Source organism: Podarcis gaigeae (genome assembly GCF_964106915.1).
Source record: "Podarcis gaigeae genome assembly, chromosome: 13".
Classification (NCBI taxonomy): Eukaryota; Metazoa; Chordata; class Lepidosauria; order Squamata; family Lacertidae; genus Podarcis; species Podarcis gaigeae.
Genome location: NC_139689.1, coordinates 38,873,401 through 39,119,863, shown reverse-complemented (window position 1 = coordinate 39,119,863; position 246,463 = coordinate 38,873,401). Strand labels below are relative to the sequence as shown.

At 47.1% G+C, this 246,463-nt stretch overlaps 4 protein-coding genes and 1 long non-coding RNA gene across 16 annotated transcripts; 2 read left to right on the top strand and 3 right to left on the bottom strand.

Annotated features, from left to right (window-relative positions):
• Nucleotides 1-10,610: 10,610 nt before the first annotated feature.
• Nucleotides 10,611-99,822, bottom strand: CLEC11A (C-type lectin domain containing 11A). Of its 2 annotated transcripts, XM_083709832.1 has the most exons (6): nt 99,461-99,728; nt 93,412-93,628; nt 82,802-82,993; nt 79,744-81,814; nt 79,223-79,497; nt 10,611-11,392 (listed from the first exon to the last, which is right to left on the bottom strand). In XM_083709832.1, the coding sequence occupies exons 1-4, from the start codon at nt 99,572-99,574 to the stop codon at nt 81,414-81,416; spliced, it is 924 nt and encodes a 307-aa protein (XP_083565958.1). In that variant the 5' UTR covers nt 99,575-99,728; the 3' UTR covers nt 10,611-11,392; nt 79,223-79,497; nt 79,744-81,413. The 2 variants fall into 2 exon arrangements, with proteins under 2 accessions (XP_083565958.1, XP_083565957.1); XM_083709831.1 differs by lacking the exon at nt 79,223-79,497 and having other exon boundaries at nt 79,997-81,814; nt 99,461-99,822.
• Nucleotides 59,331-77,475, top strand: LOC310829957 (E3 SUMO-protein ligase ZBED1-like; the record flags this gene model as incomplete). Of its 3 annotated transcripts, none has more annotated exons than XM_083709178.1 (6): nt 59,331-59,579; nt 60,555-60,624; nt 62,529-62,791; nt 72,208-72,272; nt 72,621-72,778; nt 74,848-77,475. In XM_083709178.1, the coding sequence occupies 6 exons, from the start codon at nt 59,331-59,333 to the stop codon at nt 76,872-76,874; spliced, it is 2,832 nt and encodes a 943-aa protein (XP_083565304.1). In that variant the 3' UTR covers nt 76,875-77,475. The 3 variants fall into 3 exon arrangements, with proteins under 3 accessions (XP_083565304.1, XP_083565306.1, XP_083565305.1); XM_083709180.1 differs by having other exon boundaries at nt 59,349-59,366; XM_083709179.1 differs by having other exon boundaries at nt 59,418-59,528.
• Nucleotides 99,823-106,436: 6,614 nt separating the features above from the next.
• On the top strand, nt 106,437-210,662 carry SHANK1 (SH3 and multiple ankyrin repeat domains 1). Of its 8 annotated transcripts, none has more exons than XR_014557424.1 (24): nt 106,437-106,989; nt 137,187-137,429; nt 143,815-144,018; nt 148,330-148,401; nt 149,193-149,301; nt 149,408-149,559; nt 152,618-152,785; nt 153,021-153,137; nt 155,829-155,906; nt 157,919-157,985; nt 160,027-160,312; nt 162,709-162,875; nt 166,532-166,645; nt 171,615-171,690; nt 190,127-190,209; nt 191,542-191,666; nt 193,225-193,360; nt 194,426-194,509; nt 197,271-197,294; nt 197,531-197,587; nt 199,540-199,664; nt 200,364-200,466; nt 201,343-203,871; nt 209,433-210,662. XR_014557424.1 is itself a non-coding variant. In XM_083708941.1 (24 exons), the coding sequence occupies exons 2-24, from the start codon at nt 137,220-137,222 to the stop codon at nt 209,998-210,000; spliced, it is 5,565 nt and encodes a 1,854-aa protein (XP_083565067.1). In that variant the 5' UTR covers nt 106,438-106,989; nt 137,187-137,219; the 3' UTR covers nt 210,001-210,662. The 8 variants fall into 8 exon arrangements, 6 of the variants coding, with proteins under 6 accessions (XP_083565069.1, XP_083565067.1, XP_083565066.1 ...); XR_014557425.1 differs by having other exon boundaries at nt 201,343-203,866; nt 209,433-209,571; XM_083708941.1 differs by having other exon boundaries at nt 106,438-106,989; nt 162,715-162,875; nt 201,343-203,788.
• A 1,538-nt stretch (nt 210,663-212,200) lies between these two features.
• On the bottom strand, nt 212,201-221,882 carry LOC310830274. 2 transcript variants are annotated; one of them, XR_014557520.1, is made up of 2 exons: nt 221,714-221,882; nt 212,201-217,655 (listed from the first exon to the last, which is right to left on the bottom strand). It is a non-coding gene; the product is annotated as an uncharacterized lncRNA (long non-coding RNA). The 2 variants fall into 2 exon arrangements; XR_014557521.1 differs by lacking the exon at nt 221,714-221,882 and adding an exon at nt 221,453-221,612.
• A 3,282-nt stretch (nt 221,883-225,164) lies between these two features.
• LOC310830192 (uncharacterized protein C19orf81 homolog) lies at nt 225,165-245,658 on the bottom strand. The gene is made up of 6 exons (XM_083709906.1): nt 245,535-245,658; nt 244,004-244,068; nt 241,902-241,992; nt 241,368-241,488; nt 239,820-239,959; nt 225,165-225,408 (listed from the first exon to the last, which is right to left on the bottom strand). The coding sequence occupies exons 1-6, from the start codon at nt 245,639-245,641 to the stop codon at nt 225,201-225,203; spliced, it is 732 nt and encodes a 243-aa protein (XP_083566032.1). The 5' UTR covers nt 245,642-245,658; the 3' UTR covers nt 225,165-225,200.
• Nucleotides 245,659-246,463: the final 805 nt, after the last annotated feature.

Here is a 246,463-nt window from a genome sequence, read left to right as displayed (position 1 = left end):
TTCCAGAAAGACGGTTTTAACAAGGAGTCCGTAAATGACTGTGAAGACCAATTCGGGATCCACAGTGGGGACATTGGTTTCCTGGCGGGAGTTGATCATGGTGTGGATTTGCCAAGCATGCGTTCCTCTTAGCACGTTTCTCCCTTGCGTCCTGAGTTCGAGTGTCTTCAAAGCCCACAAAACCTTTGGTAAAGGCTGTTCTCCAATTTGGTTATGGGGTGCAGCACCCAGCTTCGTTTTCAGGCCGAGGGTGTTTCCAGGTCATGTAGCCAACATGACTAAACGCCTTCTGGTGCAACAGGACACCATGACGGAAGCCAGAGCACACAGAAACACCGTCTACCTTCCCACCACAGCAGTACCTATTTATCTACTTGCACTGGCTTGCTTTCAAACTGCTAGGTTGGCAGGAGCTGGGACAGAGCAACAGGAGCTCACTTTGTCACGGGGATTTGAACCACCGACCTTCTGATCGGCAAGCCCAAGAGGCTCGGTGGTTTAGCCCACAGCGCCACCAGCGTCCTTCCAAATGCTGAAATGTACTATTCTACATCAGCTATAAAAGGTGCAGGAGACCTCTTGCACCTCTCACAAGGAGACTCGGAAGTGTTTAACTTTGGCTGCGTCTATGCCCTTGGATAGAATCAAGTGGGAAATGCTAATGTATGTTTGGTCAGCCGTGTAGGTCTGAATGTATTTACTGCTTTGAGATTTGCATGTTATTCATTTTGGATGAATGCGACAGTGGCTAGGAATCGCAAGCGGGGAATGTATTGCGGTGCTCAGGTCCTTCTTCTTCCAGGGCTATCTGTGAGAACAGGATGCTAGACAAGATGGATCGGCGGGGTTCTTTTTAGGTTTTCAGGTTCCTAAAAGGGCTGCGGAAGGATAGCAGAAATCTGGCAAGTTGCATGAACGAAGACATACCCTGCTCACAAAGGGTGCAGTTTAAACATCAAACGTAGACCTGAATGTAGAATATAGACATTCTCTTTATCTATCTATCTATGAATGAATGAATAAAACTAGATCCATGGCTTTCTCTTTAAAAAAAAATAATTGTACTTTTCAGATATATACATTTCACTGATTTTATAATCATTTATTTTTGACATTTTAAAACTTGACCTCCTTCCCCCTCTTTCTGTGGTTCCTTAAATTTATTTTTAATATCTTCTGCATATCCAAATTCACTTACCGTAACTTGCTCATTTATTTATCTTCTTTAAAGATATACTCTTATGTAACTGCAGGTTATTGCAATAATCCTGCCAGTGGTTTTTATCTGTTTACAATTTTTCTGTAAATATTCAATAAACCATTTCCACTCTTTTATAAAAAGTTTGTTATCTTGATTTCTTATTCTCCCGGTAAGTTTCGCCATTTCTGCGTATTCCATAACTTTTTGTATCCATTCTTTCTTTGCTGGGACTACTACTTCTTTCAATTTTGGGGCAAGTAACATTCTTGCCACTGTAGTCGCCTACATGAATATGTTGCTATACAATTTAGGTACTTCTGTCCCTATAATTCCCAAGAGAAAGGCTTCTGGGTTTTTTTACAAACGTTATTTTGAACATCTTTTTCATTTCATTGTATATCATTTCCCACTAAGCCTTAACCTTACTGCAAGACCACCACATATGATAAAAGGAACCTTCTTTCTCCTTACATTTCCAACACTTATTTGATTTAGTTTTATACATTTTTGCCAGTTTACTCAGTGTTAGATATCATCGATACATCATTTTCAAATAATTTTCTCTTAAACCACAGCATTTTGTAAATTTTATATCCATATTCTGGATCAATGGCTCTTCAAGATTTCAGACAGGGTTCTCTGCCACCCCAATCTGGAGATGCCAGGGCCTGAACATGGAACCTTCTTAGACAAAAGAAAATACTTCTTCACTCAGGCCATAACAGTTAAAGTATGGAAGGAGGATAACACTATCTGTGGCTGCTGACCACAATGGCTGTGCTTTTTTTCCACTGTCAATGGCAGTACACCAGTGCCAGATTTAGGTTTAATGAGGCCCTAAGCTACTGAAGGTAATGGGGCCCTTTAATGTCCAGCTGTCCTTTGTCAACCACTTTTTTTGTGTTGAATATATGCTATATGGTAATTTACGGACCTAATAGGTATCTAAAGCCATTTGCACATGTTGCCATGCAACCAGTCCATGGGAACCATTCATACTATATTTGCAGAAACAAAGAAAGGCAATAGACTTGATGGCAGAATATAGGCAGCCTATATATAGAAAAACCTAGACAGCATCTTAAAAAGCAGAGACATCACCTTGCCGACAAAGGTCCGTGTAGTTAAAGCTATGGTTTTCCCAGTAGTGATGTATGGAAGTGAGAGCTGGACCATAAAGAAGGCTGATCTCCGAAGAATTGATGCTTTTGAATTATGGTGCTGGAGGAGACTCTTGAGAGTCCCATGGACTGCAAGAAGATCAAACCTCTCCATTCTGAAGGAAATCAGCCCTGAGTGCTCACTAGAAGGACAGATCCTGAAGCTGAGGCTCCAATACTTTGGCCACCTCATGAGAAGACCGTGATGTTGGGAAAGATGGAGGGCACAATGAGAAGGGGACGACAGAGGACGAGATGGTTGTATAGTGTTCTTGAAGCTACCAACATGAGTTTGACCAAGCTGCAGGACGCAGTGGAAGACAGGAGTGCCTTCCGTGCTCTGGTCCATGGGGTCACAAAGAGTCAGACACGACTAAACAACAACATATATAGAAAGGAGCAAACCAGTGATATTTTAGGGAGCAGGCTAGCGGGCGGGGCCCATTACTTACATCGTAGGAGCCTACACAACACAAAACACTGTTGCTGTAAGTAGGCTTTAATTTATTTGTTTTTTATCTTATATTTTGGAAATGTACATCCAGTTTTCTCCCCTTTAATTTTTTGTTGGGGCCCCCAAGAGAGTGGGACCCTAGGCTGTAGCTTGTTTAGCTTATACATAAATCTGGCACTGCACCACACCTCTGAATGCAGGTTCCTGGGAATCACACGTGGGAAGAGTGCTGCTGTGTTTGTCTCCTTATTCCAGTCTTCCCATGGGCATCTGCTTGGCCGGTGTGCGAACAGGATGCTGGGCTGGATAAGAGCTTTCACCTGATCCAACAGAGTTATTCTCACGTTCTTATGATGAGGCAATGAAAAATTCCTCTTTAGTAAGGTAAAAAAAAAAGCAAAGCAGTGGAGTCCAAGACAGAGAGGGATTTGTTTGAGGGCAGTCATGACATAGCATGAGCTAGGATCTGAATTCTGGTCTTGGCTAAAACTGCCACTCTACAGCTCAGTTCTCCTCTCCAATACATATCCTCCAGTTTCCCTAAAGGTAAAGGTAAAGGGACCCCTGACCATTAGGTCCAGTCATGGCCAACTCTGGGGTTGCGGCGCTCATCTCGCTTTATTGGCCGAAGGAGCCGGCGTACAGCTTCCGTTTCACGTGGCCAGCATGACTAAGCCGCTTCTGGCGAACCAGAGCAGCACACGGAAACGCCGTTTACCTTCCTGCTGGAGTGGTACCTATTTATCTACTTGCACTTGACGTGCTTTCGAACTGCTAGGTTGGCAGGAGCAGGGACCGAGCAACGGGAGCTCATCCCGTCGCGGGGATTCGAACCGCCGGCCTTCTCATCGGCAAGCCCTAGGCTCTGTGGTTTAACCCACAGCGCCACCTGCGTCCCCTTCTTTAGTAACAAAAAAAAACAAAACAAAAAAACCCACCCTTTTCAATCTCTGCTTTTCACTTTACAACACACAAATGAAGAAAATGTTCAGGCTATTTTCTTTGTTCTCTGATGTGTAACAAGGCAACAAATTGACCCAGGAGGTTCGAGGAGGGTGGAGGGAGGATCACAATTTGTTTCTTCTGCCTTGGTTTCTCCAGCTTCTCTTCTCGCTTCACACACGCAAAAAGCCTGCCTTCTCATTCCTCCAGCTTCTGCACAAGCTAAGATTGGCAGCTGCCACTCAGGAGAGGCAAATGCATCATGCCTGACTAGGCGTCTGTGAAAGAACGGAGAAAGGGCCAGAGCTCATTGGCAGAGCATAACACAGGGTCCCCGGACGTTTCACCGTCTATTCATCCCTGTGCCACTACTTTATTTCTCGCTGCCGCCACCCAGGCCCTACCTGGTACAATACTGAGTCCAGTCAGGGTTAAATTGGAACATAAACTTCTGTTTATTTATTGCAGTTTAACAAGCGTGTGGTTTCATAAACGGTATCGGACAATTACAATCATGGAGTGCCTATCCAGACCTATAACTTCCGCTACCTGCTCTCACTCACTACACCACCTCTTAGATATTTACTTGTCTTCCTAGCTCCTAACTGTTCCTGGCTCAGCTTATTTCGCTACACTAACTCAACCTACCCACAGACTCTATCCCAATTCACTCCCACTCCAACCAACCACCCAACTTCCAACAAACTTTTTATAGTCCCTCAGGTTCCACCCCCTGGGTTCTGATTGGGTAACCTGTTTAACTATTTCACCTCCAGCACTCTCATATGTTAACGTCACAGGCATCTCTAGGTAGGGGCGGGACTATCCCCTGCATAAAAACCTTAGAGAGCTGCTGCCAGACAGTGTCAGTACTACTAGGGGAACCATTGCTCTGACTCAGTGTGAGGCAGCTCCCTGCACTGCTATGCTCATAACTTAAAAAGCAATGATTGGCCTCCGTGCTGTGTTTTGGTACAATGGAATAACTGCGCTAATAATAATACTAATAAATAATAATAAGAAGAAGAAATTTATTATTTATACTCCACCCATCTGGCTGAGTATTCCCAGCCACTCTGGGCAGCTCCCAACAGAATATTAAAAACATTACAGCATTAAATATTAAAAACTTCCCTAAACAGGGCTGCCTTCAGATGTCTTTTAAAAATAGGATAGGTGCTTATTTCCTTGACATCTGATGGGAGGGTGTTCCACAGGGCGGGCGCCACTACCAAGAAGGCCCTCTGTCTGGTTCCCTGTAACCTCACTTCTCACAATGAGGGAACCGCCAGAAGGACCTCGGAGCTGGATCTCGGTGTCCGGGCTGAACGATGGGGGTGGAGACGCTCCTTCAGGTATACAGGGCCAAGGCCGTTTAGGGCTTTAAAGGTCAGCACCCAATACTTTGAATTGTGCTTGGAAATGTGTTGGGAGCCAATGTAGGTCTTTCAGGACCGGTGTTATATGGTCCCAGCGGCCACTCCCAGTCACCAGTCTAGCTGTCGCATTCTGGATTAGTTGTAGTTTCCGGGTCACCTTCAAAGGTAGCCCCACGTACAGTGCATTGCAGTAGTCCAAGCAGGAGATCACTAGAGCATGCACCACTCCAGCAAAACAGTCACACACAGCCTCCAGAATCGCACTCCCTCTGGCTTAGGGCAAGAATGGGGAACTTCACAGCCCAATTAATTGAATTGATTTGTATCCCAAGAGCTCAAGGTGGTATACATAGTTTCCCCCTCCCCATCTTACCCTCAAACAACCCTGCGAGGTAGTCTAAGAGACAGTGGCAGGCCCAAGGTCACCCAGCGAGAATAATGGCTTGAGTGGGGATTTGAACCCTGGTCTCCCAGGTCCTAGTCCAACACCTTAACCACACTCCACCACAGTGACCTGCCAGACCTCCCTTACTTGGCTTGTGAGACCATTTAGGCCAAACCAGACACCCCTGTCCTATACCTCTGATGTTGTATATGTCACCCAGTGTGTGGCAGATAAAGACACTTTCAGATGAAAAGGGATCAGTTGATCATCAGGACTTACAAGTGCCTTTTCCTGTGAGGTTTGATTTCAGACCATGTCAGTGGGAAAGGGCTGCCTGATGTTACTGCGATGGCAGGTGGAACCGCTCTGGCCTGCAACAAACCTTGCTGCAGGCCTGTGTTAAGAGCCCTGCAAGGGAGATGTATACAACCCTGTTTGATAAACCCATTATACAGACATTGCTATCACCTGCCTGGAAGCTCAATGAGTAATCACGATTCAACACAGACGTAAGCTGCCCTGGACTTGGGACCAGTGCTGGATTTACGTATAAGCTAATAGCTTAGGGCCCCACTCTCTTGGGAGGCCCCCAAAAAATTAAAGGGGAGAAAACTGGATATACATTTCCAAAATATAAGATAAAAAACAACTTCTTCATAATTGTATTTGTTCAACAATGACTTTGATAAAATACATCTTTTGTTATGTGCAAATGGCTTTAGATACCTATTAGGTCCATAAATTACCATATAGCATATATTCAACACAAAAAAGCAGCGACAATTTGTTGTTGACAAAGGACAGCAGGACATATAAAGGGCCCCATTACCTTCAGTAGCTTAGGACCTCATCAAACCTAAATCCGGCCCTCCTTGGGACCCAGCAACCAAATATGGATCACTGGTGAGAAACAGCAGTCACTCAGGGCTTTGAGAAACCTCCCTCTGGGCTGCGTTTTTCTCTGATAATTTGATTTGGGAATCTCAGGATGGAGGAAGCCGTGTGGCTGTCCAAATATTCCCACTTCAGATCGTTGCGGAAGAGATTATCCGCTGTTCCTGTGTTCTTGGGTACCACTTGGATTGTTTCGCCATAGCAGGGGAGAACGTATCTTCTCAAATGGGGAGCCTGAAATGGAAACGGATCTTCCACTCAGGCCATGGAAAATGCGCAGGAAGTTCTTCTGCAGTGAATAGCTGATTTCTACAGGTACTTGCAGATTCGTCAGTGCTGCAGCCGGGATCCCGTGAGGGCTGGGCAAACTGGGACCCAGGTGTGGCATTTTGGAACTTGCCCCTTTCCCTGATCTGGGGCTGGGAAATCCATCTGCCAAGGGTTCCAGGCAGTGCCACAAAGGACCCCTGCAGGGTTTAGCGCACCTGCTCCTCGGCTTTCCTGTTGCTCAGTTGGGGAGCAGCACCACCTTCCGGATGATTTGTTCCCTGCAGGGGAGATAACAGGACATTTTAAGTACATCAAAGTTCTGCTAGACACCTCTCGCTGCTGCTGCAAGTATGAAATCTATGATGTCAGATGAATTTCTTTTAGAGCGCAGGTCAGGAAACATGAGCAGGCAAACGGTTAATGTTAACAGCTTCTCTGTTTATTATATAGGATGTAGGTATTGATGCAAAAGGGACGCGGGTAGCGCTGTGGGTTAAACCACAGAGCCTAGGACTTGCTGATCAGAAGGTTGGCGGTTCAAATCCCCGCGATGGGGTGAGCTCCCGTTGCTCGGTCCCTGCTCCTGCCAACCTAGCAGTTCGAAAGCACGTCAAAGTGCAAGTAGATAAATAGGTACCGCTCCAGCAGGAAGGTCAACAGCGTTTCCGTGCGCTGCTCTGGTTTGCTGCAACCCCAGAGTCTGCCACAACTGGACCTAATAGTAAGGGATCCATTTACCTTTACCCATTGAAGCAAAATAAATGGGAAAGTTGATACAAAATTATTGTTGTTGTTATTGTTATTATTATATTATTAGCTTCGGTGGCTCTTGTCTGGTTCTTCCAAGGACTTAGGAGATTATTGGGTTGTTCTTGTTTTTATTATGCATTTCATTATGTATTTTATGCTTTTATATTAAGATTTTATCTTGCGAACCGCCCTATATAGGGTGGTATACAAATAATAATAATAATAATAATAATAAAATAATAATAATAATATAGATTTGAGAAAGAGATAGCACCACCTATTCTAGAAGAGCAAGGGAAAATCAAGGAAGAATGAGCAGAATAAATTGACACACCCAGAATATTTAAACCATTTCCCCAAAAGCATAACCCTCTTAGTCTGTTGCAGCAGAAACAAATATTCTTATGGCACCTTAAAGACTAACAAATTATGGAATAAGTTTGCCTGGACCTGAGTTCAGTTCACCGGATGCATGGAGTGTTATGCTAAATCGGCTAGTTTCTTTTCTACTGGTTTTTCCTCCATTGGTGTATGGGGGGGGGGGGAATACTAGCAGTGAGCTCAGATGGAAAGGAGATACACAAAATACAGACTGTCATGACTGCATTAATACTTTAGGCTTCTATCCAGTGCTAGTCACAGAGCAGACCTGTTGAAGTTAATGTGGTTGTTGTTTAGTCGTGTCCAACTCTTCGTGACCCCATGGACCAAAGCACACCAGGCACTCCTGTCTTCCACTGCCTCCCGCAGTTTGGTCAAACTCATGCTGGTAGCTTCAAGAACACTGTCCAAACATCTCGTCCTCTATTGTCCCCTTCTCCTTGTGCCCTCCATCTTTCCCAACATCAGGGTCTTTTCCAGGGAGTTTTCTCTTAGATCTTGCTTCTCCACTAGGTTTCAAGAGAAGACCCAAAGTCCAGCTTTGGTTCAACAAAGGGCAAGACATGTCTCTGGTTCTGCTGATTCCAGCATCTGCCTCCTGCAGCAACTCTGCAACTCCATCCGCTATTCATATTGCACACTAGAAGTCAGAGCCCAAATCTCATTTAAGCATCAGCTAGGTGCTCAGTTACACACAGTGACACTCCACTGAACTTGCAGCATTAATAATAATAATAATAATAATAATAATAATAATAAGTCGCTTTATCTTGCCCAAGGCAACCCAAAGCAACTTTCAACCAAACAACCACTTCCATGAAGCACCCTTACATTCTTATCCAGTACTGTCCTTACCATATCTACTCGGAAGTAAGCCTAATTGAATTCACTGAGGCTTATGGGAGAAATACAGCCTTTACACGCCCTTTAAAAAAAGAAAAAGATTTTGCATGTGATAGGACCATGGGCGTAGCCAAGGGGGGCAGCTGCCGTCCACTAGATCAAGTAAAACAATAGAAATACTTAATTAACTGACCAATCACGTCGGTTCTGCCCCACCCCCAACAAAAATCCTGGCTACGCCCATGCTCCTGCCCCACTGACAACTCTGGCTACTTTTCTTCTGATTTGCATACATTAGTAACTTGGTATTAATTTAACATTTTGAGATGTGTATTTTTGTAGCATTTTGTTTAAGCTGTCTATGGTTGCTTCCGGTTTTTTATACACCTTTTTAATAATATTAAGCGGTAAAGAAATTAAATAACCAAATCAAAACCATTCCCCTCTATTGGCGAACTGCATTCTGGTCAGCGTGCGAAATAAATTGATTCATTCATTCAATTGCAGGACTGAGAGGTGTTCGCCATGTGGGCTGCCTGCAACCCCCTAAGTCCACCTGCTGCCCTCAGGTGTGTTGGGGGACATACTCTGTTGGCAGTCTTGAAGTAAGATTTGTCGCTGCCAGTCCCCAGTCGGTTTCTGCGCTGAAAATGGTGGAAGGGCACCATCTTTGTCTCAGGCGGCAAAATGTCTTTGGCCGGCCCTGTCACTGAGAAAGGGAAAATGTATCTTTGAGCTATAATCAGTCCTCTGTTTCCTCAGTTCCTTTATTATTGTTATTAAAAAAATAAATAAATGATACAATACAGTCACAGCAAAGAAAAGAACATGGCATTAGGTTTATGGCGCCATTTTACATGGGCTTATAACATTGGAAGCCCAGATAGGTTCTCCACAGACAGGTTTGTGAGGCGGGTAGAGGAGCTTTGACTTTCGTTTCTCCTTGCGTATGAAAAAAAGAGAGACCAGGTTATAAAGGAAAATATCTTTAAGGGGCCCTGGTCTCCCTGATTCCTCTTTTCCTCACTCCTCCTCCTCTTTAGTACAGGCATAGGCAAACTTGGCCCTCCAGATGTTTTGGGACTACAACTCCCATCATCCCAGCTAACAGGAGGCAGTGGTCAGGGATGATGGGAAATGTAGTCTCCAAACATCTGGTGGGCCAAGTTTGCCTATGCCTGACTTAGTACCTCTTAGTATCTCAGTGTGTAAGGTTTAAGCACAGAGAGAATATGTTAAGAGGAGTTAGAGTTAGAGTGGTTGAGAAGACAGTCTGGAGTTAGACGAGAGAGGGAAGATAAGTCTGTGGGTTGGGCTAGTCTGGTGTGAGAGAGGGAGAGAATTTGTTAAGAGGAGTCAGTCAAACAGTTGAGATAATCAGTCAGAAGGTATTAGGAAGGTAAAGGCCGGTAAAGAAACTAAAGTTAAGATACTGACAGGAATATTATCTGAGAAACCATAAACTTGTTAATGTTTGTAAAATAAACTTTTTTTTTTGTTCACTTTTAACAACTGTGTTTTACCAGAGAGTAACTGGTTGGTGGCAGCGGGGAAGCGAGCACAGTGGTGGCACAGGGATCAATAGACCGTTAAACATCCAGGGACCCTTTGTGATCGCCACACCCAGGCTGTGTCCAAATATGGCCCCTCTATCTGGCCTGTGAGACTCTTCTCAGGCCACATCCTTCTCCTCTGGCCACGTCTTGAGGCATCTGATCAAGGCCTGTATTTTAAAATGAGCTTAAAGATTTGCAAATGTTTCATGCCAGGCAGAAAACCAGCTGGCTAAGGACTTTGGCAGATGTTTATCTTCCTGAACAGGGCCCCCCTGATTTATAGCAGGAGACAAAATTCTCAAAGTTGTAAAAGGGAATTACAGGCTGGGAGCAAAGGTTATACTGACCCTACATATTACAGAATACAATCAAGCTGCAAAAACACTAATTAAGAGTTGGTAAATAGTAAGATTTATTGTTTAACAGAAAATAATACTATGTGCCTCCCATCAGACTCTAACCACATTTTCCTAAGGTTAAAGGGCAAGAGCTAATGGGAAAAGCAGCTGGCTGGGAAAGGGGGGTGTAAACTGAAGAGGTTTTACTTTGAAAAGGCCTTTTCTTCTAAAAAGCTATCTATGTTAATGTATGAGATTTGTTGGCTTAAATGTAATTATGCAAAGGATTTAGAAAGTAAGAAATGTTAGATTCTTATGTTAGATTCTTATTTCATTGATGGTGTGTGAGAATGTGAACCCAAGATCTCTGTTTAAGACAGAATGTAAGACCATGAGCCATCTGTTTTAGCCATTTGTTTTGGAATGGAGGGGGAAAGGGGGCAAAAGGTGATCTGGTAATTAAGGTGCCTTGTCGAGGCAAATGTAAGATATATGGCTACTTGTTTGCCATTTATGGATAGAAGGAAATATAGCTCTTTGTCTCCCATAAAAGGTAATAGGAAATGGGTGTATCTTTTATGATTGGTTCTAGCAAACAGCCAATAGGAATTTCAACCAGGACTGATTGGACAGAGGCAGCCAAAGGAGGAGCAAGGGGGCTGGGCTGAGGAAATATAAGTGCTGACCATCAGGGCTGGAGTGGGCAGAGCTTTGGTAACCATATACCACTGTGCCTATCATTTATTTGTCTGACAAATAAATTATTATTTTAATTTCTCTATTGCTGCGTTGAATATTTCATTCCAGCTAAGCGTTAACCACAAGCAGGGTGCTACAGTCTCTCACCAACTCTACTTTGTGTCCTCCTTGAGTATGTGTGTGTGTATGTGTTTGCCGGGTCTCCCTGAACTCTAACCATGCCTCTTCCTTGCCTGGATGGAGGACAGAGAGAGAGAGATACATGAGTTTCTGTGTGGAAAGCAACCTACTGTGAACAAAGATAAAATTCACCTCCATTGCTCCACCCTCTTTTGCCTCTGGCTCTGCCCACCACCACCATATGGCCCCCTGGCAGTTTGCCCTAGTGGAAATTCAGCCCTCAGCCTGGAAAAGGTCCCTTGCCCCTGTTTTTCGCCCTTTGGTTTCACCCATGATAAACATTCCTTCTTGGATAACTCAGCTGGCAGAGCAGGTGACTCTAAACCTCAGAGTTGTGGGTTCGGGCCCCACGTCGGGCAAAAGATTCCTGCAGTGCCTGGGGTTGGACTAGATGACCCTTGAGGTCCCTTCTAACTATGATTCTAGGATTCTATTATTCTTTCCGCCTTCGCCCCCAGGTTTCCCGGGTTCAGGGGCTGCTCTTGACTAAAACAGCAATGTAGTTTGCGATTGTGAAACCAGAACTGTATGGTGTTGGTTATTCCAAAGCAATTCATCCAGATTTGAATACTCGCCATGCACCTTGTCACAGTGAGAATAAGTGCGGCAAGGATCCCTGGTGGCTAATGGTGATACGCTTGAGAGGTCTGCCCACATTCTTGCTGCAATGTTAGTTCATTAAACTCAGAGGGGGGAGTTTTATTGCGGCTACAATTAATCCCAAAGAGAAGCAGCAAATATTGTCCCAGTTGCTGGGAATCGTGAGCCGAGATAATGTGGGTTTCGCATACATAGGCGTAGCCAGGGGGACAAGGTGGGGGGGGGGAGCCAACCCCCTCCCCCAAATCAAGTAAATAAATAAAAATACGTAACTAAAAGTAGAAATAATCAGAATATTTGAAATGCTCAACAGGCTATCCATGGGCTCTGCTTACTGAGTGCGCACAGAGAAACTGCATTGGAAGAAAATGAGGAATTTGAGGTTTTCGGCAAATCCAAGAAAACTTGTTTTGGTTCAGATTTTTTAAAAAGAAGAAGAAGAAAAGGCGTGTTCTTTGTAATTTTGCAAAATATATTCAATTACTACATAAAAGCCTGGTGTTCAGGGTTGCCGGGGGGGCAGGAAAGCCCCAAGCAGCACAACTGATCACATGACAGGGTGCGCACACTCCATTTGAATGGCAATGCCTATCAGTTGGGGGGGGGATTTTTTTTGGGGGGGGGGGAGACACTTCGGACCCTATGAGTCGGTTTGTATGCTGGTGTTAATTTTTTTAATTTATCTTCCTAGTTTTCAAATGACTGGAGAGCACTGGGGTTGAAAAGAAAGTAATTCAAAACAACTACTGTTGAGACATTAAGTTCCAAATCTGCTAGACAGAGCCAGACAGAGGATGATGACTGGTAGGTGTCCTGCCTCCCCCCCAACCCCCCCCATAAATCCTGGTTACGCCAATGTTCCCATAGCCACCTGGTTGGCCACTGTGAGAACAGGATGCTGGACTAGATGGGCCATTGGTCTGATCCAGAAGGGTTCTTAGGTTTTTATAACTTAGGGTGGATCTACACACCAGGGTGGCGGGACACTATAAATAAGTCAGAAATGAAATCATTATAACAAAAGGGGGAGAAACGCTATGGAAAATCGCATAGAATTTTTTTTTACTCTCCAGCGCCATCTGGTGTTGCATGTTTATAACCCATTCAAAACACTGTTTTTTGACTAATGTAACTGAGTCCCTAGAGATGCTGCTGGAACAATTGTGAGAACCAAGTTACAATCCGCCCCTGGAAGAGCAGGGTTCAAATCCCCACTCAGCCATGAAGCTCCCTGGGTGACCTTGAGCAAAGGTAAAGGACCCCTGGATAGTTAAGTCCAGTCAAAGGCGACTCTGGGGTTGCAGCACTCATCTCGCTTTCAGGCCAAGGGAGCCGGTGTTTGTCCGCAGACAGCTTTCTGGGTCGTGTGGCCAGCAGGACTCAATCAAACCTTTATTGCATTAGCATACAGCCATAGCAGGACAAAACCAAAAAAAATGCTAGAGACAAACAACCAAACAGAATTCAAAGCGATATTACTGGGGTTATGACATTTAAATTACCCTAAGACAATAATGTAAAGATTTAGTTGCCAGCGCCGGGAATCTAGAATGCGAATGTATATAAAGCATATAATGGCCCCAAAATAGGCTCGGCACATTAGGTTAAAAAGCTAATAAAAGAATTAAAACAGGTCCAGGTCTAGGACACACTACCCAGTCAGAGTAGCCCTGAGTTTCAAGGCCTGCACTATAAAGATTGCCACCCCACGTGAAATTTGGGGATTTGCGTCCACAAGAAGCGATTTCAAACAGTCTTCCTTAGATGTGATGGTGGACGGGATCAAGAGGAGGAGCTTAGTTCTTATTGGCTCATAAATAGGGCAGTAGAAAAAGAAATGTATGAAGTCCTCTACTTCATTCATTGTGCATGGACATAGACGCTGAGTAATAGGGGTCTTAGAGTAAATCCCCTGCAGGAAGGCCGTGGGTATAGAATGGAAACGGGCCATGGTAAACGCTCTTCTCAAATTGGGCTCCGTCAGGTCTATCAAGTAGTTGGCAAGTGATCTTACCACTTTCACTTTAGGGAGAAACATGGAGAGGCGAGCTGTGGTGGACTGTGCCCGGTCCATGGCCTCGTCTCTAGTAAGAATCCAGGCCCGGATTTTATATTGATCCCAAGCTGACAGCATGTCAAGATCTGGGAGGGAGTAGCGTGCAGTAATAGTCTCCATGGCCTTGGACCATTTCTTGCTATGAGCCAGCAGGACTAAACCACTTCTGGTGCAACGGGACATCATATGACAGAAACCGAAGCGCACGGAAACGTCGTCTAGCTTCCTGCCACAGTGGTACCTATTTATCTACTTGCACTGGCATGCTTTTGAACTACTAGGTTGGCAGGAGCTGGGACAGAGCAATGGGAGCTCACCCTATTGCGGGGATTCGAACCACCAACCTTTTGATCGGCAAGCCCAAGAGGCTCAGTGGTTAGACCACAGCACCACACACATCCCAAGGTTGACCAGTCACCATCTCTTAGCCTAACCTGCCCCTGTAAATTCTCTCTTATTTAGGAACTTTACCTATGAGGGTGAAATGGGGAGGGGAGGAACCATATGCACCACCTTGAGATCATTGCAAGATAATGGTGGTATAATAATAATAATAATAATAATAATAATAATAATAATAATAATAATAATAGGTTTCCCATTATTTCTTCACGGCTCTGCAGTGACCTAACCCTGCCTGGCTGGCTTGCATAAGCTAACCTATGATTTCCATGTCTGGCACAGTTCTGCAGCTTGTGTTTTCCCTTCATATCCCAAATATTATCTAAATACTACCGTCTTTTAGTTTCTAATATTCACTAACAGTCTCCGGTACCCCAGTTATTAATGCCAGTATTGCTGTCACTCCAAGACTCAACATGCAGTTCCTCCTTGCGGCCACCAGAGGCTGCTCTGAGGCTATGTTATTAGAAGCCAGGGGGTCTATAAAGTAGAATTATAGACTTCAGATCCATCGAAACAAGCTATTTTGTGCAGGTTAATGGCACAAATTTGCAAATGGTTAATACAAATATCCGGGGAGAGGACAGGTGTGTGTCTGACGTTACAGAAAACAGTCTGCACCTTGTTTGTCACGGTTGCAAAAGAGAGGCCTTTGAACAGCAGCACCAGGCTGAAAAAATGTACCTCCAGGTTTGTATTTAACAGAAAACTATGGTTAGGTGGGGACGCGGGTGGCGCCGTGGGTTAAACCACAGAGCCTAGGACTTGCCGATCAGAAGGCCAGCGGTTTGAATCTCCGTAACGGGGTGAGCTCCCGTTGCTCAGTCCCTGCTCCTGCCAACCTAGCAATTCGAAAGCATGTCAGAGTGCAAGTAGATAAATAGGTACTGCTCCGGTGGGAAGGTAAATGGCATTTCCGTGCGCTGCTCTGGTTCACCAGAAGCGGCTTAGTCCTTCTGGCCACATGACCCAGAAGCTGTACGCCGGCTCCCTCGGCCAGTAAAGCAAGATGAGCGCTGCAACCCCAGAGTCGGTCACGACTGGACCTAATGGTCAGGGGTCCCTTTACCTTTATGGTTAGGTGCCGAATCTTGGACTGCTCAGCTAATCATACCAAGGGCTGAGCAAAGTCACTGCAAAGGAATTCTAAAAGCAGCTTGTGGGTATCCTGGCTTGGCACTGCATGCACCCAGGGCCAAATTGGTCAAAAGATCTCAGAGAACAACTTTAGATACCCATAGCAATTGGGGAAACATGGGTGCTGTAGCTGAGGGTCCTGCATTGCAGAGGATTTTACTAGATTAGTGGTTCCCAACCCTTTTTTTTGGCCATGCCCCATCTAAACATCTCTAGAATCCTGATTCCCGCCAACCATGACATATAATTCTCAGAGATTTACAACCTCTCCTAGACAACGACAGTTCTGTTTCTCAAGCTCTGGGAGGAAGACCTTTCATTGCCTACAGACAGCCACCCAATCTTAAACAACTCCTCACCCACAATAACACAGCAAGCAGACTTAACATGGAAGCTGGTGCCAGAGTCTGCAATAAACCCAGATGCCTCAGAGCTGGACCTCAGTGTCTGGGTTGAATGATGGGGGTGGAGACGCTCCTTCGGGTATACTGGGCCGAGGCCATTTAGGGCTTTAAAGGTCAGCACCAACACTTTGAATTGTGCTCAGAAACGTACTGGGAGCCAATGAAGATCTTTCAGGACCGGTGTTATATGGTCTCGGCGGCCACTCCCAGTCACCAGTCTCTCTGCTGCATTCTGGATTAGTTGTAGTTTCTGGGTCACCTTCAGTCTGCGGGCAGGTAATATAATAATTATAATAATAATAATAATTTATTATTTGCACCCTGCCCATCTCTCTGGGTTTCCCCAGCCACCCTGGGCAGCTTCCAACAGAGCAGGGTTGAACAGGTAGGGTTTCAACAAGTACATCTGCCCACAAAATAAAATGCTCATGATTGATTTTGATTATGCTGCTTTCAGCTGTCACGGCTTACCTGAAAGAATTCTGGAAGCTGCAGTTTCATGAGGGTGCTGAATATTCAGTTAGGAAGCCCTCTTCTCCCATCACTCTCGCAGAACTATAATTCCCAGTGTTCTTTGAACAAAGGGAATTGGCAGCAAGGGAAGGGTGAAATCTGTGACTCTCCACATACTGTTTGGACTACAACCAGGGGCACATTTTCCAGCCGGAACTCTCCGGAACTCAGTTCTGGCACCTCTCAGGTGAGCGCTGTTGCCATTCTAAGAGAATGAGGGAGGCGTTCATGGTGAGTTCCGGCACCTTTTCCCCCAGAAAAATAGCACTGACTTCAACACCCAACGCCCATGATCCCTGGCCATACTGGCTGGGGCAAAAGGGAACTGGAGAAGCTCTCAGCAACACCTGGAGGGCAACAGGATACCCCAAGTATTGTAAAGTATTGCACTTGGGCAAAAAAAATGAGAGGCACAAATACAAGATGGGTGACACCTGGCTTGAGAGCAGTACATGTGAAAAGGATCTAGGAGTCTTGGTTGACCACAAACTTGACATGAGGCAACAGTGTGACGCGGCAGCTAAAAAAGCCAATGCAATTCTGGGCTGCATCAATAGGAGTATAGCATCTAGATCAAGGGAAGTAATAGTGCCACTGTATTCTGCTCTGGTCAGACCTCACCTGGAGTACTGTGTCCAGTTCTGGGCCCCACAGTTCAAGAAGGACACTGACAAACTGGAACGTGTCCAGAGGAGGGCAACCAAAATGGTCAAAGGCCTGGAAACGATGCCTTATGAGGAACGGCTAAGGGAGCTGGGCATGTTTAGCCTGGAGAAGAGGAGGTTAAGGGGTGATATGATAGCCATGTTCAAATATATAGAAGGATGTCACATAGAGGAGGGAGAAAGGTTGTTTTCTGCTGCTCCAGAAAAGTGGACACGGAGCAATGGATCCAAACTACAAGAAAGAAGATTCCACCTAAACATTAGGAAGAACTTCCTGACAGTAAGAGCTGTTCGACAGTGGAATTTGTTGCCAAGGAGTGTGGCGGAGTCTCCTTCTTTGGAGGTCTTTAAGCAGAGGCTTGACAACCATATGTCAGGAGTGCTCTGATGGTGTTTCCTGCTTGGCAGGGGGTTGGACTCGATGGCCCTTGTGGTCTCTTCCAACTCTATGATTCTATGATTCTAAGACGAATACAATAACTTGATTTTATCTGTCGTTTCATTTTCTGTTTCTGTTTCTGTTTCTCTTTTTCTTCTCCCTTTTCTTTGCTCCTGTTTCCTTTTAGATTAGATTTTTTTCTTTTATTGTGGTATATTTGATACTTTGCCCTGGGTATAAACTTTTGCATATCTTTTGATGAGTGTCAACAGTCCTTTAAAAAAAAAAAAAAAAGGTGCCGGTAGTCACCAAGAAGTCATTACACTAAGTGCCACACTTTTAACATTGGAGGGAGGATGGGACTCGCAGTGTCCGCAGAAAAAAAGCCCTGAGTATCATATATATGGGACATGGGTGGCGCTGTGGGTTAAACCACAGAGCCAAGGACTTGCTGATCGGAAGGTCTGCGGTTCGAATCCCCGCGACGGGGTGAGCTCCCGTTGCTCAGTCCCTGCTGCTGCCAACCTAGCAGTTCGAAAGCACGTCAAAGAGGCAAGTAGATAAATAGGTACCGCTCCGGTGGGAAGGTAAACGGCGTTTCCGTGCGCTGCTCTGGTTCGCCAGAAGCGGCTTAGTCATGCTGGCCACATGACCCGGAAACTGTATGCCGGCTCCCTCAGCCAATAAAGCGAGATGAGTGCCGCAACCCCAAAGTCGGCCACGACTGGACCTAATGGTCAGGGGTCCCTTTACCTTTACCTATCATACACACACACACACACACACACACACACACACACACAGTGTGTGGGGAGGAATTGGATCCTGGACTTTCTCCCAAAGGAGCCTAGGGTAGCAAACACGAAGTGAAAAAACAATTTTAAACAATTCCACCACATGCAAGCTTTCCACTAAATTCAACTTAGATGCAAGCTTAACAAATAGGATGAGACAAATTCATGGCAATATGCCTCTGAATCATAGGAGCCAACTCCTAGGGGCCATTCCCCCAGTTGATGAGCACTGCCATTCAAATGGGGGGGGCGGAATGCCACATCTTGTGATCGATTACAGCCGTACCTTGGTTTTTGTACAGCTTAGTTCTCAAATGTTTTGGCTCCTGAACGATCAAAACCTAGAACTGAGTGTTTCGGTTTGAGAACTATTTTTGGAAGCTGAATGTCTGACGGGGCTTCCACAGCTTCCGATTGGCTGCAGGAGCTTCCTGCAGCCAATCGGAAGCCGCGCTTTGGTTTTCAAATGTTTTGGAAGGCGAACGGACTTCCAGACAAGGGCGTAGCTAGCTGCTCTGGCATCTGGAGTGACGGAGGCGGGGCAAGCCGTCCACGGGGGCGCCGTGGCAATCTGCCCAGGGGGGCGGTAGCGTGAGCTGCCCATGGAGTCTGCCTGGGGGACACAAGCCCCACGCTGCCGTTTTGGGCAGCATGGGGCCCCGAGCCACTGTGTCACTCCCAGGAAATACTCATGGCTCGGGCACACTGCAAGCCAGGCCCCATGGTAAGTGCCGCCCCCCACGGTGTGTCAGTTTGTCACCCCCTCAGGGATGTCACCCGGGGGCGGCCCGCACCCACTGCACTCCACTGCTTCCAGAATGGATTCTGTTCTACTTCCAAAGTACAGTGGTACCTCGGGTTAAGTACTTAATTCGTTCCGGAGGTCCGTTCTTAACCTGAAACTGTTCTTAAGCTGAAGCACCACTTTAGCTAATGGGGACTCCCGCTGCCGCCGTGCTGCTGGAGCACGATTTCTGTTCTCATCCTGAAGCAAAGTTCTTAACCTGAGGTACTATTTCTGGGTTAGCGGAGTCTGTAACCTGAAGTGTATGTAACCTGAGGTACCACTGTATGACTGTATTTGGGGTGGGACTTCCCTGTCTCCCTCCCTACCCCCAAATATTAAATTCAAGTTGGCACCCCTGCTCTGAATACCAATTGCTGGGCATCCAAAGTAGGGAGAGTGCTGCCAGGCTCGTGTCCTAATCCCAGGGTTCGGAGAAGCATCTGGGTTGACCACAGTGAGACCAGAATGCTGGACTGCATGTGCAACCGGCCTGATCCTTCTGTTGTTAGAAATGAATGGTGGCGATTTCGTTTGAGGACATTTCAGCTGGCTGCTGTTTGTCTTCTGCACTCACTGGGAGGAGAAAAAGGTGCATGGCCTCAGATCCCCTCTTTTGCAGGAAGATGCAGAGATGAGGCCTGCACAGATCACCCCACACGGGAGGGAGCAGCAGCTCTCATGGCATGTGAAGTATTTTTAGATACTTGCAGGCCCCCTCCTCCCCAGTCACCGGGAGCGGGGGCCGGGATGTTTTATTTTTAGCTCCCACGTGTGCCTCCACTCTCTGCCTCGGGCTCCCGCTGTATGCACTGATACAGGCTGGTCACGTTTTTGGCTGCTGATGCTGATGCTGCCTTCTCCTTCTTTTCCCTTCCTCCCTCTCACACATCCACACACTGATGCTGCTTATCAGTCCCCTTCCATTCACACACACACAGACAGAGAGAGCCTTAAAAGGGAGTGTTGTGTAATTCTAGGGGGTACCAGGGCCTAATGCCACGGGCAACTCCATCGTCTCTCTCTGTCTCTCTCTCACACACACACACAGACGCACACCAATGCCCCTCCTCATTGCTATGCTGGCTTTAATTCCTACACATGGCACATTCTGCACAGCTTATCCAGGCTGTTCCTGTGGGTGGGGTGAGCAGAGCCCAAAAGGGAATGAATGAAAAACGTGATGTGGAGGGAGAGAGAGAGGATGGAGGAGTGAATGAAGAGAGAAAGAGGGAAAGCATGAATGAGACACATGAGGAGGAAGGAGGCAGAATGAAAGCCAGGATTGTCTGAATGGATGGAGAGATGTGGGGTGTTTTGTTTTGTTTTTTTAAAAAAGGAAGTGTGTGTGTGTGTGTGTGTGTGTGTGTGTGTGTGTGTGAAATCAGAGGGGATTTCTTGTTCCTTTTTTAATTTTTTTGCCAAAGTAGGAACAAATTCCATAAGGGCATTTCCCTCACCAACTCAAAGGGCTTAGAAATACTTGAACAGATTATAAGAATAACAAAAGTAAAAGACAGGCAGAGAGAGAGAGAGAGAGAGGAAAGAAGGAAGGAAGGAAGGAAGGAAGGAAGGAAGGAAGGAAGGAAGGAGAGCAAAGATGAGGAGAAATGCATTTATTTGTTTATTTTAAGGGAACATCTTGCTAATTACAAAATCGAATAAAATCTCCTTCTGTAAATTCTCTCTTATTTAGGAACTTGCAGTTGCCCGGCTTGCTTGTTTGTTTGTTTGTTTGTTTGTTTATAAGGATAAACTTCTCCAAATGTTTTCTAAAAAAGAGAAGTATTGTTTTATCTCTCCTCTCAAATCAGCAAGTTGATTTTGACCTTATCAAAGCAGGCTGCGTTTTCCCACCTGTTCCATCAAACATTGCTATTTTGGGATTTCCCAGAATTTGACCCAACCAGGTGGCATCTTCTATGTGTTGTCAAACACACACACACACACACACACACACACACAGAATAATGCCACTTCCAGGTTTAACATGTAGTTTCAGCTGGTTCTGGTTCTTTCAGACATGTTTTGCTATATTTAGGGTAGCAGTGAGGCCTTATTTATCTCACCGTGCTTCTTCCCCCATCATTTCCAAGGAAATCATTTTAGGTCCCAGTGGCACTGCTGAGCATCCTCCCTGCCAGAGCACCCCCTCTCCCGACTGACATTTCCAGTGCCACTGTGCGATGCCATGTGCTTTCCCTCCCCCAACACAAAAAGTGTCAACTTCTTCGGCCATTTTGTCTTAGATGAAGCTAGCCGCTGCATCTAGCAGAGACAGCTAAGCATAGTCAGCTCAGTTGGTTAGAGCATGGTGGGAGGGTTAGGGGAGGAGTGTTAAGGGAAGGGTAGTACCTCTGCTGGGGGACATATTGTGCTCCTTCGGGGATAGTTTGTCCACCTTTGGCCCCCACCTTGCGCCCAGCTCTTTCCTGTGGCTTCCAGGAGCTGTCAGCCTGTGACAGCAGCCACACCCCGGGAAACAGCTTCGACAGGCTGGCTAAACCAGGTAAGGGTAGACAGTGGGCCTCAAACCCTCAGCGAGTTAAGAACAGGCTCCAGCAGATCGAGCAGACAAGACCAAGAGTGGTTCCAGCGGTCAAGATGGTGGTTTCTGCACCTGATGTAGAGGGAAGTGAGGGGGCAGACAGGGCTCGTCCGCCTGGGAAGATGGCCCATCTAGGATAGGGTTACCAGATGTCCCCGGTTCCCGGGGACAGTCCCTGGATTTGCAAATCTGTTCCCGGGCAAATTCTGTCCCCGGAATGTCCCCAGATTTGCAAATCTGTCCCCGGGAAACGTGGCAGCAGCAGCCTCAGCAGCCCGGAGCTAGCCTGGTAGCGCAGTTGGCTCTGGCTGGCTTCAGGAGCTGCTTGCTGCCGTGGTGCCCAGCATTTTTCCTGCACCACTGCAGCGAGCAGTGAGCAGCTCCTGAAGCCAGCCAGAGCCAACTGCACTACCAGGCTGGCCCCTCCTGGGCAACAGCCACCCGCCCATGACTCCCAAGCCTCCCCTGATCTGTCAAAACAAAGGGGGAAGGAGATCTGCGCATTTATGTTTCACAGGGTGCAAAAGAAGGGCTTTGCACCTTTATACAATATGCATGTGTGCTTGGGCCCAGGGTCTTTTGCCTCACCATCCCCACTACTGACACCCTGTTGCTACTCAGCTTTAAAAAATTAAAAAATAAAAAGTGTCCCCGGATTCATTGAAAAAAATCTGGTAACCATAATCTAGGAGAAGGAAAACTCTGATGCTAAACCTCCACTGCCTTGCGGGACATCTTAGGGAGAAGAAAGGGCTGATGAGTAAACCCCACACAAATCCAGAGTGGAGTCCCTAGGATGGTTGGATGGGACTTGTTTGCCTCCTCCCAGCAACTCCTGCAGCCAAGCCGTATTCACTTAGAATGAGGCAGCTGCCTCATTCTAACTAGTGGTAAAATCATGGGTGATGCTGTGGTCCAAACCACTGAGCCTCTTGGGCTTGCCAATCCGAAGGTCAGCGGTTCAAATCCCCACGACAGGGTGAGCTCCCATTGCTCTCTCCCAGCTCCTACCAACTTAGCAGTTCAAAAGCATGATAGTGCAAGTAGATAAACAGGTACCACTGCGGCGGGAGGGTAAACGGCATTTCTGTGCGCTCTGGTTTCTGTCACGGTGTCCTGTTGCGTCAGAAGCAGTTTAGTCAAACGCCAACTTCCTCGGCCTGAAAGCGAGATGAGCACCGCAGCCCAATAGTTGCCTTTGACTGGACTTAACCGTCCAGGGGTCCTTTACCTTTTCACCTTAAGGGCAGTTCTGATTTCTGTATAATTACTTCTTGGTACTCATTGTTGATGAGCATCCTGCTTTATCAATCCAAATAAATTCCTCAATGTAAGTCTCTATACGGCACAAGAGCATGTAACTTGAGAGACTGCCTTGTCCCTTATCCATGCAGCAGATCACGGTGATTTGCAGGAGACCACCCCTTGCAAGTTCCAAAGATCTCAGAAGTGCAGTAACTCAGAAGAGGACTTTTAGCATGGCTGCCCCTGTTCTGTGTCAAGATACAACAAGCACCTACTCTCTGCACATATCTGAAACATTTGAAGACATTATTGTTCCAACAGGCTTTCCCAGCTGGATAAATGGGACTTCGCCATGAGCATCTATTTGGTATGGTGCTGGTTTAATAATAATAATAATAATTCATTATTTATTATTTATACTCCACCAATCTGGCTGAGTATTCCCAGCCACTCTGGGCAGCTCCCAACGGAATATTAAAAACACGATAAAACATCAAGCATTAAAAACTTCCCTAAACAGGGCTGCCTTCAGATGTCTTCTAAAAGTCAGATAGTTCTCCTTGACATCTGCTGGTGAGGGTGTTCCACAAGGAGGGCTCCACCACCGAGAAGGCCCTCTGCCTGGTTACCTGCAACCTCTCTTCTCTTAGTGAGTGAACTGCCAGAAGGCCCTCGGAGCTGGACCTGTGTCTGGGCTGAACATTAGGGGTGGAGATGTTCCTTCAGGTATACTGGGCCGAGGCTGTTTAGGGCTTTAAAGGTTAGGACAAACACTTTGAATTGCGCTTGGAAATGTACTGGAAGCCAATGTAGGACTTTCAGGACCGGTGTTATATAGTCTCAGCGGCCACTCCCATTCACTCCCATTCTGGATTAGTTGTAATTTCTGGGTCACCTTCAAAGGTAGCCCCACATAGAGCGCATTGCAGTAGTCCAAACAGGAGATAACCAGAGGATCCACCACTCTGCTGAGACAGCGGGCAGGTAGGGTCTCAGCCTGAGTACCAGATGGAACTGGTAGACAACCACCCTGGACACAGAATTAACCTGTGCCTCCATGGACAGCTGTGAGTCCAAAATGACTCCCAGGCTGTGCAGCTGGTCCTTCAGGGGCACAGTTACCCCATTCAGGACCAGGGAGTCCTCCATACCAACCCGCCCCCTGTCCCCCCCAAAACAGTACTTCTGTTTTGTCAGGATTCAACCTTAATCTGTTAGCTGCCATCCATCCTCCAACTGCTTCCAGACACTCACAGAGGACCTTCACCACCTTCGCTTCGTTTGCTATTTTTGTATTTTTAATTAATTTTGGTGTACATCACCTTGAGATGGTTGTTTAGATGGTACTCAATAAATCAATGAGCTATGATAATTATAAGAATGTGATAAATGGGGTTAAACGTTAGAGAGATGACATTGTGTGTTGAAGGTGTTGTGCTTTGTGTGAAATGTTTCTGTGGTGAGCGCAGGGTGAATAACTTTCGGTGAAACTCACAGCCCACTCTTGTGCAATGCTTATTAAAAAGTAGGCCATAGTGTCTTCAGTGGGGTTGACCTCCATGCGAGAGAGCAAAGGATTGTAGCCTAAAATAAGGGTGTTTTCCCCATTGCAAGAAATCCCATTGCTTCATGGATACCTATGGCTACAAGCCATGAGGACTGCATTCAATGTTCTTTGTCTTGTATTTCTATGTTGTGAACCACCCTAAGATCTATGGATGAAGGGCAGTATACACATTTAAATAATAATATAATATTGCCCTGAATTACAATTGTTGGGAGTCACAAGCTGCCATGTGGGTACGTAGATCAAGAGAAATATTTTGGGGGGTTAACATCCTTCTGCCTGATTTGTATTGTAGTCTCACTCTGCACCTGCCACACCCCGTTAATGAACTTGGAGGCCAGGCCTGCCCTCCTGGTCCCAGTAAATTTCCCTGATTTCCACTTGGAATGCAATTGTATTTAAACCTCTGCTGGCAGCCAGTAGCTGTTGTGTCCCAGAGTGTTGCCTGAAAGTGCACACTATATCAGCTGTGCTGAAGCTAAGCAGATCTGGGGCTGGGCAGTACTGGTGTGGGACACCACCTTGGAACCATACAGATGCCTCATTACGTTATTTGGTGTCAGGGACCATGCTGAAGAGGGCTGCACTGAGGAGAGATGGTGGGAACCTCCCCCTGCTCCTGCTCCAAATCCTGAATCTTTCCCAGAGCAGGAGGACAGTATAGATGTGGAACAGTGGTTTGCAGAGGGGCATAGTTCAGAAGGCAGAAGCTGGGAAATACTGGATAGGGAGCAGCTAGGAGAAGAAACACTGGAAGAGAGAGACTCCACAGATTCAGTCTCTGGAAAGCATTCACCCCCCTTCTCCAAAATCACAGAGAGCTCAGAAAGTGGCAGAACAGAAAGCACAGAGTGTACAAGCTCAGATCACAAGACGTAGAAGTGACGTAGATTAATAGGGACAGAAGGGGGTGGAATCCTTAACTGGGAGCACCACCATTCTAGAAGATGTGTTCTTTATTCGCTTGCTGTGATTATTAAAGTTTCTAACTGGTAAGAAGACTCCTTTTCCTTTGTTCAGCTTATCTACTGCCATGTGGGGAGGAAGCCAATTCCCTGAAGTCTGAAGTTTTGGAGGTATGAGTGTAATAAATAATTATAGTAGCCCACCCCAAAGTTGATGGGCATTGCCATTCAAATGGTCTCTGTGTGTGTGTGTGTGTGTGTGTGTGTGTGTGTGTGTGCAAGCACGCCGTGTCATGTGATTGATTGTGTGGGGCGGGGCTAACCTCCCCCCCATATTTTATTCAAGTTGCCCCACCCCCAGTTGCAGGGCTAGAGTGACTTGCCTGATTACATTCATGGTCCTTCCACTCAAAGAGGAGTGTACTGGAATTTCAAGACTGAGTTGGTAGTAGTAGCAACCATGTGATCCCTTAGATAGAGCATCCTTTGCTCTGTGGACATGGGATGCAGATGTTTTGAGTTTTACACTGTGCGGAGAAAGTACTGAGGCACCTAATCATAAGCCTGCATTTTTATCAAAGCTTATATATTGCAATCAAGGCTTGTATTTAAAAATGAGCTTAAAAAAAAAGGATTTTCAAATGTTTCATGCCAGGCAGAAAGAACCTTGGCAAGAGGTTTTTCTCCTAAGACAAGGGGGCCCCATTGATTTATAGTAGAAAAACAATTCTCAAAGTCATAAAAAAGGGAGAATTACATATGCTGCCCTTGCAGACTGAGAAAACACAATTAAAGGCAAGGGTAAATAGTAAAATAATACCAAAGTGCCTCCCAGTAAAATGAGCCAGATCTTCTTTCTAAGGTTGAAAGGCCAAGAGCAGTGAAAAAGGCAACTGGCTTGGCTAGAAGAAAAGAAAGCATTTTTGGGAAATTTTCTAAAGCTGTTTCTTTCTTAAACTGAGAGAGTTAAAAAAGGCAATAAATGTTGGGAAGAGCTAATGGGAGAAGCATCTAGCTGGCTGGGAAAGGAGGGGGAAAGGGGGGAGGTGTACACTGAAGAGGTTTATTTTAAAAGCTGTGTTTTTTTACTGAGTTCCTTCCTTTTTACTTTGAGAAGCTTTATTCTTTTAAAAGGCTACCTATGATAAGTGAATGAAATATATTAGCTTAAATATATTGGCTTAAATGTAATTATGCAAAGGATTTAAGGAATGCTAGATTCTTATTTCATATAGTTGTAAGAGTTTTAACTATCCTGAAATTAAGTCAGCCACCAGCCTAGCCCCCTGCCAGACAGAAGACGCCATCCAAGCACTCTTGATATATAGTTGTCAGGCATTTGTTTAGAAACCTTAAATGAAGGAAATCTTTCAATATTGATGTGAAACTCGAGATCCTTGACATCTGTTGAACATAAAAATGTAAGATTAAACATTTGTTTTAGAAGGCAATAGGGCAAGGAGGGCAAAGAGGTGAGCTGGTAATTAAGATTCCATGTAAGATATATTATTACTTATTTGTCATTTATATATAGCTCTTTGTCTCCCTTATAAGGGCAAGGAAGTGGGTGTATCTTTTGTGGGTGTATCTTTTGTGATTGGTTCTACCAAACAGCCAATAGGAATTTCAACCAGGCTGATTGGACAGAGGCAGCCACAGGAGGAGCAAAGGGGGCTGGATTAAGGGAATATAAGTGCTGGCCAGGATGGCAGGAGGCAGGCCAGAGCTTGGTAACCATATACCACTGAGCCTCTCATTTATTTGTCTGACAAATAAATTATTATTTTAATTTCTCTATTGCTGCGTTGAATATTTCATTCCAGCTAAGCGTTAACCACAAGCAGGGTGCTACAGTACCACACTGGGTCCATGAGGGATGGAATAGGCAGAACTAAATGGACACAGAAAATTACCCAGACATGGAAACACTGGAGAGAGCAGACGGAGGTTAAAAGCCAAGCTACACAACCAGCAGAACCATGTTGTTGTTGTGTGTGTGTGTGTCTACTACTGAACTGTACCATTTGGGTGAAAACAAATGCTTGAATACCTCTCCACTTTAAAATGAAAACAACATCCTGAACTTCTCCCTAACATATTTGATTTCAGTGTGCAGGGATTTGGGGCAGGTGGTATGTGCAGGAACATTCAAACATACAGTCTCCTGCCTGCAGTCTGAAGTGGTGGAACACAACCATCGATGCAAGATGTCTGATGCCGCTGACCATGTGTCTCAGAGCACAGTCCTGTGCAAAATCGGAATAAGCCCCATTGAACATGTTCGCACTATACTTTAAAACACATGTGAAGCCCATTTCCCCCTCAAAGAATTCTGGGCATTGGAGTTTAAGGGTTGCTGGGAATTATAACTCGTGGGGGGATAAACTACAGTGTCCAGAAATCTTTGAGGGAAGAAATGTGCTTTGAAAATGTAGTGTGCGCACACCCGTAGCAAGACTAAGGGCCAAACAAGCCAATCCCCTAAATATGCAAAGAAGTACCTTGAATAAAATAGGGACGCGGGTGGCACTGTGGGTTAAACCACAGAGCCTAGGACTTCTTGATCAGAAGGTCGGCGGTTCGAATCCCCGCGATGGGGTGAGCTCCCGTTGCTCGGTCCCTGCTCCTGCCAACCTAGCAGTTCAAAAGCACATCAAAGTGCAAGTAGATAAACAGGTACCACTTCGGCGGGAAGGTAAACGGCGTTTCTGTGAGCTGTTCTGGTTCACCAGAAGTGGCTTAGTCATGCTGGCCACATGACCCGGAAGCTGTACGCCAGCTCCCTCAGCCAATAAAGCGAGATGAGCGCTGCAACTCCAGAGTCAGCCACGACTGGACCTAATGGTCAGGGGTCCCTTTACCTTTACTTTGAATAAAATATTGGGGGCCCAAGTAAGCCCCACTCCACATAATCGATCACATGACACAGCGTGCACGCACCATTTGAATGGCAATGTCCATCAACTGGGGGGGGGGGTCAGCCCCTAGGAGTTGGCTCCTATGATATGCAGCAGGTATCTTCTTATCTTGTTTGCCCATAACTAATTGCAGGCTCAGGGGACTCCGATTCTCACTGTGCAGACGGTATGGAAGCAACAGGGACTTATCTCTTCATTCCACCAAGACTGAAGTTCCGATCAGTTGATGCTGCGTCTTAGTTATGAATCAGGAAGAGGTCCCTGGTTCAAATGGCACCTCCACCCTGAATATGTGTGTGCCTTGGCTAAAAAAAACCTTTCAATCTCAGGCCACCCCCTGATATACAGGAAAATCCTATCTACCTCACAGGGTTGCTGTTTGAAAAATAATGTGTGCGAATCACTTTGAACGCAGAAGTGCAAAAACAGATGCTTAGGATTTTTAAATGATTCTATCCATATGTTGTTCTGAACACTCATGATAGGCCTTGCTTCCTTGATCCTGTATTTTTTTGTTCTGGCACATACCTGATCTCTTATCTCTAAGCACCGACAGGAGAAAATTCACTGGAGGGAAATGAGAACAGATCATCTATCTGCGGGTGAGCACAGCCTATTTCTGCCTCAAGCTTAACATGGCATGCATGCATGCATAAACACACACACACAGGCATTACCAGCCTCTCAAAGTTCATGTTTTTTCCAGAGGACTCAAATTATGAATTAAAAAAAAATCTTGCCGGCCTCGGGATTTAAACAGAGAGTAACCAAGATCAGAAAGATCATAGCAAGATTGTTAGAACCATTTGCCCCGACTCCTTGTGCTCCAAAAATTGGCTTCTAACTTCAAAACATGTATTGCGCATTGATTGGGGAAGGCCACTTTGCACATGCTCAAATGAACATCGTTTTCAGCAATGCTACAGTAATGTCAGGTAACATGTGGGAGTTTGGGGCTGGAGGCAGGGGACACAATGTGTAATCTGGTGCTTGAAAGAAGGCCTGATTCACAACCTCCAATAGAAAACACTTGGGTTGGATTCTTTTGTTGTTTTTAATGTTCAAAAGGGACCTTCCTTTAGTGGCCTTCAAGAGGTGTTCCTACTTGGTGCAAATCTCCCACACATTCAGTTAGATGCACCTTCAGAACCCACCGCAAAGAAAATCATAGAATTGTAGCATTGGAAGAGACCCCCAAGGATTATCTGTTCAACCCACTGCAACGCAGGAATCGCAGCTAATTTGGTACATTGAGACAAATAGCAATGGCTAAATAGCATTCTTGCCCAACAAATCCAGGTGTTTAATCATCATCATCATCATCATCATCTTTTTGTGATATGAAAAGTGACAAAAAAATACAGCTTGGGAAGTGTGCAAATGTGCAAAAGTTGTGAAAACATTATCAGGACAATTGTTCCATCAGTTCTCTGCCTGGAAGTCACCCAAGAGTCAAAACATCTCCTAGTGTCATTTTAGCTCACCTGTTCCATTAAGGCTGCACTGAAAGTCAGCAGGCAAAAATGGACACACCTAGATTTTGCCTCTAGGGAGACAGCAACAATGCCAGTAGATGTTCGTCAACCTGAAAACTTCATGCCCAAGTTTTTATGGCCCTTGCATCCAAATGGTCACACAGCTCCACACTCTCTTGTGGTTTCTCTGCTTCTCCCTTCAAGACTTTCTTCTGTTGCCTGTGCATCTCTCCTGCCTCCATTCATAAAGTGCCCACCAGCGATGCCCAAGAATTGAACTAGCCACCCGAGCTTTCACTCAAGTGTGTCAAAAGAGCCATGGTCCAAAATGTCCGCCCCAGGACCCCTTGCTCTGATGCAGATATAGTGGGGTGCAAAACACAGACAGCACAACACCCAAGATTTGTGTCCATCATTCTGTTTTTTATTTATATCCAGTATTTCTTTGCCACCTTTCATGGCAAGGTCTCCCAAGGTGGCTTACATGCATCATCACAATTATTTTTAAAATGAAATGCAACCAAAAAACCATATCATTTATGCTATAGTCACCATTCAGACATGATGAATACTGTAGGGGCACTGGTGGTGCTGTGGTCTAAACCACTGAGCCTCTTGGGCTTGCATATCAGAAGCTTGGCAGTTCAAATCCCCACAACAGAGTAAGCTCCCGTTGCTCTGTCTCAGCTCCTGCCAACCTAGCAGTTCGAAAGCACGCCAGTACAAGTAGATAAATAGGTACCACTGTGGCAGGTATGTAGATGCAGTTTCCGTGCGCTCTGGCATTTGTCATGCTGTTTCCGTGTGCTCTGGCACCAGCAGTTACGTCATGCTGGCCACATGACCTGGAAAAGCTGTCTGCAGACAAACACCGGCCTGAAAAGTGAGATGAGTGCCACACTCCCTAGTTGCCTTTGACTGGACTTAACTGCCCAGGGTTCCTTTACCTTTTACCTATTTACCTTAACACTGTACAATAACATCTGAAGGGAGATGGTTATTTTCTGCAATAAATGAGCCACTCCAGGTCTCAGTTGCACCCCACTCTGATGATTTCAAATTCCCAAATGAATTTTGTACTGGTTAGAAGCTAGAACAGACTATACTGCCTTGAGTTTAGTGAGACAATAGGCCAGAGGTAGAGAACCTTTGGTCTTCCAGATGTTGCTGGACCACAAGTCCCATCATCCCTGACCAGTGGCCCTGCTGGCTGGGGCTGAGGGGAGTTGGTCCAGCAATATCTTGAGAGCCAGCAGTTCTCCTGGGATGCTCCTCTCAAACTGCATGTCGTAAGTGCTTAGGGGTAGCAACAACACTGCAAAGCTGTCCTAGAAGTACTGATCAATAGGAGCGTCTAGGAGACACTCTTATTTCATCCTAGAGAAAGTGAAGGAACACCCACAAACATTTAGAGAAACACGAAAAACCTTCCTGTTTTACAGGCATTTAACTGGTGTTTTTTTCAAGGACCATCTCCATCTGGATATTTCAGAGAACAGGTGGATCACCTTCAGTCTGCGAGGGGATCATCTTATGCACCTCTCCTAGAGCACCTTTCTTCCTGTAGGTGTGTGAGTGTGGGTAGCCTATTGCACAAGGGTAAAATGTTCATTTATTGCTCCACCTACATATGCCTCTGGACCCACCAACCTCTGACATGTGTCCCCTGGAAAGTTACCTTCAAGGGAATATGGGCCCCGGGCTGAAAAACATTCCAAGCCTCTGCCCAATAGGAACATGGGAAGCTTCCTCTTAGTGAGTCAAACCATCTGAAGGTTGGCGGTTTGAATCCCTGTGACGGGGTGAGCTCCTGTTGCTTGGTCCCTGCTCCTGCCAACCTAGCAGTTCGAAAGGATGCCAAAAGTGCAAGTAGATAAATAGGTACCACTCTGGTGGGAAAGTAATCACACTGCTCTGGTTGTACCAGAAGCGGCTTAGTCATGCTGGCCACATGACCCTGAAAAAGTGTCTGTGGACAAATGCCGGCTCCCTCGGCCTGTAAAGCGAGATGAGCGCCGCATCCTTAGAGTCGTCCGCAACTGGACTTAACTGTGAGGGGTCCTTTACTCTTTTCTCAACCTTGGTTCCCCAGATGCTGCTGGACTACAACTCCCATCATCCCTGACCACTGGTCCTGTTAGCTAAGGATGATGGGAGTTGTAGTCCATCAACATCTGGGGAACCAAGGTTGAGAAAGGCTGTTTTAAACTGCCCAGGCTATCAGACCAGGGAGTCTCTCCCGGCTCAACCTGGAGCTGCCACGGATTGAACCTGAGACCTTCTGCATGCAATGCATGTGGATTGAGTCACACAGCAGCCCTTTCTCTTATTTGGATGGTTTTAACATGGCTGCTGGGAGGACAGGGGCAAAGGAGACCCCGAAGCAACATCACTGCCAGCATTGCAAATTAGCAATTTCTCAAAACCAATGTTTCTCAAACTTTGGTCCCCAGCTGTTTTCGGCTTAGAGCTCCCATCATCCCTAGCTAGCAGGACCAGTGGTCAGGAATGATAAGAATTGTAGCCCCAAAACAGCTGGAGACCCACGTTTGGGAAACACTGCTCTAAACTCTGTTTAATGCAGCAGTAAAGGTAAAGGTAAAGGTAAAGGGATCCCTGACCATTAGGTCCAGTCGTGACCGACTCTGGGGTTGCGGCACTCATCTCGCTTTAATGGCCAAGGGAGCCGGCATACACCCCCGGGTCATGTGGCCAGCATGACTAAGCCGCTTTTGGCAAACCAGAGCAGCACACGGAAACGCTGTTTACCTTCCCACCGAAGTGGTACCTATTTATCTACTTGCATTTTGACGTGCTTTTGAACTGCTAGGTTGGCAGGAGCAGGGACCGAGCAACGGGAGATCACCCCGTCATGGGGATTCAAACCGTCGACCTTCTGATCGGCAAGTCCTAGGCTCTGTGGTTTAACCCACAGCACCACCCGTGCCCCTTTTAATGCAGCAAGGACTTTGCAATAATTGCCTCATTCATCCAAACAGAAATGCGGTGAAGCAGGTCACTAACTGCAGGTGGTGCAACAGAGAGGAGAGAATGGTTTGCCCAAGATTGTTCAGAGAATTCCTGCCTGTCTGAGAGATCTTGTCAGTCCACAATATCCAATACAAGCCATGGCCCTATGATTGTGGATGTACTGAAAAGCCTGGGAGGAAGTGTCAATGTGTCCATTTGCCCACTCCCCAAACCAGCCATCTACTGCACTCAATGGCCTGCCAGGACCAGGTCCTTCCATGTCATTCCCAATGCCTTCTTTGGACTGGGATTGTGGGGATTGGATGTGCACATGAAAACCCAAAGTAAGGGAAGGTTTGCTTCCATCATGGGCTGAGTGAGCCCCATTCCCTCAGAAGGCTTGGCATCACCAGTGGAGAACAAGGATGAAATCAGGAATGATCCCAGCACCATTCGGATCACCGTGCTATTTCTGTTCCAGGTATTGCCCCAGGACAATAATTTAATAATAATAATTTTATTATTTGTATTCTGACCCATTGGACTGGGTTGCCCCAGCCACTCTGGGCAGCTCCCAACATATACAAAAACATAATAAAACATTACACATTAAACCATATGCAAGGCTGCCTTCAGATGTCTTCTAAAAGTTATATAGTTACTCATCTCCTTGACGTCTGATGGGAGGGCATTCCACAGGGTGGGTGCAGCTACCGAAAAGGCCCTCTGCCTGGTTCCCTGTACTGCACAAAACTTTTACTAGGATGCTTCGAGAGCGTCGTGGGACTGTATAGAAGTATTTTAAATAAATTTAAATCCTGCACTGAACTTCCTTGGTTCCACATGTATCTATTGGTTCTACAGTAGTACCTCGGGTTAAGTACTTAATTCGTTCCAGAGGTCTGTTCTTAACCTGAAACTGTTCTTAACCTGAAGCACCACTTTAGCTAATGGGGCCTCCTGCTGCTGTCGCGCCACTGGAGCACAATTTCTGTTCTCATCCTGAAGCAAAGTGCTTAACCCGAGGTACTATTTCTGGATTAGCGGAGTCTGTAACCTGAAGCGTATGTGACCTGAAGTGTATGTGACCTGAGGTACCACTGTATTTCTGTCACACTCTTTTCCCAAGGAACTTGGACCAGCACACCTGGATCCTGAGGATACAGGGAGAGAACCCTGCCAGTTACCTTGAACAGCCACTGCCAGGCAACATAGACAATACTGAGTGAGATGAATAGTTGATCTGTCTCGGTAAAAAGCAGATTCCTGAGTGCATGCTTTGTAGGCAAAAAGTCTCAGGTTCAATCAATCCCTGTCACCACCAGGAAGGGCTGGGGAAAGTCTGGAAGTCGGGGGAAGCAAGATCTTGTTTTATATAACAGTGTAATCAAATGGAAATAAGTTGTCAAATTCTTTTAAAAGCGACCGAATCCTGCAGAGCCACTGCCAGTCAGTGTATGATGTAGATCACAAGGAGGTAAACAGACTACAGTATTGTGATCTGGTTCAGCAAAAGGCAGAATGCTGTGTCCTTACAGCCGTCTGCCCCCAACACCCCACTTTTATCCTCACAACAACTCTGTGAGGCAGGTCAGGCTGCAAGATGGTGACTTGCAGCACGCTCAGTGGCGTAGCGTGGGGGGTGCAGGGGGGGCCGGCCGCACCGGGCGCAACATCTGGGGGTTAGGGTTAGGGGGCGCAAATCCACGGGTTAGGAGGCACAAATCCACGGGTTAGGGGGCACAAATTACTTGCCTTGCCCCGGGTGCTGACAACCCACGCTACGCCACTGAGCACGCTGCAGGGCTAAGTAGAGATCAGAGCCTGGGATCTCCTCAGTCCTAAGCCAGCACTCTAGCCACAACAAGAAGCCATCTCCTGCAGGAGAGCGGATGCATGGCTGGGTGTTGCCAGTGCCTCCCCATGCAGAGAGGACTGCTCCCGGCTGCGTTTCTGCCTCATACTCACCCACAGACACAGAAAACATCACTGCAGATGGCACCTGGTGGATAGAGAGGGAGCAGAGGGAGGTGGTGGTGGAAAGAAGTGAACATGACAAAGGAGTGTAGAAGTCATAGACTTGTAGAGTTGGAAGGGACCTGGGGGTCATCTAGTCCTACCCCCTGCAATGCAGGAATCTTATGCCCAACACAAGGCTCAAACCCACATCCCTGAGAGCCTCATGCTCTACCGACTGAGCTATCCCTGAGATATCTGATATCTGAAAACTCCTGAAGCGCTGTGAGTGGGGGGGGGGGGGCGTCTGGGACTATGTGACCTTCCTGCTCCCTTTGGATGAAGCAAGCCGGATGAGCAAGCAATGACTTTCTGCAACTGGGAGGGTGTTCTGCCGCCATGAACACCGCTGCGGGTGGCACCTGCTGTAGATAGAGAGGGAGGAGACAGAGCAGAGATGGACAGAAGGGAAGGTGACAGAGGGGTGCAGAAGTCAAGGAAATGCAGAGAGGCGAGCAAACTATCACATGCATGGGACAGGTGGGTTCTAGATTCACTGAAGAGGATCAGTGGAGCAACTTGGCACTGGGAGAGTCAAAACCAGGAGCAGCCAAACTTCCTTCCATGAGATGGTCTCACTTCCCAGAGTGGAGCATGGGGCGCAGAGAGGGGCTGTGCCTCCCGCTGACGTCAATCAGCCTCTCCCTAGACGAGGCAAGCGAAGCGGGGTTTCACTACTGCGTTGCGCGGCCGGCTCCTCCTGTGGACGCGAGCAGGAGAGAGAGAGACAGAGAGAGAGAGAGGCGGGGAGCCCGCCTGGATGGGCGACAGAGAGCAAGCCTTTCTGGGCGTCCGGGGAAAGAGCCTCCTGCGAGCCCATTGCAGCGGGAGTGACCTCTCAAGGATGCCCCCTGGTGGCGGTCCAGCGATGCCATCGTACAACCCCGGATGCTTTTTGGGGTAAGGGCTTTCTGATACGGGGGTTGGACAGACCCAGAAAGCCCAGACCGCAAAAAGACCCAGGGAAGACCTTTTCCTTTCCTTTTCCTCCACTGTAGGGAAGAGCAGCTTCTGCCTGATGGTCTCTCCAGCCTCGGATCTCCTGCATCCACCTGTTGCTCTTGGAACGCCATCTCCGCATATATGGGGCTGCCTGCTGCCTCGCTCTTTTCTGCTGACCTCGCTGGTGGCTCGGACACTCCCTTAGCGCTGCCTGCGCCCCGACTGCAGCGCTCCCTCTCTCGCTTCTCCTGCCTTGGCTCCGCAGGCTAGGAAGGTTCTCGCTTCCTCCCAACGGTTCTTCCGAAGCCTCTCTCGCGGGGCTGGCAGCCGGGGCTTGCACACACCGTCCCTGGGTCCCACCCAGACTCCCCGCCCCTTTCTCTAGGAGATGCCCCCACCCCCCCGCCGCCTTCCTCCCATCCTTCCTTCCTGGGGAGCTCCCCGCTTCTGCCACCCACGCAGCCAGCCACCGTCTATGTGCTGTAGGTGGGGGAATCTCTCGCCATCGAGTCTCTCTCGCCCCACCCGCCCAAAACAAAACGGGGGGGGGCGCTTTCAAGCTCAGCTCCTTATCCTGCCCCGCCCCCAGCCTCTGCAGAAGCCCAGGGCCAAGCCCTTTTCAAAAGCTTCCGATTAACCTCTTCCCAGTCTCCTCTCTTAAGATTTTAGGATGCCTTCCTCTTCCTCAACGCAGCCAAAACCTCATCGGATGGATGGATCACCCCTCCCATAGTTCCCGTTCAACGCTGACTTTTCTACCTTCTCCAAGTGGGGGTGTGCCAGGTAAGGAGATGGGTTCCTTGACTGAGTGCCCTTCCACCCCACCACTGGATGGAACTGAGGCTTTCCAGGAAAGGCTAGATTCTACCTGCTAAAACTCCTAACTGACTAGCAGCGGCTGCACATAGATGTAAAATAAGAACGATTTAGAAAACACTGAAATGAGCCACACATCTAGAAATGGGCACCAGTGTCCAGCGTTTGTGGGCATGTTTGTGCAAGCACACGCATGCACCCAGAGCCCCAAACATACCATCCTCTTTACAGAACCCTACATTGTCACACGCCCAGACTATGTACTATATATATATATATATATATATATATATATATATATATATATATATATATCTTCCCCTGCTCTCCCTCCCTCCCTCCCTCTCTCTTTCTCTCATGTATACACCATACCTTTCATTCACATACATACAGGCCAAGGCACACATCCAGACATGCACACATATTTTCATACCACAGGCACACATGTGCAACTCTTCATCAGTGTGAATATAGAAACATATTCCATGCTGACAAGCCTTTCTGCAAGAAGCTTGTGACTTTCACTCACACACACACAACACGCACACTTTTATACTTAAGGCTGCTTCGGATTAGACAGTTTTTCTACATAGAAAGCACATGCGCAGGAAAGAGTGTGCAAACTGTGTGTTGCTTATTGCGTGTGATGATTGCACACATGCCTGTTGTAGGGTACAAACAGTGGGAAGCCACAGCCAACTGTGGCTTCTGAGCCTACAGATAAAACAAAAAACTGGTGGACGAGCAATCCCCACATGCAGGGTGATCTGTACATGGTTTGCATGTTCTTTCTGACATGTGTTTTCCATACAAGAAATCTGTCAAGTCAGAAGTTGACCCTCAAAGGGTGACACACACCTAGGCATACATCCTGCGCATTTTGCTCAAATGCACACGTTCACACAACCAAACATCCTGGGATGTTTGCATGCGTTAACACTCATGCACAATTCCACACATCTCTACCCCAACATGCAAATACAGAGGAGCATATATTATTGGCTAGACAGGGAATCAAGCTCTCCACCCCAACAGCATACAGTCGTGTAAATAATGTCAAAACATGCACACACCCAAATCAGAGCTCTTAGAATGTTGAAACAAAAACAAAAAAAGGAGAGGGCTCGCACACTGGGCACAGGGGAGCAAAAATGTACAGAAACAACTGTGGCCAACGATGCATATCATGCCTGCCTCCCCCCTTCCGGAACCAGCCATTGCCTCTCTCTCTCCTTCTCCTGCAAAACCAAAACACTAACACACTCTTTGTTTTTTTCCTGACACAGTCCTCCCTCCTTCTGCCTCCTTTTATCTCTGTGTTATATGTAGGCACACATAAACACAACTGTCATGTTTCAGCCCCAGTCCAGCATGTCCAAAAAACCCCACCACATCCCTGTGCCACCCGGTACTCTGATCTCCTCCGGTACATTTCCAGTTTCCCACTACCATTCCCCAATTCCTCTTCTTCCTCCTCCACCACCACTGCCCCATCATCCCCAGCCCCCTAACCTTGTCTAGATATCCCTAGAAGGGCAGGTCTATGGTGATACTCCAAAGATCCCTTTCCACCCCGACCTCCGTCTCCGTCTTTCCCTGTCTATTCCCCGTTGGGCAGAAGCTCACCTTCTCCATCTGGGCGCCCCAGAGGGTAGGAAGGCAGAAGCTGTCAATTTGGGAGAGCAGGATAGGGGAACTGTCCAGATCGCGGAGCTGCAGAGACTGCCGAGTCCCGCCCGAGACTCCGGCAGGCGAGTCACGAATCGGGGAAGGGAACTCCGGGCCCGAGCGTGACGCATCTGCCAGGCAGTCACGAAGCGCCGCTGATTGGGGAGGGAAGAGGAGCCCTGGGGGGAGCGCAGGGCGCACTGGCGCTAGAGAAGGGAGGGCCGGCAGGTGGTGCTGGGAGGGACAGCGCCTTAGGTACCTTCAGCACCACGGACAGTTCCTCGTGGATGCAAAAGCTGCTTCAGCACCTGGGACAGCTGCCCTGGCGGATGAGAAAGGACAGGCAAACTCCAGGGTCATGCCAAACGGAGTCCCTTTGTCGGAGAAGGGGCGGTGGAGGCATCGAGGGGTGCATATGAAAAATGTCATGAGCTGGTGGACTGCAGCTAATCTGCATGATATTAGCATAATGTGCATATCATTTGTATGATCCTTGACAATACCAATCAACTACTGGTGGACACGCTGCACATATTCCTACCATATCCTTTATCTGAAATTATTTCCTGCTTTTTTAAAAGATTCAGTCCTTGGAAAATGCTGTCAAGATTTGGAGGGGGGGTTGTTTTACAATGCAATGAATCTTCTTTACTAATGTTATTTTCCCCCACTAAGATACTGTAGCTGTTTATTTTTTATTTTTAAAATCCTGTTTTCAGCTACATCTCAGCTACTTACTTTTGTTGTTTTGGGTTTTAAATAAAACAAGGGTTTCAAAGCATTTAGGGCTGCAATCCTATGTGCACTTACCAGGGAGTAAACACCATTGAACCCAATGTGACTTACCTCTGAGTAAAAATGCATAGAACGTGCAATCCTTCTTAGAAGTAAACCCCATTGATTTCAACACGACTTGCTCCCAAGTAAACATGTGTATAGGATTGCTGCCTAAGTGATTAAACAAATGATTTGCAGAGAACTGTGAGGCACATGACACATCTTTTGACATTGGTTCATGGGACAGTGCTGTGTTTTATCCTCAACTCCAGGACAATAAGGGCTCAGTTTATCAATGAGAGGTGCTGGGAACCATTTCCACTTGGAAACACGTATACTTAGTGACATACAGATGTCACCAAAGTCCTTAATCCTATATATCTCCTACTGAGGTGTGCAGCACTGTTTCCTCTTGCTCCTGTGAATATACCGGTAGTTATAAAATAATAGTAGAATTGGAAGGGCCCACGAGGGTCATCTAGTTCACCCCCTGATATGGAAGAATGTTTTGCCCAACATGGGGCTTGAACCCAGGACCCTGAGAGTAAGAGTCTCATGCTCTACTGCTGAACTATCTCAGGATTTCTAGGCATTACAAAAAGCAACAGAACAACTCAACACTATACAAAATGCTCTATGTTCTGATTCTTAATATACTCATACCTTCACTCAGTGAGATGTGCAGACTTTGTTGCCACATCTTTAATGAGTTATGGAACAAGAAGAATGATTTAGTCATTGGAACTGTGGTGGTGGTGGGGAGAAATGGATCCTCTTTGCTTCAAAACCAAAATGTCCACAAAGCATGTTGTTAAAGATAACGTGTTCAAAGATACCACCTTCACAAGATAACTTACCGTACATCTTGCTAAGGTTGAGCCAAAGTTACTAATTGAGCTACAAGATTGACTTAAGACTTGAATCCATAGCTCTCTCCAAAGTTCTATTTCGACACATCATCCACTAAGTCACACCATCATGCCAAATAAAACATCAGCATGGATTTCTCAGGCACTGTCTCTGAAGAGCACCCCAGATTCCTGCTGGCTGGATCTATATGATTTTCCTTTAGATTTGTATTTCATCCCCAAAAACCTCAAGGTGATCTATGAAAGTTATGCCATACTCTCCCCACAGCTGGGCACCCTTAGGGACACTGACTCGCCCAGAATAATCCAATGAATGCCATTGCTATGTCAGGATCTGAACCCAGATCTCCCCAGTCCAACATAACCACTACATCATTCTAACCCTCCTTTACAGATTTGTCCCTTGCAAAATCCACATGGATCTTTCACTGCACATGTGCACCTTCATTTCCAGAGCAACACTAGAATTAAGAGAGTACTTCTGTAGGAATTGGCTGTTGTGGTAGGTCCAGGTCAGCTAAAACCACTCTGTCACAGGATCCAAGAAATGTTCTTTAAAAGACTTCCCAAGATAACCAAGAAATCTAAGTCATCATTCTTGACTTTGCCATGCCTCCAAAGTCACTATGACACTGAAAGAGGCATGTTTCTCGAGCTACCCTTGCCATCCCTAAAACTACTGCTCTGTATTTTGCTTGCTTCTGATCTAATACTGCTAGGATACTTACAAACAGCCTTGTTTCACATTTCTACCTACAGTATTTTGCTTGATTTAGGGGAGTAAGCTCTGCTGGGAGTATGTCCATCAGAGTAAAATTGTATAGGATTGCATTGTTAATCTACTTATTTTAAGGAGTTACATATTGTCTGTTTTAGGCAGGGTCAGCCCAATTGTGAGTCATACTGAGGCACTTGTCTCAAGCAGAAGATTGGGAGAGGCAGCAGAATGGGCCCCACTTGCTTGCCACCTGCCAAAGCCCTCACAGCCATTAAAATTAGTGCGCACCCTTACTGTCATACTGCTCAAGTTCCTGTTGCAGGCAGCTGTCTGGCAAAACACTTTGGTGAAGCCTCACTAGACTTGTAGCAGCTTCTCTGTAATATCTACAGTAAGGTGTGGCTGTTGGTACTGCAGGTTGTGGAAGGGATGGGTCCCTCCCACCTCATCTCAGTCGGCCCAAGGGTTTGGGGTCAGCCCTGGCCTTGGGGCAGAGTCCTGCTTATTTTTGCCTGGGTAACTACAATTTGTTTGTTGATTTGTGAAACTTGTATCCTGCCCTTTATTGTCCAGCAATCTCAGGGCAGGAGAATACATAACAGGACACACACATGTGAACAATGATATTACAGCAATTCAAACTTACCAGAGCTTTTGTCTCCTAGACTAAGTACAAGTCAGTGCCACTAGATGACCACCTCCCCAAAAAAGAAAGGTAGAGAGGCAGAAGTGGAAAGTTTTCAGTTGGCATTGAAACTTAAGGTAGCGCCAGTGTGGTGTAATGCTTAGGGTGCTGGACTATGACCTGGGAGACCAGATGTTCAAACCCCAATTCAGTCACTGGGTGACCTTGGACCAGTCACCATCTCTTAGCCTAACCTACCATAAGATCGTCATGAGGATAAAACAGGGAGGAGTAGAACCATGTACACCACCTTCTTGGAAGATAGAGATGCTATGCAAATGAAATAAATAAATAAATAAATAACAATAGCTCTGCCTTCATATTTCATATGTCACTGCTTCCTGCTCTTTACGGCTATCACTCCCTTCCACAAGTTTTTGTGTTCCTTCTCAAAACTCAGGACAGCTTTTTGGGGGAACTTTCAAGCTTAACCCAGGGGTGGGGTTGGATTACAAATCCCATCATCCCTTTAGGTCTTCATTCAAAAGGAAAGTGATGCCCAACCTGGTGATAACAGAATAAATGATGTAAGGAGGGAGCTGCAGCCCAAGATAAGAAAAGAGGTGGTACATTAAATGAATTCAAATCTCCAGGCTCTGATGAGCTGCATCCAAGGGTACTAAAGGAGCTTGCGGGTGTAATCTCAGAGCCTTTGTCTATGATCTTTGAGAATTCTTGGAGAACAAGTGAGGTCCCTGCAGACTGGAGGCAGGCAAATGTTATCCCCAGCTTCAAAAGGGGGGAGGGGAGACCCAGGTAACTACTGACTGGTGAGCTTGACATTGACACCAGGAAAGGTTCTAGAACAGATAATTCAACAGTCAGTCTGTGAGCACTTAGAAAAGGATGCTATGATTACCAAGACCCAGCAAGGATTTCTCAAAAAGAAGTCATGTCAGATTAAGGTAAAGGTACCCCTGCCCGTACGGGCCAGTCGTGTCCGACTCTAGGGTTGTGCACCCATCTCACTTAAGAGGCCGGGGGGCAGCGCTGTCCGGAGACACTTCCGGGTCACGTGGCCAGCATGACAAAGCTGCATCTGGCGAGCCAGTGCAGCACACGGAAACGCCGTTTACCTTCCCGCTATAAAGCGGTACCTATTTATCTACTTGCACTTTGATGTGCTTTCGAACTGCTAGGTTGGCAGGCGCTGGGACCGAGCAACGGGAGTGCACCCCGCCGCGGGGATTCGAATCGCTGACCTTTCAATCGGCAAGTCCTAAGCACTGAGGCTTTTATCCACAGCGCCACCCGGGTCCTCATGTCAGATTAATCTCGTATTATTATTATTATTATTGATGGAGATGCAAGCTTTGTGGATCAGAGGCATGCTGTGGAGGTAGTGTATCTTGATTTCAATAAGGTTTCACAACTTGAACTTATGTACATCAGGCCATACGTGAGACTCTCTTTTAGCTAGAAAAGACTAGAAAAGCATTTGCTAAATAAATACATTTATGTGTCTATGTGATCAAATTATGTCTCACTCTATTTTTGGTGCCTTTTTTCTTGGTTTTGTCATTTTAATTTTTATTATGGTCTGGGGCCTTCAAAATCTGGAAATGGCCCAGGCCTCTCTTGACCTCTGAGAGGGCTTGCTTGGGGCTGATTTCCTGGAAGCAGGCAGGTTAGGGGGTGGATCTTCCCTCATTATTGGAAATCTAAACCATTGAGTACTGGGACCCTGATATTTGTGGGAAGCAGGAGGCCAATTTGGGGCTTTGAAAACACTTCTCATAAGTTGCACTCCACCATCTACGATGCTGAAACAACCAGCAGCCACTGGAAGCACCATCTGACAATTCAAAAGAACCAATTTTCGGAATTGAAGATCATTTGCTGTGAGGATCGTTCAGCCCAGCTCTTGCTTCAGATATCATGCTCAAGCTGTAGAGTTATTTGAGGGGGAAAAGGAGCATCTGAAAATAATGTCCCCACCCTACAGCTATTATTCAGAAGCTTTAACTGCAACCAAAACAATTGTACCCTTAAGACACAGATATAGATGCATTGAATTCCATGTTGGGCAAAAGGCGCCCATACTGGAAAATTTAATACATTTCCTTGCGGATGAATGGATGGGATGGGTAAGCTGGTCTAAAATGCAGGCTCTTACTGAGACTACAGGCTTGGATTTGGGTGGGATACTGCAAGAACATCCCCTCCCCCTCTTCTGCTTATTCTCCCTCCCTCCCTCTCTCTCTTCTCTGCGGTGGGTTATTAGGATGTGAGTCGGGTGCTGCTGCTGAGAGCTGGTTACTATAAATAGCCCGGCTGCACACGATCCCTTTTGCACCAGGCTGCAGTGAGCTATAAATAGCACTTGGCCACGTGTAGCAGCCTCCCCTCCCCTCCCCCCCGGCTCCCCTCCCCCCCCACATGGCCAGAGACGGCTGCTCCTCTTTCGACACAAGAGAGGCGCATGTGCTCCCCTCAGCTGGAGACAGTGCCTCCCATGAATAAAGACACACAGTTTCATTCATGTTCTTTCATAACATCAGCTGGGGCACCCTTGGAGAGGGAGGGGCCGCTTCACCTGGGCACCACACAGCGACATATGAATGGGAGAACCCGTTTGCTCCCAGCCCTTGGGAACACAGGAAGCTGACTTATATAGAGGGCTCCCATTGTGTGTTTCAAAAGGCACAGACTGGTATTGGGACAGTTATACACCTGAAAACATTTTGGGGCAGACGGAGTTCTTCATATCCTACCCATGATGCCCTATGGCTTCCTGCTGAAATCCTGCTATTTTATTTCTACCACAAAGCACTCCCTTCCCCCCCAACTGCAGGAGAAAGGAAAGAAAGAAAAATAAAAGGGAGCATTTGTGGTATGATAGGTTACAGGATTTGAGTAGGAAGCAACGGGTAGTGGAAAGCAAGCAACTTTTGCAGACGCAAATAATATTGAAAATGGATTTGCATGTTGCTGCCATGATGCACACCAGTAATCATGAATACACAATAAAAAGGATGTCTGGAAGAGCTAAGATCTTCTGGACGGTGAGGGTTGACCTGTTTGGGTTGCACTACAGATCAAGATTGCCCCACCAGGATGGCAATGATGCGGTAACATTGGGGAAGCATTGCTGAACAAGCAGGATGACAGTCCAGTATACTGTAAATCCATCCCTAATGGCTATTGATGTATCAATGGCAAGTTGCAGAGTGTGATAGGAATTTTATGGTCTTAGATATGGTGATGTTCATAAGTGTACCAACCAAGCACATACATAGATCAGCACAGGAAGGCCAACCTGGAACCATTTTGATTCCTAAACTGACCAAATGTTTTCTCTGCAAGGTCAAAGTGGGAAACCTCCCCATTGTCTCTTTCCTCACAAATCCTGTCTTAAGGACACATGTAAGGTGTGGGCCTGTGACCTGGCCCAGGAACTAAGTATTTATCACTACAAAAGAATGGCCGGGCTCCCCAGGCAATCCAATCAAGTAAGCTGCCAGACAGGAGATAAACAACAACTGGAGAAAAACAATATTCAAATTTCTGTTTTAGACCGCCTTTTCTGTGATGTAGGTGTGATGTATCTGGGGGGTGGTCTTACGTTACACCCCTTCTGTGATGTATGTATGATGTTTCTGGGGGTGGTCTTGATCTACAGGGTGTGTCAGAATGATTGGTGAGTGCTAGTAGAGATAAGAGTCCGGGAATCCAGCCATATTTACAGAGATTTATTGGTATCTTCAAGCTATTTAAAGGTAAAGGTAAAGGTACCCCTGCCCGTACGGGCCAGTCTTGACAGACTCTGGGGTTGTGCGCCCATCTCACTCAAGAGGCCAGGGGCCAGCGCTGTCCGGAGACACTTCCGGGTCACGTGGCCAGTGTGACATCGCTGCTCTGGTGAGCCAGAGCTGCACACGGAAACGCCGTTTACCTTCCCGCTGGTAAGCGGTCCCTATTTATCTACTTGCACCCGAGGGTGCTTTCGAACTGCTAGGTTGGCAGGCGCTGGGACCGAGCAGCGGGAGCGCACCCCGCCGCAGGGATTCGAACCGCCGACCTTTCGATCGCTAAGTCCTAGGCGCTGAGGCTTTAACCCACAGCGCCACCTGCGTCCCTTTCAAGCTATTTACAAGAGCTCAAAAAAGTCTGTCTCCATCACTCGACTGAAGGGGTTTTCCGTTTCCCCCAGCATATCCACTTCCTGAGCCCAACCCCCTTCCTTCCTCTGCTATGAGAGTGGCTGGGCCCCGGAAGTGCCTCCCCCCTCTCAGATTCATTGCCTCCTGACAGCCCTTCCTCACCTTCCTCGTCTGAGGAAGAGCAGCTACTAATTAAAGGAACGTGATCTCTGTAAGGACCCATTCTCTCCCCCTTCTCTGCCTCCAATTCCCTGACAGGGTGGCAATTTTCAAAGTCTTTATAAGGCCTTGCACGCCATTTTTCTGGGTCCCTCCTCTCTCCTGCGGGTGAGGGGAGCACCCTGTTGCAACAGATCAATAAAGATCAAGCTTATTAGCTGCTTTGCTTCTCAATATTCTCTGGTTGGCCTCTGTTATTTTCTCCTACCAATAGGGAACCTATGTAAGGACTCTATATGGGCTCTTGGATACCCCATAAGGGAAAAGGGCAATTTTTGTTTACAACAAGAGTCTACCTACAAACAACAACAATACCCATCTAGGGACACACTGCACCAGACTATTGAGTCTAGCTCAGTACAGCCTACACTGACTCGCAGCAACTTTGTAGGGTTTCAGACAAAAGACTTTCCCACCCTCCTGGCACCCTTTGCATGCAAAGACCGTGCTCTGCCACTGACTGACAGCTGTTCCTTAAATAAAGGGATCAGCCCTCTGCTACCCACTTGCATGGGCTTGCCTGGGATACAAACTCAAACCCAGTTTGTGGCATGCTTCTTTGACACCTGCCAACAGCAGAGAGTGGAGGAAGGGTCAGAGGACAAGGAGAGGTCAGGAAGGAACGGGAGGAAATTAAATGTGTTTAGGTCATGGCTATGGGAGTGTCTCAAGGCCATAAGGTGAGCCAGGAAGTCAAGAGCCAAGAGATATACAGCCAGGAGCTACAGGTAGATCTGTGACTAATTTACACTAGATCCGTAAGGATTCTGACTCCAAATTGTTTAGCAGTAGAAAGAACAAGAAGAGCTTCCCCACCACACTTCTAAATTAGGCTGCTAAGATTCAGAAAGCTTGCTGGGAAAATCAGGGATGGAAGCTTGTGTGGTAGGACAATGAGACCAGTTCTGAAATGAAAACAATTTCCTGGGTTCAGCAGGTGCCTCCAATACATGCTGCTCCTTAATTCTAACTGGATAACTTTTGCACCTGCCTCTGGTTGGTAGATCTTGGTGTTCTAACAAGAGGAAGAGGAAGAGGAAGAGGAAGAGGAAGAGGAAGAGGAAGAGGAAGAAGAAGAAGAAGAAGAAGAAGAAGAAGAAGAAGAAGAAGAAGAAGAAGAAGAAGAAGAAGAAGAAACAAACAAACCTGAGGTCTGCCCATTCCTGGGCCTTGTTGTTCAGGCAAGATCAGGGCCAGCCTTAATCTTAGACAAAGTGAGGTGGCCACCTCAGGCAGGAGATGCTGGAGGGCAGAAGAGACAGCACCCTGGCTGTTCCTCATGAGTCCCTTGGCTGTACCCTTTTGTCAGAGGACAGAGCTGTGTATGCCATGTGGTTTGTTCTGCACCCCCAGATTCAGTCTACTTCCTTCAAGTGCAGAAGAGGACACTATCTTATATTGCCAGTACAAGAACAAGCTTTGACTTGTCAGTCTAATTGGCTTGTGTGCATGGAACAATGAGGGCATCATCTTGCCATTTGCCTCAGGCTAGCCCTCGGTGAGATCTGGGTTCAAACAGGAAGTCTTTGTGACCCTTCTTATCCAAAAGGGTCCAATGGTCAAGGCCAATTCAGAGGCTCTGGGTGCTTCACTGCTTGGAAAATGCTTCAAGCTCCCTTTCTGATCATTCTTCACCACAGGGGGCAGCTGCTCATGGTCCCTGAAACAACCTGTTATTGTTGTTGTTAGTTTTTTTACACAAAATTTGACATTGTTCAATTCGCATTCAATATAATAATTTCTTACATTTTGACTTCCCATCCTTACGTCCACGATGCTCCTATTGTAATCCTTTATCTGCTGCCATAACTACCATTTATTTTCTATTATATTGTAACTTATATTACAATCATTTATTTATTCCCTTGCCTATAGTTCAAATCCTGCTCACAATGTCATTTGACTGTAACCTTTTCACAGATAGTCTGGAAAGAATCCCCACTCTTCGACAAAATTTCCAACTTTTTGATCTCTTATTTCTGCAATCAGCTTCATTATATATGCATATTTTTGTTTGTTTGTTTGTTTGTTTGTTTATATAGTGCCTGTCTGACTAGGTTGCCCCAGCTACTCTGGGCAGCTTTCAGCAATTAATCTTCCAGGTTCTAGCTCTGGTAGGTCTTGACAACAGTCAATAGAACAATGTGGACTACTGGATTGTTGTGAGAAACACCCCCACACCCCCACACACTGCAATACACACAAGACAGAGCAAAGAAAGTGGGTGATGGAAAAGAAGCAGAGGAGACCCAGTAACACTCAAAGAAAGTCCCAGACCAAGAGTTCCAAGCAGGATATTGTTACAGATAGGTAGCCGTGTTGGTCTGCCATAGTCAAAACAAACAAACAAAAAAATCCTTCCAGTAGCACCTTAAAGACCAACTAAGTTAGTCCTTGGTATGAGCTTTCATGTGCATTCACACTTCTTCAGATACCTTTTCCTTCCAGTAGCACCTTAAAGACCAACTAAGTTAGTTCTTGGTATGAGCTTTCGTGTGCATGCACACTTCTTCAGATACAAATTCTTGCTGAAAGCTCATACCAAGAACTAACTTAGTTGGTCTTTAAGGTGCTACTGGAAGGAGGTATCTGAAGAAGTGTGCATGCACACGAAAGCTCATACCAAGAACTAACTTAGTTGGTCTTTAAGGTGCTACTGGAAGGATTTTTTTTGTTTTGAAGCAGGATATTGACAGCATCAAGGACTCAGCTCTCTATGCCTCTGTTGTCAAACCCAAGATTCAGCCTCAAAATATGATCACAAGCCAGATGTGTCACAGCCTACACATCAGAATAAGATGGCTGAGTGGTCCATACCAGTTGATTCAGAATCAAAATAATCACTGGTTTCCAAGCTTCTATGACCTCTTGATTTTTTTTGGTGGTGTATCAATACCCATCAGTTTAACCCAGGCTAGTGTTTCCAAGGCTTACTAAGCCATTCTCTTTTCTAGGTCTCATGCCTCACCTTCAACAGAATACAAATTCTTGCTGAAAACTACTTCCCAGCCATTCAGCCTCCATGCCCGCACATGGATTATGGCTGCATTCAGGCAGCCCCCTATACTCCTTCTCCCCTCCCTTCTTCCGGTCATATGCAGAGCTTAATTCATTATATTCCTTCTGAAAACCATAGTTTACCATGACATCCAAACCAGGAAACTGCTGTTTGAGCAACCTCCCCTAAACCAGGATCAAACCTGGATCAAACTGAAGTTTGCAACTCTGCTTTCAAGGGACCACTTAAACCACAGCTTGCTGGTTTGGATGCTGAAATTCGTAAGACTGTCTGAATGCAGCCTACAAAAGAAAGCCCCTCCCAACAATAAAATGGTCACAGCATCTGTTATGGAGGTGCATGCACAGAATAAAGGCAGATTAGTTCTGAATGGGAGATTATGACTGTAAAGCAGAGATGGATGTAGGAAGCCTGGGGCTGTGGGGGAGGGGGGAAAGGAATCCAAAGACTGATACAAACCAGGTCAGCCTGGCTGCTTTGTCAGCTGTGGCAACAAATATCTTGCTGCAACAAAATGGGACAAGAGAAATGCCCATCTTTCATCCTTACTTGATATACAGGAGCTTCTGCTGGCAGAGATTTGAGATAAGATGTGGATGGTGACTCCTTCTCTAGCACACATTCATTCACTCATATCAAGCACATCCAACTGATCAACGGCTTGTATCAGGCTCTGGCCAGGACCATGAGTATTCAGCATTAAATACATCAACAATCTGAACCAAGATAGCCCAAATATCTCAAAGGTCATCTATCTCCATCCCTGTGCAGCAGATCTCCCACTAATGGGTTGCTGATCTTGCATCCACTCTGCCTTAGTTCTTCTGCAGCGATTATTCTGCAAGGAGTAACATTCACTTTCCAGTTATTCATTCTGCAGTATATTTTGTCTGCAATTTTTGCACTAACTTTAGATGCGTGATTCTCCGAGTCAGAGTGTGACTCTGGATTGTGGGCTGTAGTTTGTTAAAAAAAAAAGATATAGTCAATAAGCAAATTTGGGTGTAAGAATGAATTCAGGATATATTTGGTGCTTTGATCATCAGTGGAGATGCTGCTTTGTCCTAATCATTCACAATGTTTTAAAAAAAGGGTGGCGGTTTCAGACTTGGGTGGAATCCTTTAGTCTATCTTCCCAAATGGGGGGGGGGGGTGAAGTGGTGACCCACGCCCCCCTTGCATCCTGTTCTTGCAATGACCAACTAGAGACCTGTGGGGTACCTGCTGAGCACAATGACCGCTCCCCATATCAAATAGGAGTGCCTATTACGTGGTTGCACGCACCCACACACACCCCACGATCCCAGTGCGACTCCTGGTAGTTCTGGCTGGCTTCCTCCTCCTCAGGCTGGATACCTGGAGGTCTCCGCCTACCTCAGCCAATCGCTCAATCCCGCTTGGGGAGGCATTGCCAGGGGTTCGGCCAGGTAAGGGGAGGGACCTTCCTGCCGGGTGGCGGTTTCAGGCCTTGGGTGGAATCCTTTAGTCTATTTTCCTAAATGGGAGGAGGGCGTGAAGCATTGACCCACGCCCCCCTTGCAGCAGTGATACCAGGGTTCCCCGTTAAAGGGGTCTTGCGGGGAGGCATTGGCCATACACCGAGAGGTTGTCATTGCTCTCCCCTCCAATGTCGTCGAAACGGGGGCGGGGCTCTCTGCTTGAACATATGTTCTCCAGAGCCAGCCAACCCCCACACATTCTGGATAGCCCTGAAGTCTCCCAGATCCCCAGCTGGGGACTGGGAAGGATAAACGCCCAATGTCTGAGCCAAGGTGTCCCTACATCTGAAACTTAATAAAGTTGTGGCCAATTTTAATCCCATAGCACATTGCCTTGAGTCATTATTGCACTCAGGGGTCACCTGGGGTTGGGGGGACTCTGCCTGTCCACACAATAACATTCTCCTCTGCAGTGGTTTCTAGCAACTGGTATTCAGAAGTATTACTGCCTCAGACCAGGGAGGCAGAGCATAGCCTCCATCGTGGCTTGAAGCCATTGATAAACTTATCCTCCATGGATTTGTTGAATCGTCTTTTAAAGCCATCCAAGTTGGTGACTCTTCGTTGACCACCCCTTACATTTTGACTCCAGGAAAGCAAAGAATTGGGACACTTGCAACCGCTGCCGAATGTTCCATCTTTTTCAATGAAAACACCACTTTGCCTCTGGGTCTCCTTATGTCATCGTGCCTCCTTTCCCTCCCTCCCTCCCTTCCACAGTCACATGCTCAAAAAGGCTAACAAACCAAGAGAGGAAATGAAAATCCTAGGGAGAAGAAAGCAGAGTCTAAAACATACAGACCTGAAAAGTATTTATTCCAGCTTATCCCAAACTCTTCCTTTGTGTTCAAGGCTCAGTCCTCGGGGCAAGTGGAGCCAGGCTAGAGCAGCAGGATAGAGGCTACTTGGAAAATGCCTTGTATGGCACCATTGTAACTGCCCCACAGCTTGGTGAACCGAACAAGGGTTGTTGTGTTGCCCTGAGACTAATCCCACTGATTAGCAGGGGAAGAAAAGGGAAGTGGAAGATGAGCTGTGATCCTCCCATAGCTCAGGACATTCAGTTTTCCACATTGGTTTCCACTGCCCCAGCCTCCTCCTGTGCCTTTTAACACCCGCCTGAAACATAGTGAGTGAGGTTTTTCACACTTCTTCTCTCCAGGCTAGGAAATATTGCATCTGTTTACTTTCTGGGTGTGAGACTGACTTTAAAGGTACAGGAGAAGAAGCCATTTAAGAAAGCAGCTGATCACTGCTGAGATAGGACTGGAATCCACATCTGTCCTGTAGCTTCTTGACAAATACTGAGTTTTGGTGTGTTTCCCACCAAGTCGGCTTCAATCTGATTTGAAAATATAAGCCATCCACACATATCCTCTGTGCCCAATGCTGTGGGCAGGCGCCAGGTGATTTGGAAATGCATCTAACTGCACTGATTCATGCAACGATGTACAACTGCAGTTTGAAAGACAGCATGGAGGTAATGATCTCACTACATTTTAAGCTTGTAATGTGTGTGCAGCCAATGTTTTTTGGGAGATCGGCCTCATTAGTGCATCTGTTGCTATTGTGATGGCTGTACAGAACACGGTTGCGTGACTGTAAAGGGCATCTACTGGACATTGTTGGTGATGTGATTCTAGACAAGCTACACAACTGAAGCCAGCCAAAGCCATTCCATTTGGCGAAGTCTGCGTCAATGGGGCATAGAGATGGCAGTTACAATGTTCATGCAGTGCCTTACAGGTTTCCAAATTCTGAGATGGCTCAACGAAATGTTTGGATGGTATGCAATTGGACCTGTCTTCTGTTCCCCCCGCCCATTGTTAAGTAGACCCCACTTGAATCATGCCAAAGGTCCATATAGTCTAGCATCACGTTGGCCATCTGGGTGCCTCCAGGGAGCTCACAAGCATCAAGGCATGAGGGCAATGATGCTGTTCGACTGTTGCTCCTTGACAACCAGTATTCAGAGGGGCACCCTCACTCTTGGCTGCTAACCCTGGTGGGTATATCCACTATCACAGGAAGGATGCTTCTGAATGCCAGTTGCTAGAAGCCATTGAAAGGTGCAAGGGTTGTTGCGCTCAAATGCTGCTTGATCTGGGGTTTCCATATTTGTTGAGCTCTTTTGGAGCTGTTTCCGCTGCTTTTTCCATCGCGTTGCCATACATCTGGGTTTCCCCTGACATTTTGCCCCGACGCCATTTTTACACCAGAAAATCTCAGGAATTTTCCTGACATATGGCAAGCCTTGGCTGATCATTTTGAGAACAGGATGCTGCCCTAGATGGGCTACTGGCCTGAACAGCTACTGGCTGTTCTTATGTTCTTGTGTTACTCTTGGAAGAGGGAAATGACTCTTCCAAGAGAGTATCTGCTGAATCATATACAAGCAGCACCGAAAAACAAAGAATTTCCCCCCAACCTTAAACTATTATTTTCATTGTATGCAGATTTAACAGGTCAATTCACAGAAAACTACTTTGGTTAAGTGGCTAGGATTTCTTGAATTGGATAACAGCTGTAAAAAGAGTTGCTTTTTCATTCATATTTGAAGCACTGTTCCGTGAACCTGGAAATAGCATCTTTTTGTTCTCTGTTCTTTGTTTGTTTGTTTTGGTCCTCTGCTGCAGCAGACAGTCACTCTTCAGGAGATGATGGAGAGAGTGTTCTGGTCACCTCTCTCAAGAGAAAAGGAGAGCGAGGAGAGAAAAAACGGAACAGCTTTGCCATCTGGTGGAAGAAACAACAAACTACAAATATACATATGTACCCCCCACACCTGCTAATTGCTTTTGTAGCCAAAACAGCAGCACACAGGGTCCACTGAATGACAGCTGGAAAAAAAAAGATATGGAAACAAGAAGCAGTAATAAGGGGGCTGAAATGAATGTTCATTGAGCCCCTGGGATTCCTGAAGTCTTCAACCCAGCATGAGAGGAATGCAATAACCTGTAATTATAGTAAAGGTAAAGGGACCGCTGACTGTTAGGTCCAGTTGCAGATGACTCTGGGGTTACAGCGCTCATCTCGCTTTACTGGTCGAGGGAGCCGATGTACAGCTTCCAGGTCATGTGGCCAGCATGACTAAGCTGCTTTCTGGTGAACCAGAGCAGTGACGGAAACACCATTTACCTTCCCGCCAGAACGGTACCTATTTATCTACTTGCACTTTGACGTGCTTTCAAACTGCTAGGTTGGCAGTACCTTCCATTTATTATTCACATATGCATGTGTGTGTATACATACATAAAAAGGTAAAGGTAAAGGGACCCCAGACCATTAGGTCCAGTCATGACCGACTCTGGGGTTGCGGCGCTCATCTCGCTTTATTGGCTGAGGGAGCCGGCGTACAGCTTCTGGGTCATGCGGCCAGCATGACTAAGCCGCTTCTGGCAAACCAGAGCAGCGCATGGAAACGCTGTTTACCTTCCCGCCAGAGCGGTACCTATTTATCTACTTGCACTTTGACGTGCTTTCGAACTTCAAGGTTGGCAGGAGCAGGGGCCGAGCAACGGGAGTTCACCCCGTCAAGGGGATTCGAACCGCCGACCTTCTGATCGGCAAGTCCTATGCTCTGTGGTTTAACCCACAGCACTACCCACGTCCCCGTATACATACATAGACACATACATATAGTTTGTTAGGGCATCTTTTCATTTATTTAAAATATTCTCTCTGCCTTTCAACTCTGGGAGTCCTCAGGGTGCACCCAAAATCAAACAAAGCACAATTTCCATTAAAGAATAAATGATAATATAATCAGAATTAAAGCAGCATGGGCAGAATTATATTTTTTCAAACCACTAAAAAACAATCAGGAACCAAATTCACCCCTTTTGGCCACTAGATGTCAGATTTGTCCCATCATTTTAGCTTAAATGTTGCCACTTCAGATGTTTCTGAGCTGATGGCAGGAGTTGTAAAGCAGGGAATTGTAAGGGGTGTGGCCCAAGAGGGGATGTGGCCTGTGGAGAGTGCCATGGACCAGAGTGTCCCGGAGGGCCACATCTGCTCCCCGCGCAGGCGCAAGTTCTCCATCCCTGTTTTAGTACATGCTCCAGTCCTCTCTCTGAGGCTGCAGCACTTGGGAGGCAGTTAAGGAGCTTAATGAGTTAATCACTATTGCTAAAGGATTAGACTCCGGCAGCAGTTCTCAACCTGTGGGTCCCCAGATGTTGTTGGACTACAATTCCCATCATCCCTGAGCTCTGGCCTTGCTAGCTAGGGGTGATGGGAGTTGTAGTTCAACAACATCTGGGGACCCACAGGTTGAGAAAGGCTGGTTAGAGGAAGAAATGCTGAACATCCTCATCTGGGACTTGGGAGGGGGCCCTCTGAGAGCAGCAGAAAAAGCAGGAGTGGTTCATTACTGCTAGCCCGACCCTGGACAGAGGTGGATACTAGGCTATGTTTGTTTAAGCACTTTCCTCCTTATCCAAATTATTTCATTCACTCCCCAAGTGTGCTGCCTTTACAGAATAAAACTTAAGTGGCTGGCTTTGGCATGTTTGACTCAAGAGTACTTCCCTCAAAATAAATGAGGCTTCCTTCCTACTTAGGAAAAAAAAAACCTTGCTTTTCCATGTGCCCCACCCAGTCACTAGCAGTCTGCTTGTATCATTGGGCTGGTTATTTTTTAATATGTCGTAACTGCATCTGTTTGTTAAATTTATGTCTGAATCTGTAATTCTGTTGAATAGTTGTAGTTGTGAGATAGCAGAAACACAAGGCTACTTTGCTATAAAGCAAGCACAGAAAGGCAGGCTATATAAATCCATCCATTGCCTCCTCTTTCTTGTAAACAATGAAACTCCATCTCCCAGCTTTTGAGTCTTTAGCGGGATCAGGAACCTGAGCCCTCCAGGCGCTGTTGGACTTCATTTCCCATCAGCCCCCACCAGCATGGCCAATGGTCTCAAACAGGAGCTGTACTCCGACAATTGGAGGGCCACAGGTTACCCACTCTTGCCTTAGCTAATCCCTGCCCATACTTCTCCAAGAATATATATCTGTAATCACGATGCCTAGATGCCAATCTACTGAAGAATGAGCACATTCCACCAGCTGTGAAAAAATCTAGACCACCTTGGAACAAAACATTCACACCCTTTATTTTCCGCAACCAATTTAAATGGGTGGTTATGCCCTCTCTACTGTTACCAGTGTAATAAATGATTCCCCCACCTTTTTTTCCCTGCAGTCACAACGTATTCCTCATCACATTTGTGCTGTAATTCGTTTAATCTCTCATTATAATGGGGAGGCCGGGAGAAAGACCGTTCAAGTAAATGGGTGAACATTTATTGGAGAGATTGTGTTAAAGACAATTACATTGATTATGGGGGAGAGAGGGAAAGGGAGGAGGAAACTAATGGAACAAACACCTCTTCCCTGTCATAGCCCATAGTCAGGACATTCGAAACCACCACTATAATCAGTGTAATAAAATATCACCTTCATTAGAAGTCAATGTTTAAAAACTGTGCAACTAAGATTGTGCTATGCAATCTTCCACCATCTTTTCCTTCCTCAGTTGATGCACCACATATACACACTCCTATTCCACAGGAATTACTGTAAACAGGAAGGGACCAAGCAGAAAGACAAGTCACAAGTGTCAGAAAGACTGGCAAGCCATTTTCTGCTCCAGTAAATGTCCCAAATGCACCAATGGGTAGGGAAAAGTCCTTTATCTCAGCACATAGCTTCCTGTCAAAATCAGATGAGGAGAAACAGCGACAGATTGAAGGAATGGATCTGGCTTTGACAAATAGGAACCAGTGTGGTTACAGTACTGTGTGCCCTTTCTCTAAATATATCTGCAATAGATTGGCAAATAGTTAAGTTGCTGGCTAAAGCGTTTTGCATTGATTGGTTGTGTTTTTTCAGAAGTGTTTTTTATTATTTTGAGCAATTGTAAAAAAGGGGGGAGTGGGTTGTTGGAAATCACTTTATGGATCTTTATATACATTCATCGCAGCTAGTTCAAGACTTTTTGCTGCCTGAGTTGTAGGACAAAGTTTCTATTTAAAGCAGTGTTTCTCAAAACTTGGGTCTCAGCTGCTTTTGAACTACAGTTCCCTTCATCCCTGACCACTGGTCCTGCTAGCTAGGGATGATGGGAGTGGTAGTCCAAAACAGCCAGAGACCCAAGTCATAGAAACCCTGATTTAAAGCATTTTTATCCTGCTCTTCAGCTAGAAAGACTCCCATTGCAGCTTACATAGAATCAATTATAAGAAGACAGTCCCAACTCCAAGACAGGTTTATAGTCTGAAAAGACTCAATTCAAAAGAACAAAGCGATGAGGAGGAAAGTGGAGAAGAAGCTTAGTCACACACCTGTTCTTAGAGCTGAATAGCTGATCTTTCATCAGAGATGTAATAGCCCCATCTCTCCCACTGCTGCAGCGTCATGGGACGGAATGTGTCTGCATGATCTTTTAGAACTACTGTGGCTCCTTTGGCATGAGCAGAATAAATACACTTAGGATCGTATCTTCCAAAAGTTGCCACTGCTTTATTTTGTGAGCATTCACAGGATCTTCCAAGTTTTTCCCCTCCCCCAACATCAAATACAAAAACTTGCAGTCACACTGAGAAAGATCCCTTCCCTTGTTAATGCTATCAGCTACATTTATATCAGCTCTGGAATGACAAATAAACACCTAATCAGTGCACCCTGCATAGAGATGGCATCTCCCCATCCACACTCCAAGGGCAGAAATGTTTGTTTTCAAATGCAGCTCAGTATGCATGAAAGCTAGTTTTTAAAAAATGTTAAAGCTGCTACAGCTTTTTAATTAATGGCTTCAAGTTTCTAATCAATACTTTTAACTACCGTACTATTTATTGTTTTAGTTTGTTGCCTCTGTTTTTATGCTGAAATTTTATTGCATCGTATTCCTTTTTCAGCCACTCTGGAAACAGATATTTATGCTGAAGGGAAGGGGGTTATAAATACTGTAAAAGAAATAAACATTGCAGCCTTCAGAAAAACCAAACATTGCGTAACATAATCAGTCCTTGGATTCCTTTGTATTCAAGGCTCTGTACCTACCCTCAAATAAGAATTATTTAACACATATTTTAAATGCATTTCAGGTTTGCATCCCATGTTAGTAATAATCAGAGCAGACCCACTGAAATTTAATGGGCATGACTATAACTCAGGTCCCTTAATTTAAATGGGTTTACTCTGAGTAGAACTTAATTGGCTCCAATGCCAGGTCTCAGCTCCCTCCCATCACAATAGCTCTTTTTCCCCCCGCTGAAAGAGCCATTTTTATTCCAGCAGCATTTTGCCTTCTATAGCTGATCTGCGAAAGGCATTGTTATCAATACAGTGGTACCTCGGGTTACAGATGCTTCAGGTTACAGACTCTGCTAACCCAGAAATAATGCTTCAGGTTAAGAATTTTGCTTCAGGATGAGAACAGAAATTGTGCTCTGGCGGCGCGGCGACAGTGGGAGGCCCCATTAGCTAAAGTGGTGCTTCAGGTTAAGAACAGTTTCAGGTTAAGAATGGACCTCCGGAACGAATTAAGTACTTAACCCGAGGTACCACTGTAACCTCAGCCAATGTTGCACTCTCTCTCGCTCTCTCTGTGTTGCTCAGAGCGCCTTTACTGCCCTGGCTGGTTCACCAGTTACAACCCCTTTTTAACACAGATGACTTGGCCACTTTGTTCCAGGTTGTGGTAACTTCCAAACTGATTCACTGCAACACACTCTCCCTGGAGCTGCCCTTGGAAGATAACTCAGAAATTTCACTTGGTCCAAAACACAGCAGCCAGGCTGCTGGCTGAGGTTCCATTTAGAGCTCGTGTTACCCTTATTTTGAAAGAGCTGCATTGATTGCCAGTTCGATTCCGAGCCTAATTCAAAGTGTTAATGTTGGTGTTTAAAGCCCTACAACTCAGGGACCCAAATATCTGAAAGACCCGCTTCCTTCCCTACAGACCTTCCTGGGTGCTGAAATAGGCAGAGGGGGCCCTCTTGGTAGTTCCTCCACCCTCAGAGGCTGAGGGCCATCTCTGTGGTGGCCCCTAAACTGCGGAACACCTGCAAGAACAAGAGCATGCGTCTGGCACCCTCATTGTACACCTTTTGGAGAATGCCAAAGAGGAACTTTAGCCTAGCTTTTAATACTTGAGGTGTATGTTCTCAGGGCCCACCTCGCTTTTATGGTTGAAAATTGTTTTTTAAATGTTGCTTCTAATGTTGCAGCCTGCCCTGAGACATTAGGGTGAAGAGCAAGAAATAAATTTATTATTATTAAATTATATATTACAGTATTATTATTATTAAATGCATTTTATTATTAAATGCATTTTTCCTGTGCATATTTTACATCTTTTTATTATGTATGTATAAATATTATACATATTTTTATGATGAGGTTGTTGCCTGTATTAATATAATTTTACTTATTTTAACTGCTGTAAGCTGCCTTGAATCATGCATGGGCACTAGCATGGAGAGGGAGTTTTATATAAGAAATAAAATATTCATTCATTTCATAATATGTATACAGATATATACACACCGCTTGCTTGTAGGGAGAGTGAAACCTCAAAGCAGTTTACAATAAAATAAAATAAAATAAAATAAAATAAAATAAAATAAAATAATCACTTAAAATGTTAAATTTAAAACGCTGATACCCGTCGTCCCAACCTTTCTCCCTTACCCCTCATAACCCATTTCAAAGCTAACTGAACTGCCAACCGACCAAACTCCACTCGAGGAACCTCATTGGGCGCTTTATTCACTATGACCAACCCTATTGCAGGGAGAGCTCTGAACCCGCCTCTCCCAGTTTAACGGAATCCCATCCTCTGAAGCGCGGCTCTGTTTGTAGTTCCTCTCCCCCCCCCCTTTCCTATTGGTTCTCAAAGGCTTCCCTAAGCGCCCGCCCCTAGAAAGGGAGGAGCGTCTCTCATTCCCCACCCCCTCCCGCTCCTCGTGCCCCTCTCCTCATTGGCCGCCAACTCGGCGGAGGGAGGAGGCGGAGGGGGGAAAGCCCGCCTATTCTTGCCTTCCGCGCCGATGGAAGGCGCTTCATAGGCTGGGGTGGCGGCGGAACTCTGGGCCGCGCTCTCATTGGCCGCTGACCGCCCAGCCGGTGGGAAGGGATTGGCGAGGCCGAGCGTTCCATAAGGAAAAAAGCGAGGGGAGAGAGGGGCGGGGGAGCGCAGATGAGGCTGCGAGCGGCGGCCGGTGTCGCGCGGCGGGCAAGTTTGCAGAACCGGAAGCGGGAGGGAGGAGCGAGGGCGGGAAGGAAGGAGGGCGAAGGGCCGCCTCCCCGCTCCGCCCGCGCGCTCCTCGACCCTCCCTCCCACGAGGGCGCCCGCCTGGAGGAGCTGCCGCAGCGGCATCGATCCAGCTCCGCCCAGGCAGGGCGAGACTTGGCCGGCTTCTCGGGGTTCCTTCCTTTGAGGAGGGAGGTGGGGCAGGCTGAGAATAAGTGTGTGGGGGGGGTCATTTTATTTATGCAATAAGGGTTGGGGGCGTGCAGGTGAGAGGGGAGCTGCTGCTGCTGTTGCAGTGACTTGCGAGGAGACGGGCATTGATTTGCAAGAGCGGGGCTTGGTGTTGTAGATGGACGGGTGTCCGGGGGGGGGGCTCTGCATGCAGACGGACTGGGGGGGGGGAATGAGGCGGAGAAGCACTATAGGGGAGCCTGGGTGGGGGGTCGACGTCAGGTTTAGGGGCGGTGGGGAGCTGGATTTGGGGCTGAGCCCGTCCAAAGTGATTGCCTCGTTGTTTGATTGGAGCTGTTCTCCAGCGTGGTTCTGAACGGGGTAGGGGAGGCAGCCAGTACTGTATTGGGATCACAGAAGCCCCATCTAGTTGTAAAACTGCATGGGGCCACGAGGGTCATCCAGTCCAACCCCCTGCGAGGCAGGAATTTTGAGCCCAACGTGGGGCTCGAACCCACAGCCCTGAGACTAAGAATCTCATGCTTTACTGACTGAGCTATTTGTGGGGGACTAGTGAGGGGAAGGTGACTGTGATCCACCGGGAAGGTGATGGGCTCCTTCTGAAGAAAGGAGGTGTTGGAGTTTGATATCAGCATGGCCAATGTTCTAGGTTAGAGGAAGAGGGTAGATTCAGGGTTGGGGAGGGGGGTGTCTGCTGGAAGAAGGTATTGTTTGTGTGAAGAAGGTGGCCATGGGTGTGGTTTGGGCAGAAGTTGATGTGGGGGGTCAGTGTTGTTCTGGGATGGGGAACCTGTGGTAGCGCTAGATGTTGTGGGACCATTGGTCCTGCTGCCTGAGGCTCATGGGAGTTGGATTCCAGCGGCATTTGGAAGGCTACCGATTCCCCTTCCCTGCTCTTTGGGAAAGGATTTAAGGTGACATGGATTTCTGGTGTGAGAAGTACCAACTCTAAACACTTCCTCCCTGTTAACATTATAGGCTTCACGATTGTACCACACCATGCAAGTAGCTGAGGATGTCTGCACCAATTTTGAGGATGAGCTACTCTGTAAGTAAAAGTAAAACCTTTGTTTCTGCCCCATCCCAAACATATATGATCCCTTTCCCTTTTTGTAAAGGAGCTCCTAGCCCACTTAGTCACAAATAATAAATTATTATTTTAAGTGCCTGTGTTAAGCCATTTGTCATCTTACCCCGGGAGGAAGAGGAAGAACCACCAAATTCTCTGAAGCTTCCCTGACTGGCCACCTTCAGATATTTCTTACTCGCCACAGGTGATCAGTTGAGTGGCACTTTCACAGCCTGCCTTTCTTCATTTCTAATCTGTGATATAAAATATATTTGATTGCCAAATACTCAAAGAGATTGCGCTCGCATGCACTCTTTTTAAACTAACCTAGCTGTCTACTGAAGGGTGATCCTTTAGTGACAGCAAGTGACACAAGCAGTGCAGGCTAGGAATCCCCATTGACCCGCCTGTGTCAGTGGTTGACAAATTTTGACGGTCCATTAGAACCAAACCAAATTTCTCATCTCTCCTGCTCTAAACCCCTGCAGTAAGCCTAGCACAACTCTAGACAGGCAGTTTTCCCCAACTGCTGTTTAAAAACAATTGAGAGTTTTTCAGTCAGCTTTGCCATCTGGGCATAATCCATCAACTTGGTTTGCCATTCTTCTCTGGTAAGGACTACCAACTCTGGGCCAATAACATCCGCGCAGCTGTTGTTGTATGCATAAAAAGTCTTTTCTGCTCCTTCGGAATGTCAGTACCTGTAATTCCTAATAAAAAAAGCTTTTGTTTTTTTAACAAAAGTTATTTTAAACATTTTTTTATTTCATTATATATCATCTCCCAAAAAGCTTTTCTTACCTTACAAGTCTACCACACATGATAAAAGGTACCTTCTTTTTCTTTACATTTACAGCAAATATTTGAACTTGTCTTGTACATTTTTGCTAACTTTGTAGGAGTCAAATACCACCAGTACATCGTTTTCATATAATTTTCTTTCAATGTGGAACACGCCATAAATTTCACATCTGATTTCCATAATCTTTCCTGAAAAACTCAGAAACCAAGAGGATGAAAACTTTATAAAATAATGGGGGAAATTTATAAGTTATCTAGGAGACCGCTGTAAGCAGATGGAAACAAGAGCAGGATTTTGACTCACTTGTAGCGTAAAAAACAGTATATGCTCTGATATAAAAAAGTATGCAGTTGTAGACATTTAAGATAAACTCCGTGGACAGGCATGGGGGGAAGTTGTGAGATTCGGAGAATCTCTATATACAGTATGATTTTATTGCTGTGTGTTTATTTGTATTTTTCTATTTGTAAAATGAATAAAATGTCTTGGGGAAAATCATAGAATCATAGAGTTGGAAGAGACCACAAGGACCATTGAGTCCAACCCCCTGCCAAGCAGGAAACACCATCAGAGCACTCCTGACATATGGTTGTCAAGCCTCTGCTTAAAGACCTCCAAAGAAGGAGACTCCACCACACTCCTTGGCAGCAAATTCCACTGTCGAACAGCTCTTACTGTCAGGAAGTTCTTCCTAATGTTTAGGTGGAATCTTCTTTCTTGTAGTTTGGAACCATTGTTCCGTGTCCGCTTCTCTGGAGCAGCAGAAAACAACCTTTCTCCCTCCTCTATGTGACATCCTTTTATATATTTGAACATGGCTATCATATCACCCCTTAACCTCCTCTTCTCCAGGCTAAACATGCCCAGCTCCCTTAGCCGTTCTTCATAAGGCATCGTTTCCAGGCCTTTGACCATTTTGGTTGCCCTCCTCTGGACACGCTCCAGTTTGTCAGTGTCCTTCTTGAACTGTGGTGCCCAAAATAAAAGAATTGAGAGTAGCAGAACCTGTTGACATACCGAAAGTCAGCCTGCGATTTGTTGGTGAAACCAGATCTGCTTCCATTTCTCTTTTCCCCCACAGTCTGTGAAGACTGCCGCCTTTACTTCCGGGACTCCTGCCCGCAGCACGGACCACCTACCTTTGTGGCTGACAGACCCGTTCCAGAAAGGGCTCAGTCCCGGGCCCTTCTCTCCTTGCCGGAGGGACTTCTAGTCAAGGAGCGGTCCCAGGGAGGCCTCGGAGTCTGGAGCGCCCTCCCAGCCCTGCCTCGTGGCTGCATCTTTGGCCCCTACGAAGGGGAAGTGGTACGGGAACATGGCGACTGCACCCGGTATTCCTGGGCGGTAAGGCACACGATTCTCCCATCGTTTCCCCCTAAAACGTGTAGCCTGGCCTCCCAACTCCACCAGGCACAATAACACACCAGGCGGATCTCTCCTAGGGCAAAGCACTCTTTGTCTCCTGCCTTGTTTGCTAACAGAATTTCATTTACATACCATAGAATTATTCTTTGAGGTTAAACGCAGTAAGGAAATACGAAAGCTTTCTATGCATTAACAACACAGCACTTCAAATTGGATCCAAACTAAGTTAGCTATGCTTTAGTTCAGGAATAGGGGACCTTTCTTCAAGCAGAGGGCCACACACCCCTCTTTCCCCCTCTTGTCTTCCTAATTGTTTAAACCAATTCAGGAACCAAGAACTTATACATCAACCACTAATAATGAACCATATGTTGTCAATATTACTTTGCATTTATTATGCTATTTTTGTGATACACAAATGACATGAGAAAACTTGGTACAGTGGTACCTCGGGTTACAGACGCTTCAGGTTACAGACTCCGCTAATCCAGAAATAGTACCTCTCGTTAAGAACTTTGCTTCAGGATGAGAACAGAAATCGTACGGCAGCAGTGGGAGGCCCCATTAGCTAAAATGGTGCTTCAGGTTAAGAACAGTTTCTGGTTAAGAACAGACCTCTGGAACGAATTAAGTTCTTAACCCGAGGTACCACTGCATACTTATTTGTATAACATTATTCTTGTTTATAAAACCCAATAATAAGATTGGCAGAGGAATTCTCCCCAAAATATGAACACTGGATATGGAAACAGGCATCAATATTTGTATAAACTTGTTATCGGTATATTTAAAATAAAAATACACAATTTAAAAGTAAAGCAGAGGGCCACATTTCCTTCCTGAGCAGCCTCCCAAGGGCCGCACTCTAGTGGTGGGTGGGGCCAGAGGCAGAAAGTAGGCAGAGAAAGAGATGTGACCATTTGTACAACAAGCTACGTTCAAGCCGTGCACAGTTCAGAGAATTCCACGTTCACAAATCTCCATCTGGGCAAGAGGCGTCTTCAAAGACTCATTCCATCCCCGCAAAAGCCCTGGGGGAGCAGGGTGGAACAAGGCCAGTAAGGGAGAGATGTGGCCTGGCAGGCAGGATGAGGCTAGAGGGCCACATTGGGACCCTCAGACCTGAGGTTCCCCGTCCTTGCTTGGGTCTCAAATCAATCACTAACTTGTCCTGTCGATTTCCATGGGACCAGAGCATGCCTAGCTTTATCTGGATCCAACCCAACTAGGGGAAACTGGCGAAGAGGGTTGCCTGCTTCAGCTGAGTAATAGGAAAATCTCCATACCAAAAACTTCTTCCCAGTTCTTCTTCAAAGTCAACCCTAAGGAAATTGCCATCACTGACGTGTGCAGTGGTACCTTGGGTTACGTACGCTTCAGGGTTACACACTCCGCTAACCCAGAAATAGTGCTTCAGCTGAAGAACTTTGCTTCAGGATGAGAACAGAAATCATGCTCCGGCAGCAGCAAGAGGCTCCATTAGCTAAAGAGGTGCTTCAGGTTAAGGACAGTTTCAGGTTAAGAACGGACCTCTGGAACGAATTAAGTACGTAACCAGAGGTACCACTGTACCTTGGGTTAAGAACTTTGCTTCAGGATGAGAACAGAAATCGCACGGCGGCGGCAGGAGGCCCCATTAGCTAAAGTGGTGCTTCAGGTTAAGAACAGTTTCAGGTTAAGAACAGACCTCCGGAACAAATTAAGTACGTAACCAGAGGTACCACTGTATTTGCAGTGTGAGAGCATATTTTTTTCCCTTCCATTTTGCAAATCTGGAATATTTTTGGCAAGGATTGTTTTGCGACAAAGGGTAACGGTGCACTAACTGGAACAGGATGAGATCCAGAGGGGGAAAAAATCGAGCTGTGGTGCCAGAAAATAAAAGCCTTATCTTCAGCCAAGTAAGAAATGCAGGATGGCTTGTGTAGTCATACAGGCACTGCCAGGTTTTATTTCTTTGAAAAGTTTCTATCCCTTGTGGCATCACAAGCAAGCTTGCAAATATAACAGTGATGTGTCGGAGCTACATTTGTTATTAAATAACTCTTAACGTTGCAGTGTGTGGTGGATTACATAAACATAAAGCCTGAAAACTGAAAATATAGGGTATGGGCATTTTGTTATGTTTTGTTTCAAAATGCCCGGCTGCTGTGGGAAGATATATACAGTGGTACCTCAGGTTAAGTACTTAATTCATTCTGGAGGCCCGTACTTAACCTGAAACTGTTCTTAACCTGAAGCACCACTTTAGCTAATGGGGCCTCCTGCTCCTGCCGCGCCGCCAGAGCACGATTTCTGTTCTCACCCTGAAGCAAAGTTCTTAACATGAAGCACTATTTCTGGGTTAGCGGAGTCTGTAACCTGAAGTGTATGTAACCTGAAGCGTATGTAACCTGAGGTACCACTGTATGTGTGTTTCATTGTGTCAAAGGCCCAATTCAGAACAGAAAAGGGGAGAGTGCACCAATCCAAAAAGAAAGGAAACTTTAAGGTGTGCAAAAATATTGTTTCCTTTTCACAATGCCTTTGAGGAAAATTTTACTCTGGGCCACCATAAAACATAGCACTGTTCTCTCTTTATTTCCCCCCTGAGACATCACCCCCCCACCCCCTGAAATGCAGTGGGCCAAATAAGAGTATTTGTGTCCCTGGAAGTTATTTGGCTGTTTGTTCTAAAGCCCACTTCATGCGTTTCAAGAGTGAAATACATCTTTGCAAAGATGTGCACACAAAACACTAGCCTCATATGGGCATGTGTTTGCCTTCTTCACATGGGTTTAGCATCCGCATTCTTTTGCAAACAATAAGCGGTTAAGAGGACCCGTGTTTTTCAGCTTTTAGAGGGACCGCTGACAAAGAAATTCCTTACAATTCCAGTGTAAATAATTGTGTTGCAGTGTGCGTTAGCCAGCTTCCGCGTCCGAGCAAATTAAATGCAGAAATGTTTATTTCAGGCCCTGTCTGCACTGTGCGTTTAAAGCAGTATCATACTGCTTTTAACAGTTGTGACTTCCCACAGAGAACCCTGCCGTTTGTTAAGAGTGCTGAGGAAAGTTGTTAGGAAATCCCAATTCCCCTTACAGAGCTACAATTCCCAGAGTGGTTTAACAACCAGTCCCCCTTTCCAGGGAACTTTGGGAGCTGTAGTTTTGTGAGGGGAAGAGGGCTCTCCAAACAGCACCCTTAACAAACTACCATTCCCAGGATTCTTTGGGAGAAGCCATGGTTGTTTGAAGTGGTATAACACTGCTTTGAATTTAAAGTGCAGAGATGGGGCCATACATTCTTTAACGTGTCTAATAATGTGTGACCTCTTTATTCCATTTTTGAGATTTGGCAGTATTGGAGAAATTGGGGTTTTTATAAATATGTGAGGAGGGTAAGAAAGAAAGGAGGGGTGTTGGTGTTAAAGCCCTAAATGGCCTCGATCCTGTATACCTTAAGGAGCGTCTCCTCCCCCCCCCCATCATCCAGCCCGGAGACTGAGGTCCAGTACTGAGGGCCTTCTGGCGGTTCCCTCGCTGCAAGACGCGAGGTTACAGGGAACCAGGCAGAGGGCCTTCCACCCTGTGGAACGCCCTCCCAGCAGATGTCAAGGCAATAAACAACTATTTTACTTTTAAAAGACAACTGAAGGCAGCCCTGTTTAGGGAAGTTTTTAATATCTGACACTGTATTTTTTAAATATTTGGTTGGAAGCTGCCCATAGTGGCTGGGGAAACCCAGCCAGATAGGTGGGGTATAAATAATAAATTATTATTATTATTATTATTATTATTATTATTATTATTATTATTATTATTACCAAGCATCCTTTGGCATTTGCTGAGGGCTGATGGGTGCTCAGGCCTGTTCCAGTTAGGCCCGACCACCTTTCCCCCCGGCTTGATTATTCCTTGCAGTGTGTGGCTTCCAGCCACTCACCATTTTACCTTTCCAACACTACTGTATAGCGGCATTTAGGAAACTGAAAATGGCAGATGGCTTTGTTGCTGCTGGCTGCCACTACCACCAGTAAGCAGGCAGTACGGGGTGGGGTGGGGGCATTAGGATTTGTGGGAGGGTCCTTCGTGTCAAGGCACACTAAATGGCACTTTGCCAAGGATCGCTCAACCCAACTACTGGCCCTGGCAGGAGGCCATGAAAATACTGTGATGGGTAAAGGACAAAAGGAAGCTATCATGCTCCTGGCTTACCTGGGCCTAGCCAGGATTTATGTTAAGAGGGCAGGCTTTAGGTTGGCAGGGGAGGAGACAGAACAGAGCTATCTGCAACCCAGTTGGTTAGTTAGTTAAGCATTTTTATTTACTTACTTGATTTGGGGGGAGGCAACTTCCCCCCTGCCCTGCCCATGCAGTGGCTTATTTCTGGGTTTTTTCTCCACATATCTGATAATGACAGTCACCTTTTTTAATTTTATCCCACAACCATGAGGACTACAGACTTGCTTAAAAAGTAACGCTGAGCTTCTCAGAAAGTTTTGCTTTTCACACCATGCCATGTCTTAGCCATGCAATACCATAGGTGACTACAGTCATACCTCAGAAGTCGAACAGAATCCGTTCGGCTTCTAAAATGTTTGGAAACCAAGGCACGGTTTCCGATTCGCTGCAGGAGCATCAGACTTTCGGGTTCCAAAGAACGTTCACAAACCGGAACATTCACTTCCAGGTTTGCGGCGTTTGGGAGCCAAAATGTTCGGCTCGCAAGGCATTCAGAATCCAAGGTACAATTGTAAAGGTAAAGGGACCCCTGACCATTAGGTCCAGTCGTGACCGACTCTGGGGTTGCGGCACTCATCTTGCTTTATTGGCTGAGAGAGCCAGCGTATAGCTTCCGGGTCATGTGGCCACCATGACTAAGCTGCTTCTGGCAAACCAGAGCAGCGCATGGAAACACCATTTACCTTCCCGCCGGAGTGGTACCTATTTATCTACTTGCACTTTGACGTGCTTTCGAACTGCTAGGTTCGCAGGAGCAGGGACCAAGCAACGGGAGCTCACCCCGTTGCAGGGATTCGAACCGCCAACCTTCTGATCGGCAAGTCATAGGCTCTGTACTTGATCACTATAATGGCCTTTGTGGTCCACTGCAAATCTAGTAGAGAATCTAGTTGTGCAGCAGTTAGAGCCTGTACCCCCATTTGGAGGCCACAACTCCCCATCATCCCCCACTATTGGCCATGCTGACCAGAACTGGAGTCTCAAGAACATCTGTAGGGCCACCAGTTCCCCATACCTGGTTGTCAGACTCAGGGATACTCCGGCTTAAATTTCCCATTGGCCACCAAGCTGACTTGGGCCAGTTGCCGTCTCTCAGCCCAACCTACTGTGTTGTGATGATAAAGGGAGTGGCAGCAGGGGTAATATCACCCTGAGCTCCTGGAGGAGAGTGGGATAAACATGTGACAAATAAAATCCCAAACCAGTTTCCTTTGGCCGCCAAGACCAAACGGTTGAGTTGGTTGTGCCCCAAAAGGTCCCTGGAGAAAGATTTGTGTTTTGACACAATGTGGGGCTCCAAAAATGTACCTCTGGGTCACCTTGAGGCTTCCTCTTTCCACAGCTGCCTTCGGTTTGCCACGAATTATAGCATTACGAAACGAAACAACAACAACAGAAATGCCCTAGACTAAATGGTGGCTGTATTTGTGGACACAATGATGTCATCCTTCAAAGGCATCTGTGGTTATTTGAGCACCTGATTCTGGCTAAGATCGAGCTGTAAGCCTTAGATTGAGGTGCCACCTTTCAGATCTTTTGTGCTAACTTTGACTTTGAATTAAAGATGCCAGTTTATTTCAAATTTTGCATAAGCTGGAGGGGGGGAGAGAGATTTGGAGGAGGGAAATTAACACTTTCCTCTCCTATGGCAAAAAATTATTTAAAGGAGGCAAATCTCTCATTTATGTCAATGGGGAATTTCCCTCCAATGTAAATACTGGCTTCAGGGAAGGAATTTTCTCCCAACGGCAGCAGGGAAAGAAATGGTTAAACCGCCTCTCTGTGCTTGCTTTGATGCTATATAGATTTATCACCACCCCAACTAATACCTGTGCATATCTTTATTTATTACAAGTTCAATGCAAAGGCATCTAAGTCTAGTTTTGGCTCCAGGGGAAATCTTTCCTAGCTGTGCTGAAGATCTTTTGCTAAAACTGTGGCAATACAAAATAAAATCCACAATTGGATCTCCTGCTGTGATTTCCATTTAATTTGCTTATGTTCATCATTTAGGCCATATTTCTGACCAAAGCTCTCTCTCTTCAGGAGTTGGACAACAATATAAACTGCAGAAAGTGATTTTTCCTAAAACTTTATAAATTACGAAAATTCGAAGGGAAGCAAGAACATTTGGAAAACGCAAAACTGCCAGCGTTAAATTAATCACAGACGGCAACAACGAAGCAGAAAATCAGCGGCATATTCAATAAAACCTCATTAGTCAAAGGATACTTGAAATAGATAGGTCTGCAAATCCAGATTAAGCCACTGTTAATGATTATGATAGATAATGGCCACTGGAGGAAGGCAGCTGAATAAGAGCTCCCTGGGGAAAGGGATTGATTGTTGAACTACTCTGCGACTTGTAGTTCTGTGATAGGGGTCTCCTAGCAACGCTTGGCCCCCTTCGCAAACTACAGCTCCCAGAATTCAGTGGGGGAGCCATGACTGCTTAAAGTGGTATGAGGCTGATGGTAGGGTTGCCATATTTCAAGAGGTAAAAAACTGAACACAAAATGTTGAGATTTTTTAGGGCAATCGCCCAATACCCCACCGCTGCTGCCACGCCAGAGCCTGAACCAGAGCAACCCATGCGCACAAACACACATTAAACCCCAAAACCAGGACATTTGCTTTAAAATGTAAAATCCCCCCCGGATGGGCATGTAGGACCCCCAAAAGAGGACATGTCAGGGAATTCTAGGACATATGGCAACCCTACTCATGGGAATTGGAGTCTTAACAAATATGCAGAAGGCCACAGCTTCCCCAGACCTGCTCTAAGCCTTATAAAGGCTGATTGTGGGCTATGGATCTTTCCACACGTGCAATAAAAGGTTTAGTTCAGCTGATCCTCAAACCCAAGCACCTTAACCCCAAGACTAGCACAAGTCCTTATTCAGTGGCAGTCAATTCTCTTCTGTCCACACTGATGAGGTGGTCGAGAGAGTTGTTTCTGTTTTTAAATGTGGTTTTTCTGCTACATTTTTAACATTCTTTTTAAACCACAGAATTGTAAAGTTGGAAGAGACCCCAAAGATCATATAGCCCAACACCCTGCAATGCAGGAATATGCAGGTGTCCCCATACGGGGATTGAACCTGCAGCCTTGGTGTTATCAGCATCATGCTCTTAACCAACTGAGCTATCCAGGCTGATAGAACCTGACCAAGGCCACAGAACTCAGGCCTCTTGCACCAGACTCTCTGTCCATCTCACTCAGTATTGTCTACTCTTGATAGGCAGAGTGGTCTTTCCCAGCCTGGCCAGGTAATATCAGTCATTGGACCTGGGATCTTCCGAAAGCAAAGTGCATGCATGCTCTAGCAATGAGCTATTTCATCTTCCCTCTGTGTTGCCCTTGCCCTCAGTTTTGACATCTCAGCAACCCCAGGAGATCGAGAGCTAGGTAAGGCTGGGAAAAATTGCAGCATGCCCTAGCCACCCAATATATATTTTTTTTAATTAAAAAAAAATATTTATTTATACAACAAGAAAAAACAAGAAAACACACACACACACACACACAAAAAACCACAAGTATCAAATTACACACAAATTACAAAAATAACCATAGACGCATAAGTTTCTTGACAAACAATAAAACATCTATTGGTCTTAACACTAAAGACCCAACTTCCCGTCTATTCCATATTTCAAGTTCAAATTACTTATTGCCAATACACATTCTTTTCATAATTAAACTTATTCTCAATAAATCTAATTTCTTCTCTCTACCTAGCAACTATTACTGAAGTTCCTCGAATGCTGCAACAGAATTTAAACTACTATATTTATTTTTCAGATATTCTTTGAAAACCTCCCATTTAGAAACAAATTCCTGTTTGGATTTATTCTTTATTTTTTCTGATAAACCATCTAATTCGGCATATTCTGTCAGCTTTTGGATCCAATCTTGTATAGAGGGGATTTCATTACTCTTCCATTTTGCTGCGAAATGGAATTGGGTGGCCTAGCCACCCAATAAGCTTCCTGGCCGAGTGAGGATTTGAACTCTGGACTCTCCAATCTGAGCACAACACTCACCGCATTGCAACAACCGCTTGCATGCAATTAATCCTTCCTTTGCATCTTAAGAGAGAGGAAGTTCGAGAACCAAGGTTCCACTGTAACTGATAAGACCTTGGATGACTTGCAGTTGATGGGTTGCATGGGTTTCTGGCTCCCAGTTGCTCAACAAAGGCAGTTTCAGAAAGGCTGTTGGCCCTACATACACACAAAATTGACTGGAGTAGATATTGATTTGTATTAGCTACCTGTAAATTATCTCTGTGTTTGACTTTATGGGCTGAAGAGAGCAATTGGCTCCTTTTCCTGAGCTTTTCTGGATTGAGATCTCTGGGTCACTATTTTGTACCCGGCTTCAGTTAGTAGACCCTGGGGGTAGTCTAGATAATAATATTTTTTAAAAAATCTGAAAACTTGCTCACACCTACTTTAAGGCATTTGACGCTTTTCAGAACCACTGTAGATGGCGCTCTATTCCCTTTCGAAATGCTTTCTGGCTTGTCTCTGGCTTGCAGACCTGAAATCCACCTTAGGCTGCCAAAAGTGATGGGTTAGTGTACAGTGAGAGTGACACACACACCTGGGCCCAGATCGTGGCACACTTTTAAGCCATCCACTTGGAAGCCCAGCCCTGTCCCTTGGGGCTGGGGTGCCTGCGATATCAGGCAAATTCTTAAGGGTGCATCGAGAACTATTTTGCAGGAGGGTTTCACATTCCTACTGGGAAATTCAGATTTGCACATTTGGAGTGCAGTAAAAGCACCCGATATCACCCTAGTGCAACAAATCCACTTTAGGGGAAAAGAAATAAGACTTTTTTGTGGTTGGGAAAGTACCAGGAAAATGCACCGGGAAGTGTGGAAAGAATGAATGATGGGGGGGGGGCAGGGAGAGAGATATAAAGAGCCTGCTGGGAATTCAGGATGACTGCTTACTGTCATGTAACCTCCCCACAAGCAGATCAGAATGGGTGATCAGTTAAGACTAGATATAATCTAACCTTTGCACAAGTTTTGCGCAAGCAAATCTAGGATGGATGCTCTGTAAATACATACAGAGGAGCCTTAAGGTAGGGGTTGGGTGAGAGCGGAGCTTTCGTTTCGTTCTTCTTCTCCTTCCCTGATCTTTCCATCCCTCCTTCAGGTGCAGGACAACGGCTCCTACTTCTTTGTTGACGCGTCGGATGATTCTAGATCCAACTGGATGAGGTGAGCCCCTTGAGAGAGAGGCCCAGCAGAAGTAAAGAAGGGAATATACACCCGTCCCAGCTTAGCTGCGTACATTATATCCATGGAGCTACACACACACACACACCCGGTGATGAATTAGGTTTAGCAGCTTTTCAGCCGCCATAGGATGCTGGAGTGATCCCCGTGGTGAATGCTTGTTTAGTCATAGGGGAGTGCTTCCAGCCTCCTTGCAGACTGTGGGCTGGCTTTACCCTGGAGTCGTACTGCTGCGGCTACCGCTCGGTGCATCCACCAGCGAGTAAAGCATGACGCATGCCCCCCCCCAAAAAAACCACAGTGTGACTCATCCCCGCTTCCTCCCTGCAGATATGTGGCATGCGCCTCCACCGAGGAGGAGCAGAACCTGACTGTTTTCCAGTACCGGGGCTGTATCTACTACCGGGTCTGCCAGACCATACCTGCCGACACCGAGCTGCTGGTGTGGATAGGGGAGGAGTATGCACGCACGCTGGGATTACGCTTAGGTAGGCAAAAAGAAGAAGAAGAAGAAGAGGGGGAGTGGGACATGTTGCAAGGCCTCCTGTCTTCCCTTCTCCCTGCAGTCTTGTAATCACCTAAGGAAGCTGCTGAGCACCAGGTCTGACAATTGGGATACTCTTGACCGGTGGCGGTTTTTCTGGGATCTCCTGCAAACGTCCTTCCCACTCCCTGCTGCCTGGTCATTTTTAAACTAGAGGTGTCAGGAATCAAACCTGGGATCTTCACAGCAAAGTGCCGTGAGCCCAGTTAGGGACAAAGTGCACCCAAGAGCCAAATGATCGGGGTTATCCTCTTTTTAAACATACCCCATGACCCTCCCCAATGCTAACAGCAGCCACAAAACATTACCCCATTGAGGAAATAGTTCCTGAGTTTCATTCCTGGCATATGACCTAGAAACAGGAGATAATTTCGGCCCTGGATTTAATAGTTCTATTGTGTGGAGTTGGGGTTGGGAGTCCTCTTTGCATTGCAGTGTGCATTCCTTCACTGAATTCAAAATGGGGCAAGCCAGCCTCACTGCTTTGAGGGCTCTTCTCATTCTCCTGAGTGGGGTCACTGGGCGTTTTGTACCCCAAGTCTTGCCCCAGTGGTGCCACTGTAAGGAATACTGTGGCATCTTGGCTTGTGGTCATATTCCTAGGCTCCCAGGTTACCCATTAAAGGGTCTCTCTGGAAGAATATATTTACCCCACAACTAGCCTTCATTTCCCATTATTGCCAAGTTTTTGTTGTTGTTAATGCCACATTTATTTATTTTTAAGTTTTTTCCTGCAACAGAATCAAACCAAAGCAATTCACAGTACATTCGTACCTTGGATCCTGAACGCCTTGGTACTCAGATGTTTTTGCTTTCGAACGCTGCAAACCTGGAAGTGAATGTTCCGGTTTGCGAACGTTCTTTGGAACCCGAACATCCAGCGGGGCTTCTGGAGCTTCCTGCACTTTGGTTTCCAAACGTTTTGGAAGTCAAATGGACTTCCGGAACGGATTCTGTTCAACTTCCAAGGTACGACTGTACAATGTTGCTTAAATGTAGACCCAGCCTAGCACACTGTTTGAAGAGCTGGTGTACACAGCTTTGGGATGGAGTGGCAAGGGGTCATTCACTTGCCGTGTTCACCTTTGCAGCCCCCTTTTCCCCCTGCACTTGGGTGGGTAAGAAAGAAAACGCCCTCCCTGTTCTCCCAAGCTTGGAGCCAAGGAAGGCATTCTCCCTAAGCCTTGTGCTGTGCTCAGAACAGTTCCAAAGCTCAGCATGGCACCAGGTACAAAAGCAGGAGAAGTATAGGGTCATGGCAACTGCACATGCGAAGTGGCTGTCACAGTTCAAAGTTTGTGGGTCCCTACTGACCAGCCACTGGGGATAAGGAGGTACTTTGGAATTCGGATCCATAAGAACATAGAAAAAGCCTGTTGGATCAGGCCAAAGGCCCATCTGGTGCAGCATCCTTTTCTCACAGTGGCCAACTGGATGCCTGTGGGCAACCCATAAGCAGGATCTGAGCACAAGAGCACTCTTCTCCTGCAGTTTCCAACAACTGGTACCAAGAAGCATTGCCGCCTCTTGACACTACTGCTTGGTGGGTCTGATGCCAGTTGTGGTTCATCCACATCCAGGAGGTGCAAAGGTTCCCCACACATAGAATCACAGAATTGTAGAGTTGGAAGGGACCCTGAGGATCATCCTTGCAAAGCAGGAATATGCAGCTGTCCCATACGGGGATCGAACCTGCAACCTTGGTGCTATCAGCACTGTGCTGTAACCAACTGAGCTATCCAGTTTGGTCTATTTTTCCAGCAGCAGAGATGGAGGTCTCTTTAGCCATGGCCAGATGGTTGAACAGACTTAACAGGGCCCTAACCTGGAGTGTTGGTTGGGGGGAGGTGAGGGACTGTGCTGCTAAATAGCATGGAGGGGGTAGTGGTGGGAACTCCCATGCCACAATTTGCTCACCCCACAACAGCAGAGGGACTGTTCCAGGGTTGGCTGCCTTGCACCTCGGCAGATGTAGCGGACCCTCACCTTTGCACTGTTATCTCTCCCTTCCAGGCGAGCATTTTAAGTACGAATTTGGCGAGAAGGAGCTGCTGATGAAACTCTTCCAGGAGCTGCACCTCAAGACCCCGCCGCCGCCTCCCGCTCCCCACGCCCCTTCTTCCCGCACCCAGTACCTGTGTGGAGATGCCGCCGCCTCTCCCCTGCTGCCCCTCCACAAGTCAGGCCTCCCCCCGGGAGGGAGCCCTTTCCCGCTGCTGGAAGGAACGCAGAACCTGGTGGGGCTGGGGAGGGCGCAGAGCCGCTACTGGACTTTCTTTGGGTTCCAGGGGGACGCCTATGGCCGCATCCTGGACAAGAGCAAGATCATCTGCAAGCTGTGCGGAGTCCGTCTCAGCTACAGTGGCAACACCACCAACCTACGCCAGCACCTCATCTACAAGCACCGCTGCGAGTACAACCAGCTGGTTGGGACCCAGACGGCCGCTCTGGACAAAGGCGTCCTGGGGACGGCGAGCGAGTTTGGAGCCCCCCGGCCTCCCGCCCCGGGCAGGACCACGCGAGCGGTGGCCGACTTCATCGTGCTCGACCTGATGCCCGTGGAGGTGGTGGAAGGAGAAGGGTTTGGGCAGATGTTGGGAGTCCTGGATCCCAACTACAAGCCCCCAGATGCCGCCTCCCTGGCCCACACGGTGCTGAGGGACATGCACACCCACGTGAAAGGGAAAATCTGGGAGCTGGTGCGGACCCTGCCCCAGTGCTCGCTCAGCTTGGACATCTGGCGCCACAGCAACACCCTCACCTACCTCACTCTCACCGTGCACTACGTGGACGACTGCTTCGAAGCCCGGGCGAGGGTGCTCTCGAGCCGCCCCATCCCCGAAGAGCCCAGCACCGACAGCCTGGCGGAGGCCCTCAGCGAGGCGGCCAAGGAGTGGGGGGTCCGCGAGAGCACCTCGTACACCGTCGGGGGCCTTGGGCTCACTACCCAGCAGGCCGCGGCGGCGCTCGGTTGGACCGCCCTGCCTTGCATCGGGCAGGCCTTGCGAGCTGCCATGGAGGCTGTGCTGAGCCAGCCGGCAGCGCAGGGTGCCTTTGAGCGGCTACGGCGCCTGGCGTCCTGGGCGCTGGCCGGGGCAGGCCGCAGCGAGAAACTGTGGGCCCAGGAGCCCCTCCTGCAAGCGCACCTCGGCCGCTTCCTGCGGGACGGGGGCAAGTGGCACAGCGCCTATGCCGTCCTGCAAGGCCTGCTGGAGCACAGCGACCCTCTGGCGGGGCTCGGCCCCGACGGGGAGGCGACGCTGCGCCCCCAGGACTGGGCTGCCCTTCGGGACGCGGCCAAGGTCCTCAAGCCCATGGCCATTGCTACCTCGACGTTCACCAAAGACCCCTTTTCCAGCCTGTCCCTTGTCAAGCCTGTGCTCACCAGCCTTCTCTATAAACATCTGGTGGGCAGCGAGTGGGACTCCGCCTTGGCGCTGGAAGCCAAGGCCGCGGCCCAGAAGGAGCTGAACCAGCACTTCTCCAGCCCAGACGTCAACCAAGCCCTCAACCTGGCTTGCGCCCTGGACCCGCGCTTCCGCGGCCTCGACTTCCTGAGCCACTCGGACCGCGTGGAAACCCTCCACTTGCTCAAGGCGGAAGCGTCGCGGTTGGCAGAGTCGCCGGCAGTGCAGGCCTCTGGCCCGCCGGGCATGGCCTTGCCCCCATCACCGCCGGCCAAGGTGCCAAAGCAGGATGCAGGCATCGAGTTCCTGCTGGGGGACCTGTGCAGCATGCGCGCCGCCTCGGGCGCCAGCTCGGCACATCAGCAGGTGGAGCAGGAGGCCAGCAGCTTCCAGTCCAGCAAGGCCTCCGCCCTCGGCCAGGACCCTCTGCAATGGTGGAAGACGCACCACACACAGTACCCGCTGCTGGCCCGGGCGGCCCGCAAGCTGCTTGGCGTGCCTGCCACCTCGGTGCCCGCGGGCTGGCTATTCAGCAGCGCCGGCGACGCCATGCACAGCAAGCGGCAGGCCCTGACGCCAGAGCACGTCGATATGCTGGTGTTCCTCCATGGCAACCGAGCCATGCTCTATTAGGACACGGGGAAAGAAAGTCGGTGGCTTGGGTGGGCAGGGCACCCTTCTTTGCCTGCCCCCCGATGGTGCGAGGGTGGCAAAAATGCTTCCGGAGAACCCTCTTCCCTTCCTTCTTTCCTCCCTTCTTTCTTTCCCTGTGGGACAGGCTTAATGCTCTGTGGTTTTGAGAGAGAAGAGGGTGAAGAGGAGCAGAACAAACCATTTGGGCGCTTTTTTGGAGAGGGGTGGTGGTGCCTGTCCATCAGCCAGAAACAGCCTGGAGCGAAAAGGTAATAGATATGGCCATAGTAGTCATTTTGAAGAATAGGAATGGTCCATTTTAAGTTTGGGGGGGCGGAGAGGAGGCTGAGGACAGAAGTGCTCCATCAAAGGGGTGGGAGGCCTGATGTGAAGGAATAGTCCACGTGCCACAAGGGAAAAGGGGTGTGTGAACATGAAGGAGGAGGTGCGTATGGCTTGCACAGCGCGTCTCTCGCTTGCATTGCAGCCCCATTTTTCTCTCCTGCTTGGTAGAAGATGCGCAGCAGCAAAGGACAGGGATGTTCCATGAAAGGAAAGGAGAGGGAGCATCTGAGGACAGGAAAGTAGGGGGGGAGGAGTAGAGGTGGGGCTGGAATATTCCATGTGTGTAGGGGGGGAGAGGTGGAGCTCTGACTGAGAGCAGGGAGGATTTTGGGGAGTTGGATTTGGCAGGGACTCCGATAGAGGAAACCACAGGAATTGAAAAGCAGGGGGAATATACAAGGAGCTCACATAGGAAGGTGGAGGAAGTGGGACAAAATAGCAGAGTGGAATATTCCAAGTGGGCTGGATTGTAATTAGCCATATATTGCAAGGGGGTGGGGTGGAGGATTGCAATTAGGGGAGGGGAAAGAGGCAGTTTTTCCACAGTACGTATTGTGGATTTCCAATTCCCTCCCCTTAAAAAAAATTATATATAGAATATTTATGTATATTGGTGTTCAGGTGTTCTTTGAGCTTAAAGGCAGGGGATGTTGATGGTTTAATATCCCAAGCAGCAGTTTGAGGAGGGATCTAATCAGAAAACAAACATCTGCCCCCTTTCATTTCCTTTTTCTAGGGTACTGGGCAGGGTGGGGGCATGGAGAAAATTATGTCTGGGAAATCCCTTCAGGCCCCGAGCTGTCTCCCTTTGCACCTGAAATCATGTGATTGCCTTCTTTTCTCTTCCATGGCGTGGGGTGGAGGTCCCAGGCACAGATTAGAAAGACTCCAAAACAGAGTAAAGAAAAAAGAGGGTGTTTAGAGGACACTGGCCCTCCCCTCTTTGGGATCAGAGATGCCCCCCCTCTGGTCTACCACCCACCCTTCTGGGGCAAGCAGTCAGTTAGCATAATAAACCAAAGAAAGTATTATCCCATTCCTTTCTACACTCCCCCCCCCCAGTTCGTTACATACACCCCTAGTCCAGTTTGCATGTGGCTGAAATGTGTCTCTCCAGAACATGGAGGAACAAAGCTGAAAACATGAATGCATGTCTTTTCTCTTTCCTGCCCCCTCCCCTTAATGTCACCCCCACATTTGGGGGGGGGGTGGAGGCAGCTTGGAGGAACAACTTGGGTTTCATTTTTTAAACCTCCCCCCCCCCCGCTCCCCATTCAGTATTGGAACATGTTTTCTTTTGTGTGTGTTTTTCAAAAATTGAAATTGGTGCTTCAACAAGAAAATAAAAGTATGCTTTATTTTAAAAGGGCGCTTCTGGTTTTCTTAAGAAGAGTGAACAGGAAGGGGGGAGGGGGGAGAAGCAGCTGAAGAGATTTACCCCAAGGCAGCAGGTTCATGGCCTATGGCAGCAGCAGCCTTCACCAACTGGGACCCTCCAGATATTTTGGATTAGCACTGCTCCCTGGAGCTGATAGGAGTTTTAGTGATTGAATCGTGGATTGTAGAGATGGAAAGAACCCTGAGGATCATCTAGTCCAACCCTGTCTGGGTAGCTCAATTGTTAGAGCACGGTGCTGATAACACCAAGGCTGCAGGTTTGATCTCTGTATAGGACAGCTGCCTATTCGTGCATTGTAGGGGGTTGGGAAAAAATTATCCTCAGGGTCCCTTCCAACTATGCGATTCTATAATCCCCTGCAATGCAAGAATATGCAGCTGTCCCATGGGGGGATCGAATCTGCAACCTTGACGTTCTGTCAGCACCACGCTTCCTAACCAACTGAGCTAACCAGTGATCATCTCAAAGCACCTTATGGTGGAGGCCGCCCTAGAAAGTGGCACAGTATAAGGGAGCTGCATACAAGAGAAAAACTCCACTGGCAATGGTGAATTTAAATTGCCATCTGACTCCACAGTTCAGCCTATAACTTCTCTCATGTGGCGTCTCTGCTTTCCCCTCATCTGCCCACACTTTGCAGGTGCCAGAGCCCTCAGGTTTTTAGCATTCCCCTCTTTGAGCTCCTAAAGTGCATTCAGCAACAGCTTATAGGCCCTAGTGAGGGAAAGAGGCACACGGTGAGGAATTTCACCTTCGTGTCTTGCTAAACATCCTTCAGGGGGGGGAGAAAGGAAGGCCCAGCTCCCTCATAGAGCTGGCCAGCAACATAGGGTGATAAGACACGTGAGCCTAAACTGGCTTAGGCCTAAAACTCACTTGCTAGGCACTATGTACGTTTCCGAGCACAATTCAAAGTGTTGGTGCTGACCTTTAAAGCCCTAAACGGCCTCGGTCCAGTATAGCTGAAGGTCTCCACCCCCATCGTTCTACCCGGACACTGAGGTCCAGCTCCAAGGGCCTTCTGGCAGTTCCCTCACTGCGGGAAGCCAAGTTACAGGGAACCAGGCAGAGGGCCTTCTCGGTAGTGGCGCCCTCCCACCAGATGTCAAAGAGAACAACAACTACCAGACTTTTAGAAGACATCTGAAGGCAGCCCTGTTTAGGGAAGCTTTTAATGTTTGATGTATCGCAGTATTTTAATATTCTTTTGGAAGCCGCCCAGAGTGGCTGGGGAAACCCAGCCAGATGGGCGGGGTATAAATAATAAATTATTATTATTATTATTATTAATAATAATAATAATAATTCTTGTTGCACTTGGTGGGGCTTACTTCTGAGTAAATGTCCTTAGGATGGTGCTGCGCGAAAGGTCGGGTGCAGAGGGAAGCAGAGAATTTGAAAGCAAGTTTGTCACCCGTCAGTATTTTTGCCTATATAGGGTAGGTCTGCTGTCCCTGATGTTTTAAATATATGAATATAATTGCTTCAGAATAAAGGTTTGCCGTGCTGAGGAATTTATGAGGGGGCTCGAAAAGGGGTTGATGCAGAGGAGCTGTCAAGACAAGCTGTGAATGAATTTGTGCAGGTCTGTTTAATTCTGAAGCAGCCATTTTGTACCCAAAGTTCCCACTCCTCATTGTAGCTTGAAGGGATGCAGTTCAGACCTGGGAAAGTATTGAGCACACTCTCCTCTTAGGACTGCTCTTCTGGTCAAATGGAAACTTTTCTTTCACTCAAGAGTAGGCCCAAGAGGGCCCAATCCATATGAGGGAGCAGAGAGTTGACTGCCACCATCAGTTCACTGCCACTGACTCCAACGCACCAATTATTTGTCACAGAAAAATTGGCCGTGCCACCAAGGCCACACTGCGTGACAAACGCCATGTTTAGTTTGACCCTCAGAGTGGAGAGAGACAGACAGCTGCGTTTTCCCAGGCATGATGGCTTCTCGACCTGGAACTGAATGGTCTTAAGTGTGCAACAGGCTTATGGGCGTAGCCAGTGGGGTAAGTAAATAAGTAAAAATATGTAACTAAAAGTAGAAATTGTAGAAAGATTTCTGAGCACTTGGGGGCAAAAGAAAGTCACGAAAAACAACTGTTGTTGAGACATTTCATTCTGAATCTGCTAGACAGAACCAGACAGAGGATGATGACATGGGTGGGTGCCCTGCCCCTCATAACATAAATTCTGACTAGGACCATGAACAGGCTTCGGGAACAGAGCCACAATTCCAACAACAACAAAAATCCCCACCCTCACTTTGAGGTGTGTTGCATGCCAGGCCCCCTAAAAACATTTTAGTACCCAAGAGATCCTGTTAGAATTACAATTGCCGAATCGCCATGCAGTAGATAAAGCAAAACTCTGGGACATGCAGGGCATTTTTGGCAGCCGGAACCTGTGCACCTCTCCATTGCCATTTTAAGAGAACGAGGGAAGTGTTCATGGTGAGTTCTGGCATCTCTTTTTCTGGGGGGGTGGGACACTAGGGACTTGAAAAATTCCTGTTTGCAAGACACAGCATTTCCTCCTCTCTGAGGGGGCAAGGTGCTTTTTATTATGGTGTGGGGGCTACAAAATAAGTGGGATGTTTTGGCTAACAGGGCCACCAGTAAGAGTGTGTGGTGCGTGCCTTGGGGTAAGGTTGGGGGTGCGAAAAATGGGGCAGAGCACACTGCCTTCCAGAGGCTGTAGCCCCACATAGCCCAGACATGCTAACCATTGCACTGTAAGCGGAAGGATACCTATGGCGACCATGCACACCTGGGACTGGACCTGAGACAGCCGCCCCCCTAGAGGCGGTACTCGCAGACGTAATACATCCGCCGCTCGCAGTCATTGTCCCACCATTTCCCGTCGTCTGAGCTGAGGGACACGCAGTTCTCCCGGGCGCCGCCGTTGGGTTGAGTCACCAGGAAGTCGCGGTACCAGTCGAAGACGGACACGCGCTGCCCATTCTCGAAGAGCCACAGCCCTTCTGAGCGCCGGTCATTGATGCCCACCCAGACAGGCCAGTTGTTAGGCTGGAAGGCATCGTAGAGGTAGCGGCGCAGGAAGGCCAGCTCGGTGGCGTCTGCTGGCATGGCAAGGTTCCCTCCCCTGAGCTCGCACAGTTTTTGTGATGCATCGTAGACCTCGAAGTTCTTGAAGATCAGGAAGCATTTGGCGTGGGTCCGGCGGCCTCGCAAGCAACCTTGGGATAGGGCAGAGAGTGTCATGGTTACAACGGCAACTGCTGCTACCTACGGCTTGCAATTCCATCAAGTGGAATGCAAGGAGATGGGTCTCTGCCCCAAGAAGCCTGCAGTCTGAACATGGGGGCAACAGAGGGACTGGACATCCTGAAGAATGGAGGCCTTTCATGGCCTATTTTTTTTTAAAAAAATTTACAGTCAAATGAAATCATGGGCAGGAGGGAAAAGGACAAAATAATTAGAACAGAGAAATTTTGTGAAAGATAAAGATCTAATGCAGTAGAAAAGGTTTGAGTAAAAACGCTGCAGAGCTGAGGGTTGGAAATAGTGTGTTTGATTTGAAGGTCAATGTGAAAATGTTTGAAAAATAAGAATAATAAATTATAGAAATATAAAGAGAGAGAAACCCCTCCACCCTCACATCTCAACCTGAGCTTAGTGTGCTGGATTCGAACAATCCCCCTCTGTCCCTGAATAACCTTTGCTTTGATCCTTATACTCCATCAGCCCTGAGCAGCATATGAAATCCTGACTCTCTGACACACATACACACACACACCACACAATCTTGACACCAAAAGGAGGACAGCTTTTTGAGCTAAAGGAGGGATTTGGCAACTGGCGGCCTCAGGAGCTCGGTCCAGCTCTCAACATGGCTTTGCATTTCCAAAGGCTCTGCCTGTTATTGCCCTTTAGCCGCTTCCTGCCCTTGTAAGCTGAGGGCCAGAAGCAGACATGATGCTGGAGATCTGTGGCTGGCCTTCCTGATCCCTTTTGTCTTTAAAACAAAAGCAAAAAAACACTTTACTGGAGAGATAGCTTAGTCTGTAGAACATGAGACTCTTCATTTCAGGGTCGTGGGTTTGAGGACCACGTTAGGCCAAAGATTCCTGCATTGCAGGGAATGGAATCAATGGCAGTATAGGGCTGCTCCCTGTTTTCCTAACCACTCCCAATGTGCATTGCCTCCCTGCCCCTCTCCTCACCATCGATTCGTCCGAGCTCTTTCTGGTTGCGCGTGGCGACTTCTTTCAAGGAGTCGAGCAACTCGTGAGCCTCCGTCACGCTCCCCTTCAGTTCAGCCAGGCCTTGAGAGAACTGGGAGACCTTCACGTCCATGAGGTGGAACTGCACATTGAGGCGGTGGACGGCTGCATCCAGGCTGTTCAGGCGGGAGACTGCTTGGACAACAAGGAAGGAGGAAGACAAAGAGGAGAAACAAAGGCAAATTTTAAGGGTCTGGAAGCAGAGGAACAGATACAGTGCTATATTTCTACAAAAAGAGGTGCCGGAACCCATCATGAACACCTCCCTTGTTCTCTTGTAATGGCAATGGTGCCCACCTGACAATTCTGGTGAGTTTCAACTGAAGCCCTGAACAGGAGGAATGCTCTTGTAAGGATATAATCTCACAGGTGGGGAAGCTGTCTCTCTAGATGCTGTTGGACTCCAACTCCCATCAGCCCTGGGCTGCATGGCCAATGCCCTGGGATGATGGGAGCTGTAGCCTAGCGACCTCTGGAAGGCCACAGGTTCCCCAGCCCAGCCCATAAGTTCCAATGTTTTGCTTATTTTAATTTATTTTATATCCCACCTTTCCTCCCAAGAAGCTCAAGTGGTATATGAGATTCTGGTCACCACATTTTATCCTCGGAATAACCCTATGACGTAAATTAGACAGTGGCTGGCCCAACACCACCCAAATGAGATATTTAAAGAAGATTAGGAATGTTTTGTAGATTATTTGCAAAATTATAAGCATATAAAAAGGTTAACAGTAACGGAGTACCGTTAAACAGAGTAAATTCAGCAGTAATAACTATGCAGATATAGAAAATGAAAAGATAGAGATCAATTAGAATATGTAGAGGAAAAGAAAATAATGAAGTGAACCATGGGAAGGGCGGGGGGAAGTCGAAATTAAATGTGTATTTGGTATTTGATTACTATTTATTGTTCTTATTGTAAAATGAAAATGATAAATAATTAAAAACAACAACAAATCACCCAATGAGCTTGAAGGCCATGTGGAGATTTGAACCCTAGTCCAACACTCTAACCACTCTTCTTCTTTGGCAATCACTCATACCCAAGTAAGATTATCTTCCATGAACACGATCTTAACAGGGAGTCCGCAAGCGATTGTGGAGGCCAATTCTAGATCCACACATCCTTCCATGGTGGAGACATAGGTTTCCAGGCGGGATTTGATCATGGTGAGGGTTTGCGAAGTGTGCCTCCCTCTTAGCGTGTTTCTTCTTTCCGTCCTGAGTTCAAGCGTCTTCAAAGCCCATGACACCTTTGGTAAAGGCTGTTCTCCAATTGGAGTGCTTGCAGGCCAGTGTTTCCCACTTGTCAGTGTTCATACTACATTTTTTTAGATATGCCTTGAGAGAGTCTTTAAACCTTTTTTGTAGGCCACCAGCATTACGCTTGCCATTTTTAAGTTCTGAATTGAGTAGTTGTTTTGGAAGATGATAATCAGGCATCTGAACAATGTGACCAGTCCAACGAAGCAGATGTTGAAGAATCATAGCTTCGACACTGGTGATCTTTGCTTCTTCCAGTACACTGGCATTAGTTCGCCTGTCTTCCCAAGTGATGCGTAAAATTTTTTGGAGACGCCATTGACAGAATCTTTTGAGGAGTTGGAGATGGCATTTATAAGTTGTCCATGTTTCACACTGGCCACCTGCTCTCACAGTTGCCAGCCAGATGCCCATGGGAAGCCCATAAACAGCACACTAGAGCAACAGACCTCTCTCCCATGGTAAATCCCCAGCGGACAACATTTAGAGGAGCACGACCTCTGCTTCTGGAAGTAGCATATGATGCTGTCATGACTAGAGGCCATTGATTCTCCATGAATTTGTTTTATCCCACTTTTGTGTAATCTATGGTGCTGGATTATGCTGCTGGAGGAGACTCTTGAGAGTCCCATGGACTGCAAGAAGATCAAATCTATCCATTCTGAAGGAAATCAGCCCTGAGTGCTCACTGGAAGGACAGATCGTGAAGCTGAGGCTCCAATACTTTGGCCACCTCAGGAGAAGAGAAGACTCCCTGGAAAAGACCCTGATATTGGAAAAGATGGAGGGCACAAGGAGAAGGGGATGGCAGAGATGGTTGGACAGTGTTCTCGAAGCTACCAGCATGAGTTTGACCAAACTGCGGGAGGCAGTGGAAGACAGGAGTGCCTGGCGTGCTCTGGTCCATGGGGTCACGAAGAGTCGGACACGACTAAACGACTAAACAACAACAATGTAATCTAAGAAGTCATTACAACCTCTGAGACTGAATTCCATAGTTTAACTGTGTATCGTGTAAAGAAGTTCCTCCTTCTTTTTGTCCTGAATCTCTTCAACTTCATTGGATGTCATTGGGGTCTAATATTATGAAATGAAAACTATTCCATATCCACTTTCTCTACACAGAATTGTAGAATTGCAAGTCCAAAGGGCCCCCAAGTGTCACCTAGTCCAACCTCCAGCAATACAAGAATCTAAACCTTGCATAATGATATACACCTGGGGTGTGTCATTTTAGGGGGCGAAGCTTAACTTTTGCAAATGTCTTCATTGAGGGGTGTTAAAAATATGTTTTTGTGTCTGAGGAATTCAAATCTATTATTTTTTGCGACTACACAACATTTAGCTTTGTAAGTCTACGTTTGATGAAGAAGCACATAACCTCTCTTCTGGAAAATTTTAATGTTACCTCCTGTAAATGTCAGGTAATGCTAAATAATGATTCTATAATAATATTCATATACCATATGACTACAAATACTTAGCAATCATTTCTAATTATTTCTGTGCAGTTTTACAAACATTTTACGTACTAAGCAAAATGAAATTATATTAATTTAAGCAAGATAACTTTTAGATTCCCAAGTCATGTTATAATTTTTTAGCACCCCTCATTGTTGAAATCTGAAAGGTGAAAAATTCAACACACCATCCACTGTTCTGCTCACCTCTTCTCTACACAACCGCAAAAATGCTCAAAATGCTGTCTCCTTTCCTCATATAGGCAAGATGCTCCAGCCTCCAGGTCATGTTGATTGCAGTGGCATCGCAACGGGGGGCGATGCGCCCCGGGTTCCACATCTGGGAGGGTGACAAGGCAGCACCCCACGAGGTGCTTGCCCTGCCGCCCCAGCCTGCGCACAGTGGCCCGAGGAAAGTTGAATGCATGTGCTGTACGTAGCAACGCCACACATGCGCTGTACATAGCGGTTTGCCACTGGTGCCACTCGAGCGCTATACGGACAGGGGTGGGATCCCTCCATCACCACTATAGCTGCAAGCAGAGGATACCGGCATCGTCCATACGGTGCTGAAGTGGCAGCGGCAAGTGCGGCGTTGCTATGTACAGCGCAAGCGTCGTACGTAGCGACGCCACACATGCGCTCTACATAGCGATGCCCCACCCCAGGTGTCACGGCACCTTTGTTCACCCCTGCTTGATTGTCCTCTTCTGCACCTTATATAACTCTACAATATCCTTTTTGAGGTGCAACAACCAAGACTAGACACTTTATTCCAAGCGTGGTTGCATGATCAATTTGTGTAAAGGCAATATGATACTGGCAGCTTTACCTTTTATCTTTCCCTAATGATCTTCAGCACTGAGTTTGCTCCTTCCTTCCTTCCTTCCTTCCTTCCTTCCTTCCTTCCTTCCTTCCTTCCTTTTTCATGGCAGCTACACGCATGGGTTTCCCAACAGCTAGAGAAGAGACTGTAACCAGAGTATGGTCTGTCGATAGGCAGCGCAAACTGCCTGGCAATTGCGAGGCTGTTCACACTGCACTGCTAAGGACAGACACTTTCACTGCAACCCAGCAACCAGTTCCCTGAAATCCAAATTGACTCTTAGCAAAGTGAAAATCCAATGCAATCTCTCTGCTATTCTCCTTGCGCACACTCTTAAGGAGGCGGTAATGCAGTTTGAGGCTCTTTATCACTTGGAGGTATGTTCAAGCCAAGGTGCTTTCCAAGACAATGAGCAGCCAAATTTCCCATTAGTGTCCTTTGTCTGGCTGACCCACAGCAATGACCAAACCTTACCATGATGCCCCTGTAGCAGCAAAAACAGATGCCTTTGTTTGCCCCACCTGCAATAAAACATCTCTCCAATCTCTGTCTCCACAGCCACAGCAGGTGCTGTAACTCTCCAACAGTTTGACTTTGCCCCTTTCACCCCAAACAAGGCCCACTCTTCTATTGTCTCCCCAACAAGAGGGATGTCAATAACCATTCTCTTAAGTAAGACCCTCTCTATAGAGGCCAAACCCTCCTAATGTCCCTATTTTCCAGGGACAGTGCCAGATTTACAGAAGCCATCCCAGTTTCTGATTTGATCCCGGAATGTCCCATTTTTCCTTAGGACGTCCCACTTTTCATCAGAGAAATGTATGGAGTTATACAACCCATGAAAAGGGACCCAGGTGGCACTGTGGGTTAAACCACGAGGTGAGCTCCCGTTGCTCGGCCCCTGCTCCTGCCAACCTAGCAGTTCGAAAGCATGTCAAAGTGCAAGTAGTTAAATAGGTACCACTCCGGCGGGAAGGTAAACGGCATTTCCACGAGCTGCTCTGGTTTGCCAGAAGCAGCTTAGTCATGCTGGCCACATGACCCGGAAGCTGTACGCCAGCTCCCTTGGCCAATAAAGCGAGATGAGTGCCGCAACCCCAGAGTTGTCCGCGACTGGACCTAATGCTCAGGGGTCCCTTTACCTTTACCTTTATACGGCCCCTGAGCCAAGGAGATAAGTAACTAGACAACCTTTAGGAGACATCAGAAGGCAGCCCTACAGCTTCCATCTTCCCTGATTGTTGGCCACAGAGTCTAGGGCTGATGGGGGTTAATCCAAAAACATCTTCAGGGCCAGAGTTTCCCCACCCTTGAAGTAGAGCAAATTACAGTATCTGACAGCAGCTTCCCGTTGAGTCCACAGAGATAGTTGGTACAGCATCACTCTCGTACTCTCAGGGTTGTGGGTTCGATCCCCACATTGGGCAAAAGATTCCTGCATTGCATGGGGTTCGACTAGATGACCCTTGTGGTCCCTTCCAACTCCATGATTCTAAGTTAGAAACTGTTCTGAGTTGGAGACTGCCTTTACTGCCTATGTTGAGTTTCTTTAAAAGAAAATTACCTACTGCTAAGAACACGGCTCTGCTCCCTACACAAACAGTAAATTATCACATCATGGGGCCATGTTTCTTGCTGTGGTCAAATTATAAATGCAGGCAGTTCAGCTCAGCTAAGGAATGGAATGAGCAGACTGGGTAGCTTCTAAGGATTAGGTTATGGGGGGGCGTGCAAGCACATCTGTATAAGCCTCTCTGTGCAAGAGACAGATAAGAGAGGGTGGTCTGTGGGTGATGCAGGAGAGATATAGCTGGTTGTGGTCAACTGGCAAGGGGTGTCGGGCCTTGAATAGGCTCTGTGTGCATGTGGGGCAATTGGAAGGAAGAACTCATCAGGGCAGCCAACACCACAGGCAAGAAAGGGGTATGTTTGATGTGTGTGAGGCAGCACACTAGACACAGCCATTAAAAGATGCCTTTGCATTTCATGTGCAAATTTTCAGAAAATGCAAATTGCATCAAGGGGAAAGGCCAATCAGGGCAGGCAGGCAGAGAGGGGTTTAACCCTTTCCTCCTCTGGCAGAAAATCCTTCCTGTGAAAAGGGGTGCTTGCAATGGAAAGACCAAGGGTCAGCAAACTTTTTCAGCAGGGGGCCGGTCCACTGTCCGTCAGACCTTGTGTGGGGCTGCCAAATACACCCCTCAAGACAGCGGAGGTTTGGGATCAGAGTTTTACCTTCTAGATGGGCTCCCTTTCCAGGTGGATTAGCCCCATCTGCCCTTCACTTCCCTCCGCAGAATGTACAGAAACCACCTTCTTGACCATCGGACCCATGATTGGTGTCACCCACTCAATCTGCTGGAGTTTGTCCTGGCATGCAGGGTAACCTCATCTGGTAACCCCACCTGGCTTAGCTGGCCATACGCAAATTTAGGAATATTTCCTACACTTTAAAGGGAAAGATCAATGGGGAAGACAGCGACCAGCTGACCTGTGGACCTGTTCTGCCTGTTGCCCAGTTGTTAACTGTTGATAGACAAACTCAATGTCCCTCTCAGTCTCCTTTCTTTTAAGGGTTCTTTCTCTTTACATCAGGCTTGGACTGGACAGACCTTCTTATGGAGACGTGTACTCTGACAGGCTTATAAACAGAGGATTCTGTAAAGTAGGACACACATGGCCATGTTGGTCAAGCAGTGGGGGATTTCATCCTATCTTCCACCACCCTTAGCGGCTAGTCCTCATTGGGACGATAGGGCAGAACTCAGGGAGCCCAACAGTACACAGAGCTAATTCCAGTTTCGGAGAAGTAGGTTGACAAGCAGTGCCCCTCCCTGGACTGGTTCTGGCTTTGGCTTGGAGTCAATTTGATTCCCTCCCCCTCTTTCTTTTTTCCTTTCTCCTCCTGTGATGAGGCTGCATTTTAATGTTTTAATGTTGTATTTAACCTAGTTTTTTTAAGATGTATTGCAACTTGTTTTTATTATTGGTTGTTAGCTTCCCTGAGCCCAGCCTTGGCTGGGGAGGGCGGGGTATAAATATTATTATTATTATTATTATTATTATTATTATTATTATTATTATTATTATTAATGCAAGAAGGCAGCCAGGTGGTGGGTGGCTGTGGTTGGTGGGACAGTGCCCCATTTGCCCTACATACTATGTCCCCCACTGTTACCCACCCCATCCCATCACAGCTTGAACTGAAGAATCAAAACGTGTACAAAAAAACCCTAAATACCGGTATATAAAGGATTCCTTCCCTGCAACCCAGTTTTTCATCTCCCATTTTTAATATAGGGGATAATCATGCTAACCTACCTTGCAGGGTTGTTAAGATAATATCTGGGGAGTGCTCCAGTGTGCTAAATATAGTCCTTATTCATCTTCAGCTTCCGCTTTTATTTATTTGTTAAAAGCATTCCTGGATTACTTGATGGTTGAAGGAAACTGCTTAACTCAAGTGCGACTGAAGTGGGAACAAAGAGCCAAGATGCGCCTTCTGTATTTTTATTTTTAAACCGTCTGTGATCATTCGCAGTCTCCTTTCTTTGAACGTTTTACTTCTATGGTAACTTTCATTTCAGCCACTAAGTCTCGAAGGTTTTCACAGCTACAGCTCGCCAGCAATGGAACCGACGGTGGCAGGGTTCCCCACCCCGCCCTGGTTTCTCTCCTAATGCTGAGAAAAAAAATGTTGTCTTTCCAAGGATGGATCAGATTTCTGTGAACCTCAGTGCTAGGTAGCTGGGTGATCCCCCACCCCAGCCCCAGTATTGCGCTTTCCCAGAATCCTTTTCCAGAACAAAGGCCAAATGAAACATGGCACACCAACCAAGGTGTGCAATTTTATCCTGCTGCTGGTGGTGGTGGTGGGGTGTGTGTGTAAGTGTTATAAATGAAAAGAGCTGGCAGGAAGACTGGACTCTTCAGCAGGAAATGGGGGGTGCTTAACCCTTTCCCCTCCAGACATTTTTTTAAAAAGAATCGAAGTCAGGAGAGGAGGAACTGGGGAGGGAATTTTTGAGCAGAGGTGCAGACTGAGGGGAAATAGTTGGGAAGTCTCCTTTGCCCTCTCTGCTCCCCTCTACACACACACACACACACACACACACTCTCTTCTTTTGCTCAAGATTCCAGGCTCCCCTGTGTGCTTTTCCTTTTAAAAAATGCCAGGGCAAAGTTACACACAGCTTTCCATCCTGGGTACTTTGGCCCTAAATGAGTACCAACGATGCTGCGCTTCAAGCGAAAGTTACAACAGGCAATTATTTGTGATGTGAAGGATAGCTGTCGCTCTGAATTTTAAGGAAGGAGAACTGTCGCTCTGAATTACGTGTGCAACATAAACCTTGTTTCTTCTAGGGAAAAGCTTCAGAGATGAGTAAGGAGGGGGAGAGAGATGATTTAGGGTGGGGAAGTGGAGAGTGATTAACCCTTTCACCACAACACGTATTTGCAAGGGCTTGGGAGCCCCTCATGTGTAAGAATGGTTTGGGGTAAGGGCACCATAGAGCAAAAAGTGATGGGTGGGGACTGCCCCACTCCAACCTCCCTCCCTCGTGAAGCTGTTTTTCTCTGTACGAAACCGAGTTTTGTTCATATGTGAACTGTAGGTCTGTCTTTAGAAGTGCCCAGTGCCAAAATTGTAGGCACTTGCCATCTGCACTTGACATCAGGGATATGCACAGCATTTCGTAACCAGTTAAAAAGATCTCAGGTAACAGGTGATGAGCAGGATTTTTTATTTATTTTTTACTTTCTTAGACCTTGCACTGCTGCTGCCTGTAAGTGAATACAGTACTGGACTAGATAGACAAATAGTCTGTCTCACTAGGCCATATACTTTAAATTCCCAAAGGAATGCTATCTGCCACTATGCTATTCTGGTTAACTGCCAGAGGCAACTGGCTAGTGGTTTTTGCAGGACACCAAATGCTGGTCTGAATCCAGCAGTGCAAAACCGATGGGCTCGTGCCATCAGCTTTACTGAGATCCCAGCTCCATGGGTCTCCTCTCAATCATTTCGTAGCAGCCATTCCATCTGGCTGCAGGAGGAGGCGGAGAGACAGGAAGCAGGACCACCCCACTGTCTCAGCTGACAGCTCCCTTTGGCTCCTGCTGTCCCTGAATTCTTTCCATTGCAACTGGTCAGTATGACAACCACTATGCAGCCTGGTCAACGGGTGCCTTAAAAACGGAGCGCGCTTGTTTTCCTCTCCCCTCACCATCCCTTTTTCCTTTTGTGTCATGTCTCTTGTAAACTCAGCTGGCAGAAGACTGCCTTGTCTTAACAGATCTTACGTTAGTTGCTCTGGGACTCTTTTTTGGCTTGGAGAGCAGGATAAAAATACTTCAAATAAATAAATAATCTGAGCACTTACTTCCCTGTGGGATGCTTGCTGGCAGGAGAGATTGCTCTTACTGCTGTGCCTAAACTTTTGATTGCCATTGTGAATATTAGAATTCTAGAGAGGTTGGGGGTATTCCTGGCAGTGCAGCAAAGGGTGATTTCCCCCCCCTCCTCCTCCTTCTCCAGCCAAAAGCGGAGGTTTTTATAAAGTGAAAGGAAGTCGTTGATGGGTAGGGTTTACTGTTGCTTCCAGCCAAGACCCAAGAAATCAGGATTTATGTTAGGAATTGATTGGAGTTAGATGTAATTGGCTTCTGTGCCTGAGGACAAGCAGAAAGCAGTGGCTTCAGAAAAGAGTGGAAGATACATCATTTGGCAGCATGGGACGACAGGCGAGGGAAGGCTCGAGAAACAGGGTATGTTGAGCTTGCTCAGAATGACTGCTAAGGGAGAGCACAATAGCAGTTTTCAAATCGGCTCATGGCTGAGCTGGGATTCGAACTTGGGCCTCCCTAGAGTAAGCCCAACGACTCCAGAGAAATTCCAAACAAACAAACAATCCTATTAAAAATAGAGAGCCTATGAGCTGTAAAGGAGCTGTGAAGGCTACGAGGATAGACAGTGCGGAGCCCATCAGCCCCAGCCAGCATGGAACCGGTAAAAGATTATGGGAGTTATAGTCTAACAACATCCACAGATCACCTTGTTTGTTTGTTTGTTTGTTTGTTTGTTTGTTTGTTTGTTAAATTTGTATGCTACTCGTAGATCTCAGGGCAGTTCACAACATAAATTTGCAATATAATAAACACAAAATACGTCATAAAAAGAAGTAGAAACACAATCCAAAAATGCCCCTTCCACAACACATCAGATCAATCAGCCAAAGGCCTGGTTGAAGAGGAACGTTTTCGCCTGGTGTGTCTAAAGATGTATAATGAAGGCGCCAGGAGAACCTCCCAGGAGACAGCATTCCACAAGCAAGGAGCCACTGCAGAGAAGGCCCCATTCTCATGTTGCCAAGCTCTGGACCACTCGTGGAGGAAGCACACTTAGAAGGGCCTCAAGGATGATATCGGGATCTGGCTAAGTTCATATGGAGACAGGCGGTCCTTGAGGTATCACGATCCTGAGCTGTTTAAGCAGGACCAGCGGTCAAGGATGATGGCAACTGTAGTCCAAAAAAAGCTGTAGACCCAAGTTTGGGAAACTCTGGTCTAGACCAAGAGCAGGGAATTTCGAGAGAAGGTGCAATTGTGGGACTGCCTTCGGAGGAAGCCATGGCTGTTTAAAGTGGCATGATACTGCAGCAACAACAGCAATACTCCACCCACCTGGCTGGGTTTCCCCAGCCACCCTGGGCAGCTTCCAGCACATATACAAACATAATAAAACTAAAAACAGAATAAAACTTTAAATCTGTAGTGCAGATGGGGTCCAAAGAGAACTACCATACATTGCTCCCAAGCCTGGAGGGCTCCATCACGGCTAGCAGAAATCGATAGATCTATCTTCCATTCTTTTAACAAATCTCCCTTCAAAGCCAGCTAGAAGAGGATTCTCATTATGTTAACTGGGGTTGTGAAACTGCAAGGCGGGGAAGATCACCTTTTAAAAAGGAATGGGGACCTGAGTGCTTTGCGTTACTCACACACATAGGTGAAGTCATCTTCTTCCTCCTGCTGAGCCGGGGGTGCTGTGGTTGGTGACAGCTGTGTGGTACGAGGAGGCTCTTCTACGGGTTCCTCCTCCTCTGCATTTTCGTCTAAGATCTCCTTGCCAGCTGGGTCCCCCACCTCAGTTAGGGTGATCTCCTGTGCAGCCTCCTCTCCGGTTGTTTCTGAGAGCTCCAGAACCTCTTGCAGGTGCTGGGAAAAGGGGAGGATAGATGAGGAGGGTTAAATAGGAACAGGCATCCTCAGGCTCAGGGATGGAAGAACAAATGCTGCCCTCCAGGTCTCTCTGCCTAGCTCCTCTGGACTCTTCTAAAGCCATACACCCTCCCAAGCCACACCCCTCACCAGTTCTGATTGATTTGCACCTGGAACAACTGATTGGTTCAAAATTGGGAAAGGAGTACAACAAGGCTGTATATTGTCTCCCCACTTATTTAACTTATATGCAGAATTCATCATGTGAAAGGCTGGACTGGATGAATCCCAAGACGGAATTAAGATTGCCGGAAGAAACATTAACAACCTCAGATATGCAGATGACACGACCTTGATGGCAGAAAGTGAGGAGGAATTAAAGAACCTTTTAATGAGGGTGAAAGAGGAGAGCGCAAAATATGGTCTGAAGCTCAACATCAGAAAACTAAGATCATGGCCATTGGTCCCATCACCTCCTGGCAAATAGAAGGGGACGAAATGGAGGCAAAACAAAATAAAAAAATTCCTTCCAGTAGCACCTTAAAGACCAACTAAGTTAGTTCTTGGTATGAGCTTTCGTGTGCATGCACACTTCTTCAGATACCGAAAGCTCATACCAAGAACTAACTTAGTTGGTCTTTAAGGTGCTACTGGAAGGAATTTTTTTATTTTGTTTTGACTATGGCAGACCAACACAGCTACCTATCTGTAACTGGAAATGGAGGCAGTGAGAGATTTTACTTTCTTGGGTTCTATGATTACCACTGATGGTGACAGCAGTCACGAAATTAAAAGATGCTTGCTTCTTGGGAGCAAAGCGATGACAAACCTAGACAGCATCTTAAAAAGCAGAGACATCACCTTGCCGACAAAGGTCCGTATAGTTAAAGCTATGGTTTTCCCAGTAGTGATGTATGGAAGTGAGAGCTGGACCATAAAGAAGGTTGATCGCCAAAGAATTGATGCTTTTGAATTATGGTGCTGGAGGAGATTCCTGAAAGTCCCATGGACTGCAAGAAGATCAAACCTACCCATTCTTAAGGAAATCAGCCCTGAGTGCTCACTGGAAGGACAGATCCTGAAGCTGAGGCTCCAATACTTTGGACACCTCATGAGAAGACAAGACTCCCTGGAAAAGACCCTGATGCTGGGAAAGATGGAGGGCACAAGGAGAAGGGGACAACAGAGGACGAGATGGTTGGACAGTGTTCTTGAAGCTACCAACATGAGTTTGACCAAACCGCGGGAGGCAGTGGAAGACAGGAGTGCCTGGTGTGCTCTGGTCCAGGGGGTCACGAAGACACGACTAAACAAGTGTTTTTGTCTGAGCTCTGCTTTGCCTACCAGAATGGAAGACAGAAAGGGGTGTTTGCACACCCTCAAACATTTTTCCAATGAAAAGAGGGATGTGCCGATTATTATTATTATTATTATTATTATTATTATTATTATTAATACTCCACCCATCTGTTTGGGTTGCCCCAGTCTCTCTGGGCGGCCTCCAACATATTTAAAAATGTAATGAAACACGAAACATTTTTTAAAAAAACTTCCCTATACAGGTGTCTTGCCTTCAGGTGTCTTCTAAAGGCTGTATATTTACTTATCTCCTTGGCTCAGGGTTTGCATAACTCCTTACCCCCCAACATTATTCCTGCATTGCAGTGGTTTGGACTCGATGTCCCTTGGGGTCCCTTCCAACTCTACAATTCTATGATTGCTCCAATGAAAATATGGCCGTCCTAAGGAAAACCAGGACATTCTGGGATCAAATCAGAACTTCCAACAACTGCTGGGGCCCCACGTTTGAGAAACATGGATCTAGTAGTACAAGCCTGCATGATAACCCTGTAGAATGCAAGCCACTGGCCACCTCTTGCAGACTTTTGCAGCAAAGCTGGAGGCAGATAGGCTACAGTCAGGTTGGGAGGTAACAAGTAGGAAAGGGCTATTGCTCAGAGAAAAGACATGTGATATGTCCCTGGTTCAATTCCCCAAGAACTCCAGGTGTGACTGGGAATGTTCCCTTTCTGAAATCCTGAAGAGCCACTGCTAGTGTCAACAATACTGAGCTATGTGGACCCTTGTTCTGACTAGGTATAAGGCAATTTCTTATGTTCCCTAAAACAGGAGGAAGTGTAACTAGAGAGGGCATTCGAAGCATGAAAGAGCATAAGGTGGAACCTCAAAACCACCCAGGCAAAACTTTAGATCAGTGGTTTTCAAAGTGGCTGGTACTGCCCCCATGGGGGGGGGGTCGTGGGATTCCCTGAGGGGGTCTCTAAGAGGCAAGGGGGTGACAGGAGGATGCTGGAGGTGTAAATGGCTATATCAGTCATTGAAAAGCTGGTATCGCTGGACCAAGTTAATCCATTTTGTAAAATTAATTAAATTAAATAGTTTTGATTGGAGTTTGAATAAATGTGCAATTAATTGTTGCGGTTTTCAGTTTCAGAAAGCTCAGTCGGTGGAGCATGGGACTGCTAATCTCAGAGTTAATCTCTTGAGCCCCACATCGGGCAAAATATTTCTGCATTGTAGGAGGTTGGACTAGATGATCCTTGTGGTCCCTTCCACCTCTACAATTCTACGATTCTCTGATTATCTTCCTTAATGAATCATGCATACTGCTTTTCTGAATAATGCTTTTTATAGGGTAGGGGGTGCTGGGATAATTTTATGGACCCTTGGCCCAGTAAAGTTTGGGAACTCCTGCTTTAGAGATGCTTAAACAGTTATGTTTGTCAAGATATTAAGTAACAGAAACAGACGGAAACAGGCAGAGCAAACAGTGAGATCGCAAATGCACACTAGATAATCACTAAGCTTTGACTTGGCCATCCACGGAAGATGCTAAGCCAAGTCCCAAAACTTGGTTGCTGCTTCTAAAAGAGTTCCATGTTTTAGCGTCCAAGAGGATTCAGAAATCCAGGCTTTGTTCCAGACCTCAAGCCACAAGAACGCAGCAGCTTGATGGCATCTGGTCAGCTGGCAATCAAGCAAAACACAAAGCCTTGCTCAAATCGAAACATCCCTTTAAGAAGGAAAAAGCATGCAAACACAGAGTGTGGGTTTTTTGTGTTTTTTGTTTCGACATCACAGCACAGGTGAGGTTATCCTGTTCCTATTATCCTGCCCTGGATTTCCCAGGGCCTGTTAAGCGCACAAATTTCAGATGCGTAAGACAGAGGCCTCAACTCCTCTGCAGAAAGGAAAGAAGAGTCCGTGTGGTGAGAGCAGACTGAGTTCAATGGCTGTAGGGCTGGATGGGAGAGGACAGAATCCAAGCTGTAAGATTATTCAGATCAGGGACCCAAGAGAGGCATTCAGGGCAAACGAAGAGCTTTGTATAAATTACTTGAGTAGGAACATGCATGTACAGTCAGACCTACCTGATTTTTTCCTGGCTGCCTGAGTAGGTCTAGCTTGAGAGAGAGAGAGAGAGAGAGAGAGAGAGAGAGAGAGAGAGAGAGAGAGAGAGAGAGAGAGTGTCTTAAGTAATATGTTTGGGTTGGAGGCTGGAACTGCCCCAGATCCTAGTATGTCTAAGAAAAAAACACAGAGCAGGCGTCTAAACATTACGCAACTGGAGTGGCCACGTGTCCAATTTTACAGAGGGCAGACCTCTATTTGAAAGCTGTCAGAGAACTGTCTCTTTTAAAACTGTCCTCTGTTTGAAGGACTGTCAGGTCCGGTATAAGGATAAAGAACTGTGCAGCAGTGGCCTTGAAGTTTGCCTGTCAACTGTTATCAGATACCCTCCAACATTTCTCTGATGAAAATAGGGACATCCTATTCCATAATAATAATAATTTTTTTATCTAGGTAAAGATAATTTTATTATCTATACCCTGTCCATCTGACTGGGTTGCCCCAGCCACTCTGGGCGGCTTCCAACATATATAAAAACATAATAAAACATTAAACTTTTTTTAAAAAAACTTCTCTATACAGGGCTGTCTTCAGATGTCTTCTAATGGTTGTACAGTTTCTTATCTCATTGGCTTGGGGGGGTGTCACATAACTCCCTACCCTCCAACATAAGGGGAAATAGGGGTGTCCTAAGGAAAAGTGGGACGTTCCAGAATCAAATCAGAAACCAGGGCAGCTTCTGTTAGTCCAGGACAGTCCCTGGAAAATAGGGACACTGGTTGGGTCTGTTATCACTGACAGCAGACCTAGCAGGCACAGTGGTCACTTGGCCACAGTTTTCCCCACGACGACAAGGTGGACTGTATTTTTATTTCAATTACAGTAATTATTTGCTTCTAGACATATAAATTAGCATATGCAAGTTTTGTGAAAGCCTGTCCTCTTCGGTCCCCCAAAGAATTCTGGGAGCTGTAGTTTGTTAAGGGTGCTGAGAGTTTTTAGGAGGCCCCTATTCCCCCTCACAGAGCTACAGTTTCCAGAATGGTGTAACAACAGATTCTTGGAGACAACCAGGGAAATGAATGCAATAATCGTCATGTCTGAATGTAGCATTCCCACATAGCAGTTGAGAGCGAGGTTGATGGTGGGTCCCACTCCATCCCATATGTGTTCACTGGGGCTGCATACACACCATATACCAAAAGGCATGTTTCCTTCATCCACCCAAAGAATCCTGGGAACTGCAGTTTTACCCCCCACCCACCCACAGAGCTACAATTTTCAGCACCCTTAACAAACTACAGGTCTCAGGATTCTTGCGGGGGGGGGGTTAAACATTTGGTGTGCATGAAGCCTTAATGTCTACACAGGGCTTCACTTTCCTTTGTTCATTTCCCAGTCCAACACATTTTGCTGCCTGAGGCAAAGCCATAAATTGATTGTTTGACAGATTGCAGTGGGGAGCAGGGCATGAGAACCCCCCGTATCCTTTTGGTGATACCTAATGGATTCTGGGAAACGTTTGCATCTTGGATAAGGGCAGGCCGGACATTCTGGAAGCAACATAGGATCTGTATGTATCTAGGGTTGCCATATTTCAAGAAGTAAAAAAATAAGGACACAAACAATTGTTGAGGTTTTTTGGGGGAAATCACCCCAAAAGTTGTTGAGATTTTTTGGGGAAACACACAAAATGTTTTTGAGCTTCTTCTCCCCTGTTTGCGAAAACCCAGACATTTTTCCGATTTTTATAAATTCCCCCCGGATGGTAATTTCAACCTTGGAATCCCAGGCATGTTCGAGAAAAACCAGGCATATGGCAACCCTATACATATCATAGGGATGCGGGTGGCACTGTGGGTTACACCACAGAGCCTAGGACTTGCCGATCAGAAGGTTGGCGGTTCGAATCCCTGCGACGGGGTGAGCTCCCATTGTTCGGTCCCTGCTCCTGCCAACCTAGCAGTTCAAAAGTACGTCAAAGTGCAAGTAGATAAATAGGTACCACTCTGGCGGGAAGGTAAACGGCGTTTCCATGCACTGCTCTGGTTTGCCAGAAGTGGCTTAGTCATGCTGGCCACATGACCCGGAAGCTGTACGCCGGCTCCCTCGGCCAATAAAGTGAGATGAGCGCCGCAACCCCAGAATCGGCCACACCTGGACATAATGGTCAGGAGTCCCTTTACCTTTTTATAATTATCATACATCCCTTCCCCACAAGCAATACTGAGGACTGTAATTTGTTAAAGGTGCTGGGAACTGTAGCTCTGTAAACTACAGTTCCCAGGATTCTTTGAGGGGTTGTGTGGTTTAAATGTATGGTTTGCACTCACACGCTGTTTCCATCATGGCAGCTGCCTCTCTCCCCCCCAACCTGGAGTCCCCTGGCCCAGACCACTGTCTATGCTGCCCCTGTATTTGTCTGTGTGTTAGGAGATGGGGTGGAGAGTTTCTCACCTTCAGCATCAGGGCTCTTCTTTCCTCCTCAGAGCTGAGCTCATCCCTCTGTCCCTGAGCCGCCCCCAGCAGCAACCCCAAGAGCAGTAGCTGCATCAGAGGCCAAATCTCCATGGCGCTGTCTCTCTCCAACCAGGACTTGGCGTACAAATGAAACCGGCGTTGCTGGGGGAGGGCGAGAGGTCAGTTATCCCGAATCTCCCACCCAATGAACTCAAGAACGTACTGGATCTCTCTCTCTCCTTCTTTTCCCTCTTTCTCTCTTGGATTTCAGGCTCACTCAGGCGATGGTTGGGGCAGAAATGGGGGGAGGGAGGGACAGAACTCCAGCCAGCCAGAAGCCGGAATGTCTAATTCAATCCAGATGCGAAAAGCAGGCCAGGCCTCACCCAAGTTGGATTGCGAGAGAGAACTGTGTTATGTTGGGGTTGTCACCTGGCCAGCATAAATCTGGATTAATTTATTCCGTTTTGGTTAGCTTTTTTCTAACAAGAACAAAAGTTAAAAATATATTCATTATCTGTGGGGTTTTCCGCTACCCCTCATTTACTTAACCTACATATATTTATATCACACACTTTCATTGGGTGGCTACAGAAGAAGGTCCTCTGTTTGAAGCTCTGTCTGGAAAATGCCCTCTTTTTGAAAGCATCCTCACTTTCAAGTGCTGTCCAATCCAACCCTGGTTTAAAGAAAAGGAACCCGAATAAAGTTCTTGAAACTGTCCATCAACAGTCAGCCCCTGGACCAAAAACGCACACAGATCACCTGGCAACAGTCTTCTTTCTCCACTAGAGTGAGGTGTCTTGTATTTCAAATGGTAGCAGCTCTTTCCCAATGTCTGTGTATTAATTAATTTTATAATGAATGATTTTAGAGTGTTGTTTGTGCTGTACTTTTGTACTGTTTTATTGTTGTTAGCCGCCCTGAGCCCAGCTTCAGCTGGGGAGGGTGGGATATAAATAAAATTTATTATTATATTATTATTATTATTCGTATAAATTAGCAATTGCAAATTTCATGTCAATGACATGAAATTTGGTATTTCTCACTCTCTTTTGGGAGAGTGGAATAACTGCCCACCCAACACCTTCACCATAAGTTTACGGTCCTTGGGCAGCTTAACAAGACAGTAAGGACAGAAACATCACTTATTATTATCATTATAAACAAAAACAAACAAATTAATGAAGCAAATTAATTCAGAAAACTGGAGAGAAAAAACAGTCATTCATTTAAATAAACAATAAAGAGTGTGTGTTTATTTGCACACATTTAGAATACATTTCAACAGGAAGTGACCTCCGCGTGGGCACTTTTGTCAGCTCCTTCCACAGTGCAGATGTTGTGCGTTTGTGTGTATGTCTCCCTTGGTCAATGAGCAATGAGTGTCCCTGCTTTGTGTCTGTGGGTCGCTCCCAACACATTACTCTTTCTGCATGCAGTGTGCAGTGATAACCTTTCGCTTAGTGGGTGGTGGAAACGGGGATGCCGAACTAGTCTGATCTAGCAAGGCTGTGAGCAATTAACCCCCCAGCCGCAGCTTAGAACCTCCCTTAGCTACTAACTCACATCGCTGAGGCCACCAGGGGATGAGGGATCAGCTGTCAGACATTGCTCTGTCACACCTGGATGCAGACCCAGCTGAGGACTGCTGCTCCTCCAGCAGCATTCTGTATGTACAGTGTTTTAATTGCTACGAACTCTGCTGGAAGCCAGTTTGGGGCTAAAAGGCAAGGCTGATCGATATAGCATAATGTAACATTGCAGTGCGGAGTGCTCATGTTCAGGGTGCCTGCCAGCCAGCCAGCCATGCCCTTTTGCAGGATACTCCATTCCATTTCCCTTCCCAGTGATGGAGCGGAGCGAGAATGCAAGGGAACACAGCTATAGGACAGAGCAAGAGCAATGCAGTAATCTGCCAGAAGGCCCAGAGCAAATGATGGGGTGAATGAAGAGATAAAAGAGGCTCTCAGGTCCTTTTCTTTCATGTGGGCTCATATTTCCACACTAGCGGTTTGCTTCCTTGGAAGAATGTTTGTACTTCTAATTTAAACAGCTGAAGATCTCTGGAGTCTTTTGCACATTTAACCTTTGCAGCCAGAAATAAGCACCGCTGAGTTCAATGGAGCTTCCTTCCAGGTAATTATCAAAGAATCACGGAGTTGGGAGGATCATCTAGTCCAACCCGCTGCATCTCAGCTAAAGCATCCATTTGTATAGGAGCTGAGGCTGGGCTACAAGAAAAGTTAAGCCGTTCTTGAAAGGCTAGTGATGAGGTGGTAAAATTCCTTTGTTCTGGATACTCCTTGGGGGTTGTGGCTGCTGCCCTCTTACACGCCAAACTTCATCACTGCCACTGCACCTCCTACCCAGTTTTCTGTTTCCAACCATCAGTCAGCACTCCATGCCCAATGAGCACACTCAGTCAGAGCACACTCAGAGCACACTAATGCCTGCTTTTGGGATCCCCTCCCCATTGAGGGTTTTCCTCCCGCAACATGTGCTCTGTTTCAGCAAATCTTGATGTGCTCCCAAGCCTGCTGCTAATCTCCTTGTACGCTGCTGGTGTTGTTTTGGCTGCATAAAGCTCTGCTCTCCGAGAATGAGCTGCTATTAGAAGATACAGCGGTACCTTGGTTCTCAAATGCCTTGGTTCTCAAACAACTTGGAACCCAAACACTGCAAAGCCGGAAGTAAGTGCTCAGGTTTGCGAACTTTTTTTCAGAAGTCAAACGTGCCCAATTTTGAGTGTTACTCTTCCGTTTTGAGTGCCACACTTCTGTTTTGAGTGTTACACTGAGGTTTGTCTGTTTTTGCTATTTATTTTGTATTTTTGTGGCTCTTTTTGTTTTTGTGACTGTGTGAAACCCAGTTCAGCTACTGACTGATTGTGTGTGTGACTGCAGTACATTGTTTATTGCTTTCATTTTATGGATCAATGGTCTCGTTAGATAGTAAAATTCATATTAAATTGCTGTTTTAGGGGTTGTTTTTAAAAGTCTGGAACTAATAGTATTAATTCATTTTGCATTACTTTCTATGGGAAAATGTGCCTTGGTTTTGGAACGCTTTGGTTTTGGAACAGACTTCCGGAACGGATTAAGTTTGAGAACCAAGGTACCACTGTACAAGATACGTATCGTAGTCTTCTTCTTTGGCAATCACTCGTAGCCTAGTAAGATTGTCTTCCATAAACAGGGTTTTAACAATGAGTGACTGCAGAGGCCAATTCTGGATCCACATGTCCTTCCACAGTATTGTAGTATAGTACAGCTATACTATCATAGTATAGAAGGGGTGATGGGAATTGTAGTCCAAAGTAGCTGGAGGTGAGGAGCAGATGACAAATAAATTACAATCCCAGTGGGGTGGGTCCGTATTTGCCAGTGGATAGGAGTGTATTTACATGTAATTCACCAGTCTTTCTGAACACCAACTTTGTGTGCATTTTTATGGCCCAGGCATGTCAGATAGCAAGTTTCGCATGCGGTGTGGGAGAATTACAGATGGCAGTAACATTTATTGGAACATATACAGAGTCTGAATATTGGCCCATCCAGCTGGGATCTCTCCCAGCCCTGCTTGGCAATCCTGGGAATTAAACACAGGGCTTTTTCCATACAAAGCTTAGAATCATAGAATTGTAGAGATGGAAGGGACCCTGAGGAGCATCTCTTCCAACCCCCTGCTATGCAGGATCCTATATGGCAGGGGTAGGCAACCTAAGGCCCATGGCCCGGTTGCAGCCCAATTGCCTTCTAAATCCAGCCCGTGGACAGTTCAGGAATCAGCGTGTTTTTACATGAGTAGACTGTGTCCTTTTATTTAAAATGCATCTCTGGGTTATTTGTGGGGCCTGCCTGGTGTTTTTACATGAATAGAATGTGTACTTTTATTTAAAATGCATCTCTGGGTTATTTGTGGGGCATAGGAATTCGTTCTTTTTTTCTTCTTCCAAAATATAGTCTGGCCCACCACATGGTCTGAGAGACTGTGGACCGCCTCCCTGATGAAAAAGGTTGCTGACCCCTGCTATACGGAGATTGAACTTGCAGCCTTGGCATTATGCTCAGCACACTCCAGCCAACTGAGCTATCCTGAGTGCCTGCGCTCTGCCCTTTCCTCCCCAATTAGTCTATGTCCCAAGGATGTCAGTGTGTACTCTCTTCTTCACACATTGTATATGCTAGCCATGCCAGAGACTATGGCCCATGCCTATCACTGGCTATACTGCAGAGTCACACATAAACCAGGATCAATTGCTCGGTCATGTGTGCTTTAAATGTGTCCATTGCTGGCTATAGTACAGCATCACACACATTTTAAACTATATTGTCCTTTATAACTGGCAGAAGAGACCTGTTTTTTATTTTCCTGAGCTTTTCTAGCTGCAACTAGGTTTCACATTGCTTTTAAAACTTTATGGCTTTCAGATTATTTTATTTTTGAATGCACTTTTTCATTGTTTTATTTTATTGCGGGGGGGGGGGGGGAGCCACCCTGGGAATATGATGGAACATTGGTATAAAAATACTTATATTATGGAAAACTGCTCAAGACCTCCGACTGGACAGATGATATATCTCTTTATGGAACATGGCGATTATAGGGCAGTGGAGCGGGGGGGAATCACACATAATCTGAAATTTAGGCAAGGACTCCTTTTATATGGTATGGCATACTTTTATTTACTACAGTGGTACCTCGGGTTACATACACTTCAGGTTACAGACTCCGCTAACCCAGAAATAGTGCTTCAGGTTAAGAACTTTGCTTCAGGATGAGAACAGAAATCGTGCTCCGGTGGCGCGGCAGCAGCAGGAGGCCCCATTATCTAAAGTGCCCCATTATCTTCAGGTTAAGAACAGTTTCAAGTTAAGTACGGGCCTCTGGAACGAATTAAGTACTTAACCCGAGGTACCACTGTATATGGCAAAGAGACCTTCTCTTGGCAATCATCTCCATAAGTTTAACTTGACTGCTTCTTTATTTTCCCTTCATATAATGTGCATACCTGGAATGGGGCAGGCTTTCCTGTAAATTCCTCCAGTTTGCCTTTCCTGCTGTTTCTGTTTCTACTTTTTGTTGTGCTATAACCGTTAAAAACACAATAAATGCTACTTACAATAAAATGCATGCTTATAACAAATAAATTATGAATGAATGCCAGGATTCATGTACTTTGTACAGCAGGATTAGGGAAGCTTTGTTCCCCCCTGGATGTTGTTGGACTCCAATTCCCATCAGCCCCAGCCATCATGGCCAATGGTTAGGAATGATAGGAGTTGTGGTCTAGCAATATTGGGAGTCCTGTTGCACAGCCTTGTGTGTACAACATATTATCTGCCTTTATGAGTCTCATTTCTCAGTATTGCTATGATACTATTGAGTATCATAGCCAGGCATTGCCTTATCGATCCCACAGGCATCCCTACCTTTTAATACATTCCACAAGGCTGGTCTATTAGGGGAAACGGGGCACGACCTCACCAACCTCAGCTGGGATCCCACCAGCCTTCATACTTACAACCAAGCCCAGAGGGTGGTACTGACGGTGGCAGCTTCCTCCTCCTCCTTAGTCTCAGTCTTGTCCTGGTACACCTCAGTAGGGAGGAGGATGGGGGCAAAATTAGTTGCCTCTGCCTGCCATTGCCTATGGCGCCAGCTACTGTTGGCTCCACCACCTTCCACCCTATCAACCTCAATAAGTGACAAGACACCACTGCCATTAATGCTGCCCTTTCCAAGCCACCTCATTGGAAGTCTGGAGGGACGGCAGGTGCCTCCAGCTAAGAAGGGAGCCCAGGGATGAGGATGGGGTTCTAGGGATGTTTGCTCATCTTGGGATAAGCAAGTAGGACTGGTACCCAGCAATGGGACAGATATGGGGAAGGCCACGAGCCATTCTGGTGGTACCCAGTACCTGTAAAGGTAAAGGGACCCCTGACCATTAGGTCCAGTCATGACCGACTCTGGGGTTGCGGCGCTCATCTCGCTCTATTGGCCGAGGGAGCCAGCGTACAGCTTCCGGGTCATGTGGCCAGCATGACTAATCTGCTTCTGGCGAACCAGAACAGCGCACGGAAACGCCGTTTACCTTCCCGCCGGAGCAGTACCTATATATCTACTTGCACTTTGACGTGCTTTCGAACTGCTAGGTGGGCAGGAGCAGGGACTGAGCAACGGGAGCTCACCCCGTCGCAGGGATTCGAACCACCGACCTTCTGATCGGCAAGTCCTAGGTTCTGTGGTTTAACCCACAACGCCACCTGCGTCCCACCAGTACCTGTAGGTTCAGCGAGGAGACGGACACCTAGAGATATGGGCATGGAAGTGGGATTTGGGGTGTAAGGATGGTGCTCCGATGCAGTGTGTGTGTGTCTGGGGCCAATATCCATACTTGCCAGCCAAAGAGGATGAAAGGTACAAAGGGGAAGAGAAAGGAACTGCACCTTTTGGTCAAGGTCAGTTTGCTCTCACTTTCTGCCTCTGAAAGCCCCAACTGATGTAAACCTCACCTGTCGAGGCAGCTGCAGGTGGGGAGGAAGAGACTGGCTTGGTTCTAGAGATGCTGGCGGGTCGGAGAAGGCTCTTGGGAGGGAGAGAAGCCGCGCGATTATAAACGGAGGGATGGAAATGAGGCTGATCCCCGAGGAAGCAGCAGCAGGCAGCAGCAGCAGCAGCAGCAGAAGAGATCTGAAATGATGGATAAATGGGACGTAAAAAAGGAGGAGAGGAGGCACCCGCGGGCGCCTCGGGGTGGGTGGGAAATGGGGGGGGGGAGGTTGCAGGGAGGGGATGCGGGGCGAGGACCTGGGGGTTAGCGAGAGGAAGAGTGGATGGGCGTGTGCAAAGGAGATGCGGGGTTGGGGCTTAAGTGGCCGAAGATGGGGAGGGGGTGTGGTTGCCGGATCGCGCTCCTTCTCCAGCGGCCCCCTCCCAAGATTCACACCCACGTGACCTTATGAATGAGATTGGGGAGGGAAGAGGAGGTGGGCTCGCCAGAACCGTGCATTCCTGAACAGCAAAAAAAGGGAGCAGGGGTGGGGGCGGGGAGAGAGAGAGAGAGAGAGAGAGAGAGAGAACATCCTCGCTCCAGCGCTGGGAGGGTGGGAGGCAGGCAGGCAGGCAAGGGAGGGAGCGGCTGGCAAGCAGCGCAGCCCTGGGAGACTGCCCGGATCGCAGGCAGCAAAGGGCGCCGCCATGCAAACCTGAAAATGCCCTCCACCCCACCCCACCCCCCAAAGACCGCTCTCTCTCTCTCTCTATCTAGATAGGCACCTTCCCTTTTTCTCCTTAGCCCGCTTTCTCCCGCGCCCCTCCCTTTCCCCGAGGAAACATCTGGACCTCCATCGCTCCCCGCCCACCTCCCCGCGCAAGGACCGCAAGGACACTACCCGGCGGAGAGAGGCGGGCGGCGGCGGCGGAGGAGGAGTGGTGAGCCGGTGGAGGGGTGGGGGGGGGGGACCGGGCGAGGGTCCCCCCCGAAAGGAGACCATGTGCTGAGCGGCTCCCATCCTTGGCAGGTAACGTGGGGTGATGGGGTGGGGGAGGTTAAGCTGGGAACCAGGGAGAGCGCGCGTGGGGGGGGGGCGAGGCTGCACGCGTGGGTGAACCGCTTCAGGGTGTGCGGGGGGGGGGGAGCGACCGCCTGGCGGGGGTGCGTGGGGGAGTCGGTCTTCTTCTCGCGTGGGAGGCAAAACGTCACCCGCTTCGGCTGGGGAGGAGAGCTGGGGGTTCCCACGATGGGGAAAGGGGATGGCGGTGCTGTGACACGGGGAGTGGATTGGGGGGGGGGCGCACCGGAGGTGACAGCGGAGCCACCGCGTGCGGCCACTTCTGTGGACCCTGCCACGCCCCCCTCCGGAGCCCCCACTTTTTTAAAAAAATCCACCCCATGTGGGAGCTTTCCGCTTGTGAGCTGGGGTGTGGGGGCGCATCTACTATGGCACAGAGGTGAGTGAGAAAATGTGCTTTACGCGTGAGTGCCTTTCTCACACGCATGTATGTCTTGGTAGTCCATTAGCAGGCGGTGGCGGGGGGGAGCTTCTTTCAGAAACTGGGGTGCCGAAGCTTCCTGCAAATGGGCGTGAGGGGGGCTGGTGTGCGGGCATGAGTTTCCATGCGCAAGGTGGGCAGCTTGGCTGAGGCATGTGGGCTGAGCTCGGCATCTGCACACTTGCACACGTGTAGACCTATATACGGGGTGGAATGAGGAACGGGTGCCTGGGGTTCTCAGCCTATGCTTGTGGTGGCGTGTGCGTTTTGGTAGCCATGTGCAGATGTGCTGGTAGTAATGGGGTTGAGAGACAAAGGAGGAGAAGGAGCATGGGGTGGTGGGGAAAGTGTACCGTACGACGGAGGGTGTGCACATAAATTGCTGTGTGCCTGTATTTCTGTATGCCATTATGTGCACAATTGTGCCATCCTTGTGTGCTTAATCTGCAGGTGTAAAATCATGCATGCATTTTTCCCCTCATGTGTGCGAGTGTGTGCATGTCACTGTTTTTTTCTGCACATCCCTCATGCATCCGTACCTTCGTGCATGCATTTGCCCTTGTGCACGCCTGTCATGCATGCTTTTCTCTCCTTGCTGTGGCCATACCTTTGTAAGAACAGCCCTCTCTCGGTCTCCATGTCTGGTTGCAGTTGTGCATAGACAGAGAGGCAAATTAGTGCTTGTGTGTGAGAGGCTGTGAGCATGCTTCTCCTGAATGGCCGGGGTGGGGGGTGAGTGAGTGTCGGCGCTTTTAAGCAGATCTGGATCCAGTTGGCATGTGTGCCAGGTAAATAAATAATAAATAAATAAACCTGCCTCGCAGTGAGCGCACACACTCACATGCACACATGCTCATATGCCACATACTATGTGCGGCAGGTGAGCTTCTCTGCAACTGCCTGTGCACACTGGCGATTTTACTGCACAAGGGCAGGACCTGGGGTCTTCACCGTCCCCACGGCTGCTTTCCTGCAAAATGCAAAAGCAAGTTTCTAGTCCTGGCCGCGAAGAACGGCTTGTGGAAATGTGTGGGAGGTGTCTGCAAAACCCTGGGAAACCGAAGTGGGTTTGGGCAAGGTATCCCATATGTGGCTGGGTCTTCAATGCCCTCTATTGTTTCGCTTTTTCAATGCTTGTTCTTCCTCCATGCTGCCTCCCCGCTTCATCTGTGCACACCTCTGCCATTCCCTCCTCCCCTGCCTTTCACTTTTATCACCTTTACCCCAAAAAAGAAGAAGGAGCAAATTCGTTGACAATCGCAATTGTGGAAGGTGTGTTTTGCAAAAGGCACAGACTTGAACCAACCTCCTCCATGTCCTCCGGATGAATAAACCAGATATTTGTGTGTGTGCTTGTGAGCTTGTGTAGCGTTTTCACAGCTCTGAGTTTGTCAGCCTGGATGCATATGCATTCATCTGTATGTTCTCATATTGCTGTGTGGGTGTAGCCACGAGGTCTCCATGTGCATATTCCCCATCACATTGTATAGATGAGCCGTGTGGCAGCCACCGTCCATCTGTGAGCAGGCACACGGCCGTTTCTCAGAGCGATCTGCCCCTTTGGCACTCGCTCGCGGCAGAACTCATGCTGGGCTGTAGGTTTGTCGCCATGTGGCTTTCGAGGTGCTGGTGTGCATGCTCTGTGTGCATGCGTGTGCGCAACACAAGTACATTATTTTCCCACTGTACTCTGTGGGCCTTTGTGAACTATGGGGCTTTAAAGCTTTCTTCCTTGTATATTGTCCCATCGTGGATTATTGTACCAATGTATCATGAGCTGTTTGTTACTTGTACAGTACACCTCTCTCTGCACATTGTGCAACATGTGGTTACAGGAACATTAGAAACATTATTTTGTCTGGGACTCCTTAATTCTGTTGTCTGACTATGTTTTCTGCCTCCAACTATGAACTTGCGACCCCCAGAATTCCGTGTATTCCTGTTTTAATATTTTGCAGGTTACAGGTTCTTATACCTAGTACCTTGTACATGGATGTCTTGTAGGAGTTCTGCTGCGCATGCCTCTCATTGTGGGGGACGCGGCATTTGCCACACTAACCATTGTGCCCTTTTATATCCGTGTGTGATGGAGGATTCTGTTTCTTGAGTTGTTTGGTGAGGTCCCTGCATTTGTTCATTCTTTAACCACAGTGGTGCTTTAAACAGCCCAAGCTTTTGCATGATTAACCCAGAGGTACTGAGTTAATGGAATTTACTCCTAGGAAAACGTGAATACAGCTGCAGTCTGTGCTCTCTAGCTTTCTGGGTGAGCTCCACTGAACACAGCAGGAGTCACTTCTGAATAAATGCACATAGGATTGAGTGGTCAAAAGTACAATTTATTAGCAAGAGCTCACTGAGCTCAATAGAACTAAGAGTTGAAAGATTTTTTTTACTTTGAGTAGACCCACTGAACATAACAGCCATGACTAATTTAGGCCCATTATTTTCAATGGGTCTACTGTGGGTAAAAGTTAGTTGAATAGCTCAGTCGGTAGAGCATGGGACTCCTCATCTCAGGGTCTTGGGTTCGAGCACCACCTTTGGCAAAAAGATTCCTGCATTGCAGGGGGCTGGACTAGATGACCCTCGTGGTCCCTTCCAACTCTACAGCTCTGTGATTCTATGAACACAATCCACAGGAGCTTACTTTGGAGTAAACATGCTTGGTATTGCAGTGACTGTGGGTTGTAACCAATCTTCGCCCTATTCAGAACAGACCCATTAAACTGATGGGCATGACCAACTTAGGCACATCAATTGCAAAGGGTCTACTCTGAGCATGTCTAATGCAAGGTTTCCCAAACCTGGGTCTCCAGCTGTTTTTGGACTACAACTCCCATCATCCCTGACCCCTGGTCCTGCTAGCTCGGGATGATGGGAATTGTAGTCCCCCCAAAAAGCATGGTGACCCAAGTTTGGCAAAGCCTGTGCCTTGAGATCCTTCTCTCATGCTCTTCTAGTGAGGCAGATCACTGTTATTCCCATTGAACAGATTCTAAGCAGAGGCTCAGAGTCGGAGCCAGTGGTGGTTTGCCCAAGGCTTCCCAGCACGTTGGTGGCTTACACTTTCAGCTGTCTGGGCTACACTGTCCCCTCCGGGTACAAGTCTTTGTGGCCCCTGCGAATCTGGCAGTGTCCGGCAGATTGTGAGCATCTACCCTAACTTTATAACTTTCAGCAGAGGTCAAGGACAGTTCAGATTGATTTTCTCTGCCATCTGCAACCGAGTCACGTATAATGGTTGCAAAGGCAGGATTAGGTAGCTGTTAACAATGCTTCCCATGCATATACCAAAGGGGCCCTCTTCCTTACCTATGGGGCCTTGTGAACCCCCCACCACACAAGAGGAAATGCACACAGACACCTCCAGAAAAAAAGAAGGCAAAGGAAGACCAGGATATCCATAAGATTTTCTTAAATTGCATACGTGGCTATAGATGCAGAATTTGAAATACCAGTAATCACTAGAATTTAAATAGAAAGGCAGTCCTTCACACAGCAAGGGTCTTTGTGCCTGCTCAGTCTGCTGCAGCAGCATGCCATGGGTTGCTGGCACCCGGAGCAGGGCAAGTGTCACGCCCTCCTGGTGGACTGGGCAGTTGAGGTGGGGGCGCACATCAGGAGGGTGAATGGAGCCCGCCTCAAATAGGCTCCTTGCCAGCTGCATCCATCCACCTGCCCACTAGAGCAACCTGGGCTCAGCTACCTGGGCTCCATGCCTGTCGGAGTGGGCCCTCATTGCACCCCATCAAAAATGTGCGCCCGGGACCACACACACCATGCTATGCCTCTGGTCTGCCAACTAGGTGGTGCCAACTTTTTATGGGCCCTGATCTGGACATGGACTACCCCTCAAACAGAGGGCGATCCTCCGCAGACCCTTCAAACAGCGGTCCATAAAGCTGGACTTGTGTGTAGATAACCTCTTTGTACTTGCTGAGGTGGTTTGTGATACTTTGGTGGTAAGGCACCTCTCTCCATGCAGTGCTAGGCCTTGACACCTCAAATTGCAGTGGCGCTACCCAAAGCTCTCACCTTCCATTGGACATAATAGTGGTGGCACCAGCTGCAGCACCCCAGAAGCTCTACAGCCGGTACAACCGCACCGATCGCAGCCCCCTAGAGCCAGCCGCCTCTGACAATGGAGGCTGGTGCATTAGGGCGAATGGAGCTCTGCCTGCCAGCCTCTGCCTGCCATCAGCTCCATCCCCCACACCCGTCCGTCTCCTTCCTTACATCCAGTCCAGTGGGTGGCACTGGTTGTGGCAGCTTTCTCCTCTTCCTCCAGCTCAGTGTTGTCCTTGTGGAATTCAGGAGGGAGGAGGATGGGGACAAAACCAGAACCAGCTGCCTCTGCTTCAGCTCCCCCTACTGGTGGCCTCCCTACCTGCTGCCCTACCAACGGCAGCAGGTAGGGAGGTTATGGTTGCCACCACAATATGTCTAGGCCCAAATTCTTTTGCAAGATTACAAAGCAAATGGTATGGGGGCAGCACGGCGTGTCTTTTGGTGCTGTGATGCCCCACAGACCAGCTGACTGGCATGGCATCACAGCCACGCCAGCCAGCCAGATGGAGATGTTAGGTGCCAAACCTGGTGACATCTCCACTTCCTGGCAAAAGGCCGGCTGCCTGTCGCAAAACACGCCTGGTGCCCGTCTAATTTCGAAAGCTGTTGCCAAGTGCTGTGTGTGCCCATATCCATTTGCTGGGCTTGCCTGGCGTGCTACCACAGCGCTGTGGCACTAGCTCGACTATGGGTTAATCCCACAGCGCTGAAACCGTATCAAAAGGCCTGCAACCGCCTGGGTGGGTCTGATGATGCAGCTTTGCGGGTCCTGACCCCACAAGGAAGACCCGTGTTAATTGGCCCTATCCATGCAGTCGCAAGAGATGTGGGGTGAAAGCTGTAGTAGCCAAAAAGAGCGCTTTAATAAGGGCTTGATTAGGCAAAAGTGCTGTAAGCCCCAGTGGAAATGAGGGATACCTTGGGATTGATTCCCAAAGAGACCATCCATATATGTTGCATGCTGATATTGAAGAGGGCATGCTTTGTTATATGTGGGAAGTCTGCAAATATGGATTAATGAATATTTTGCAAGATTAGCCCTTGGAATTCCAAATGTGTGAAAAAGGGTCTTTATGTGGGCGGGTGCATTAATTTATTGTTATTCTGACTCCCAGGAGTTCAAGACCATTGACAGTCTCTCCTTCTTTAATCTCTCATCCCAACATCCTCTGCAAAATAGGCCAAGGCAGACGGAATGACACATCTCGACAAATGCGTGTTCCTTAATCCACATTTGCCAAGGTATTGCAAATGTAGAAGCAGGGGCTGCATTTTTAGGGGAGAGTTGACAGCCGGGAGGGCGGTACCTAACCCTTCCCATACTACCCATTCCCCCCACCCTGCAAATAACTTCCTGGCCATTTCTCCCTCACTGGGCACATTTCTGGTCTTGATGCCTAGTGGGTCGGGGAGTGGGTCAAATTAAAAATACCAAGAAAGAGAGTTTCAGAAATGAATAGGTAAGCGGGTAAAAGGTAAAGGTAAAAGGACTCCTGACAGTTAAGTCCAGTCGTGAACGACTCTGGGGTTGTGGCGCTCATCTCGCCTTACTGGCCGAGGGAGGTGGCGTTTGTCCGCAGACAGTTTTCCCAGGTCATGTGGCCAGCATGACTAAGCTGCGTCTGGCGAAATCAGAGCAGTGCACGGAAATGCTGTTTACCTTTCCGCTGGAGTGGTACCTATTTATCTACTTGCACTTTGATGTGCTTTCGAACTGCTAGGTTGGCAGGAGCTGGGACCGAGCAACTGGAGCTCACCCCGTTGCAGGGATTCGAACCGCCGACCTTCCAATCGGCAAGCCCTAAGCTCAGTGTTTTAGACCACAGCGCCACCCTAGGTAAGCGGGAGGAGGAGGGTTAATCATCCCTTCCCACTTACTGATTCTCCCCTGAAAATGCCCCCTGACCCCCACCCCATGAATTAGCATTTCATTTTATCATTTCATTTTGCATTTCTGTCCCGCCTTCCCTCTAAGGAGCTCAAGGTGCTACCCATAGTTCCCCCCCCCCCTATTTTATCCTCACAACAATCCTGTGAGGTAGGTTAGATTAAGAGACAGTGACTGGCCCAAGTTCACCCAGTGCCAAGTGGAGATGTGAACCCTGGTCTACCAGGTCTTAGTTAAATACTCTTAACCACTACAACACACCAGCAGCGTTGTGTAGAGTATTATGTGGCACATATCATAGAATTGCAGAGTTGGAAAGGACCCTGAGGGTCATCTGGTTCAAGCCGCTGCAATGCAGGAATTTAAACTAAGGCATCCATGACAGGTAGCCATCCAACCTCTGCTTAAAAACCTCTAATGGTCCACCACCTTCCAAGGGAGTCCATTCCACTGTCGAACAAGCTCTTACCATCCAAAAATTCTTCTGATGTTTACCTGGAATCTACTTTCTTGTAACCTGAGGCCATTGGTTCATGTCCTACCCTCCAGAGCAGGAGAAAACAAGCTTGCTCCATCTTCCACGTGTGACAGCCCTTGAGATGTTTGAAGATGGCTATCACATCTCCTCTCAGTCTCCTCTTTTCCATGCTAAACTTACCCAGCTCCTTCAACTGTTCCTCATAAGGTTTGCTTTCCGACCTTGATCATCCTGGTCGCCCTTCTCTGCACGCATTCCAGCTTGTCCATATCCTCCTTAAATTGTATTGCCTGGAACTGGACCTGGGACTCTAGTTGTGGTCTGACCAAGACAGACTAGAGTGGTACTATTACTTCCCTTGACAGGACATTACACTTCTGTTGATGCAGCCTAGAATTGCATGAGCTTTTTGTGCAGCTCCTGCTGCTGCTTCACATACAAATAGTTGCAAGCCCCGTGATTGTTTGTCTCAGAACCTGCACCTTCAGCCAATTGCCCCCATTTTTCTGATGAGGGAACTAAGGCCGAGAGAGAACAACTTAGCCAAAGCTGACCCAGCTCAGACCTCCCAGGCCAAAAGCATGCTCAAGATAAGCTTGTGATTCTGTATAACCATGGTGGCACATATACAGCATCCATGTGCATCTAAGGAATCTGAAAATATGTATATGTGAGAGTGTGTGTGCGTGAGAGAGAGAACAGCTAGTGAGTGTAAGGAGAGTAAGCCAAGTGTGCATGGGTGACACCGGGGAGAATTGGCCTCATTTGGTCTCATTTCACACCCACTGCACGTGGCACTAGAGGGGTGCAGAAAGGATGAAGAGACACGCAGAGAGAAGCTTTTGCATCTAGGGTTGACGTTGACACAGGATCAAGCTCTCAGCAGCCTTGACAGGCAAGGCGGTGCTCCTCGCATGCCAGATTTGAACGGTGTGCTCTGCGTGCATCTGCAGGCTCCCGTTTCATGGCTCTGCACAGTCGATAGGGCCAGATCTCCCACTTCCCTCTCTCAAATGGACTTGTTGACCTGGGGTTGTAAAGAGGCTGGGTCAGCAAGGGGGTGTGACACACACACCACACACACACCCCGATTTTCAATTTCTCTCCCCATCTATCTAATCCATCTACATACCTTTCCCCCTCCACTATAATAGCAATTTCTGGGCAGGGGTCCAGCAAGGATCCTCCCATCCATTTGCCCCCTCTGCCTCCAGAGATAGAGTTTTTTGGGGGGGGACCACATCTCTCTCTCTCTCTCTCTCTCTCTCTCTCCCCCCCCCCCAGGCTGGCATTATTCCAAACAGCGCCTGCGCTGCCTCTCCCCCGCCCAGCTGGGCCTGGCTATTCTTAGCTCCTGAGTCTTTGATTCATGCTTCTGAGAGTATTTCTGCTGGGTGTGCAGAGAGAACAGTTACTGCGGTGTGAGGGAGGAGGGATATGCACATGCCTGGCTCAGTGCGTGTGAGACACACACTCACAAACACACTCTCTCTTTCTCTCTGCAAGCATGCAGACACATGTCCCTATGCCTGTAAGGATGCGCATGGGCATAGGTATGCTTGGGAGAGAGCTTCTGCAGACCTCCATGTGCACGTTTGGAGTGGTACATGCCTGCATATTTCTGCTTCTCTGTGTGAAACAATTAAGTATGCATGCTTATTCCCTAGTATATATGTATAAGAGTACATACAGCTATGAACATCTTTGTACATGATTTTTGTAACCAGGCACCTAGTCGAAAATAGACGTGCATGTGCCATGTGAATATGGCTTGCAGCATTTGTGTGCATGCCCAACATGTACTTTCATGCTCCCATGTATGTGGGAATGTACAGCCATGCCCAAACGGGAGCATGCGCTCATTTCTTTCAGGGGCGGCGGGTGGCCCATGAGATCGCAGCCACTCGAATCGTTGGCACGTTGGGAACAGCAGGTGCACAATCGGCTCCAGACTAACACGAGTTTGCATATATATCCATTTGCATATGTGCATAAATGAATGATTGCATGGCTATAACAGGACACGTGCTAATCTCAAGGTGCTTTTGCATCTGCTGTTTCCAGCACGCCAGCATTCATGTGACGGTCGAGGGCCAGATCTGGCGGGGGATTACCCGGTGTAGGGCGGCCCACCCAGCAGCACTGAGATGAGTGCTAGCCCTCCATGCCCCCCGCCTGCTGCTATATTAATTTCTCCAGAATGCAATCCTGTACTGTACATGTATGTAGTATTACTAAGGAGGAAGGAGATTTAAATGGCAGCTGGGTGTGAGACTAGTCGTGCATGATGACCTCACCCCTATTTGCAATAAAGAAGCGGGACTCTGACAAGACCCTGGTATTTGCCTGAGTATGGTGTAGTGCCTCAATATTCGGTGCTTTTTCTCAGCGGATTAAAAGTATTGTGTGAAGGAGAGAGGGGAGAGGACTTAGACGCTCGTGCACCGACTTCACTCTGCCTGAATGTATGTGTGTAAAGAGAAGACAGGAGGAAATTATTTTTGACATTTATTTCTTGCTTTATCTCCAAGGAGATAACTGCAGCATGGGTAGTTCTGTTCCCCCGCCCACAACAACCTTGTGAGGTAGATTACCACAGCCTGAGAGAGAATGGCTGGCCCAGCATCACTCAGCGAGTTAGGATTTGAACTTGGGTGTGTCTGGTTGCAGACCGGCAGTCTGAATTGCTGTACCGCACCGGCCTCATTTGGGGTGCACCCGTGTGAGAAAGTGGGTGGTGTGTTCGATGTGAGCAAGTGTTTGTATGTGAAAAAGAGTATAGCTGCAATCGGTGACAGGGAAAGCAGCTCAGCACGGGGAGCCAATTACCTAGAGGCAATATTCTAAATTCTCAAGGTGCATTTTGCTACTGGGGTGGTGGGTCCAATCGCAGCTATGTGGAGATTTCACTTGCATACTGGGACAAGTGAATTGTTGCAAGAGCAAGCTACAGTCAAGCAATGTAGCTGAGATCACAGAATCCTAGAATTGGGAAGGGATCCTGAGGGTCGTCTAATCCAACCCCCTGGAAAATAGACATTCTCTTGCGGTGACTGCAACCTAGATTCAACCTAGACCGCAGCCTAGATTTGGCGTCTAGTTTATATGCGTTTCTAACCCAGAAAAAGTGTCTGCGGACAAACGTCGGCTCCCACGGCCAGTAAAGCAAGATGAGCGCCACAACCCCAGAGTCGTACACAACTGGACTTAACTGTCAGGGGTCTTTTACCTTTTTTTTTTTAACACTGCCTAGAAGAGAGAGGTATCTTCTCCTTGCTGGAAGTCTTCAAGTGGAGACTGGGCAACCATCTGTTGGGGACGCTCTGAGCTATTGATTACCTGTACCAAGAAGGAAGTTGAACTAGATCATGGGTAGACAAACTAAGGCCCATGGGCCGGATCTGGCCCCATTGCCTTCTAAATCCAGCCAGTGGACAGTCCGGGAATCAGCATGTTTTTATATGAGTAGAATGTGTGCTTTTATTTAAAATGCATCTCTGGGTTATTTGTGGGGCAGAGGAATTCTTTCTTTTCTTTTTTTCAAAATATAGTCCAGCCCCCCCACAAGGTCTGAGGGACAGTGAAAATGCCTCTTCCAACTCTATGATTTTAACACTTTATGATGTTCTACAAGATGTTCCTCCAACTCTATGGTTCTAATACCCTGCAATGTTCTCCTGTTGGTATTCCATTTCAAAGGTTGGGTACTGAGTTGTTCCCAGTTATTTCCACTGAGCAGGAGTGTTGTTGGGGAGCTGAGAATTGCAGCTCTGTAAGGGAGAAACTACGCTTCCCAGGATTTTTGGAGGGGTGTGCACTTTAAATGAAAATGCTACCAGCTCAGGTAGCCCCCCCCCCCCCGCTCCTCTACTGTATGAGCAAACCATAGCTTGCTTTTACATCTGCACCAGGCAGACCATGTTTTGCCCTTCAGCCCCGAGACTGAACACAATGCAAACCGTGGTTTCAGTCTCTGGTTTGAAGGTAAAACATGTTTGCCCAGTTCAGATGTAACACCAAACTACAGTACTTGCTCAGGTCACCATTTTTTAAAGTTTGGTATTACATTTCTCTCCTACCTTTCATCCAAGGAACTCAGGTATATTGTCCCTCCCCACCTCTTATCCTCAGAGCAATCCTGTGAGGTAGACTAGGCTCAGATAAAGTTTGAGTGGCCCGAGGTCATCCAATGAGCTTCATGGCTAAGCCTTGAACTCTTCATTCCTACTCTGATATTTCCACCACTGCACTGCACCACACCAATCCAATGTGTGTGAGGGGATTAAAAGTCTCCCCCCCCAATCTTTCCTCGAAGAAACCCAGAGCGGCATTCTGTTAGAAACTCAGATATGTCAGCTAGATGCCAAATGGTTCCTTAAACCAGGGTTACAGTTGCCAAAACGGTTGCCACTTTGGGGCCAGTTGGCTCAAAAGTCACATTTTTCAGTACAACTTTTTGGTTCCTGAAATTCATTTGGACTGCACAGATAAAATATATAACGGATTTAATTCTACACTAGTGTGTGAAAACAGTCAAGGTCCAAGGATCCCCAGGCAGGCACTCCCAAAATGGTGGAGATGTCAAGCGCCATCCTGGCACCCGGGCATCTTCACTTGCTCGATGGTCAAAATGTGCGTGGCAAATTTTGAATGCTGGTGGCATACATAGTGGCTGGCTTTATCCTCACAACAACCTCATGACGTTGTTTAGCTTGAGCATGTCTAGGCAAACTAAGGCCCAGGGGCTGGATCCGGCCCAATCGCCTTCTAAATCTGGCCCGCAGACGGTCCGGGAATCAGCGTGTTTTTACATGAGTAGAATGTGTCCTTTTATTTAAAATGCATCTCTGGGTTATTTGTGGGGCACAGGAATTCATTCTTCTTCTTTTCAAAATATAATCCGGCCCCCCACAAGGTCTGAGGGACAGTGGACCGGCCCCCCGCTGAAAAAGCTTGCTGACTCCTGAGCTTGAGTGTCAGTGGCCCGACAGCACTCAGTGCATTTCGTGGCAGAGGGAGGATTCGAAACTAACTCTTCACCATCTAAATCCAGCATGATGCTTTGCCAGTTCATATAGGATGGCAAGCTATGGTCTGCTCAAACAAGAGGAGGGAGGAAAAGAACGGGAGCACCCAAGGGGAAAAGGGTGTGCTATATCTGAGCTGACCCCACTATGTATGTCTCTGCCTCAGCTGCCTTCCTTCTAATATTGGGGTGTCACTGTTGGAAAAAAATTACACATCACTTCGGAAGACAGGCGAACTAATATCAGTGTACTGGAAGAAGCAAAGATCACCAGTGTCGAAGCCACGATTCTTCAACATCTGCTTCATTGGACTGGTCACGTTGTTAAGATGCCTGATTATCATCTTCCAAAGCAACTACTCTATTCCGAACTGAAAAATGGAAAGCGTAATGCTGGTGGTCAACAAAAGAGGTTTAAAGACTTTCTCAAGGCAAATCTTAAAAAATGTAGTATACACACTGACAACTGGGAAACGCTGGCTTGCGAGTGCTCCAGTTGGAGAACAGCCTTTACCAAAGGTGTCATGGGCTTTGAAGACACTCGAACTCAGGATGCAAGGGAGAAACGTGCTAAGAGGAAGGCACACTTGGCAAACCCACACCGTGATCAACTCCCGCCCAGAAACCAATGTCCCCACTGTTGAAGGGCTTGTGGATCCAGAATTGATCTCCAGTCACTTACGGACTCACTGTTAAAACCGTGTTTATGGAAGACAATCTTACTCGGCTACGAGTGATCGCTGAAGAACTTTGCAGGGTTGTTGTAAAGATTACAGAGATAATCTAGGTGAAGCACATGTTACACTATAAAATGTGTTTGGTGAATGCCATGTATTTTCACCGGCTGATGAAGTCTCCGACGTTTATGGGGAAATGCACACAATTTCTGTGTCCTGCGCGGCGTCCCACACATCTCCTTAGCTTCCAGTCATGCGCCGCCACCACCGCCCCCCCACGCACATACACAAATGTACAGACCCTCGCCTGCTGAACGCTCTTCCTGCCTGCTCTCGCTCTGTTCTATCTCAAATCCTCCTCGAAAAAAAGAGAAATCCTCAAATGTCAGAACACAGAATGCAAAGGGAGCCGATTTATGCCAAGGAAGCAAAATATACATCAAGTTTTGATTGTTTGGCACAACCTGCTTTGAATGCAACATTTTAATTCCCAGAGTGAAGAATGCCATGGCAATGCAAAGTCGGATCGGCCACACAGTGGCTTGGGATTCAGCCAGGGCTGGCTCGAGAGCTCTTTGTGCTCGCTGTGAGATGGAGCAAGGGATATCCCTGTTTAAGCGGAGACCTACCTGCAAAGCCACTGAGGATTCTGGGGGCACTCTCAGTTCATGGGAGCCACCATTAAGTGGCTCCTTATGCCTCACCAGACCAGGACCCAGTCTTCCTGATGGTGGGGGGATGGAATGCATACGATGATTTCTATGCATAGATGAAAATCTAGGAATAATTAGGTAAAGCTAAAGGGACATCCAGGCGTGGCCGATTCTGGGGTTGTGGCGCTCATCTCACTTTATTGGCCAAGGGAGCCAGCGTACAGCTTCTGGGTCATGTGGCCAGCATGACTAAGCCGCTTCTGGCAAACCAGAGCAGCGCACGGAAATGCCGTTTACCTTTCCGCTGGAGCGGTACCTATTTATCTACTTGCCCTTTGATGTGCTTTCAAACTGCTAGGTTGGCAGGAGCAGGTACCAAGCAACGGGAGCTCACTCCATCGTGGGGATTCGAACCGCCAACCTTTTGATCGGCAAGTCCTAGGCTCTGTGGTTTAACCCACAGCGCCACCCGCATCCCTCTTTAGGAATAATTACTCATATTTAAATGTTCTGTTTCACCATAATGGAAAAACTGGGACCAGGTAACCTCTGAATTTGCTGCTGAGGTGTTAGTTGTTGATGGGCAACTCCAGGGCCTCCTGCTCTCCTTATTTAGAATTTTCTCTTCAATCTGGACTCAGGAACTGACGTGATGTGTGCCCTTTCTGTTCTTGTCTCTGGTGGCTTCCTTGTCTGTCTTCCTGGTTGGGCTGGCCCTGGTGATGAGGACTGTGTCTGAGATCTGCCTTCCCAACCTGAGTTCCTCGAAATCAGGGTTTCCCAAACTTGGGCCTCCAGCTGTTGTTGTTGTTATTGTTGTTTTTTACTACAACTCCCATCATCCCCAGCTATCAGGACCAGAGGTCAGGAATGATGGGAACTGTAGTCCAAAAACAGCTGAAGACCCAAGTTTGGGAAACCCTGCTCTAGATGTTTTGCAGTACAACTCCCATCAGCCTCAGCTGGCATGACCAGTAGTCAGGGACGGTGGGAGTTGCAGTCCAAAATGTATGGCGCAACACCAAATGTGGGAAGGCCATCCTGTATATTTTCTCTTGGTTAACAAAATGCCAGAAGATGGGCATGGAGACCCATGCGGCACCTTTGGCATCCTGGCAAACAGCCTTTTCTGCAAGGTGCCTCTCTCCCTCCTGCCAACATATGAACAGCAGCAAAGGGGGAGCAGGCAGAGAACATCTTATTAAAATAGAAAGCTTTTATCAGCAGGAATCCAGGAAAGCGAGGTTGTTGGAGATGTTGCCTGGAGCATCCATGAGGAACATGTTTCTCCATCATCATCATCATCATCACAACTGCTATTATCTTGCTTTTTCTATAAATGTACTCAAACTGGGGTACTACACGCAGCGAGAGAGCAGCATTGCGCAACAAAATTTAATAAACCAATTGGAAGAAAACAAACACGATTAAGAAAGCCTGTGTTAAAACTGTTAAGTGACAGTATTTGGAGAAAACAACCCAAAACAACACATTTTTATTCATTTGTTCTCTGATTGCTTTTATTTATTTTATTTTGTACTGCGTTTCATCTGATGTCTATTTTCTCTGTGCAAAAGAACGTAATGCAATCGTATGTTTGATATGCAAAGCTTTTGTAGTCTGGCAAAATGAACAGAATAATTTTGAGAATACAAAGCTCCTAATGTGGAAAAAAAAGGAACTAAACGTTACCGTACATGTTTTAAAAGATGGGTTTTCGAAGCCTGCCCAAAAGTAGAAAAAGGGGATGCTCAGCAAATTGACCCAGGGGTGCTGTCCCAAAGTTTTGGTGCCAGTGCTAAAAAAAGCACTGTCTCAAATATTCGTCTGTTGTATATCCCCTATTAATGGGATCCGAAAAAGAGTAGAGTTGTGGAGTAGATCATAGGAAAGCTGCGAGTATCAGCAGTTGTCGCCATTAGGCAATTGCCAAGGGACCCTCCTCAACAGAGCGCCCTCTGCTGATTCCTGGAGCTTCTTTCCTGCCACATGGTGGTGCTTTAGAGCAGGGGTTGGCAAGGTTTACCTCGCCTGGACCGGTTTACTCCAGTGGAGATCGCTCTGTGGGCCGGATCGAGCGTGCACCCACGATTGCCAGCATCTGCACAGACACAATTTCTGGCATCTGTGCAGACGTGATTTCCAGTCCCACGGAAGCGAGTCCCCGCGCCGCGCTGCAGCAGTTTAGCGCAGCGCGTGGGGACTCACCAAGAGGGCGGCTCGGTTCGGGGGTGGCTCGTGGGCCTTAGGTTGGGCCGCTTGTGGCCCATGGGCCTTAGGTTGCCTACCCCTGTTTTAGAGAGATGCCACTGTAGTCAGGAAGGGCCCACCAGAAGTCACTTTGCCCAGAACACTTTCAGACTTGGGGGACACCTCTGGATAGGAGCTGTGTGGTTCAGCGGTCTGATCTCTGGTGAATATTTTGACTGCTGCACTTTGGAAAAGTCCAATGGCAGGTTTCTGGACAAGGCTACAGCTTGAGAAGCAGGCAAAGGTGGTGGAAAGTGCCTCCGGTCAGTGCTGTCACCAATGAAACAGCTGGGTCTGGGAGCACCCACAGACTATACCTAGACCCCCAACCAGCAATATTATTATTATTATTATTATTATTATTATTATTATTATTATTATTATTATTAGAAGCGGGTGATGCTGTGGTCAAAACCACTGAGCCTCTTGGGCTTGCTGGTCGGAAGGTTGGTGGTTCGAATCCCCGCGACAGGGTGAGCTCCCATTGCTCTGTTCCAACTCCTGCCAACCTAGCAGTTCGAAAGCACACCAGTGCAAGTAGATAAATAAGGTACTACTGCAATGGGAAGGTATATGGCATCTCCATGCACTCTGGCTTTCATTGTTCCGTTGCGCCAGAAGTGGTTTAGTCATGCTGGTCACATGACCCAGAAAGCTGTCTGTGGACACTAGCTCCCTCGTCCTGAAATCAAGATGAGCGCCGCAACCCCATAGTCACCTTTGACTGGACTTAACCGTCCAGGGGTCTTTTACCTTACTGTTGTTGTTGTTGTTGTTGTTGTTGTTGTTGTTGTTGTTGTTAGGGCTATTTTTATAGAAATATAGGTGCCATAACTCACAATGAACTCCTGCCTTGTTCTCTTGTAATGGCAATGGCGCCTGAGAGGTGCTGGAACTGTGTTCCTGTGAGTTCTGGCTGAAAAAAGCCCTGATTACTATTTTAATCAATCATAAATACACCCATCTTCTCTGCATTAGTTTATTCTGTTTGCCCAACTCTCTCATTCACACACACACAAACACCAAACACTGATTTAGGAATTCCATCACCTTCTTGGCAAATGAGAGCAAGGGTGCCTGGTTGTTTGGGTGACAATACACCCAGTAGCAGAAAGGAGCAAAAAGAACCTGAAATGACTAAAGATGCACAGAGCTAGGTTTATTGGTCCGGTGTACTTTGAGTCCATAGATTCTTCCTTAGAGACTACTGATCTTTCTCCCTATCTCTACCCCCCACCCACCCAAAGGAGCAAACACATTCCAACTTTTTATATGGTGTGTAAGATATTTTTCATCATTTTTTTTCAAAGCAACGAATCGGTTGCCCCCAAGGGAGGACCAACAGATTCTAACTGCATTGGGCCAATAAATTATCCTCTGTGCACCTTTGAGGTCTGTTCGCTGCATTTCTCCATTTGATGTGCTTCTGTATTTCCTCCTTTGGGGTTTGAGGCATAAGTGCAATGGCTAGACTTAGAGCATGAGGCTTGGATTATGGAAATGCAAGGTTAAAAAACTGTTCAACTCTGAAATACAGTAGTTCAGTCATTTTTTGGCTTAACAACCTGAGATATGAAAAAGCCTTCTGCCTGCACAGGTAGCCTCTCCATTTTTTCATTTGCACAAGTGACAGATGTACTAGGAAACCTCTAATTAACCATTGCCGAATTCACAGAATATAAGGGAAAACCCAGGTGTATGGCAATGTGATGGGGAAAGCAGCGGAAAGAGCTTAAAATCACTATGGGGGGGAGTTTCAATTTTGGGGTCTTCCTTAAAAAAGCTCAACAACTTTGTGGGTGTCAGGAATTTTACTTTTTGAAGTGGGCTGGACTAGATAACCCTTGGAGTCCCTTCCAACTCTACAGTTCTATGAATATGTATCATAGGGCTGCCATACATCCTGGAATTGGACAGGAAAATGGTGCCTGGGTGGATTTTTGTCAAATCGACGTATGGCAAGGGTGTGTGTGTTTACATTTTTTAAAAATCATTTTAAAATTCCCCCAAAACTTAGATTTTGGGGGGAGATGTTTCCCCAAAAAGCTTGATGACTTTTGACCCGCTTTGGGGAATATGGAAACCCTAATGTATTCTTGTTGTGGAACATTGGCCTTGTGCTGAGAAACAGAGGCCTAGGGCAGAGGTGATGAGCCTGTGGCCTAATGGCCACACGTGGCCATCAAACTGATCTCACGTGGGTATCTAGGAGGGGAAGATGGAGAGAAAGGGAGCAGCAGCAGCAGAGAGGGAGAGGGAGGGAGGGAAAGAAAGAGATGACAGAAGGAGAGAGAAGGAGGTGGCAGACACTGCTGGCTATGCACACACCACACATTCAAGGCACATTTAAAGCGCATGGCTCCCCCCAAAGGATCCTGGGAACTCTTGTTTGTTAAGGTTGATGGGAACTTCAGCTCTGTGGCAGAAGGAGAATGAGGAAAGGGGGTGCCTTGTTCTCTTTTGGCTCAGGCCCTGTCTGATTTTTAGCTTCTCAGGGCGCCATCAATTACTCCTGAGGTGATACATGACAAAATAAAGGTTCCCCAGAAGTGTGGCCTACAGGGTGCTTTTCACTTCTGGAGGCAAGGCAGCTGGGGGGCATGGGGTGGCGGGTGCAGGAATAAATAGCCATTACTCATTTCCATGTGTTAATTTGTTTAAATGTATGCAAACTTTAAAAAAAAAATGCCTCAGGTGAAGACTTTGCTTTAAATAGAAAAGGCAAGCTTGCCTTAAACAAATAAAGGAGCAAGGAGAGAAACCAAAATTAGATCATTTTGAAGCTAGCCGCGTGATTGCTTTTGCGTAGAAGTGAAATCTAGCCACAAACGCCGCCCATTGGTCTCCCAGAAATCCTGTCAGTGCCTCCAGCCTGCTTTGAATTGCAAAGTGTTTATGTGGTGGGCGGAGCCAAAGGCTGAAGTGGGCAGGGCAATTAAAGCCAATTTTACTTTTTGTACAGAAGGCTGGTTTCTACATTTCTACATTCTACTCCAGCCTACCTTGATCTGGTTCCACTGCAGGTGTACTTCCATGACCACTCCCCATAAGGGATATAAATGCTTTTCTGCTTATTTGCTCAAGAAAACTAGAGATGCCAGCCAGATGGAGACTTCAGTTGCTAAACGGGCATCCAGAGATCTCCATGTGGTTGCAGTTGGACCCGCGCCAGTCACAAAATGCGCCTGGCGAATTTCGAACACTAGTCCCTTCCGGTTCCATGGTTCACACCACTGAGCTGCAAGCCCTTTCCTCTGCTTAGATTGCCAGCCAGCATTTTCAGCAAATCCGTGGCTCTTATTGGAACAGGTCATGGTCTGCCTTCCTACCTTGACTCTGCCCTCTGATCCAGTGAGGGAATCGGTATGTTTCCACCCTCAGAGACCTTAATTAGTGCCTGTGTGAATATATTTATCCCTTATTGTCACTAAAAGCAAACTCAAGTGGTGCCGATGGATACAATGTCAAAAAAGGCCACTTAAAAACCAGAGGGAGGCCTTTATGCCCAGGGGAACCTCAAGAATGGGCAGTGCAAAGTACACAAAAATATATTTTTTTAAACTGGCCTAATGGGGGGAAATAAAACAACATAATTAGGATTGAGCAGCTCCATTATCCGTGGAATGTTGAGTGCTGGCTTAAAAAGAACGACAGAAAATGGGAGACAGAGAGAGAGATATGAGGAATGGCCTGTTTATACAGTGGTACCTCAGGTTACATACGCTTCAGGTTACATATGCTTCAGGTTACAGACTCCGCTAACCAAGAAATAGTACCTTGGGTTAAGAACTTTGCTTCAGGATGAGAACAGAAATCGCGCTCTGGTGACGCGACAGCAGCGGGAGGCCCCATTAGCTAAAGTGGTGCTTCAGGTTAAGAACAGTTTCAGGTTAAGAACGGACCTCCGGAACGAATTAAGTACGTAACCAGAGGAACCACTGTCGTATCCTGGAGATACACATGATCCTTCGGGAAGAGCCTTTGCTCAGAGATAAAGCATCCACATTGCATGTCAAAGTCTCCATGCTCAACCCACAACGTCCTCAGATACAGAGGGAATGCCCCCCCCCATCTGAAATCCTGGAAAGCCATTACCAGTCTGTGTAGCCAATACTGAGCTAGAAGGATGAATATTCTGGTTCGCTACTAGGCAGCTTTATACAGACCTGGCTGGCATCCTGCACCAAGGTCACTCCTTTCTAGGAGGCAAGCATCAACGAGAACATTTCATCTGCAGGTCTAGCTGGTTCCTCCTAATGAGAGCTTGAGAGTCTTGAGTGCCGAACAGCTGGAAGTAAATTGAGGTAGCTGTAAAAAAAAACTAAGGCAGTTGGCTTCTATGTACTTCAGGAATTCCCTGGGTTTGCAGAAGTATGGAAGTGTGTACATGGAAAGAAAGAGACTTTAACTAACAAAACAAAACAAAAAAACCAATTGCAAACATCGCATAGACAATGGTCTGACAGGTATCAATGAGCTTCCAGGCTTACAAGAATGTTGGTGGTAACGGAGGGGAGAGGAAGGAAGGAAGGAAGGAAGGAAGGAAGAAAGGAAGAAAGAAAGAAAGAAAGAAAGAAAGAAAGAAAGAAAGAAAGAAAGAAAGAAAGGAAGGTTGGATAGAAGGAAGGAAGGAAGGAAGGAAGGAAGGAAGGAAGGAAGGAGTTTAAAGCAGGGGTCTGCAAAGTTATTGTGGCTTGGGGCGGTTCGTGGTCCCGCAGACACCACGGTGGGCCGGAGTGTGCGTGTGCGGATGCATGCGCAAACGCTATTTCTGGTGCTCCTTCCAGCACAGAGGAGGCATGCGCAGCTTCCCATTGGCCAGTGTCCATTCCATTCTGCCAGTGTCGGAGAAGGAAATTCCCGCTCTGCTCCATGCTGGTTTAGCGCAGCACATGGGAGCCGACAGTGGGGGTCCCCGAGCGGGAGGCAGGGGTCCATGGGCCGGTTAAATGACCCCCATGGGCCGCTTGTGGCCCATGGGCCTTAGGTTGCTGACCCTTGGTTTAAAGCAGCAGTGAGGATGGATGTCAGAATGCCAAACGCAGCCCTCTGAGCCTCTCTCTGCAGGCCACACCCAGACCTTCCAAGTGTCTCTATTTTCCAGGGACAGTCCCAAATTTACAGAAGCTGCCCCAGTTTCTCATTTGATCCTGGAATGTCCTGCTTTTCCTTAGGACGTCCCTATTTTCCCTGGAGAAATGTTGGAGGGTATGGAGTCACGTGACCACCGGGCCAAAGAGATAAGCAACTATACAACCTTTAGAAGACCTCTGAAGGCAGCTTGGTAAAGGGAAGTTTTTAAATGTTTAAGTATGTTCTTCTACATTTTGGAAGCCGCCCAGAGTGGCTGGGGCCATCCAGTCAGATGGGTGGGGTATAAATAATAAAATGAGGATGGAATAGGACGTCCCTATTTTCATCAGATAAATGTTGGAGGGTATCCACACACTGCTCCCCCATCCTGCTTCACACCTGTCTTTCTGCCAGGCTAGAAGGTGTCCTTGAACACTTATAGCACCTTTTGTTTGTCTGGACAGAGGATAGAGAGAGGTGTGTCTGTATGTAAAGGTAATATTCCTATTTGTTGCATTGCTCATTCTTGCCTTTGGCCCCACCCACCACTGGCAAGGATTCCCTGGAATGTTGCCAACAAGGGGGTGCATCAGAGGAAAAGGGACCAGGGCTGGCTGTGGGTAGCTGTTAATGGATTACTTTGCATTTATTTACAGTGGTACCTCGCAAGACGAATGCCTCGTAAGACGAAAAACTCGCAAGACGAAAGAGTTTTTCGTTTTTTGAGTTGCTTCGCAAGATGAATTTCCCTATGGGCTTGCTTCGCAAGACGAAAACGTCTTGCAAGTTTGTTTCCTTTTTCTTAAAACCGTTAATACCCAGGGTGCATTGCTTGAAGAGGTGCAGTTGCGACTTGACTTCGAGGAGCAACTCATAGCAACTCATAACTTCTTTTGCAGCCATTTGGTAAGTTAAACTTACCGTGCTTCGCAAGATGAAAAATTCGCAAGACAAAAAAACTCGCAGAACGAATTAATTTCGTCTTGCGAGATACCACTGTAATTCGGTTTTAATGCAAATAGCAGCCATGGGGTGTGTGCATATTTATCAGCAAGCGCGCAGGGGAAATTTAACCCTTCTCTGCTGCTGTCCTGATGAAAATCACTGTCTTACAAGCAATGTTAGAAATTAGCCAGGGGCCAGGCGCGTTTTGCAGGGGTCCAATTGCGACCGTGCGGAGATCTCTGAATGCCTCATTGGCAGCTGACATATCCCTCTGGCTGGCCTCTCTGGCTTTCTTAAGCAAATAAGCAGAAGAGCATTTATACCCCACCCGTTTCTCCAAGAACTACATGGTTCAGCCCCTTCCTCAGTTAATCCCTACAAAGTAAAAAAAAGGTAAAGGACCCCTGGATGGTTAAGTCCAGTCAAAGGCAACTATGGGGCTGACCCTGTGATGTAGGTTAAGAGGCCACCATTGGCCCAAGGTCACCCAGTGAGCTTGATGACTGAGTGGGGATTCGAACCCTGTTTTCTTAGTTCCTAGTGCGTCACTCTGACGACTACACCACACTGGTTTCCTAGAGTACTTCTGCTATGAGACGGCTCTATCAATTAAGTAGGTAAATAGATATGGGGAAAGCAAAATGTCACTTAGAGAAGGATCTGAAATATTTTCCTTGAAGCTTGAATTTGTTTTATTCTGTATTGTTTTATTTAATGTGTTGCAAACTGCTTTGAGATATTTTTTCCTTAAAATATAAAGTGGTATAGAAATGATAATAAATAAAATTTCATCACCAAAAAATAAATAAAAAGCACTTAGACATTCCGTTGTGGTGGCCTTAACCTAGGTTTAAGTTGCCATTTGGTCGTTAGCTTAGATATCTGAGTTTCTAATACTGCTTAGAAGCTGTTATCTGCACAGGAGAAAATGATACCATTTGCAGTCCTGCATCCGCACAAGCGATATGTCGCAACCAGTTTGGATGTGAGGCTGTTTTTGGGTTTTTCCCTATGACCTCCCGCCCACTCATCACAGCCAGCATCCTTGTTCTTTCTTTTGTGTTCTTTTTTTAGACTGTAATCCTCCATGTGAGGCCTGGCCTTGCTTGTATTTCTTCCATACAATGCCTGACGTTCTTAGGCTCTTAACCAGTGCACCAGCATTTTGTGTCTATTCATGCGCAGGACAGGGAGATTAAAACAGAAGAACTGCCGTTGCATGCCTGTGCATGTTAATAACGTCTTAGAAAAGCACCCTCAACGCCCCTGAGAGATAGCTCAGTCGGTAGAGCAGGAGACTCAATCTCAGGATTGAGGGTTTGAGCCCCACGCTGGGTGAAAGATTCTTGCATTGCAGGGAGCTGGACTAGACGATGCTCATGGTTCCCTTCAGCTCTATGGTTCTATGATCTCCCCTCCTTAGCCCCCCCAAAAGTTATTAAAAAATCCAACCATGTTTAGTGAAGTTTTTAATATTTAATGCTGTATTGTTTTTAACACTCGATTGGGAGCCGCCCAGAGTGGCTGGGGAAACTCAGCCAGATGGGCGGGGTATAAATTATTATTATTATTATTATTATTATTATTATTATTATTATTATTATTATTATTACCAGAGACAAATGGGACAATGTTCTACCAGGAGCAGGAGTCAGAAACTCAACTCTTGGTTCCTGGGTTAGTAGACACAGAGTATAATGGAGGGACTGTGCCTCTCCACTCATATGGAGCTGTGTTGGAAAAATGGCCACTCCAAATTCTCTACCTCATTTGTGGGCAGCAAGAAGGGGAACCACCAGATTGCCAAGTGTTTTGTGGGAGGGATTCAAGTACATACCAGGAACTTTGGGTTTGTGCAATTACAGTCGTACCTTGTTTCGCGGCCGGAATCCGTTCCAGAGCCCCGGCCACTAGCCGAAAAGGACGCAGGGCAAAGTGTTGCATATGCGCACACGTGTGGAGCGGTTTGCACTTCTGCGCAAGCGGGATTTATTGCTTCTGCGCATGCGCGAGCAACAAACCCGGAAGTAACCCATTCTGGTACTTCCGGGTTTGCCGTGGACGTTCGCCGGAATGGACGCTAGACAAGGCAGACATTCGCGAAGATATTACTGTAAAGGGTTTCAAAGCACTGCTACAACATACCTTCCAACATGCCCCAGAGAAAAACTGGGATGCGTGTCTTTCGGGGCTGCGCTCCCATGTGGGCCATGTGACTAGCGCAATAGTACGGCACCCCAAAATGCATGTCTTTCGGGGCCACCATCTCATGGGAGCCAGGTGACTCACACGAGAGCACGCCCCCCCAAAAAAACAGGATGTCCCACTTAAATCGGGACAGTTGGGGGGTATGCAACAAATGCACTTGAAAGAAAAGACAGACTTTTTGCAGTTTGTAAAGTGACAGGGTGGAATGAATGAAGAATTGACGGAAAGACATATAAACGCCCCTACAAGCAAATTGGGAGGGAGGAAGGATGAATGCTCGTTGTCATATAACCTCTCTGCAAGCAAATCAGGACAAAAGTTCAGTAAAGATGCCATCTGCAGGGGCCCAAATTGTGGGGAACATTCCACCAACTATCCCTTATGGGGAGGATAAATTCTCTAGCAGTGTATGGAGCAGGAGCTCATACATCTTCTCCCAGCAACCCATCTGGTCCAGCCTCTTTTTCTTACAACGGCCATCCAGATGCCTATGCAAAGCAGGAACTGAGCTTCACAGCACTCTCCTCTTACTGCCTCAAACAGGGGAGGTGGCTGCTGTGTTGGCAGCCTGGAATATCCAGACCTCGAGTTGTTACGAGACATTTTGGGGTGGGGACAGCAACCATCAAAAAAGCGTAGGGCAGACAACATTCTGCGAAATAGCCCCCTTTCCCTGGGGGTGGAAGAGGAGGATGTACTGATAAATGTCTTCAGAGAAAAATATCTTCCAGCGGAGCTCTGAGCAAGCTCAGCTTCTTAGAAAACAGAATTCTGCAGCCAGTGGCACTCTTATTTCTCTCTGTTCCTGCATAATCACAGTCTCATGCTCTGAGCATGATGACAGACCCTCCAAGTGTCCCTAATTTCCAGGAACAGATTTACAGAAGCCGTCCAGGTTTCTGATTTGATCCCGGAATGTCCTGCTTTTCCTTAGGACGTCCCTATTTTCATCAGAGAAAGGTTGGAGGGTATGGAGTTATGCAACCCCCGAGCCAAGGAGATAAATAGCTATCCCACTTTAGAAGACATCTGAAGGCAGTCCTGTATGGGGAAGTTTTAAAAAAATGTTTAATGCTTTATTATGTTTTTATATACCGTATTTGTCACTCTATAAGAAGCACCAGACCATAAAGACGCATCTAGTTTTTGGAGGAGGAAAATAAGAAAAAAACTATTCTGAATCTCAGAAGCCAGAACAACAAGAGGGATCTCTGCGCAGTGAAAGCAGCAATCCCTCTTGCTGTTCTGGCTTCTGTGATAGCTGCGCAGCCCGCATTCGCTCCATAAGACGCACACACATTTCCCCTTACTTTTTAGGAGGGTAAAAGTGAGTCTTATAGAGCAAAAAAAACGGTATGTTGGAAGCTGCTCAGAATGGATAGGGCCACCCAGTTAGATGGCCAGGATATAAATAATAAAATTATTATCATTATCATTATCATTATTGAATAGGATGCCCCTAGTTTCATTGGAGAAATGTTGGAGGGTATGCAATGGTCTCTCTTTTCCAAGAGACTCAACACTTCTGTGTTGTCTGCCTGCCTGCCTGTCTTTACGTGTAGTCTCACACATAACAGTGACACGTTACAGTAATGGTAACACTTGAGGTGTTACACAAGTGTTATATATGCACACATTTTACTACCCTTGTGCTAATACCATTTAACACCATCGTTATTAACTTCCATCTGGAGTATTTACAGTATCAAACATCTCGCGAAATGTCCTGTTTTACACAAGAGACTTGGGGTGCCCTGGACTTGCACAATTGAACCAGATCTGTGTTGAGTCCATGTCTACATTTGCAGCATTTTAGCAAATCTAGTTTCAACCTGCTTTACAAAACAGAGAGAGAGAGAGGAGGCAGTGGCGTAGCGTGGGGGGTGCAGGGGGGCCGGCCACACCAGGCGCAACATCTGGGAGGGGCGCGCTCGCCGCCTCCGGAGTCGCCAAAGAGCCTCGGGTGCAGGCTGTAGCAGAGCCCCATGTCTCGCGGAACCGACGAGCTGTGCGCGCGTCCGGGCTGAAGGCGTCCGGCAGGCAGCGGCTCTCAGCGCTCGCCACGGTCCCCGCGCGCCAGGGCCGCAGAGGGCGCGCCAGGCAGCCCCTCCTCACAGCCCCCCCGCCACCGCTGCTGCTGCAGCGGCTGGCCTATGTTGCATTTTCCTCGCCTCTCTGCCCACCTCCTCCTCCGGGCAAGCGGCGTCGTTTGGGCGGCAGCGCCAGCGGCAACTCGCCTCAGATCATCTGACACGGACCCGCCGCCGCCGCCATGGCTACCTTACTATAAATACCCCAGCCCAGGCAGCAGCAAGAAGAAGCTGGCAGCGGCGGCAGGTTAGGGGTTAGGGGGCACAAATTACTTGCCTTGCCCCGGGTTAGGGGGTGCAAATTATTTGCCTTGCCCCAGGTTAGGGGGCGCAAATTACTTGCCTTGCCCTGGGTGTTGACAACCCACGCTACGCCGCTGAGAGGAGGATACTCCCAAGTATTTTGAATAAGGCCTATCCCAGGCCTGTCATGTGCTGGGTCAGATCCGCACCTTTATGCCACTTTAACAGTCATGAGGAATCCTGAGAACTGGGCTAGAAATTATAGCACTGTGAGGTTAGTGCCTTTAATGAGCCACAGTTCCCAGGTTTCTTTGGCGAAAGCCATGATGCTATTTTGTCATTTTAGTTATTGCCTGTTAAAGTGGTGCTTTTCCCATTTTCAATGCCTGCTTCGAACAGATTTTTGCGGGACGTACTGAGCCATGAAAGGGAGCATGAACCATTTCTGAGGTGGACTCTGAGCTCCTACTGAAAAAGCCAGCTTGTATTAACTTCAAAGTGGGCCAGATTTTTGTGTGAATTGCCCTCTGATCTCATTGACTTGGCTTCCTGGGGATTTTCTTCTTCTTCTGGCATTCTTGATGTTTCCAAGGACCTATCTTTAGTTATGGCGTTATCTGATGATTCTGAGGAAGAGGGAGAAATTCTATGAGAACTTTGTGGTAATACAGATGGATGGATCAGTCTTTTTCCATTTTACATAGGTTTTGTGTGCATTCAATCACAATTCTTCTCTATTTCATTTTTTCATTATTTTATTTTTAAAATAAAAGTGCATTTAAAAATTGTATACAATTTCTACTAAAATACAAATTTTGTGTGCTTTTCTATGCTTTCCCCCCAGAATATGCATTTTTGCATGGATTTGCATGCATAAATACACATTTATGTGCATATATTTGAGCGGAAAAACAAGCTGTTACCTAGCACACCCACACACCCATCACTACCTCCAATAGGACAATCCCAATCTGGAACCAGTGCAGAGAAGACTTCATTAGACTTGGTCGGTATGGGGCTGGTTGCCTTTGTGTTGAGTGCGGGGTCAAGCAGTGGTCAGCCAAGCTCTTCACTGTGGCATCAGGCCTGTATCAGGCGGAAAGGTTAGCCGGTCTGAACAAAAGAACCTTACTTTGCAAAAATTTGGAGAAGTGTACAGTCAATTTGATACCTGAATTCCCACCCATGTAGGTTGGTTTTTTTGCTTTAAAATGCTGACTAAGCAAAAAAAAAACTCCTCCACCACTTTAGAGTTGGACCTTGAGTATGTTACCAAACAAGGGATATCTCTCTCTCTAGTTGCAACTGATGCCAGAATTAGTTTCATTTCCATAGAGAAGATATGGGGAGCCACATCATACCAGGACAGACCACTGGCCCATCTAACCTGCTATTGTCTACAGTGGCAGTAGCTCTTAAGCGGAGAGCCTTTTACATCAGTTACTACCCACGATCCCGGTGGCAGACAGGGCAGAGATCCCTGCGTGGCGGCACCTGGCTCATGCCCCCTCCATATCGTGCACCCAGGGCTATTGCACCCCTGGCCCTCCCCACACTACACCCCTGCTCCTCCTGCCCCACCGCCCACAGTATCTGCCTGTCTGCGATAATATCTAGCAAATGAAATTGGAGGTGTCAGGGGGTTCAGAGCAAATGGTGTCCTTTAGGGCTAATTATAGGCCCTTTTGGCAGGTGCCGAAAGTGGGGCAGGCGTCCCAGGGCTGTTCTGCTTTCTGGGACGTCGTGTGCTGCTTGCACACAGATTGCTTGGGCCCTGGGGCCGGCTGGAAACTGGGACACGGAGCACGAAAAGTCAGTGAAGGAGACTGGGGTGGAGGTGGTTGGGGCGGAAGGGAACATTCGGCTGGCACGCGGAGCAAGGACCTGAAGCGAGGGATCTCCGCCTTGCACGTCTTGTGGGGGAAATACAGAGACGGGGAACTGGGAAATGGGGGGGGGGGGACAAGATCCGACAGACATGCAGAAATTAAAAGGGCAAAGTGGGCGGGAGGAGTGAGAGAAGGGAAGCACTGGGCAAACCAAGAGGGAGAATGTGCATGTTCTTCAGGGCATTTCCAGGCATTTGTCATTTGGGGGAGGGATTCCCAAAAGACTGGATTTTTTCGTGATAAAGGAAGCAGCGGGAGAATGCCTTGGAAAGTGCGTCACCGCACTTGCTTTGATGACCCATCACCTAACCTCCCGCAGATAAATCGGAATGAAGGCATATTAAGCAGCCAACGTTGTCTAAGCTCCCTGAAAATAAATCAGAATGGATGCTCAATAAGCAGCTCATCTGGAAGCATCATGCAGGCATGTATGCATGCAAATCGTTCCGATCATGTGCCCCTAAGGACTCATTTGGGAGCATGTTAAAATAAGTGTTTTGCCTGTTCAAAGCATCGCGCACCATGACCCAGTGGCGCTAAATCAAACCATGCCTAAGTGTAACCCCATATACCACTATGCTGCTGCTGCTATGGTACCTGACATTACATATTAACCTAGGTTCATGGTTTGCCTCTTCCATACAAACCACAAGCCTTGGCAACAGCTTATGGTTGGGAGCAAGACAAACCATGAGCCTAGCTTCAGATGTAACACTAACCATGGTTTGTTTGGATGTAACAAACCATGGTTAGCACAGGTAGCGCAGCAGCAGAACAGGGAGAGGAGCGAGGCGGCTGGGATTTTTCCTGTGAGTACCCACACGGTCACACATTCACGCTTAGCCATGGTTTAGTTTAGAGTCATGTGCGAACTGGGCCGTTGCATCAATAATCATGCTTTGGAAGTAGGAGTGGGAAACAGGTGACTGTGTGCGGATTGAAAAACGAAGTTCGCAATGTCTCTGTGTTCCTCCCTGTGTACAAGTTATTCTCCCCATCTCTCTCTTCATAGCTATGTGGTTTCTTGCCACGTCTGTACTGGAACGAATCCTGCTTTCAGTGCAGATCAAGGCAAGCTGCCTGTCAGCAAGTCTTCCAGGGATTCAGAGCTAATAAGCCAAAGGCTGATGTAGGAAATGCAACCCCCTACTTCCCCTCAACCCCAATCCCTGGTACAATAGTGGGGGGGGGGTTGTGTCTGCCCACCCACCCCACCCCAGTTTGGGGCTTACTGACTGCAGCCTCCCCCTCCACTCCTCTTGCTCAGTACTAGTGAACGGAGTTGTATTAAACACAGGGAAGGAGCAGCAACTGAAGAAACATAATTGGACCTCCTGTGTAGCACAAGCTGTGGGATGGGGGGTGAAATTAGATTCCAGCTAGGGTTGCCAACTGTCCTGTATAATACAGGTTTGTCCTGTATTCCAGTGTAAAGTGCTACATCCTGTATTGATAAGGTTTTGTCCTCTATTTCTCTCTCTGTACCAGGTTAGGGATCCTCTCCCAATGCATGTTTTTGAAAGGGGTTGTGAAAGGTCATTTATTTAAGCGCTGGGTAGCCAAGTGTGTGTGTGTGTGTGTGTGTGTGTGTGTGTGTGAGAGAGAGAGAGAGAGAGAGAGAGAGAGAGAGAGAGAGATTCCAGAGGGGCCACCCTGTGAGGCTCCAATAGATTGTAATTCATTGCTTTGAACTCACTTCATCACCAGGTGAAACAACAGAACAAAGATTCTGGACTAGATTCCACTCTAGTCATAGTACTGTATGTCTGCATGTTTCTGTCTGCACGCCTTAGCATGTCTTTGTTTTGTGTCGGTATAGCAGAGAAAGCAAGAGAAGGGAGGCCTCATTTTTGCTTGATTTGCCTGTCAGCCTTGGTTTGTGTGTGAGAGTGTGTGTGTGTGTGTGTGTGTGTGTGCGCACATTTGGGTCTGTGCCCGCTTGCTCAGAATGCATTATTCAAAGACCATATTTCTGTATCTGAATACGTGTGTGTTAAGAGATCACATCTTGGCAGAGCAGTGCTGTAGAGGCCATCCCTGTCTCCTTACCACTACGGGCGTAAAAAGAGATCTGTTGGATCAGGCCTGTGGTCCATCTTACCAGCATCCTGTTATAACCATGGCCAAACCAGATGCCTTTGAGGAGCCCAGAAGGAAGGCAAGCGGCTACACTTCTCTTATAATGCTCCTCCACGCAGGTAACCTTTAATCTCTTTCTCTCCCCACCCCTGCAGTGCAGCCAGTGATGGTGCCCAGCGCCCCCGACGATGCCCCAGAGCCCCGAATCAAGTGCGGAGGAGGAGGAGCACCTCTCCCAGTGCCCCGAGGGGGAGTCGGGCTCGGAGACCTCCCGCGAGGGGCCCAGCCCGCCGGCCAGCCCCGCTAACCCTGACCACAGTCGCTCCATGTCGGTACCCGAGGACGCACACTTCAGTATGATGGTCTTCCGAATTGGCATTCCTGACCTGCACCAGACGGTGAGGAACCAAAGAGGGGACGGAGTGCGGGAGAGGCATGGAAGCTCACCTGTGCCCAGGTGCATGCTGAGGTGTAGCGGGAGGCAAGTGTGGAGGATATTTTGTGTTTTTTTAAAAGAATCTAGCCACGTTCTGTATTGAGCGTTGGGGAGAAATTCCAACCCACTGAAGACAAGAGCAACAAGCGATGCCGAGTTACCGGTTTCAAAATTAATTGTTGCCGTCTCTACCCCACCACCCCTAGCTGACACCCTTTTGTGTTTTGTGGTGTAATTCTAGCCATCTAGATGGTTAACGGTGAACCTAGGAATCGGCCTTAAACTGGGTCAGACGGTCTATCATGCTCAGTATTGTCTACACTGACTCACAGTAGCTCTCTGCAGTTTCGTAAGGGGCTCCCATCTTTCTCAGCCCTACCTGCAGATGCCCAGAATTGGACCTGGAACCTTCAGCATGAAATTTTTGGTGCTCCACCACTCAGCTATGGCCCTTTCTTAGCAATAGTAATAGTGCCACCTATAGGTGCTGTACCAAGTTTGAGGGCTGGTCTCTGCCCTGAGGGGTTACAAGAAGGAAAATGGAAGCAGATTATGCAGGGTTGGCACGATCAGGAGGAGTCCCTGCTCCTCCTCTTCACAGCTGCAGTTCACTTGCTTGTTCAGCTACCTCTCACTCTGGCTGCCCAGATAAGAATGGTATATAAGTAGATGCCACTGTCTGTTTGCTCCTTGGCTCTCTGCCTGGCAGGCATGCAGGTGGCAGCAGAGAAGGGGGAGCAGTTTGTGGTAATGGCAGCATGGAGTTAGACTCACTGGGAGGGAACGGGACAGAAGGTCTTACACAAGGCTCTCCGAAACCTGGAGCCAACACTGAGAATATGTTGTCGTTTCAGTTACGTGTACTTAGGGTTAGGTATCGAAGCGCAAGGATGAGGCACATTGGGTCATCCCAATATGTTTTAAAGTGGCCTCCCAGATGTTGTTGAACATCAACCCCCAATGGGATGTCAGGAGTTGTAGTTCAGCAATATCCAGAAGGCTACAGATTCTCCACAACTGTTGTAGAGTATGATGATGAGGCAGTTGGGCAGGATTTTACCAAATCGTTTCAGTAATCAGGTAGGTTTCCTCTGATACAGGGCTCCTTGTTTGCTCCTTTCCCCTGTGCCTCAGATGGACATGATATAATCTGCGTAGCGTGAGTTGCTCAAGGAGGGAACCGGTTAAATGGGCAGAGAGTTTTGTGGACAGGGATGTGTGTTCCTTGATTCTGCAATGCTGCCCAGGAAGGTCTGTGGCTGATGGAGAAATAAAAGCGGGGCTTCCCTTCTCGGCTGGGCTCCACACACCCCACCACCACCTCAGTCCCTAGAGGGGTAATTAATGCAGAACTGGATTCATCCTTAGCTCAGCACTAAAGGGAACTTATTCCTTCCTCACTTCATTAGCAATAAAACCAGGACACTCAGCAACACACACACACATACAGACATTGCCACCAGCACCAGTCCTTTTATCCAGCAACCCTTTGATTTGGAGAGCCATCTACAGACCTAGGCGAAGTGTGCTCCCTGCCCCCCCCTTTCCCTCCCCCCCGCCTGCCATTAGGGTCCTTGCATGGCTGCACAACCACTCCCTGGGCACCCCAGAAGTCTTGCTGCCTGTGTACATGCCTTCTTCATCTCACTCGGCGATGATTCCATTTGTATCACACCTTTCCTCCAAGGAGGTCAAAATGGCGCGCATGATTCTCTCCCCCTGTTTATCCTCACAACAACCCCTATGACTGATGTATGATTAGGCTGGGAGACAGTGTGCTTAATGGCTGAGTGGGATTTGAACCCTGGTCCAGCTGTCCATCCACTATACCACATTGGCAGAGCACACTGATGAGAGCCTCCCTAATCCCCCCCCCAAAAAAACACCCCCCATATCAGGGTTTATCAGCTTTTAAAATTTGTTTTTATTGCCCCACCCTATTCCAGGGGTTTGTGAGTGAGCCGTAGTATTCTTAAACCCAGAAAGTCCACACTCTATGACTTCCGTATCACCTTGAAAAAATGTGTCTGTGGACCTGGACCTTGCTTTTAAGATGAGGTGGTCAAGGATGTCCTGAGTGTTGCTTACTTTTCAGGTGTATTTTCTACATCTGCTTATTTAACGGGCTAGTGATGAGGTCATAAATTATACTCTTCATCATTGTGGAAAATGAGTTCCTCACAATGGATACGAAAAGAAAGAAACCTTAAGTGGCTTGGCAACTGAGCAAAGGAAAAATGAAAGGACACGAATCGGCTTTTGACAACAGCCGCCATTGTATATGCCAGGTCATCCTTGTGGAAGGCCATTCTTTGTGGGAGCTGTACCCCTCTTTGCCCCCCTGTCCTCACAGCCCCCACTACTTCTGCGGTCCATATTTGTGGGGCTCAATCCCAGAACACATTGGAAAAAACTGAAAAAGGCAAGAGGACTTTTGAGTATATGTGGAACGTCTTTGTCATAAGACGGTAAACCCACAACCCCACAGTTGTGGGTCTGAGGTTGTGTCTTCCTGTACATCTCTTTGAGAAGTGAACCACTTCTCAAGAGTAATATCCACCCTGGAAGTATAATCTTGCTTCGGCTACTACTGCTCCTGCTGCTAGGCCCAGCGTCAGCACACAACAGCCTTTGGGAGTTGTCATGGCACATCACTGCCTCACCCCCGGCTTTTAAAAAGCAACTGGGTGTAGGAGCCACCATTTTAATTTCCCTCAGCATCTCCAACACAGCATTGTTCTGGGGCATTGTGAGAGAGAGCAGCCATCCACAGCTACCTCTGTCGCTGTTACCAGGTGGAAGGAGGGGGCACATCAGAAGACATTTTGCCAAGGGCCTGGTGAAACCTGGAACCAGCCTTGCTGCTACTACTACTACTACTAAAGGGTAAATTTTGCCAAATAGAAGAAGATGCACTTCTTGCAACAAATTTGCATTTGCTAATTTGCATGCATACATGCACATTTAGAAATAATGACTATACTTTAAATAGTAATGTAATGTTTTTCATTCCAGCAGAGGAGAGACTATGAGCAGGTGACCCATGAATGGCTGCTTAATCCACTATGTAGCTGGTCGCTGTGGTGGATATGCAACTTCATTCCCCGCCCCCCGGGGAATCACCTCAAATGTGACTACAACTCCCATCACCCCTGGCCACTGGTTCTGCCAGCTAGGGATGATTGGAGTTGTAGTCCGCTGGGGACTCAAGTTTGAGAAACACTGTTCTAGAAGAACACTAGTCTGTTCTAGATGGTGTTCGGAGTTGGCCCAAGTATTGTACCGATGAAATGCCAGGGACGCCCCCTGTGGCCCCTTATTCCCCTCACAGTCACAATTCCCAGAGCAGTTTAACAGTCAATCCCTCTTCCCAGGGAGCTCTGGGAATTTGTAGTTCTGTGAGGGAAATAGGGGTCTGCTAGCATCTCTTCATGAACTACAGTTCCCAGAATTCTTTGGGGAAAGCCATGTCTGTCAAAAGCAGCATGAAAGTACTTTAAATAAATAGGGCAGATGGAAACTTAATGAGAGCTGGCTAAAATAACCTTTAGTCTCTTTCACTTAGCCGTTGCTGTTTGAGTACTCTATTCCTGCATCTTCGTATCCAAACACACACAATATATGTATAACACCACTTCTCCTCAGTGTTTGGGAGGATGGGGTTTAAAATGTGAATATTACATTAAGCTACCCAAAGGCCATTGTTTGTTTGTTCTACACTATTTTGGAGAAGGCCCTCTTTCTTTTATCTGAGTCCCCACCAAAAAACAGCAACACCCAAACCCATAACATTTTACTGATTCTTTAAAGCTGTTCTCCCCCTTCATCTTGGGTCCCATTTCTATTCACAGGGGCAACCATGGAAACCGTTGCTAGAGATCACAAATTGTTGTGACCATGGAAACAGGGATGGAACTGCCACCATGTGTCTGGCTGGTTGTCCCTTCATGACCCCCTCCCCTCCCCCCACTCCCCAAATCTGACCCTGGAAGATGGAGGGGTGAGGAAAGGAGGCAGGGAGGTAGTTGGAAAGAGAGAGTATTGGTGCTAACGTGAGTTGAGAGCCATGCAGAGAAACTCCTTGTGCTGTAAAAAGAGCAAAAGGCAGGAACACCAATCCCATTTGAGTCAAATGCATACCTTCCAACATTTCTCCAATGAAAACAGGGACATCCTACCATACCCTCCAACATTTCTCCAATGAAAGTAGGGACGTCCTAAGGAAAAGGGGATCAAATCAGAAACCGACCCTTGACAATAAGGAGTTTTTTCCTGTCTGCTTTACGAGATTCTTGCAAGAGTACTATGTCTGGGTCCGTTTTGTATAAATATGTTGCCATTCTGGTGCGTTGCACCCTCATCACGGGTACCCACACGTTTCCTACAGCCGCTGCATGTGGCAGAGGAGGCCATGAGGCGCATGGACCCAGTGACTGGCAGGCGCTGTTGCTGACGGAGCATGCCTCAGACTCAGGGAACCATCCCTTTGGACGTGGCCTGCGCCACGCGCGGCTCAAATGCCCCTGCCGCAAATGTAAATCGGAGTAATCAAGTTGGCATGTTGCGTTCTCAACCTAGCAATTTCCTTGATGGGAAGAGGCGTTGTGTCTTGCCTGCCTGTCAGGATAGGCAGTGACAGCGCATCAGGGATGAAAGAAGAGTACATGTTGCATACTCTTGGTGTTGTATTTTAAATTGCCGTAGCCCACCTGGGTGAAGGGCATGATGATAATAATAATAATAATAATAATAATAATAATAATAATACATCCAGAGGCAGTGAGGGGAAGACTTGGGACAACATATACTGTCTATCCCTGTGGTGTTGAACCTCTGGCCTGCGCACCTAATTAGGCCCACCAAGCCTAATTTGGCCGGCAAGGCCCAACATTTGGCCTATAAGACTGCTTTGCAAGCCACACCCACCACCCCTACATCTGACATCCTATATGTAGGGCATACATGACGTCAGGTGTGGGTCAGGTAAAGACTTGACCAGGGTGAAGCAGGTTTGCAGACACCTCATACACAGTGCATTACAACAGACACTGCCATTGCCACACACACAAACAGAGAGGCTGCCTACAGATAGGCCCTCTGTCACCATTCTTGTAATTCGTTTTACGATGAAATTCTTGGTAGCTCGATGTCTGTATTACTTCTCAGATTTTGCCCGGAATTCTCTGTTGAGGAATCACTCGAAATTAGGCCTGCCCCAGGCAATAGCTGCAAGAGGCCTGTAGGGACTTTGTCCCCTCAGGGAGACTGCAGGCCCGTAGCCTGGATTTCAGCTTTCAATTAACAGTGCTTTTTGTTTTTCGTTTTTAAAAAGTCCCTTTCATTTGCGGAGATAAGATGGAAAATACGCAGGCTGCATTCTGCACAACGGTGTGGGAAAACATAATTCTAGTGTTCTCCTGGCTGATGAACGCCAAGGCAGCTGGGATGAACAGAAAAGCGCTGATTTTTATTAAGAAGAGGTTTTTTATTTTAAAAAATTACCGTGAACATCAGCAACCAGTTACGGGATCTGTTCACAACTACAACCATACCATACATTTAACCATTATTGCACTTTAACAGTAATGGAAAGTCTTGGGAACTGTAGTTTGCTCAGGGTGCTGACCGTGCAGAGCTACAGTTCCCAGCTTTAAATATATGATGTGGATGTGAGATGCATAAGGTCTGGGAGTGCTGACAGTTAAATTACCTTTATAATAGTTTCTCCCCAACATGACTGTTGTGGGACAGGTGGTCAAAGAGCCCCCTCTCTGTGAACTAAATTAGCTGAGCAAAAGGAATATTCTTGTACAATCTTGTTCTGCAATCAAAAAACTGTAAATTTATTAAGCTACCTCTTTTTTAGATCCTGACTTTTCTGTGCTCATTCCCCACATTATGTAATCTTACCACTCCCCACCCACCCACCATCACAAAATTTATAGCCCAGGATGTAGAAAGATCAGTATTAAATCCTTTTTCTTTCTTTTTAAGCCAGTGTGGCATCGTGATTAGAGTGGTCAAGACCCAGGTCCAAATCCCCTTTCAGCCATTAAGCTTGATGACCTTGATGCCCAAGGATGACCTTGGACAAGTGATCACTAGGTCCTTTGGCTTAGCCTACCTCACAGGGTTGTAGTGAGGATAAAATGGGGGGCAGAATGCTGTAAGCTGCCTTGAGTCCCTTAGAAGAAAGAGAGGATGTGGATCAATAAACCAGATTTAAAAGGGCCGAAACACTGCTTTAGAGCAAACTCAAAACAAGGTGCCACTTTGTGCCATTTTGATGCATTCCTTTTGCTCTCAATTCCACCCCTCCCTCTCCCACTGGCCCAAAACCATTTCAGAAATGCCTACGTTTCAACCCTGATGCGGCCATCTGGGTGGCAAAGCAACAGATCCTCTGCACTCTCAATGAAAGCCTCAAGGACGTGCTGAACTATGGGCTTTTCCAGCCAGCCACCAATGGGCGGGATGCCAAATTCCTGGACGAAGAGCGCCTATTGCGCGAGTACCCACAGAGTTTCGAGAAGGGAGTGCCCTACCTGGAGGTAAGTCTGCTGGTCCTACAGCATACTGTAGTCAGAAGGGAGGACTGCCAACGGAAAGGGGGCGTTGAGCCTTTGGGAGCCAATATAAAAACAAATAGCCCAGGCCGTGTAAAAGTGTTGCAAAGGAGATGTCAGTGCTATTCCCCCGCCCCAATACACACACGCATGCTTTTAAAATGCTTTTATTTATAAAATATTTTTATTGTACCTTTCAGCCCCTCAAAGCAGCTTCCAGTGACCAGTTGTATAAATAATACAAAGCAGAGTTAAAAAGCAGAGCCAACGAAAGTGCTAATATCATTAAGATCAACAGAGGCTCAGACATGATTTGGAAGACTCTGCTAGGAAGATAATTTCCTCTGGGTGCCCCTTCTCCCACCACAAGACTAGGCAGTGATCATATCATCATTCCCACCCTCTAAAGTTTTTCATCAGTTATGCACCACTGCTGTTGAGAAGCAGTGAGTAATTGCCCAGGTACCTGGGTGAGGAGAAGATCCTATACCTGGGACTATTTGGTCCTGGTTATTAGGCCATGCAGTTCCAGGTTGCAGCAAACCCTTATTCACCACCAGCCCAGTCATTGAGCAGCAGGCAGCAGGCAATAGGGAAAGAGCATTTTCTATAATTGCACACAGTCCCAGCTGTCCTTAGGCCCCAACTGCCTTAAAATATTATGTTTATTGGGTGTTTAATTTTCTCTTTGCGTTTTCACATGAAGCTAAACCATAATTTGCTTTAACCATGGCTTGAGCCAAAAGAGTCGTCCCGCAGACAAGAAAAGAAGCCACAGCTTTTTTCTCTAGAACTTGGTTCCTTCTTCAGCTGTTCTTCCCCTTGGCTTCTGTAGCTTGTCAAGCATCTGGAGTGGAATGATCCAACAAACCAAGGTTGTCCATTTTGAACATAACACCAAACCATAGTTAGAACAAGTCACAAACCATTGGTTTACATCATGATTTGTTGCTAGAAAGATAAACCATGCTTAATCTACTGAGTTAGGTTCAAGCATTCTAACAAACCACACTTTGACTCAACAAACCATAGCTTAGCATTATGTGTGAACCAAGCATGTCAGTTGCCTTGTAGGCCTGTTGTCAGGCAATAAGAGAAAATATGACTATTTTAAAGAAAAGGGTCAAGCCTTTTACCCAGTGTTTTGAAAGTTGGATGTCTTTCCCTCCAACCTTTATCAACTTAATTCTGGAGACAGATAATTGTTTTGTTTTAAGATAGTTGGGAGGTAGAGGGAAGATAGTTAAAATCGGTATGATAGACCCCTTGTAACATATAGTAGAAACAGTCATTTTTATTTATTTTTATTTTAGTCCCTCGGTAATCTTTGACCAAATGGGTCTTGCAAGTTTTGGAAACTACAAAAACATGCCAGACCTGTTTGATCAGAAATAATGGTGGATGAGCAAATACACTTTGTAAGTAGCTCTGTCCCAATACCATCCACTCTCTGGAAAAACACAAACAAAATCCCAACAGATATTCCTGGTGCTTCTCTTCCATGTACTGTCATGACAACGGTACAGGCAATATTTTTCAAGTAACCGCATTCATAACACATGCAAATACTCATTGGTCATTAGAAATAATAATAAAAATAATGAGGATGAGGATGATGTTTGGGAAATAAAGAGTGACAAATTTGAATTAAATGTGTCACAGCAAAATAATATGTGGGAATGTTAATTGTATGTCCCTAGTTGGAAGGACCCTAGATTTGTAATCTAGATTTGTAGGCTACATGAAGGACATATACGAATTTTGGAGGATGGACTATCACTATACCTTACATGCAGAGGGTCTTGCATTCAATCCTTGAATTCTCCAGTTTAAAAGAGCCAGGTCTTGGTAATATGAACTATCCCTGTCTGAGTACCTGAAGAACCACTGCTGGTCAGAGTAGCCCTTTTCAAGGGGTCCTTTGTTTTGGGCAAACTGCTGGTACTGAGGACCCCCTTTGGGAGGCAAAGGATAAAAGCTCCTTTTGCCACACACACCGGGTTTGATTCAGATAAAAACCCCAAGCCTACAATCTGCCACTTTCCCCTCTTCCTCTTTAAGCCAGGAACTCTAAAGGAGAAGGTCAAGCAGGAGAGCCTCAGGGACCAGATGGGACCAAAGTCCCATTAAGGGTTGTGTCTAATGTTAGTTATACTCATAGTAGACCCAGTGAAACTAATGGACACAATTAACTTAGAATCATAGAGTTGGAAGAGACCCTGAGGGTCATCTAGTCAAACCCCTTGCAATGCAGGAATATGCAGCTGTCCCATACAGGGATCAAACCTGCAACCTTGGTGTTATCAGCACGACGCTTTAGCCAACTAGGCCATCATCTGAGGTCCATTAATTTCAGTGCATCTACCCTGAGTTAAACTTAGCTGGACCCAACACATGATGTATATCACAAAATTGTCTGTTTCACTTGTGCATAGCCACACATCAAGGATACCTATCAATACATCAACTCTAAATAAAAACATGTGGTGAGATGGATCCAGAAGTTAGTGAAACTGGAGCCGCCGCCGCCCCGCCCCGCTGAAATCAACGAGACTTTGTAATGACTAATCTATCCCATTGATTTCAAATGAAACTGAAGAATGACTTGCTGCCTCTGGATCTGCCCCAGTATGCATTCAGTATAAAACCTAAGATTAGCAATGATGAAACCATAGGCTTGCATTCTAAATATATAGACTCATATGAGGCAAAGGAAGGTGTGGGGGGTGCAAGAGAGAGAGAGATGAATCCAGCGAATTAGAGAAGACTTGAGAAAATAGATATGTCTCGAGGCACTACTTGAAGAGTGGGAGGTACTGAATCATACAGATATCTGGAGTTGACATTCTTCTTCCAGATCTATAGATGTTAAATCTGTGGTTGCGTGGAGGGCCAGACACATTGGGCAGATCCACCCCATACATTTCAAGGGCATCCGGCGCACATTTAAAGCACATTATGTCTCCTAAATAATCCTGGGAACTCTAGTTTGTTAAGGGTGCCTGGAACTTGAAGCTATTATTGGCCGAGGGAGCTGGCGTACAGCTTCCGGGTCATGTGGCCAGCATGACTAAGCTGCTTCTGGCGAACCAGAGCAGCACACAGAACCACATTTACCTTCCCGCCAGAGCGGTACCTATTTATCTACTTGCACTTTGACATACTTTCGAACTGCTAGGTTGGCAGGAGCAAGGACTGAGCAACGGGAGCTCACCCCAGCGCGGGGATTCGAACCGCCGACCTGATCGGCAAGTCCTAGGCTCTGTGGTTTAACCCACAGCGCCACCCGCATCCCCAAAGAGGCATAGGATGTGCCTTGAATGTATGGTGTGGATCTGCCTTGTTTCTAGTGCACCTGCATGGAAATGCACATGCCTGGATATGAAAGTGGCACGTCGTGCTCTAAAGTACTGTGTGCTCTGCAGCCATTTCACATATTTCAGCTGATGAAGTTCACTTAGAAGTGTTTACTGTGCAGTGTGCAACGGTCAAGTTTTTCTAGCGTAGCTTTAACAAAAAGAATCAACACCCTCCTGGCTTTTAAAACAGTTCAGGTCACATTGTGGCAGAGTAAATGGATGCAGAGCACATATCAGGTGGAGGAGAGAACTGGGGAGCAGCTGTAGCTCAAGTGACAGAGCATGTGCTTGGCATGTAGAAGGTCCCAGGTTCAGTCCTGATATCTCCAGGGTGGGCTTCTGCCTAAAATCCTGGACCACGTCTGCCAGTCCATGTACACCAACCAGCCTTCCCCAATCTGGTGCCTTAAAGGGGTTTTTTTGGACTACAACTCCCATCAGCCCCAGGCTGTGGCTGATGGGACTTGTAGTCCAAAAAAGCTGGCATCAATACTGAGCCAGATAGACCATTGATCTTACTTGATATAACGCAAGCTTCCTATGTTCTGTATTCAGTGTGGAGGGGACCTTCCCTATCTTAGGCAGCAACCCCGGCATAAGAACTGGGATGTGAAAAGTATGGCAATGTATCCCCGTTGTAATATGTGAAATGCCGGAGGGCACTGAGGAAATTGTATTTAGTTTTGCCACACGTGACAGAGCATGTACTGCCTGCCTGACACATGTCCTAGTCTCCCTCAGTGACGGACCACACTTGAAGGTCCTTGTACAGAAGTGATTTCTGTGTGGGAAATTCATCTTGCTTGAAGCACCCTGAGAGCTTCTTATGGAAGTGTGAGATTAGAGTTGAGGGACATGCCTCTGCAGAGATGGTTAGGTGTCATGATGTGTAACTGCAGTAACAGCCCCCTCTCTCACCTTTCCTCACTTCTTCCAGTTCCGCTACAAGACCCGAGTTTACAAGCAGACAAACCTGGATGAGAAGCAGCTGGCAAAACTCCACACTAAGGTGAGAGAAGAGAGACCGTTCAACATCTCCACCCCCCACTTCCCCAAACCCCCCATAGAAATAAAAATCTCTGTCCGGAGAGCAGCTGGCTTTAAAAATCCCGTATTTTAGTACAGTTTCAGCATTCCAGCTCTGTTGCCGTGTATGCTCTGTTACGGAAATACTGTGCAGATCAGACAGATTATGAGAGTATTCCGATTTACTTAAAAGCCACCCCTTTGCTGCTTCAGAGCTAGCATAGAGCTGCAAGCCATTACAGTGCTACCTCGGGTTACAGACGCTTCAGGTTACAAACGCTTCAGGTTACAGACTCCGCTAACCCAGAAATATTACCTCGGGTTAAGAACTTTGCTTCAGAATGAGAACAGAAATCGTGCGGCAGCAGCGGGAGGCCCCATTAGCTAAAGTGGTGCTTCAGGTTAAGAACAGTTTCAGGTTAAGAACGGACCTCTGGAACAAATTAAGTTCTTAACCCGAGGTACCACTGTAGTTTCTTAGCAGGCTAGTTAAATAAACAGGCTAGTAACTTTCGTGAGCTTATTTATAAGGTTGCATTTAATAAGCCAGAATGCAAAAGAATGCACACCTGGGACTCTCCATGGAAATGAATAGCGGAGCCCTTGCAGGCAGGAAACATCTGTATCCCTGCTTGAGCCCCTCATGCCCGCAAAACACTCTGGGAGGCTTAAGCGTGAGGCCCAGCTCCACTGTGTTCCTCTTTTCAACCTGCAGTATTCTGTCCCCTCCCTTTCCCTCCCCACAATGGCTGTCACTGGCAACTCTTTCCCCAGACGGGATTGAAGAAGTTCCTGGAGTATGTTCAGCATGGCTCGGCCGAGAAAGTGGCGCGGCTCCTGGACAAAGGGCTGGATCCTAATTACCACGATTCCGACACTGGCGGTAACTATCGAGGGGGCACACAAAGCGGGGGAGTCGGGGAGCCTGGGGTGCCCACCACACAACCCGCCCCTCTCCTCACAATAGTAACCCTGTGGTTTCCCTGCAGAGACGCCTTTGACGTTAGCTGCCCAGCTGGATGGGACCATTGACGTGATCCGGCTGCTATGCCTTGGCGGTGCCCACATAGACTTCCGGGCGAGAGATGGAGCCACAGCACTACACAAAGCTGTGTGCTCCCACCACTACCCAGCCCTGATGGTAATGCCAATTGCCAATTCCTTCTCAGTACTGTACTGGGAGATGTGAGAATAAAGATGTGGGAGCGGAAGAAAATGTCAGCGGCAGCATATCTCCTCCACCTTCCCGGCTCCTTATGCTTTTGTTGTTATATATAAGCATATATGAGAAGTATGAGAAGAGCGGTCCCTGCTCAAAGCATCTTATATTCTCATGTGTTTTTTTAAAAAAATAGTATTTATTAAAGTTTTAAAGGTTACAAAAAGAAAAAGTAAAAACACCATATTAAACAAAAACAAAACAACACATCACAATAAAGAAAAGAAAGAAAAAAGAAAGAAAAAGAAAAAGTGAAAAGAGAAATCAGAATAATAAAATCCATTAAAAAAACAACACATCGAATCTTCCCATAACTTATCTTTCATTTGCTTGTTTCATTGACCTCCTCACACCTCCCTTTTTTGTATTCTAGTTCAGTTAACTATTTCAGCAAATCCTTTCCATCTTTTCCCATTTTTGTCCTGTAATTTATCTTAATATAATGTAACTTTACTTTCCCTCCTTTCACCAATTAACAGTCTGTTTTTTCCTAAACCTTTAAAACATTTCTGCTAAAACCACATAACTTCATTCCAACAACCTTCTAGCATTCATTAATTTTACAATGTTTCTGTAGATAGTCTTTAAATCTCTTCCAGTCTTCCTCCACCGACTCTTCTCCCTGGTCTCGGATTCTGCCAATCATTTCCGCCAGTTCCATGTAATCCATCACCTTCATCTGCCATTCTTCCCGGGTGGGTAGATCTTGTGTCTTCTTACATTCTCATGTCAGGGCCAGATCTTCCTGGAGGCTCTTACAATATTTTGCTGGAACGGGTCGCTGCCGCAAGAAGCTGCCAAACTAATGCCAGGATTTGTGCCACATGTAGATCTTCTGGGTTCCCTGTTAAACATAATCCAATATGGTGGGGTTTCCATGCCAGCTGAATTTGCTAGCCAAAGGGTCACAGAAGGGGCCACTCTGGCTTTCAGTCTGTGGATCCATAGTGTGTCTCTGCGCAGGGGTTACCATGTTCGGTAGGCTGTCTATGGTGCATGTTTTGTGGGGAGAGCCACTGCCTGCACTTTTGGAGGAGTCACGCTTTTGGAGGCTGCATGTTGATCAGCTAAGTTATTTTCTCATGCGCCGGAACTGAGAGCCTTTCAACGATCTCTGGCTCTTCCTTACTTGCTCCCCTTTGGCACTTGCCCCAGACAGTAATAGTGGAATGGACTCCCTTGGGAAGTTGTGGACTCTCCTTCCTTGGAGGTTTTTAAGCAGAGGTTGGATGGCCATGTGTCATGGATACTTTACAACAACAATAATAATTTTATTATCAATACCCTGCCCATCTGGCTGGGTTTCCCCAGCCACTCTTTAGTTGAGATTCCTGAATTGAAGGGGGTTGGATTATATGACCCTCGGGGTCCTTTCCAATTCTACAATTCTATGTTGTTATTAATCATAATTATAACTCTTAATGTATATATTGCTTCATGCCAAAATAGGTTTCTAAGCAGTATGCAATAATAAAAACCAATGATACAAACATTGAGGTATGAGCACATGTGATTAAAATATGCAATAAAACAATCCAATTAAAACAGTGCAGAAATTAAACAGGAGGTTCAAGTCAAGAAGGGGCGTCTCCACCCCCATTGTTCAGCCCGGACACTGAAGTCCAGCTCCGAGGGCCTTCTGGTGGTTCCCTCACTGCAAGAAGTGAAGTTACAGGGAACCAGGCAGAGGGCCTTCTCGGTAGTGGTGGAACGCCCTGTGGAACGCCCTCCCATTCGATGTCAAAGAAATAAACAACTATCTGACTTTTCATTTATTTATTTATTTATTTATTTATTTATTTATTTATTTAAAGTTATAACAAAACATATTTTCCAAAAACATATCCTTATTCCGGCCCCCCGTTTTTCCTCCCTCCCCCTCCCCCCTCCCCCCCACAAAACCCATCCTCCCACTTCCCTCAGTTCCAGTCTTTGGTTTCTCCAATAATGCTATTTTCTGCATGTTACAGAATTGTGTAGATCTTCAAACTGTTTAGCTAATTATTATCGGTAAAAAAAATATGTGAATGTTAATTCAAAACCTGCCAAGGAGTCCAGTTCGCTTTGTTGCGTCTTCAAATACTTTGTAAAAGGTTCCCATTCATGCTTAAAGTCACAGTTATCCTTGTCCCGTAACCTATATGTCAATTTTGCCAGTTCTGCATAGTCCATCAATTTTTCTTGCCATGATTCTTTAGAACAACTATCAGACTTTTCAAAGACATCTGAGGGCAGCCCTGTTTAGGGAAGTTTTTAATGTTTGATTTTTTTTTTTTTAAAAAATATATTTTCAATGCAAATTTACAACAAAAATTACAACATTGAATCCAAAATAAAACAGTACAAACAAGAAAAACAAAACAAAACACAAGAGGAAAAAAACACAAAAAACAAAACAAAACACACATCTACAAATAAAACAATATCATCATTCTAATCATTACGTACATATACACATATTGACTTCCTTCCTTTGTTCTAAGACCTCAAAATTTTTGCTCTTTCTAAATTGTTGTGTCTAATATAGATTATCTCTATCTTTATACTTTTTACACCATTTTCCTCTTTATTTAACCCTGCAAAGCTTCATTCGTTACATACCGATATGCTTACTCCAGAACAATGTTTTTTCATATACTCTTTAGCACATCACAGCATTCATATGGGGACAATCAGACCAAAAATTATTAAAAGAATGGGAATGTGCTAATGTTTGATGTTTTATCGTGTTTTTAATATTCTGTTGGGAGCCACCCAGAGTGGCTGGGGAAAACCCAGCCAGATGGGCGGGGTATAAATTATTATTATTATTATTATTATTATTAAGCAAGAGAATGCCTGTGTAAACAGGTGCACCTTCAAAAGCCCATACAATAAGCCATTGCAAGAGGAGCAATATGTTTCATTCCTCAAGGGGCATGAAACAACCCTGGGCTGAACCTGCCTTTGCCATTCACGCCGGCCTGTCTTCCTCCCGCAGGCACTCTTGGACCTGGGAGGCTCACCCAATTACAAGGACCGCCGCGGGCTGACTCCGCTCTACCACACAGCTATGGTTGGAGGTGACCCGCGCTGCTGCGAGCTTCTGCTCTACAACCGAGCCCACATTGGCGCCACTGATGAGAATGGCTGGCAAGAGATACACCAGGTAAGGGCCTGCATATCGCGGCCGAGCTTCCAGGCGCTCTTGAGATGCCCTGTCTGGCAGCCCTGGATTGTGTGCTTGAGAGGGCTAGGTTACCCATCTTACATCCTGTGTGTGTCTCCTGCCAGGGCTGGCTCCAAGCCTAAAGATTGAGGGGGGTGGCTGTGACTTGGCACCTGTCCATCTGACCATCTAGCCCACATCTTCCATCCCTGACCTCTGCTTCCCCACGTACCAGGCCTGCCAGCACGGACACTCACAGCACTTGGAGCACTTGCTGTTCTACGGCGCTGAGCCTGGGGCACAGAATGCGTCCGGAAACACGGCGCTACACATCTGCGCACTCTACAACAAGGTAGGAATGGCGGATGTAGAAAAAGAAGAAGCCCTGTAGTTTCTCGTTTTGCCAACTCTTTAAATTTGGGTTTCTCCACTTTCCTGCAGCAATTTGTGATTTGTTTAATTAAAAAAAATAATCTCATGAAAATTGGTCAGCGTTGTATTGCACATTTCCCCCGGCAGTACACAATTGTGCAAAATAAATAAATAAATCCTAATATATAATGCATTTTTGTACATCCTGTCTGGTTGGCGAACTGCATCACAAAATTCGGAGAAGTGTCGATTTCAAAGAATGATTGTGTTTCGGTTCACATACTGGTTTGGCTCTGTGAAGTGTGCATTTGGTAGTTTTTCATTAAAACGTGGACGAAATTGATCCCCAACCCCCATCCATACAACGGTTTGAGAATGGTCAGGCCGATGCCTTTGCTGTGTTCAATCCAAGTTTGCCTTTCCTCTTTGGGATGGAACTTGTGGGAAATGGGCAGGAAGCAGGGAGGAATTGCACTGAATCAGGAGTTGCCTTTTTGAGTCATCGGCCAAAGCCCAAGAAGGACCTGCCGTCCAATTTCAAAGAGACCCTGATAGACATCCTCTTCGCTGTTGCTGCCGGTGCTGCAGTTAGCTCACTTTATACTGTAGGCCTTATTTCATTTCATTTCACTTTTAAATTTGTATGCGGCCTTTCTATATTGCTATACACCAGGCTGTTTGCAAGCTGAAAAAAACACAAAGATCACACGCCGTATAACAATCTGACCCAGTACAAAAATGTCATTAAAAACCATAACTTTAAAATAAACAACTTGTATCAAATAAACTAATATTCAGTAATCCGTTAGAATATCATAGTACACAATAAAATTATTTATCAGCAAATAATGATTAAACAGAAATTCACTCTTTAACAATTACAATAAATAATTTCTAAGCCGTAATCAATAAAAAGAACAGCAAGTCACAGTGCATAAAATAACACAGTACAAATTGAGAAACAAAGACACACAACTTAACAAATTATTTTTAAAAAAGCATCCCTGAACTTCTCTTCCCTCTTTCCAGTTGCTCCTAGGGCTGGAGGGTGGGGCAAGGCAGGTTATGATGACCAGCACAAAGTCTGTCTCCTCTTACGCCCCTCCACCTTCTCTTTAGATGGCAATGTGTATTACCTTGTGGATTTCAACATGTGATAAGACAGCCCTGCTGTGTTTAGTGGCTCTCCTGATCATTCCGCTGAGTTGGGCTCTTGACATCTGCCCTAAAGTCCTGCCTTGAGTGCACCACCAATTTCCTTTTGCAAGGAAGTGAACAGTGGCAGGGCAGTGAGAAAGACTCAGCAGTCCTAACAACCCTTGCACGCGGGTGGTGCTGTGGGTTAAACCACAGAGCCTAGAGTATGAAAATTGGGAAATTCGTGGAAGGGAATCTTGGTCGATCTTAGAAAAAAAAAATTTAAGAATAAGAATTGATGGATAAGTATTGATGTTTAAGTTTGGATAAGGTAGAATTGGATTTTAAAATGAATTAAATTAAATGAAAATAAGGTTAGCAAAAATAAATTGAGGAAAGGGAGGAAGGAGAAAAAGTAAAATAATAATATGTTAAGATAAATTATTAAGTTAAAGTTGAGAAATAAGTAATAAGGATTTGCTGAGCTAACAATTTGAATTGGAATACAAGAAGGGGAGTTGTGAGGAGGTCTGAGAAATAAGTCAAAAGAAATTAAGCAATTGAAATTTTATGTGTTTTTAACTGTTTTTAAAGTTTTTTGGTATGTTTGTTATTTTTTGTTTATCTTTGTTTTTGTTTTATTGTGCAAAAAGCTAATAAATATTCATTAATAAAAAATAAAAAATAAACCACAGAGCCTAGGACTTGCCGATCAGTAGGTCGGCAGGTTCAAATCCCTGCGACGGGGTGAGCTCCCGTTGCTCGGTCCCTGCTCCTGCCAACCTAGCAGTTCGAAAGCACGTCAAAGTGCAAGTAGACAAATAGGTACCGCTCCGGCGAGAAGGTAAATGGCATTTCTGTGCGCTGCTCTGGTTCGCCAGAAGTGGCTTAGTCATGCTGGCCCCATGACCCGGAAGCTGTACACCAGCTCCCTCGGCCAATAAAGCGAGATGAGCGCCGCAACCCCAGAGTCAGCCACGACTGGACCTAATGGTCAGGAGTCCCTTTACCTTTAACAACCCTTGCACTATCCTTCAAGTAATAGGTAGTATGGGCTGAACTCAGAGCAAGGTTGGGGGTCCTTTTTCAGCCCAAGGACTGGATTATTTTCTGGGCAGCCTTCCAGGAGTTACTTGACAGTTGTGGGTGAGGCAAAGGCATGCAGAGCAAGTGATGCAAGTGATGTAAATATTACTTTTTGCACTGTAGTCTTATAATAAATTCTAATCTCATTTAACCCATTTTGGGACTTACCGATGCACACACATTCTTGGCACCTTTGCAGATCTCTTGATCAGGGGTCACTAACCTGTAAACTGCCATAGGTTGTTGGGCTACAGCTCCCAGCATCCCTGACCATTGTCTGTTCTGGCTGAGGCTGATGGGAGTTGGAGTCCCACAGCACTCGGTGTGCCACAGGTGAACCCTCTCTGCTAGAGCTAGCTGCTGGCAACTTGTCCACCGAGAACAGGATGGAGGGAAGATGTGCCTTATTCATTCCTTCTCTTTCTCCTCCCCCTCCCCTATCTCCCAGGAGAGCTGTGCCCGCATCCTGCTGTACCGGGGAGCCAACAAAGAGATCAAGAACAACCATGGTCAGACTGCCTTCCAGGTGTGTGTGGTGAATTGGATTCAAGGGAGAGCGAGAGTGGGACACACTGATCTAATCTGAACCAAGACATCACAGGGCTGAGCCCCTGAATGTCTTGTCTCTGCCCATGTCAATATGGGTGTTTGGGGATTTAGGTGGATCTATTATACTAAGGGGACGTGGGTGGCACCGTGGGTTAAACCACAGAGCCCAGGACTTGCCGATCAGAAGGTTGGTGGTTCGAATCCCCACGACAGGGTGAGCTCCTGTTCCTCTGTCCCTGCTCCTGCCAACCTAGCAGTTCGAAAGCACGTCAAGTGCAAGTAGATAAATAGATACTGCTCCAGCAGGAAGGTAAACGGCATTTCCGTGCACTGCTCTGCTTCGCCAGAAGCGGCTTAGTCATGCTGGCCACATGACCTGGAAGCTGTACGCCAGCTCCCTCGGCCAATAAAGCGAGATGAGCGCCGCAACCCCAGAATCGGCCACGACTGGACCTAATGGTCAGGGGTCCCTTTACCTTTATTATACTATGGAATAATAGTTTCCTGGTTTCATTTTGTTGGGATTGCCCTGCACTTCTCACAAGGAAATAGGTACATTTCTTTTACTGGCTGATTCTGTAGATCTGGAACTAGGCGCTCTCACCTTGTCGCTAGCATTGGCGCCTCGGTGTCATTAATTCTGCATAGCATAGGAAATACGAGGAGGGATCAGTTTCTCCATCTCCACCTTGCACTAAATCCCAAAAAACCATCAGATGGAGCTCACAGTCCCCCTAGCCCTGGTTCAAAATACTGTAGCAAAAAAGAGTGCTTGGGAGTTCTGAAGGCAAACTGGACCAGTAGCTCTGCCCTGCTTGTAGGAATCAATAGAAGCCATAGAAAGCTGCCTTATACTGAGCTAATGACCATTGGTCCATCCAGCTCAGTAATTTCTTACTGACTGGCAGTGGCTCTCTAGGGATTCAGGCTGGGGGGGTCTCTCCCAGCCCTATCTGGAGATGCCAGGGATCGCCCCCCTGGGGGGGCTTCTGCATGCACAGGAGATGCTCTACTGCTGGGCCACAGCCCCTCCCTTTAGCTGATATACTGCAAACCTCTCCTTGGCCTGCAGGAGCTCAGCTAAAGCAGCCGCCTCTGGGTCTAGACTGAGTCAGAGAATGTGAACGTATCTGCAGCATGAGGTCCTGGACAATACAGTGGTATAACCTGAGTAAGACCCAGAATTCCTTTCAACTCTGCAAGAGTTAAGGCCCATATTCTCCAGATATGCTGGAGTCCTTTGGCCAATACCTGGACAGAAGATTGCCTGGGAGTCCCCTGTAGGCCACCTTGCACTCCGTGGAGGAAAGGTGGGGTGTATATTTAATTAGGAAAGAGGCATGGTGAAGAATTGGGCACATTCTCATAGATAGCAGGTGAGGTGTGCTAGCTTGGGTAAGGAGGAGTGGCATGCAGGTAAGTAAACCGGCTGGCACAGGGTTCTCCGTCACTCCTATGCCAGGCAACCCAGGAAGGATGCAAGTGCTCCAACCCTGTACTAGGAAAAAGATAAATAAATGGCAGTCTAGTAACTTTAGTGGGCTTATTTACAAGGCTGTGCTAAACCTGTGTCTGGGCTGCATCAGCCCAAGCTGCAGACAAGGGTTCATATGAAGGATGATGATGACGATGTGCTACTATTAAACCATAGAAAACTCAGGGAAAACCCATGTTCAGACTGCTCTCCCTGATATTTAATTTTTCAGGATCAGGGATTGGGGAGGTGTGTGTATGAAGAAGCAAGCCACAATGTGAAAGCTCCACTTTGAAGTGGACACAAGTTTCCCCAGTTTTAGCCCGCAGGGTGGGCTAAGAAATTGCCTTACGTTGGGTAGCTAGTGGATTCCGGCAACAGAGGGCCAAATGGAGGGATCCAATCACTGCAGCCTTGAGCTTCTCAAACAAACTAGATCCCTAGTTTTGTACAGTTTTGTCAGTGCTCCTGAGGGAAAATAAACATTGTGCATACACATATTCTCTCCATGTTAGGTTGCGGTCATTACAGGGAATTTTGAGCTGGGAGAGCTGATCAAGAGCCACCGGGACTCAGATGTTGGTGAGTTTGATTGCAGGGTGGGTGCTGTTAACATTCCTCCACTACGAACATAAAGGATTTGCAGTGCAATTAGATAACATGCCTACTCACACGTAGGTCCTCTTGGCTATATGGCTACACTTCCTCCCCTACACCCATTTCCTCCCTCCACATACACCAGTACCAATGAGCACCCTGAATATTGTAGTTCTCTAATGAGGAAAAGAATTTTTAAGGAATGCTTCACAACTACAATTCCCAGGGAACTTTGTGAGATAACATGTCTGGTCATAACACTAAGCCACAATTTAGCATTATGAAAATGAACCCAGCCTCTCGCCCTGGGATTGCATGTTCCTCTACCTTCACCTTCAGTGCTGCTGCAAGGAATAATTCATGTTCGTTTGCTTTTGTTTTAGATTAACGTAAATTTTGCAAGTTGTCCAAACACTATAAACTGTGGTTAATCTTAGCAATCGCTAGCGGAAACAACGTATCTTCAAACTGTGGTTTATGAAGCTGGTTTGGTTTCATTGAGTATGGTTAAGATTCACCACAGTTTAGTGTTTGGACGACGTACTAAACAACTTCGATCTAAAACAGAAGTGGAAGCTTCTAATCCCTTTGCAGCCGTGTCAGAAAAGGAGTGAGGAGGGGGAAGTGAACAACCTTGGAAAGTCTTGGTTCATTCTAACAAGGGTTTAGCATTATGAAGCCTGTAGCCCATGAGAGCTGAACTGGTTTAAATTCAGCATTGAGCCTCTTTTCACAAATGACACCTTGGTTTTTGCATTTTCTTTATTCATAAAGTAAATAGAAAACCTTGGCAAGACTGTACAATTGATTTATATGTTACTGTCTTCTGCCTTAGCAGTATTCACAAAGTGTACATTCCAAAATGTAAATGAAAGCTTGTAGGGGCCTTAGGCCTGCAGTAGGATATGGCACCAACTGCTTGTTTTGTGCCACTTAGTTGACATCACAGAGACCAGCGCTGAAGAAATCCCAGGTAACTGGACATTTAATGGTGGCACCTAGGTATTCACTTGTTTATCCAGGCTGCTGCATTACTGGAGCTTTTAAAACATGATTTGGGCTCTCTTTAAAATTGTGCTAACTTGCAGGAAATTGGCATGTTTTGCAAGCCCTGGTAGACACAGCCTGACTTTCATAGCTGAGCTCTTCCTCACTGCTGCACCGCTGTTGCTGTCATAATCTTCTCCACGCTATCAGTGTCTTGACCTCTTCCATTTTCCTCTCAGCCATTTCCTGCCTGCTCTTTTCCAGGCCCAGTTTCAGCACCCTTGGGCAGCTGCCAGGACCCCAGAATCTTGTGGGGGAGGGAGTATCCACCTGCACTGATCCCTGCCCATCATATTAAATTTCCCACAGTGCTCCAGAGTGCCCAATATAGTACCATTACAGGACATTGTGGGAAGTTGAGGGCTGCCATTTTGATTTTCCACAGTGCTCCATAGCAAGGCTATGTAGGACACTGTGGGACGTTGCGGGAAATGTAAAATGGCAGCTCATAGCCATGGTTATCAGGTAGGCTCACAGCCATTGAGACCGCCAGCATTACAGAAGGTCTTCTGGGGGCACCTCTGAGGGAAAGGTCCCCACTCAACCCTAGAGCAAACAAGTCACCCCATTTCACACATTCAGATTTTGCCAGTCAGTGGGGAGCGACAAAGATCTGTGCAGAACCTTCTCCCTCACTGCTGGAAACCTTTTTCAGCTGCCCCTCAGGCTTCTGGGTTTCCAACAGGCATTTTCCACGTGTTTTCAAGCACATCCGTGCGACCATATGACCTAGAACCATGTTTTCATCCAAAAACATAAGGTGAGAGTCCCGAGAAGCTAAACGGCATGCTCAGCAACACCACCTGAACATTTAACTATGCTAGCCTCCCACAAGAAATTCCAGCGTAACACACAGGTCTGCACCAGCTGTGCTCACAACCCATTAAGGCTTTTGGTTGCAGGGTACAAATCCCCATGATGTTCTCCTCCCCAGCTTTCCTGTTTCAAACCTGTCCTCTGACATGGCCGTCCCTTTCAGTCCCTTTCCAGGAGACCCCGCAATACGTCAGCCGGCGTCGGGACGGCTCCCAGAGCCTGGCAGTGCCACACACTTTGCTGCGAGCCAACAGCGACACCAGCATGAACCTCCCAGACTGGATGCTTTATGCCCCGCCGTCCACCCCATCTGCCACTGTGGCCGTGCAGAGCCAGAAGATCACCACGGGAACCCTGCGCAGCTCCAGCAGTCCCCGTGGCGCTCGCAGCCGCTCTCCGTCACGCGGGCGCCACACGGACGAGGCTAAGAAGCAGCGCGGTCGGCCCAGGTAGGCTTGGGGCTTCATATGTGAGGCTCCAGGCTTCAGTGATCTGAGATAAGCCGATAGAGACAGATGTGATTTGTGATTTGATGAAGATTACAGTGGATTTCTTTTGCAATTTCAAGAGGATTTGTTTCACTGGTTCTAGTGTGTGTGCTTGTCCATGCACACACACACTCGCCCTCTCTCTTCCCCGATTCCTTTGGCACCTATTCTTTCACCCAACTATTCTGCGTTCCTCAGTAACCTAAATTGCTCCCCTTTCCCCCTGTCTTCTTGGTTGCTTCGCTTTCTCTTGAGATGCTCAGGTGCCAATCTCGGTTTTGGAAAAGCACATATAGTTGATAAGAGGAAATGGGAAAGTTCATCGCTTCCTCCAGCTTCAGCTCTATGTACTTTTCAAGGGAGAAAACATTGGTGCCTCATAATGAATGGTGTGACGGGCATCCAGGGACTTTGTTGTGCCAGGGGAAGACCTCCAGAATGCCACATTGGTACTCTAGAGTAGGGGGAGGGGGTTGAAAACCTGGTTCCCCTTTGAAAGGGGCTGGGATCCAGTGATGCAGCAGGATAATTTTAGACCCTGGACTTGATGGTCTTACTGGGGGCTCTTTATATGACAATGTGTATTTCAAAATGTGGCGAGCCAGCCTGCTGCTTGCTGGGGGAACCTGGGTGCTTCCTTCACATCCTGCTGCTTGGGCCCTGGACATCTGTCCCCAAGTCCTTCCCTGATGGCACAGCTGCCAGGATCGGACAGGTTCGGGAACACCCGACAGGAGCGAGCCAGCAGTAAATCACCCGAGCAAGTTGGAGTTTGCTGTTTATTAGCAAAGCAAGATCAGCACAGGAGTGTCAGACCTAATCTCAAGTCTTCTCCCATGAAGCAGTTGCTGAGACTAAAGTTTCCCACCTCCCCATAGCCAGCTATGTCTCCACCTCTCCAGGGCATTTCCCAAGCAATCAGAGACTGCACCTGCAGGCCTGTCTTTGCTTCTCCCTCTTCATGCCTCTCCTGATTCTGGGAGACCAGGAGGGAGGGAGAGCTTGTCACAGCAGGAGATACATGTGCCTCTTCACAAGCCTGACCCATACCTGCCTCTTGGCCTCCCTTGTCTCCTGCTTTAGCTTCTGCCTCTGAGTCTGGATTTCTCTGTGCCACAGACTTTCTCAGCTCACTGAGCACGGTTACCTCTTCAGCTTCCAACACCTCCTCTTCCCAGTCTTCTCCCTCTGATCACCCCTCGTCGTCCCACCACCAACCCCCGGGCTCTAAGCCTTCGTCACTTGGGGGTCCCCTAGCTGGTTCCTCCCACCATTGCTCTGTATCCAACACACCCTTGAGATGGAATGAGATCTGTCTCCTCTTGGGGAAAAGAGTGGCTAAGGGCTGAAATGGATATGGTGTGGGGGATCAAAATTTCTCAGCTTTTAAAAACACAACACCTTAAAAATAGTCAGAGGGATAGCCTTCAATCTTTACCAGAGCAGCAGCACTGGGGGCAGGTGGAGGTGTTTAAATCCCCGGCTCCCACCCCTCATTTCTGCACTGCTCTCCCAATCAAGACCACAAATCTTTGAAGCTGCTATTAGCCCCACTGGAGATAAAAGACAGGAGGAATAAGAGTAAATCCATTCTCTGAGTGTGGATCCTTATGTAGGCAAAACAGCACCGAGGGGTTATCCAAAAATAGCCCGATTTGGACTATGCTCTGTGGGCATAGGATGTTTGTTAAGTGTTGCTGGGGGAACCAGAAGACCAGGATGGGGAGGAGGAATGGAATGGAGTCTCCTGAAAGAAGGCCGAGGTGGCTGACTGGGATCCTGAACAAGAACACTCTGCGCTGCAACATTTTATCACAGGCCACACTTCTGCCACATTAAATGTGCATTAAATTTACATATTTCAAAAAGAATAGCAAGAGGCAACCAGGAATGTGTCATAAAGGATTGGATGGAGAGTTTGCCGCATTCCTAATGAAAATCCACCCCACCCCCCGGCTACTAATTGCCCAAGAAGTAGCAGCTTCCGTCCTGGGCTGGTAACAGCTTTGGGAGGAAACTTTTATTGAGATCATGGTGCAGGGAGGAAGGGTCATGAAGCCCTTTCCTTGTATGCTGCAGTCTGAATCCTGAACAGGGAACCCTGCTGCTGTAATGTTAAAGGATGGTGACAATGACAGTGATGTTGATGATAATAACGACAGAAAGATTGAAGTGAGCACATGCATTTTAACTTAGTGGATAGCTTGGCCCTCCAGGCCAACAAGGAAGATCAGAGTGTTTGCAAGAAGCCTGTCTCTGTAGGGTAGAGCAGAGGCGAGAGGAGAAAGATGCAGGTCAGGTTCCGGACTCGGTCGGATCATACTTGCCTAACTCTTGGTATCTCTCTCTCTTGGCAGCTCCAGTGGCTACCAGAAGGAGTCTGCTGGGGGGAGCACGCTGAGTAGCCGGGGAGTGAAGCGGAAACTCTATTCGGCTGTGCCTGGTCGCACGTTCATGGCTGTGAAACCGTACCAGGTCCAGGCCGAGGGTGAGCTCTCCATCAGCAAGGGCGAGAAGATCAAGGGTACGTTGATCTCTGCGCACACCCTTGGATTGCCTAGGGAATCTCTCTGAGCCCCACGGCACCTGGGTTCTTTGGGAGAGACCAAAGGGCTTATCATGGGTGTTCTTTGACTTTGTCGTAGCCAGCCTCACACACACAAAAAACATGAAAAAGCAGAACAGTTGGGCTTCCTAAAGAGAAAGAAAGAGAGAAATTATAATCATAGTCCTACCCATCCCTTCCATTGATGCCAGGGAGTGAATCTTCAGGACCAGCCATTCCCAGTTGGGAGCCCTGGAAATCTTTTGGACTGGAACTCTCGCCATCCCTGACCATTGGAGCTGATGGGAGTTGCAGTTCAGCAACATCTGGCAGCATCTGGTTGAGGAAGGCTGATCTGGATCTATGGGAAAGACATGTTACATGCGGGGTAGATGAGGACTCCATGGAGTGTTTGGGGGGTTTTAAAGGACCCAGTTTAAAATCATGGAGTTGCTCTGTACTTTCCCCAACATGTGCCCATACAGTTTTCTCAGCAGGAGTGGGGAAACCCAGATTTTACACTCAGTGGGAGCAGGGAGAAACAACACTATATACCCAGATGGTAGGGTTTGATGGGTCCCTTAGTCAGGAAGGAACTTGAGCCTCTCTCTGAATACAGTGGAACCTTGGTTCTCGAACTTAATCCGTTCCGGGAGTCCATTTGACTCCCGAAACCATGCAAAAACCAAGGCGCGGCTTCTGATTGGCAGCAGGAACTTCTTGCACTCAAGCGGAAGCCGCATCAGACGTTCAGCTTCTGAAAAACATTCGAAAACCAGGACACTTACTTCTGGGTTTTCGGTGCTCAGGAGCCAAAACGTACGAGTACCAAGGCGTTCGAGAACCAAGGTACAACTGTATAGGGAGGTTGCCCCCTACCTTGCACTTTCAGAATCTTGCGTTTGGCTGATACAGCTGTAGCTGAGAATCAGGGAAACTGTGAGGCTTGGCTTGTGTTTGTTTGTGTGTGTGTGTGGTCTTTAGTTGGTGTCTAGAATGTCTTGGTGTGCATCTGTCAGCCACGCATGAGTGGCCCGTTGTCTTAAGTGTGTGTCTGTGTCCAGAGAAAGGTGGCCAGATCAGAATTTTGTGAAGCAGGGATTATTTTTGAACTGCGGTACCTGAAATAAGAGACGTGTTATATTCTGTTGGAACGTAGGAAGTCTCCTTAGATAAGCTGTGGAACATTTATCCATCTAGCCCAATACTGGGCGGTATTCAACTAAGTCCTATTCAGAGTCGACCCATCGGAATTAATGAAACTAAGTCGTGTCCATTAACTTCAGTGAGTCTGTTCTGCATAGGACTGGTGTTACCGCCCTCTATCTCTACAGGCTGGCAGCGCCTCTGCAGGTTCACAGGCAAATGTCGTTTCCATCACCTACTACCAGATCCTTTTAACTAGAAATGCTGGGAATCAAACCCCAAATACAAAGCATGTGCTGTCATTGAGAGCTATGATATTTCCCCTACTGAAGATAGAGCCATGAAGTTGAAAGTGCACCCGCTGTGTTCAATGGGGCTGTGATATTCTAGGGCAGTGATTCTTAAACTGTGTTGTATCACAGACCACAGTTCTGCTTAGCTTCTTCTTTGAGGACTGCAACATTCTTTTACTGCCAGCATGTTGGAGGGAGACCAGTCACTTCACAGGCTTACAAATAAGAAACTTCCTTCTGCACTCCTGTGCAGTTGTGCAAAGCAGGGCTAAAAGTAAGAATAGCGGGGAGAGAGCAATTGTGAACCAGCACAAACCTCTGCCCCCAAGAACATGCCCTATAGAACTGGTGATTGATTCTACAGGCAACGGCCAGTGAAATCTATACAAGGTTTATAATTGTGCTGTTGCTCAATTTACAAATACAAGAAATGCTGTGAAACAAGACTGCAAAAATGCTGTCAGTACAAGAAATGCTGTGAAACAACACAGTCATAGGACCTTAAATGATGGTGTGACATCTCCTAAATAGTATGGTACAAAATGGAGGTCTGCAAGTGATTTCAGAGGACTCACAAATAGGAGTTCAGTGGTCTAACTGCTGCAGATTGCACAGCTCAGTGGAAGGCTGGTCAGCTAGACCTTTTTACAAAGACTTTCAGAACAAACCTATACTGAGTTTAATGGAGCTCATTCCCAAGTAAGTGCCTATAGGATCACAAACTAGATAAGGACCATGGTGCTTGGACAGATGCTTATAGATATATATTTGATACTGAAGGTGTTGATGGCTTCTGGCTTTCAAAAATGCTGCAGAAAACCCAGCCAACTAGTATTTAGCAATCTCCAAAGGAATTAGAAGATCTCAAGACACTGTGCAGTAAGCAAATTACTAGGGGAGAGTGAGACCCTATTCTTCCTAAGATAAGAGACCAGGTTTTACTGAAGGCCTGGTCTATACAAGCTACAGTTAAGTAGGTTTGAAGATGCAGAATTCTGGGAATGGTACAATGGACTGTATTATGGGCAGATGGAGAACATAATTTTTGAATGTTCCTCTACATCAAAAGCTTTCAACACAGCATACTAAGGATTTGTTTTAGGGCTTTGGGAGCATTGACAATGGTGGACAACTGGTGTTCATTGAAGCCCCAGAAAAGCATTCTAGTCAGCAACGCTAGTCCTTTCCCAGCTCCCTAAGGATGTCTCTTTCCAATGCTGGGCCTGGTGGAAAAAAATGTCTTGGAAAAAACGGAGACTAGTGGCCATTTTTGGGTGCTGTGATCTCGTACGATTTCATGCCAGGATCTCTCGAGCGCACACCCCCAGCACATTTTCAGGGCTGCATTTTGCTCTTGTGCGAGAGCATGGGCCCCAAAATTCACATCTTTTGGACTTTGTGGTCTCGTGCAGGTCACGTGACTTGCACAGGAGCATGACTAGGAAGACGTGCATCATGGTTTTGGGAGTCAAGATACTGGAGAGTATGTACTGCTGGACTGTGGAGCACAGTTAAGTAATCACTGTTCCAGAAAACACATTTAGATTTATTTCCCAGCATCCCAAGGAATATGTGAGGGTCCTAATACATGCTTTTAAACAACATTCCCGCCTCCCCTCCAATGCTCTAGAAGCTTGTATTTTAAAGCAGAAGATGTAAAACGAAAGGTGATGGATCACAACATTGTCTGGGGAAAAAACACTGCAGAACAATGGTGCGCCTTCCGCAGCCCTCCAGGTGTTGTTGGACTCCCAACTCCCATCAGCCCAAGCCAACATGGCCAATGGGCAGGGACGATGGGAGTTGTAGTCCAGTGAAATCTGGAGAGCCACAGGTGGCCCAGCCATGCTGCTTTCAGATGCTGGGGACTAGAAACAACAACAAAAAGCAAGTTCCGTACAGAAGGACCCAATGCTTACTCATTTATTAGCTTAAAATCGTGTTAGCAGGATCCCCAGATGCAGGGAGTATCTGAGAATGCTCAGAGAGCACACCTTCCAAAAAAAAGGGGGGAGAGGCAGGGCTTTTAACGACGACAGCTAATTGGATTCGGTTTGCTACTCTAACCAGGTCTCTGTTAGATCAGGTTTGGCCCCTGTGCCACAGCGGCTCTGAATAAGCAACAAAATGGTGAACGGCTGGCCACCTTCGTCCAAAGCGTGTTCGTGCCCCTAACAGTGCCCTTCTCCTTTTCAGTGCTGAGTGTTGGGGAAGGAGGCTTCTGGGAGGGACAGGTAAAGGGCCGTGTGGGCTGGTTCCCATCGGACTGCGTGGAGGAAGTACCCAATAAATCACAGGAAGGGAAGCAAGGTAGGTGCTCCAAACTGCCCTCTAGTCCCTTTCTCTCCTATATACACACACACACACACACATGTACATATAGATTATCTAGATCTACACACACACACACACTTATGTAGTCAAAATAGCACCATCCATGTATAAGAGGGAGCTATCAGCAGTCTTGGGGGAAGCCCAAGCTTTGTAGAAGTGCAAAAAATAAACAAAAAACGGTTTTAGGGGAGAGGAACCTCCAAGTAAGGGGGAAATGTCAAAGCAGCTTAGTGAGGACTGAGCACGCTGTTTGGGCACAGAATGCTGACTGGCTGTTGGGGGGAAGGAAAGCAGGAGACTAGGGAGAATGGAAAGGGAAGGAATATTTAGTGTTTTGTTGGAAGCCCCCCAGTGTGGCTGGGGAAACCCAGCCAGATGGGCGGGGTATAAATAATATATTATTATTATTATTATTATTATTATTATTATTATTATTATTATTATTAAAAGAAGGCATGTCTGACAGGCTGGCTGACTAGGCACCCACATAGCTTGTGCTTGGCCAAAAGTGCCTTTCTACCTTATCAGCCCTACTCGACGACTTCGAAAGTGGGGAGACACTTTCACCACTTTTGGGGGGGGGTGGGGGACGTGGAGAAATTGTTAAGCGTTTGCGCTGCGCAGAAGGAGACATAGGGTTGTAGTCAAGTAACTTTTACTCAGAGTAGACATGTTGAAAGTAATGGTCGTAGCTAACTTGGGTCCATTAATTTCAATGGCTAAAATTTGATTTCAGTGGGTAAAAATGTGACTACAATCCATGCATTTAATATCCAGCAGCTAAGGCTTCTTCCTCCCCTCCTCTTCCATGTTTTGAAAGTGAGTTTTGTCACTGTGGCAGGTACAGGGAGCTATCTTTGTTTGCTTTAGGGTCATTTCCCCCACAAAAAGCCCCACACACCATGCCCCTGTGAAAGAATGCTATTAAATTGTTGTGAGGTAATTTTGCTGTCCTCAATAGGGGCTTTATCACCCCTTTTCATCTTCTATCCCTACACCTACCTTTTTAGCTTTTAGCATTAATCACTATGTGATGTGGGATGCGGGTGGCGCTGAGGGTTAAACCACAGAGCCTCTTGGGCTTGCCGATCAGAAGGTCGGCGGTTCGAATCCCCGTGATGGGGTGAGCTCCCGTTGCTTAGTCCCTGCTCCTGCCCACCTAGCAGTTCGAAAGCACGTCAAAGTGCAAGTAGATAAATAGGTACCACTCTGGTGGGAAGGTAAATGGTGTTTCCGTGTGCTGCTCTGGTTCGCCAGAAGCGGCTTAGTCATGCTGGCCACATGACCTGGAAGCTGTACGCCGGCTCCCTCGGCCAATAAAGTGAGATGAGCACCGCAACCCCAGAGTTGGTCACGACTGGACCTAATGGTCAGGGGTCCCTTTACCTTTACTATGTGATGATGACATTTCCATATATTTCAAGGAAGAACACATTGGCCCCCTTTTGACATTACATGTCCTCCCCTGTTGCATGTGAAACCCATATGGAGGGAAGAAGCCAGAAAATGGAGGGACAGCCAAAATAAAAGTAGAGTAGGCAACAGTCTTCGGTTTAAATTCTGCCCCCGCCTCCTCCATCGCAGATTTTCTTTTTAAAGTTTGAGGGTTTTTTTTAATTATTATTTTAAAGCATGGAATTGAAGTGCCATCACCAGCAGCAACAGTGTACTGCTCCTTCCACGCACACTTGTCCCCAGATTTTCACCGCCAGAGACCTTTCCACCTTCTAACTTCTATCGCTGTTTACAACATGGGTGTCCCTTCAAGTGCTATTCAACTCCAACTCCCATCAGCCTCAGGCAGCATGGCCAATGGTCAGTGGGTGATTGAACTTGTACTCCAATAACACATAGGTAAAGGTAAAGGGGTAAAGGGACCCCTGACCATTAGGTTCAGTCGTGGCCGATTCTGGGGTTGCGGCGTTCATCTCGCTTTATTGGCCGAGGGAGCCGGCGTACAGCTTCCGGGTCATGTGGCCAGCATGACTAAGCCACTTCTGGCGAACCAGAGCAGCACACGGAAACGCCGTTTACCTTCCCGCCAGAGCGGTACCTATTTATCTACTTGCACTTTGACGTGCTTTTGAACTGCTAGGTTGGCAGGAGCAGGGACAGAGGAACGGGAGCTCACCCCGTCGCAGGGATTCGAACCGCCAACCTTCTGATCAGCAAGCCCTAGGCTCTGTGGTTTAACCCACAGCACCACCCACGTCCCTGCCAATAACACATAGAGGGCCCTAATTTCCTCACGCCTGGCCTTCATGTTCATCATGCAGTTTAACTGTGACCGAACTCTAGGAAGTGAAGACCACCACACGTTTTTTAACTGGCCACATTTTCTTCCTGTCACGTGCTGTCCCCCATTTTCAAAACGAAATACAGGGACAGTGGACTGATTTTCACAGCATGACCATGCATGAGGGCTCCTGGACATGAGATGGTTCCCTCTTTGCTCCTTCCCTGTTGTTCTGCTGCTGCACTAAACCATGGTTAGACTTAGCGTGTCATCTGAGCCATTAACTCTCCTGGACAAACCCATGAGACAAATCCTGGTTACAGTTTGTGGTTAGTCTCACCATGAACCTAGGTTTGGACAACATGCTAAGCCCAAGGCATGGCTTAACTCGGCAGCAGAATAATCAGGCAGGAGCAAAGCAGCCACAATTTCCACTACGTCATGTTTCGGTTTAACATGATGTGCGAATCAGGCCATAGCACATTTACAACGATGCTCCTATACTCCACACACACACGTTGCACATTGTTGGAAACTTTGCTGGCTGGCTGCGTTAGTTTTTTGCTGCTATCAGCTGCCCCCGTTGGCTTAGAAAGAAGGGGGTTTGAGTAACCGGATTGGTAAACTGGCTGCAACTGGTTCCCTTTTTGTAAACGCAAGATTATTTAATGAGAAAGTTCAATCTCACATTGGATCTGTATGTGCTCACTACAAAATAGTTACAATCAGTGCTTTTTTTTTCTGGGGGTACTCACGAGTACCCAGTACTGGCACCTTTTTTGTTTTCAAATGTTAAATATGCGGCACTTACTGTAGCAATTTCATGGTGAGTACCAGCACCTTGATAAAAGCACTGGTTGCAACTCAAGACGCATCTGGTAATATTTAGTATCTCGTTAGGCAGTTAGGCAGGGCCTCGAGGGGAACTGGTAGGCTGGCATTCTTTGTTTATAGACAACTGAGACAGATTTAACCTAGTCACAAGCTAAATCTGATGAATGCGATCTAAGCGCATTCTCCCAGACAGAATTGTCCTACAATATGTTGTTACTACGCCTAACAGTTCAAAATGAGCCTCACCAGCTGCAATGTGCGAAATAGCAGCCTGCGCACTAGATGGTGCCTTCATCATTACTCGAAAGAAGAGGCAATTCCCTGCTCAAAAGAGTTCTAGAGTGGCAGAGGGCGGGGGGTCGGCAAGGTGTCAATAAGGACATTTATGTTCAAATGTATATTTATACATATGAACCACCCTTCATCCTCATAGGTGCAAGGGTATGTACAAGTGATGCGACTAAACTAGTCATACCCGGATAAAATGCAATACCCCCTTCCGAGGAAACTAAACACATTTTAAAACAGTTAAAGTAATAGAACGGACTAACAGCAATCACCTGCACTTAAAGGGCCCAGGCAAATACAAAGGTTTTACTCTGATGCCAAAAGAATTGTAGTGTTGGCACCAGTCATAAAGTATTATTATTATTATTATTATTATTATTATTATTATTATTAATTTTGTAAGTAAGACCACAAACCTAACTAGCCTGCACAGTTTTTTACTACCTTGCTGGGGTCTGGCAGAGGAGGGCAGCAGAGATCCAGCCTTCCTGCAGCATCCCAATACATTTATATACAGGGTCCAAGTAGGGGGTTTCCCTCCCGTAGCTGCCTGTTTGGTTTCTATGATGGGTGCAGAGGAGGAATAGTCCATCCGTAAGGCAGACTGAGATAGCCACCTCCAAAGGCAGAATCCATGGCAGACCTCCTCTGCCACAACCAGAGATGTAAGGAGAAGCATCTGCATTAGCTTCCGGTTTTTGGAGCGTCATCAGAGACCTCTGCGCAGTTCTGCGGGGCTCTCACAAGATCTCACCGCAACCTGGAGGTTACAACCTTCGGCGGGAGCAGCACAGGAGGTTGTGTGGCAAATGCCAGGCAGCAAAATGGAACGGGCTGCCCCTGGGATGCAGCACTCCACCAGCTCATTTGCTCGCCTACATGGAAGTCCCTGTCACCAGTGACTACCAGGCATTGTAGATCCAAAGCTACTACTAACCACAATACAGTTGTACCTTGGAGGTTGAACGGAATCTGTTCCAGAAGTCCGTTTGTCTTCCAAAACGTTTGGAAACCAAACGTTTTGAAGCTCCTGCAGCCAATCGGAAGCCGCAGAAGCCCTGTCAGATGTTCGGCTTCCAAAAATAGTTTGCAAACCAGAACAGTTGCTCCTGGGTTTGCGGCGTTCGGGAGCCAAAAGATTTGAGAACTAAACTGTTTGATAACCAAGGTATGACTGTAATAACATGCCACCAGTGCACATATGTGCACATGTGTGTGCTAAGGGCAACTGTAAAAGGCAACCTCGGGGTCGCCTCCAAACACAAAAATTGGGGCTGTATTTTACTAGGGACAAATGCCAGACAATAATGGCTGCCCCTGGAAAATAGGGACGCATGCAGTCAGCTTCCCTTTGGCTCCTTTTCCCTCTTCTCTATGGTGGACACACTAATAGTTTCCCCTTTCTGACTGCCTCCCCCCCTTTGGACATGCCACCAGCTGCGCTGAGCTTGTGCTGCCACTCACTGGCTGCCAGAGGAACCAGCAGGAAAAACAGGAGGTTCCAAAGTTAAGAAGGAAAATGCTGTCTGTGTAGCAGGTGCCCTTCTGCAACCCTAATCCCCACGCCTTCTCTGCTTTGCTTTACAGAGAGCCGCAGTGACAAAGCCAAGCGACTCTTCAGGCACTACACGGTTGGCTCCTACGACAGTTTCGATGCCCCCAGGTGAGTGGACGGTGATCCCAAGAGGTTAGGTAATCTGTGGTTGTGTGCAAGGTGGAATTGTGTTGAAATGTGGCCGTGCAAAGGTGCACAGAGTTTAAGTGGATTAACGGTATAAAGGCCACACTTTCTGGTGACATCTTACTCATATCCAAATATAATCAGTTTCTGTGTGTTGTTCTTTAGACTCATTCATGAAAACCCATACACTACCTCCAGTCCAAACAGCGAAGTTTTCTGATTTTTGTGAGTGAAATTCTAGGACAGCCTCTCTGTGTATGCTTGCAGCATCAAATCAATAAGCCATGAAATGCATGCGCAGCTTGCCTGTGAACACAGCCCCTTGCTGCCTCTTTGCGCATGTGGTGAAACAAACCAGAAAGTCATAGTTATGCGTAGCTTCCTATCATGTGAAAGCCAAGACAAATATGATGAACAGCTTCCAAACAAGCAAGGAAGCAGTTCAAAATCGGCGTCTGAATCCTGTCTACTTTGGGATTTTGTATAACAGGGAGCTATGAGTAACTGATGTTTCCTGGCTTGTTTTACTGCTCGTGTAAAGAGAGGTACCAAGGGATATGCTTTTGCATATCTTGGATTATTAAGCCAAGATTTGGTCATGCAAATGTGGCTGTTGGGTCAGAAACAGAGCAAAAAAACCAAAGGATTTCAAGCTAATCGAGAGAAAAAAGCTAATTTCAAAACTGTTGAAGTTGAAAACTTTTTTTGCAATTTTGCGGACAGTGGCTATAAGAGGGAATTATAACTAATTAACAAGTTGCTACTGATTATTAATTAACTAACCTTAACTTTTGGAAACATAAAATAATTTAACTTGCTCTTTGAGTTGTGGAAGCAAAGTATCCATGAGTTCAAGACAACTGGATATATTTATTAGGGATATCAGGTGATTTTTCTGTTCTGTGGGCTTCAGGCCCTTCCAGACAAGAGCATCTCTGGGAATTTGGGTGGATGCAATAAAAGTGGATTTAAGCACTCTGTCGCCCCAGCACAACAAATCCACTTTGAAAAAGAAACGGACTTTTTCCGCCTAGGAGAGTGGCAAGGAAACGCATTGGAAAGTGTGAGATGAACACGTGATTCACAGAGGTGCGTGAACATCCTGCAGATGGATCAGAACAAATACCTGTACTCAAAACAGACCAGATATAATCTAACTTCTGTATAAGGTTTGAGAAAGCAAATCAAGATGAATGCTCAATAAATAGGTCATCTGTAGGAGCCCACAGTGAAATTGGTGTAAGGGGCGTCTTTAGAATTTCCTCTGTGGCTTCTAGAACAGCCGCAACTTGAGACTGCTGAAGCTCACGAAGAAGAAGAAGAAGAAGAAGAAGAAGAAGAAGAAGAAGAAGAAGAAGAAGAAGAAGAAGAAGAAGAAGAACTACTTTTAGGAAAGCTTAGTGAGATTGCAACCTATGCTCAGTCACCCGAGAGCAAGCCCTGTTGAACACAGTGGGACTTCTGAGTAATAGGGCATGGGATTGCTCTGTGAATAGGATTTGCTTCATACTTGGTATATAACTGTGTTTGGGAGTTGAGAAGGAACAGGTATTGATCTGCTTATTACGTTCCTCTGTAGTGTGTGGCTTGGCTCATTTGCTTGAGTCACATAGTGATGTGCTCGACAGGCATTATGGTGTGATGCGTTCGGTTTACTCTGGCTGACTGCTTACAGCAGCGATGGCCAAACTCGGCCCTCCAGCTGTTTGGGGACTACAACTCCCATCACCCCTAGCTAACAGGACCAGTAGTCATGGATCATGGAAATTGTAGTTCCAAAACAGCTGGAGGGCCAAGTTTGGCCATCACTGGCTTACGGCATTCAAGAGTCTGAATTATTGAGAGTAAAGAGGGAACGCACAGGACGGGCACTAGTGCATGTAATAAGAATGGATTGGATGGTTGTCTCATCCTTTGCAGCCTGGTGGTTCTGTCAGGAGTCTTTGAAGGCTTTGCGGTGATTTCAAGTCAAAAGGTGGGATATGATAAAGTGGGAACCTCGTGCCAAAGAAGATGAGAAGGAGTTGTTTGACAGTAGAGCGGTCTCCCATGGGAGGTTGTGGATTCTCCTTCCCTTGGGGTTTTTAAGCAGAGGTTGGATGGTTGGATGGCCAACTGTGATGGATGCTTTGGCTGAGATTCATGCCTTGCCTGGGGTTGGACTAGATGATCCTTGGGGTCCCTTCCAACTCCACAATTCTACGATTCTATGACTGCTTTCTACACACAAGTTTAAGGGTCATGTTTGTCTGCTGCAGCAACGAAGAGTACTAGGGCACTTTAAAACAGGGGTTGCTAACCCCCAGTTCAGGGGCTTGTGATCCGCTGCCGCCCTGAAGCCCCTCTCCCAAATTTTGGTGATGGCAGCAAAAACAAAAACCAGATGAAGCAGAGACAGAGCTGGGGTGGGTGGAAACCCCGCACACTGATGTGGATGGAAATTACCTCCTCCCCGCTCATCAGATTGATAATTTAATTAGCAAAAAGATAGCAGTAAGACCCCTACTGCATGAATCACCTGAAGATTGCTATGGATTCATAGTATTGTCGTTGGAAGGGACCCTGAGGACCATCTAGTCCAACTCTCTGCAATGCAGGAATTTGCAGCTGTCCCATGCGGGGTTCGAACCTGCAACCTTGGTGTCATCAGCACCTCGCTCTAACCAACTGAGCTATCCAGGCTGTTGAGTGTGCATGTGAGAGATTGTGGGGTAGACGCACCCCTTTGGGCCAAACCCAGTGCTGTTACTTGGCCCCTGGAGGATTGGCCAAGATGAATGGGGCCCTAAAGCCAAACAGGGTTAGCTTTAAAGACCGTCAGATTTATTATGACACAGACTTTAGGTGGACGAGAATCCACTTCATTCAAGGCAGCAAACCCTAAGTGACTGTGATTAAAGGTTTTGTTTCCTGATTCCCATTGGACGGTTAAGCTGATTTTGCTTTACCTGCCTTGGCTTGAAACATGTTGGATTATGGGTAACGTGTGCATGCCTGTCAAAAAGAATAACATTTACTAAGAAACTGCTGAGGCCCCGTATGGATGGAAAGAATGCATTATAAAGCCAGGAGTAGCATAAATGTATTCCCATGATGGATAACAATGTCTTTTTAAGTTATAATAATTTTTATTAGTGGTAGTACTAGTAGTGGTGGGAGTGGTAGAAAGCATATCTCTATGGCTAGATGCCTTACAGTTGGAGAAGGAAAAAAACAAAAGACTTCCCAGAAGCTAAAAATCTAAAGGATTTTCCTTTTTTCTTTTGCACGTCCCAAGTCAAATAGTAAAGTAAAGGTAAAGGGACCCCTGACCATTAGGTCCAGGCGTGACCGACTCTGGGGTTGTGGCGCTCATCTCGCTTTATTGGCCGAGGGAGCCGGCGTACAGCTTCTGGGTCATGTGGCCAGCATGACTAAGCCGCTTCTGGCAAACCAGAACAGCACACGGAAACGCCATTTACCTTCCCACCTATTTATCTACTTGCACTTTGTTTTTTTCCAAGTAATTTTTTATTGTTTTCCTTACATATTCTTTTCCAACAAATTGTATTAATAGACTGTAAAGATTATGGAAGGAGGGTTCGAGATTTACCGGATGCATGGCTTTAAAGGAAAACTTGCTAAAAATGATGTATAGATGGCATTTGACGCCAGTAAAATTAGCTAAAATGTATAGGAAAAAAGAAAGAAAATGTTGGAAATGTAAAAAGGCAGATGGGGACTATTTCCATATGTGGTGGACCTGTGATAAGGTAAAAAAAATGTTGGGAATCAATTTATAATGAACTCAAAAAAATATTTAGATATACTTTCCCCAAAAGACCGGAAGCGTGTCTATTAGGCTTAATAGGAACAGAAATTAAAATGGAAGATCAAAATTTGTTCATGTATGCTACAGCTGCCGCAAGAACCCTTCTGGCCCAAAGATGGAAAGTACAAGATATACCAACTATTCAGGAGTGGCAGGCGAAGTTGATAGAATATGCAGAACTTGCCAAACTGTCAGGGAGGATCCGGGACCAGGGAGATCAAAGATACCAAAATAACTGGAGTAAATTTATTGAATATTTAAAGAAGAATTGTACCTCCAATGTATAATAGTACTAATGTGAGAATGATGTGCGCGATAGAAATAGGATAAATATACCAGTTGTGGGGAGGGAGGGGGGTCGCGACTCGGCAGAGTCAAAGGGAATGTATGGTGTTATTACAGTTCAGAGAAGTGCAGATTTCAAAGGGTAGCTGTGTTTCAGTCCTCATATGTTTCCGGAATTGGAGAGCTTTATAATGAAACGTGAGCTGAACTTCATTTCTCCCATGCACCCATGTGCTCCTTTTGCTTCTTAAACCTCCCCAGGTACGGCAGGTACAGATTTTAAACACCCAGATCTGCTAATGTCGCATCTACTTTGCCTCAGCTGCTGATTTAGGCAGATGCAGCTACTCTTGTTACATCTGGGGGCAAGAATATAAAGCAACCTGTCCTGGTTCTGCTTTTGACATATTCAGAAAACTCGGCTACTTCAGGTTTTCAGCTTTGTTAGGCACAAAACCCTGTGCAGCCGCAATCCTGGAGGACCAGGCAGTTTCAGCTCCTAAAATAAGCAGAAAGGCCTCTCTTTGCCTCTAAGTAAAGGGTGGGAAATCTGTGGCCCTCCAGCTGACATCTGTCCCAGCCACCATAACCAATGGTCTGGGATAATGGGAGTTGTTGTCCAAACCGGGGCCAGCCCAAGACATTTCGGCACCTGAAATGGCCTTCCCTCACTCCCCACCAGGAAAGAAGGGGGTCAGATCTACATCAGGGACAATGAGGGAGGGGGATAGAATGATTGACGTTGAGATCTGCCGCGCCAGGGGAACCCTGCCGCCTGAGGCTGCCGTCTCACCTCGCCTCACAGGTGGGCCGGCCCTGTGTCCAGTGACATTGTGAAGGCCTCAGGTTCCCCATCCCTGCCTCCCGTAAATGCACAAGTTCCCACTGCTTGGGCCACTGGCGAAATATCTCTGAGCTTCTGTCTCCTACATCTGGAGGAGGAGGAGGAGCCCAATTTTTCAGCTCTCTTATTAGACTAATTATGGTAGCACCCACCACTTCCAGATCGAGTTACATGAATCATTTACTCGGCACTTACAGTGCACAATGTGCTTTATTATCTTTACCTTGATTAGCCTCTCAAGAAGCCTGGGAGATAGATGGGGGACTGAGACAGAGCCACTTGCCCAGGGTCATTCTGTGGAGTGGGCTTTCTCGGCCTAAGGCTGCATTCACAGCACATTACTTCCTCCCCACCCCCCATCCCAAAAGAATCCTGCAGGCTGCAGTTTGCTAAGGGAGCTGGGAATCGTAGCTCTGTGAGGGGGAACTATGGTTCCCAGGATTTTTTTTTGCTGGGGGGGGGGGGGAGGGAAGCCACGTGTTATAAATGTATGGTCCATGGTCCATGTCCATGTTCCATATTCTGCCAGACTGAGTCTGCAATCCTCTCATTCAGAGGCTTTTGCCCTTAAACGCAGCCTAAAAATATTGTAAATGCACTACGTTGAAACCACTCCCATTGTGCCACCATACTCGCTCCTGTTGGAGTTACTGCATTCTCCGGATTCCCAATTGTATAGACCTTTTCAAGTGTCCCTATTTTCCAGTGACAGTCCCGGATTTACAGAACCTGTCCCGGTTTCTGGTTCGATCCTGGAATGTCCTGCTTTCCCTTAGGCCAGGGGTCTGCAACCTTTAAGACAAAAAGAGCCAATTGGAACCGTTTCCGAAGAAAAAAAACTGGGAGACGCAAAACCATTGCGACATTTAAAGCAAATATATCTCTGGAGCCGCGATCTGACAGCGGGCGGGCGGGAAGGTGACGTCGGGACGGTGCATAACTAACGCACGCACCGCCCCCATGCAACGTCACAGCCAGTACAGCGCCCGCCACAGTGGGGAGTGTCGGGGCGCACAATGTGCCTCCTCCCCTCGCTAGTATCCGCCCCGGAGCCACGGCAAAGGTGTAAAAGAGCCACATGCGGCTCCAGAGCCGCGGGTTGCAGACCCCTGCCTTAGGCCGTCCCTATTTTCATTGGATAACTGTTGGAGGGTATGCAATTTCACACTCTCCTCCTCTTTTCCCATCCTGGATCTTGAAGGGAGCAAAACTGCAGGCCCAGCACCAGGCACCTGCCACTCTAGGGAAGTGGTTGAGACCCAGGCAGTGGCAGGGCCCACCTGCGCTAATGTCTTGCGGTTTGACAGCCGGCCAGTGATGGGTGTTGCCTGGGGAGATTCCTGGGGGGCCACACAGAGAGGCCTGGAGGGGCACATTTGGCCAATGCACCTGAGGTGTCCCATCCCTGCTTTTGCAGGAGTTTGAACCTGGGAAAACACCTATATTGAAAACACGTGATCTCTCCGTACTTCCTCAGGTGCTAACTTTTGGGTTTTGTGGAACTTTTGAGTTTTATTTTTATTTTTAACGCTGTAGAGCAGGAGCAGGGAAACATTTTTTTTCAGACCAAGGGCAGTCTTCCCTTCTGAGCAACCTTCATACAGTAGGCTGGTTTCTACACACAATGACACACCCTTGTATATCCTCCAGCCAGGCAAGGAAGGGGCATCCTCAGAGTTCAAGGACACATTCCAACCAGGCAAAAGCACTAGGGGTGCAAAGCAGGGCCTGTGAGGGGAGCAGAGGCGAATTTAGGGGAGCACGACTGGTTCAGTTGCACTGGGGGCAGATCTGCAGAATCACCACAGGGGACGCCACAACTATGATTTAGAATAGAGCTTGAGAAGGCAGGAGGAATGAATTTTGACATTGCACAGGGTGCCCCTGAACTTTGAGATCCCAGAGTCCACCACTGAGGGGGGTGATTTGAGGAGGCTGTGTGCAGTCTGCAGAATAATTCAATCGGCCAGCTAGGAGAGGCCTGAAGGTCCACATTTGATCCCTGGACTTGAGGTTCCCCATCTATGTTGTAGAGCTTTTAAAATGGGATTGCCTGCCTGTCGCCTGAATTGATACAACCCACTCTGCCGACTCCATACCCTCCAACATTTCTCCTGTGAAAATAGGGACACCCTATTCCATAATAAAATAATAATAATAATAATAATAATAATTATTATTATTATTATTATTATTATTATTATTATTATTATTATTTTACTATTTGTACCCTACCCATCTGACTGGGTTTCTTCAGCCACTCTGGGTGGCTTCCAACATATATAAAAACTTAATGAAACATTAAACATTGAAAACTTCCCTATACAGGGCTGCCTTCAGATGGCTCGGATAACTCCATACCTGCCAACATTTCTCTGATGAAAATAGGGACGTCCTAAGGAGAAATGGGACATTCTGGGATCAAACCAGAAACTAGGACGGCTTCTAGAAATCCGGGATTGTCCCTGGAAAACAGGGACACTTGGAGGGTCTGCAAGTCAGGTCTCTTTCCCCTCATCCAACTGGTCTGGTAGCAGCACTTGGCACCCTCAGGCAACTGCCTGGTTCCGAAAGTCTGGTGCAACTCACTGGCACTGATTCCTGCCTTAAACCCCATCCCCCTGCTCACCCAACAGGAGGCAGTTACAAGGAGCTATCTAAATTTCCCACAATGCCCTGGAGTTACACTCAGCTTGGCTCTGTGGGGCATTGTGGGAAAATTTAAACCGGTGCCGTCCAGTGCCACACCACAGGGTCTGATTAGTGGGAGGCTCACAGACATGGGAGAAGACCCCCCAAAAGACACTGTGCTGAGGACCCCTTCAAATCTGGAGCAGGCTTTGATGTGCCGACTCAAAGGCCTGGTGGAGCAGGTGATTGCCGCCCGCTAACCTGCTTCCAGGCCCCACGACCATTTCCCAGTCCCTGCAGCTGCAAATGGTTACTGGACTCTGTCTGTAGCTCCCCAGCCTAGGCTTCTTAAATCTTGTACATATTACCGCTGTCTCAGTTTACAGGCCTCTTGTCAGCCCATAAATAAAAAGAACTGACAAGAGGTGGCAAACTTCCCAGGTAGATTAAAAGTCTGATGTAGACTCAAGATTTCTTAAGTCCTCTCTGGGCACGTCTTAAACTGAAAACTTAAAAGCTGACTAAAGTAGTCCATTCTTAGAACCTGACAAGGGCAAACCATACATTTAAAACCCCACAGGGAGGAAAAATGAGAATTTGAAAACAGCAGGTGGGGAGAGGATTAAGCACCTTCTCTCATTCTCCCTCACCTTAGATTTCATAGAATCGTAGAGTTGGAAGGGACCCCCAGGGTCATCTAGTCCAACCTCCTGCAATGTAGGAATCGTGCTCTCAGCCATCCCTGGGTGGGCTCAAACCAGCAACCTTCTGGTTAACAGCCAGGCACACAGATCTATTGCACCACGAGGCTTCCTTGCTACCACTTCCCTGATATCAATCACAGTTTCTTAAGGGTTACTGGCTTATAGTTAACACACTTTTGTGTGTAACATGTAGTTTACCCCTGATCCTAATTGATACACCAATTTTTTTTTATTTTAAAAAAACACATTTATGCATTTTATATATCTTAATACATCCGTTATACAATTGTCATCATTTATCTTACACTCTTTGACTTCCACACACATCCCTCCATGAGGTCTTACTAAGTACTTTCTTGGGTATTTCCCCTTCTACTATACTCAATAAGAACATCTCTGGTTTCTTGGAACCCTTAACATCTTTTTTAGTTCTGAGTATATCATCTCCCAATATTCTTTGGCTTTCTTGCAACCCCACCACATGTGTATAAATGTCCCTTCAATCTCTTCACATTTCCAACATAAATTGGTGATATACCCATCTTCTATGACTTAGTGTAACCTCCACCCCCCACCCCCCATGTACACTACCGGGATGACAGGCTTCTTTGCTCTCTCTCATGCCCCTTGACCCTCTTTCACCAACAGTGGTTGGTGCCCATGCAGACTATAGGGCTGAATGCAGGGAGACCAACAGTAGGTGGAGCCAGACCCAACGGCAGGCAGAGCCACCCCATAGACTGGTTGTAAAGAAAGAGGCAGCTGGCTGGGGACAGACTGAGGTTGGTGGGTCAGGGCTTCATTCGCCCTAATGGACTTACCTCCACTGTCATTCACCCTCTCCTGGCTCCATAAACAGCAACATAAAAGAAAAAGTGCTAAGGTGAACAACTACAAATGAAGCTTGTCACTTTGCTGTAGCCTTCCTCCTCTCCTGCCCGAAACCCTTTTGTTTCACCCCAAAACTAATATCATTACTATAGAGTCAACTCATATCCCCTACTCTAGTTTCCAAGCCATATGTTCCTCAACTCTCCTTACTGTCCTGATATGCCCCAAATTCTGATCCATGTCCCCACTTGCCTCTGAAGGAGGAGGAGGGGGAGTTTGGATTTGATATCCCGCTTTATCACTACCCTAAGGAATCTCAAAGCTGCTAACATTCTCCTTTCCCTTCCTCCCCCACAACAAACACTCTGTGAGGTGAGTGGGGCTGAGAGACTTCAGAGAAGTGTGACTAGCCCAAGGTCACCCAGCAGCTGCATGTGGAGGAGCAGAGACACGAACCCGGTTCCCCAGATTACGAGACTACCGCTCTTAACCACTACACCACAATTCTGACCTCCTCCCCCACAACCCCAGCCATTCCCAGGACTGGCAGTTCTGCCCTCCTTTGTGACCCACATGCCACAGGGAACATCTCAGTGTTCTGATGGGGTTTTTTATGTGCACGACTGGCTCCCTTCGTCTGTTCCTTCCCTCGGGCTCCTCAATCTCTGTGACCCTCAATCTCAAACCACTGTCCTCCACAGTTCAACCTGCGCTCTGCCCCACCCTTCCCCGTCGCCCTGGATCCTTCCATTTGGCTCTCCCTCCCCAGCAGACCCAGTTATTCCGAGCCTGTGTGCCGCAGATGCTCCGATTCGCACTGCGCTGTGTTTCCTTCTGTCGGCATATGTCCTTGAGCTCAGAAGGCAGGCAGTGCATCCGAAACTGGGCTGGCTTTGAATCTGGAAACGGGAGCGCTTGATTCGGAGCTCTTGGCCGAGGTGCCGCCGCGGAGGGTCTGCTCGCCCGTGCAGAAGCTCACCCCTCCTTCTTCCCACCACGGGGCTCGCACAATTCCTGCTTAGGGTTCTTGGTGCCAAGTGGCTGGATAGGCCCAGAAGCCCCTGGGGCAGTGGTCTTTGCCTGCAGCCAGACAGAGAAGATGGGTCGTGCCAGGATGCCAGCGGCCACGTGAACCAGTTGGGCAGCACCATGGGGACAGATGTGACTGGGTGAGTGGCGTGGGTGTTAGCCAGGATGGGCAGTGTGTAACGGGAATGCTTTGGTGGCAGGGAAATAATTAGCGCACGTCTCCCCCCTTCCCTGTTGTGACCCATTTCGCTTCACCTGTGTCCTGACCTGCTTCTGTAATGGGAATAAAATTTGAAGTGGGAGACTTGTTTGCTAGGGCAGGACAAGGTTCACCCACCAATGGGGGAGATAAATCTCTTGACTTCGAAGAACTAAGAAGCATAAGTCATGAGAAGGCAGGTGCAATTGTTGCAGGGAAGAGTGTGTTGAAGGAGAAGGCTGTTAGTTTTAGAGAGTTTGCACACTGTGCCTTGCAAAGAGCTGTGCATTGTTACTTCACCGCTGTGCGTGCCAAGTTCCTGAACGTTGTGTGCCCATGTAGGAGAGAAAGACTGAGAGCTTATGCACACTTGACGTTTTGTCCCATTTATCCTGCCCAGGGGGCAGAATAGTTTTAGTTTTCTACTGCGGCAGCAGTTGCTCCCACCTTCTGTTTTGTGTCAGAAATAGGCAGTTAGTTTCCCCTTCATGCTGACCTCTTGTGAATCACCTTTAGCCACTGCTTAACGGTAGGCTCTGAATTTATGAGGGCAAACCTGCAGCTGAAATACTGCAGAGGGGAAAGCAGCCTTGGCTGGGTGGGCAGGATGAGAGAGATTAAGAGAAGTAACATGTCCAGAGGAGGAAGGGTTAAGCACACACACACACACACACACCGCACACTGCTTCTCTTCTCAAAAATGGGCCTCTCCCCAAAGCTGTGTTTCATTTCTTTTTTCTTTTCTTTTCTTGCTTTCCTTCCTTTTATTTCTTTTTTAAAAACTCTTGAGCTTTTATTGCATGCATCTGCAAGTAACATGCCGTTTGCCCCCATCTGATGAGACAAACATCACCACAGGTAATGTGTCACTCTAGTTCAGTGTGTGCGTCACCTTATCGAGATCGTTTCAACATTACTGACCTTGTGACCGTGTGCCTTTTGCATACATATCAATATCATGTCCCTGCACATTCCAGCAGCCTGAAAAATAGCATCTCCTCCCTCCCCCAATCAACTTTTGTGGCTATAGGAATGTGTGCTTTTCTTTTTAAAAATATATCACAAGAAGCATTGAAAAGTATCTAATTTGTCTGATCTACAGCACAGCTACTTGAGTGAACCTCTGCCAATTGGGGGTGGGGGTGGGACATGTGGGGCTGCTTTCAATGGCATATATTGAGGGTATTGGTGGCTCAAAGCCTTTGCATTGAAGTTTAGCCTTGCTTAGTGATAAATGCCTGCCATTCCATTTGTCAAAGACTTCTATGCACTCCAGAGGAAGATATCCTTTCCCTTGTTCTGTTATGTTCTCTGGGGACCCCACCCCCAAAGCAACTATCTGTGTAGCCTATCATGCAAATACCGTATGAACTATTGTGCAGCCTTGCAAATATATCTGTGTAAGTTATTATCTTGTTTGTCGGCGCCTGTGTTAGACATTTGTGACCTTTATAAAAAGAACCACTTTTTGTAAAAGGAACACCTTCACGGAAATTTCCTAGAGGAAATTCTTTAAGGTGAGCCTGCCTGCTTGTATGTGTGAGTGTGCAAATATGACTAGCCGTACATGAAGAATACTACCTTTGCATGTCTGTGAGAGAAAGATGGTGGGTGGGTGGGGCGATGGTGCTGTTCTGCAACCTGAAGGATGCTACAGAGAGAGTTGCATGCTGGTTGGGAAGATAAAGCACAACCTTACCTGCAAAGGTTAATTTATAAGCACAACAAACTGAATTCAGCACAACAAACTCCCAAGTAAACTTTCACAGGGCACCAACGCTGTGTGCTAAGAAGTAACGCTCACTCACCAAAACTGTATTCACTGCCAAGTTATGCTGCACAGAATTAAGTTATAAAATCTGTGTGTGTGGTCCTATGCACATTTTTGCTTGGAGGCGAATCACTGATACTTGTAGCTTTATCCTGAGCGCGCGTACTCTGAAGTAAGGGTGAATTCAGGTGCACCCTGTGATGTATATGCAGGAACTACGTGGAATGTAATGTGTATTTGGGACTGTGATGGGCTCTGTTGTTCCTGAATGAAAAAGCAGCTGTCGAAACCTTGCTTGCTGAAAACATGGCGGCAATGGAGCCATTCATGCATTTGGGGTCACCTTGTCCCACTCATTGCTGATTTTCTATCCAAGGCTCCCTTCCCTGAATACCAAGGGGGAGCTGCAGCTGGTACTGGTGCCACTGCTTAAGGGAGAGTTGCCTAGCCCCAAATGCAGCTATGGCACCAGGAGCAGGGGACTAGATAAAGAGTCCCTTCTCCAAACAGCTGCCCCAATTCCAAAGGCAAATCCATTCCCTCCTGTGGCTGTTCCTATAGGGACCCGTCATCCAGTGCTAAAAAGTCCTACTGTTGGGAGTGAGGAAACCTATTTATACAGTGATCCTAGAGCTTTTTGACAGGAGGATTCAAGTGAGAGAGGGGATCATAAGGGAGCTCTTTCCAGAGAGATGGAGCCAGCTGTTCAGAAAGCGAGCCATTGTCTTAGACCCAAAATGCAGTTTTGTTACAGAGTGGAAAGGCAACCGTAACTGGCTTGGCCTTGGTGGTTTCTATTTCCACAGGGTATCCTCTCATACGGAACAAGCCCTGCTGGTTTTGACTAAGGAAAGGACATTCAGTCTAGCATCCTGTTTCCCATAATAGCCAGCCAGATGCCTCTGGAAAACCCACAAGCAGAACACGCTTATTGCCGCCACCCCCAGCGGATAGAGGCTTCTTCCTTTAACTACCGTAGCCAATAGCCACGGATAGTCTCATCCTCCGTAACTTTGTCTAATCCTCTTTTATGGCCATCTAAGATAGCGGCCCTCGCTACTCCTTGTGGCATGGGGTAACAAAAAACATGAATGAGGTGTTGGGGTGAAGAAGGGCCCTTTGGCTCGCCTGTCCTGCCTCCTCTGTTGTCATAGGGTGCTGCTTTCCAACTGATCAGGTAGAGCGCAAAACAGTCTTAATTGAGGAAGGATTTGTCTTGGGGGGTGTGCGTTTGTGGTGGGAGGGGGAAGACCATGAGCATCATGTCTACTGCAGTCTTTACTTTCTCAAAAGAGAGGTGCCCGAACTCATGCTTCTCTCGTGTGTGTGTGTGTGTGTGTGTGTGTGTGTCTCGGGTGCACGTGCGCTCTGCTTGCGGCTACTCGGCGCCAGGCGCTCTGCACATGCTCAGAGGCGCGGGGCTCCCTCTCGCCGCTACCCACGACCGACCGAGAGGTTGAGCCAGCTGGGCCAGCCAGCCAGCCAACCAACCATCCGGCCGGCCTGCCCGCTTCCTGCAGTGCCGCGGCATCGCCGGGTGCTCCTGTGCGCAAGGGGTTAAGCAAGCGTGCCGGCTGGTCGGCGTGCGCTCTCCCGCTCGCTCCGGCGGCGGTGGCGGCGGCGGCGTTGGACTCGGCTCCTGCTGCCAATGAACAAGGCCGGCAGGCCGGCCTGCCCGCCAGCCCCCCGCTCTTCTTCTCCTCCTGCTCCGTCGTCGTCCTTTCCTTGCTTCCTTCCTTCCTTCCCGCGGTGCCATGATGTGAGTATGGTGCAGCCCTCCCGCCGCTGCTGCTGCTGCCGCTACTGCCGCTATTGCGCCCCCCGCCCGCCTCCCCATCCCACCGCGCGCCCCTAGAATGTGGCTGGGCCCCACGGCGGCGGCAGCGGCGGCTGGGGGCCTGGGATCGACGGCGGCGGAGCCATGGCCCGCTACGACGGCGGCGGCGGGAGCCAGCAGCAGCAGCAGCCGGCCCTCTCGTCCAGCTGGCCGGCCCTGGGGCCCCGGCGCCGGAGCGTCTGGTACATCTACAGGTACGGTCGGAAGAGGAGCAGGAGGAAGCGGAGCAGCCATCGGCAGGCACGACCGTGGGGCCCTGGCCCGTGCGGCGGCGGCAGCGGCAGCGGCCTCCCAGCCCAGCGGAGCCGGCCCCCATTCATGCCTCGCGGGCCCCCTTCCCCGGCGCCCCATTCATCCCTTCGCCTCGCGCCCGCCCTCCGCAGCCCATTCACGCCCGCGCACCCGCCCGCCATTCATGCAGCCATTCAGTCAGTCATCCAGCGCCGCTGCCGGCTCCCAGCTCGCGCCCTCCGCGCACAACGCCTCCCCCGCTCCATGCATCCGGCCATTCAGCCTGCGCGCGCCCGCCCGGATTGATGGATGGATGGATGCGAGTGGGAGCCACGGGGGGACGATGCTGACGGTGTGTGATGGGTTGAAGGTGCTTGCCAGAGAGATTAGGTATGTGAGCGCGCGCGCGCGCGAGGCAGCGAGGGAGAGTCCGGGGGGGGGGGGGAGAGATTAGCATGCCTCTTACGGAGAGAGGTGTGTGTGCCTGTTTTTGAGAGGATTGCGCGTGTGTGCGCGCGCAGTGTGCGTCAGTGAGGGCTTGTGTGTGCGTGTGCATGCATCTCTACATACGGGTCGGGGTGTGCTGTGTGTATGGTTAGGTATTCGTCTACACGGTTTGTGTACCTCTATGGCTGCACAGAGAGCGTCTGGGAATGATTTGTGCAAGGTATGCATGGTAGTGCCTCTGTGTGCATGAAGATTCTTGAGGGTGGGAAACGACATGGGTGTAGACTCTCTCTGTGTACACTGTGAAGTGGCTATGGGTGCTTATGTGTCTGTGAAGTTTGAATGTGTGTGTATGTGTGTGCACATCTGCATGGGCGCCATCCGCTGCATACAGCTTCACTATTGATTAATGCTGCCGTCATAACTGTATTGTGCCCTGAGATTAGGGTGGCTGAGGAGTTCTGGGAAGCAAAGTATTGTATGTGTGCATGTGCCTCTCTATGATGTATATGTGTTAATGTCTGGTCTATGCATATGTACAGAGCTGTGTGCTGGTAAGCAACACACATGCATTCTGGATTATGGTTTGTTCTGTTCTTCATAGTAAAAGCCTGGCCCTGTGGAGCATGATGTGCTATATCCTCTACACATACTAAACAACACTCCTTCCAAGCATGTGCATTGGTTATGTACACGTGTATTGATATATCTTTGTGACAGTCTGTTGCATGCAGACAGTTTTACATACAGGTTTGTTCATGAGTATAGTATGTTTTAAATGTGATCCTCCTCTCCCTACCCCCCAGTTCACCTTTAACATCCATATGAAAATTTGGGCAGTTGCACGTTGTGGTCTGTAGATCCAAATGTATATATTTGGTGCATGCACATAAGCTTAACTTACTGTGTGCATACAGATTACTGTATACGGAGTCTGCATTGACTTGTGAACATTTGAGCATAACATGCATGCTTCAACGCATGCTGTCACATTTATCATATCAGCGTGTTAACCCTTGAATACGTACACCAGTCCCTGCATATATTATATCTAACGGAATAAGCCATGCACTTTTTAATTGGAAGATTGAGCTTCCAAATCCCTTTACAGTTACACTGCAGTGTTGAAAACTGCAGCTGTGTGCAGCTAGGTTTAGTTGTATCTTGGATTGGGCCTGTGAGGATAAGGAACAAAAGGGAGATCTTTCCAAGGCCTTGTTTTGCCATGGGTTTCTTCAGAGAACTCATATATGTGTTAAATATATGTTAATGTTATGATACGATGATCTCATCAAAGGAAAACTGTTCTGTCACTTGCAGTTTGCTACCTTAGGGTGCTGGGTCCGGGTGTCCAAAATGCTGGGGGGAGAGAGGTTTTTGCTTCTGTAAAGCACTATTGCGATAAGTGCCCTCGCTTCAGAAGATGGGACTTGGAGCAAGAAATGTGAGCCGCTTCCCTGTTCTTGTTCCTTTCCACTGGTTGGGTCCATGTGGATCGCTAGAATCTCACGGGTTCTAGCCTCAAGAGGCTTGGCCTTGAACTAAGATGCTTGATGGTCCTTTCTCCAATGCTTCTCTCCCAGGGATATTCTGTGCAGAATTATGTTTCCCTAATGTAGAGGATCTGTGTGAAGATAGTGGACCGGGAGATGGTGTGGTGTTTTCTTTGCTTGTGCCCCTTATACTTGGAGGTACATGGAAGCCCAAAGTGTCAGTCTAGCACATGACGAAGGTGCATTGTTTTGGTTATTGGGTGGCATTAGAGACGCAGTAAAGTAAGTATTTGGAGTGCTGAGCATCGCTGTGTTTCAGGTGGGGATTAGATTTATACAAGGTGTGAGGATGTTATCACCATGCATGTACATGCTGGGGCTCAGGAGTTCACTCGTGAGCATGGTGAGCTGTGAGATGGTGTCTGTTCACTTGGCACAGCTTTCCCAAGTCTGCTCTGTATCCAGGAAATCTCCTTCTGTCGGCAGCGTTGCTATCTGTGGGTGTGGCAGCATCGCACATTTCTGTTCACTGCGTGTTGCTTGTATGTGTTCGCCTGCCAGTCAAAAATGTGCTTAAAAAGAGCACATCTCTTACACACATACCTCTTAACCGTGTCCAATATGGACTGTGTGTGTTTCTCTTTCTAATGCTTTGTGCGCATTGAATAGCACCTGTGGTACGGTGCGCTAAGGGTATTCTTTCTACAGACTCAAGTAAATATGGGATAGGTTAGCGACCCACCGGATCAAGCTGCTCACCAGCCACGTGTATCGTGTGGCCTGCTAGATGCTTTGATGGCCTTCGTGTTTCTGCAGTCCTGGCAGGCAACAAAAAGAGGTTTATTAAGTCCGTGGTGGCACATGACCTGTGGGCTAAGTTTGGCTCAGTGGGCCTGTTGTAGAGACTGCTGTGGGTGCATGTTGTAAGGCCTGTAACTGGGATCCATGATGAGGGAAGTAACATGGAAACTTGGAGGAATGCTGTCAGGGCAGCTGGAGTGGCAGTGCTTGTGGTTATCGACTAGAATTGTAGGATTGCCAAACAGGGAGCTCCTTCTGCTGTCTGTTTCCCTGTCAGATTGCTGTCAGCAGTGAACTCTGGATTCTTGGGGCGGGGGGGGGGGTTGATAGTACCAACACAGTGAAGCCTGCAGAGTACCTTTGTCATATCCAGTGAACTGGATTTATGGCTGTGTGCCATTCTAACCACACAGTGCTGTGTCTATCAGCAGCAGGCACTGCATTTTCAGTTTTGCAGTACTGTGAAGTAGTTATATTTGCAGTGCCTGAAGCCTGTGCAGTACTTGTGGTTTTGGTATTTGCAGCTAGAATAAATGGCTGCCTGCACTGTGGCACTCTTTCTGCAGTACTGGATAGGGTGGCTGAACAGTGGGCTTTATATTTTCAGTACTGCTCCAGACTTGCAGTAGGCTCTGGATTTGAATGTGCCATGTGCACTGGGACTATGCAGCTTCTTCTGCATAACCTATGCCAGTCTGATGCAGTGCCAGTGAGCATACATGGTACATTTTGTGTTGCAGAAGTGTTGCCCTGTGCAATAAGCCCTATTTTCTCTGTGTTGCTTGTAACAAAGGTTGTGCAGTGGACACTGTATTTGGAGTATATGTCTGTGCAGTGTTTTCTGTACTAGTCATGCTGCTTTCCTGTGTGCTAGATTTGCACTGCTACAGCACCATGCAGTGTATATTTGCAATGCAAAGATTGTGCTTTGCTTTTTATAAATTTGCTGGCAAAGCTGTAGATAGCGAGCACTGTGCAGTGCATTCCAAGGGGGTAATGGGTATATTCTGTGCACTGACATCTGTATTTGCATTGAGCGTGTGCTGCTTGCATCAGATGTTGTGCAGTGTCTTCTAGGTTTCCAGAACCTAAGCCCTGTAGACCAGGGAGGCTTTGCACTTGCATTTGCAGTGCTAAGGCCTCCTACAGCAGGAACAAGTTCAGTGCTATTTCCCTTTGCATTGACCCTGTTTGCCCTTTCAGAACCTTGACAATGCGCTGCCTCCTCTAGTAGGTTCCATTGTTAGTGTGCAGTAGGTGCCATATTTGCAGTATCAGAACTTTGTCCAGCAATGGAAAGGGGAAGGAAGAGAGATCTGGAGCCAGCAAGTTCTGCAAACCAGGTGCACCGTGGATTTCCTGCATGAGTGATGCTGTGTTAGCAGTGTGGGGCAGTGTATTACGCTCTAGTTATTCTTTGTACATTGGAAGAGTGTCTGAGTCGGGAATTCCCATTGGAATGTGGCTGCCTCCTAACCTGTCCTGTTGTCTCTTTCCTTTGCAGTGACTACATCATTAAAGAGAAGACAGTGCTGCTGCAGAAGAAGGACAACGAAGGATTTGGCTTTGTGCTAAGAGGGGCCAAGGGTGAGAGGGGGAGTTAGCATCACTCTTGGACACTAGGGCCACCTCTAGCTGGCTGTCAAAGGAGCCCAGGTCTACACCGCCCGCCTGCCCACCTCCACTGCTTTCCCCTGCTTCAGAGCACATGAGCAAGCTCAAAATCAGTTAATGAAGATTAGTGACTGCTTAACTGGCTGTGGCCATTCTTATAGTAGGTTGAGGAAATGGTGGGCATAGGGAGAGTTGATAGGAGGCCGATAGCCTGGGAAGATGGGAGTTGCAGTCCTGCAACATCTGAACGACCAAAGTTCTCCTTCTTGGCCTAAAAGAAACAGTACCAGAAGGTGCTGAAATGGATGAAAATTGATGCGAAAGGCTGAGTACAAGGTGGAAAATTCGGTTTTCCAGGAGAGAAAGCTAGGCTGGCTCTGGATATTTGGCTTACCTTAAGCTAGAGAGCCAAGGTGTAAGCTGTGCTAAAAAATGAGAGGTGCTGGGGCTGACCTTCACCTTGCAGGGATGACCTTGACGTAGAAAGCTGCCCCCTAGACCCAGATGCGTGTGGCAGGGGCTGGTCATGGCCTCGAGGGGGAGAATGGTGCTTTGCACACACACAGAAACAGTGTTTGAAATTAGCCAGGCGCTAGGCGCATTTTGCACCTGGCTTTCAAACACTTGTGGATTATTGAATCTGGACTGTTTGCATGCACTAATACCCCATCCTGTAGAATTCTATCCATTATATTTTATCTGCACAATCAGAATGAATTTATGGAACCAAAATGCTTTTTCTGTGCAGCCTGAGCATGAGCACTCACCATTAAGGAAAGAGGTTTGGATAGGCCAGAATATATGTGGACTGTGCCTGGATCAAGTGGCTTTTCTTCTTTTAAGTTCCCAAAGCTAGCTCAAGGTTGTCATCTGAACTAGCCAGATGTTTAGCTGAGAATCAATCACAGCCAGTCCATCATTTGAAAAGTAAGACTTTGGATCCATCTTGCCCCAAAATGGCAACTAGGCATTTTGCGCTGGCGATTGTAACCTTGGTTTAAGGAGCCATTTGGCGCCTAGCTTATATATCTGAGTTTCTGACACTGCTCAGAAGCGCCGACTCTGTTAAACACTTCCCAAGCTCCACCGCTCGCTCCTGACTTTGGAAAACAAGGGTCTTCAGATCTGGGATTTGAAACGAACAGTGGTTTGTTTTCACAGAGAGGAGGTGTCACAGAAATGCCAAGCAAAGCCATGATCCCCTGTGTTGCCCTCCTGCTGCCACCCCACTCGCTTGCCCACCCCAGCCTGGCAGGTGCTTATGTAGCTCCAGGGGCGTCACTTAACACACCTCTCTCTTTACAGCGCAGACCCCAATTGAGGAGTTCACACCCACCCCTGCTTTCCCTGCGCTGCAGTACCTGGAGTCAGTGGATGAAGGGGGTGTGGCCTGGCAGGCTGGTCTCCGCATGGGGGACTTCCTCATTGAGGTAACGGTTTGGCAGACTTGCCTCTGTGCTGCTCTTGGAACTTTTCACCAATTCTTGTGCTACACTCGTGTTGCACGGGGAGGGTGCATATGGGTGCACGAGTGCTTCCTTGGGTATCTGGACTGGGCTCGCACATTTAAAGGCAAGTCCGCACCATTGCGTGGCCTGCATTGTTGTTTTTCTAATTGCCAGTTTCCAAAGCTACCTTATGTTTTCCAGGGTTTCCCCTCATTGAACATACAGGTTTGTAGCTTTGATGGCCCGTTCTATTTCTGTTTTAAAAATAAATAGGCATTTCACGAAAAAACTAGGCTGAATGGCACATAATGCTGCAAATGTTTGGCTTTTGTTAGGACTTTGCAATTATGTTATACGTACCACCACCACAATCCTCTGATTTAGTCATAGGAACACCAGAAGTGCTCTGTTGGGTCAGACCCAAGATCCATTTTCCCACAGTGATCAGCAAGATCCTGCTGGGGTGCCCACAAGTGGGGCGTGAGAGCAGCAGTATTTCCCTGTTCTTGCTCCCCAGTGACTGGAATTCAGTGGCAGTGGCAGTGGCAGTGGCGTAGCGTGGGTTTTCAGCACCCGGGGCAAGGCAAGTAATTTGCGCCCCCTACCCCGTGGATTTGCGCCCCCTAACCCGTGGATTTGCGCCCCCTAACCCTAACCCCCAGATGCTGCGGCCGGGCCCCCCTGCACCCCCCACGCTACGCCACTGTTCAGTGGCATTTTTGCCCCCGGAGATGGAAAATAACAGGCCGTAGCTGCCATGAGCCTCCCCAGCCTTAAAGTAATGGCTAGCTCACTCCTCCTTGTGTGTTTCATTCTAGCAATGAAGTCCTTTCCTGAATCGACTGCTAATCAGTTCTCTTGGGTGATCCTGAGTTCCTGTGTTATATTAGAGGAAGAAGGAATTCTCTCTCTTTTATCAGTTGCATCCAGGTTTAGGCTGCAGCGACGGCCCCGCTAACTTGGGAGTTAATTCAGTGGGATGCCGACAATGTAAACAACCTCTGAGTAGGTTAGGATTGCAGTCTTAATCCTACTTCCCAGTTGACTTGTTGGAATCACTGGGGCTTAAGTTTGTCTACTCTGTGCTAAGTGCGACTAAACCTGGACCCCACCCCGTTTGTATGTTAAATTTGCATCCCGCCTTTCTCCCAAGTGGTGCTCAAGGTGACTAACAATGCCGTTACGGCATTTTGTTACATTTTATTGTAACGGCAATGAAATGCAAAGTTAAGAGGTAAAGCACTGTAACAAGGCAAGTGAAATATCAATGAAATCAATTTTTGAAAAGACCAGTAAACTTCTACATAATTACAGCTCTGCTTATAGGAAGGCCTCTCTAAGTTAAAATGAACTTGCCTGCTGGCAGAAGGTCATCTGAGACATGGCTAGACAGGTGTCTCTCTCGACGAGGCATCCCAAGACCTGGGGGAAGCCACCAAGAGGGAGAGTCCTCTTGAGAGTTCCTGCTAAATAGTTCAGAAGTTGCCCCGCTGCTTCCATCCCAGCCTGCACTGCTTTAACCATCAGCTGTCCCCTCCAGGTCAATGGACAGAACGTAGTGAAGGTTGGACACCGGCAGGTCGTCAACATGATTCGGCAGGGCGGAAACAACTTGATGGTGAAGGTAGTCATGGTGACGCGGAATCCGGAGATGGAAGAGGCCATGAAGAAGAAAGGTACCACCGCAGTGCATTCTGGGATGGTGCTTTGGGTTCTTTTTTTAAAAGAAAAGAAGTGGGGGGGAATATGTTGTTCAGAAGTTAAAGATGAGAAGGCTCTACTCTTGAAATCTTCTCTGAGTTGGAGAATGGGACCTACTGGGGCTTAGAAGCAGGAACAGAAGTTCCAGAGATGGAAAGAAGAAGAATGGCAGATTAAGATGATGGATTATGCCGAAATTGCTAAAGTGACCGGAAGAATCAGAACTCAGGAAGACCAAAATTTTAATAAGGAATGGGGAAAATTTATAATTTATCTTAAAAACCCTTGAAAACAGCTAAAAGCGTTAGTAGGATGGGAATAACACTTGTAGTTTAATGGTGAGTTTTGGACATAATGGAGAGGTAAAAGATTTGGATTATCATAAAAGATGCAGGAAGAAATGACTAACAATATGACCCACAAAGGGGAGAAGTCCAGGAGATTCTTTGGAATCTTGTTTTTATGTTGTATGCATGTCTAGAATCAAAGAAAGACGCGACCTCAGCGGTGCACTCTGAAAAATATATGTGGCCCTTCGTGGTACAGGTCATATGACTCTCCTTCAGGGACAGCTGATTTAGGATGCTTCCCTGAAAGGATAAATCTGGATTAAGTGGGCAGCGGGGAGGGGGATACAGACTGGAGTATTGATGCCAAAACATTATGCGGGCAATGCAAAAAACTTGCATGTGTAAGGCGCGTCAATCTCACATTAAACTTACCCACGTGGGCACTGTTACAGAAATACCTTCAATCTCTTCAAGGGATAGCTAGAACATTCTTGTATGTTGAGTCACTCCGTGGATTCTCCTATTGTTTTTGTACTAGTGCCTTCCCCTCTTCCTTTCTTTGCCATGGTGTGTTCTGGGTTCTGCTGCATTCGAGCAAAAGGAAAAGTGGTTAGGGTGGCAAGATACAAAACTTACTTTGGATGAGAGGGCGGTTCAGCGGGTTCGGGGAAAGACTGGTGATGGGAATTGGATGACACGAGTCTGGTTCACAAACAAGATCTCAGAGCTGCTTCTTGTTTTTAACTGTAGCTGCGCCACAGCAGACAAGACGACTGCCACCTCCAGCCATCTCCTTGCGCTCCAAATCCATGACATCTGAGTTGGAAGAAATGGGTAAGGATGCTCATGGGTTATCATTTCCTGTCTCAAGAGTATGCGGGGAACTGCCATCCCCGATCCGTTTCATGGTGAACATACATACATGCCCTCTACTGGAGGGAGGGAACACTGCACTAGAAGCACAGTGTGACCAACAGACACGCCAGTGACCTGGCATTTAGATGGATGCATGCACAGCGACTGTGCAGCTGATACATGTGTCATCTTGTGGCCTGTTTGGTTTGGGCAACTACTTCTTCTTGCACTTATATATTTGCTAAAAATATTGTTTGGGTCACCCCGTAATAGTTGTAGTTCTGCCCTGAGGTTCCTGTGATGTGTGTCCTCTTTTGCCTTAGAGTAGAAGACTTGCAAATGATGAAAAAGGCTGAGTCAGATATTCAGAATCTTCTCCATGCAGTGCACCTTGATTATCCCAAATGAACCCATTTGTGCATAATTTGTTACTATGGTAGAACTTGTTTTTTTCTAGCTGAAGAATTCATTGTCGCCCCCCAGATTTGAGGGGCCCTTAGGCAAGAGGTCTTAGGTGCTTCCAAAGTGGTTCTGTTGCCCAGTATGATTGTTGATTTGAGGGTTCCTCCTAGGCAAGTCCCAGGCATGGACTTTTGAAGGCTTCCTCTTGACGTCTCACCCCGGTTTGTCCAAATCCTTCAAATTCTGCTCAAAGCAGAAGTCGGCAGGAGACTTGCATGGAAGCAGTTATGCCAGATGGATAAAGGGCAATCCTCACTGTGACAGGAAGTTGTCGCCATCTGCGTTTCAAGTTACGCATTACCATCCCCATGCGAATGTGTCCATGGAGAGGGTTTCCAATGTCTGCACTTGGCCTCAGCCACTGGAATCGTACATGGAAAATGCCGCAACACAGAACCTAGAATCGGTTTTTCTTTTAAGTCCCAGTTTCATTCTCCTAGCTGGGGCATACTGTGGGGCAAGAGCTGAGCCTGATTTTGCAACCGGAATAAATTTGGGGGGAAAACAAAACAAAACATATTTTAGCTGCTCATCCCAAATCATCATTTTTTTACTGACTGCAGGCTTTGGGGGAAGGTTAGATTGGTTGCAAAATCTGGTGTATATAATGATTTTGGTGGATAAATGAGGGTTTCCCAGTTTTATGCATCATTATGGAAGGGGTGGGGTGTCATTTGTCATTGGCTCTCCTCTGTCTCCATCTTCTTCCTTTTTGTCCACCCACTGCTGCCCCGGACTCTCAAAACCCATCATAGTTGAGAAAGGTGAGTTCCTGTCCCCACCCCAAATTGCTCCAATAATGGCAAGAAAGTGGGCTGGATTACAGAAACACACACACTTCCCTTTTGCTCAGAACTGGAGACTCGGAGGATGAGGGCTCTCCCCTTCTTCGCACTGTTTTGAGTAATGTTGCTGCTTAAGAAAGTTCTCCCCCTCCCTGATCTGTGACCTGATATCAGTGATCTTCCTGTGTCAAAGAGTGAAGTAGCAGGGCTGATGTAAACATCTAACCCAGCCAAACATTCATATAATTTCAGGTGTGGAAAGGAGCGGTGATTAGATGAAGGGAAGCATATTTTTAGGCAGGGGGATATTTTAGGAAGCTTTCAGTAATACAAGGCGGCTTGAAGGCTTTTCATCAGTCCCCCTATTTTTGAAAACCTGAAGGGGAGCTGCTGCAAGGGACTAAAAAGCCCCACTGCTGACACACTATCAAAGTGGCACATCCCTGGAAACGGCACTAAGTCATTGTAGAATCTTAGAATTGGAAGGGACCCCAAGGGTCATCTAGCCCAACCCCCTGCAATGCAGGAATCTCAGCTAAAGCATCCATGACAGATGAACGTTGTGTAGTGTCCTTTCCAAGGACGTTTTTAAATTACAGCACAGCAGCTTGGGAGAAGCTCGCACGTTTTTAAAGCGTGTTTTCAAAATAGGGGGAAATGAGACTTCAAAACCCCTTGGACAACCTTGTAACTGCAAATACTACATGCACCCTACCTTCCCACTCGATACACTAATTTCTCCCCTCCCCACCCGCAACGGGTGTCACCGAATTCTACCCACCCACCCACTTTGCAGGAAAGAAACGCCCAACAGGGGTGGAGGCTCGTGGGGAGCAGGGCTAGGCGTTTGGGGTGAGGAGTCCCTTTAGGAATCTTATAGGAATCATGGCAGCATTGCCAGAATGTAGATACAAGTAGCCTAATGCACTTCAAGTTGTTTATTATTTTTTTAGAGAACGACTAAACAGAATACTGCTTGCAGGCTTGACCTTATATCTCCACTCATAACAGGGTTAGAGATGAGGGTGTCTGTGTCTTTTACCTTGTAATCATAGCCTGAGATGCTTCGGTCGAAGCTAGGCCCTCACAGGCCTGCCCATGCCCTCTTGAACTGGGAGGATTCTCTGCCTCGCCCCCACCCATCCTCAATTCATAGACTCCTTGAACTGTAGAGTTGGAAGGGACCGTGAGGGTCATCTAGCCCAACCCCCGCAGTGCATAAAATATTTGCCCAATGTGGGGCTCAAACCCACAACCCTGAGATGTTAAGAGTCTCCTACGCTATCAACTGAGCTGTGGTGGGCAGTGACAGATGCCTCAATGCCCGTGAGATGCCTTAATGCCCAGTATCTTCTCTCCCACATCCTGCCCAAATCCTTTGGTTGTTACAGGGGGTTTCCAGGCCTCCCCCCCCCCCAGCTATACCTTACTCCTCCCCCAAAAGTGGAAGTGCTAATTTCTTCCCCTCTTGCTATCTCCCTCCCACCATCCAGTCTCCCCCTGGAAGAAGAAAACAGGTGAGTGTCACACATCCCTCACCCCGCCACGCACGCACCGAGCCACCTCGCTTATCTCTCATTGCCTCCCACCCAGCACCGCCCTGCACTCTCCCACCGACGCTCCCATCGGTTGCCGCTGCCGCCCCCCTCCGTCCACACAGCTCCACGAACCGGCCTTCCTAGACATGCCGTCCCCAGTTCACCCCCCCTGCACCTCCCACCCCCGTTATCCTCCCCTCCTGTCGTCTCTGCAGATTATGAGCCGGCGATGGGCACTGATAAGAAGCGGACTGTCTATCAGATGGCTCTGAGTGAGTACCAAGCAGGCCCTGGCGACCGCCAGCAGTCTGCGGGAGGGAATCTCGGGGCAAAGGCTGGGTACCTGCAAAGCAGCACTCCTCTTGGGTGCCCTCTGGGAGCGTTCCTCATGCTTCATTGCAAGAGGGGGTGCCAGTTATTTCCCGCATTTGCATTAGCAGGTAACAGAATTTGGCTTTTCACGCTGCGGAGTTTTGCAGCACCGCGGTGTGAAATCTTCAGTTTTTTACTCTGGCGTACATGTGCAGAACAACGTTTGAGGACTAGGGAGCATAGCCACGGCTAGGGTTTATGGAATAGGTGTCAGCCTGCAAAACAAGCTCTTGCCAGTTCTTGAAATTCAACATCCTGGTGTTTGGGTAGCAGCCCCCTTTCTGTTGGGGCTAGATTCAGGGCAGAAGCCAACAGAAAAAAAAGAGATTTTCAGGTTTTCCTATCCCCTAACAGCAGAGATGCAGAACTTTCGCCCTTCCAGATGTTGCTTCTGCACTATAACACCCATCATCCATGCTGGCTGTTGGGGCTATTTATTTATTTATACATGCATACATACATACCCACCCCACCCATCTGGCTGGGTTTCCCCAGCCACTCTCGCCGGCTCCCAACAGAATATTAACAACACGATAAAACATCAAACATTAAAAACTACCCTAAACAGGGCTGCCTTCAGATGTCTTCTAAAAATCAGATAGTTGCTTATTTCCTTGACATCTGATAGCAGGGCGTTCCTGCAGGTCAGGCACCACCACTGAGAAGGTCCTCTGCCTTGTTCCCTGTAACCTCACTTCTCGCAGGGAGGGAACCGCCAGAAGGCCCTCAGAGCTGGACCTCAGTGTCCGGGCTGAACGATGGGGGTGGAGACGCTCCTTCAGATATATTGGACCGAGGCCGTTTAGGGCTTTAAAGGTCAGCACCAACACTTTGAATTGTACTCAGAAACGTACTGGGAGCCAATGTAGGTCTTTCAGGACCGGTGTTATCTGGTCTCACTGGCCACTCCCAGTCACCAGTCTAGCTGGTGGAAGCTGGTGTACAGCTCACAATGAATGGGCTGTGAGGAGCACCAGTCTTGCCTTCTTTGCCAAATGGCTGGGAGGTACACACACAAAACCCCAAATACCAATCCAGTTGTTTGATGTGGTTTTACTTGTTGAAGGCGAGGGCAGTGTCTGGTAGCAGGGTGGGCTTGCAGCAGTACTGACAGTGTCATCCTTAAGGCTCGGGGCTTGAGCCAAGGGTACTGACTCCCAAGCTTAAAGGTTCCTGGCTTTCCGAGAGGGCTGGTGTTGAGGAAGTGTAGTCTTGTGCGGGCATGGGCAGAAGGTGGGCTAGTGGGAAATGCAAAGAAGTCAGGTGGAGCTTACATGCACAAGGTTCCAGTTAGAAAAATCCCAGCCTCTCTAGTTAGAAGCTTAACTCAGGCAGCAGGACTGGCCAGGCAAGATTTCTCTAGGTGTGAGAGACCTGGGAAAGCTGGCGCCAGTCGGGGAGACGTTATTGGAGCTAGGAGAGTCTCCCCTAACCTTGATGCCCTTCAGATGATATTGGACCCCCAAGGCTCAATCCCCACAACCATCAGCTGCAGCCAAGAAGGCCAGTGGACAGGAATTATGAGAGTTGTAGTCTAAAGCAGAAACATCTCAGCATAAGGCGTTCTCCAAAGTTCGTCTGACCTCGGTCTGGTCCTGCAATGCACTTTCTTAGGCAAGAATGCAGATTAGGATAGCTCAGTGTAGATTTGGCATCCTGGATCCGAAGGTGCAATTTGCCCCTGTAAATTTTAAGTACATTGGTGGACCGTAGGGATCCTAATTTTAAAAATAAGAGGCTACATGAGACTGAAATCAGGTCACCCTTAGCCTGATGGGCAAAGGGACATAGGCGTGCTCTGCGTGGGGATGGTTGTAATCCTGCCTCTTTCTGTGATTCTGCCTCATTTCAGACAAATTGGACGAGATCCTGGCAGCAGCTCAACAGACAATCAACGTGGGGGATGGATGTGGCAGCGGAGGGCTTCCTTCCTTGGGGAAATCTCGGGGCACTGCCAAGAACTATTTCTCTGCTGAGGTAGGATGGAGCACAGCTCACCAGTGGAGCAGACATCTAGCAAGATCTGTTGTTGTTTTGATCAAAGTTTTCCTATGCAGAGAGTGAAACGCTGGCTAAAAAAGTATTCTTTTAAATGCAATTGCCAGTATGTTCCCTCGTGAGTTTTCCTCTTCATATCCTCGGTTGTTGAATGCTATCCACTTGATACTCTAATATTCTGTGGCTACTAAGCTGTTTGGGGGGATCATTTTTGCCCCATCTAAGTTTGGGGTGTGTGTTTTGTTTTGCTTTACTTCTTCAAACCTTAGTATCCTGGTACTAAGTACCTGAGTTCACGATTAGAGTGATAGTTTATCTTCTCTTCTCTGGGAGAGGGGAAACCAATAGTTTTGATAATGCTGGTAATGTTTCTGTTCGTACCTATATTCTTTCTCTTGAAAATTAATAAAAGACATTAGCTTTTTTTAAAAAAATAAAATATAAATAGAGTGATAGTTCATAATTGCTGCTACATCCACATCCTACATGGGTGTAGGCAGGGGGCAGTCCCCCCCATCAAGTAAGTAAACAAAAATACTTAACTCAGTTCTGCCCCCCCAACATAAAGCCTGCCCCCCCCAATAAATCCTGACTACACCCCTGCCACCCAGCCTCTCTGAGTCCTTTCATCTGCTCTTACCAGTTCTCTGGCTTCATCTTTTTCTTTCTTTCTTTCAGCCCAGTTTTGAACAGCACCGCCTGAGTCAGGCCAGTTATGAGCGCCCATCCTACCTGCCAGCCAGTCACCCCCCAGGCATGATGCTCCGCCAGAAGTCTATTGGTGAGACAGGGGTTGGGAGGGTGTGCAGTAGTCCAGGTGTCTGGGAGCCAATGTACTGGGAGCCAATGTAGGTCTTTCAGGACCGGTGTTATATGGTCTCGGCGGCCACTCCCAGTCACCAGTCTAGCTGCCGCATTCTGGATACTTGTACAGCTGCAGCCAGGTCCTGGTTTTGGAGATCGAGTAAAGGTCACGGCTCCAGCAGTTGTCAAAACTAAAAGTCCCCGCCTTCCCACTGCCATCTATGTTTCTGCCTCTCCAGGGTTTCTTGCAAGCAATTGAAGACTGTTCCTGCATGCAGCCTGTCTTTGCTCCTCCCATTTTATACCGCTCCTGGTTCTGGGAGTTGGGGGTGGGAGCTTGTCACAGCAGGAGGAGACACCTGTGACTCTTCACCAACCTGACTCATCTCTTCCCTCCTCTTACTCACCTGCTTCAGCTTCTGCCTCCGACTCTGGACTTCTCTCTGCCACAGACTCTCCAAGCTCACTGAACCCTGTTACTCCTTCAGCTTCCAATATCTCACCACCACCACCACCACACCTCGGACTCTTTTTTCCCTTTTTTCCCTCGGAGCTTTTTTCCCTTGAGGGTTCCCCAAAATTGCCTCCCACCATTCATGGTCCAACCAGTCCATGACAGCAGATATGAATGAGAAGGGCCGGGAGGGAAGAGGGAGTTCTCTGTGCTTAGAGCAGGGCGGGGAAGCCTGCAGCTCTGCGTGGTGTTGCCCGACTCCCAACTCCCATCAGCCCCAGCAGACAGGACTAATGATTCAAGGATGGTGGGAGCTGTAGTCCGGCTGGAGGGCCGCAGGTTAGACAGTGGAAATATGGGAGAACGGTTTGGTGATGATAGCATTCCTTCTCTCCCCAGGTGCCGCTGAGGACGACAAGCCCTACCTCACTCCCCCTGCCATGAAGTTCAGCCGCAGCCTTTCAGTCCCCGGTTCTGACGACATCCCCCCGCCTCCAACCACCTCCCCTCCAGACCCCCCCTACAGCAGCACCACGCCCTCGGCCTCCGGGCGTGCCACACCCTTGGCCCGTTCCACCTTCAACCCCAACAGCGAGGCCAAGCTCTACTCAGCTTCCCTGCACCAGGAACCGTCTTACGAACCGCGCTCCCGCGACAAGATGTCCCTCTACCGCCAGGAGTCCGAGGCGGGGGCCGAGGGGTCGACTGCCCGCGGCTGGCGGGGCCACACCCCAGACCTGCGCTACTACAACCTGCCGCCGCGGGCCACCAACACCGCCATGTATGTCCCCACCAAGCCCATGCGGCGGAAGGGGCCGCTTGTCAAGCAGACCAAAGTGGAAGACGAGCAGCGCCAGCAGCAGGGAGCCTCTGCTTCCCAGGCGCAGCCGTTGCCTCTGCAGCCCCAGATGCCCGCCCCGCCGGAAAAGAGCTCCATCCCCATCCCTACCATCATCATCAAAGCCCCCTCGACCAGCAGCAGCGGGCGCAGCAGCCAGGGGAGCAGCATGGAGGCCGAGAGCCAGCCGGAGACGGCGGTGCCTGTGCCCTCGCTCCAGCTCCACAACAGCATGGATTTCACCAGTCAGTTTGGGGCGGCCCTGGTTGGGGCTGCCCGGCGGGACCGCGAGTGGTACAGCGAGGCTCGCCGCAAGTCTGCCCTCTTCCTCTCCACTGAGCAGCCGGACGACGACTCTCAACAGACGCCCATGCCCCGTCTCCGCCACTCCAAATCCATCGACGAAGGCATGTTCTCCAGCGAGCCGTACATCCAGCTCAACATGGCTCCCTGTTTTGGCAGCGGCGCCGGCAGCGGAAGCAGCTCCAGTTACCTCCCGCCTCGAGCCGCGAAAACGTACGGAGCCAGCACCACCAGCGCCTTCACTTCCGTGTGCTCCAGTTTCCTGCCGCAGTTACAGGCCCACTCGACGCCTCTCATTCACCCGCTGACGGGCAAGATTTTAGACCCTGGATCCCCCTTGGGACTGGCCCTGGTGGCCCGTGAGCGGGCCTTGAAGGAGTCCCAGTCCCAGCAAGAGAGCCGAGATGACAGGCATTCGCGCCCATCCTCGCCCCGGTTCGGAGAGGCTCCCAAAACACCAGAGTCTCCCGGAAGCTCCATCCTGCGGCTCTGGGGGACGCCAGAGCAGCAGCAGCACCATCACCACCACCACCACCAGCGCCCGGCATCACCACGGAAAGAGCCCGAGAGCCCCCGGCACCCCTCTCCCGAGCAGCAGCAGCAGCATCCTCCGTCCTCAGCCAAAGGCGCGCCGTGGGAGAAGCGGCCCGAGGAAGGGGAGAAGCTGGAGCTGCATGTGCGTTTCATGGAGAATTGCCGCCCAACAGAGGAGGAGGAAGGGGGCCAGGAGAGTGGGAAAGCTGAGGTGGCCACTGCCCCCGCGGAACGCGTGGCCGAGGAAAACGGGCTCCCGTTGCTGGTGCTGCCCCCTCCCGCCCCGTCCATCGATGTGGATGATGAATTTGTGTTCACCGAGCCGCTCCCGCCGCCCCTCGAGTTCTCCAACAGCTTTGACAAGCCCGAGTCACCCCCCAAAGCCGCCAATGAAGTCCCTGCTGCAATGACCCCTCCAGCCGTGCCCCCTGCTCCAGCCGCCTTGGACTCCACGGCATCCAGCTTGACATCCTACGACAGCGAGGTGGCCACCCTGACTCAAGCCGGCACAGCAGAAACCAAGGAAGCCCCTCACGTCAACTTCTCTTCCGTCGTGTCCTCCATCGCCATCCCTCCTGCCGAGGCCCCCGAAGCTGTGACGGACTCGGGGATCGAGGAGGTGGACAGCCGCAGCAGCAGCGACCACCACCTGGAGACCATCAGCAGCGTTTCGACTCTGTCCAGCATGTCTGGGGAAGGCACCGAACTCTTGGACACCTACATCACCTATTTGGACGGGCAGGCTTTTGGGGGAGGCAGCGGCAGCGGAGGAGGCAGCAGCAGCAGCGGTGGTGGCGGAGGCAGCACAGAGAAGAGCCCCCTGCAGACCAAGCTACGCTCGCGGCCATTCCCTGGTCGCTTGCCGGTGGCAACCCCCACCAGCTCCACCATCTCGGTTTCTGCATGTACTGAGAACATGTTTGCCCTCACGCCCGCTCCGCCCTACCACCAGCAGCCGGCCGCTGCCGAGCCAGGCAAGGAGCTGCAGCGGAAATCCCCGACGCTGCCGTGGGAGGAACCCAAGGCCTCCCCCATGTCCACCATGAAGGCCAGCATCATCAGCGAGCTGAGCACCAAGCTGCAGCAAATGGGCGGGGTGTCGTGGTCCCGCCCGCCCGACTCGGTGGCTTCTTTCGGTTCAGAGAGGCCCAGCTCCTTGCAGAGGCAAAGGTACTAGGCGACTGGAGCAGGAGGAGGAGGAACAGGAAGCAGGAAGCCAGCCCCGTGCATGCCGCATCTCGTGTTTCAGTTGGGTTTGTCTCCTTTTCTCATTCTCCCGTCAATGCTTGCTTTTTTATGATTTTTATTTTTTCCTTTTTTCTACCACCATTACATCGTTTGGTGTGCTGGCAGGCACAGGGCAAGGGTATGTGCTCTTCTATGGAGCACTTTGCCCGTCTTGTTCAGCGGGTATGCATGGTGCATATATTTACTGTACCACTGGCTTGCAGTTGTATGTGTGTGTGCACACAGACCATCCCAGCTGCTTTTTGCGTGCACTCAGAACACAGGCCCAGCTCCTCCTTAGGCATCCAAGGAGACCATCCAAACCAGCACCATGACTACAGAAGCATACACACGTATTTAGGGTCTGTTGGCATGTGTGTGCATCTTGCACGCACAAAGTATATACCTTTGTCTTGTACTGTACTCATATGTTCAGGCAAAGGTCTCTTCAAGCCAATAATGGGCAAGACTCTTCCTCTAATGTCCAATGTTTGCTCCTAAAGGATCAGAAACAGACGCAAGTATTTTGAAAGTCACCAAGCCATTGGGTTTCACAGCACATTGCGGCAGGGATCAAGAAACAGCCCTTTTTGATTAGCCCACATGCTGAATGGAGCTCATCATTTTGGCTTTCTTGGTGACAACCCCTTGATTATATTACACTGCAGGCGGGCAGCAAAAATTGGCAGTCTTGGTCTTGATAGGCCACCACGCATGGGTGGTAGGCTGCGTTTGCCTTGTGGGCCTGCACTGGAGACCCAAATGGTGTGTGTAAATGCATAGAGGAGTCAGATTTCCCATTTGGGGATGGAGGCCTGTAGTTCAGTAGTAGACCATCTGTTTTCATGCAAAGACCCCATGTCCAATCCCCAACCTCTCCAGGCTTTCTTTTTGAAACCCCAAAGAACCTCTCCCAGTCAGTGTAGACTGTATGGACCCAGTGATCTGACCTGGTATAAGGCAGCATTCTGTGTTCCTGTGTTCTTTGTGCAGCGTTCACATTTCGTTTTGTGGGGGGATCCTTTCTGCTGAAGATCCCCTTTGTGTTTGCTGTGCAGCACTTGCCTTGCAGAGCCTTGCATCCTAGTGTGCACTGAGTTTACACTCTGGGGAGGATGCTGGTCTCTGCTCCCCACTAAACAAGGGACAAACTCCCTGTGACCCAGCAGGTCTGGGAATGGCTTTCCAACTTGGTGCCACAGCACTGGGGCAGGGTGAAATTCTCCCCATGCTGTTTTCCACTGCAAAATTCCTTTCTTCCCCCAAAGTTGCGATTAGCCCTACTGGAGGCAGGAAGACAGGTGTCTCTGTTGAACATGCCGTTTTCCTTCCGCACCCCTCTCTCCAAGCAAGGCTAATAGCCGAAGGCAGGAAAGGATTTGGATGGGGGAAATGGCGTGAGAGGAAACTCCCCCAGCACTCCTCTCCCAGTCAAATTCCAGACACGCACCTCTGCTTTTAGGCTTTTCTTTTTTTAAAAAAATAACGTCAGATGACTTAAGAATATGCTCGAAATTGCAACCAGGACTTTGCTACAGTTTTGTGTTGCAGGGAAAGATTGGTAATGAGGGACAAGCTGTCACTAAGGGCTAATCTAGACTGCCTTTAGTGCCGCATTCCTAGGCACAGGTCCAGGATTTAAAGCTCTGTGTCTGAGCATTGTTGGGGTTTTGTTTTGTCATGGCGATTTTTCCTGGGAAAACCCATCTTTTACTGCTGAATCGGAGCAAACAGCCATTGGATTTTCTGTGGGTTGATGTTTGCTCCAACTCAGTGGGAGAACATGGGTTTTCCCAGGAAAGGCGCTGTGATGAAAACACCACCACCCAGACATGAAGCTTTAAAGTGTGGCCTTGTGCCTGGAAGAAATGGCACAAAATAGAGTCTGGATCAGCCCTAAGAGAAGCTTGTCCACCATGATTGGCATTTCCATTGAGAAAACCTTCAGATTCCCTGGAACACAGTCTGAAGACCACTGACGCTAGCAGGTTACATCTGAAAGAGTTTTCTGGATGGAGGAAAGCGGGCATTTTACCTTTAGACCCAGGAAATCTGTGGTTTAGTTGTCTCCTCTTCTGCTACATTATTATTATTATTATTATTATTATTATTATTAACAAACCTATAGACTGCTTTATAACATAAAGCCATTGAAGCAGTGTACAAGATAACAACAGAATAAAACACTGCAAACACAAAAACAACGAAATCATTGTAGCAGGCTTAAAAGCAGAAAGAAACTTTGCAAATTCTTTAAAAAAGCAATAAACTAATTTCTTCAGATGTACAGTTGTTCTGTGACTAGGTCAGTACTCAGGGAAAGTAGGCACCTACTCATTGTGACACTGGGCACCTAATTTTGGCTGGAAGTCAATTCCAGAGAGCTGCAGTGCTAAAAGCCCAGTTTCTCATACAAGCTGAGCATACCTCTGGGGCAAATGGTGCTCTCAGCACTGCCTCATCTGCGAACCACAGTTGCCAGGCAGGGACATATGGGACAAAGCTGTCCCTTACAACACCCTAGTCCCAAGTTGTTTGTTGGCTCTACACCAGGGGCAAGGAACCTGTGGTACTCCACTTGAGCTCACATCATCCCTGATTATTTGCCCTGCTTGGCTGGGGCTGATGGGAGCTGGAGTGCAACAACATCTGCAAGGCTGCTGGTTCCACATCCGCGGGCTCTGCACACACATCCTTGCTCAGCTTCTGTGCCATGGAATCTTCCATGCCAGGGTCTTTTCCTTCCTAGCTGAGGTTGCGTTCCTGTAGCCACCTGCTCCTCTCTTTGCACCTCCAAAGTGGACTGGGCCCACCCTCGGGCTGCTGGCACTTGTGCTTCTATATGCACACACTTGCGGAGAGGCATAGGCATTGTGGGTCCACAGCACTCTCCATCCAACGCAGTCGCATTGCTGAGTTTTATTTGCTCCATTCTGTCATTCATCTGCGGTCACACATCTGCGCTGGGAGAATTCACTTGCCGTTCCTCCGATGCCGTGGAGTTGGGAAAGAGAAAAGTTGGGATCTTAAACCCAACACACATAATCAAAGCTGCTTGTCTTTGAATGGGTAGGAAAGATCGGCTGACAGTTAGGACTCCTGGGTCTTTTGTGGGATGGGTTGGGAGTCCTTATTTCATGGGAGGGGTCCTGGGTATTTTAAATGGGGTGGTGGGAAGAGAAGCAGTGGGATGCATAGTCTAATGCAGCCATTCTTGACCTGGCATCCTCCAGACCTTTTGAACTACAACTCCTATCAGGCTCAGTCAGGATGATAGGCACTGTGGTCCAAAACATTAGATGCTCTAATGGGTTAGAGCACTATGGGAAGGTGGAGTGAGGGGTATGGTGTGGTACAAAATGCTCTGGAATGGAGGTAGGGAAACAGATGGCTTCTGGGAGAAGAGAACCATTCCTGAATTCATTGGAGTGGAATAAATTCTTCCTTCAGAGGCTACTCTAGTAAGCATATCTCCTTCCCACAAGGCAGTTCCGTCCTGCTTGATCCATCCACTTTCCTAATGTGAGGCAGGCTTGCTGTGGCTCCCTCAATTGCCAGCTCATTGCACTGTATTCTCCCAGTATGGAAGATAGACTGGGAAAAGTTCCATAGGGCTCCCCCTATTGAGTTCCATTGACGGTGCACATCTCAGCGAAGGAGCCTGTTTTCCTTATCAAGTTGCTTTCCTTTTCTTGGTCATTATGAAGCAGGGCCTCAAGCCCTGTGTGACCCAAGTTAACTTGAGTGCTCAAGTTGCAATGCCTTTCTGATTGCACACAGGAAAAGGCCTCTTTGTCGCTTTGTGAATATCATAGGGGGTTGACTGAACTTGGAAGGATTTTCATTCATTCCAAAAATCCCGTTGTGTGTGCTTTTTTAAAATGGCAATGAATACATTCAGGGCGGTGCTATTCTGATTTTTTTCTTCCCAAAAGAAAAAACTGAAGCCCAAGTTGCTCCATGAGAGTCAGTTCAGTCAAGGCCAATTTTTGATGAAGACTCAGGGCTTGTCCACGTTTCCACTTGTGCTGTGTCTAGAAAGCATGGGTTGGAGTGGTTTTCTCTTGACCCTCATTTTCGAGGCAAGGGTCTGAGCAGTTTCCCCTTGCCTTGCTCCTTTCCAAGGGAAAACCCACTTTTTAGCAATAGATCAGAACAATGCTGGCAAGGGCTGATGGGAGTTGGAGTCCCTAGAAGACCACAAGTAACCTGCACTTGGAGGAGGCCAAGTCTCCTGACTTTCAGAATGGAGTTTTAGTAGATACGTTTAGGCTTCATGGAGATACCTCTCCGATTGTCAAGGCAACCCTGGCAGAAGTTTTGTTTTTTAAAAACTTCCAACCACCAGGCCTATTTTTACGCTTGCTGAAGTCTAAATTTTGTTTTTTCACCGTGTGCTCCTGTTTGGTTGCGGGAATTTCCCTATGCCACTGTTATGCCAACCAAACGAATGTGGGGAGGATGGAAATGGCAGCAGACAGTGCAAGCGAGCTTCTCCTTTTGAATGAATGTGTCATGGTTAGGGATGGAAATGTGCCTTATGTCAGACCATTCCTGTTCCACTGTTGAGGAACTTCTACCAGCTTCATGAAGGATCACCAAGCAGACGTTACAGTGATTGTGTAGCTGCATTTTCTTTGGAGCAGTGCTCCATATCTAGCACAGCTTGCACCATGGATCCTCCCTTCTCTACACCTACTGCCAGCAACCTCTTGACGCTGGCAAGAGGATCCAGGTGTGGAAGCCATCTAGGTGTGGAGAGAGCTGCCACATGGAAATGGTCTCCGTCCTGGATATGGTAATGTGGATTCTCTTTACTGCAACCTTCTGGTTCATCATCTTCAAAGGTAATTTGAGAAAGACCAGCATAGCTTCATTTATATGAGGAGTCTGCTATCTCATGTGGTTTTGTCCTTCATTGGCAGCGCTCCTGCAAATCAGTGCTCAGTCACTTTAATATCTTCCTCCATATATTTGTGAGTTTTTAAATATATATATCTAAAACAGCAGTGAGAAAAGTGTGTGTGTGTGTTTTGAAGCTTATTTTCCCCGCAGGCTGGTTTTCTTATAACCTTCTGCCTCACTGAACTTTTTACCCATGGGGACAACAAGCTGTGTGGAGGCAGTGATTTCTATAAGAAAAATAACCCTCAGGACAAGAGAGGAGCATCCCCTCCCCCCAAACTTTCATTCCAGATTGCAGCATCCCACATCTGCTTTGGGTTTGTTGGATTTCCAAAAAAGGATTCTTGTGCCTGATCATTGCATGTGTGCGACTGGAAGTGTACACAGTTTTCTGCCAAAGTCCAGGTACTGAGATGTATTTTAGCAATTGATTTCATACACCAAGGGTAGGGAAAGTGGACCTTTGCAATGAGTTGAATCTACAGCACTGGTTGGGTCCCATCATCCTTGACTGTTGACCATGCGGGCCGGGAATGATGGGAGTTGGGAGCCCCAACAGGGTCACAGGTTCCACATCTCTATCATAGGCAGCAGTCCAGGGCTGCAGGGAAGCCAGTCTTCTACTCCAGTTCATGTTTTCTTCTGGCTAACTGTCTCTTGTTCCTTGTCTCCTTCCCTGCAGGCTCCCAGATGAGACGTCCCCATCACTGATTTCCTCCAAGCCCGTAAGCAGCCTTTTCCATAACTGGCCTAAGTCCCCCCAGGGCAAGCACCCCAAAAGCGTGGAGTTTGACATCCGCCCGGCCCTGCGGCGCGCCCCGAGTCCAGCTGCCCTGCCCAGTGAGCACAAGATTAGCCCTGCCCCCAGGCCGTCCTCCCTCCCTATCCTGCCTTCTGTGCCCATATACACCGGCGTCTTCGATCTCCGTGGCTCGCCCACTTCCGGGGGCGAGCACCCTTTCCCCGGCTTCCCCTCGGGCAGCCGCTCTTTGTCTCCCACCCACTTCCTGCCGCCGGCCACGGACAAGCCGTTCGGCTCCAAGCCACTGCCTTTCTGGACCAAGTACGACGTGGCCGACTGGCTGGAGTACCTGAAGCTGGGCGAGCACCGCGATCGGTTCCTGGACAACGAAATCGATGGCTCTCACCTGCCATCCCTCACCAAGGAAGATTTCATTGACCTGGGCGTGACGCGAGTCGGGCACCGCATGAACATTGCCCGTGCCCTCAAGTTTTTTCTGGAGAGGTGATGGGGGAAAACCGCCCTGCCCTGGGGAGCCTCTCGCCTGAATGTACAATGGACCTCCACCAGTGGGGAGAAGTGGGGGGGTGGAGGGATTGCAGCTGTGGGGCTAGGCACAGGGGAAGCTGCGAGGAGAGACCCTGCGGGTGAGGGTGGGGATCCCCCCCTGGCAGAGAGATACTTGGAGAAGCTCACCAAAGCTTGCCTGGGCACCCTCAGGGGTGTGCACTTTCCTCCTCTGCGATGCCATGTAGCAGTTTGCCCATTTCACTCATCCAACCGCTGCCGCCGACACAGCATACGGACACTTCACTTGCAGAGCATCGCTTTCCAAGCTATATATAAGTGTGTGCGTTCCGAGTGTGCAAATCTGCTTACATGTACTCGCCCTTCAGGGCTCCATCGGCATTGCAGCTTGCTTCATCACCTTTGCTGCCTCGAATGGATGGCATCAGCTGTCCAGCAGCTCATGCCTGCATGTATATATAGATAAGAGAAGATAGATATCTATATTTCATCCTCCATGCTGCTGATCTTACTTTGCAGCTGTTTGCACATCAGTTCATCTAACCATGTAACAGCTTGCCCTGTGCATCTTCACAGTACCAGGGTTGTTATGTACTCTGCCTTTTATATAAAAAAGAACCTCTGAGAAAAGAAAATTTGCATATATGCTTACTTTGCAAAATTAATTATGTGCTGGCTATTGAAGAGGAGGGTCCAGATCCCACAAACTCATTAGGAATCTCCCTGAGCCACTTTCTTCCTCCCCAGACCCCATCTTTGGGGCGTTTGTTAAACATTGCCCATTTAGTTGTCTTTCCAGTCATAAAACTAGAAACTTGCTGTCTCTTTTTGAAGTGGAAGCTGAGTTCTCAGCATGCAGGCAATTTTGCACCCATTACTGAACAACATGCTTGAGCACAGCATACAGACCCATCCCAGACTCTCAACCTGAGCATGCAGCTGCCCTGCACTACTGCCAGTTGTGGGTGAGCTTCGTGGCCCTTTTAGTAAGGCAAGAGGTCTGTTCTGCTGCTGCTGAGCTGTGGCTCAGTGGCAAAGCTGTGGTGTGGGTGACTTGCCAGGCACACGCTGCTCAACAAATCAAGCCTACCGTTAGAACTGTGTGTGGTATTGCCTCTTTCTGGATCCCACATCAGGCTTGTAGTGTTCAAAAGCCAAAATTAGCTGGAGCCAGTAGTGTCACAGGGTTATTACACAACAGTATTGGCAACTTGGATTGTGAGTGAAGGAGAAATAGCTGGCACAGGAAGTATCAACTGCCTGTCCCATTTCCAGCAGCGTGGGACCAGCCATGAGGAAACATCAGTAATTCCAGTATGAACAGGGATCATTTTGTGAGTCTTGGTGTGGTTTGTGATCTGAGATTGCCTGTGGCTCTTACCGCCCATTTGTCATAAATTCAGCATTGTAGCACCCACAGGGCTTATCACAAAGAGAACCAGGTGAGGTGCAACTGAATGGCAGAACAGCTGCATAAAGGTGTGTGCCTTTATGCAAACATAGTCAAAAATAATTTTGACCTTATAGTCCCTTATTTGGCTGAGTTTCAGTAATCCTATCAGAAAACCAACATTGGGTCCATTTATTCTGCAGACCCCATTCTATGGAGGAACCTGCTCTCTAGTCACAGGCCATTGTTGTCAGGCTTGTATGATCTAGAACTGATGAGTGGCTTGAGCCTGCATTTGGGTGGAAGATGGGCTGTGCCACATGGCCAGACACAAGATGCTGTATGTAGGGTTCAGCCCCATTCCCATACGTTTAAACCTAGGTGTGATCTCTTCGCTGCAAAGATAAGACAGTATATGCTGTATTCGTAAAACCATCCTCTGAAACTAAGTGCACTTTGATGTGTGGTGTTGGTTCACTTCTGTGTAGTCTTCCAGGGCAAGAATTAGCTCATCCATCCTTATTTTTAATCATCCATGGTGCATCAACAACCTTTTCAGAAGAACCCAGATCCGTTCCTGTTTACAAAAGCTTTGTGGTAAATCGCCTGGAAGCAGTGAATAGCCCCCCATCAGTGATCAGACAAGTTGCTAATTCCAAGCCTGCTTATGAGACACTTGATGTTGTTAAGCTGATGTAGAGCTGCATCTCGTTGGTCATACCAGATGAGTGAATTCATATCACACCCTGAATTCACACTGGTGCTGCAAAAGCAAACAAGTCTCACTCCATTTATACCACAGAGTACACACAACCCTGGCTTTAATAGTCTGCAAAACAGCTTCTTCGCAAGTTGTAGTGTGGTCCCCATATACATGCGTGCTGTTGTGCTCCAGCTCACACCTTGCATATTCAACAACAAGCTTCATTTTGTCCTCATTTCAAAAGCTATTTCCACACCGCCTCCATTTGGAAATGTATTGCGTATTTCTGCACTTCCAGAACGGGGAAGATAACAAGACAATTTCCCATAGAAGTTGGGAGTCTCTCTTAACGTTCTTCTGCCAGAGGGGTATCTGTGGCAACCAGAAATTCCAGCTCCAGATGGGTAGCCAAGATTGAGGGGCTGGAACAGGGAAGACAAAGCGACATAAAAGTAGGGTGTGGGTAGGTGCTCCCACTCTGGGTCTCTTGTGCTCTCTCCTTCGGCGCCATGTGCTCCTGCACCGATTCCAAGGGGCGAGAGGTCTTGGATACTGACCATATCTGTGCTGTGGATGGAGCATCCCCCTTCCCCTCCCCCAATGCTCAGCTGCCAAAGAAACAAGAGCCCAGCGTTACAAGGGGGTGCTCCATAATTTGCTCTCCCCATTGCAGCCATTTGGACACCGGGACCCAGTGCACGGACTGCTCCCCCCCCCCCCAAGACACAGGCCAGGGAGGGGTTGCTCTTGCTGCTGCTCATTGCTGGGATCCTCAGAGTGATGCTCCGTCCAAGAGCGGGGGGCGGGGGACGACTCCTTGACTCCTCCCCTCTCAATCTCCACGTCAGGGATTACGAGCTGTGGGGAAAAGTGTGCGGGGGAATTTGTACGATGACTGTAGGCCTTGTGGCTGGCCCCATTTTACCACTTCACCTGTGCTGTGACTCTTAAAATCGACAGCTGGCCACCCACACCCCCGCCACAAATGTGCCATGCAGCTGACCGCCCCACTCCTGCTCCTCTGAAACCGTAGTTCTGTGCCATACAGCTAAGTCCTTCCCACGACCGTTAACCATGTGGCGTAGCACGCTGCTTGTCTGAGCCACGCCACGTTTCTGTACTACGTGGCTCCCATCACACATGTGCCCATAACTCCATGACGTAGGGTAAACCTTGTGCATCCGACATCCCATCAAGGCCAGCAATGTACCCTTTTCCCTTCATGACCACAAGATTAACCCAGGCATGCAAAAAAAGAAAAACCCAACTGGTGGTAGGCCCCAGGCAAATAAACGTTTACGTGGGCAGCCAGGATATTCACAGAACCTTAAGAAGTTTCAGCTTTTGCTTTTATGAAAATAAGGTGGATTTCTAGCCCTCATGGTTGGGAGAAAAGTAGGGCGGGCAAAGTGAAGTTTCTCAAAAGACTCAGCTGAGACTGCCATTGGTCATAGCCTCTAAGAAGGAGCTCCTGTTGCAGAAGCTGTGTTCTCGGTGAGTGCTCTAATGCCCCCAGTCTAGCATGTGAAGGGGATTTAGGAGGTCCACATAGGCAGGGTTTTCAAGGTGGCTGCCTGCAGCCTAAGGAAGAGGCAGGTGCAGAACCTCAAGAGGTCTAGGGAGGCAGCCGAAATTGCTGGAAGGAACAGGCAGAGGCAGCCAAGTAGGAACAACTAGGCCACAGAGGGACGAGAGAAGGGTACCGGCAGCCATTTGGATACAAGAGGCTGGCCACTAGGGTGGAAGAATTAAGGACTTAAATAGGCGTGAGGGGTTTTTGTGCTTGGGCAGCACTTTTGCCAGCTGATGTTGGGCAAGCGGGCCACTGGATGTTTTGAGCGGAGTCGCACACCTTCGCCCCATTTGCATAGCTGGGTTAACCCGGTGCCATGGCTCTGTGCCACGTGGCTTTGTGTGTGCCTCCCTCTCAGGGTGCCTCTCGCCATATCACTCCTGCCCAGCCGCCTCGTGATGTCCCTTTCTGTCGCTGCCACGCCCCAACGCGATGCCATGCGGCAATTCCCACTGTGCCTGCAAAGCCACAACTCCATACCACGTGGCCTCGCCCTGGCCCCACCCCAGCTCCAGAATCGTGGCTGTCGTTTGCCCCACTGCGCCCCAAGAGTCGCCGAGGCCACACTGTAGTGCCACGTGGCGAAATGCCCTCCCCCTCACTGTGTGGATAATTGACACCTGCCGCTGACGCTGCACCGGAGTGCTGCTGGTCGAGCGGCCATCTTTTCTTTTCTTTTAAAAAAGGGCTCTTGTCTCGTCTCGTCGGACTGGCCGCACTTGGCACCTCCTGTCCACAGACCCCAACAAGGGAGCGAAACGAAACAAAACTTTAGAATGTCTTCCATAATGATGATGTTGCGGGGAGGCAGGAAACACGGTCTCCTCTCCAATTATGGGTGGGAGGGGGGTATCTGTGCTGCCGTTCTCAGCTCCTCACGTGGGCGGCCCTCATAGATTCATGTCCCAGCTCTGGGTAAGTGGGGGAACTAAAGCTACTTGATTAACGGGGTGGGTAGGGAGAAAGAGAACAGTTATGGGGAGAAGGATCTGGAGCCAGGACTCTTGGGTGCTCTAGGAGGGAGAAATGGGGGCTTCAAAGATTGATCATGGTAGGGGAACTGGACCAGTTCTCCTGGGTTCTTTAAAAGAGGCATGGGTGACCTCATAGGGAAATGATGCCTAGGAGATGGAACAGGAGGAACAGTCAACGCTACATATGTAATTTTGGGAAGGGGGGCTTGAAAGGTAACAGTTATAGATTGTATGATTGGAGGTATATGGCCTACTTTGGGAGAATAATTAATTGGAGGGTCCTATTTCTTAGAGCCATTAACTAGCAGTTCTTGTGCACAGGAGACCCCAACTTTGATCCCCAAGAAATTCTCTGTTGGATTGTGGAGAGGAAAGGGCAGGCAGTGCCCAAGGAAGTGCCCGTCTTCCCTCTGGGCCTTCTCCATAGTGGAGCCTTTGGCAAGAGCGCATTATGCTCTGTACTCCCTCCCCCACTTACACTACTGCTGTTTCCATATCACTGCAAGGGAAGGGGAAAGATCCCAAACTTGGGGAGAAGTGTATGATTTAAGAGGAATGAAGCAAGCAGGACAGAAACTCCAGAAGGCAGGATTCCTCAGCTTTCTAGAAAGAGTGAGCATCTACTTAGTCAAAATTTGGATAAGATATTGCTTTTAGCTAAAGATCTAGTCCTCATATTTGGGCAGAAAGTGGGATCTAATGCATATGGGGTGAAAGGGGATTTAGGAGTCACCCAGGGAATCCTGAGTTCTTTAAAAAGACACTTGGGCTGAATGGGTTGAGGCAGAGGCAGAACTCCTGGGTTCTCCAAGAAGGGATTATAAATTTCCCAGCATTAAACTGGGTTGTCTGAGGGTGTACTGGTCCTAGAAGGGTTGAGAACCGCAGCATTGAATCCTCTTGCCTTAATGTACTGAAATGAAATATGTAATGTTGACTTTGTGATTCAGGGATCTGTTCCCTGGGAATGATTATTGGGGAGGGGGAGGGGAGGGGAGGGGAAAAGGGGTGGTAATGCCTGCATTTGACACTGGGTTGTGTTTTGATTTTTGTGGTTGCTGGGTGGGGGACAGGGGCTACAGGGAAGGAGGTTGGTACACTCCCCTCCACCCCATTTAATCCTCTCCTCTGGTGTGAGTCACCAAGTTTATAATTGCCCTCCACACCTGGCCTTGTAGCACCCAGGTGTGATGTATAATAGACTCCCCCCCCTCTTTCATCTCACCCCCCTCCACCCACATTTTTCTTGGAGAGAGCCCAGAAATCCCAGTTGTTAACAACTGCACCTTTGCAATGACCCAAGAGGTGTGGTTTCTTCATCTCTCAAGATTCCTACCCAGTTCCTGACTTGCCATCTCATCCTCAAGCCTGGCATAGAATTTCTGCTCTAAGGGCCCACTTTGGTCCCAAAAGGTCTTCACTTCCCACCTCATCCCACAAAGCCCAACTGGGTGGATCTGAATTATTCACTTGAGGGTCTAATCTGGTTCTTGTGCTGGGAGAATTGGCTCCTGCCATTCTAGAACCTTCTCTTGGCTACATGCTCTAGAGTGCCAGGGTTCTAGGTCTCTGCTCTAGAACCCAGCCACTTTATTTATTTATTTTTGCCCTTTGCTAGAGAAAATGGCTCTTTGCACCATCTGCACTCCCACCCCTAGAGCGGTTCCTCAACCCAGGATTCTCAGCCCTCCTTTCACCCCGTGAAGAAACTGTACCTCTAGGAAACCTCACCCTGAGAGCAGAATCTCCAAGATGAATGTAATTGATCCTGTGCTGACTAAGCCCATCCTATGGCATCCAGGCAGGACAGACTAAATCACCCACGCTCTCTCTCTCACACTCCCTTTTTACCTTCCTCTACCAAACCTCTTGTCCTGGGCCAGAGGCCCTGTCTCTGCCTCCAATGCCTGTGCAGAGCAACTAATGTAATTTACTGATTTTATTTGCAAATATAAACTCTATGGGATACAGAGGGGGGCCCCAGGTGTTTTTGCATCCGTTTATGTGAGAGAAAGAGGAAGAAGCAAGGCTATAACTTAGCCATATGCAGTGTTTTCCGATAAACAAAAGGTATACTGCTTGCCAAGTTACTGCTAAACCTGGTGGAGTTTTACCAGGCAGGAGGCAAAACTGACAGTAAGGATCTGCTTTAGTTTTCCAAGCTGATTATCTGGGGTGGGTGGGTGAAAGACACCAACATCCTAGGAAATCATACTGATGAAAAGGTGTCGAGCTAGTGTTTATTCCTTGCAAAGTCACAGATACAGCCCTTTGCCTACCATTCTCGATCATCGCTGGGCTATTTTTGCAAAAGTCCAGCCAATCAAGCACTAACTGAGCTCAGATATATCTGAGGCCTTTTCACAACACAAGTAATTTCCTGCGATGCATCTCCACACTAGGCTGGTTTCACCTCACTTTTTTTTTTAAAAAAAATCTCTTGCACTAGGAAGTAAAACTTTTTTTTTTTAAGGCATACGTGGGTCCGATACTGAAAATGTTAGAGCATGGGTGGGAAACCGGTGGCCTTTTAGATGTAATTGGACTCCCATGAGCTTCAACTAGCATGGCCAATGGTCATAGATGATGGGAGCTGTAGTCCAACAGCACCTCAAGGCCATCAGGTTGCTCATTCCTGCTGTAGTCCAGTTATGTAGTCCATTGCCAGCCCCTTCAATAATGTCCAGGGGCATGGTTTAATGGCACAAAATGAAGCAGACATGTTGAGGCCAAGCTGGCCTGGGCTTTGTCAGTTCTTGGATGGAAGATTATCAGGGAATATATTGCCTTAAACACCAATGAGGAAGAATTATGAGCGTGTGGGGGTAGGCAGATAATGAACTAATGAATAACCAATGTGCAAAAGGCCGCAAGAGGTAAATCAGGAGCAGGGGACAAACTCCATCAGCTCTGTTGCCGCAGATCCAGTACTCATACCTGATCCCATGAACATATCTATCCAGACATCACCTCCTGGGAGTTGGGCTGTTGAGGCCTGTAAATGAGGGAAACGAACAGAACAAAAGATTTCCCTTGCTGGTAAGACCAATAGCCCATCTTGATTAGTCTGTGATTTCCAACAATGGCATGCAAGAAATGTCTGTATCGCTCAACAGACATTTGAGGCGCTGCCTGACCTTACACCATTCTGTTCTAGACTAGTATTGTGCAAGTATGCAGGAATAATAACAATTCTGAAAACATTCTTTGGGGGAAAAAATGAAATTTGGGGACTCAGGAAGGTAGGAGCAGGCAGGCAACTAGTGCTATGCCCCTCAGCTCCCTCTTATAATCATCCTGACATAACACTACATATCTGGAGTGGATGCAGGCAAAAGAAGATGTACAGGATAGCAGTTCCAGGCCTGCTGTGCAGCTATAGACTATCTAGCAACTATCCATACAGCAAAACTTCCTTTATAAGAAGAGGAGCCAGGAGGCAAGAGAACAGAGGCAAGAGTAAAGTAGATCCATGTATGGGAGTAGCAAAGGAAACCAAAGACACTGGGCTCTATCCAAGTAAGTCACACTTCAAGAGTAGACCCACTGAGATCATGCTCATTGATTTCAATGGTTCTACTTTGAATATAGCAGGCAGTTGGCTACAACCCAATGTCTGGAAAGAGACCAAACAAGCCATCTCTTTTCTGTCAGATTCCACAGCAAGTTCTCTGGGTAGTCTACACGCAGCCTAACCTACCTCACAGGATTGTTGTGAGGATAAAATTGGTTCGGGGACAGAGCTGCATATACTGTGAGCAACTTGGGAGGATGGGTAGAATAAAAATATAACTGTTATTCATAATAACATTCTCCACCCCAACTAGCCACACTTGAGAGAATGTCTGAATAGAAATTTGGCAGACATTTACTAGCAAGTCTCTGGCCTCACTTCGCATCAATGGAGACTACAGGGCTGCACTAACAATCAGGGAGCCTGATTCCCCAGCAAGTGTCTCTGCACGGCCAATGGGCTTTGGATCAGACTGGGGTCATGCCCTCTGAGGCAGGCTTAGGGGTCTAATCCACCATCCCTCTGAACTGAGTAAGGGGCACGTCCTAACAAAACTGCAGAGAAGAACACACCGCATAAGAAAAATTCCTGCAAGCAAGGTGACTCGAAGCCACATAAAATATTACTGGGGTGTCTTTCTGTAAAACCTGAGTTAATAAGAAAATCCACCCACTCCATTTATGAGCTGGATAACGTCCTGAACCTGAATGAAGAACACTAAGGAAACTCAAGAAGCAGTTGTATTTCCCTTGCTCCTCACCTGCTACATACCTGAAATACCATACCCAAATTAATCCCTTCTGCTGTATGAAATCAAGATCAAGATTCCTATGGTATGGCAGAAATCATAGGGCCAAACTAGAGGGGTTTTTTAACACATAGCATACTGCTCCAGAGTTTGTTCTTCCTTTATAAAAGGAATGTTTTATTAAAATCATCTCCATGTGCAAACTGCACGGTTGGTAAAGCTTCCCCTTTGTGTTCTAAACATAGACCACAAATTACTGTGAGTTTGAGTGTCATCTGGTCTTAGGGGAGAGTAAATCCAAAGCTCATTTCGTTTATTTTCTCCTGAAGCTGAAGGAATGAGTCCTTGGCAGTAGGGCTCAAATACTTCCAAAACAACTAAAGAGACTAGGGTGTGTAAGATAGTTCAGCCAGACTGGGATAAAGCTTTCTGTAATTCTATTTTAGGGGGGTCCCTAAAGAAAAAGGAAGCAACCCATAAGGAAAATTATTCCTTCCAATCCGATCCATCCCAACTGGGCTATTGCGTTTCTGTAGAATCTCTTCCAATGGTGGTGGAGGAGAGGAGAGATAGCTCTCCTGCATTCTGGATTCCCTGCAAGAATCACACACAGAGAGAGCAAGACATGGATCTGCATCCTACATATTAAGCAAACATCTATTTTGACACTTTTTAAAGGAAGGAGGTGGCCCTTTTTAGGTATTAAGCCCCCAATCATCATTCAGCTTGCTAGGAAAAACCTCATTCCCTGCTATGATGAAGTTGATTACTAGTTCCCAGTTTCTTATTGACAGGACAGTTCAAAATAGTGTAATCAGAAAATTTGTTTAAAAACTAAAATTTGTATGTCTATAAACCTCAAAATCAGCTTTGCCATGCTCCATATCATCATGAGTATGGGACTGTCCCTTTCAAGATTCACAGTAATTGACTACTCCAAACTGTTGTGTTTCCACAACATTCGTAAGTTCCCATAACATTCACAACAGACAATAACAAACAAGCTAGGGGTATGCACTCCACAATGAGCTTTGGGCCAACGCATATTGTACCTCCACACCTCCAGGAGAGTGTTCTCTATAAGATGGCATTGAATCACATCTACCCAAATGTTTATTTTGGGCACAGGACAATGTTAAACATAGCACCCATACCAAAATGTGTAGAGAAGAACCGGGGTATACACCATAAAACTTTGTGCCACCCCAAATCATGCATCTGCACCTCCAAGAGAGTATCTGCTACAAGAACACATCAAATATCCAGCACAATGCTTCTTTTGGACACTGTCAAGCATGACACTCCCATGGCAATAATATCCAAAATATGTAGAAAATAATAAGGAACTGTGTACGGACATAACAAAATAAGTTTTGGGTGACCCAAATCATACCTCCACACCTCTAGGAGAGTGTCCACTATTAGACAACATTGAAATGCACCTGGACCAATACTTTCCCTGAGCACCGTTAAGGGTACATATCCACAACTATAATAGCCAATACATGTGGGAAAGAGTAAGGAGTAAGAATTTACCGCTTCCTTGAATAAAATACAGTTTTTAAATGTTTTAACAACATAAAGGTTTTCTTGTGATACTGGATATATAATTTAATTGGATATTGTATATTGGGTACTGGACATCTTAACTATATTATTAGCCAAAACAACTGATTAGGCTGAAATAGAAAATAATGTTTGAAAGGTTGCTTTGTTTGGTACATAATGTTTAAGTAGATAATGACACTTTCTCTTATTTATTGAAAAAATGTAGAAAAGAATAAACAACCGGGGGTGTACACCCCAAAATAAGCTTTGGGCCACCACAAACCATAGATCCACACATCCAGGAGACTGTCCTCAACGAAATGGCATTGAGTCGCATCCAGCTCAATGCTTTCCTTGGGCACGATACACTATAAAAAGGCATGTACCCATGGGCTGAAGGTGTACACCCCAAATTAAGCTTTGTCACTGCAAACCACACATCCGCACCTCTAGGAGAGTGTCACAGCACTGAGTCATGGCCAGTTCAATGTGAGGCCAACACCACATACAGAACTCACAGCTAGGGTTGCTGTACTGTATCGCGAAGAGCCAAAAAAGAGGACACGCTTGCCAACTTCTGCTTTTAACTATGGATTGCTGTGACTCTACCCATAAAAAAGAGGGTGCGTCCTGGGGGAAAAGAGAACATATGGCAACCCAATGGCAGGAGAACCAACCATCCCTTGCCTTTTGGGGATGGGAGGCAGTGTTATTAACTACGTATTTTGCAGGACCGTTGCTTAAGATACCCTCCATGTCCAATCCCGTCCATGTCCCTCTCACCACCTGCCCAACTCAACCAAACCTTAATCCAGGGGTTCCCAACCATGGGTCTCCAGCTGTCTGAGGACTGCAACTCCCATCATCCTTGACCACTGTTCCTGCTAGCTAAGGATGATGGGAGTTGTAGTAGAAATAAAAAAACAACACCCAGCTGGAGACTCAACTTTGGGAAACACCTGCCCTGCTTAGAAAGACTCACAAGCTCTTTCTGCAGCCTACTGGATGGGGGCAGCCGTTGCCCAAAAACATAGGGAAGGCGAGGCCGCGACAGTCGGGGTTCTCCAGCCTTGGTCCTCACCCCCCATGTCGTTGGACTATAGTTCCCATCATCCCTAACAACTGGCTATATATTTTTGTAGACTTAACAACATCTGGGGACCCAAGAGCTGACGGGCCTGAGAAACATCTGGCGGGAACAGCCGCGGCCTGCGTCCTTCCTCCGAGCGCGCACAGTGCCTACCCCGGCCTCGCCTCAGAGGGGAAGCGGGAGAAGGACGGCAGCGGCTTTGACCGCCGGGCTCTCCCCCTGTCAGGTTTCAGGAGGAGGCAACGGCGTCAGAACGCCATGGTTACCCTCAGCCACCGGCGCTTTAAGTTTCCCTCACGCGGCGCGGACTACATTTCCCACCACGCACTGCGGCGCATATGCGACGGTTCTCTTTTATTTCTACCCCGCCGGGCATGCTGGGTCGCGTAGTCCGCCTATCCCGAGGCATGCTGGGAAATGTAGTCGCGGCTGCTTCTGTCATGCTGCATTGAAGTCTCGCTGAACTCAATAGGACTCGCTTCACATTAAACATGCCTAGGTCGTGCTGCCCGTCTCTAAAAAGTCTTTTTATGTCACAGGCGGGGGGGGACCCCAAATAGCATAAAATAAGGACATTAAGCAGCAGCAAAAGGTGTTGAGGGCAGCGATAGACATGTTCTGCCACAGGTCCCTCAGAGGCAAAATCTTGCTCTTGGCACCTGCCAACCATGCCAACGGCGAGAAGCCGATGACTGCCATTCACGTTGCAGAAATGCCCTTCGGATGGCCGAGTGCATTCTGCACATGTGCAGGGGCACTCTTGCGGCTGTTATTACCCACTCTGTCTCTTCTCGGGGGGCTTCTGACTATCGTGTTTTTGGTGGCAGGTGAAAAGGCTCCTCCTGGCTTATACTACAAATAAAAGCCCACCGAAAATGTATGAAAGGATTTGAACATACAAATGACTGCAGGACATTGATCCTTAGAGTTTCATCCAAGTGGATTGCACATTATTCTGGAAGGAACCATAAAGGCATATGATAATGCAAGTTGACGCACAATAAAAAAATTTGCCGCTTCCCAAGAATTAAGCCTCCCTTGCTTATAGCGAATGGAAATAGTTGTTGAAATGTACGCGAACATTTCAGCTTTCGTGGCCTGGAGATAAGCTGGAGCCAGGAGCAGAAGAGCTGCCCTGATAGAACCAGTTTAGGTTGGTGGCCTTCCCGCTTTGGGGTCTGTCAGAAATCCTCCTCATTGCTCCAGAAGGAAACTATTCATCATTAACATTTAAAAAACAATTCTGGAGCTACTTTTTCTGGGTGGGTGGGGTGCAGCTTTAAAAGCAGGAAAACAGTTCAACCAACCAAACCATTCAACACCAAACCATGGAAATATTATCATTCTAGATTCTGGTGTCAAACACCTCATACTGGTTCTAGATTTGAAATTAAGATACTGTAAGCACTGCCAGGTTTCAGAGAAAGGCTCTTCTTACCTGTTCTCGGTCTTTTGGCAAAGGTTGCTCCAAGCAGCAAAAGGCCTATGAAATGGATTAGAGTCAACATTTCATGACTCAATTCAATTTCATGTATACTTGCACTGGGTAATCTCTGGCCCGGGGCAGCTAACTGGGAAGGTGTGTGTTCAGGTAGGTAAGTAGGTAGATAGGTAGGTAGGTGTTGCTTAGTGACCAGTCAGAGTGGCATGATCCTCACCGAGGTAACATCTGCTCTGATCAACTATGTAGTTCTGAGGGAGGTTCTTCTCAGTATGTTTGGTTGAATGTCTCTCTGCTTTGTACAAGGCCTGAGGTAAGAATGACAAAACCCCTCTGTTCCTTCCTCTTCATATTATGTTCTGTTTTGTTCAGCTTCTGCAGCAAAGTGCTATCAAGACCTTTCTCCCTTTTTTCTCATCTGCCTTAATTAAGTGGCTTTGCCTGTACTCCATCCTTTATGCATACTGAGGTTGGAATCCTAAGTACACTGGCTAAAGCAGGCCGGACCAACTTTTTTCACATTCCCTGTTAGCCAACCCTCCAAGTGCTGTATGCCAGAGATTTTTGTTCTTTCCTCATTTTCCTTTTGTTTTTTGTCCCCTCTATATCACAATTGCTTTATAATTGAAATTCTTTCGATAAAATATGAATACCAAAAAAAGCCAGCAATAGGTGTGGCCCAAACACTGGAGTCTAGATGTGGTGCAGCAATAAAACTGCTAGCACATTACAAAGCTAAGCAGGGTCTGACATGGTTTTTAATTGGATGGGGAACCATGTGTTCAGATTCCAGCATTGCAGAAGGTTGGATCAGATGACCCAAAGGGTCCCTTCTAGCTACAATTCTTTCACTCTTTCCTCATTCCTAAGCCTCTTTGCCTTTCACCTCCCTTTCTTTTGCTCTCACATTTATTTGTTGTTACTCACCCTCTTTCATCCCCGCTTTTCTGTTCTCTCAAATCTTCTTTTCTTCCTACTTCTCTCCTAATTCTTTCCTCCCCACCAATGCCCTATATACATCCACAGCACATATTATATACATATGCACACACGATTTCTACTTCCCTTTAAAAAATCTCAACAACTACAAAAATTATGCTTCCTGTGTGTGACCCACTTTAGGTCTGCAAATGACGCACTTATCCCAACCTACCAGTTAAATACTAGCAAACCAGGCGTCGTCAACATGTAGTGCCCTGAAGATGTTGGGATACAGCCTCCATCATCCCTGACTATTGGCCATGCCGGCTGAGGCAGATGGGAGCTGAGATCCAGAGTTGGTCACCTCTGAACAAGGCCATGCCAAGGCTCAAAACTACAAACCCCAAGCCCTAGAAGACATAGAATCATAAAACTCAAAAGGGACCATGATGATGATTCAGTCCAACCCCCTGCAATGAAGGAATCTTTGGCCCAATGACCCTGAGATTAAAAGTCTCGTGCATGAACCACTAATAAGGGGAAGTGTTTCTGCTCATCCCTGAAAGATCACCTCCATGTTGCCAGCATGAAAAACAAGGAATGGCTTACAGGTCAAGATGCATGGCTTGCCTGCCAGCTTGAGCGCTTGCACATGAAACACAAAACACTGTAAAAAGTAAAGTAAAGGACCCCCGGACGGTCAAGTCCAGTCAAAGGTGACTATGGGATGTGTGGCATTCATCTCGCTTTCAGGCCAAGGGAGCCAGCATTTGTCCACAGACAGCTTTCTGGGTCATGTGGCCAGCAGGACTAAACCACTTCTGGCGCAATGGGACACCGTGATGGAAAACAGAGTGCACAGAAACGCCATTTACCTTCTCGCTACAGCAGGACCTATTTATCTACTTGCACTGGCGTGCTTTCAAACTGCTAGGATGGCAGGAGCTGGGACAGAGCAACGGGAGCTCACTCTGTCGCAGGGATTCGAACCACCGACCTTCCGATTGGCAAGCCCAAGAGGGTCAGTGGTTTAGACCACGGCGCCACCCATGTCCCTATACGAAACACTGTACTGTGCTGGCAACGTATGAGAGGGGAAGTCCCGCAAACTGCCTCCAGGGGGTGCCCTCTTCCCAAATTTGCTCTCAGCAGGAGTAGCTGGCAGCTGGATCTCCATCCTACCAAAGGGGAGTCTCTATAGTGGCGGGGAAAGAAGCAAAATATACACAAACAAACAGCGTGTTTCTCTCTGCTGCTGACAGTTCTCTTCCCAGGACTTCATATCCCATCCAACTGGTTCCCGTCCCAGTTGTCACTAAGGGTGTCCAGCAGGCGTTGGCGTGCGAGGGCCCTCCGGAGGTGCATGCGATAGTCCTCCATCACCAAATCGTCCCAGCGCCGCAGTACGAAGTGGTTTTCACCCAAAGTCAGTCCCGAACACAGGAGCTGGTTCCGTGTTCGGAAGTCTGACACTGTGATCAGCCACCTGTGTGTGGAGATAGGGAAGGGGAGACGTTTGTACTCTTATTTATTTAATAAAAAATACTTGTGGACTGCAACTTCCTTAACACACACACACACACACACACACACAAATCAAGAGCTGCATACAACAATACACCCCGCTTGCTCCTCCTGCCAACCATAACAACTACAGACCCTCCAGTGTCCCTATTTTCCAGGGACAGTCCCTGATTTAGAGAAGCCGTCCTGGTTTCCTATTTGAGCCTGGAATGTCCCGCTTTTCCTTAGGACGTCCCTATTTTCATCAGAGAAATGTTTTGTTTTGTTTTTAAATAATATTTATTAAATTTTCCAATAAGAACATACAAATACAAAACAACTACAATAAGAACAAACACAAACAAAAAACAACAAGTATAATTTCAAAACTTATTTTCTCAACCTTATTTCCCCGACTTCCTCATACCTCACCATTTTGTATTCTAGTTTCATTATCCCATCAGCAACTCCATTCCCTTATTTCCCAAAAGTTTCTTACTAATTCCATTCCTTTTCTTACTCTAATGTCTCTGAAAACCAATATTTTTAAGTCCATGTCAATCTAGCATTCTTTAATCTTATAATATTTGTTAAGATAGTCCTTAAATTTCTTCCAATCTTCTTCCACTGTCTCTTTCTCCTGGTCTCGGATTCTGCCCGTCATCTCTGCAAGTCCCATGTAGTCTGTCATCTTCATCTGCCATTCTTCCAGAGTGGGTAGATCTGGTGTCTTCCAATACTTTGCGATAAGGATCCTTGCTGCTGTTGTGGCATACAAAAACAAAGTTCTGTCCTTCTTTAACACCACATGGCTGACCATACCCAGGAGAAAGGCCTCTGGTTTCTTCAGAAAAGTGTATTTAAACATCTTTTTCATTTCATTATTTATCATTTCCCAGAAAGCCTTAATCCTTGGGCATGTCCACCAGAGGTGAAAGAATGAGCCTTCACTTTCTTTACACTTCCAACATTTGTTATTTGACAAGTGGTAAATTTTTGCAAGCTTGACTGGGGTCATGTACCACCTATACATCATTTTCATAATATTTTCTCTCAAGGCGTTACACGCCATGAATTTCATACCGGTGGTCCACAACCTTTCCCAGTCAGCAAACATAATGTTATGACCAATATCTTGCGCCCACTTAATCATAGCTGATTTAACTGTTTCATCCTGCGTATTCCATTTCAGCAGCAAGTTATACATTTTTGATAAATTTTTAGTATGGGATTCTAACAATTCTGTTTCCAGTTTCGATTTCTCCACCTGGAAGCCAATTTTCTTATCCATCTTATAAACCTCCATTATTTGGTAATAGTGGAGCCAATCTCTCACTTTATCCTTTAATTTCTCAAAACTCTGCAGTTTGAAGTTACTACCCTCCTGTTCTAAAATTTCCCAATATTTCGGCCATATACACTCCATATTAAGTTTTTTCACAGTTTTTGCCTCCATTGGTGAAAGCCACCTTGGAGTTTTGCTCTCCAGTAGGTCTTTATATCTAATCCAAACATTGTACAATGCTTTCCTGACAATATGATTTTTAAAACCTTTATGAACCTTAACTTTGTCATACCACAAGTATGCATGCCACCCAGAAACATTATTGAAACCTTCCAAATCTAAAATGTCTGTGTTCTTAAGGAGCAGCCAATCCTTCAACCAGCAGAAAGCTGCTGATTCATAGTAAAGTTTCAAATCTGGCAGGGCAAATCCCCCCTTTCCTTTGCATCAGTTAAAATCTTAAATTTTAGCTTCCGGAGGCGGCGCGAAGGGTAATGGCTGCCCTTTCCTAACCGGGAAGGGAGCTCCGCGCGAAAACGGGTCGTCCGCTACGGCGAAGCGGAGATCCACATCGGAAAACCGCAGGCGGCAGAAGCCTGCGGGCTTGGGACCCGGCGGGCGCCAGAAGCAGCCCCCAAAACGCAGAAGGAACCCCGTAAGGGGCTCTGGATCGTGGAGGAGGCTGCGGCGCTGAGGGTCGTTCCGCAATCGGCGGAGTGAAGCCGCAAAGCCGTTGCCGGTGAGCGCTGACCTTTCTTCCTTGAATTGGCACCTTGGAAAGCAGCAACCCGTGAGTAATAAGGACTTTTAATTAAGCTTAAAGATCAAAGCTCCTGAATTTGGCTGAAAGCGGAGGACGTAAAAAAAGGAAGTCCGTCTTCCGCTCACACTAAACTTCAAAGCAAAGAGCAGGAGGAGTGGAGGCAGTGAATGAACTCTTTTACAATTTGGATTTGAGCATTCAGTGCATCACTTTAATGCAGAAAAGGATTTTAAGCATTGGATTTATGCTAAGATTTGGACTGTAGGATCTTTCTCTGAGGAATCTACATTTTAAAAAAGGAAACCCAGGTGCTGGAACTGCCTGGCAACAGTAGCAGTCAGCCTGCAGACATAAATACTTTGAAACAAAATTTGGAAAAAATCTGAGGGGTTTGGACTTTGCTACTTTGACATCTTATGAGGTACCAGCAAGCACGGCTTGAAACATTGTGTTTTTGTAAAACCAACTCTGCTGAAGATTTAGCATTTGAAGGCTTTTGGACATGGGTTTTGTTTTCTCTGTGAACTGTATTTATTGATTCCCTTCTGAAAGACTTTTTAAGCTCCCCCTAGAGGTTTTGGACTTTACAGCAGTGACATCCTTATACTTTCTGTTTCCCGGTCTCCTGGTTGAATGTTACCATCTGGGCTGTCTTTTTCTCATGGGAACAACTCAGCTTGACCTTGAGCCTTAGATAAATTTGGAATGAGTGGCGCAAAGAAAAAGGAGCCAAAAGAAAAGGAAAAAGAACAAAGACCGCGAACTAGACAAACAACTTTAGCCTCAGCCTTGCAGCAACGCAGATCTTCGGTACCCACTGTGCTCTCTGAGGAAGCAGCAGCTTCTCTGCCACGTGCAGGGGAAGGAGAAACAGAGGAACTACAATTGGAAGATATGGCCTCAGGAACAGCTGCCTCCATTTTAGAAAAAATATATGAAAAATTGGAATCTTTGGATAAGAAAGTGGAATCCTTGGATAAAAAAGCTGATGAGCAAACTTTTAAAATAGACCAAAACACCGAATGTTTAAATAAATTAGCTGGACAAGTGGCACAGAACGTGGAAACAATTGCAGAATTGAAGGGAGCTACAGGGGAGAACAGAAAATTGGTTGAAGACACCAGCCAAAGGCTGGGAAAGTTAGAAAAAGAGGTGAGGCCACTCAACAAACAAGTTGGTGAACATCAGACCTATCTCTCGATGACTGAACTGAGAAGTAGGGAGACCAACTTAAGGATTAGATCGATACCCGAAGTGGAAGAGGACAACCTGGCTGAGTTTCTGACCAAAATATTTTCCAAGCACTGGAACCTAGAAGAGACGGACTTTAAGATTACATCAGCTTTCAGACTTGGAAGACTGACAAAAAAAGACAAGCCCAGAGACTGTTTGATATCACTGAGATCAAAGGAGGAGAGGGACAAGATTTTGGGCCTACACTACGGAAAGTCACTGGACATTTTAGATAAGAGGATTGAGTTATACAAGGACGTTCCCAAACAGCTTTTGGATTTGAGATCGGAATATTTGGAATTAGCAAGACTTTTGAGGAGCAACGCCATCATCTTTAGGTGGGATTTTCCACAAGGATTATCTTTTACTTTCAGAGGGAGGAAGATCAAAATTAGAACATTGGAAGACAGAGACAAATTTCTGAACCAATACGGAGAGGACCTTCATAAAAAACTTGGATTACCATCGGAGCTCGAAACACCAGAGGTACCTGCACCCTTGGATCCTGAAGATTCAGCGAAAAAGGTACCACCCCCAGAAAAATAACCAGATCTATCCAGGATGTCTCTGCAACTTCTGAGTTGGAATATAAATGGCTGCAACATTCCGGAGAAAAGGAGGAAAATTTTTCAGATATTAAAAAAGGAACAATTGGACATTATTTGCCTGCAAGAAACCCACGTGACTAGGCTCCACAGAAAAGTGCTGATAAATAAGAGACTTGGCCAAGAATTTATATCTTCAGACATAGTGAAGAAGAGAGGAGTGGTGATATATGCAAAAGAGAGCCTTTCACCTAAATTCTTATTTAAAGATGAACATGGCAGAATTTTGGCAATTGAAATACAGTATCAAGGAGAAAAAATTTTGATATTAGGAATCTATGCACCAAATGATGGGAAATCGGAATTTTATAAGAAGTTGCATGAAAGCATGCTGGAATATCTGGACTATGACAACATCATAATGATGGGAGATATGAATGGGATTGTATCAACTAACATGGATAAGTCGCAAAGTCAAAAAGTTACCAAAGATGGCAGACTACCAAAGACCTTTTTTGAAATGACAGAAAATATGGGCTGGATTGACATATGGAGAATCAAGAACCCCCTAGGAAAAGAAGGAACATTTTTCTCTGAGGCTCAACTGACTTGGACAAGAATCGACCAAATTTGGATTACTAGAGGTCTGGCACCTAAGGTCAGGAAAGTGGAAATCTGCCCAAAAACCTGCTCCGACCATAATGCCTTGAAAATGGACATGACATTATTACCAACCGGCTCCTTTAGATGGAAGATGAATGACAATTTGTTTAGAAATCAGGAGATCATTAAGAAGGCCCAAAAAGTTATAAAGGACTATTTTGAAATAAACCTGAACACCGAGGTGGAAAAAAGAACAATTTGGGACGCAAGCAAAGCTGTGATGAGAGGGTTCTTGATACAACAGAATGCCATAAGGAAAAGGACACAAAATGAAAAGAAAGACAAGATTCTGGAGAAAATTAAAGAACTAGAGAAGAAGCTAAGAGCCAATCCGAAGTCACAGCCGATTTTGAGAGAAATTAAACTTCATCAGGCACAATATTCAAAACTGATAAACCAGGAAATAGAATGGAAGATTAATTCAATGAAACAAAAAACGTTTGAATCGGCAAATAAATGTGGGAAACTGCTGGCCTGGCAGTTGAAGAAGAGACAAAAACTGAACATAGTAACAAATTTGGAAATTGAAGGAAGAAGTATACAGAACCCCGTGGAGATTAGAAAGTGTTTTCAAAAATATTTTTAAAAATTATATATTCAAGGGCCGCAGAATGAAGTTGAGATTGAACAATTTTTGAGGAAAAACGGATTGAAAAAATTGTCACAAGAAAATAGACTACTCCTGAACAGCAAAATAACACGACAAGAGATTGAACATGCCATTCAGAACTTGAAATTGGGCAAATCTCCAGGGCCAGACGGCTTGACCTCCAAGTACTATAAGACATTAAGTGATTATTTGATCCAACCACTGCTGGAGGTCAGCAATGAAATTATGGAGGGAAAGAAGGCGCCAGAATCGTGGAAAGAAGCGTTCATCACATTGATACCAAAATCAGAAACTGAAAAGACACAGCTCAAGAACTACCGCCCCATCTCCCTTTTAAATGTGGATTACAAAATATTTGCTGATGTTTTGGCAAACAGACTTAAAAGAGTTTTAAGTCAAGTAATTCATAAAGACCAGGCAGGCTTTCTCCCAGGCAGACACATGTTTGCTAACATAAGGAACATTATTGATGTCTTGGAACTTTTGCAAACTGACATAAACACTAAAGCAGTGCTAATTTTTATAGATGCGGAGAAGGCCTTTGACAACATCTCTTGGAAATTTATGAAGGGAAATTTAAAAGAAATGGGAGTGGGGAGGGGTTTTGAAAATGGGATTGACGCAATATATTCAGAACAAAAAGCAAAATTGATTGTTAATAATGTGGTAACAGAAGAGTTCAAAATTGAAAAAGGAACACGACAAGGCTGCCCGATTTCCCCTTTGTTATTTATTTCAGTCCTGGAGGTGCTCTTAAACTTGATCAGAGGGGACCGGTTGGTGCAAGGGATCCAGGTCGGAGCGAAACAATATAAACTTAAAGCTTTTGCAGATGACCTAGTTTTGACACTGCAGGAGCCGGAATCTAGTACGAAAAGAGTTTTACAATTGATTGACAATTTTGGTCGGGTGGCGGGATTTAAGTTAAACAAACAGAAAACTAAGGTGTTGGGGAAAAATTTGACAGATATTGAATCAGAACAGCTTCAGAGAGAAACAGAATTATCATTGGTGAAAAAGGTAAAGTACCTAGGGGTGAACATAACAGCAAAAAATCTGAGTCTATTTAAGGAAAATTATGAAAAATGCTGGTCTGAAATTAAGAGAGACTTGGACAGTTGGACAAAATTGAAGCTTTCTTTGTTAGGCCGAATTGCTGCTATTAAGATGAATGTATTGCCAAAAATGTTGTTTTTGTTTCAAACACTACAGATTATAGACAAGACGGAATGCTTCCGGAAGTGGCAGAGAGATATTTCTAAATTTGTCTGGCAGGGCAAAAAGCCCAGAATTAAGTTTAAGATACTGACTGACGCAAAGGAAAGAGGGGGCTTTGCCCTGCCAGACTTAAGGTTGTATTATGAAGCCGCAGCTTTCTGCTGGCTAAAAGACTGGCTACTTCTCGAAGACACTGATGTGTTGGATCTGGAAGGGTTTAATAATAATTTTGGTTGGCATGCATACTTATGGTATGACAAAGTTAAGATCAATAAGGCCTTTAAGAACCATATTGTCAGAAAAGCAGTGTTTAATGTCTGGACAAAATATAAAGACTTATTGGAAAATAAAACCCCAAGGTGGCTTTCACCTCTGGAAGCTAAGGCCCGAAAAAGACCCAATATGGAAGCCAATTGGCCAAAATATTGGGAAATATTAGAAAAAGATGGAAATAACTGGAAATTGCAGAGTATGGAAAAAATGAAGGATAAAGTGCGAGACTGGTTACATTACGCTCAGATTAAAGAAGTTTTTAAAAATGACAAAAAGCTAGGGTTCCAGGTGGAGAAATCGAAGCTGGAAACTGAACTGTTAGAACCTAAGACTAAGGTACTTTCAAGAATGTATAACTTGCTGTTGAAATGGAACACACAAGACGAAATGGTTAAATCGGCTATGATAAAGTGGGCACAGGACATTGGGCATAACATTATGTTTGAGGAATGGGAAAGGTTGTGGACCACTGGGCTAAACTTTACTGCATGTAATGCTTTGAAAGAAAATATAATGAAAATGATATACAGATGGTACATGACCCCAGTTAAGCTTGCCAAAATATACCACTCGTCTGACAATAAATGTTGGAAATGTAAAGAAAATGAAGGAACATTCTTTCACCTCTGGTGGACTTGCCCTAAAGTGAAGGCCTTCTGGGAAATGATATATAATGAACTGAAAAAGGTATTTAAGTATACTTTCACTAAGAAACCAGAGGCCTTCCTTCTGGGTATTGTCGGCCAGAAGGTGTCAAAGAAGGACAGAACTTTCTTTATGTATGCAACAACGGCAGCAAGGATACTCATCGCAAAGAACTGGAAAACTCAAGATCTACCCACGCTGGAAGAATGGCAGATGCAGCTGATGGACTATATGCAGCTGGCGGAAATGACTGGCAGAATTCGAGACCTGGGAGAAGAAAGGATTGAAGAAGACTGGAAGAAATTTAAGATTTATTTACAAAATTATTGTAATTTGATGGAATGCTAAGAAGGATGCTTGATTATAAACAATTGGCCATCACTAAATTAGATGAGCATTATTAGACTATATTGTAATGATTGGTTATAAGATTACAAATAAGAGGGTAATTTGCCTGAAAAATTTTATGAACAATGTATGTGCGAGCGGATGACGTGAGGAAGTCCAAAGATGTTATGAAATTTTGTAAAGACACAAACAATGCTGTTTTTCATTTTTGTATCTCTTTTATTAAAAAAACCTAATAAAAATTTTGGAAAAAAAAAATAAAATCTTAAATTTTATTCTGGGCTTTTTGCCCTGCCAGATAAATTTAGAGATATCTCGCTGCCATCCCTTAAAACACTCCATCTTATCAACAATTTGCAATGTTTGAAACAAAAATAACATTCTAGGCAATACATTCATCTTAATAGCTGCTATTCGACCAGACAAAGAAAGCTTCAAGTTCGACCAAATTTCTAAATCTTTTTTCACTTGGTTCCAACATTTCTCATAATTGTCTTTAAATAAGTTCATATTTTTAGCTGTCATATTAATCCCCAAATATTTTACACTCTTAACCACTGTTAAACCTGTTTCATTCTGAAACCTCTCCTTCTCTCTTACTGTTAGGTTTTTCTCTAATACCTTAGTCTTTAATTTATTTAATTTAAATCCTGCCACTTGACCAAACTCTTGAATTAATTCCAAAACCCTTTTCGTACTGGATTCCGGCTCTTGCAATGTAAGTACCAAATCATCTGCAAATGCTCTCAATTTATATTGTCTCGCTCCGACCTGAACCCCTTTAACCAGCTGGTCCTTTCTTATCATGTTCAGCAAAACCTCCAGGACTGAAATAAAAAGTAGTGGGGAAATTGGGCACCCCTGACGTGTCCCTTTTTCTATCTTAAGTTCTTCTGTAATAATATTATTTACAATTAGCTTTGCTTTTTGTTCAGAATAAATTGCGCCTATACCGTTTTCAAAACCTTGGCCTACCCCCATCCCATGGAGATTCTTCTTCATAAAGGTCCAAGAAATATTGTCAAAGGCTTTCTCCGCGTCCACAAATATCAAAACAGCTTTTGTGTTTATATTGACTTCTAACATTTCCAAAATGTCTATTATGTTCCTTACATTATCTGATAGATGTCTTGTCGGGAGGAAGCCCGATTGATCCTTATGAATCTCCCCCATCAAAACTTTTTTCAATCTCTTAGCTAAAATGTCAGCAAAAATTTTGTAATCCACATTTAAAAAAGAGATTGGACGGTAGTTCTTAAATTGGGTCTTTTCAGTCTCTGTCTTCGGTATAAGCGTGATATAAGCCTCTTCCACGTATCAGGTGCTTCTTTCCCCTCAAGGATTTCATTACAGACTTCCTTCAAAGGTTTCATTACAGACTTCCTTGACTGGCAGAATTCGAGACCTGGGAGAAGAGAGGGTTGAAGAAGATTGGAGGAAATTTAAGACTTATTTACAAAAATATTGTGATTTGGTGGAAAGTTAAGTAGGATGTTTGATCATAAATAATTGGCCATCACAAAATCGGATTGGAATTGGATGTAAAGTGAGACTAAGAGAAACAAATTTTCAGAGGACTATATTTAAACAAGTGGTTATAAAATTTGCAAACAAGATGATAAATTGCTTGGAAAAAATTTATGATGATGAAAATGGCAGTGGGAGATGCGAGGAAGTCCAAAGAAGTTATGAAACTCTGTTGAGATAAAAGTAAGGTTGTTTATTGTCTTTGTACTCTATTCTGTAAAAAACCCTAATAAAAATTTTATTAAAAAAAAAAACAAAGGTTGTATTAGCCATTCTTTTAAAGCCTTGTAATATTTGGAAGTCAGTCCATCAGGTCCTGGAGATTTGCCCAGTTTCATGTTTTGAACGGCATCTTCTATTTCTTGTTCAGTTATTTTCTGATTCAGAAGCATTTTGTCTTGACATGAAATTTCCTTCATCCCATTTTTCTTCAAGAATTGTTCTATATCAATCTCTTTTTCTGGCCCTTGTGCATATAGTTGTTTAAAGTATCTCTGGAAGCAGCTTCTAATTTCAGTTGGATTGTTAATGTTCTTTCCATCCACTTCTAAATTTGTCACTGTATTTAGTTTTTGTCTCTTCTTCAATTGCCAAGCCAAAAATTTCCCGCATTTATCAGCAGATTCAAACGTTTTCTGTCTCATTTGTTTAATTTTCCATTCTATTTCTTGGTTCATCAGTTCCATATATTGCATTTGGTATAATTTAATTTCTCTCAAGATCTCCTGAGACTTTGGTTTTGATCTCAATTTCTTTTCTCCTTCTTTAATTTTTTCTAATATCTTATCCTTTTCCTCGTTTTGGCTTTTCTTCTTTATTGCATTTTGTTGTATCAAGAAACCTCTCATAACCGCTTTGCTTGCGTCCCAGATTACTCTTTTTTCCACATTAGTTCTCATGTTAATTTCAAAATAGTCTCTTAGTGTTTTTTGGGCCTTTTTACAAAATTCTTTATCTCTGAATAATGAGTCATTCATCCTCCACCTGAAAGTGCCAGCTGTTGTTTGATTCATCTCCATTTTCACGGCGTTATGGTCGGAGCAAGTCTTTGGGCAGATTTCCACTTTTTTTATCTTTGATGCCAGTCCTCTAGTACAGTGTTTCCCAACCGGTGTTCCGCGGCACACTAGTGTGCCGTGGAACTTTGCCTTGTGTTCCGTGGAGGCGGGCGAGTCGGGCAGTGAGAGGCGGGGCGGCGGCGGCGAGCACACGCGGTGCGGCGAGCGAGCGAGCTCCCACATCCCATTGCCGCTCGCTACTTGGCCTGCGCATCCGCTCGCTACTGGGCCTGCCCCAGGAGGTGGGGTTGCGGGCATCACGCCCTTCCCCACGTGAGCGGGGATTCTCTTCCGCCCCCACGTGAGCGGGGAATCCCATCTCAGCCCCCGCGAGAGCAGGGGAATCCCATCCGGCCACGCCTCCTGGCCAGGCAATCGGCTGGCTGGAGGGGGCGTGGCTTGCCCTTTTTAGGGCCGGAGCGGACGGGGCTCGCCCTCTCCGGTTAGCCCCATCGCCGCTCGCTACATCCTAACGCCGCTCGCTACTGGGCCTGCGCATGCTCGGCGAGCACACGCCGGGCGGCGAGCGAGCGAGCTCCCACATCCGACGGCACCAAGCAGGGGCCCTTGGCCGTGCCGGTGCCCACCGTGCCCGCCTCCGCCCAGGAGGGCAGCAAGCAGCGACCGCCACCACCACCCCCGCCGCTGCCCGGCAACCGCGCCACCGCCCCCGGCTCCCCGCGGCGGGTGATCGTGCAGGCTTCGACGGGCGAGGTGCTCCGCTGCCTGGGGGACTTCGTGTGCCGCCGCTGCTACCACATCCCATCGCCGCTCGCTACTGGGCCTGCGCGTGCGCGATCGCGCCTTCGGGATTCCCTTCAGCAGGCATCAAGCAGCCTGCCTCCCTGCTTTTTCCAATTAAGGGAACCTCCACTCTCCTGCCCCTCCGTGTTTCTCACCCCAAAGCCTTGTGGGCAGCAGGAAGTGGGGCCGTCCTGCGCCGGGTGGCTGCTGACACGTCCCTTGGGCAGGAGAGGCATCCGGCTGGATGAAGGCAGCGACGCCGGGGGAACGAAACAGCGCGGCAAGGTCTGAGTTGGCGCCTGGAAGGACACAGACTGCTTCATGTCGCTGCATTCCACAGCTCCGAGGCTGGCAGGTGAGTGCGTGCACTCCTCTCTCTCATTTTATTTAATGTGCATTTTTGAAGCATGTGGAAATATCCTGCGTCATCAACCACTTTGGGGAAAGTGTGCGTGTGTGTGTTTGGGGCTAGATTTCATGCATGCCTTTTTTTTTTAAGTTCTCTTCCTGCTTCATCCACATTCACCCCCCAAAAGGCCATTTTCTGTGTGCTGAATAAATTCTGCAACTCAAACGGCACGAGGTGCCAATGCATCGGGGCTGTGGAATTTATTCTGCTTGCAGAATTCTGCAGCTTTGTGTTCAGCCAAACAGGCCCAGGTTGCGCACTGAATAAAGTATTTTATAATTTTTCATATTTCTGTTTACTTGCTATTTCATAATAAAGTAATTATAAAATACTTTCTTTGTGTTTATTTGATTCCTATTAAAGAGAGTTACTTTATATATAGGCAATATAGGCACAGAGTTAATTTTTTAAACATTTTCTAATGGTGGTGTGCCTCGAGATTTTTTTCATGAAACAAGTGTGCCTTTGCCCAAAAAAGGTTGGGAAACACTGCTCTAGTAACCCATATTTGGTCAATTCTAGTCCAGGTCATTTTGGCTTCAGAAAAGAAGGTTCCTTCTCTTTCAAGAGGATTTTTTAATCTCCAAATATCGACTAAGTCCATATTGTCAGTCATTTCAAAAAATGTTTTTGGTAGCCTTCCGTCTTTAGAAATCACTTGTCTTTGTGCTTTGTCCATGTTTGTAGAGACAACTCCATTCATATCTCCCATCAAAATTATATTTGAATCCATGTAGTCCAGCAAAATCTCATGCAACTTTTTTTAAAAATCGGATTTGCCTTCATTTGGTGCGTAGATTCCTAGAATCAAAAATTTCTGGCCTTGTACTTGGATTTCAATTGCCAGATATCTTCCTTGTTCATCTTTAAATATTTGTTTCGGCATCAATCTATCCTTTGCATATATGACCACTCCTCTTTTTTTCACTCTGTCAGATGAAATAAATTCATGTCCTAGTTTTTTATTGATAAGTAGTTTTCTATGTGTTCTTGTCACATGTGTCTCTTGCAGGCAAATCAAGTCCAATTGTTGTTTCTGTAGAATATGAAAAACGTTCTTCCTCTTCCGAGGAATATTGAGTCCATTACAGTTCCAGCTCAATAGTCGCAGGGCCATGATGGGATTATTTACTTACTCCTCCTACTGCTCCAAATTGTTGCTCTTCTTCTGTTGGTGGCTGTAGTCCAAACGATAAATTTGCCAAGCCCAATATTCCTTTTCCTGGTATTGTTGGCTCTTCTCCAAGTTCTGCTTCCTTCACTAAGTCTTCTTCGTGATCTCTCAAGAATTTGTCTTTGTCACTCAGTGTCCTTAGTCTAACTTTCTTTCCTCTGTATTTGAAAGATAGGCCTTGGGGGAATTCCCACCTAAAGAAGATTCTGCTTTTTTTTAGTAGTACAACCAGATCTTTGTAGTCCTCTCTTGCATCTAGAATGGGCTTTGGGATATCTTTGAAGATCTCCACGAAATAATCCTCAATTTGCAGTGTATTTTGATTGTTCAAATTTAAAATTTTATCTCTTTCCTCCTTTGATCCCAAAGTAATCAAGCAGTCTCTTGGCTTGTTCTTTTTTTGTCTTATTCCAAGTCTGAATGCACTCACAATCTTAACTTCTTCCCCCTGCAGGCCTTCTTGCCAAAAGTCATAGAATTCTTTTGTAATAAAGTCCACCAAGTTGTCCTGTTCACTTTCTGGGACAAATCCTAATCTTAAGTTACGATCCCTCCTTTGAAGATCTATCATAGCAAAGGATAAATCATGGTCCGCCAGTTTCTTTACAACCGGTGGTATTTTTCCCTGAATTTCGGTTGCAACCTCCTTTGCCTCCTCAGCAATCTTTCGGGTAGTAGCTAATTCCTCTAGGAGTTTCCCAATATTCTGAGCATTAGCAGTAACTTGAGTTCCCAATTCTTTTAGGCTAGAAGTATTCAGATCAAGTTTTTTTGAGATCTCAGCTACTTGTTTACTTGTATCAGTCCCTTGTTTTGTTAAAAATTCCAGAGATTCGTTTATTTTTCCAAGAGCTTTCGTCAAAGCATCTTCTGCAGACATGGCTTTAGGTTTTGTTTGTGAGGCCGCAGCTGCTCCTATCAATGAGGCCCTTCTTGGCTGTGTAGTACTGTAAGTTTTGCCGGATCTGAGGTTTTTCTCCTGAGCCTGATCTATCTTTCCTTTACCATCTGCCATGCCACTATCAGCCAGGCCAAGGTCAGTCCCACACTCCTAGATTTGTTTTTACTAGTAAATTTCCAGTGGCTCAGCTTCTAGTTGCTTAGTTGTTTCTCACAATGTAACAAAGTCTCCTCTAGAGGGGGGAATTCCCAACTTGCATTCACAGTTCTTTAAAAAAAATGACTTTAAAAAAAAAAAGTTTAATGTTTTATTATGTTCGGCGCTGTGGGTTAAACCACAGAGCCTAGGACTTGCCAATCAGAAGGTCGGCGGTTCGAATCCCCACAACAGGGTGAGCTCCCGTTGTTCAGTCTCTGCTCCTACCAACCTAGCAGTTCGAAAGCATGTCAAAGTGCAAGTAGATAAATAGGTACCATTCCCACGGGAAGGCAAACGGCATTTCCGTGCGCTGCTCTGGTTCTCCAGAAGCGGCTTAGTCATACTGGCCACATGACCCGGAAGCTGTACACCGGCTCCCTCGGCCAGTAAAGTGAGATGAGCACCGCAACCCCAGAGTCGGCCACGACTGGACCTAATGGTCAGGGGTCCCATACCTTACCTATATGTTGGAAGCCACCCAGAATGGCTGGGGCAATCCAGTCAGATGGGCAGGGTATAAACAGTAAAATTGCCTAACCCATGGGTAGGCAAACTAAGGCCTGGGGGCCGGATGCGGCCCAATCGCCTTCTAAATCAAGCCCACGGACGGTCCGAGAATCAGCGTGTTTTTACATGAGTAGAATGTGTGCTTTTATTTAAAATGCATCTCTGGGTTATTTGTGGGGCATAGGAATTCATTCATCCCCCGCCCCCCAAAATATATAGTCCGGCCCCCTACAAAGTCTGAGGGACAGTGGACCGGCCCCCTGCTGAAAAGGTTTGCTGACCCCTGGTCTAACCTGTTCTTCCGTCCAGCCGTCCCACAGATCACATTGATGTTCTCAAACTGGATGCTGCGCAGGAGTCCTGACTCAAACGCATCTGGAATGGCTTCCTCTACTGCTGCCAGGACCTCTGCATGGTTCATCTCCTTTTCAGGCTAAAAGGCAAAGGGAGACTCCCAAGTCATCAGCTGCCATTCCATCCACTCAGACCACTCACTGTGAGGTGCAGCAACCTTCTTAAAGGAAGCCTACAAACAGTGGCGTAGCATGGGTTGTCAGCACCCGGGGCAAGGCAAGTAATTTGCGCCCCCTAACCCGTGGATTTGCGCCCCCTAACCCTAACCCCCAGATGTTGCGCCTGGTGCGGCCGGCCCCCCCTGCACCCCCCACGCTACGCCACTGTCTACGAAATAGGAAATGTACAGCTAAGCCAGTCTTTCTTTCAGGACCTTCAGTTACATTAAACTCTGCACTGCACTCTTTTGCGTAAGATATTCTGGGCACCACAATTTAAGAATTGGAAGGGGCCCCAAGGGTCATCTAGTCCAACCCCCTGCAATGCAGGAATCTCGGCTTTATAAAGCATCCGTGGCAGATGGTCATCCAGCCTCTGCTTAAAAACCTCCAAGGAAGGAGCGTCCACATCCTCCCAAGGGAGACTGTTCCTCTGTTGAGCAGCTCTCATGGTCAGAGAGTTCTTCTTGCTGTTTAGTCAGAATTTCCTACCTTGTAACTCGAAGCCATTGGTTCGAGTCCTACCCTCCAGGACAGAAGAAAATAAGCTTGCCCCATCTTACATGTGACAGTCATGTGACAGCAATATTGTCTTTATTGATTTGTACCCCACCCATCTAACTGGGCTGCCCAGACACTCTGGGCAGCTTCCAACATATACACAGTAAAACATTTTAAAACTTCCCTAAACAGGACTGCCCTCAGATGTCTTCTTAAAGTCAGATACAGTGGAACCTCGGTTGTCTAACGCTTCAGAAGCTGAACAATTTGGAACCCGAACGCCGACAACCTGGAAAGTGAATGCTTCCGTTTTCAAACGATTTTCAGAAGCCAAATGTCTTCCAATGTGCATTTTTCATTCCCCCCCCCCCTTTGATTCTCGGTTTTTGAACTTTCTGGAAGGCGAATGGTCTTCCGGAATGGATGATGTTTAAAAACTGAGGTTCCACTGTAGTTGTTTATTTTGTTGGCATGTGATGGGAGGGCGTTCCACAGGGCGGGCCCCACTACCAAGAAGGCCCTCTGCATGGTTCCCTGTACCTTCACTTCTCGCAGTGAGGGAACTGCCAGCAGGCCCTCGGCGCTGGACCTCAGTTTCCGGGCAGAACGATGGGGGTGGAGACGCTCCTTCAGGTATACAGGGCCAAGGCTGTTTAGGGCTTTAAAGGTCAGCACCAGCACTTTGAATTGTGCTTTGAAATGTGCTGGGAGCCAATGGTAAGCCTTTCAGGACCAGTGTTATATGGTCCCGGCGGCCCAGAAATTTCACACCCCCAGTCTGTTCCTCCCACCTCCCACCAGCCAAAGGATTTCTTCCTGAAGACTTACCGGACTCTCCAGACAGAGGCAAAGGGGCCGGGCAGCTGGTGGCTTGGGGAACTTGCGAATACACGGGATTTCCATGTCCAGTGCCTCATATTCTGCAATGATCCGCTTCAGGTATTGACGCCTGGGGAGGGGAAGTGTGGGGAGGGAGAAAGAAAGCTGAAATCTCTACACCACACTGTTGATTGGTTTTATCTTAGCTATCTACTACAAAATTTGGGAACTTGTTCATTGTGTATCGACACCTCTTAAGGCAGAGCTGTAGCTCTGGTGGGGAGCGGGGGCTAGCGGGTTTTTTTGCCCCAGGTGAAGCCTCCAGAGGGGGCCTCTGTGTGTGTGTGTTTGTGTACACAAATGCACATGGGGAGGTGTGCCAAACTGGATCTTTGACCCGGGTGAAATAGAGCCTAGTTAATTTGGAAATATATCCCAAGCCTTCAGTATTCTCTCCTCCAGAGGAAACCAAAGCTGGATAACCCTTTCCCTGGAAATTACATTCTTATGACTCAGTGAAACACTGACATAAATAGTACTTACGAGGTTTTACGTGGCGGGGGACAATGCTGTTCCAAGTCAAGGAACAGACAAGAGGTTCCTTCTTCACTCTCGCTTTCCGGCAGAAGAAGGGCTGCAGAAGGGAAATGAATGATAAGGATCATCATAAAAATCACATATGGGCAGCATGAAAGACCTGCATTGGCTCCCAGTATGTCTGCGAGCACAATTTAAAGTGTTGGTGCTGACCTTTAAAGCCCTAAATGGCCTTGGAAGATTCTTATAGGGTTTTAGCCCCCTTCTTGGGACCACAAGGGGGAAGGAGCTAAATCTGGGATTCAGGTAACCAGGCTATTTTCACACACACACACACACCCTGCCTCCGGCTTTATCTCCCCATTCTATAGATCAAACTGGCTATAGCCAATATGGTGCTCTCCAGACAACTTGAACTACCATCAGTCCTGGGCTGCCCCAGCCAGTATAGCTCAGGGACGATGGGAACTGTGGTCCAGCAGTGGCTGGTTGGCCGCAGGTTCCCCATCCCTGCCCTAGATGCTTGCAGAATTGAGTTCCTTCGTCAGCCTGAGCCTTCTCCTGCCTCGCTCCTGGCTGTGCTTCCCACCCCTCAGCTCCCTTCTTCCTCCTCCTCATTTCACTGCTACATTTTTCCTGGCGTGGGTTCAAACGCTACTGTGTTTAGGACTGGATAATTATGTTAAAAGCCAGCGCTGGCAGCACCAGCATCTTCTTCCAGTGGGGTGCTGCAGGGAAAGCGGCAGGGAGAAGGAACGTGAGCAGGGCTTTGTCAGCTGAAGCCTCCAATTCTCACGGAGGCCAAGAATGGGGAAGGGTTGTGTCTTAGTGGTAGGGAATCCCGTTTCCATTCAGAAGGTTCAAGCTGTGCAGACCAAGTCTCCCTATTTTCCAGGGACAGTCCCGGATTTGCAGAAGCCATCCTGGTTTCTGATTTGATCCCAGAATGTCCCGCTTTCCCTGAAGACGTCCCTACTTTCATCAGAGAAATGATGGAGGTTATGTTAGAATTCCTGCTCCATGATTGCAGTCATGGGATTTTTGTCTTTCACATGACGGTGTGTGTTTTGACTCCACAGAGTGGGAATTGACGGAGACAGGATGTTTGTGTTACTGTGTTCCATGAAGCAGGACTTTGTTCTTTTTGCTATCTGATGCTAGAGAGAGAGGGAGCCATGCTGCAGTGCTCCGTGTGTGTTTATATGTAAATAAAGTAGATTAGCCAAAATGCTGAGTTGCTGAGGTCTGTCACGCAATGCTGCAAAGACTCTACGGATCCCTAAGTGTGTCGATGTCTGTTGGCATCGGTCGCTGTGATGTTTGGGTTGAAGAAAGCTTATGAAGCTCCTGAACGATCGACCAGGAGGGAGAGAACATGCCAGTCGGGCATGTATCTCTGCCAGGGTCCTACTCGAGTGTAGGCTGAACTCCTGACAGGTTATGGAGGTATGTGACTCCTGAGCCATCTGAAGGGAAGTTTTTTGATGTTTAATGCTTTATTATGTTTTTATAAATGTTGGAAGAAGATCAAATCTATCCATTCTGAAGGAAATCAGCCCTGAGTGCTCGCTGGAAGGACAGATCCTGAAGCTGAGGCTCCAATGCTTTGACCACCTCATGAGAAGAGAAGACTCCCTGGAAAAGACCCTGATGTTGGGAAAGATTGAGGGCACAAGGAGAAGGGGATGACAGAGGACGAGATGGCTGGATAGTGTTCTCAAAGCTACCAGCATGAGTTTGACCAAACTGCGGGAGGCAGTGGAAGACAAGAGTGCCTGGCGTCCTCTCCTCCATGGGGTCACAAAGAGTCGGACACGACTAAACGACTAAACAACAACAACAACAAAATATGTTGGAAGCCACCCAGAGTGGCTGGGGCAATCCAGTCAGATGGTCGGGGTATAAATAGTAAAATTATTATTGTTGTGGAATAGGATGCCTCTGTTTTCATCTGTTGGGGGGTTATGTCTTCAAGCAGGCCTGAGGGTGACCTCTGCCTGAAATCTTGGAACCTGTTGCCAGTCGGTGCAAACGGCATTGGGCTAGATGGTATACGGCTCTTTCCTATGTTCCTAATAGTGGTGTTTCATGTGTCTCCTGACCCTTACTTGGCTCCCACTGGATGCCGGAACCGGAACGCAATTTAGCCCCTTCATTCTCATCTTCTTGCATCCTAGGGAACAGGGGAAAACAACATGGGTTAAGCCTGCTTGGTAATAACCGAAATGTGGCCTCCCCACTCCCCCAACCCCCCCCCCCAAAAAAATATGCTGTGGCTTTTGCATATGGAGAAAGAGCAGTTGTGCCTTCCACACCTTTTAGATTCTAAGATGAAGAAGAAATCTCTCAGTTCCCACCCCCAAATGAATTATTGCATTGATGTAACCAGTGGTGGTTGGTGTGCAGTGGGTTTGTTTATTTTATTTAATTCATAAAACTTACACACCGCTTGACTGTAAAAAACTCAAAGCGGTTTACACAACAGATTGGTTAGTTTTGTGGGCAATTGCACCGCCGTCTGGAGTTTGCACTTCCAGGCGAGGAGAGAGAAGGGACTTGGTTGTGCAAAAGGCAAGGAAGGCCAACAGTAGGTGGCGCCAGAGAGCGAGTGACAGGCTGAGCTAACTGATTCTCATTTTATCTCAATCCTCATCCTATACTGGTCAATTGAAATAAATGTGTTTTAAGCATGTAACACCAGAGGGCGCTGTAGAGCAATGTAAAACCATCAATGTAAAATTGCATTGAGAGCTGTATATTTATCTTTTTTTAAGCGTTTTTACAGTCAGTGTAGATCCAACCCCTATTGAGTTCTACAAAGGCAAAATGCAGACTAAGGAGAAGGAAGCTTACAGTCGGTTTCAGCCATCCATGGTTAGGTTTTAAGACAGCAGGCAGGAGGAGGCTAGCAAAGGGCAGACCGGTCGAACACCACTCCCATATCTGCCATAATAAACCACTGGGTTTCATGCCACATTTTAAATAAACAACTGCACAGATTAATTTATGGAACTCTCTGCCACAAGAGGCAGCAGTGGTCACTAAGCTTACTTGGGCTTGGAAAGGGCATTAAGGCAAGCATATGGGGAAGGAAAATATGAATAGCTGCTAGGCATGATGACTAAATGCTGGCTTTGGGATTAGAGGCACCTTGCTACTGAGTACCGGAATAATAATAATAATAATAATAATAATAATAATAATAATAATAATAATAATTGCTAGCTGCGCCTTTGGTCTTAGCCAGCAGGGTTCTTCTTCTGTTCTTATGTTCTCTTTTTTATTTTTGCCCTCCCCAAAGCAACCCTGATAAATTAGTAGGAATCATCTCATTTTACAAGGAAGAATAAGAAGCTGAGATGGAAGCACACTGAGACTTTTCTGACTGTTATCCTGCGCATTTTAAAGCACCCATGCATGTCGTTATGTTTCGCCATGGGGAGCCTGTGGGCAAACACAGCCTCATCCCAGGAACTGATCTCCCCTCTCCCCATTTCACATTTGGAAGGATTCGCCTGTTAAAGAAATTCGGCACAGTTTGCATTTTAAATCACGAAGCCATACGCCCCAATTTGCACTCCGCATCCCCCTCCAATCAATAACGTGAGCCAAAATCCAGCTACCCTTTGAAAGCCTCACCTCTCCAGATTTTGTGATGCAGTCCTCCAACCGCAAAATGTGTCTGTTGGGGGAAAGCTTTCATACAAATTCAGGTATTTGCGTGACAGCGACATACAGGAATGCATTACATTATGTCAGTGGAAATCGCTTGCAAAAAAAAATATGTGTACATTGGGCAAAATTCATAACGTATATAAATATGCATGTGTCTATTGAGAGGGATCTGCACTAGAATGCTGAGGAATTTGCACTGTGACTTTTTATTTTATTTTACAATTTTGTAAACCTATGGGGAAGTGTGGCGACCTGGATTGAAGACTGAAAAATGAGAAAAACCAAAATGGACAGATTCATCCACTCCTGTTCTCCATATAGATCAGGGACATCATGTTGGGAGACATTTACATTGCAGGGAAGAGAATCAATTGTCATGGGGAGGGCAATCAGGGCTTGCACAGAAAGAAACCAGCTGCATGGATTGTTTTTTTATTCCCAACACGTTTTGATCTGTACTCTTCCTCAGCAGGGTAATAAGGACTGTTCTAAGACAGGGTAATAAGGACTGTTTAAACATGCTTCAAAGCAGCAGCTTAACTCAAGCCGCCCCATCTGGCTCCTGCAATCATGGCAAATTTACTTTGACATGTGTTCCAGTCCTTCAATCACAGGGTACTGGAGCGCCCAGTGCCCCAGTTTTCAAACCTGGCACCTCCAGTTAAAAAAAAGACTCAGATAGCAGATAGACCCCTCTGCCTGAAGACCCCCGTGAGCCACTGCTCACCAAACTTTGTTTCCCAAACTTTGGTTTCCAGCAGTTGTTTATACTACAACTCCCATCATCCATAGTCCAAAGGTTCTCCAGGTGTTGTTGAACCACAACTCCCATCATCCCTGGCGATTGGCTGACTGTGGCTGGAGCTGATGGGAGTTGTAGTTCAATGACTTCC

Excerpts from the sequence above, each read along its gene's own strand:
- CLEC11A (XM_083709831.1), bottom strand. The coding sequence starts at position 99,574 with ATGGAGATTTGGCCTCTGATGCAGCTACTGCTCTTGGGGTTGCTGCTG. Across the intron at positions 93,629-99,460 it reads GAAGAGCCCTGATGCTGAAG|CACCTGCAAGAGGTTCTGGA; the intron begins GTGAGAAACTCT and ends CCCTTTTCCCAG. Across the intron at positions 82,994-93,411 it reads AGATGACTTCACCTATGTGT|TCTCCCGCCTGAACAGCCTG; the intron begins GTGAGTAACGCA and ends TTGTCCAAGCAG.
- SHANK1 (XM_083708940.1), top strand. The coding sequence starts at position 137,220 with ATGCCCCAGAGCCCCGAATCAAGTGCGGAGGAGGAGGAGCACCTCTCC. Across the intron at positions 144,019-148,329 it reads AGGGAGTGCCCTACCTGGAG|TTCCGCTACAAGACCCGAGT; the intron begins GTAAGTCTGCTG and ends CACTTCTTCCAG. Across the intron at positions 199,665-200,363 it reads AGAACTATTTCTCTGCTGAG|CCCAGTTTTGAACAGCACCG; the intron begins GTAGGATGGAGC and ends TCTTTCTTTCAG.
- LOC310830192 (XM_083709906.1), bottom strand. The coding sequence starts at position 245,641 with ATGCATTCCTGTATGTCGCTGTCACGCAAATACCTGAATTTGTATGAA. Across the intron at positions 244,069-245,534 it reads GCATCACAAAATCTGGAGAG|GATGCAAGAAGATGAGAATG; the intron begins GTGAGGCTTTCA and ends CCTGTTCCCTAG. Across the intron at positions 241,993-244,003 it reads CGGCATCCAGTGGGAGCCAA|CCCTTCTTCTGCCGGAAAGC; the intron begins GTAAGGGTCAGG and ends TCCCTTCTGCAG.